Genomic DNA, 288,358 nt, shown 5'->3' with positions numbered 1-288,358 from the left:
AAATGTTCACCTTCAATGTAATGTGTGGTTGGATTGCATTGCCATCTTTTATATTTTCAAAACAAGGATATTCACAGATACATGCCACTATGTATATTTTAGCTTCAGGTAAAGAAATAAAAACTTTCCTTTTCAAACTAAAGTTTCAAAGTTTTCTATGTCAATTTTACTTTGGACTGCAAATATATTCATATGTATTTTTTGACACTGTTTACCAACTGGTTGTATTCCAATTCTCAATTTTGATTAACCCGATTTATATATCTTCAAATATAAGCTGGTTTATGCATTCATCTTTTTCTTAAAGAAGGTGGGAGATTCAAAGAAATCCCTTCAAACAGATCTCACAGCAAGGATGCATTGTCATGCAGTTAGTACTTATTCAAATATCGAATGTGATGATAACATAGTATAAGAAAATTTCAGGCTGCTCACTTGAGAAAGTAAAATGTACAGTCAGGTGCATGATAAACTCTTTATTTTTCTTACATTTAAATTTTTTCTCCAAAAGCTTATATTTGGGACTTCCCTGGTGGTCCAGTGGTTGGGAGTCTCTGTGCCAATGCAAGGGACGTGGGTTCGATCCCTGATCCAGGAAGTTCCCATATGCTGCAGAGCAGCTAAGCCTGTGTACCACAGTGACTGAGCCTGTGCACCCTAGAGCCCTTTGTCCACAATGAGAAGCCACCGCATTGAGAAACCCAAGCACCACCACTGGAAAGTAACCCCTGCTCACCATGGCTAAAGAAGGCCAGGGTGCGGAATGAAGACCCAGAGCAGTCAAATAAATAAGTAAACAAAAGCCAATATTCGGCCCAAAAGTAAATAGTCTAAGAAACACATAAAATGTATCTATGTGTGACCAGACATAAAAATGCAGAGTTGAGTCATTAATAATAAAAATTTTGTTTTCTCTCTCCATCCGTCTCCTTCCATGTGGATCAGATTTTATGTATGTGTGAAGAGGCTCAGAACTGTTCTTTGCTAGTTAAATTCAACAAAAAGGAAAGTTTGAAGAAAGAAGGAAAAATGTTTCATAGGGGAAAAGATATTAATGTTGAAATTTGTGGCTAATTATTTAAAAAATGACAGGGGCAATAAAAACAGATAATTCTTAGCTATAAAGGCTATATCTCCAGTTATAAGCAGAGCAGAATACAATGGGTATTTATTACTGAGATATAGCTGGTGACCTTATGCTGATAATTGTCACAATAAAAGTAATAGCTCAGGGATTAGTTGGAACAGAAAGAATAAAGGCAAGTACTGAGTATGAAATTGGGGTGTGGCACTGAATATTATAATCACAGCACCTGAACTGGTCAGCATGACAGTAAGTAAATAAAAGCAGTGGGGCAAAAAGATACATAAACTTTTTCATTAATGGACCAGAGAACCATGTGCAAAAAGTAAGCAAAAGACATTAAACACTGAGGTCAGCATAGCGTAATGCAACAGTTCACAGAGCCTTTGCAGTGGGGACTGTGTGTTGTAAGTAATAACAGAGATCATTTTGTGGTAGAAACACATCTGAGACTGGGAATAGTACAGAAGAAATCTGGGAGCCCAAGCCAAGTCAGCAAGAATCTATAAAAGCCAGGAAATTTACACACAGGAGTCAGACACGACTGAGCGACTTCCCTTTCACTTTTCACTTTCACTCATTGGAGAAGGAAATGGCAACCCACTCCAGTGTTCTTGCCTGGAGAATCCCAGGGACAGGGGAGCCTGGTGGGCTTCCATCTATGGGGTCGCACAGAGTCAGACACGCCTGAAGCGACTTAGCAGCAGCAGCAGCAGCAGAAATAAACAAATACTAAGATGAGATTTTGTCTCTATTCATGTGTGAAGAAAAGCTCCCCTGTTCTTGACTGTGGAAGCATAGTTACTCACCAAGACTTCACTGTGATCCACAAGTAGTTATTCAGTGGGCATAAATATTAACTGTTACTCAGAAATTCTATTAACTTATATACATGGTGCTTTCTTTTCACGCAGTACTTTCTTTCCCCAGGCAAGCACACTGGAGTGGGTTGCCTGGAGAATCCCAGGGACGGGGAAGCCTGGTGGGCTGCCATCTATGGGGTCACACAGAGTCAGACATGACTGAAGCGACTTAGCAGTGACTTAGCAGAAATTCTATTAACTTATATACATGGTGCTTTCTTTTCACACAGTACTTTCTTGTTTCTAATGTCCATGTTTAAAAAGAAAAAATCATTGTGGGACTTCCCTTCCCTGATGGTCCAGTGGTTAAGACTTCATGCTTCCACTGCAAGGGACATGAGTTTGATCCCTAACTGCCAAATGAAGATCCCACATGCTATGCAGTATGACTAAATGTAATAAAAATTATTAAAAATCATCATGGTATTGTTGTTGAGACATGTCTACAATAAATGGGGCAACTGACCATGTGATCAGAATCTTGGGGTCTAGTGTAGTGTTTGTTTCAGATGGGTCTTCTAGGTCATCATGTGGACAGATCCTTGTCGCACTCAGGAAGGGTGCCTGGAAATGAGTTGTGTTTGATCATCGCCATGTGGCTGTCTCTAATATGTGACTCTGAAAAAAAAAGGAGATTCTCTAGAACGGGCTTGATTGGCCCATTCTAACATTTAATATAACCCTTTTGTCTGCACCATTTCATAATTTTGCACTTTCTTCCTAAGAAAACACAAATTATTCTAGGTATACTTTACACTGAATGTCAGAGATTAAAGGAAAGGCATGTGGGTTGAAAAGAGAAAGAGAAAAGAGTTATGTATATGTATATTTTATTTATTATTTAGAGCATGGCATTCTCACCATCCATTAAAAATTTTAGATGAATGGATAAGAAAGCTGTGGTACATATACACAATGGAGTATTACTCAGCCATTAAAAAGAATACATTTGAATCAGTTCTAATGAGGTGGATGAAACTGGAGCCTATTATACAGAGTGAAGTAAGCCAGAAAGAAAAACACCAATACAGTATACTAATGCATATTATGGAATTTAGAAAGATGGTAACAATAACCCTGTATACAAGACAGCAAAAGAGACACTGATGTATAGAACAGTCTTTTGGACTCTGTGGGAGAGGGAGAGGGTGGGATGATTTGGGAGAATGGCATTGAAATATGTATAATATCATATATGAAATGAGTTGCCAGGTTTGATGCACGATACTGGATGCTTGGGGCTGGTGCACTGGGACGACCCAGAGGGATGGTACGGGGAGGGAGGAGGGAGGAGGGTTCAGGATGGGGAACACATGTATACCTGTGGCAGATTCATTTGGATAATGGCAAAACCAATACAATATTGTAAAATTAAAAAATAAAATTAAAAAATTAAAAAAAAATCCTCTTCGTCTACTACTTATTTTCCCTAATTACTTTTTTCTTACGCATGAGTTTTCTAACATTCTTGCATCTTGAGATGAAGAAACGGCCAGATAGATGCTTTGCCTTCTGTTTTATTTTAAATTCAAGTATTATTTTACAATTTTATCACTGTAAATATTCACTGTCTGTCTCTCTCTCATTATTGTTTAGAGGGACTTAAAAGTATTGTTATTTACTTTTCAAGGACAGCTACCCTAGACTGTAGACACACAGAATCCCTTGGATAGCAAGGAGATCCAACCAGTCCATCCTAAAGGAAGTTAGTCCTGAATATTCATTGGAAGGACTGATGCTGAAGCTGAAATTCCAATACTTTGGCCACCTGATCAGAACAGCTGACTCATTAGAAAAGGCCCTAATTCTGGGAAAGATTGAAGGCAGGAGGAGAAGGGGATGACAGAGGATGAGATGGTTTGATGGCATCACTGACTCAATGAACATGAGTTTGAGTAAACATCGGGAGTGGGTGATGGACAGGGAGGCCTGGCGTGCTGCAGTCCATGGGGTCGCAGAGTCGGATGTGACTGAGTGACTGAACTGAACTGTACTGAACCCCCCAGATTGAGGACACACAGAAGCTCTTTGAAAACTAAATTGTAAAGGGAATGTAAATCAGTTGGCTTCTTAAAACCTTATTGAACCAGATTGCTGTCATCCTCTCTCACTGAGTGTCTCATGCATGTTCCTCACACAATTGACTTTTCAGGCCAGGACACACCCATTTCCAGCTTCCAGTACCCAGCATCACCTGGACTGGTCCTAGGCTCTCCTGGGCATGGAAGATCACTCACCTGAACCCAGCACAGAGGAGAGGGCTGGGGACTTGAATGGTTCTGGGCAAAGCCACCCAAGAAGAGTTCTCTCAGCCCTGAACTCTATTTTCAACACTGCCTCCTCAAATTTCCCAGGCAGATCAAGTTCTAGTCACCCACAGTAATAATTTTCTTGATAATAGAGCATTTAATTTTCTCTTCCCATTTTCTGTCTCACTTACTGACTCCCCCATATTTCTCTCCAGTGTCTCCAAACAAACTACTTCCACTCAAATGTTAGCTCTGGGTTCCCTGGTGGCTCAGATGGTAAAGAATCTGCCTGCAGTGCAGGAGACCTGGGTTCAATCTCTGGGTTGGGAAGATCCCCTGTAGAAGGGAATGACTCAGTTCAGTTCAGTCGCTCAGTCACGTCTGACTCTTTGTGACCCTATGAACTGCAGCATGCCAGGTCTCCCTGTCCATCACCAACTTCCGGAGGCCACCCAAACCCATGTCCATTGAGTCAATGATGCCATCCAACCATCTTATCCTCTGTCATCCCCTTCTCCTGCCGTCAATCTTTCCCACCATCAGGGTCTTTTCAAATGAGTCAGCTCTTCGCATCAGGTGGCCAAAGTACTGGAGTTTCAGCTTCAACATCAGTCCTTCCAATGAACACCCAGGACTGATCTCTTTTAGGATGAACTGGTTAGAACTCCTTGCAGTCCAAGGGACTCTCAAGAGTCTTCTCCAATACCATAGTTCAAAAGCATCAGTTCTTTGGGGCTCAGCTTTCTTTATAGTCCAACTCTCACATCCATACATGACAACTGGGAAAACCATAGCCTTGACTAGACGGACCTTTGTTGGCAAAGTAATGTCTCTGCTTTTGAATATGCTGTCTAGTTTGGTTATAGCTTTCCTTCCAAGGAGTAAGCGTCTTTTAATTTCATGGCTTCAATCACCATCTGTAGTGATTTTGGAGCCCAGAAAGATAAAGTCTGACACTGTTTACACTGTTTCCCCATCTATTTGCCATGAAGTGATGGGACCACATGACTACCCACTCCAGTATTCTTGCCTGGAGAATCCCTTAGACAGGAGCCTGGTAGGCTACAGTCCATGGGTCCCAAAGAGACCCATGATCAGTCCCTAGACAGGACTGATCAACTTTCACTTTCTGCTTCTGGGGGAGTTCAAACTAACCAGAGTTTTATGCTGCTACATTCCAAATACTTACAGAAATGATGAAATAGTAATTTTGTAAGTGAAAACACCCAGGAAAAGATTTTCATTACAGAGCTGTTTATGTGAATATCCTGAGAAGAATGGTTCAAAAAAAGAAAATGTTTTCTTTTAAAATAAGCAGAAGCAATAACATCTCAGGAATGTAAAACCTATTATTTTTTCAATTGGGTTTAAAAATAAAAGTGAAAAATGCTCTTATTAAATGACTCGCAAAAATTCTCTGACTCTATGGACTCCTTCTTTCAGTTCATTTTATTTCAACGCAGATTTTCATTTAAACAAGGCATAGTGGATGATACTAAAATAAACAAATACAGGTCACTTCCCTTAAAGAGTTTACAGAGTAGCTGGGGACTAGATACCCATATATGAAGCAATGCTATACTCACAATATACCCATACATGAAGCATACGCTAGTGGTAAAGAACCGCCCACCAATGCAGGAGATGCAAGAGATGCAGGTCCGATTCCTGGGTCAGGAAGTTCCCCTGGAGTAGGAAAAGGCAACCCACTCCAGTGTTCCTGCGTGGAAAATTCCATGGACAGAGAAGCTTGGAGGGGTACAGTTCATGGGGTCAAAAAAAGTCAGACACGACTGAGCTACTAACACACCACACACATACATCTCATGATAGGCCTTTGGAATAATTGAAATAGATGAAAATATAAATGTTAAAATTGAGAAAATGGAGAAATTCTATCCTATAGGTTTTTTCTTCTGGGATCATTACATTCATTCCTTCCCAATATCAGGTCACATGGTTCCACTGGCAGCCAGTTATTGATTTCTCATAAATTTGTTTTTCTAGCCTTGACTGCTCTTCTGAACTTCAAAGTCTTATATCCTAATTTCTACTTCCTGTCTCTGTGTTAATGTCTAACTGATGTGTAAGATCTATCACAGCTAAATTAAGACTCTAGTTGTTGGCTCCTATCTATCTATTTAGTTTGATGCTTTTGAAATGTGGTGTTGGAGAAGACGCTTGAGAGTCTCTTGAACTGCAAGGAGATCCAATTAGTCAATTCTGAAGGAAATCAGTCCTGAATATTCTTTGGAAGGACTGACGCTGAAGCTGAAACTCCAATACTTTGGCCACCTGATGTGAAGACCTGACTCATTGGAAAAGACTGTGATGCTGGGAAAGATTGAGGGCAGGAGGAGAAGGGGATGACAGAGGATAAGATGGTTGGATGACATCACTGACTTGATGGACATGAGTTTGGGTAAACTCTGGGAGTTGGTGATGGACAGGGAGGCCTGGCATGCTGCAGTCTATGGGATCTCAAAGAATTGGACACAAATGAGCATCTGAACTGAACTGATTTAATTTGAAGGAGGGTTACTGATGAATTTTATTTTCTTCAAACCCTTTTGTACTTTCTTTTTTTTAAAAATTTTATTACTCTTTTTTTTATTAAAGAATCAGTAAGATTCATAAATGTAGAAATAAAGCTGGGCAACATCTTCTTTAAAATTTGTTATGGGTTCCATATTTTTAATACATAATGAACTGAACATTATAAACTCCTTTCATAGTTTTCATATAATGTTTTCAATCTGGATTTTTACCATAAATTATCAGAATTTCTTTTTTTTTTTTGCAAGTTATCAGACATTTCTAATCCCTTGAAAACTGACAACTTCATCTTGCCATTATTTTTTTTTTTAATTTCTTTTTTTAGTATTATTTTATTTTTAACTTTACAATATTGCTGGGGACCAGCCCCAGCTGATCCAGGGTATTCGAAGGAGAGACGGCCTAGGCGACTATTTATATGCTAATTAGAGATATAGAGAACAATAGAATGAGGATAGCTCAGTAGGAAAATTCAGTGGAGAAAAGAAGCTGAGTAGCTTGGTTTACGCGGGAGACCAATAAAACTTCAAGACAAGAAATTTGCACCACTTACGTAGGCCGCAGGCGCCCTCTCGAATAGCGGAAGGTGCCTCACCCTAGACACCTTCTCGAGTGGGTCTTAGAAGCCCAGGCATAATTAGTAAGCATGGTGGGTTCCGCGCTCCAGATGGAGACTCAGCTGGAAGTTAAAGGGAAGAATGACATGGGGAGACCAAGCGCTGGTGAACAAGGCCTGTAGCTTTATTTTTAACAGGGGCTTTTATACCCTAAGTTACACATAGAGGATAATAGGGGATGCAAAGTCAGCAGTCTTTGATTCTTAGCAAAAACCAAGGTTTCTTTCCTGCAAATTTATCGTATACAAATGGTTTAGGTGATTTACATCATCTTCTGGCCAGAAGGCCTACTAACATTTTATGACTCTTGACAAGGACTTATCAACAAAGACTTATTTTCTCTAAGAGTAATTATTTTAAGGTTTGGCACCATCTTCCAAATATAAAATTGCATTCCTATAGGGCGGATGTGTAATGGGTTTACAACAAAGGAAAGAATTTATTACCTTAAGGGTCTAAAGTTACTAACACCAAGGCCACTACTTATTTTTTTCTATATACCAACTATTAATTAATACACATTCAAGGATACAATTCAGGGGATGTGAAAACTTGGCAACAAGCATTGACTCACCAATGAAATCCTTTACTAGTTTATTCTGACAGTTTTTAACTCTCTGAGAGGCTCTAAGCTATTTGAATATCTTAAGCTTCCCGTGCCTCTGGAGGCTAGGAGACTGTAAACAATCGTATGCATAGCTGCAGGAGTCCGGGTAAACTTGTCAGGCGAGTTAGAGAGCCATCTGAGGGGTTTGGATTTAAACACTCCTAATTGCCCAGGAACTTTATTAATTGGAGCTGTAAGTTAACTCTTTGACAGAGAGAGAGCGAGATGGTGGTAGGGGACAGCCCCCAGTAAAGTCAGAGGTGAGAGCACAAAGCAATAAAGTAGGCAGACTCTGGTTTTTTGGGGGGAAAATGCTCAAGAATATCCGGGCGGACTCCTGAGGCTCGATCCCGCCTTTGCGTATGCCGAACCTCTTTCCTCATGACCTTTGTCACGAGTGGAATGCCTCACCGGCTCCCGGCACAATATTGTATTGGTTTTGCCATATATCAACATGGATCTGCCACAGGTATACAAGTGTTCCCCATCCTGAACCCTCCTCCCTCCTCCCTCCTCCCTCCCCGTACCATCCCTCTGGGTCGTCCCAGTGCACCAGCCCCAAGCATCCAGTATCCTGTATCGAACCTGGACTGGCGACTCATTTCATATATGATATTATACATGTTTCAGTGCCATTCTCCCAAATCATCCCACCCTCTCCCTCTCCCACAGAGTCCAAAAGACTGTTCTATACATCAGTGTCTCTTTTGCTGTCTTGTATACAGCGTTACTGTTGCCATCTTTCTAAATTCCATATATATGCGTTAGTATACTGTACTGGTGTTTTTCTTTCTGGCTTACTTCACTCTGTATAATAGGCTCTTTAACAGAGAGGTATTGCTTTTTGTCAAACTGAAATCATTCTTTTCCTTTCTGGTTTATATATGTGAGTAATGAATAATTTGAACTAAACAGAGAAAATGAAAACCCTCCTCCCACTACTGCTATGATTCAACCACCAGAGACAGCCCACCATGGACAGTTGGGCTGTTTTGTACTTGCTTTTAATTTATATTTGGCTTTGGTATTTGCATTTGTTTTTCTTTTTTAGAAATGTTTTTTTATTGTGGTAAAAGCCACATAGTATAAAATATTTTCACCATATTTAACTGTACATTTCAGAGGCACTAAGTACATCACATTGTTGTGCAACTGTTACCACTATTCATGTCCTGAATTTTTCATCTTCCTAAACTGAAATTCTGTCCCTATTAATTTTTCAGTCTTTTCTCCAAGTCTTGAAATAGCTTACTTGTCCAACTAGTTACTTTAGAATTTTGGTCTTATAAATTTAGCAGCAAGATATGTTGTCCTTGCATTCAACATCCATTGCTAATGTGTTTACTCTTGGCATCTTCATTATTTGCTGATGCTCTAAGTCTGTATCACTTCTCACTTAAGGCCTTTCTTCTTCCATTTCTGTTTCCATATAAACCATTCTCTACTTAGTAGTCAGAGTGATCTTTCTAAAAGAGAAATTAGATCATAATTCTTCCCTCTATAAAATCTTCCAATTAATTTCACTGCCATTAAATAACTCCTTGCCATTGCTTTTGCCACTGACCTCATCTTTCACCACTACTTCCTCCATGACGTTCCAACTAGAGGGATCTTTTAATGGACCTCAAACATGCCAAGTTGCTCCTCACTTTAGAATCTTTGTCATTGACATTTGAAACGCTTTGTCTCCGCACCTGCAACGATTGGTTTCTTCTTGCTATTCCTGTCTCAGTTCAAGCACCCTCTCCTCACTCAGGCTGTCCTAACACTCACTTGCAGTCATCATCCAGGTCCTGCTAATTAGATCACTCTGTAAATTCTCCAAGGAAAGGGTCCTCACCGTTGCTCACCACTCAACAGCATCTGTATCATGACCAGGGACCAAATAGGAGCTTAGAATGAGAAAAATGAATGCAGAAAAAAAAGGAATGAATCGTGTGAGGGTAAAGTAAATATTACCTTCAGAAATGGGAAAAGAAGAAAGGAAAGGGAAAAGGAAGATAACTCTGGGGCAGCCCACATCAGTTTTGGATTCTTGTAAGGAGTGACTCACATCTGCCCTTAAAGCGTGGGTTTTGTCCTTGGGAAGGAAGAGTAATTTACTGCCATATCGTAAATGCATTTGAGAGATAAACTGAGACATTCCAGGAAGGCCAAGAGAGAAACATGACTGAGAAGGGTGGGGAGTTACTGAGCAGGTGTGGCGGGTCTTTTACAGACTGAGTGCAGATCTGACCCATTGTTTATATTGATGCGTAAGTGGTATAGAGCATCACAAAAGTGAACAATTTAGTTTTTAGTTATCCAGTCTCAAAATAAAGGCTCATACATAGTATACAGGATCCCGTGTGTTTTTCCAAATCAGCGCCTTGGATAAAGTGTTAAAAATGACAGCTCTGGAGTCAAACAGGTGGGAATATGCAGGAAGGCAGCAGTTTGCTAGCTGTCTGATCTGGAACATTTACTTAATCTCTTCCCACCTCAACTGCAAATTGCAGTGCTTTTTATTGGACTAATTTTAAGAATACACATAAATCACTCAATGTTATGCCTGTCACAGGAAGGGATTAATAAACGTTATGATCATTATCATTATTAATGTATTGAATCAGAACATCTGATGTGGGTTCAGCCCCAGGATTTAGATTGTTCTTTGGATTCAGAAGTACCAGCCAGTTTCTTAACTTTTCTCTCTACCCATCAACTGGATGCTGACATATAGTGGCATCAATGATAAAAATGGTAGAGAATTAAAGAAATGTTTCATGATGAAAAAAAAATAAGTAGACTTATCTTGTAGGTTGCATAAATCATTGGGCTGATAGAATTTAGAATGTGGACATTTTCCGTATCACAAATAGGCATGTTGCTTTATCTTAAAATGAAATTTTAAAAATAAAACTATATGAGTGTAATTTTCTTTATGTTCAGCATTATGTTCAACTTATAATGGAATGAATGCATTTTTGAAAAGTTTATTTATTTATTCACAGTCACTCACTGAGAGCTGACGCTGTACCCATTCACTTTCTATGAATTTGGGAAATATGGTGCATAAAAGCAGATCTGGTCTTCTTCTCTCAGAACTTATTGGATAGCAAGAGAGACAGACATTCATCCACAATTTTTAAAAAGTCAAGTTATAGGGTGGTAAGTGCTATCAGAGATCAGATCAGATCAGTCGTTCAGTCGTGTCCGACTCTTTGCAACTCCATGAATTGCAGCACGCCAGGCCTCCCTATCCATCACCAACTCCCAGAGTTCACTCAGACTCACGTCCATTGAGTCAGTGATGCCATCCAGCCAACTCATCCTCTGTCGTCCCCTTCTCCTCCTGCCCCCAATCCCTCCCAGCATCAGGGTCTTTTCCAATGAATCAACTCTTCGCATGAGGTGGCCAAAGTACTGGAGTTTCAGCTTTAGCATCATTCTAGAGAGCACAATAGTTCCCAGAGATTTTTAAATGAATCTTACTGGAAACCTAAATTTATAGAAAAATATTTAATGGTTACATTAACTTGCTTTAACGTGTCTCCATGGTTGAGTCAGAAAAGGGATCTATTACAACAAGCCAAAATGTTTTTAATGAAAACACAGTAAAACTACAGTTAATTTTTTGTCATATTGAACATAGTACAATAAATTAAGCATCATCATTTGGTCTTCATGTATCATATACATCTGTGTGCATGTATGTACTAATGCATGTATGTATGAATATATACGTATCTACATATGCCTTTTTCTAAATAATGTTTCCCTAAGAAAGAATCCTCGATCATTCCTATTAATTTGTTCAAAGTGTGTTCTGCTTCCCTTTTTGTCTTTTTTGAGAAAATGCTGGTAAAATAGGGGGCTTCCTCATCAGACTTCGTTAGCCTTTACTTCTATTGCTAAGCTACTAAATCTCTACAGCTGAATATTTTCCCTGAGTTCCAGCCTCAATGTGTAACTTTATGCTAAATCTATGCACTTAAATGTCATCTTGTCTGAAATTCTAGTTATTATTCTTCAATTCTGATTGTCCCCATGTATTCTAATTCTTCGTGAATGATTATCCCCATCCATCTTGAAACTCGGATCAGCGTCGTGGAGGCTGTTCTAGCGTCTCTTTATATTCCGCTTGCGAACGGGCACTCTCAGGGTCGACTCTCATTTACCATATGCGGCCCCTCCTCTCTGTTCTCACGGCTGCAGCCCCAGATTGGCACTAAATCTTGTCTCACTCATGCGGATTCAGTAACATTCTAAGCTCCTCTCCATTTAAGTTCTCACTTTTCTCCTCCTCCGATCTAGTTACTTCTCCATCTGTCCTCCATTTTATCATTAGAACGAATGCCTTTGTTTTCAACACTGAGTTTTTGTTTTTCATCCTCCAGTTTGAAGCCCTTCAATCACTCACCACTGCCATTCCCAGGACTGCTTTGTCCTGCTGATTTCATGATCCCGGGTAGTTTCCTCCCTCTCACGGGTGTACCGAAGGATTACTCTGGCTAAGAAGCCTGGAGACACCTGATACTCTTCCCTGTGCACCTTCCTCCCCTGTTACTCTGCCGCATAAACGCTGCTGCCTTGGTCTTTCTGGACTTGAACAATATTCTCAATACAGTGTGTCTGCTGTGCCTCTTTGGGTTCCCTGCTCTCCATGGAGGCCTGGAACCTACATCATGGGGGTAAACTGAGGCCCCACTGGGCTCATCTCATCGGCTTCTTTTCTCTCGGGGGTCACAATATCATGCTTCCTGTTGTACAAAGTCTAAAAATACTGTTTCATTTATTTCATTCAATATTCTAGTTGTTTAAAAGGTGGGAAGATTAATACAATTTCTCTTACTGCATCATACTCAGAAGGATAGATGCAGAAATGTACATTTTTTAAAAAGATAAAAAATCATGGGTTTATACTGATATCACCAATTCATATGTAAGAGTACAGAGTGCCTCTGAAATTTAAAAATGTATACTTTATCATTAAGATAATTCTTTGCTTTAGCATACAATATTCAGCCCCTTCATGGATCACAGCCTTGTTGTGGTGAAAACCTTGTTGTGATAAAGAATATTCAAGCTACTGGACAATTGTGCTCATTTCACATGCTTGTAAGGTTATGCTCAAAATCTTTCAAGGTAGGCTTTAGCAGTATGTGAATTGAGAACTTCCAGATGTACAAGGTGGGTTTAGAAAAGGCAGAGGGACCAGACATCAAATTGCCAACATTTGCTGGATCATAGAAAAAGCAAGGGAATTCCAGAAAGAAAAAAAAAAAATCTGTTACTGCTTCATTGACTACAAGAAAGCCTTTGATTGTGTGGATCACAACAAACTGGAAAATTCTTAAAGACATAAGGGTACCACATCAACCTACCTGTCTCCTGAGAAACCTGTATTCAGGTCAAGAAGCAACAGTTACAACCTTACATGGAACAACCGACTGGTTCAAAATTAGGAAAGGAGTACATAAATGCTGTATATAGTCACCCTGCATATTTAACTTAGAGTACATCATGTGAAATGCCAGGTCGGATGAATCACAAGCTGGAATCAAGATTGCTGGGAGAAATAACAATAACCTCAGATATGCAGATGATATCACTCTAATGGCAGAAATTGAAGAGGAACTAAAGAGCCTCTGGATGAGGGTGAAAGAGGAGAGTGAAAAAAAAAATACTGGCTTAAAACTCAACATTCAAAAAAACTAAGATTATGGCATCTGGTTCCCATCACTTCATGGCAAATAGAAGGGGAAAACATAAAAGAAGTGACAGATTTTATTTTTTGGGCTCCAAAATCACTGGGGATGGTGACTGTAGCCACAAGATTAAAAGATGCTTGTTCCTTGGAAGGAAATCTATGATGAACCTAGACAGTGTATTAAGAAGCAGAGACATCACTTTGCCAACAAAGGTCGACATAGTCAGAGCCTTGATTTTTCCAGTAATGTACAGATATGAGAAAAGTGAAGTTGCTCAGTCATGTCTGACTCTTTGTGACCCCTTAGTCTGTAGCCTATGAGGCTCCCCTAGTCCATGGGATTTTCTAGGCAAGAATACTGGAGTGGGTTGCCATTTCCTTCTCCAGGGGATCTTCCTGATCAAGCCCAGGTCTCACACACTGTAGACAAATGATTTACCATCTGAGCCACCAGTTGGACCATAAAGAAGGCTGAGCACTGAATAATTTATTCTTTCAAATTGTGGTTCTGGAGAAGATTCTTGAGAATTCTTGAGAAGACTGCAAGGAAAACAAGCCAATCAATCCTAAGGAAATCAATCCTGAATATTCAGTGAAAGGACTGATGCTGAAGATGAAGCTCCAATACTTTGGCCACCTGATGTGAAGAGCCGACTTATTGAAAAAGACCCTGATGATGGGAAAGACTAAAGACAGAAGGAGAAGAGGGCAGCAGAGGATGAGATGGTTAGATAGCATCACTGATTCAAAGGACATGAATTGAGCAAACTCCAGGAGATAGTGAAGGACAGGGAAGCCTGGCATACTGTAGTCCATGGGGTCTCAAAGAGTTGGACATGACTTGGTGACTGAATAACAATCACAGCAATAGCAATATTCAGATAATAATTTCAAAATAGCAATACAATTTTTAGCAGAAAACAATGGAAAAACTAAAATGCGCAATTTTTATACGATTCCTTTGTTCATAGCATGTATCCCATTGAGGACACTATGAACTGGCTTCTTCCCAGACACTAGTTGCAAAGGGCTTCCCGGGTGGTACTAGTGGTAAAGAACGCGCCTGCCAATGTAGGAGACTTAAGAGATGAGGGTTCGATCCCTCGGTGGAGAAGATCTCCTGAAGGAGGGAATGGTAATCCACTCTAATATTCTTGCTTGGAGAATTCCGTGGACAGAGGAGCCTGGTGGGTTAAGGCCCAGAGGGCTGCAAAGAGTCAGATATGACTGAAGTGACTTGGCATGCACATTGTAATCTAAGTCAGATAGACACATAGAGGGACATTTCACAATATACCTGACTAAAACTGTCAATGTCATTAAAAAAAAAAAAGTGATGAATCTGAGAAACTGCCATAGCCAAGAGGAGCTTGAGACATGATTATGAATTGTAATGGAATGGGATCCTGAAATACCAAAAAAATATATTAGGCAAAAACTAAGAAAATCTAAATGAACTATGTGCATTAGTTAATAACTGTATCAATATTGACTCATTGATTGTAACAAATGGACCATATCAATGTAAGATCTTAATAATAAGATAAACTATGTGTGGGTGCATATATGGAAACTCTCTTTAATATCTGTTCAATAATTCTAATACTGTTTTAAGAATTGTACAGTGTAGAGCCACTGCAGTGCATCCATAACACGGGTAAATGTTCTGATTAAAAAAATAAAATACACGTGTATTTATGCACACACAAAAAAGAATGGTTTATACATTTTTTAAAAGTTGTTTTAAAAAGTAGTAGTTTATTAACAGTTGCAGATCTGTGTTTTCCTCTTCCTTGTCTCATCAAATTATTTATTGCTTAACTTGAGACTATTTATTGCAATTTAAAGGAAGATGGTGCATACATTAATTTCAGAGTGAATTTTAATAAGTATACATAAAATGCATTTATATTTCTTTAAATGTATTAATACAATGGTGACAGCAATTAAAGCATATTAAATGTGAAAAAGAATCTATATCTCCTATGTTAATTGAGATGCTCATTTTTTAATGTAAAGCAATCTGTGTGTTCTTGAGTCTCATTTTTGGGCTTTCTGTTCTGTCATTCATCTTCATCGTTCATCTGTTAGTACCACACTGTTTTAATAATTTGGATTTTTTATATGTTTTCCTATACTTATTAGTTTCTTAATCTAATTTTCTGTCTCCAGAAGGGGGAAAATAACACCCAGGACTTTTACTGGGATTGCATTAAATTTTGAATGAATTTAGAAAAACTTTCATATTTGTAATGTCGAACCATCATATCCAGGAACCTGCAAATGGTACATATACCATTTGTTCATGTAAGATTTTGTGTCTTGTAGGAGTATTTTTTAGTTTGACTTCATAAGCTGTGCCTTGGGATTTTATCTTCCTTGTTGCTATTATAAACTAGACTACCTCATTCATTATACATTAAATTAAATACATATCACATTTTTATATTGGGAAATAAAATATTACTGTCTCTGAGAAAATTCTCTACTCATCCTCAAACTGAATAAATAAAATAATATTTTTCACTCAGTTTCTCATGTTGTTAGCTTGTCTTCTATGGGACTAAAATCACAAAACCTTTGCAGACTGTGTGCTCAGAGAATGTGTATTCAAGAAGATCGGGCTAAAGTATAGAGTCTCAGAATTAAAAAGAAGTAGAGGGAATAGCTCTCTAAGTTGGGGATAAATGGATTGTAGCAGGTGTTGATAGCTATTAAAATGTGAGCCTTTGGAATATTAAAAAATATTCATGATGTTAAAATGTTTTTGAGTAAATTAAAAGTGCAAATGTATTTGGCAATTAGTAATACCGAACACGTATTACTATATCATGCTTTTTGTTTGTTTGTTTTAAATTTTAGGACCAAGATTATCCATATTTTAACTTGCCTAAGGCAGAGAGCAGTATCTGGAATACATACCCTCCTTCTGGTTGTGTTATAATCTTTTAATGATACCAGAGACTGAATTTTTACAAAGCTTCTATTATTAAATTTCAGAAAGTTTAGGTCATGCCATACTTTTCTTTAATTTGTTCAGATTGGCCTTCACTATTAATTTAATGAAAACATAAGCTAGCTGGAAGTTATTGTGTCAGGAAAAAGAAACATAACATCATGGGCAGATTAGTATGGGAAGGAATATATTCTTCTGGATCTATTCCAATCTCATTGGAAGGCCTCTGTATACACCGTAATCTAGTATTATAAATAGGCACTTGACCCTGTTTCTTAATAAGGAGCAAGAACCAAGCCAGTGCCAGCGCAGAAGAACAAGAGGCACAGAGGTGGTGAGAGGGTGTGAGGAGAGCGCGTATGAGAGGCACTCCTGCCCTGTCTCCCTCACTTACTCCTGAAGTGTGCTGCCCGCCCCCACTGTGGGCTCAGGGTTGCTGTAATGAACCCGAGGTGACAAGACAGAAACTGAGCGAATAGACAGTCACACAGCTCCTGACACACGTGCCCTCCACCTCTTGAGTAAGGGGGAGTTTGGTCAGGGGAGCTAATGAGTGAAGGTGGGAAAGTACTTGGTACACAGCAGCCTCATCACTAACTGACCCTCTGGGTCCACCAGTGTGTGAAGTATGATGACCTGAGCCTATAAATTCTTTCCTTTTTCTCTATATGAGATAAATCCTTATTAACAACTCTGTACTTTAGTGTACTGCATTTTGTGACCTGAATGCAAAAGTAATTTGTAAGCTTTTGTTGTTTTTTTAGTACTTAAATACATAGAGATAAGGGTCTTAAGTGCTTCATACATGTTAAATCTGAGAGGTTCTTTGTTTAAAGCATCAGTGTGTAGATTCATTGAAAGAACATGTGTATTAAAGACAATTACTGCCAAGGAAAATATGTTTTTTCCTATATTTTCAAGTTTCACTTCCCTAAATATTCACTATTTTATTGTTCAGTCACAAAAGTCGTGTCCGACTCTTTTGCAACCCCATGGACTCTAGCCTGCCAAGTTCCTCTGTCCATGGGATTTTTGCAGGTGAGAAAACTGGAGGGGGTAGCCATTTCCTTCTCCAAGGGATTTTCCCAACCCAGGGATTGAACCTGTGTTGCTTGCGTCTCCCGCACTGGCAGGAGGATTCTTTACCACTGAGCCACCAAGGAATCCCAAATAGTCAGTATAATATCTATCAAAAACTCCATCTTAACGTTAAGATCACTATCTGAATAAATAAACATATATTTAAATATTTAAAATTAAAGATTAATTTGTGTAAATTAAACCAATCTTTATTTAAATAGACATATTTAACAAATATCAAGTTTAATACATATCTAACAGCTATTGCTATTTATTTGAATATATTAAATACATAATATATAAATATTTCATATTAACTTTAAATACAGTTATATTCAATTTTACAGCAAATTAAGTATCTCTTGATGATATTTGTCTGAGAATGTGAGACGGTTGTGTGTTGACAGCTAGGCACCCACTGCCTTTATACTCTAAAAATTGCAGATGCTAACCGTAGAAAAATGTGGTGCATTTTAACTGATAACAGATTTGTGGACCTAGTTCATTGCCTGGAAAAAAGAATCCCAAAACATTAAGCTTTCTTAAATTTACTGTATACATTTTTAAAAATCATTTTTTATGTGGCAAGGAGGAATATTTGCCATATACACATAAAATATTTGACTATAAATTGAATCTTGCTCATATCTAAATTTTATACATATATATCTATATATATTTATATAATATATATATTTATATATATCTATGACTTATAGTATATCTGCTGCTGCTGCTAAGTCGCTTCAGTTGTGTCCGACTCTGTATGACCCCGTAGACGGCAGCCCACCAGGCTCCCCCATTCCTGGGATTCTCTAGGCAAGAATACCGAAGTGGGTTGCCATTTCCTTCTCCAATGCATGAAAGTGAAAAGTGAAAGGGAAGTCGCTCAGTCGTGTCCGACTCTTAGCGACCCCATAGACTGCAGCCTTACCAGGCTCCTCCGTCCATGGGATTTTCCAGGCAAGAGGACTGGAGTGGGGTGCCATTGCCTTCTCCATAGTATATCTATCTATATATAATTAATATAAGTCATTGGATAATCATTAGGAGTTTGCCCTCTTGTTCAATAAAGGAAGAAATCAAATGTTGCTGTTATGTCTATGAAATACATTGTACCTTTAAAATCTTTCCTCTGCAGCAATAAAAATCTGAAGGATAAAATCAGAATTCTCAGAAATTGTGACAATGTTATCTATGTCCCCTGCATATAAAACTAAAGTATTGGTGATATATTCTTCTTCCTTGGTCCAGAGCTCAAAAAATTTGAAGAAGATTTTCCTAGCTCTCTGGTACACACACACCCAGAACTGGTAACTATTCACATAAGCAAATGTCAGTGTACACTGAAGATAGAATCACTCTCTGGTGACTAAGAGGGAAAAATAAAAATCAAAACAGAACAAGAGTATTGTCCCTGAAACAATGTTTGAGGAAGAGTTGTGATCAACACCATTAGGTCAGTCTGACATGCATTTTCTATCCACAAAGTAGACCGATAGTTGCAAAAATAAGTGAGCCCAGATTTTTGTACTCAAGAAGTTACAAATGTATTGGCAAACACAGTGCACAGTGTCCCTCTCACCTTTTTGCACCATGCCTTGATGTTCAGTTCAGTTCAGTTGCTCAGTCGTGTCTGACTCTTTGCCACCCCATGAATTGCAGCACGCCAGGCCTCCCTGTCCATCACCAACTCCCGGAGTTCACCCAAACTCATGTCCATTGAGTCAGTGATACCATGGAGCCATCTCATCCTCTGTCGTCCCCTTCTCCTCCTGCCACCAATCCCTCCCAGCATCAGAGGCTTTTCCAATGAGTCAACTCTTCCCATGAGGTGGAGAAAGTACTGGAGTTTCAGCTTCCAGTCCTTCCAAAGAACATCCAGTACTGATCTCCTTTAAAATGGACTGGTTGGATCTCCTTGCAGTCCAAGGGACTCTCAAGAGTCTTCTCCAACACCACAGTTCAAAAGCATCAATTCTCCAGTGCTCAGCCTTCTTCACAGTCCAACTCTCACATCCATATATGACCACTGGAAAAACCATAGCCTTGACAAGACAGACCTTTGTTGGCAAAGTAATGTCTCTGCTTTTAAATATGCTTTCCTTCCAAGGATTAAGTGTCTTTTAATTTCATGGCTGCAGTCACCATCTGCAGTGATTTTGGAGCCCCCCAAAATAAAGTCTGACACTGTTTCCACTGTTTCCCCATCTATTTTCCATGAAGTGATGGGACCAGATGCCATGATCTTCGTTTTCTGAATGTTGAGCTTTAAGCCAACTTTTTCACTCTCCTCTTTCACTTTCATCAAGAGACTTTTTAGTCCCTCTTCACTTTCTGCCATAAGGGTGGTGTCATCTGCATATCTGAGGTTATTGATATTTCTCCTGGCAATCTTGATTCCAGCTTGTGCTTCTCCCAAATTAATGACTCCAGTCTGGATAGCTTTCCTAAAGTTTAAACTCAATATCCATGTATCTACTCGACACTCCACTGTTTACTAGCCCCAAATCTTCTTAACCCTCAGACTTTCTCATATTGGCTGATGGCAACTCCGTCCTTCCATCCTTGGCTCAAATCAAGAACTTGAGAGTCATCTGAGACCTCTCACTTTATCTCATACAGCACACCTGGTTCCTCAGATATCCTCTTGGCCTCAGTGGGATCATTCTGATAGCTGCTTCACTGCTCCTATTGTTTTCATTGTTGCTACTCACCCCAACAGTCTTTTCTCAACACAGCAGCTAGAGTGATTCTTTAAAAATATCCATCTGATATGCCGTACTTCAACTCAAAACCCTCCAAAGCATCCATATTGCTTGGAGTAAATGCTGAGTTGCTTAAAAAATGGCATAGGTCTTATAAAATGTGGTTCCCCATTCTCTTATGCTGGGAATTTGGGATAAAGAGACCCCATTTACCCCTTCACACACACACATTGGGTTAGGAAACTGCAACCCACTGTGGTATTCTTGCCTGAGTAATCCCATGGACATTGGAGCCTGGTGGGCTATAGTCCATGGGGTTGCAGAACGTCAGATGTGACTGAGGAACTGAACACACACCACACAGAGTTTCTCCTATTGTTAAGATACTGCATTGCTATGGTTCTTTTATTATATTTAATTCATCAATATTGATACAGTATTATTATCATTATTGTGTTAATCTGTATACTTTAGGGTCCACTCACTGTGCTATAATTTCCATTGGTTTGGACAAATACAAAATGTCACGTGTCCCACATTACAATCTTACATCAAATTGTTTTACTACCCTCAAATTCCCTGTGCTTCTCATCCTCCCCAGTCTCTGACAACTGCTGGTCAAGTTACCATTACTATCACCATAGTTTTTCCCTTTCCAGATTCTCACTTCAAAGGAATCATCTGGATTTAACCGTATCCATACTTTATTGGGCAATATTCATTTGATATTTTTTCACATCTTCTCATATAGTGTAATAATCCCTTAATTCTAATCACTGAATAGTATTCCACTGTATGGACATACCACACTCTGTCTCCTCACATCGTCACCTCCAGTTTTGGGTGATTATGAAGAAAGCTGCTCTGAGCATTCCTCTGCATATTCTGTGTGGCTATACTTTCACATAAGTTGGATAAAGACTTAGTAGTGTGATTACTTGATCATATTTTGAAACTATATTTAATTTGGAAAGAAACTACCAAGCTGTCTTCCAAACTGCCTATGGCATTTGCGCTCCCACCGGCAATAAATGAGACTTCCCCTTGTTCTTCTCCCATGCCACCCTAAGAGGTGTGCAGTAGTCTCTTGTTTTAATTTGTATTTCCCTAAGCACATATGACTTGGTTCATCCTTTCATGCGGTTATTTGCTTTCTGTTTACCTTCTGTAAGGTACCTGTTCAGGTTTTTTTGCCTGCCTCCTAAATTGATTTATTTTCTCAGATAAGTTTGTACATTTTAGACATAAATCCTTTACCATACATTTGATTTTCACATATTTTATCCCAGCATGACACGTCTTTTTGTTGTCCTGAAAGTGTCTTTTGCAGTTCAAATGTTTTAAGTACAGTTTGTCAAATTTTCTTTCTTGTACCGTTCTTTCAATGTCAGGTATGGAAACTGATTACCAATCCCATGACTTTCTAATTTTTCATGAGGTCTTTATTAAGAATTTTAAGAACTTTTTTTATTGTTGGTGTGAATATGTTTCTTATTTTGTTACTTGCCTTTTAAATTTATGATCATTTAACAATGCTGTTAATTACATCAGTCATTTTTCGATAATGTTTTCTACACATTTCATTACTTAAGATGTTTGCCAGTTAAACATCACTTGTATCTTCATATGTCTTTAAAAAATAGCCTGATTTTCATGTTTTAAATCAAATTTATTATAATGTTAAGATTAAAATCTTTTTAAAGATTTTTATTGAAGCATCAGTTCAGTTCAGTTGCTCAGTCCTGTCCGACTCTTTGCAACCCCATGAACCGAAGCATGCCAGGCCTCCCTGTCCATCACCAACTCTTGGAGTCCACCCAAACCCATGTCCATCGAGTCTGTGATGCTATCCAACCATCTCATCCTCTGTCGTCCCCTTCTCCTCCTGCCCTCAATCTTTCCCAGCATCAAGGTCTTTTCAAATGAGTCAACTCTTCACATGAGGTGGCCAAAGTATTCAAGTTTCAGCTTCGACTGATCTCCTTTAAGATGGACTGGTTGGGTTTCCTTGCAGTCCAAGGGACTCTCAAGAGTCTTCTCCAACACCACAGTTCAAAGGCATCAATTCTTCGGTGCTCAGCTTTCTTTACAGTCCAACTCTCACATCCATACATGACCACAGGAAAAACCATATGCTTGACTAGACGGACCTTTAATGTCTCTGCTTTTCAATATACTATCTAGGTTGGTCATAACTTTCCTTCCAAGGAGTAAGCGTCTTTTAATTTCATGGCTGCAATCACCATCTGCAGTGATTCTGGAGCCCAGAAAAATAAAGTCTGACACTGTTTCCCCATCTATTTGCCATGAAGTGGTGAGACCAGATGCCATAGTTGATTTACAATATTGTATTAGTTTCTGCTGTATGGCAAAGTGATTATTATACAAATATACAATCCTTTTCATATTCTTATCTATTATGGTTTATCACAGGATATTGAATATCTTTTCTTGTGCTATACAGTAGTACCTTGCTAAAATATTTAAGTAAATGCATAGTCTAGTATCTGAGCAATATCCATGGAATAACTCTCAAGTTAAACATGTGTGCATCTGTATGCATGTGTGCCCAACATATGTATTCCCATTTGTTCTATTTCATTAATTTGACTATTAATTTTTATACTGCTACTATGACATATCATACATAATAGGTCGACTCCCTTTGATATATTTTATATATTCTTCCTTTGATATATTTTAACATTCTTAGCTATTTATTCAGAGAAGGCAATGGCACCCCACTCCAGTACTCTTGCCTGGAAAATCCCACGGACGGGGGAGCCTGGTGGGCTGCAGTTCAAGGGGTCGCTAAGAGTCGGACACGACTGAGCGACTTCACTTTCACTTTTCACTTTCATGCATTGGAGAAGGAAATGGCAACCCACTCCAGTGTTCTTGCCTGGAGAATCCCAGGGACAGGGGAGCCTGGTGGGCTGCCATCTATGGGGTTGCATAGAGTCGGACAGGACTGAAGCAACTTAGCAGCAGCCATTTATTCATGTAGATGAATATAGAAACTATTTACAATCATCCTCTAAGAACTTTCTTATTGATTTTCTAACTAGAATTGCATATATTAAACTTTGGTAAGAAGTGACTTTTTGTACTTTTGCTCACTAGTATGTTCATTCATTGAAAGGAGTACTTGCTGTGTAGGATGTGTAAATAACATGTCAGTCAACATCATGGACACAGTTTTTCTAGCATTAAGCTTACAGACTAGTGGGGTGTATCTTTTAATTTATTAATAGTTTTATTTATATTTGTGAATTATAATTATTATATATATATATCACACTGCATATTGCTAAGTCACTTCAGTCATGTCCGACTCTGTGCGACCCTATAGACGGCAGCCCACCAGGCTCCCCCGTCCCTGGGATTCTCCAGGCAAGAACACTGGAGTGGGTTGCCATTTCCTTCTCCAATGCATGAAAGAGAAAAGTGAAAGTGAAGTCGCTTAGTCGTGTCTGACCCTCAGCGACCCCATGGACTGCAGCCTTCCAGGCTCCTCCCTCCGTGGGATTTTCCAGGCAAGAGTACTGGAGTGGGGTGCCATTGCCTTCTCCTATTACACCTTAATGGGGGTGAAAATGTGGGTGTATGAGAAGGAGCATGAGAGGCAGGAAAAACGAGAGAAGCACAGGAACAGTGGTGAGATCACTCCCCAGAGTCCCAGTTAATAAAGATATTTGGGTAAATGGATCAAGAAACAAAAACAAAACCAAACAGCAATAACAACAACAAAAAGCACAACTTTTCCCTGAAACTTTAAGATTTCTCTCCTTTTGCACAGCACTGACCCTCTGGTGGTCAAAAATCCATATATAACATCCAGAGAGTCAACCAACTGTGGATGTGTAGTACCATAGTTCATATTTATTAAAAAAAAATCATATATAAGTGAATCTACATAGTTCAAACTGCTTTTCAGAGGGTCAACTGTACTCTTATTTATATACAAAATTTTCAACTTTTATTAAAAAATGTATCCAATTTTATATATTTGTACACAAGTGTACATCTGGGTGGCTTCCCAGATGACTCAGTGGGAACAAATCCGCCTGCCAATGCAGGAGACTCAAGAGATGCAGTTTCAGTTTCTGGGTCAGGAAGATAGCATGGAGAAGGAAATGACAATCCACTCCAGGATTCTTGCCTAGGAAATCCCATGGACAGAGGAGCCTGGCAGGCTACAGGCCACGGGGTCACAAAAGAGTTGGACATGACTGAACAACTGAACATGTACATTTAGGTATGTGTTTCTAATGGGTACATTTTTGCATAAATAAATATATTGTGTATTTAATAGATATCTATTTTTAAAAGGGAGATTATGTACTTGCCTGGAAAATCCTATGGACGGAGGAGCCTGGTAGGCTGCAGTCCATGGGGTCGCTAAGAGTTGGATACGTCTGAGCAACTTAACTTTCACTTTTCACTTTCATGCATTGAAGAAGGAAATGTCAACCCACTCCAGCGTTCTTGCCTGGAGAATCCCAAGGATGGGGGAACCTGGTGGGCTGCCGTCTATGGGGTCGCACAGAGTCAGACACGACTGAAGCGACTTAGCAGCAGCAGCAGCAGCAGCAGTACAAGGTGAGGTCACACTCTAATTTTATTAACAAATGAAATTACCAAGTGCAGAAATAAGATCTAAGATTTGTGAGTATGAGAAAGCAAAATTCTTGAGAAGACACATTCCACTAATCTAAGAACTGTCAAGAAAATTCTTGAGAAGATATATTCCACTGATCTAAGAAACTGTTGAGAAACTGAAGTGGAGGTGTGAATGATAAAGAATAAATGGTAGCACTAAGAAACATTTGAATTCTACAAAGTTCTTGGAATATTTTTTAAAAATTCCACATGCAGAAAGAAAAACACCAATACAGTATACTAACACATATATATGGAATTTAGAAAGATGGTAACAATAACCCTGTGTACGAGACAGCAAAAGAGACACTGATGTATAGATCAGTCTTATGGACTCTGTGGGAGAGGGAGAGGGTGGGGAGACTTGGGAGAATGGCATTGAAACATGTATAATATCATGTATGAAACAAGTCGCCAGTCCAAGTTCGATGCATGATACTGGATGCTTGGGGCTGGTGCACTGGGACGACCCAGAGGGAGGGTATGGGGAGGGAGGAGGGAGGAGGGTTCAGGATGGGGAGCACGGGTATACCTGTGGCGGATTCATTTCGATGTTTGGCAAAACTAATACAATATTGTAAAGTTTAAAAATAAAATAAAATTAAAAAAAAATTCCACATGCAATACTAGACTTATTCTAGTCTTGTTTATTCTAGACTTGTTTCCTAAATTCCTTTCTATAAAGGTGCATCTTAAGCTTTTGGAGATTTTTTTCTTTTAAAAAGAGAAATATGCAAATGAATATAATGGGAGTCTACAGGAAAACAAAAATCAGTCTAACAGTGACAATGAACGAGCACCTATACGTGCTTGGAGATTTCTAGAAGTTGGTGACTTAAATGTGATGAAGATACAGTCTCAGCTCTAAAAATTCTTATAACTTAGTTTGAGAAACAAACACATGTGTGAGGAAGTCAAGACTGTAAAAATGGCCTTCTGAGCACTTTAGCTGGAACAGATTATTCTTGAGGGGTTGGAGGAGAACATTTACTATCTTAAAACTCCACTTCTATCAGTCTGCTCCAAAGCAACAGATAAAGTAATCCCCTTTCCTGCTTCTTTCTCGTTTTCTTCATTTACTGAATCCTGCTTTAATATAAAATTCTTTCTTGCTGTTGCCATCACTGTTTCTCTCTGAGGTTCCTCCAGCCTCTGCTTTCTTATCAAGCTCACATATGTCCATCTTGTACTTCTTCTAAGGTTATTGCCCTCTTAAGTGGTTTTTGTTTTTTTTTTTAAACTGGATTTTTATGTTTGTCTCTTTGTTCTGTGTATGCTTTTAAAATGAAAAATTTTAAATACGTAGTGATTGCCTGCATTGTCTCCAATCTTCTGAATTTTCCTTTGTTACGTCTCTTTTCTGTTATTTCTGATTGTCCACTGGTATCCCTCATTTTCGGTATGATTACATCATATGTCATTCCATAAGCTGCTCGTTTCTCTTTCACTTTATACAGAAGGCTGAAGGACTGAACTCGATCATGATGTTGCCTGCTGTGCTTGGTCTGATTTTTTTCCCTGACTGCTGGGAGACGACCTCGAGAGGGAGATGCAAAGAGCAATACACAGGGCCCTACATTCTGATCCCGGCTTGGCCACCAAGTTAGCTGAATCTCTCTCTGTCTCTCAGTCTCTCTCAGTCTACATATGTACCTCTTCCTCTCCCCGTCTCTCTCTCTTTCTTTCTCTTTCTCCCCTTTCCAGTCTCTCTTTTCATTAATTTCTCTAGCTTAAATCTTTTTAATTAAAAATATCACAGCAAATTTTCAGTAATAGTAAACTAGCACAGTTATTTATAAGAGATAAATTAGTAATTGTTTCTATTCCACCCCAACCCCACGCAGACTATTTTATATTTTTCCATTTCTTTGTGTTTCCATCTGAAAATATTCCTATGCCCATGTAAATTTATCAACACGTAAATACCTACACACACGCAGGGATTATTTTGCTTTGTTTTATCTTAAATTGTCCTCTTATCTGCAAGTAGCTTTTTTTTTTTAATTCAAAAAGACACCTTGGGTATATCTTTATGGCAGTAAATGCAGGTCCATTTTGCTTTTCAGAAATCATCCTAATTGTTTTAAGAATGTATGCACCATAGTTTTGGACTATTTTCTATTGACAGACGTGGAGGTTGGCTTCGGATTTTTGCCATCAAATATAGTATAAAATGATGCAACATACCATTGATTTTATAGAGGGCTCTGCATAAACTGTGGAATGGTTTGGTTGTATATGGTTTAATGAACATTAGCAATTTTACAAATGCCTACAGCAACCACTTTCCTAGGAGGAATAGATGAGGTGAGTGGGTGTCACTAGTTCTAAAAAGTCAGCTACACCCAACCTGTGACCTTCTCTCTTTCAAATATTTGTTGAATTCTCTTCTCCTCTGTGTCTTTTCTTAAATTTCTTTGTCCTTATGTGTTAAAAAAGTTGTTCCTTTTTAAAGATTCTTTTGGCTGTGCTGCATGCTATGTGGGATCTTAGTTCCCTGACTCAGCCCGCTGCATTGGCAGCATAAAGTCTTAACTCCAGACCACCATGGAAGTCCCAACAGCATTGCTCCTTTTTTTTTTTTTTTTACCATTTTCCATAGCTATGAGCTTTGGGGAGTGAGAGAAAAATGCACCCGTGGGTAGTTCCATGAAGTGTTCCCTTGGTATCTCTAATTTCCTTGAAAAGATCTCCAGTCTTTCCCATTCTATTGTTTTCCACTATTTCTTTGCACTGATCACTGAGGAAGGTTTTCTTATCTCTCCTTGCTATTCTTTGGAACTCTGCATTAAAATGGATATATCTTTCCTTTTCTTCTTTGCTTTTTGCTTCTCTTCTTTTCACAGCTATTTGTAAGGCCTCCCCAGACAGCCATTTTGCTTTTTTTGGATTTCTTTTTCTTAGGGATGGTCTTGCTTACTGTCTCCTATAATTTCATGAACCTCTGTCCATAGTTCATCAGACACTCTATCTATCACATCTAATCCCTTAAATCTATTTCTCACTTCCACCGTATACTCATAAGGGATTTGATTTAGGTCATACCAGAATGGTCTAGTGGTTTTCCCCACTTTCTTCAATTTAAGTCTGAATTTTGCAAAAAGGAGTTCATGATCTGAGCCACAGTCAGCTCCTGGTCTTGTTTTTGCTGACTGTATAGAGCTTCTGCATCTTTGGCTGCAAACAATATAATCAGTCTGATTTTGGTGTTGTCCATCTGGTGATGTCCATGTGTAGAGTCTTCTCTTGTGTTGTTGCAAGAAGGTGTTTGCTATGACCAGTGCATTTTCTTGGCAAACTCTGTTAGCCTTTGCCCTGCTTCATTCTGTACTCCAAGGCCAAATCTGCCTGTTACTCCAGATGTTTCTTGACTTCCTACTTTTGCATTCCAGTCCCCTATAATGAAAAGGACATCTTTTTGGGGGTGTTAGTTCTAGAAGGTCTTGTAGGTCTTCTTAGAACCATTCAACTTCACCTTCTTCAGTGGGTCATAGACTTGGATTACTGTGATATTGAATGGTTTTCCTTATAAATGAACAGAGATCATTGTGTCATATTTGAGACTGCATCCAAGTACTGCATTTCAGACTCTTATGTTGACTATGATAGCTACTCCATTTCTTCTAAGGGATTCTTGCCCACATTAGTAGAAATAATGGTCATCTGAGTTAAATTTTCCCATTCCAGTCCATTTTAATTCGATGATTCCTAAAATGTTGACATTCACTCTTGCCATCTCCTGTTTGACCACTTCCAATTTTCCTTGATTCATGGACCTAACATTCCAGGTTCCTATGCAGTATTGCTCTTTACAGCATCGGATTTTGCTTATATCACCAGTCACATCCACAACTGGGTGTTGTTTTTGCTTTGGCTCCATCCCTTCATTCTTTCTGGAATTGTTTCTCCACTGATCTCCAGTAGCACATTGGGCACCTACCAACCTGGGAAGTTCATCTTTCAGTGTCCTATCTTTTTGCCTTTTCATAGTGTTCATGGGGTTCTCAAGGCAAGAATACTGAAGTGGTTTGCCATTCCCTTCTCCAGTGGACTACATTTTGTTAGAACTCTCCACCATGACCCATCTGTCTTGGGTGGCCCTACATAGCATGGCTTATAGTTTCATTGAGTTAGACAAGGCTGTGGTCCATGTGATTAGATTGGTTAGTTTTCTGTGATTGTGGTATTCAGACTGTCTGCCCTCTGATGGAGAAGAATAAGGGGCTTATGGAAGCTTCCTGATGGGATAGACTGACTGAGAGGGAAACTGGGTTCTATTCTGGTGAGCAGGGACATGCTCCAGTAGATCTTTAATCCAATTTTCTGTTGATGGGTGGAGCTGTGTTCCCTCCCTGCTATTTACCTGGGGCCAAACTATGATGGAGGTAATGAAGATAATGGTGACCTCCCTCAAAAGATCCGATGCATGTACTGCTACACTCAGTGACCCCAACCCTGCAGTAGGCCACCATGAACCTACGCCTCCACCAGAGACTCCTAGACATCCACAGGGGTGAGATAAATTGGAAGGGATAAAATGCCCTGAGTTTAAGCATAGAATTTAATGTTTTGAGTGCATATGCACTCCTGTAATTATGACCACAATCAGGATATAGAAACACTTCCATCACCCTAAAATTTTCCACTATCACCTTTCTAGTCATTTCCCATGACCAGCCCTAGTCTCAGGCACCACTGACCTAATTTCTGTTACTAAATATTAGATTTGTTTTTTCTAGAGTTTCCTATGGGGTAACATATATGAAGTTAATAGTTTAATACTGAGTACACACTACATACTGACTTCCCTGATGGCTCAGAGGGTAAAGCGTCTGTCTGCAATGCAGGAGACCCAGTTTTGATCCCTGGGTTGGTAAGATCCCCTGGAGAAGGAAATGGCAACCCACTCCAGTACTATTGCCTGGAAAATCCCATGGATGGAGGAGCCTGGTGGGCTACCGTCCATGGAGTCGCAAAGAGTCAGACACGACTTCACTTTCACTTTCACTTTCACATACTACATAGGCTTCTCTGGTGGCTCAGATGATAAAGACTCTGCCTGCCATGCAGGAGACCTGTGTTCAATCCCTGGGTCAGAAAGATCACCTGGAGAAGGCAATGGCTACCCACTCCAGTATTCATGCCTGGAAACCTGGCAGGCTACAGTCCATGGGGTCGCAAAGAGTTGGACAAGACTGAGTGACTAACACACACACACATCAGTTCAGTTCAGTCACTCAGTCGTATCCGACTCTTCACGACCCCATGAATTGCAGCACGCCAGGCCTCCCTGTCCATCACCAACTCCCAGAGTTCACTCAGACTCACGTCCATCGAGTCAGTGATGCCATGGAGCCATCTCATCCTCTGATGTCCCCTTCTCCTCCTGCCACCAATCCCTCCCAGCATCAGAGTTTTTCCAGTAAATCAACTCTTTGCATGAGGTGGCCAAAGTACTGGAGTTTCAGCTTCAGCATCATTCCCTCCAAAGAAATCCCAGGGCTGATCTCCTTCGGAATGGACTGGTTGGATCTCCTTGCAGTCCAAGGGACTTCAAGAGTCTTCTCCAACACCACAGTTCAAAAGCATCAATTCTTCGGTGCTCAGCCTTCTTCACAGTCCAACTCTCGCATCCATACATGACCACAGGAAAAACCATAGCCTTGACTAGATGGACCTTTGTTGGCAAAATAATGTCTCTGCTTTTGAGTATGCTATCTAGGTTGGTCATAACTTTCCTTCCAAGGAGTAAGCGTCTTTTAATTTCATGGCTGCAGTCATCATCTGTAGTGATTTTGGAGCCCAGAAAAATAAAGTCGACACTGTTTCCACTGTTTCCCCATCTACTTCCCATGAAGTGATGGGACCGGATGCCATGATCTTCATTTTCTGAATGCTGAGCTTTAAGCCAACTTTTTCACTCTCCACTTTCACTTTCATCAAGAGGTTTTTGAGTTCCTCTTCACTTTCTGCCATAAGGGTGGTGTCATCTGCATATCTGAGGTTATTGATATTTCTCTCAGCAATCTTGATTCCAGCTTGTGTTTCTTCCAGTCCAGCGTTTCTCATGAGGCTCTCTGCGTATAAGTTAAATAAGCAGGGTGATAATATACAGCCTTGACGTACTCCTTTCCCTATTTGGAGCCAGTCTGTTGTTCCATGTCCAGTTCTAACTGTTGCTTCCTGACCTGCATACAGATTTCTCAAGAGGCCGGTCAGGTGGTCTGGTATTCCCATCTCTTTCAGAACTTTCCATAGTTTATTGTGATCCACACAGTCAATGGCTTTGGCATAGTCAATAAAGCAGAAATAGATGTTTTTCTGGAACTCTCTTGCTTTTTCCATGATCCAGCAGATATTGGCAATTTGATCTCTGGTTCCTCTGCCTTTTCTAAAACCAGCTTGAACATCAGGAAGTTCATGGTTCACCTATTGCTGAAGCCTGGCTTGGAGAACTTTGAGCATTACTTTACTAGCGTGTGAGATGAGTGCAATTGTGTGGTAGTTTGAGCATTCTTTGGCATTGCCTTTCTTTGGGATTGGAATGAAAACTGACCTTTTCTAGTCCTGTGGCCACTGCTGAGTTTTCCAAATTTGCTGGCATATTTAGTGGAGCACTTTCACAGCATCATCTCGCAGGATTTGAAATAGCTCAGCTGGAATTCCATCACCTCCATTAGCTTTGTTCGTAGTGATGCTTTCTAAGCATCACTTGACTTCACATTCCAGGATGTCTGGCTCTAGGTCAGTGATCACACCATCGTGATTATCTTGGTCATGAAGATCTTTTTTGTACAGTTCTTCTGTGTATTCTTGCCACCTTTTCTTAATATCTTCTGCTTCTGTTAGGTCCATACCATTTCTGTCCTTTATTGAGCCCATCTTTGCATGAAATGTTCCCTTGGTATCTCTGATTTTCTTGAAGAGATCTCTAGTCTTTCCCATTCTGTTGTTTTCCTCTTTCTTTGCATTGATCACTGAGGAAGGCTTTCTTATCTCTTCTGAATGCTCATTTCTTATGATATTTAATATAGTCAGCATCTTAGTTTTAACAGCAATTCTAAGTTTGGAGAGTTTGCATCAGTTCCTTTGCCCTGAATCATCTTAAAGGATCTCTGTTACAAATAATTTAAAAAAACACTGAGAAGGTCTCATTCATTTGTTTACATTCAATAATTCATTCAACATATATTCATTAAGCACCTTTTTATATCAGACAGCAGCTAATTGAGACATAAATGAACAAAGATAAAAACAGTTCCTAGTTCTTCTCTGGGTTTACATCATAATGTAGATGGAAGGACAATGAACACAGTAATTAAACAAAATTTTTAGGTTTTAGAAGATGGTAAGTGCTATTGGAATTTGATTGAGGTCATACCTGAGTGGTCTAGTGGTTTTCCCTACTTTCTTCAATTTAAGTCTGAATTTTGCAATAAAGAGTTCATGATCTGAGCCACAGTCAGCTCCTGGTCTTGCTTTTGCTGACTGTATAGAGCTTCTCCATCTTTGGCTGCAAAGAATATAATCAATCTGATTTCAGTGTTTACCATCTGGTGATGTCCATATGTAGAGTCTTTTCTTGTGTTGTTGGAAGAGGGTGTCTGCTATGACCAGAGTGTTCTCTTGGCAAAACTCTGTTAGCCTTTGCCTTGCTTCATTCTGTATTCCAAGGCCAAATTTGCCTGTTACCCCAGGAGTTTCTTGACTTCCTGCTTTTGCATTCCAGTCCCCTATAATGAAAGGGACATCTTTTTGGGGTGTTAGTTCTAAAGGGTCTTGTAGGTCTTCATAGAACCTTTCAACTTCAGCTTCTTCAGCGTTACTGGTCAAGACTGGTATAGACTTGGATTACTGTGATATTGAATGGTTTGCCTTGGAAACGAACAGAGATCATTCTGTCGTTTTTGAGATTGCATCCAAGTATTGCATCTCGGACTCTTTTGTTGACCATGATGGCTACTCCATTTCTTCTGAGGGATTCCTGCCCTCAGTAGTAGATATTATGGTCATCTGAGTTAAATTCACCCATTCCAGTCCATTTTAGTTCACTGATTCCTAGAATGTTGACATTCATTCTTGCCATCTCTTGTTTGACCACTTCCAATTTGCCTTGATTCATGGACCTAATATTCCAGGTTCCTATGCAATATTGCTCTTTACAGCATCGGACCTTGCTTCTATCACAAGTTACATCCACAACTGGGTATTGTGTTTGCTTTGGCTCCATCCCTTCATTCTTTCTGGAGTTATTTCTCCACTGATCTCCAGTAGCATATTGGGCACCTGTCAACATGGGGAGTTCCTCTTTCAGTATCCTATCATTTTGCCTTTTCATACTGTTCATGGGGTTATCTGCCAAAACCTTTGATCGTGTGGATCACAATAAACTGTGGAAAATTCTGAAAGAGATGGGAATACCAGACCACCTGACCTGCCTCTTGAGAAACCTATATGCAGGTCAGGAGCAACAGTTAGAACTGGACATGGAAAAACAGACTGGTTCCAAATAGGAAAAGGAGTACGTCAAGGCCGTACATTGTCACCCTGCTTATTTAACTTATATGCAGAGTACATCATGAGGAATGCTGGGCTGGAAGAAGCACAAGTGGAGTCAAGATTGCTGAGAGAAATATCAATAACCTCAGATATGCAGATGACACCACCCTTATGGCAGAAAGTGAAGAGGAACTAAAAAGCCTCTTGATGAAAGTGAAAGAGGAGAGTGAAAAAGTTGGCTTAAGGCTCAACATTCAGAAAACTAAGATCATAGCATCTGATCCCATCACTTCATGGCAAATAGATGGGGAAACAGTGTCAGACTTTATTTTGGGGGGCTCCCAAATCACTGCAGATGGTGACTGCAGCCATGAAATTAAAAGACACTTACTCCTTGGAAGGAAAGTTATGACCAACCTAGATAGCATATTCAAAAGCAGAGACATTACTAATTTGCCAACAAAGGTCTGTCTAGTCAAGGCTATGGTTTTTCCAGTGGTCATGTATGGATGTGAAAGTTGGACTGTAAAGAAAGCTGAGCACTGAAGAATTGATGCTTTTGAACTGTGGTGTTGGAGAAGACTCTTCAGAGTCCGTTGGAATGCAAGGAGATCCAACCAGTCCATTCTAAAGGAGATTAGTTCTGGGTGTTCTTTGGAAGGACTGATGTTAAAGCTGAAACTCCAATACTTTGGCCACCTCATGCGAAGAGTTGACTCATTGCAAAAGACCCTGATCCTGGCAGGGATTGGGGGAAGGAGGAGAAGGGGACAACAGCAGATGAGATGGATGCATGGCATCATCGACTCGATGGACATGAGTTTGAGTGAACTCCAGGAACTGGTGATGGACAGGGAGGCCTGGCGTGCTGCAATTCATGGGGTCACAAAGAGTCAGACACGAATGAGTGACTGAACTAAATTGAACTGAATGAAGTGCTATTGGAAAAATGAAGCAGAATAAAAAGAATTGGCTGCAGAGGTGGTTGGAGAGTTGTAGTTTTCAATAGGGTGACTGGGATAATCTTCACTGAGAAGGTGATATTTGAGGACATCCTGTAGATGAGGGAGTGAACCATGAAAACATCTGCCAGAAGGTGGTTATAGAAAAAGTTGATGCTAAGACTCAGAAGTGAACAAGAAACCACAGCTTGCCAACCCATACTGATGACCATTGTGTAAAACTGAAGATCGTTGTGAAACTGGCCTTCAGCACACAGCTAAGTTCTGCTTGTTTGAACATGTGCTAGTTCAGACTCATACACTCCAAGATAAAATCGTCAACTGATTTCACAGGACTCATGGGTTCCAAATGCCACTGACTGGTTGAGAAACTTGCCTAGTTTGCAAATACTCTCCTATTTCTGGCTTGTGCCCTAAAACCAACCTACAGCTAATCCAGCCTTCAAATTCCTGACTCTCCCTGAATCTTATGAGATTGTGCCAAGGCAGCACATTTTCACCTTCACTGAGTTTAATGACTCCAGCTTCAAGAGATCCATAGAATTTGTTGATGGTCTGTGTTGACAGAGGCTTTTTGAAGCCCAAGGCAGGAAAGTACCTGAAATTTTGAAATGACAAGTAGTTCAGTGAGGCTGAAGGTAAGTGACTAAAAGGAAGTGTAGTGGGGGGGTGGTGGGAGGAGGGCCGGGGGTGGGCTTCTTCCCTGATGGTTCAGTGGTAAAGAATCTATCTTTCAGTGGAGGGACATAGGTTCAATCTCTGGTCGGAGAACTAAGCCTGAGTGCCTCAACTGCTGAGCTACAAGCTACAGCTAGAGAATCTGTGCAATACATTGAAAGATCCTATGTGCTGAGCTAAGACCTGACAGAGCCAAATAAATAAATAAAAATTAGATATAAAAAAAAGTATAGTGGGAAATGATATGAGTGAGGCAGGAGGCCACATTGTGGAGAATCTCATTGGCCATTTTAGGGATTTGATGTTACTCTCAGTTGGTGACAAGCAAAACACTGGGAGATTTTCAGAAGTGATATGACATGACCTCATAGGTGCTTATGAGCAACAGGGCAGAGGAGGGCAGTCCTGAGAACAAACTGGCCAATTAGGAGCTGTCAAAATAATCAAGGCAAGAGATGTTGTTAGCTCCAGTGCATGATAACACTAGAGATAGTGAGAAAAGGTTGGATTTTGGATCTATTTTGCAGGTGGAGTCCAAGGGATTTATTAACAATTTGAATATGGAAACAAGAGAGACAGAAGAGTCAGGAATGATTCCGCCGCAACTAAAAGGGTGAAATTTGCACTTGCTAATTGGGAAAAACTGCCATAGCACAGGCTGGTGGGGAAATCTGAGTAACCGAGTTTTTCACATTTTGATGGGGTAATTGTGTCCCCTCAAAATTCTTATGTTGAAGCCCCAATGTTCTAGTAGTTTTTCGGGTGGTGGCTATAATTAGAGGTAGAGCTTTTAGAAAAGCACCTGATTAAAATAAGGTACTCAGCTAGACTCTAACCCAGCATGATTCATGTCCTTATAAGAAGAGGAAATGAAGACACGGACACACACACAGAGGGACGACCATGTGAGGACCCAGGAAGAACAGTACCACCTACAAGCCGAGGGGAGAAACCTCAGGAGAAACCAGTTCTTCTAACTCCTCTAGCTTCTAGAATTGTGAGAAAGTCATTTTCTGCTGTTTGTTATGAAAGCCTTAGCAAACTAATACAGAAATGTTAAAGTTTTGAGATGTTTATTTGTGGCTCACCTGGTAAAGAATCTGCCAGCAGTGCGGGAGACCTGGGTTCGATCCTGGGTTGGGAAGATGCCCTGGAGAAGGAAAAGGCTACCCACTCCAGTATTCAGGCCGGAGACTTCCATGGACTACAGTCCATGGGGTCACAAAGAATCGGACATGACTGAGTGACTTTCAATTTTTAGTTCATTCAACATCCAAGTAGAGATTTAATTTCATGCAAGAAATGTACAGGAGAGATATAAACTTGGGAGCCATCATCATGCAGATAGTTAAGGCTATTAGACTGTGTGAGATCACAAAGAAAATTATATAGGAGAGATCCAGAAAAACAAGCTCTAGGAAATTCCACTTTTAAGGGTGGAGGATAGGGAAATCCCTGATGGTCCAGTGGGTAAGATTTCACCTTCTACTGCAGTGGGTGGGCATGTTCGATTCCTGGACAGGTAGCTAAGATCCCACATGCCTAATGCCAAACAACCAAAACAGAAAACAGAAAAAATACTGTAACAAATTCAATAAAGACTTTAAAAGTGGTCCACATTTTAAAAAAAAAAAAAAAAAAAAGATGGAAGATAAGATAGGAACAAAAAATCTCAGCCAAAGAGACTGAAAAAGAGTGACCAGAGTATCATTAAGACAGTATGATAGTCTGGAAACCAAATCAATAAATTATTCCCTATGCAAAGGAGGAATCAGCTATTTAAAATATTCCTGATGAGTCCTATTAATTGAGGGTTGGGAATTGACTGTTGAGTTTAGCAATGTGCAGATTACTGGTCACATCATTGAGATACAATTGGAGAGGAGGTAGAATTCAGTTGTAATGGGTGTCAGTAAGAAAGAGGGTGAGCAATTTAAACAAATTCATCTTTTTTGAGTGTATATGTGCACAGAAGAAGGAACTTTGCATCTGCTTATTATATTTTGAATAAATAAAGGATTAAATCCAGTTTCCAAGACTGCAAAGCTAAAGAACAGACTTTAATGGGAGTGATCTCTCAAGGTACCTTGAGAGGTTCCCTACTCTCTCTCTCTCAGAAATCTCTCCAAATGTTAGTCATGATATTCTTTGATGTGTGTCTGAAATAAAATTGCAGAGACAGGGAGGAAGATCTGACTTGTCCTTGTAGGATTTCTTGCTAAATACAATGAGAGGCCATTTAAGGACTTTATGCAAAGAAAAGCAGAAAGTGTACTCTGTGTTTTGCATGCAGAATGAATGGAAAGAGGGCTGGCAAGGAGACTGGTTAGAAGACTCCAGAATATTCTAAAGAAAAAAAAAGTGATTGCATGGAAGAAATGAAGATAGAAGTAAGTAATGGATGGAGCCATTTTTGGAGATAGGATTCAAAGGACTTAGATATAGGAAATAAAATTACATTAGGAATTGCAAAATCTTCCACTGGAGATTCCCATAATTTACGTGTCTCTCCAGTTTCTTGTTTATTTGGGAATCTTTCCAAATAAATGAAAGCACTGTTTGCAGTGCCAGTGCCTTGATTCTCAATTGTTCCTTGCATTCAAAACCTCTTGAAACATAAAGAATAGAATTCAATATACAACTGAGAAATAAGGATACATCCAATTAGTCAATAGGAAATGAATGATGAATAGAAGCTCTATCAAAAGAGAAAAGTAAACCTTTAGTTTGCTACTAATTTTTATTGGAGTATACTTGCTTTACAATATTGTGTTAATTTCTACTGCACAGCAAAATGAATCAGCCATATGTAAATATCCCCTCTTTGTGTGTGTTTTTAAATTTTATTTTATTTTTTTAACTTTACAATATTGTATTGGTTTTGCCATATATCAAAATGAATCCGCCACAGGTATACATGTGTTTCCCATCCTGAACCCTCCTCCCTCCTCCCTCCCCATACCATCCCTCTGGGTCGTCCCAATGCTCCAGCCCCAAGCATCCAGTATCATGCATCGAACCTGGACTGGCGACTCATTTCATATTTGGATTTCCTTCCCATTCAGGTCAGCACAGAGCACTGAGTTCCCTGTGCTCTACAGTAGGTTCTGATCAGTTACATATTTTAAACATAGTAGTGTGTATATGCCGATCTCAATCTCCCAATTTATCCCACCTTCCCTTTCCCCTCTTGGTGACCATACATTTATTCTCTACATCTGTATCTTTATTTCTGCTTTGCAAAAAGATTCATCTGTCCATTTTTTGAGATTTTTTTTTCCATTCATAAGAAATATGCTAACAACTTTAGAGCTTATTTACATCATAATGTCCCAGACAAAGTCATATTGTCTATATAAACAGATTCATTACTGTTTCTTCCTGGATTTCCAATGTGTTCCTAATTAGTTGAAGCATTATTAAAAGCGTAGGTCCACACTTTTTGGACTCCACTTGAGTATTGTTGCCTAGAGAATCCTGTGGGCAGAGGAGCCTGGTGTGCTGCTGTCCGTGGGGTCGCATAGAGTCGGACATGACTGAAGAGACTTAGTATGCATTCATGCATGAGTTAATAGAGTACCTAAGTGTAACTCTATGGAGAAAAAAGGTTTATTTAGTCCAGAAAACTGCATTTCAGCTTCTTTCTTCAGGCTTCTTCTACCAACTCTGACAATAATGAATTATTAATTCTCTCATTTCTCTCTTTCTTTAAAAGAAAATAAAAAGGAAACATCTTCATGTAACAGAGACGTGGAATAGGCAGAACACATAACTATCACTGTTCTTTTTAATTGTGTCTTCAAATTTAAGTTTCATCCATTTCCAGGGAGATTATGTACCCAGAAATCTAAGAATCACATGAATGCAGTTTATCCACACATTGAATGATTCTTTCAATACGTCTAAAACCATGGAGAATCTAGTCAGTGTCTTCAGTTCAGTTCATTTCAGCAGAAGCAAAAACCTAACAGAAGCAGTCAGCGTCTTAGTTTTTTTTAATGAATATTTTATTAAAATCAGTTTTAAATTTATTCTTAATTTATTTTCTATGAAACTTCAGCCATTATATAGAGCAGTTGAAGATGCAAGAGATTTAAAATGGCAGAGAAAATTGTCTTTACTTTTGAAAGCCAGACACCTATTTCAAATACCAGACATAATTATGTGGAAAAGTAAGGAAAAGGAAAAAAAAATCCTGATACTGATTGCAGAAATAATTATTAAAATTTTCATAAAGACAACTATGATCAAGCTTTAGTGCATTCTTATTCTTCTTCATGTTTAACTTGGCTACAAAATAAAAAACAAAATTATATTTTTAAGAAACAGCCAGAGAACAGAGAATTTTAAGAAACCAATTAAATAGCTTTGCTGTTGATCCGTTTGGAAGACATCTATAACTCTTTGCTGAGGGCTTGGGGTGGTGGGGGTTGGGAGTAGTTAAAACCAGAAGCAGAGAAAGGAGATCCAACCAGTCCGTCCTAAAGGAGATCAGTCCTGGGTGTTCATTAGTAGGACTGATGTTGAAGCTGAAATTCCAATACTTTGGCCACCTCATGCGAAGAGCTGACTCATTTGAAAAGACCCTGATGCTGGGAAAGATTGAAGGCAGGAGGAGAAGGGGACGACAGAGGATGAAATGGTTGGATGGCATCACTGACTCAATGGACATGGGTTTGGGTGGACTCTAGGAGTTGGTGATAGACACCTGGCATGCTGCAATTCACGGGGTCACAAGGAGTTGGACACGACTGAGCAATCGAACTGAACTGAGAGAAACAGTGTTCTATATCAAACTTCTCTAAAACTCTGAAGTTAAAACTTCATGTCTCATTATTTTTCCCCAAGGTCATGGAAAGGCCAGCTGTGCTGGCCACCAACATGGTGTGCATATCCTTGAGTTAACAGTGAGTGTGGAAGACCAGCCTCACAAGAGGATAGCCAATCCCAGGTTAAGACAGGACTATGAAAGGTGTTATGGTTTAGGCATAGTGTAAGCATGCTCTGTACACAGTCCCAAGCTCTGCAGGCCTCCCTGAGCACTTAGGCAACAAATTAGGCCAGAACAAATCCATATGAATTTCAGTGTAACTACTTCTTACAATAGCTCTGGTTCCCTGATATCAGAAGTCAAATTCTTATCTGGCACGTCACCCAATCATCAGCAGCAGCTGCTCCATAGCACTTGTTCGAAATACAAACCCTTGGGCCTCAACCCAGATCTGAGTCAGAAAATCTGGGGTTCAGAGCCCAGCAAAGTTTAAGTTTGGGAAACAACTAAACAGAAAATTTTCACCCTTGCCCTGACAACCTCAAACATTTATTCAAAGATTCCATACTCAGAGATTCTGATTTAGTTGTTCTTGAGTGCTGCCTGGGCAATGGAATTTTTAAACTCTCCTGAAGCTTTTCTGATGTTCAACAAGGGTTGAGAATCACTGGCTATAAGATTTTTTGTCTTCAAGGACCGTGTCAACTGCACTGCACTAGGCACTGATCCCCTGCTGCTGCTGCTGCTAAGTTGCTTCAGTCGTGTCTGACTCTGTGCAACCCCATGGACTGCAGCCTACCAGGCTTCTCGGTCCATGGGATTCTCCAGGCAAGAACACTGGAGTGGGTTGCCATTTCCTTCTCCAACTGATCCCCTAGACCATTGCAATCACTGAAAGAGTAATTAAATCTTTCTTTACCTATACAATCCACATAAACCCAGTTCCCCCCTCCTCACCCCCACCCACCACTTTGGAAACAATATTGATTTTGCTTCCCATATACAGAAGAAAATTATTTGAAATGCCTTGCATTTTCTTACAGACTGAAATCAGAAAGGGGGCAGCAGATGTCACAGGTCTTCAGAATTCTTTCTGGATCGGTGCTTTCGCTTCTTCCTGCCCCCATTTTCCCATTCTAGCCTAAAGTGACACAGTGCTGAGTCTATTCTTGGTGTCTGAGTTCAAATGAATTAATAGGTTTTCTCACATGGTGGCTTTGTGGCTATGTGGACTATAGGGAGTCACTTTTCAGTTATAGTCTATTTTTTATCTAGGAAATCTGGCCCTACATAAAATGATTCATCCTTTGTCAGTTTTACTTAAAATAATAAATTATACCACAGAGTGTGGTATTCTGTGACGTTACTTCCCTCCTAGAAGTGACTGTCAGCTTTCACGCCCTTTGTTTTTGTTCATACGCACCAATTTATATATTCATGCATACACATATGAGTGTAATTATATAGTATAGTATGGTATAGTATATTTAAATTAGAGAGTATGAATAAAGAACATATATATTCTTTTCAGTTGTCTATGATTCTGCAGTCCATGGGGTCGCTAAGAGTCAGACACGACTGAGCGACTTCCCTTTCACTTTTCACTTTCATGCATTGGAGAAGGAAATGGCAACCCACTCCAGTGTTCTTGCCTGGAAAATCCCAGGGACGGGGGAGCCTGGTGGGCTGCCGTCTATGGGGTCGCACAGAGTCGGACACGACTGAAGCGACTTAGCAGCAGCAGCATGATTCTACTTGTAATGCTTCTTTCTTTCAGGTGATGGAAATCACCAGGTTTTGCTAATCATTTCTAATGTGAATTACTCAGCTATTCATGTACCTGCATTTACTTTATTTCAGAAACACTTGTGGAAATGTCATTTGAGAAAATGATGAAATGGCAGCAAGTGTTTGGGGATGAAATGAGCTACGTGTATACAGTTCAGTCGGAGAAGGCAATGGCACCCCACTCCAGTACTCTTGCCTGGAAAATCCCATGGATGGAGGAGCCTGGTGGGCTGCAGTCCATGGGGTCGCTAAGAGTCGGACACGACTGAGCAACTTCACTTTCACTTTTCACTTTCACGCATTGGAAAAGGAAATGGCAACCCACTCCAGTGTTCTTGCCTGGAGAATCCCAGGGACGAGGGAGCCTGGTGGGCTGCTGTCTATAGGGTCGTACAGAGTCGGACACGGCTGAAGCGACTTAGCATACAGTTCAGTGCCTCTTCTTCCTCTTCTGAAGTTTCCAATGGAGGTTTGAGGAGTATATGGAGAACCTTCAGTCAGTGAGATGATGGTTTTCCTTTAAAATTCAGTTCTCTTAAAAAAAAAAAAAAGTTAGTGTAATTAAGGGGCTAAGTGTAAGGATTGTGGAGCCAAACTGGATGAGTGGCAGTTTGAAGCTTAGGTTGGTCATCTACTAGTTTTGTGACATAAGACAAACTGTCTTTTATTTTTCATATTAAACTGGTGATGGAAATTATATTCTTTTTATGACAATCATATGGATTGAACCAGTTCACATATGCACTTAGAACAAGTCTTTTCACATAATAGGATCTCAGTAAATCTTACACTGTGTGCAAAGATTTTGCTATTCTCACATTCAGATTTATGAATCTAATTTTTGAAGTTATAATCACTAATATAATGAGACTAAACATGAACTTGGGCTTCCCAGGTGGCAGTAGTGGTAAAGACTCTGCCTGCCAATGCAGGAGACAGAAGAGATGCAGTTTCGATCCCTGGGTCAGGAAGATCCCCTGGAGGAGGGCATGGCAAACTGCTACTGTATTCTCACCTGTGAAATCCCACGAACAGAAGACCCCGGCAGGCTACAGTTCATGGGGTCACAAAGAGTCAGACATGGCTGAGCGGCTGAGAATGCAGACATGAGCTCAAATTAGATAGAAATAATTTCTATAACTTCAAAATGTCTAAAATGAAAGCAATAAAATAATCTTGGTTTCAAATGCTCCATCCACACTTAGCTTCCTTGCTTTTTTGCAGGGCTGGTCACTGTGTGATTTTGTCCCTGCTCTTCACTGATTCCCAGACAGATGCGATCCAAGCAGGAGGGCAGGAGAGAGCTGATAAAAGCATACAGTCCTGCCTCTGGTTTCAAGCACTTGCTATGGACAGAGTAATTACTATAACAGAAATTTAAATACCAATGGTATTAACTAAGAATTACCTGTTGAACAAGAATGGAAATGCATATTTGAGATTACACCCAAAGTATTGTCTTTAAGAATATGAGTGCTATAGAATGAGAACGTATGTCTTCTATGGCTTGTAGTCCACAAAATGCTTTAAAAATGATAATAAAATTTACCTTTATATTATATGATGATTTATAATTTTCATTTAATCCTCCCCCAAAACAATCTGAGGATAGAGATAAATATAGTCACAGAAAAGGGCAGTACCGCTTCCCTGGTGGTTCAGATGGTAAAGAATCTGTGTGCAATGCAGGAGACCCAGGTTCAACCCCTGAGTTGGGAAGATCCCCTGGAGAAGGGAATGGCTACCCACTCCAGTATTCTTGCCTGGAGAATCCCATGAACAGAGGAGACTGGTAGGCTACAGTCCATGGGTTCTCAAAGAGTCAAAACAACCAGTACTGAACATCAGCAACTCAAATTAGTTAAACTAAGTGTTAACAAAAGCATTATATCTTAGAGAAAGAGGTGTAAGGAGTTTATTATCTGATTTTTGGATTGTTCATTATCACTATAAAATAAATTTCAGTTAGTCTCTATTGAAATATAGATAATTACTCCAGTTTGTTATTTTCCAACTAGAAACATGTCCAAATGTAAGAAAATTAGTCTAAATAAAACTTACCTTTATTTTCCATAGACAGTTTAGGAAATAGAAACAGGTACTGATGGACGTGAGTTTGAGCGAACTCTGGGAGTTGGTGATGGACAGGGAGGCCTGGCGTGCTGCGATTCATAGGGTTGCAAAGAGTCGGACACAACTGAGCTACTGAACTGAACTGAACTGAATAGGACCATCATGAGCTGGGGAGGCCAGCAGATGGCTAGACCAGCTTTAGGCCTGATGCACTCCAGGTATCTTCCATGGGGGTTCCCCACATCCTCTGGGGGTGTCCCTGCACAATGAGTCCCCTCTACACCTCCTGTAGGGTATCCTTGGGGGTCTGTATTAGATTGAATATCTGAAGCATAGCACAAATTCATGAGAGAAACTTAGATACAACCAGACTGGAATCTTGGTCTTCATTACCTAATTTTATTCCGCTGCAGTAATCCTCTCTCCTTTCCTCCCTCACTCCCATATTTAGAAAGTACAACCCCACTTTGCCCTGCACCCCAGAGGAGCTTTAGCAGTTAGGTGACACATAAAACCGACTGCTTCATCTACTTCCACCAGGGCCAAGTAGCCAATCTCTGTGCAGATCTGGTTAAAGATTGGGATGTGCCAACCACCAGAGACAAAGTCTTCAGCGTGAAACAGCTCCATCTCCGAGCCTTTATTGGGTCACTTTGGATCAGGCATTCTATGTTGTAGTCTGCTGTGGTTATAAAGCGACTGGCAAAACAGCTGCTGGTTGTACTTTTTATTTAATTAGCTTTTACTGGAGCATAGTTGCTTTACAGTGCTTGCTAGTTTCTACTGGACGTCAAAGTGAATCAGATACGTGTGTACAGGTTTCCTTTCTTTTTGAGTTTCCTTCCCATTTAGATCACCACAGAGCATTAAGTAGAGTTCCCTCAGCTCTGCAGTGGGTTCTCATTAGTGGTCTATTTCATCCATAGTATCAATAGTGTGCATGCTGCATTGCTTCAGTGGTGTCTGATGCTTTGAGACCCCATGGACTGTAGCCCACCAGGCTCCTCTGCCCATGGGATTCTCCAGGCAAGAATACTGGAGTGGGTTGTCATTGCTTCTCCAGGGGATCCTCCAGTGTACATACGTCAGTCCCAATCTCCCAGTTCAGCCCCCACCTTTCCCCCCTTGGTGTCCATAGGCTTGTTTTCTATGTCTGGGTCTGTATTTCTGCTTTGCAAATAACACTATTTACACAAGGTATTTGAATTCTATTCCATATTTCTCTGCCCCAGGAACATAGGCGTCCAGACTTACTTAAAAAAAACAGTTATTTCACAAAAGGCTTGTATACCCTTGAAAGAGATACTTTCTAGGTACTTCTCTACTTCTTCCTTCTCTCCTCTGTTCAATAAATATTTATTGATGAATACTGCCTCTTGAGAAACCTATATGCAGGTCAGGAAGCAACAGTTAGAACTGGACATGGAACAACAGATTGGTTCCAAATAGGAAAAGGAGTACGTCAAGGCTGTATATTGTCACCCTGCTTATTTAACTTATATGCAGAGTACATCATGAGAAACACTGGGCTGGAAGAAGCACAAGCTGGAATCAAGATTGCCAGGAGAAATCTCAATAACCTCAGATATGCAGATGACACCACCCTTATGGCAGAAAGTGAAGAGGAACTAAAAAGCCTCTTGATGAAAGTGAAAGAGGAGAGTGAAAAAGTTGGCTTAAAGCTCAACATTCAAAAAATGAAGATCATGGCATCTAGTCCCATCACTTCATGGGAAATAGATGGGGAAACGGTGGAAACAGTGTCAGACTTTATTTTTCTGGGCTCCAAAATCACTGCATATGGTGATTGCAGTCATGAAATTAAAAGATGCTTACTCCTTGGAAGGAAAGTTATAACCAACCTAGATAGCATATTCAAAAGCAGAGACATTACTTTGCTAACAAAGATCCATCTAGTCAAGGCTATGGTTTTTCCTGTGGTCATGTATGGATGTGAGAGTTGGACTGTGAAGAAAGCTGAGTGCCAAAGAATTGATGCTTTTGAACTGTGGTGTTGGAGAAGACTCTTGAGAGTCCCTTGGACTGCAAGGAGATCCAACCAGTCCATTCTGAAGGAGATCAGCCCTGGGTGTTCTTTGGAAGGACTGATGCTAAAGCTGAAACTCCAGTACTTTGGCCACCTCATGCGAAGAGTTGACTCACTGGAAAAGACTGTGATGCTGGGAGGGATTGCGGGCAGGAGAAGGGGATGACAGAGGATGAGATGGCTGGATGGTATCATCGACTTGATGGACATGAGTTTGGGTGAACTCCAGGAGTTGGTGATGGACAGGGAGGCCTGGTGTGCTGCAATTCATGGGGCCACAAAGAGTCGGAGATGACTGAGTGACTGAACTGAACTAAACTACACATCAGGTATAGAATTAAGTACTTAGGATCTTCCCACCAAAGAAATAAACAATTATTTTGTGTCATTATTCTAACCCTTCCCAGCTCTAATAAAGTTGGATCCATTTTGGCCTCTTTTGGTCCAAATTTTGGATGACTTCCTTTTCTCCATAAACATCTTTTCTGAAATAATCTCTCTCAAGTTGCTGGGCAGGACACAAGTGTCTTTCTCTTCAGCTTTCTTCTTGAGATCATTAATCAGCAGCTAGAAGTTTTTCTAGTTGCTGTGTTTTCAAGACATGTGTTTTCTTTTATATCTTTTTTGTTTGTTTGTTTGTTTTTCTTTTTCTTTTTTTTTTTTTTATTCCTTTATTTCTCATGTGTTCCCCATCCTGAACCCTCCTCCCTCCTCCCTCCCCATACCATCCCTTTATGCAGTGAGTCCTTACCTCGCTTTATCTCTTTGCACAGCAAAGCAAACAACTCCTTCCTTCACTTGTATTGTTCACATTTGTTTTGTGAGCCCAACAGAGAGAAATGGAAATAAGCATCTGGTTCTTTGCTGATGATTTTCCCATGTGCAACTAAATCTTCTTTTGTTAATCATTTTGAACTTTTTAACTATTCTAAATATTTTTACTGTAAATATTTAAAATTTCTAAGCAGCTAAGTAGCACCATGTTTCTGCCAACATCCCTTAGATCAGAGAAAAATAGAATTCCAGAAAACATCTACTTCTGCTTCATTGATTATGCTAAGACCTTTGACTGTGGATTACAACAAACTGTGGAAAATTCTTAAAGTGAAGAGAATACCAGACCACCTTATTTGTCTTCTGAGATACCTGTATGCAAGGACAAGAAGCAACAGATAGAACAAGACATGAAACAATGGACTGATTCAAAATTGGGAAAGGAGTACTTCAAGGCTGTATATTGTCACCCTGTTTATTTAATCTATGTGTGGAGTACATCATGAGAAATGCTGGGCTAGATGAATCACAAGGTGGAATCAAGATTGCCAGAAGAAATATCAACAGCCTCAGATATGCATATGATACCACTCTAATGGCAAAAATGAAGAGGAACTGAAGAGTCTCTTGATGAAGGTGAAGAAAGAGAGTGAGAAATTTGGCTTAAAACTCAGCATTCAAAAAATTAAGATTATGGAGTCTCTTCATGGCAAATAGATGGGGGGAAAAGTGAAAACAGGGACAGATGTTATTTTCTTGGGCTCCAAAATCACTGAGATTGATGACTGCAGCCATGAAATTAAAAGACACTTGCTCCTTGGAAGAAAACCTATAACAAACCTAGACAGCATGTTAAAAAGCAGAGACATCACTTTACCAACAAAGGTGCATATAGTCAAAGCTATGTTTCTTAAGCTAGTCATATATGGTTGTAAGAGCTGGAACATGGAGAAGGCTGAGCACTGAAGAATTGATGCTTTCAAATTGTGGTGTTGGAGAAGACTCTTAAGCATCCTTTGCACCGCAAAGAGATCAAACCACTCAATCCTAAAGGAAATTAACCCTGAATATTCACCGGAAGGACTGATGCTGAAACTGAAGCTGTAATACTTAGGCCATCTGATGTAAAGAACTGACTCATTGAAAAAGACTCTGACGCTGGGAAAGATTGAAGGCAGGAGGCGAGGGAGGATGGAATGTTTGGATGGCATCATCAGCTCAATGGACATGAATCTGAGTAAACTCTGGGAGACAGTGAAGGACAGGAAAGCCTGGAGTGCTGCAGCCCATGGGGTCACGAAGAGTCAGACATGACTTAGAGACTAAAAAACAACAGCAGGTGTGTCTGCTTCATCACTCTGTAAAAATTTTCAATGATTTGAGGAGATCCATTAGTTTTCCAGCACATTTAAAATAATTTTATATTGGAGTATAGATGATGAACTATATTGTGCCCTTTTTAGGCATACAGCAAAGTGACTCAGTTTTACATCTACAGGTATCACTTCTTTTTCACATTCTTTTCCCATTTAAGTTGTTACAGAATATTGAGCAGAGTTCCCTGTGCTGTACGGTAGGTCCTTGTTGATTATCTATTTTGTATATAGGAGTGTGTCCGTGTCAATCCATCAATATTTATTTCATGATTTTCTCCCATAACATTTGTCTTCAAATCCAAATTTTCCCTTTCTGCCCCTGAATGAGAAGGAATTGACATCCGTTGGTCACATAGAAGAGTTAAGTATTTGAGTGAAAATATGTTTGTAACTTAGCAAAGTTTTCCTAAAATACGTTTCTTTCTGAGACTTTCTATTCTAGAGTCACGAAGCAGTGCTTCCGCTCAGTCTCCCGTAAGGATACAGGACATTGTGTTAAGCTCCCAAACATGTTTTGCCAGCGCCCTGGGCTGCTAGGCTTAGCATCAGATGACTGGACAAAATGCCAGATAATGAGATCCCACAGCTATCAATCTGTTCACTGGCATCTAAGGTGGGCTCATTGGACCTTGGATTCACAGTGCTGCTCCTGTGGGGAAGACGGAAGACAACAAACCAGCTGTAGGCGTACCGAGGGTGGGAAACTCCAAAGAGAGCCGATGAAATGCTGTTACATATAAACACCGAGGCTCAATTGAATGAACAGTTGTTGAGTGACAGTCATGGAAACTGTGTTGTCGTAAAGAGGAATAGTGATAGAGAACTAAATTTGAGCGGGGTGAAAATGTTAAATCACAAAGAGCTTTGCGAATAACCAACGTAAGCTGTGTCACAAATTAAACAGAGGGCCTTGAGACAAATAATGTGACTTTAAGACACCAGGGCCGCCAACCTCTAGGATCTAATGCCTGATGATCTGAGGTGTAGCTGATATAATAATAATAATAATAAAGCACACAGTAAGTGGCATGCACTTGAATCGTCCCCAAATCACGCTCTCTATGCCTACAGTCCATAGAAAAATGGTCTTCCAGGACACTGGCACCTGGTGCCAAAAAGTCTGGGGACCGCTGCTTTAAAACTTTAGCCTGAAAAAAATTTAACTCTTCCAGTACCTCTACGGTTGCGGGTGTGTGCATGTGTGTGTAGGAGGTTGAGTTGTTTCTGTTCCTGAAAGTAGTTTGGGCAGTGATTTTTACTCAAGGTCAAATCCATTCATCAAAGACAAATGCATGATCATTTAATTTGACAAGCACATAAAATTACTCACTGGCTCTTTGGTTACATTTGTACTTGTAATGTTCCATTCAAATCACATTTGAGAAGGTGGCTGTCATGGCTTTTGGCTGAAAGCTGCAAGTCGGCTCATGAACAACCTCAACAGTCAGACAGGGGAGAGAGTCAGGCAGAACGCAACACCTAATATTCTAGACTTGGCAGCACGCAGGGGGACAGGTGGCTGAAACCTTCCATGCTGAAGAGCAGTCTGAAAGGTGACATTGAACGTGGTAATAGAGGAAGGTTTAACAGTCCAACTCTCCAATTTAGAAATGCGGCTGAGAACCAAATGTTCCATAGGGCAGGGATCAAAATTCTCAGCTAAGGAGATTTGTATGTAGAAAAGGGCATTGCTATAAGTATCAGGGGGTTTACTGCCTACCATGCCAGAAGGAAGGGAATGGAGGCAGTGTCAGATTCTCTGGGGATGAAATGAATCTAGGGTGCATGCCTCTGCTAGCATCCCAGAAGTGTGGCCATGAAAATATAAATGTGGGGGTCTCTATGGCACCTGACTCCAGTACTCTTGCCTGGAAAATCCCATGGATGGGGGAGCCTGGTAGGCTGCAGTCCATGGGGTCGCTAAGAGTCGGACATGACTGAGCGACTTCACTTTCACTTTTCACTTTCATGGATTGGAGAAGGAAGAGGCAACCCACTCCAGTGTTCTTGCCTGGAGAATCCCAGGGACAGAGGAGCCTGGTGAGCTGCCGTCAATGGGGTCGCACAGAGTTGGACACGACTGAAGTGACTTAGCTTAGCTTAGACTATAGCACTGACAACAGCAGTTTATAATATAGGGAAAATGTCCAGATTCTAGGACACTGGTAGGGATCGTCTCCTGGTCTCCATGTTGGTGATTCTGCTATTCAGGGACTTTGAAAAGATAGCTAAGGAAACTAAAAAAAAGAAAGCTAAAGAATTGGCACCAGTGACCCAAGAGAGAAAGGAGGGATGGGGCAGAACACAGAAGTCAAGGAAACAGACTCTAATGGCCAAGCCATGCAGTGTCTCCTGTGGAAAGAGCAGAAGGCACTGGGATAAAGGAGGTGAGCAGATCCCTAGGGTGGGAGGGATCCACTCAAAACTCGGGATGGTGGTGGGTAGTCCTCGGTGCCAAAAGAGACGAAGCAGGATTCGCGGTCAGAATTCAGTACTGCCAAGTGGCCACTAACTGCTGTCACATTATTTTCCCTTCAGTGTGGATCCTTTTGGGAATCTATTTTATTTCCTCCATGATTTGAGGCTATTTAGGATTTACACACCAGTCCTCTAGTTTGTTGCTCTTTTTATTTCTCTCCCCTTTGTCAGCCCTTGGGCTTCTCAGTATAACCTCTGGTATTCAAGCGGCTTGCAGTTCCACAGGGTTCTTTCTATTTCTGCTCTAAGACACTGCTTTAAAAATGCCAAAAGCCCACTCAACCTCTCTTGCCGAGACCCCCAGACCCTCTTGACATTCCTCCCTTCTTCCCTACAAGACAGTGCACTTACCAGTCTCTCCTCAACCCAAGTGCAGGACCCAGAGATTGGGAATATCCTTTTTCTTTGGGAATTCTTTTTTTTTTTTTAATTATTTTATTTTTTAACTTTACAATATTGTATTGGTTTTGCCAAATATCAAAATGAATCCGCCACATGTATACATGAGTCCCCCATCCTGAACCCTCCTCCCTCCTCCCTCCCCTTACCATCCCTCTGGGTCGTCCCAGTGCACCAGCCCCAAGCATCCAGTATCATGTATCAAACCTGGACTGGTGACTCATTTCATATATGATATTATACATGTTTCAATGCCATTCTCCCAAATCATCCCACCCTCTCCCTCTCCCACAGAGTCCAGAAGACTGTTCTATACATCTGTGTCTCTTTTGCTGTCTCGCATACCATCTTTCTAAATTCCATATATATGCGTTAGTATACTGTATTGGTATTTTTTTTTCTGGCTTACTTCACTCTGTATAATAGGCTCCAGTTTCATCCACCTCATTAGAACTGATTCAAATGCATTCTTTTTAATGGCTGAGTAATACTCCATTGTGTATATGTACCACTACTTTCTTATCCATTCATCTGCTGATGGACATCTAGGTTGCTTCCATGTCCTGGCTATTATGAACAGTGCTGCGATGAACATTGGGGTACATGTGTCTCTTTCAATTCTGGTTTCCTCAGTGTGTATGCCCAGCAGTGGGATTGCTGGATCATAAGGCAGTTCTATTTCCAGTTTTTTAAGGAATCTCCACACTGTTCTCCATAGTGGCTGTACTAGTTTGCATTCCTACCAACAGTGTAAGAGGGTTCCCTTTTCTCCACACCCTCTCCAGCATTTATTGCTTGTAGACTTTTGGATCATAGCCATTCTGACTGGCATGAAATGGTACCTCATAGTGGTTTTGATTTGCATTTCTCTGACAATAAGTGATGTTGAGCATCTTTTCATGTGTTTGTTAGCCATCTGTATGTCTTCTTTGGAGAAATGTCTATTTAGTTCTTTGGCCCATTTTTTGATTGGGTCATTTATTTTTCTGAAGTTGAGCTGTAGAAGTTGCTTGTATATTTTTGAGATTAATTGTTTGTCAGTTGCTTCATTTGCTATTATTTTCTCCCATTCTGAAGGCTGTCTTTTCACCTTGCTTATAGTTTCCTTTGTTGTGCAGAAGCTTTTAAGTTTAATTAGGTCCCATTTGTTTATTTTTGCTTTTATTTCCAATATTCTGGGAGGTGGGTCATAGAGGATCCTGCTGTGATGTATGTCAGAGAGTGTCTTGCCTATGTTCTCCTCTAGGAGTTTTATAGTTTCTGGTCTTACGTTTAGATCTTTAATCCATTTTGAGTTTATTTTTGTGTATGGTGTTAGAAAGTGTTCTGGTTTGTTCCTGCTCTTGAAGTCCTTTCTCCTGGATGCCTGCCCCACCCTCCACCTGTGCTGCCACCTGGCGGTTATGAACTGCCATCTTCTGTTCAACCACTTAGTTGGGATCTAGTCTCTCTCTTTTAAATGTTTTATTTTATGTATTCATTTATTTTTGGCCATGCGGCATGTGGGATTTTAGTTCCACATCCAGGGATTGGACCCGTGCCCCCTGAAGTGGAAACTCAGAGTCTTAGCAACAGAATCACGAGGGAATTCCTGAGGTCTAGTTTCTTAGTACTGACAAATAACAACAGCAAAATTCAACCACAACAGATGACATAAATTGTCAAACAGTTATGAAAGAACACATAAGACTCTCTGCTATCAGGGAACTTAAATAAATGCATAAATATATATTTCACTTTAGATACAGCTAACTTCTAACAAGGTGAATATGTGAAGTAGTAAAGACACTATGAAATGTCCAGAGGTTAAGCTTTATGGGGTAGGCAGGGGCAGGCTGTCTGAGGACGTGACTTTTGAATAAAGACTTGAGGCTGTCGGGACTCGGGATTCCAGACAGGACAGCAGAAACAAAGACCCTGACATGGGGCACGCACAGATTTAGGATTTGATTCTGAAGGGAGCGGGGAGCTGTGAGGAGGGTTCTAGGCAAAGGAAGGGCAGGACTGTGTCACATTTTGACACATCTCGTCTGACTGCTTTAGAGAAAAATATATGGTGGCTTAGAGATGTGAACCGACTTTAGCATTCTGAGACTTAAAAGCCTGGTGCCTAACAGAAAAGACATCCAAGTCTACTAGAGAGATTGATGACACAAGCGGTTTTACCCAGAGTAAGACCTAAGGATTTTATAGTATAATTGTGCTCCTTAAAGTATTGGAAGACAATTTAAACATATGACCTGAACTTGGCTAAACTAGATGGATGGTCGAGACTTAGATGCAATGCCTCTGCAGTATGTTAGTCGCTCAGTCGTGTCCGATTCTTGCAATCCCACAGACTGTAGCTTGCCAGGCTTCTCTGTTTATAGAATTCTCCAGGCAAGAACACTGGAGTGTGTGGCTATTCCCTTCTCCAGGGGATCTTCCTGATCCAAGGATCAAATACTGGTCTCCCACATTGCAGGCAGACCATCTGAGCCACCAGGAAATCTCTCTACAGAGGTACTTATCAAATACGTCGATTTCATTTTTTCAAAAAATTTCGAAAACCCCAGGAGGTTTTTATGTGGGTTGTTGCATCTATTGATGCTTACCATAAAGGAAATTAAGATAGTTTAAAATACGTATGTATTTATTTATATGAAATGACAAAAATCCATTGTATGTTCACAAAAATAATGTATTCTTATGGGTTTCCCTGGTGGCTCAGCTGGTAAAGAATCCGCCTGCAATGCAGGAGACTTGGGTTCAATCCCTGGGTTGGGAAGATTCCCTGGAGAAGGGAAAGGCTACCCCCTCCAGTATTCTGGCCTGGAGAATTCCACGGACAGAGAAGCCTGGCAGACTACAGTTGATGGGATCTCAAAGAGTCGGACATGACTGAGCGACTTTCACGAGTGATAACTATGTCGTCAAATAAAAACTTGACAAAACCAATACAATATTATAAAGTAATTAGCCTCCAATTAAAATAAATTAATTAAAAAAAAAAACCTTGAAAGAGTAGGCTTGTTGTACACATTTGGAAATCTCTTTAATGTCTGTGTTGGTAGAAAACAGTTAGTTTCTCATAATGTTTCATCATTTCATCTGTGGAAATACCATACATGATATAGCTTCTGGAAAACACACTCTATATTCATAACATTATAAGAGTAAAAAGCATGATATCTTTTTTCTTATTGTTAAATTATTTTTGATTTTGTGAACATAGTGAACACAGGTCACTGGGTCACAGCTTAAGAACAACTGAAAACAGACAACAGAAAAAAGACAAGTTATTATATTGCTTGCAAGTATCTGCTTAGTGCCTTGAAATTAATCCCAATGTCTCCAAATATGGGGGCAAAATGTTCCACTTTAAACAAATAAAGCAAGATGAATACAATAAAATTATGCTTTAAAAAAATACCCTAACCGTGAGCAGGTTTACATTACCTTTTGCTGCTTAATTGTATATACTCTTTGTCTAAAATCCTGGAGAAGGAAATGACAACCCACTCCAGTATTCTTGCCTGGAGAATCCCATGGACAGAGGAACCTGGCAGGCTACAGTCCATGGGATCGCAAAAGCCAAACATGACTTAACACTATCTTTCTTTCGTCTCAAAATATGAAATTTCTGGCAACAGGGACAGAAAAGAGGAATTCTAAAGAATTCAAAAGGATGTGGGTAAATACCAGTTCTCTGTGGGTAGTCACTGATGGAAGGTCATTTTTCCTATTTTTACCTGTGACTTGGGGCAGTTGTATATCTGTGAAGCTATGGTACTCCTCACAAGTCAGTGATCATGAAAGGGTCCCCAAGCAAACTTAATTATATCTCTCAATTTAAGTTCTAAAGTCATGTTCTAACATCTCAAACTAATGAGGAAATTTTAATTCTACCTCTATGAATGTTTGAGGCGAATTTCAACAACTATTCCATAATTTTTTACAAAGTGCAATGCTATGTTGAATATAAGAACTTCTTTATAATAAACTATATATAAGAAGAAAAATTTCTACTTCAGCTGCTATTGTAGAATGATCTTAACCCTTCTTAGTATATTAAGTTCCAGGAATTGTTACATTCAGTTGTCTCTCCTTTAGAAAGAATATTTGTATTATTCTTTTGGTAATAAAGTCTAATTTAAAAAAGTAAAAAAAACTGTAATTTTGCATTAAAATATCCTAACATCTTGCTCTAAGCTTCATTTTGCACATTTTCTGAACCACACAATCCATTTTGAAAGCTCAGCCCAAAAAAAGCTGAGTTGGGGACCTCCTTGGTGGTTCAGTGGCTAAGACTCTGCACTCCCAATGCAGGGGGCCCGGGTTCAATCCTGGTCAGGGAACTAGATCCCACATGCCACAAGTAAAGATCTCTCATGCAATAACTAGACCCAGTACAACCAAGAAAAAAAAAAGCTAAGTTGGTGCTCTCTATCTGCTATGAGAGATCTCCCATTAAACAGCTGGTCTTTCTGTTATGTCCTGATGCACGCTTTCTTGTGATTCAATCCTATCTTATTAGCAATGGATTTTCTTGCTAACTTTACCCGTAGAACATCTAACTGCTAGCAAAGAGCTCCATGGAAGGTTTCAGAAAGTCTTAGCCAAGGAGACCAGAGGTTTATTCTCTTCACATGATGAGTGAGGTATTGCTCCCACTTCACAGAGCGTTGCTAGCTCCACCTAGCTCGTAGATCATAGATGCATTATCCTCCTTTCATAAAATATTAATATTTATCTTTTTCTCTGGAGATTCTGTTATAATGGAATACAAGCATATCTCAGAGACATGGTAGGTTCAGCCCCAGTCCTCCAAACTAAAGTGAATATTGCAATAAAGAGAGTCATAATTTTTTATTTGTTTGTTTTCCTAGGTCATATAAAAGTTATGTTTAAACTCTGCTACAGTCTATTAAGTATGCAGCAGCATTATGTCTACAAAAGAACAGACATTACTTTAAAAGTACTTTAATTCTAAAAATTGCTAACCATCATGCTACAAACCTTGTTTGCAAAACAAAAACCAATGCAACATTTTTGAAATGCAATAAAGCGAAGGTATAAAATAAGGTATTCCTATAGATGTTTGCTATTCCCTTGTGTTCTTAGCTTGTAGATGATCATAGTACACATCTGGGCAAGTTCCCAGAAATCATCAGCTCTACAAGTCCAATTAAAGAGGTAATGCAAGTCTCCAGGACAAGCTGTCAATTAGGAATATTAAGAAAATTATATGAAGGATGCTGTATTAAAACTATACCTACTAGCCTACAAGTTCTGTGAGCACAAGAAAGTTGTTTGTCTTATTCTCCCAAAGTAGCTGACTACCTGGAATAATGCCAAGCATAAACTAGCTCTCAGTAAACAGGTATTGGATGAGTGAATGATGGATTAGGCAATCAACAGGTGTATTTTTTTCTGTATGTGCTTTGTGTGTGTGTGTGCTCAGTTGTGTCAGACTCAGACCCCGTGGATTATAGCCCACCAGGCTCCTCTGTCCATGAAATTTTATAGCAAGAATACTGGAGTGGGTTGCCATTTCCTTATCCAGGGGAACTTCCCGACCCAAGGACTGAACCCGAGTATCTTGTGTCTCCTACAATGGTAGGCAGATTCTTTACCACTGCACCGCCTGGGAAGCCCATATGTATGTGCTTATTTACCATTTTTTCCCCTCAAAATAAGGTAGCTATACACATGGGAAATGGCAGCCCACTCCAGTGCTCTTGCCTGGAAAATTCCATGGGCAGACAAGTCTGGTAGGCTACAGTCCATGGGGTCATAAAGAGTTGTACACATCTGAGTGCGTGCACATGCACACACACACACACATACACACACACACTTCCATATACATAAGAAAGCAAATTAGAGCTCTGGGATCTTGAACCTGAGAGTGCTTTAATCTAACACTGATTGTTAGCTGGAGAAAGACCAGGTCCATAAGCAACTATCTCAGATAAAAGGATCTCTGAAGGTTGAGTCAAAAAACGTTGCAGAAGCACAGGAATCAGAAGCAGAATAAAGAAAGTTAAAGGACAATCTAAACATACCTGTGAGGATAAACAGTTTCAGTATAGCTACTTTCTGTGGTTCTTATGGCCCATTGGCTTTATTTCTCACTAAGGAATTTATATCATCTGATATCATTATTACAAAACCAAAGGGGAAATATGGATATGAGTTTAAATAGCACCAAAATGTTCTGAGACAAAAAATTAGGTAGTGGCTAGACACCTATTTAAATGTTTATGCCTGGAGACTGATGCTATACTGCATTTAAATGACACACGAGAAAAAAATAGGAATTTTAATGGCATAGTGACAAAGTAGTTGGGAAATGTAAAGCAAAACACTTCTTTAATTAGAACCTTTTCCCCAAACACAAACAGCATGTGAATTTAGTAAACTGTAGAGTTTCTGAAACAAATGCAACTTAGTCGACTTAGTTGACTGTGGCTCAGATCATGAACTCCTTATTGCCAAATTCAGACTTAAATTGAAGAAAGTAGGGAAAACCAACAAACCATTCAGGTATGACCTAAATCAAATCCCTTATGATTATACAGTGGAAGTGACAAATAGATTCAAGGGATTAATCTTATAGAGTTCCTGAAGAACTATGGACAGAGGTTCATGACATTGTACAGCGGGCAGTGATCAAGATCATCCCCAAGAAAAAGAAAGGCAAAAAGGTTGTCTGGGGAGGCATTACAAATAGCTGAAAAAAGAAGAGAGCTAAAGGCAAAGGGGAAAGGAAAGATATACCCATTCAAATGCACAGTTCCAAAGAATAGCAAGGAGAGATAAGAAAGCCTTCCTCAGTGGTCAATGCAAAGAAAAAGAGGGGAAAAAAAGAGAATGGGAAAGACTAGAGATCTCTTCAAAAAAATTAGAGATACCAAGGGAAATTTTCTTGCAAAGATGGGCACAATTAAGGACAGAAATGGTATGGACCTAACAGAAGCAGAAGATATTAAGAAGAGGTGGCAAGAATACACAGAAGAACTGTACAGAAAAGATCTTCATGACCCAGATAACCACAATGGTGTGATCACTCACCTAGAGCCAGACATCCTGGAATGCAAAGTTAAGTGGGTCTTGAGGAAACATCACTATGAACAAAGCTAGTGGAGGTGATGGAATTCCAGTTGAGCTATTTCAAATCCTAAAAGATGATGCTGTGGAAAGTGCTGCTGCACTCAATATGCAGCAAATTTGGAAAACTCAGCAGTGGCCACAGGACTGGAAAAGGTCAGTTTTCATTCTAATCCCAAAGTAAGTCAATGCCAAAGAATGTTCAAACTACTGCACAATTGCACTCATCTCACAAGCTAACAAAGTAAAGCTCAAAATACTCCAAGCCAGGCTTCAATAGAGGGTGAACCATGAACTTCCAGATGTTCAACCTGGGTTTAGAAAAGGCAGAGGAACCAGAGATCAAATTGCCAACATCTGTTGGATCATTGAAAAAGCAAAGGAGTTCTAGAAAAACATCTATTTCTGCTTTATTGACTATGCTAAAGCCTTTGACTGTGTGGATCAAAACAAACTGTGGAAAATTCTTTTTTTTTTTTTTTACGCTTTCACTCTCAAAATTGTTCAGTTTGGAATCCTAGTCCTCAATCATGCTACTTGTCCAAAACAAGTCAGAAGCAGGTTTAGCCCACTGTCAATGCTTGGAAACTCAAACTGGAAGAGGCATCCTCTGACATATGCTTTCATCATCACTTCAACAACAACATCACCACAACAAACTGTGGAAAATTCTTGAAGAGATGGGAATACCAGACCACCTGACCTGCCTCTTGAGAAATCTGTATGCAGGTCAGGAAGCAACAGTTAGAACTGGACATGGAACAACAGACTGGTTCCAAATCAGGAAAGGAGTATGTCAAGGCTGTATATTGTCACCCTGCTTATTTAACTTATATGCAGAGTACATCATGCAAAATCCAGGCTGGAGGAAGCACAAGCTGGAATCAAGATTGCTGGGAGAAATATCAATAACCTCAGATATGCAGATGACACCACCCTTATGGCAGCAAGTGAAGAAGTAAAGAGCCTCTTGATGAAAGTAAAAGAGCAGAGTGAAAAAGTTGTCTTAAAACTCAACATTCAGAAAGCTAAGATCATGGCATCTGGTCCTATCACTTCACAGCAAATATATGGGGAAATGGTGGAAACAGTGACAGACTATTTTGGGGGGCTCCAAAGTCACTGCAGATGGTGTCTGTAGCCATGAAATTAAAAGACACTTGCTCCTTGGAAGAAAACCTATGATCAACCTAGAAAGCATATTAAAAAGCAGAGACATTACTTGGCCGGCAAAGGTCCATCTAATCAAAGCTCTGGTTTTTCTAGTAGTCATGTATGGATGTGAGAGTTGAACTATAAAAAAAGCTGAGTGCCAAAGAATTGATGCTTTTGAATTGTGGTGTTGGAGAAGACTCTTGAAAGTCCCTTGGACTTCAGGAAGATCCAACCAGTCCATCCTAAAGGAGATCAGTCCTGAATATTCTTTGGAAGGACTGATGTTGAAGCTGAAACTCCAATACTCTGGCCACCAGAGGCAAAGAACTGACTCACCAGAAAAGACTCTGATGCTGGGAAAAATTGAAGGCAGGAGGAGAAGGGTACGGCAAGGGAGGAGAAGGATATGACAGAGGATGAGATGGTTGGACGGCATTACTGACTTGATGGACGTGAGTTTGAGTAATCTCCTGGACTTGGTGATGGACAGGGAGGCCTGGCAAGCTGCAGTCCATGGGGTTGTGAAGAGCTGGACACAACTGAGTGACTCAACTGAACTGAACCAAATGAAACTTAATTATAATATTTCCCTTTTCTGTAATACTTCTTTGCACATTGCATGTTACCCACTTATTGAATATTCTTGCCAGGATTGCTTTCTTTGTACTCTTTTTCTCCACTTTCTGGAGGTGTAATTGGTAGACAAAAAATGCACACAATTGTATAAAATAAATAACTAATGACGGAACCTACTGTGTAGCACAGAGAACCTTACTCAATGCTCTGTGATGACCTAAATGTGACAGAAATCCAAGAAAGAGTAGATGTATGTATATCATGACTGATTTCCTTTGCTGTATAGTGAGAAACTACAATATTGTAAAGGTACTATACTCCAATAAAAATGGATTTAAAATTAAACATAATTAATGCATACAATTTGACGAATTTGGACATCAGTTCAGTTCAGTTCAGTTGCTCAGTCGTTTCTGACTCTTTGTGACCCCATGAATCACAGCACGCCAGGCCTGCCTGTCCATCACCAACTCCCGGAGTTCACCCAGACTCATGTCCATCGAGTCAGTGATGCCATCCAGCCATCTCATCCTCTGCCGTCCCCTTCTCCTCCTGCCCCCAATCCCTCCCAGCATTAGAGTCTTTTCCAATGAGTCAACTCTTCGCATCAGGTGGCCAAAGTACTGGAGTTTCAGCTTTAGCATCATTCCTTCCAAAGAAATCCCAGGGATGATCTCCTTCAGAATGGACTGGTTGGATCTCCTTGCAGTGCAAGGGACTCTCAACAGTCTTCTCCAACACCACAGTTCAAAAGCATCAATTCTCCAGTGCTCAGCTTTCTTTATAGTCCAACTCTCACATCCATACATGACCACAGGAAAAACCATAGCCTTGACTAGACGAACCTTTGTTGGCAAAGTAATGTCTCTGCTTTTGAATATGCTATCTAGGTTGGTCATAACTTTCCTTCCAAGGAGTAAGCGTCTTTTAATTTCATGGTTACAGTCACCATCTGCAGTGATTTTGGAGCCCCCCAAAATAAAGTCTGACACTGTTTCCACTGTTTCCCCATCTATTTCCCATGAAGTGATGGGACCAGATGCCATGATCTTCGTTTTCTGAATGTTGAGCTTTAAGCCAACTTTTTCACTATTATAAATCAAGGTCATAAAGGTATCTATCACTTTCAAAAGTTTCCTTGTGTCTTTGTGTTTGTCTTTTTTTTTTTTCAGAGAAAGAATATTTAGCATGAAGATGAAACAATAGAATATATATATATATATATATTGGTCTCTACCTCTGGTTCCTGGTATAGAACTTTTAAAACCCCTGTAATTTCCTTAGTAAAAAGAACACTAGGGGCATTTTGTTTGTTTGTTCTAGTACTTAGTTTTGACCTTGTAGAAGCTCCTGACACAGAGTTTCTACATTTCTTGAGATTTTTTTTTTTTTCGGTGATAGAAGCATTTTTGGTTTTAATGAGGTCACTCATAGTGGCTCCTGAATAGCTTAAATACAAGGAAGGCATGGTCAGCAGAAAGACTGAGTCAGCAAAACCAATACAATATTGTAAAGTTTAAAAATAAAATTAAATGTGAAAAAAAAAAAAAAGGAAGGTTGGACCTTCCAGCCCCACCCTCATCTTCTGGGAAGGAGAGAGGGGTTGAAGATTAAGTTAATGATCAATCAAGCTTGTTTGATGAAGCGGCCATAAAAACCCCTGAAGTATGGTGTTTGGAGAGCTTTTTGTTGATGAACATATCTGTGAACTGGGAGAGTGATTTATTCTCCTGGTTCCAAGAGGGACAGAAACTTCCATGCTCAGGACCTCACCCTAGGTATCTCTTTATCTGGCTACACATCTGTGTTTTATTATAGAATAAATTGATAAATGTTAGGTAAGTGCTCCCTGAGTTCTTTATGTTGTTCTAGCAAATGATCAAACCTGTGGTGGTGGGAGGCGGGAGAGGTTTCCTGGGAACCTCCAGGATTCATGCACAGCTGACAAGATGTGGCTTCAGAAATAAGGAGAGGGCAATCTCGTGGGACTGAGCCCATAGCCTGTGGGATTTTTTTCCCACATGAACTGACTTATGTGTCAGAATTAAGTTGAATTGGAGAGCATTCAGCTGATGTCAGAGAATTGCTTTTTGTTGAAAACCCACGTATCTGGTGTCAGAAGGATTTTGAGTGTCAGAGTCAAGGAGGAAATAAAGGAATTTTTCTTAGACAATGTAATCTACTCTCTTAACAAGTTTTAAAGTGCTTCACATTCACAGAGGTTAAAAAAAAAAAATCTGCCTGCAATGCAGGAGACACAGGAGGTGAGTGTTCGACCCCTGGGTCAGAAAGATCCCCTGGAGAAGGAAATGGTAACCCACTGCTGTGTTCTTGCTGGGAGAATCCCATAGAAACAGGAGCCTGGTGGACTGCAGTCCATGGGGTCAGACAGAGTCGGCCACTACTGAGCATGAGGCTTCCCTCTATACCTGGTTATTAACTATAGGCGCTATGTTATACAGTAGAGCTCTGGAACTTCCTCGGTGTATATAAGTTTAAGATCATACCCACTGAACAACTCCCTGATGCCCTTCTCCTCATCCCCTGGTGACCACCATTCTACTTTCTATGTTTGACTATTTCAGATGCCTTATAGAAGAGGAGTCATGTAGTATTTATCCTTCTGTGACTGTCTTATTTCACTTACCATAACGTCCTTCTGAGTTTATCTATACTATTGCGTGTTGCGGGGATTCCATTTTTAAGGATGAATAATACTCCACTGTATGTATATACCACATTTTCATTATCCATTCATCTGTTGATGAATATTTGTGTTGTTTCCCTATCTTAGCTACTGGGAATAATGTTGCAGTGAGCACTGAAGAGGAGAAACATCTTCAAGAACCTGATTTCAAATCTTTTGGACAGATATTCAGCGATTCTATTGCAGGATCATAGGTAGTTCTACTTCTAAATTTTTGAGGCATCTCCATGCCATTTTCTCGTAGTAGCTGAACCATTTTCACTCTACCAACAGTGTACAAAGGTTGCCTTTTCTTCACATACTCACCAACACTTGTAATCTTTTGTTTTTCTTCTTTTAATAATTAGTCATCCTGACAGGTATGAGGTGATGTCTCATTGTGGCTTTGATTTGCATTTCCCTGACGCTTAGTGATGTTGACCATCTTTTCATGTGTCTATTGGCCATCTGTTTGTCTTCTTTTTAAAAATGTCTGTTCAGGTCCTATAACCATTTTTAATCACGTTGTTTATGTTTTTGACGTTGAACTGTATGTGTTTTGTGTGTTTTTGGTGAGCATTATCTTCTCCCATTCAGCAGGCAGCCTTTTTGTGTTGCTGATAGCTTTCTTCTCCATGGAAAAGCTTATTAACCCTAATGTAGTTACATTTGTTAAGTTTTTCTTTCATTGCCCTTGCCTTAGGAGACATAAAAAAATTGAAAAGACCAATGTCAAAGAGTGTATTGTTCATGTTTTTCCTATGAGTTTTGTGGTTTCAGATTTTAACATTTAAGTCTTTCATCCATTATGAGTTTATTTTTGTATACGGTGTGAGAAAATATTCCAGTTTGACCTTTTTCTTATAGATGTCCAGTTTTCCTAACATCATTTATTAAAAAGGGTTTTTCTTCCTATTGTATGCTCTTGCCCATGTAAGTGTAGGTTCCTTTCTGTAGGTCTTTCTTCATTTTCCTTCTCTTAGAGATGACATTTCTGTCTTGGTTGTTATTCAATAAATGAAAAGTGTTATTTTATAAATTTTATATAATTTTCTTGTTAAGATGAGACAGTAAATTTATTTCTTCTTATCTCATCATAGCTGAATTTGGAAGACCTTAAAATTCTTTTTTTTATTATTTTATTTATTTATTTATTTTTTTAACTTTACAATATTATATTGGTTTTGCCATATATCAACATGAATCCACCACAGGTATACACATGTTCCCCATCCTGAACCCTCCTCCCTCCTCCCTCCCCATACCATGCATATTTTAAACTTCTATATCTTAATTCTTACTGTACATTTTTCAAATTCTATAGCTGTTTATTTACGTGTTCTTTTATCTCTGAGTTTGTTTTCAATTTCTTTGAACTTCTGCTTTCTTCAGAAAATATCTGCCTCTTTTCTTGCTGCATTCCATTTTTCTCTTCTGCTTTATTCTTGGTCTGGGAGAAGGAGTGGTATTTAAGCTTTATTTTATGTCATATGTTTCTGCTTATAATTAATAAAAGGTAAAACAGGTTTGTATGGAACTTCTTTCCATTTCAGTTTTCTGTGATGATGGTCAGAAGTATAACTTGAGGTTGTTATGAACGGAAGTTCATACCAAATGAACTTAATTTGTTCATTCACCCTGAAACACTTTTTCACTTTACCTTGTTTTCTGCCTTGTGGTTCACTTCTTGTTTCATATTGCCACACTTCATTTTACATATCAGAAGATAACTCAGATGGGATGTTTGCAGGGAAACTTGTGTCTTCCAAGTTACAGGTCTTCCGTTTGCATTTTCTTCATTTCTGTTCACCTCACATTGATTGTAAGTTGCAAAGCTAATTTCCTCTTCCTTTTGGTTTCCACCCAGTTCGTAGTCAGCCAGCTTATAGGACATTCATGTCCAGATTGCAAAGTCTATTCAGTGAAGTAGTGAAATAAAACTTACCTCTTTTTTTGGTCCTTCTTCATTTCTACCTGCCAGAATATTTTTCAGTCTGGCAAGCTTCATATTTCCCATGGTTTGTTTCTTTTTCTTTTTTTTTTTAATTTTATTTTATTTTTAAACTTTACATAATTGTATTAGTTTTGCCAAATATCAAAATGAATCCGCCACAGGTATACATGTGTTCCCCATCCTGAACCCTCCTCCCTCCTCCCTCCCCATACCATCCCTCTGGGTCGTCCCAGTGCACCAGCCCCAAGCATCCAGTATCGTGCATCAAACCTGGACTAGCATCTAGTTTCATACATGATATTTTATATGTTTCAATGCCATTCTCCCAAATCTCCCCACCCTCTCCCTCTCCCACAGAGTCCATAAGACTGTTCTATACATCAGTGTCTCTTTTGCTGTCTCGTACACAGGGTTATTGTTACCATCTTTCTAAATTCCATATATATGCGTTAGTATACTGTATTGGTGTTTTTCCTTCTGGCTTACTTCACTCTGTATAATAGGCTCCAGTTTCATCTACCTCATTAGAACTGATTCAAATGTATTCTTTTTAATGGCTGAGTAATACTCCGTTGTGTATATGTACCACTGCTTTCTTACCCATTCATCTGCTGATGGACATCTAGGTTGCTTCCATGTCCTGGCTATTATAAACAGTGCTGCAATGAACATTGGGGTACACGTGTCTCTTTTAATTATGGTTTCCTCAGTGTGTATGCCCAGCAGTGGGATTCCTGGATCACAAGGCAGTTCTATTTCCAGTTTTTTAAGGAATCTCCACACTGTTCTCCATAGTGGCTGTACTAGTTTGCATTCCCACCAACAGTGTAAGAGGGTTCCCTTTTCTCCACACCCTCTCCAGCATTTATTACTTGTAGACTTTTGGATCACAGCCATTCTGACTGGTGTGAAATGGTACCTCATAGTGGTTTTGATTTGCATTTCTCTGATAATGAGTGATGTTGAGCATCTTTTCATGTGTTTGTTAGCCATCTGTATGTCTTCTTTGGAGAAATGTCTATTTAGTTCTTTGGTCCACTTTTTGATTGGGTCATTTATTTTTCTGGAATTGAGCTGTAGGAGTTGCTTGTATATTTTTGAAATTAGTTGTTTGTCAGTTGCTTCATTTGCTATTATTTTCTCCCATTCTGAAGGCGTCTTTTCACCTTGCTAATAGTTTCCTTTGTTTCTTATACATCCTTTTATTTTAAAGGAAAAGATTCTTGGTTTGGCTTCTTAACAACTGCTCACTTTTTTCCAATGAAAACTAAATCCTGTTGAGACTTGGAGTGGTAAGCACAAATTTTTGTATTCTTTCTCATTGTATTCATATAGTTGGAATATTTTGGTTTTTGTGCCTATGAATATGTAATCTAGATGTTATATAGTTATACATGATATAATATTATATAAAATATTGCAATAAAGATATAATCATACATCTGTACATATATTGGACTTTTGTTTGTTTCTTTGGGTTATATCCCTGATCTCTCACATATCCAACAGTTTCATGTTGTGATGAACATTAGGCTATATGTTTGCACACATGCTGTACTGTATATAAGAGATCAGAAAAGTCAAAATAGATATAGAATGCCTTCAAATTACAACTTACTTTAATTGGGTAATTTTTTTCTGGTTAACATAAATTGATAGACACAGTCAAGAAATGAAGTTAATTGTTTGTTTGTTTGTTTGTTTTTTGGTTTGAAAAGTTATCTTAACCAGGTTAAAATCCTACTTTCAAATGAATGGTGCAGTTTTGTGCCTGTGTATAAGATGGAAATGGACAAAAGAAATTTCTTCAGCCACATCAAGGAAGATTCAATAGAGCTTCCTTGTAAGGCCTGTGCTTCTTACTTGCTATATCAAAGCAGGTTGTGGATTCACCCTGATATGTCCTTTTGTGACAGGACCATCACATTGTATACTGAAACTTTTTCATATCTTCAGTATTTATTAATCATGCTGCCTCTGGATAGGAAGATGCAGCACCTTGTACCCATAACTCTTAGGATCTCTTGAAAAAATCCATATAAGTCACAGCTCATTTAACTATTAGAATCTTAGGACTATTTATTATCAAATGAAATATCCCCATGCCCTGGTTCTGGAGATACCTTCTGGTCTAAATGTTACTCACTTCCAAGGGCCTGTTGCTTTGTTATTTCAAAAAGGTCATGGTCAACCACCCTGGTGACCCTATAGTATATGTCTCAAATCATAAATTACCTAGATTTAAAGGATGAGGTGGGAGAAGCAACTATTTGAAACTATTTTCAATGTCATCTATATCTTTGTTCCCAGTGGATGCTAAGTGATCTCTAACTGAGTGATGTCCAGATCTGGTTTTATAATGTAAGTTGTTGGGTAAGCAAAGAGAATAAAACCACGGAGTCATTATGCAAATGCCTAGTAATGTATCATTATCCCATATTAAAGACCCTGAGCAATAGCTGGAGAAAGGGAAACAGATTGGAAAGAGTTTTTGCTAGTGTTTGATCTTCCTTCCAATATTGTTTTAGCTTTCAATATATTTGTTTTCCATCAAGCCTAGGTTTAGAGTGAACAAAATTTAGATGATCTTTTATCAGTTTTCCCAATTTGAGACAACTAATGGATCAGTGACGGATGGTTTATGTTTGGACCTAGAATAGAGTAGAAATTTTTGGAATCTTGGTGATGCAACTTGAAAGTATACAAAGAGGTTCAGATGAAGAAGCAAAAAAGAAAGAGGTAAATGCAGAGAGATAAGATTCTCATCTTTCAGATGACAATCAAATATTACTGATTAAAGTTGATGGAACAAACAGAGCTATAAGAACATGAAGTTACAAAAATAAGAAATCGACAAAAATTATATATATAAAATAAAATTTATATATGTGTGTGTGTATATATATATATATGTTATATGCATTCATCTATTTATCTATCTGGACAATAGAAGAGTAGAGAAAGAGAAATTCCTTCTTTTACAGTGGAGAATCAGTCTTGTATAATATCATCATATATATCTTGAATCATAGATTTTACACATTTTAAAATATGAGACAAGCTGTCAAAGGATCTAAATCAAAGGGAGTGCATGATATTTTCATCTCTGAGACTGAGATTTTCATAGTAAGTTCTGTGATATTTGCTTTTTAAAAAAATCTTGTTAAAATATTATTTTAATAAAATATATAAAAGAGATTGTATGATTTTACAGTTCTCAAATTAATGTGGGCTCTTTATAGAGTTGGCATTTTAAGTGATATATGAAGACAGAAGAAGATATAATCTCTCCTGTCTAAATTAAGTAAGGACACATATTTTGCAAATATTTACAACAAAACATCTACCAGCAAGGGTGTTAAATGTAAAATAACAAATTAGATGATTTTTTCAACATATTTAAGAGATGGAGAAAATAAATATTCTGAAAAATTGAAAACAAAGTGAAAAAAATTAATTGCTGCTGCAAAAATGTTAGACTATAATTCTACAAACCTACTCTAAAAAAACAAATTTAGTCACTGAGAACTCTTTCCTAGTCTCCAGTGTCCACTTTGCATTGGAACCTCAAGAATCTCTTTATGGTTTTATGAGTACATTTATTCAAGTACACTTGGAATGTTTAATTCTGATCTCACAGCTCACATGTAAGGTTAGAAACTATGAAATAAGAATAGATTGATAAAATATATTTCCAGAATTTTATAAACCCACTGACTCCTTTAAAAGAAAAAAAAAATATGGACTATGCAAAGCATTGGATAGAATATGCTTTATTTATTAGAACTGGCATAGTATAAATACTCGAGGCTTCAGGTTATACTGAAAGTGAAGTTGTTAGTCGCTCAGTCATGAGTGACTGTTTGAGACCTCACAGACTGTATTCCTCCAGGTTCCTCTGTCCATGGAATTCTCTAGGCAAGAATACTGGAGTAGGTTGCCATTCCCTTCTCCAAGGGTTCCCGACCCAGGGATTGAACCCTGGTCTTCTGCATTGCAGGCAGATTATTTACTGTCTGAGCCAGCAGGGAAGCCCAGATTATACTGACCTGAGTTCAAATATTGATCACAACACTTGGTGTAGCTACCCTTATGATGTCGTTGTGAGGACTTGAAGGAGTGTTTCATTTAAAATGACTGACTCCATATCCCATAGAAGGTAGCAATTAATATTACTTCTCCTCCCCAAATACAAAGCGGCACACGGGAAAGGGGTCCAGCTGGATGAGCAGCACCTCTCACTTAAAGGCACATTAAAGTAAATTGTATAGACTACTGGAAATCAACTTTTGGAAAATGGTAGTTACATTAATAGTTTTGCCAACATGTGATGGTAATTATGAAGCATGCAAATCATTAAGTCCTCAAAATCAATGTGGGAGGACAATAACCTTTTTTTCTCTTTTGCTAAGATACAGTTTAATAAGAATGAAAAAAAAAATGTCTTAACATAATTGGTAGCTTTTATGAGAAATTTTATTAACTACATTGATGAAAATAGTCAAATGTGTTACTTTTCTTTTAAGTGCTCAAAGTAACTGTTTATTTTGTGCCTCACTTAATTTGACAAAACCTACCTAAAGGCATATTTAGAAGAAACAAAGTGATATTTTACTTTGAGAAAGTTGAGTTTAACATGATATGTGTGTGCACATGAGCGTGTGCACGCACACACACACACATATGCTCATGCTCAGTTGCTCAGTTATGTCTGACTCTTTATGATGCCATGAACTGCAGCTCACCAGGCTACTCTGCTCATGGAATTTTCCAGTCAGGAATACTGAAGTGGGTTGCCATTTCTTATTCCAGGGGATCTTCTTGATCCAGGGATCGAACTCTGTCTCTTACAGCTCCTGCATTTTCAGGAGGATTCTTTACCACTGAGTCATGTGGGAAGCCTATGTAGTGAGAAATAGGGATACGAACTAAAATCAAGGAGAACCAGATGACCCGATGCAAGGAGTAATGTATGTTACAACTATGAAGACTCTGTGGCTCACAAAATTGAAGACAAAAATAAAATGAAAAATGAAGTATAAAAAGTACAGGAGAACCAAAAAATATTAGGGTCAAAGAAATTGCATTGGAGGAATTATTTTCCTAAATATGAGAGTATAAATGTGTGGTTCGAGAGATTGGTAACAAAAAATAGATAAATAGGCCATGGTTATAGGTAATTCATAAATAAATAAATCGGCCAATGGTTATAGGTTATAGGTAATTAAAGGGATTAGATGTGACATAGTGCCTGAAGAACTATGGACAGAAGTTCATGACATTGTACAGGAGGCAGTGATCAAGACCATCCCCAAGAAAAAGAAATGCAAAAAGACAAAAAGGTTGTATGAGGAGGCCTTACAAATAGCTTAGAAAAGAAGAGAAGCTAAAGGCAAAGGGGAAAGGAAAGATATACCCATTTGAATGCACAAGAGAATAGCAAGAAGAGATAAGAAAGCCTTCCTCAGTGATCAATGCAAAGAAATAGAGGGAAAAAAAATAGAATGGGAAAGACTAGAGATCTCTTCAAGAAAATTAGAGATACCAAGGGAAATTTTCTTGCAAAGATGGGCACAATTAAGGACAGAAATGGTATGGACCTAACAGAAGCAGAAGATATTAAGAAGAGGTGGCAAGAATACACAGAAGAACTATACAAAAAAAGATCTTTATGACCCAGATAACCACGATGGTGTGATCACTCACCGAGAGCCAGACATCCTGGAATGTGAAGTCAAGTGGGCCTTAGGAAACATCACTGTGAACAAAGCTAGTGGAGTTGAAGGAATTCCAGTTGAGCTATTTCAAATCCTAAAAGATGATGCTGTGAAAGTGCTGCTGCACTCAATAAGCCCGCAAATTTGGAAAACTCAGAAGTGGCCGCAGGACTGGAAAAGGCCAGTTTTCATTCCTATCCCAAAGGAAGACAATGCCAAGGAATGCTCAAACTACCACACAATGCATTCATCTTACACACTAGCAAAGTAAGGTTCAAAATTCTGCAAGCCAGACTTCAATTGTAGGTGAACCATGAACTTCCAGATGTACAAGCTGAATTTAGAAAGGCAGAGGAACCAGAGATCAAATTGCCAACATCTGTTGGATCATTGAAAAAGTAAGAAAGTTCCAGAAAAACACCTACTTCTGCTTTGTTGACTGTGCCAAAGCCTTTGGCTGTGTGAATCACAACAAACTGTGGAAAATTCTGAAAGAGATGAGAATACCAGACCACCTGACCTGCCTTCTGAGAAATCTGTATGCAGGTCAGGGAGCAACAATTAGAACTGGACATGGAACAACAGACTGGTTCCAAATAGGAAAAGGAATACATCAAGGCTGTATATTACCACCCTGCTTATTTAACTTATATGCAGAGTACATCATGTGAAATTCTGGGCTGGATGAAACACAAGCTGGAATCAAGTTTGCTGCATTTCTGTTCAAGACCACTAAATGCTGAGATATGAATGCATACCAAAATAAAATCAATTCATTGTGTTCAAAAAAAAAGTTGCTGGAAAAAATATCAATAATGTCAGATATGCAGATTACACCATTCTTATGGCAGAAAGTAAAGAAGAACTAAAGAGCCTCTTGATGAAAGTCAAAGAGGAGATTGAAAAAGCTGGCTTAAAACTCAACATTCAGAAAACAAAGGTCATGGCATCCAATCCCATCACTTCATCGGAATAGGTGGGGAAACAATGGAAACAGTGACAGCTGTTTCTTGGGCTCCAAAATCACTGCAGATGGTGACTACAGCCATGAAATTAAAAAAACACTTGCTACTTGGAAGAAAAGTAATGACCAAGCTAGACAGCATATTAAAAAGCAGACATTGCTGACAAATGTCCATTTAGCCAAAGCTATGGTTTTTGCAGTAGTCATGTATGGATGTGAGAGTTGGACTCTGAAGAAGGCTGAGCACCAAAGAATTGATGCTTTTGAACTGTGCTATTAGAGAAGATTCTTGAGAGTCCCTTGGATGGCAAGGAGATCAAACCAGTCAATCCTAAAGGGGATCAGTCCTAAATATTCATTGGAAGGACTGATGCTGAAGCTGAAACTCCAATACTTTGGCCACCTTGATGCAAAGATCTGACTCACTGGAAAATACCCTGATACTGGGAAATATTGAAATCTAGAGGAGAAATGGACAACAGAGGATGAGATGGTTGGATGGCATCACTGACTCAATGGACATGAGTTTGAGTAAGCTGTGGAAATTTGTGATGAACAGGGAAGGCTGGTGTTCTACAGTCCATGGGGTTACAGAGTCAGACACAACTGACCAAATGAACTGATAGGTAATCAAAGTCAAAATACCTTAGAAAAATTTGATGAGGTCTTGGGTAAGTGATAATGAGGGCTGCTGGACTAACCCAGTAAACCACCCTCTACTGATGTGTTGTCCTTCATGGAAATACAAAGCCCTAAAACAAAGGAGATCCAACCAGTCCATTCTGAAGGAGATCAGCCCTGGGATTTCTTTGGAAGGAATGATGCTAAAGCTGAAACTCCAGTACTTTGGCCACCTCATGCGAAGAGTTGACTCATTGGAAAAGACTCTGATGCTGGGAGGGATTGGAGGCAGGAGGAGAAGGGGACAACAGAGGATGAGATGGCTGGATGGCATCACTGACTCGACGGACGTGAGTCTGGGTGAACTCTGGGAGTTGGTGATGGACAGGGAGGCCTGGTGTGCTGCGATTCATGGGGTCACAAAGAGTCGGACACGACTGAGCGACTGAACTGAAGTGAACTGAACTGAAAACAAAGGAAGATGTATGTAGCTTGCACTGACATGTGTAAATACAATTTGGTTCATTTCCCATCTAATTGGTCTAGTGGAGATGTATTAAAGCAAACAGGATTGTTGTTGATGAAATTACCTTAACGTAGATTTTGGTTAATGAGTCTGTTTTAAAATCATTCTGTATTACACATGACTCTTTGAAAAAGTATAACAGATATCCTTCGGTATGGATACTGACACCATTTAAAAATGTAACTCACTGAGTTTAAAATTTCAGAATCAGTAGAGGGTGATTGCCAAATCTAACAAAGACCAGAGTCATGTAGCAGCCTGAGTCAGGAATGCCTATATATAGAATGAATCCAGAAGTGCCCAGGGTTCTGCCACCTGGGCAGCACACTGCTTCAGAACTGCACTGAGAGACAGAAAAACAGAAGGCAAAATTGTGCATGCCATCTGTACTTTGTAAAGCTAGGGCTAGACATTTTTATATCACTTTTATGCCAGAATTTTGTTGTCAAATTAATCAATGCTAATCTCATGTTCATTTCTTATTCTTCAGATAAAATGTAACAAATATATATGCATATGAGCAGTATCTTCAATTTGAGAATAACTATTTTAAGTAAATGATGAGGATAAAATTATATGTAATTCATTTATATTTTATAATGTAATAATTATAACATTTTATGATTTTATGTAAAGTTTTAGTTTATATAATATATTGTTCTTTTTTTATTATTCATTCTCTCTACCACCATGCTGGTCTAAGCCACCATCATTTTCAGTCGGCTTAATAGTCAGGACTTTTGCAGTTTCCAGTGACAGAAATCCTAATTTCCACTTAAGCTCTGTTTTCTGTTGGGTTAGCTTCTTAAGCATGTTTTTCCATGCTGTAGCAAAGATGCTGCAGGAGCTCAGACTTAACATCATTTTAACATCAGCTTCCCCCAGAAAGAGAAATTCTTTTTTTTCTCAGCATCATATCAGCTACTAAGAAAGAACTGGTCTGTGCTCTTTATTTGTAACATATAGGCATGTTATTCATTCTATAGTCAATACAGTGATCAAAAGGTAAAACTGAGTGTCTAGCTCCAGGGAAGGAAGAATGGCATTAGCTTCATACATCCCATTTAGATTAAGAATAGGAACGGGATGGTCCCCCAAAGAGATGAAGGATGGAATTAAAAGTATGTTCACTATATGACTGACTTTATATTCTTCTCTTCAGATTCAGCTTTTCTCTTCTCTGATTATTTCTCAAGAAAAAAGTCATTTGTAACAGTCAGCATGATAATTATCTCCACATAAAAATTTTAAAAACCCTAAAGACAAAAACAAAAGTCAATATGATCACATTACTTCCACATTTGAAGTCCTCCAATGGATTCCTAGGGACTTCCCAGGTCGTGCAGTGGTAAAGAATCTGCCTGTCAATGCAGGAGACACAAGAAATGCAGTGGGTTTGATCCCTGGGTCAGGGAGATCCCCTGGAGGAGGAAATGGTAACCCACTGCAGTGCTCCTGCCTGGGAAATCACATGGACAGAGGAGGCTGGTGGCGACAATCCAGGGTCACAAAGAATCTGACGTGACTGAGCACTGAGTACCCTTGGCAATCATTCAAAATCCTGAAAGAGTTTATAAGGATTTTCTGTGGGCTACTCCTTTAGACTGAGCTCCCCACTCTGCCACACTGATCTTATTTCTGTGGTGTCATGTTTTACCAAATATCTTAATGTTCATTTTCTGAAACATCTTCCAAAATCCATCTCCTTCTTCCATATCTGCTCAATTCCACACTTCTCTTTTCAACCTCACTCCTTATCCTGGTCAACACTGAGTGATTTCCAGGTCTTAGAATAAAAATCATCTCTCAGGGAAGCTGTATTAATCAGTGATTTTTCCAGAGAACTAGAACCAGCAGGATGTAATGGATTTAGAGAAACAGAATTTTGACGAAGCATTGGTTCACAGTGACTCTTGGAGCTGGAAAGTCCCACAGTCTCCATCTGCCAATTAAAGGCCCAGGGAAGGTGGTGGTGTTAACCCCACTCAAGCCTGAAGACCCAAGAAGGGGGTCTCAGGCCAAGTCCAAAGGCTCAAGAACCAGCCACAATGTGTATAAATGTATATGTATTTGTATATATATTTACATACACATATACTGAATCGCTCTGCTGAATAGGAAGTAACAACATTGTAAATCAAACTGTAATTCAATAGAAATTAATTTTAAAACTTAAAGTTAAAAAACTTGTTTAAGCTTAAACTGTAAAAATATGTATGCCAAGAATACACATGTGAAAATTTGAGGATAGAACTTGGGTAAAGGCAAGAGTTGTAAACTCAAATGCTTGCAAGAAACAGGCAAGAAGTACGAAAAAGCAAAGCCACCTAGGGGAAAGAGAGGAGTGGACAGTGGAGAGCTCAGAAGGACAATTGTTATTCAGCTCCAGCCACTGGGGGATCAGAATCGCCAGATTACCTGATTTGCCAGAAAAACAAAAACAAAAAATGTGTCTTTGTTTTAAATATTGGTAAATAATTCCATTTTCTTTTTAAAGTCAACACTGTGAGGTCCAAATGAGACATTTCCGCAGTCTTCATGCAAGCTTTGGGAAATAGTTAACAATGTCTGGCGCAGAAAGAAATCCTCTCCTTTTGGATCCTATGGTGCTCCTGTTAGTTTGACGTTTTTCAGGCATAGCTCCTCCTGATGGGACTCAGTGAGTCCTATTTCACAACTCAGGAGAGCAAGAACAAAGGAAAACAAAACCATTTACATGCTTTTTTCTTGTCCTTTGAAGTTTTAAAATGTATTGCAGTTTTGAGTGGTTTTCCAAGCCGTTGTGTACAATCCTAAGTGGAATATATTATACAACCTAAGGTACTGAGATACCTATTTTTTTCCCATATTTTTTGTACCAGTTCAGTGAGAGCTTTGTTGCATATGCTTTGTGTTGATTTCTTATACACATTTAAGGCATTCTCTTTGTGAAGGCAAGTGAAAATTGCTCAGTCGTGTCCAGCCCTTTGTACCCCCATGGACTGTACAGTCCATATGGAATTCTCCAGGCCAGAATCCTGGAGTGGGTAGCCTTTCCCTTCTCCAGGGGCTCTTCCCAAGCCAGGGATTGAACCCAGGTCTCCCACATTGCAGGCGGATTCTTTACCCACTGAGCCACAAGGCATTCTCTTTAATTGCCCCTAAATGCAAATCCCAAGGTGTATTAAAAAAAATGCCATCTTGTTCATTTTTAAGCAGAAACAAATTATGGCATGTTCTTAGGAATAAAAAAGATAGCCCATTTTTGTTAAGCAAATATTTATTTCACAGAAAGGAGGATGAAACAACCATGTGGTTTGTATATTAGAAGAAAAGACTTCCTATTTTTCTGTATCAATGATAAATCTGAACGGCATGCATCTGAGGCTGCATTTTTCACTTTAAAGCCATATTTAGGCATAATGGCTTCACTATGTTTTTATTAAATGCTCTTAATAATTTATACCTTTTAAATGTAACCCGAATTCTAGGTTCACATAGTAGGCTAAGACACATGTTTTCACTGGGTGGGAAAAATTATCTATATTTTGGTATTCTCTACCAAATTTCAGATGCATGAGAGAGGAAGATATCAATAATGCTGCCGGTAGCAGTGCTTCTCAATCTTTTTTATCAAGATAACAGTCTGAAGTGAAGAAAGAATGCACATCTTACAAAGTATCTTTAAACTTTCAAGACTCATCACAAAACTTATATTTTGCAATTCATTTTATAATGTAGTATTTTTTAAAAGTTTATTTGAGCAAAAATCATTGGGAATTGGGCAGCACTGAACTGGAAGTGGTTAGGAATATTCCTCTGTCAAGAGTTTGGGGAGAGACTTTTACAGAAAAAGGCTGTGTAAGAAAGTAATTGATTGGCTATAGGGCTTCCCTCTTAGCTCAGTTGGTAAAGAATCTGCCTGCAGTGTAGGAGACCTGGGTTCGATTCCTGGGTAGGGAAGATCCCCTGGAGAAGGAAATGGCAACCCACTCCAGTATTCTTGCCTGGAGAATCCCATGGACAGAGGAGACTGCAGGCTACAGGGCTTTGGGGTCACAAGAGTCGGACATGACTTAGCAACTAAACCACCACCATAAAGCCTAGTTGGCTCTTTGTGATTAATCGTCATTAGCATTTTGATTTCATAACCTCAAGGCATTTATAGGCTAAGTTTTGGGTAGCTTACATAGGCTGCCACAGCACTGGAGCCAACTCAGTCTAATGGTCTCCTTTTTTAATTAGATTAACAGTTCCCCCTTTTGGTCATCCTCTCACTCATGAAAGACTGACCCTAAATTGGATATTAGCACCATTCTCAGTTATCAGAGTTCAGTTGCTCTAGTCTCATTGTAGAACTCGTGGATTATAATATCAGACCTGGAGAACTGTTTTTGCTACTCATCTTGTTTCTGTTTCTCCAAGTGCAATGAGACTATCTGATGTACTTATGATGGCTGAGATCATGCATTTAAGACCTCTGAGAAGACCTGTTCACCAGGAAGACTGCAATGACAACTGTTAGGAGAATTATACCAAGAGACTGAAGTATATTCCTTAGCCAGAGCCCCTGTGAACCAAAGCATTTGGTACAAAATAAGTCAAAAAATGTACCTGAAGGGAAGTCAGCCTGTTTTAGCCAAGTGGACATTTTGTTAGTTTCCTGTATTTGCTATAATCCCAGAAGTGTTGATCAAGGTACACCAAAAGATATTTGATATGGCACAGACACACAGAATCTAAACCAATTCTATTTTCTAAAACCACCTTATAAGAAGCTTGGGGCTGGTGCACTGGGACGACCCAGAGGGATGGTATGGGGAGGGAGGAGGGAGGAGGGTTCAGGATGGGGATCATGTATATACCTGTGGTGGATTCAGGTTGATATATATCAAAACTAATACAATATTGTAAAGTTAAATAATAAAAAAAAAAAAATCACTGTAGACAGTGACTGCAGCCATGAAATTAAAAGACACTTGCTCCTTGGAAGAAAATCTATGAGCAACCTAGACAGCATATTAAAAAGCAGAGACTGCTGTGCCAACAAAGATCCATCTAGACAAAGCTATGGTTTTTCCAGTAGTCATATATGGATGTGAGAGTTGGACTAGAACTCAGAAGAATTGATGTTTTTGAACTGTGGTGTTGGAGAAGACTCTTGAGAGTCCCTTGGACTGCAAGGATATCCAACCAGTCCATCCTAAAGGAAGTCAACCCTGACTATTCATTGGAAGGCCTCATGCTGAAGCTGAAACTCCAATACTTTGGCCACCTGATGCAAAGAGTCAACTCATTAGAAAAGGCCCTGATGCTGGGAAAGATTGAAGACAGGAGGAGAAGGAGATGACAGAGGATGAGATGGATGGATGGCATCGCCGACTCGGTGGACATGGGTTAGAGTGGGCTCCGGGAGATGATGGAGGACGGGGAGGCCTGGTGTGCTGCAGTCCATGCAGTTGCAGGGAGTCAGATACAACTGAGCAGCTGGACAACAACAACAACAATCCTTCTATTGGAGAGGGAATGTTAACCCACTCTAGTATTCTTGCCTAGAGAATTCCATCAAGAGACAATGGGATCAAAAAGAGACGGACACTGAGTGACTGACACTTTCACTTTAATCTATCACATATCGATATGTAGGTAAGCAAAAGTTTTTAATTTTATCAGTGTTTTAATTTATTTACTATACTATTACCAAATTTTGTTGCAACTATAACCTTTGGAGAGACATATTGTAATGCCCTGTGTTTGCAGATTCTGTTCAGTCAGTTCAGTTGCTCAGTTGTCTGGCTCTTTGGGACTCCATGGACTGCAGCGAGCCAGGCCTCCTTGTCCATCGCCGGCTCCCGGAGCCTGCTCGGACTCATGTCCATTGAGTTGGTGATGCCATCCAACCATTCTGTTGGTTTCCATTTATTGTTTTGATGTTTCATTTTTGAAGCTATGCTTTTAGATGCAAAACATTGATAACTTTTATGTTTCTTGATGACTATAATCTTTAGTGAATCTACTTCTATTAGAATTCATACACATATTCTTTTTTTATCTATATTGCTTCTACTATTGCAAATTTCATTTGATAATTTCTTGGCAAGTATTTTTCGATTCACCTATTTTTAGACTTTATGTCTGCTTTGTTTTAGGATTTTTTAAGCAACCTATCATTTCACTGTTTTTTCACAAAAATGTGAACTCTGTTTTTTAATAGATTTTTGTCCAGTTTTATTTATATATAAATAAATATTTTTATTTATATATAAATAAATGCATTTATTTATATAAAAAATTTAAAAAGCCTAGAGACTTTTGTTATACAGCTTTGACTTTAGCATAAGATTCAGCAATAGTTGCCAGAATTAAGGAAGATTATCTTCCTATGCATTTAAAAATAGAAAAAGCAAGTAGCAAAAGGCAAAATAAATAAAGGTTTCTTTTGGGAGGTGAAGATCTTAGTTTGTGACCTCGAAAGAGCTGTTGAATTCAAGGTACTGTCTGCTTCTGAGGAGGAACTTCCCCAGTCAATTTCAACTTTAGATCTCTAATCAGTATGCAGTTTCAAGATCTTGGAGGAACTCTTTTTAGCTGGAAGGTGGTGTGGACCTAGGAATCAAGTCCCTGAAGTTTGGTTGCCATCTAGGTCATGAGTAGGACCTCCTATGGTTCCTTCCAACGAGCTTCAAGGCCATTCTTTGTTCTTAGTGATTCCAAACCTGAAAGGTGGTAGGAAATTGGAAACATTATTCTGGAGAGTTGTAGCCAGATATTTGAAGAAACTAGAAGAATTCAGAATCCAATTCAGTTTGCATATATGTAACAAAAATTGCAAAGAAACTGACCAGACAAGAATCTGATATTCACTTGGTTGTATTATAATTTTATACAGAAACATCATTTTCTTTTCTCTATAATCACTCTCATTTCTATCAAAGATGAACTCAGTAAGATTTGTTTGTTTGTAAAATAAGCCTAATCTCATTAAACTTGGCCTGATTATCTACCTGAGTACAACAAGAATAGTGATTGGCTTTTTAAAAAATCTGCTTTGCTGAAGCTTGTAAAAATCTTGGACTGGATTTTTTTTTTTTTTTTAAATCTCTCCAGGCTGAGAAGACAAGCCAGAAACTTACCATCAGACTTTGCCTGCAACAATTACAAATTTTGGTGAATAACTCTCTTCTTGAGATCCCAAAGACACACAGAGGTTCTTGGGCTTGTTAAGAAGTGACCTTACTTACCAAGTAAAGTTGTTGAGAACTCTGTAAGAAAGGTATCAAATTAGTTTTTCCAAGGGATTTTTAATAGCTCCCTAAAGACAACCTTAGTTCCTTAAAACTATCTGATCATATATGCTTTTAAATGTGTTCTCGGATTCAAAGCCTTGATAATATAATTGTTTCCAATTGTATTCTGTTACAAGAAGAGATTTGTATTGAACTTATGCAAACAACTATATTGCCATGAAAATAAGAATATCAATAAGTTTCTGAATTCTGAAGGGATCGGGTATGTAGAAAAAACAAATGTTTTAAAGCTTTTTAAAGATCAGTTCAGTTCAGTTCAGTTGCTCAGTCGTGTCCGACTCTTTGCGACCCCATGAATCACAGCACACCAGGCCTCGCTGTCCACCACCAACTCCTGCAATTCACTCAGACTCACTCACGTCCATCGAGTCAGTGATGCCATCCAGTCTCATCCTCTGTTGTCCCCTTCTCCTCCTGCCCCCAGTCCCTCCCAGCATCAGAGTCTTTTCCAATGAGTCAACTCTTTGCATGAGGTGGCCAAAGGACTGGAGTTTCAGCTTCAGCATCATTCCTTCCAAAGAAATTCCAGGACTGATCTCCTTCAGAATGGATTGGTTGGATCTCCTTGCAGTGCAAGGGACTTCAAGAGTCTTCTCCAACACCACAGTTCAAAAGCATCAATTCTTCGGTGCTCAGCCTTCTTCACAGTCCAACTCTCGCATCCATACATGACCACAGGAAAAACCATAGCCTTGACTAGACGAACCTTTGTTGGCAAAGTAATGTTTCTGCTTTTGAATATGCTATCTAGGTTGGTCATAACTTTCCTTCCAAGGAGTAAGCGTCTTTTAATTTCATGGCTGCGGTCACCATCTGCAGTGATTTTGGAGCCCAGAAAAATAAAGTCTGACACTGTTTCCACTGTTTCCCCATCTATTTCCCATGAAGTGATGGGACCAGATGCCATGATCTTCATTTTCTGAATGTTGCGCTTTAAGCCAACTTTTTCACTCACCACTTTCACTTTCATCAAGAGGCCTTTTAGTTCCTCTTCACTTTCTGCCATAAGTGTGGTGTCACCTGCATATCTGAGGTTATTGATATTTCTCCCCGCAATCTTGATTCCAGCTTGTGTTTCTTCCAGTCCAGCATTTCTCATCATGTACTCTGTATATAAGTTATGTACTCCTTTTCCTATTTGGAACCAGTCTGTTGTTCCATGTCCAGTTCTAACTGTTGCTTCCTGACCTGCATACAGATTTCTCAAGAGGTAGATCAGCTGGTCTGGTATTCCCATCTCTTTCAGAATTTTCCACAGTCTATTGTGATCCACACAGTCAAAGGCTTTGGCATAGTCAATAAAGCAGAAATAGATGTTTTTCTGGAACTCTTTTGCTTTTTCCATGATCCAGCGGATGTTGGCAATTTGGTCTCTGGTTCCTCTGCCTTTTCTAAAACCTGCTTGAACATCAGGAAGTTCACAGTTGACATATTGCTGAAGCCTGGCTTGGAGAATTTTGAGCATTACTTTACTAGCATGTGAGATGAGTGCAATTGTGTGGTAGTTTGAGCATTCTTTGGCATTGCCTTTCTTTGGGATTTCACTGAACACTGACCTTTTCCAGTCCTGTGGCCACTGCTGAGTTTTCCAAATTTGCTGGCATATTGAGTGCAGCACTTTCACAGCATCATCTTTCAGAATTTGAAATAACTTACTCTAAATCATAGCTGACTTAAGAGAAAAAAGTTTGAAAAAATCTGGAAAAGTGAAACATTAGTTACTAACAGTGTTTCAAAGAAAAAGAATAAAAAAATAATCATTCTCATTAGTTTATTCAATTCCATATTATTAACTCTTATTTTCTTCAATCCAGTCTTTCCATTAGTTTTGAATATTCTTACCCAGTTTAGTCTTATGATCTTAAAATTGTCAGAAAACTGTACACTGGTAAGACATAAAATCTCTGCTTTTCAGGTAGATTACCTGAAAGGTAAAGAAGTAAAACCTTTCACAACTTTTTATCAAATAAGAACAATATTCTAAAAAAAAAAAAAAAAAAAACCACTTTGTTTTTTAAACAGGGAGAAAACCAAATTCTAATTCTGTACCAATGTAATTTTGATGTCAAAAACTCAGTATTTAAAAAAATTAAACAATTTCATTCCAATTTATAGTCAGCTTGAAAGTAAAAGTGAAAGTGAAGTCGCTCAGTCGTGTCCGGCTCTTTGCGACCCCATGGACTGTAGCCTATCAGGCTCCTCAGTCCATGGGATTTTCCAGGCAAGAGTGCTGGAGTGAGTTGCCATTTCCTTCTCCAGGGGATCTTCCCAACCCAGGAATTGAACCCTGTTGACAATTCATAAAATTTCTTTTCCAAGATTCCTTTTCCACAAACTTTCTACAACATCTTTTTACATTCATTCAGGTTTTGCCCTGTGAGAATTACCTCTCTAGAGTTTACATTGCAGGAGGTGACTCTTGGTTCCTAGAGAAGACCAAGTAGAATGTTTATATCTCAAAGCCACAGAGAAAGAATGTGAATTTCTCCATGAAGTTCTCTTATTTCCTAAATCCAGGTTCTTATAATATCTGTGCTCTTTTGAAATGAATAGTGGAAGTTTGGGGAATGGTAAAAATGATAGGTGGGCTTTAAATTGTTTCTAGAGCCCCATTTCTGTACTTGAAAAGATTTGTAAGACAAGTATACTTATTTTTAATTCCTCAATGAACTGGGTGGCAACGTGAATGCTAGCAAAGCTCTGATGCAACCATCCAACGATATAATCTTTGATTTAATGCCTTATATCAAGGAGAAAATCTTCAACTATGATGAAAATTAAAAGATTCTTATGGTCTAGATTTAAAGCTTTGTTGTTTTATTAAACCCATCCACAATGGTTTCAAATGTTTTTCTTTCCCTCTGGGTATAAAGTTTCATTTTAGCTCAGGATAGCAAATCTAAAAATATATATATTTTTAAATTTCCTATCAGGTTCTAAATATCAGCATTCCATTTGGTCAACTCCTGACCTCTGAGTTACTTTAAATAAAAATCTTTAAGCTATTGAAGCCAAATCGGGCCTCTGTATCCCAATACTGAATTCAATCTTGGAGATACAGTTTTGGGTGAAACAGAAAAGAATAGCTTTTTATTGCTCTACCAGGTAAAGGGGGCCACAGCAGGTTAATGCCCTCAAAACTGGGTAGTGAGGAGTTTTATAATAATGGGTTGAAGAGAATCAGCAGGTGAGCAATCTTCTGATTGGTTGGTGGTGGCGTAAGTGGGAAACAACATCATCAACCTTCTGGTTCTAACTGCTCTGGGATCTATGTACCTATGCTGCTACTGGTAAGTCACTTCAGTCGTGTCCGACTCTGTGCGACCCCATAGACAGCAGCCCACCAGGCTCCCCCGTCCCTGGGATTCTCCAGGCAAAAACACTGGAGTGGGTTGCCATTTCCTTCTCCAATGCATGAAAGTGAAAAGTGAAAGTAAAGTTGCTCAGTTGTGTGAGACTTTTAGCGACCCCATGGACTGCAGCCTACCAGGCTCCTCCGTCCATGGGATTTTCCAGGCAAGAGTACTGGAGTGGGGTGCCATCGCCTTCTCCGTATGTACCATGGTCAGATACTATTAATTTCTCCCATCTGCTGGGGGTTTCAGTATCTGTGAAATACCTCAAAGATACTGTTTTGTGTATCCCTTGAGGGGGAATCAGCACCCTGCCTCAAGGCTGTGCTGTTGTTTCTCTTAACTGTTCCTCCCTCGTCTTTGCAACCCCATCCCTTCCCTAATTAACGGCTGTCCGAACCTGCTCATTGGCACTCTGGAAAGATCAGGGAGGCTGAATGAAACCTATTTCCCATAATCAAGAAATGCGGGACACAGAAAAGCCTTTGTTTCCAGGAGCCCCACAGGGTCCTGCTCCATGTCAGTATCTTGTCAAATTTCAGCCAGGGTAAATGTTGCAGGAAGGTGGACCCCTTCCAGGGCCCAAACTGGGCTCTTGTCTAACACTCTGAAATGAATTGCCATCGGAGACACATGTGCTGACAAAGCAAGAGACTTTATTGGGAAGGGGTGCCTAGGTGGAGAGCAGGAGGGTAAGGGGACCCTGGAGGACTGCTGTGCCATGTGACTTGCAGTCTCATGTTTTATGGTGATAGGATTAATCTCTGGGTTGTCTTTGGCCAATCATTCTGACTCAGGGTCTTTCCTGGTGACGTACGCATCGTTCAGCCAAGATGGATGCCAGAGAGAAGGATTCTGGGAGGTGGACGGACACGCGGTTTCTCCTTTTGACCTTTCCCTAACTCTTCTGGTTGGTGGTGGCTTATCAGTTCCGTGGTCCTTACCAGGACCTCCTGTAATAAAACAACTCACACACATGGTTACTACGGTGCCTGGCCAGGGTGGGCGGTTTCAGTCATTGTGCTTCCCCTAACATAAACAGTAAATATTCCTGGCATTATTGACCAACCTCATAGATTTAAGACAGGTCCTCAAAGAGGGTGGAAAAGATACTATCTTCCCAAGATCCAGAGCTGCTCCCAAAGATAATCAAAAGAAGAAAAGATTTAGACAATTCCTTTGAGATCTGGCAGCAGCTGGTAGCATCCAAGCTGCACACAGAGCACAACCCACACATGTGTCCAGGCATATTTTGGGGCCCCCAAAGCTGCCAAGCTAAGTTCTCAAGATGCAATATGAGACAACTGAGAAGGCAATAACTATCCCTGGGAACAAAATCATCAATTACTCATGCTTTTTCCTGACCCTCTGAATTGAAAAAGAAGGTATAACATGAAATTTTATCTTCCTCTCTCCACCAGGCACCACAAATAAAGATCTGGGCTAGCTGATTGGGTAAGAATTCCCACTTTTCTGGTTTCTGCATTCCCCTGGGATGCCATCAGTAGGCTCCAGAGTGAGGTGTCACAGCAAGTCTCATTCTGGGCACCCGACACTGTAAAGGAGGAAAAATAATTTTCTCTCCAGCACTTGTAGAGAGTGACTGGTTGAGACCCCTTCTGCTCTTATCCACTTTGTAAATGGATAAGCTTATTGAAAATGGTTAAAAGTTCTTCACCATGGCCACTGAAATAAAATATTACCTTTGTTAAGTTTAGCTTACTTGTTCAGCCTTAAAACACAATTTATTCACTTGAGGTCTCACAGTGACTCCAGTCTGTTTTCTAAGTCAGACACGGTCAGACCCCAGAGGTAGTCTTGTTGCAAGAAGGCAGATGCCTTCCAAGGCCTGAGAGTGAGGTCTTGTCTAACACTCAGAAATGACTTGTCCAAGGAGACACACGTGCTGGCCAAGCAAGAGAATTTATTTGGAGGGGGCGCCCGGGGGGAGAACAGGAGGGCAGGGGAACCCAGGAGAACTGCTCTACCATGTGGCTCACAGTCTCAGGTTTTATGGCAATGAGATTAGTTCCTGGGTTGTCTCTCTCTGGCCAATCATACTGACTTGGAGCCATTCCTGATGGAGTGAGCACTGCTCAGCCAAGATGGATTCCAGTACCAAGGACTCTGGGAGGTTGGTAGAACATATGGACTGGGGCCTCCTCTCTTCCTTTGACCTTTTCTGAATTCTCCCAATTGGTGGTAGCATGTTAGTTTCTCATTTCTTACCAGGATCTCCTTTTGTAAGATAACTCATACAAGTAGTTACTATGGTGCCTGCCCAGGGTGGGTGGTTTCAGTCAGTGATTCTCCTAACAGACTGATTCTGGCCAGTTTCTGGACCCAGTCCAGAAAAAGAAATGCTCAAATAAAGTCTGAAACCTTCTAATGCAAAATCTGCAAAGCTAGAATCTGTGGTCTGAGAGGAACTTTACCCCACCTCCAGAACACTGAGAAAACTCTTTATTGGCAAGTTATTGTCTCAAATTATTATCATCAAAACAGGAGTTTCCTACCCACTTGGGTGTTTGTGGTATTACAGGGCTTGTTGTGGTGGTGGTTTAGTCACTAAGTCACGTCTGACTCTTGAGACCCCATGGGCTGTAGCCTGCCAGGCTCCTCTGTCTATGGGATTCTCCAAGCAAGAATACTGGAGTGGGTTGCCATTTCCTTCTCCAGGGGATCTTCCCAGCCCAGCAATCAAACCCGGGTCTCCTGCATTGCACGCAGATTCTTTACCAACTAAGATATGAGAGAAACCTGGTTAGCATAAATAATCAAACTACCAGGGTTCAAATTTTACTTGATCACTTATCATCTTAGATAAGCCACTAACACAATTGGTGATAAAATAGTGTGTATTATGTATGGATTACATAAGCTCTGCCTTATGTAATTGGGAGGAAAATAGTAGTTGTCCTGATGTTTCAATGGAATGCCGTATACAAAACACCCAGCACACCATGGGAACCCCACTGAGCCTTCATCACAGAGCATATGCTGTTTCTTGGAAATTCCTGTTATGTATTTGATATCACAGTTCAGGCAGACCTCAGAGAAAGTACAGGTTTGGTTCTCCTGCTGCTGCTAAGTCGCTTCAGTAGTGTCCGACTCTGTGCGACCTTATAGATGGCAGCCCACCAGGCTCCCCCATTCCTGGGATTCTCCAGGAAGAACACTGGAGTGGGTCTGGACCATCAAAATAAAATGCATATCACTATAAAGCAAGTCACATGATTTTTTTGGTTTCCCAGTACATATAAAAGTTATGTTTATACTATATTGTACTCTATTAAGTGTGCAATAGCATTATGTCTAAAATAATATACATATCAATTTAAAATATTTCATTGCTAAAAATTCAAACTATCCCCTGATCTTTCAGCAAGTCATACAATTTTTGATGGTGGAGGATCTTGCTTTGACATTGATGGCTGCTGATGGATGAGAGTGGTGGTTGATGAAGGTTGGGGTGGCTATGCAAACTTCTTAAAATAAGACAACAATGAAGTTTGCTCCATCAGTTGGGTTGAATTTTTCTTCTATTTGAACACTGAGCAGACACTGTAAAGCTAGTTGACTTAATTTCAATAATAATGTGTCTCAGGGAACAGGAGTCAGAACACACACAACATTTATTAAGTTTGCCATCTTAGGGGCATGGTTCAAACATGCTCCTAAACAATTAGAATATTATCATCCAAGATCACTTATCACAGATCATGATAACAAATATTGAAATGTTAGAAATATTGTGAGAATCACCAGGATGTGACACAGAGAAGTGAGCAAATGCTGTTGGAAAAAATGGCACCATTGCAGGGTTGCTACAAACTCTCAATCTGTTTAAAAAAAAAAATGCAATATCCACAAAGCTCAGTAAAGCAAGCTATGCCATATTTTAAGAATTCTGATGCATATAAATTACAGATTTAGTTATGTTATCTTTTTCACTGATTTATGAATAGATCATAATAATCATTAAAGAGAGGTGTTCAAGGTAGGGTAAAGCAATGTTCTTAGGCTATTGCTGAAAATCCATTGAAAAGAGCCAGCTGTTGCGAGTAGAGGCACATGTATATGGAGAATGACCTTGGAGCCACTTAGTCTTTCTATTGATGCAAGCAAATCCTAGTCCAAGTACTTTTCTCAGTCAAGTCAGATGACTAATTATGCTGTCTTTTAATATGTGATTTTAAACAGTCAAATTACATACAGCATCACAAAGAACATTCTAGACCTGAATCTGAAGTTTCATTTTTTCATTGAAGTAATCTTGATAAGTATAGATTTAAAAAAGAAAAAAAAAAAAACACTATAGTATATTATAGTACTTTGTAGCATTGATGGAAATTCAGTAACCGCCACCTCCCACCCCAAATCTATCAAATTTGTCAATTCTGGGCCACTCTTCATCCTTAAAATGTATGGAGTTCCTCACCTCATACAGCTTTTTTGCTGATTATTGTCCTCCATGGAGACAGATAAAAATTTAACCTTGAGTTTAAAATTCCTACCAGCACCTTCTCTTGCCAAGTCATCTCAAAGCCAGCTCTCAAGGTGGCTGCCCATATAATTACGAAAAGGCTCATTAAATATAATAAAAAGTACTGTTTTAACTATTCCTTTGATCCACTGAAAAAAATCCAGAAGTAAACATGTTGAAGTGTGGTATTCTCAGCAAATGATACAGTGTGAACATTTAGAAGACATATTGAATATTTTCATTAATTTTAAAGTATTTTTTACTGTTAAAAAGTCAATTCAGCAAATATTTATTAAACAAATGCTGTTTTAAAGATTGTTTTAAGGAATATTCTGATTTTGGAAAGATAATGTATTAAATAACTTGATTTAATATTAATTTTAATTACTTGCTTAAATTGTCAACCACTAACAATTTTGCAAGTTCAATTTTTCTTACACATCATCATGATGAATATATCAAGCAAGGCCCAATAAAACACTGGGTTAAGTTCAATCAATCTACTGTTACTGTACACATGTCTCTTGCCAGTATCTTGGTACCTCTTTTGCTAACATTGTTCATTAAGGCAGTAAAAGTGTCTGTTTAGTTTGGCTGTTACAAAACATATTCGAGTCTTTGTTCAATCCAAACCAAATTTGACCCTTTCTGTGGCTCAAGAAGTAATGCAAGCACCTCTTATTATGCTAATTTTACTTTCCAAGGTGACTCTGAATGACTGAAAAGGGCACTTAAGAGAATTATTGATTTCTGGTTTACTTGTATTGGTCATTATCTTGCTTTCAGTTCAGTTCAGTTCAGTCGCTCAGTTATGTCTGACTCTTTGTGACCCCATGAACCGCAGCATGCCAGACCTCCCTGTCCATCACCAACTCCCGGAGTCCACCCAAACACATGTCCATGGAGTTGGTGATGCCATCCAACCATCTCATCCTCTGTCATCCCCTTCTTCTCCTCCCCTCAATCTTTCCCAGCATCAGGGTCTTTTCCAATGAGTCAATTGTTTGTAGGAGCAAAAAATATTTTTGGTATTTTTCTTTAAAATTATGATTTTTAGTTGTTTTTTTGTATGGTTTTATTTATTGGCATTATTTAGAAATGGAAATTAGCCTGCTTGCTAAAATGTTCAAACACTATAAAAGGAAAACGGGTGCAAAGGAAGTCTCCTTCCCACTGTAACCAGTTATGTTTCTAAAGCAACTACTCTTCCCAGCATTTTGTCTTTTGTTTCAGAGAAATCTATACATATATGAATATATAGATGTCTCCCTTTCCATACATAAGAGGGATTGACATAGTAGACAAATAGATAAATAAATACATACATAAGCTGCTTGACTATCTTTATTTCTCCTTTATTTTACTCAAAAGGTATAATAGTACACACCTATAAACTTTCTCCCTTTCAGTTTTTTCTTACTTAGCATTATATTTTAAATGGTCTAATTTTGAAAACAAATTTATCAATTAGTATTATGGCAAGAGGGATAGCTTCATGAACTGTTTACTTCATTTCAGCTTTCTCTTTTAAGATATCAAGTTTTATGTGCATTTGAACTTCACGGCAACGAGACCAATATTTCAAATATACATTTCAGTACATCCTGGACTTTCTAAATTTACAGCTGATTTTACCAACAGCTGTGTGGTTAGATGAGTACTTTCATCTTTTTTTTTTATATAATGTACCTGGTTGGCCTCTGGAAAAAGTGCTTTGGCTGTTGCAACACTCCGTGTGTTTTTCTGAATATCCCTCATGACTTCTGTGTATATTTCCATGTATTTCAGAATAGCTAAATTTCATAATTTCAACTACCTAAACATATTTTCAGTTGAACCTGTAATTTTAAATAATTTTGCCTAAATATAGATACTGCTGCTACTGCTAAGTCACTTCAGTTGTGTCTGACTTTGTGCAACTCCATAGACATCAGCCCACCAGGCTCCCCCGTGCCTGGGATTCTCCAGGCAAGAACACTGGAGTGGATTGCCATTTCCTTCTCCAATGCATGACAGTGAAAAAGTGAAAGTGAAGTCATTCAGTCATGTCTGACTCTTAGCGACCCCATGGACTACAGCCCACCAGGCTCCTGCATCCATGGGATTTTCCAGGCAAGAGTACTGGAGTGGGGTGCCATTGCCGTCTCCAAAATATGGATACTAAATAACACTAAAAAATAGATTGATGTTCACAAGAAATACTCTCAAAAAATTCATGATGATGAGAGGTGACTATGATGTTGCATTTTTAGAACTAAGACTTGAGCAAAAATTGCTGTATGAAATCAAACTGCTTTATGGTAGTTTTATTCTGAAGACAACATTTTTTTTTTACTTGCTTCATAAGGTGATAAACTTAGTTTACAAAAACAAGCAAACAAAACAAAATAGCCAACTAGCTTTATGTGTTCCAAGGACTCCCTTGCACACTTGCAAACAGCACCCCCCCATCCTCTGGTGACCTCACAGCTGTCCTGCTCTGGGGTGCTGTGTTAGCATATAGCTCCTGCTCACCCTGACTTGACTATAGCTCAAAAGACAATGTCTCCACCAAACTCCCACAGGCCAGATTACCTGCCACTTAGAATCCAGTCATTTTTTTTTTTTACTCTACATTCTCCCACAAACAGAAGACAATTGATTTGGAAAGAAAAATACGACTGGTTTTGTTGTGCATAAAATAAAACCTCTACAATCATTTATGATGTATTTCCCCAAATCAGCAAATGATGATAATCAAGTGGCGATGTTATGAGGAAGACTCCACATTCCAGTAAGGGAGATTATCTGTCTTCACACTTTGACCTGTAGAATAGTTTTCTTTGGGCTGGTTGTCTAATATAAAATTTTTTTCACAGGAAATAGAGATACTTACTCAGGCAGGGTGTGGAGTGCAAGGATCATATCTTAGTTGATGATCAATAGGTGTCTGGGTGGAGACCAGAAAGACCTTCACAATCATATGTTCCTTATTTCCAATGACAGTGCTATATTATTCAGAGGTGGATGATAGGACATATTAGAAATGTGCAAACCAAGGTCTAGAAACTGTAGCCAAGTGGACGAAGGCAGAGCTGTGGGTGAAATTCTCCAGAAGTGCCTCCAGAGTTAAGGTTTACTATTCACGTGTGCTTCCTTCTCTATTCTAGCTCTGTACTTTGCTGCTGCTGCTGCTAAGTCACTTCAGTCCTGTTCGACTCTGTGCAACCCCATAGACGGCAGCCCACCCGGCTCTGCCATCCCTGGGATTCTCCAGGCAAGAACACTGGAGTAGGTTGCCATTTCCTTCTCCAATGCATGAAAGTGAAAAGTGAAAGTGAAGTCGCTCAGTTGTGTCCGACTCCTAGCAACCCCATGGACTGCAGCCTACCAGGCTCCTCCATCCACGGGATTTTCCAGGCAAGAGTACTGGAGTGGGGTCCCACTGCCTTCTCTGGCTCTGTACCTTATCATATAACTATTTCCATGTTGCATTTATCTATGTCTCTTCTACTGATTTTACTGACTTATGAGTTCCCAAACTACCAGTTCAATTTTGTGTGATCAGCCTGAGCACAGAATCTGGTTGTTCATAATTTCTATAATCTATATAAACCTGTAGCATAAAATAATAATAACCAGTTCATTGCATTGCTGAAACTGTGTGTGTGTGTGTAGTAGTAGTAGTAAAGGAATTGCCAGGCATCATGGCAGGCATTTTATCTATAATGCTATCATTTTTGTTGTTGTTACTGTTACTTAATACTCTTTTTTATGCTAAAAGGAAAGGAATTGATGTGTCAACTAACTTACATGTAGGTTTTAGTAGCTACATAGATGTATTCATATCAGATCAGTCGCTCAGCCGTGTCTGACTCTTTGCGACCCCATGAATCGCAACACGCCAGGCCTCCCTGTCCATCACCAACTCCCAGAGTTCACTCAGACTCACGTCCATCGAGTCAGTGATTTCATCCAGCCATCTCATCCTCTGTTGTCCCCTTCTCCTCCTGCCCCCAACCCCTCCCAGCATCAGAGTCTTTTCCAATGAGTCAACTCTTCGCATGAGGTGGCCAATGTACTGGAGTTTCAGCTTTAGCATCATTCCTTCCAGAGAAATCCCAGGGCTGATCTCCTTCAGAATGGACTTGTTGGATCTCCTTGCAGTCCAAGGGACTTCAAGAGTCTTCTCCAACACCACAGTTCAAAAGCATCAATTCTTCGGCGCTCGCCTTCTTCATAGCCCAACTCTCACATCCATACATGACCACAGGAAAAACCATAGCCTTGACTAGACGGACTTTTGTTGGCAAAGTAATGTCTCTGCTTTTGAATATGCTATCTAGGTTGGTCATAACTTTCCTTCCAAGGAGTAAGCGTCTTTTAATTTCATGGCTGCAGTCACCATCTGCAGTGATTTTGGAGCCCCCCAAAATAAAGTCTGACACTGTTTCCACTGTTTCCCCATCTATTTCCCATGAAGTGATGGGACCAGATGCCATGATCTTCATTTTCTGAATGTTGCGCTTTAAGCCAACTTTTTCACTCACCACTTTCACTTTCATCAAGAGGCTTTTGAGTTCCTCTTCACTTTCTGCCATAAGGGTGGTGTCATCTGCATATCTGAGGTTATTGATATTTCTCCTTGCAATCTTGTTTCCAGCTTGTGCTTCTTCCAGCCCAGCGTTTCTCATGATGTACTCTGCATATAAGTTAAATAAGCAGGGTGACAATATACAGCCTTGACAAATTCCTTTTCCTATTTGGAACCAGTCTGTTGTTCCATGTCCAGTTCTAACTGTTGCTTCCTGACCTGCATATAAATTTCTCAAGAGGCAGATCAGGTGGTCTGGTATTCCCATCTCTTTCAGAATTTTCCATAGTTTATTGTGGTCCACATGGTCAAAGGCTTTGGCATAGTCAATAAAGCAGAAATAGATGTTTTTCTGGAACTCTCTTGCTTTTTCCATGATCCAGCAGATGTTGGCAATTCGATCTCTGGTTCCTGTGCCTTTTCTAAAACCAACTTGAACATCAGGAAGTTCACGGTTCACATATTGCTGAAGCCTGGCTTGGAGAATTTTGAGCATTACTTTACTAGCATGTGAGATGAGTGCAATTGTGTGGTAGTTTGAGCATTCTTTGGCATTGCCTATCTTTGGGATTGGAATGAAAACTGACCTTTTCCAGTCCTGTTGCCACTGCTGAGTTTTCCAAATTTGCTGGCATATTGAGTGCAGCACTTTCACAGCATCATCTTTCAGGATTTGGAATAGCTCAACTGGAATTCCATCACCTCCACTAGCTTTGTTCGTAGTGATGCTTTCTAAGGCCCACTTGACTTCACATTCCAGGATGTCTGGCTCTAGGTCAGTGACCACACCATCATGATTATCTGGGTCGTGAAGATCTTTTTTGTACAGTTCTTCTGTGTATTCTTGCCATCTCTTCTTAATATCTTCTGCTTCTGTTAGGTCCATACCATTTCTGTCCTTTATTGAGCCCATCTTTGCATGAAATGTTCCTTTGGTATCTCTGATTTTCTTGAAGAGATCCCTAGTCTTTCCCATTCTGTTGTTTTCCTCTATTTCTTTGCATTGATCGCTGAAGAAGGCTTTCTTATCTCTTCTTGCTATTCATGGAACTCTGCATTCAGATGTTTATATCTTTCCTTTTCTCCTTTGCTTTTCGCTTCTCTTCTTTTCACAGCTATTTGTAAGACCTCCCTAGAAAGCCATTTTGCATTTTCGCATTTCTTTTCCATGGGGATGGTCTTGATCCCTGTCTCCTGTACTATGTCACGACCCTCATTCCATAGCTCATCAGGCACTCTATCTATCAGATCTAGGCCCTTAAGTCTATTTCTCACTTCCACTATATAATTATAAGGGATTTGATTTAGGTCATACCTGAATGGTCTAGTGGTTTTCCCTACTTTCTTCAATTTAAGTCTGAATTTGGCAATAAGGAGTTCATGGTCTGAGCCACAGTCAGCTCCTGGTCTTGTTTTTGCTGACTGTATAGAGCCTCTCCATCTTTGGCTGCAAAGAATATAATCAACCTGATTTCAGTGTTGACCATCTGGTGATGTCCATGTATAGAGTCTTCTCTTGTGTTGTTGGAAGAGGGTGTTTGTTATGACCAGTGCATTTTCTTGGCAAAACTCCATTAGTCTTTGCCCTGCTTCATTCCGTATTCCGAGGCCAAATTTGCCTGTTATTCCAGGTGTTTCTTGACTTCCTGCTTTTGCATTCCAGTCCCCTATAATGAAAAGGACATCTTTTTTGGGTGTTAGTTCTAAAAGATCTTGTAGGTCTTCATAGAACCATTCAACTTCAGCTTCTTCAGCATTACTGGTTGGGGCATAGACTTGGATTACTGTGATATTGAATGGTTTGCCTTGGAAACGAACAGAGACCATTCTGTCGTTTTTGAGATTGCATCCAAGTACTGCATTTTGGACTCTTTTGTTGACCATGATGGCCACTCCATTTCTTCTGAGGGATTCCTGCCTGCAGTAGTAGATATAATGGTCATCTGAGTTAAATTGACCCATTCCAGACCATTTCAGTTCGCTGATTCCTAGAATGTCGATGTTCATTCTTGCCATCTCTTGTTTGACCACTTGCAATTTGCCTTGATTCATGGACTGGACATTCCAGATTCCTGTGCAATATTGCTCTTTACAGCATCAGACCTTGCTTCTATCACCAGTCACATCCACAGCTGGGTACTGTTTTTGCTTTGGCTCCATCCCTTCATTCTTTCTGGAGTTATTTCTCCACTGATCTCCAGTAGCATATTGGGCACCTACTGACCTGGGGAATTTCTCTTTCGGTATCCTATCATTTTGCCATATATTAGCAGTTGCTTAATCTGTGAAAGATAGTAGTCGAAATGAGAGAATGAAACAAAAATAAGAGATAGATATTGATCTGAGCTTACCCTGAGCTCAAATTTAAATATGTATAGTTAAGTTTTCAATTTCTACATCTTTTTTTTATTTCAGGTCTGTATTGCTTGTTTCTGTGAGATATGTGTGAGCTTTATACTGAATCACCTATGTCTATTTCCCACAGGACTTCAAGATGTTTCAGACATTCAAAAATTTTTTTGTGTATGTGTTAGTCACTCAGTTGGGTCTGACTCTTTATGACCCCATGAACTGTAGCCCACCAGGCTCCTCTGTCCATGGGATTCTCCAGGCAAAAATACTGGAGTGGGTTCCCATTAACTTCTCCAGGGGATCTTCCCAACACAGGAATCGAACTCGGGTATCCTACATTGCAAGCAGATTCTGCTTTTGATCCAAACTAATTTTCCAGTTGAAAGTGGCATATACTTTTTTTGTCGCAAGGTGTATTTCCATTTTTTTAACTTTTAGAAAATATTGTCAACATATGTGTGCCATGTAAAAGTTTATTGATTTTGAAAAGAAATAGAGTAACACATGAAGCTTGAAAAAGTTTCCTTCTCTAGAAATGATCATTTGAAGGAACAGGTGTTTTTATTTGCAAGGAATAAGTAAAGCAGGTGAAATAGAGTATATAGTTTACTGCTACATATGGGACTTAACTTATTTTGCTAATGTAAGTTATTTTCCTTTAAATCTCACTAATTTTGAATCTGTACACTCAAAATTCTCCAAGCTAGGCTTCAAAAATTTGTGAACCAGAGCGGTCCGGCCTTCACTCCCACTTGGCGCCCCAACTCAGTGTCTGGTTTCTGGGCAGGTCCTGCCAATAGAAGAAAAAAAAAATTGTGAACCAAGAACTTCTAGATGTTTCAGCTGGATTTAGAAAAGGCAGAGGAACCAGAGATCAAATTGCCAATATTCATTGAATCATAGAAAAAGCAACAGAATTCCTGAAAAACATCTACTTCTGCTTCATTGACTAGGCTAAAACCTTTGTGTGGATCACAACAAACTGTGGAAAATTCTTAGAGATGGGAATACCAGACCACCTGACCTGTTTTTGGGCTTCCCTGATAGCTCAGTTGGTAAAGAATCTGCCTGCAATGCAAGAGACCCCGGTTCGATTCCTGGGTCAGGAAGATCTGCTGGAGAAGGGATAGGCTACCCACTCCAGTATTCTTGGGCTTCGCTTGTGGCTCAGCTGGTAAAGAATCCACCTACAAGGCAGGAGACCTGGGTTCAATCCCTGGGTTGGGAAGATCCTCTGGAGAAGGGAAAGACTACCCACCCCAGTATTCTGGCCTGGAGAATTCCATGGACTATATAGTCCATGGGGTTGCAAAGAGTCGGAAACGACTGAGCGACTTTCAGTTTCACTTTCTTTCACCTGTCTCCTGAGAAAACCTGTATGCAGGTCAAGAAGGAACAGTTAGATCCAGACATGGAACAAAGAACTGGTTCAAAATTGGGAAAGAAGTACACCAAGACTGTATATACTCACCTTGCTTATTTAACATATGCATAGTACATTAGGGAGTTGGTGATGGACAGGGAGGCCTGGCGTGCTGCAGTTCATGGGGTCACAAAGAGACAGACATGACTGAGCGACTGAACTGACCTGAACTGATAGTACATTATGTGAAATGCTGGGCTAGATGAAGCACAAGCTGTAATCAAAACTGCAGGGAGAAATATCAATAACATCAGATATGCAGATTAAATAACCGTTATGGTAGAAAGCGAATAAGAACTAAAGAGCCTCTTGATGAAATTGAAGGAGTGAAGAATCTGGCTTAAAACTCAGCATTCAAAAAACAAAGATCGTGGCATGTGGTCCCATCACTTCATAACAGAGATGGGAAACAATGGAAATAGTGACAGACTATTTTCTTGGGCTCCAAAATCACCAAAGATGGGGATGCAGCCATGAAATTAAAAGACACTTGCTCCTTGGAAGAAAAGTTATGACCAACTTACACAGCATTTTAAAAAGCAGAGACATTACTTTGCCAACAAAGGTCCGTCTAGTCAAAACTATGGTTTTTCCAGTAGTCATGTATGAGTGTGAGAGTTGGACTAGAAGGAAAGCTGAGCACTGCAGAATTGATGCTTTTGAACTGTGATGTTGGAGAAGACTCTTGAGAGTCCCTTTAACAACAAGGAGATCCAACCAGTCCTTCCTAAAGGAAATCAACCCTGAACATTCTTTGGAAGGACTCATGCTGAAGCTGAAGCTCCAATACTTTGGCCACCTGATTCTAGAGCTGACTTATTGGAAAAGACCCTGATGCTGGGAAAGATTGAAGGCAGGAGGAGAAGGGGATGACAGAGGATGAGATGGTTGGATGGCATCACTGGCTCGATGGACATGAGTTTGAGCAAGCTCTAGGAGTTGGTGATGGACAGGGAAGCCTGGATACTGCAATGAGTCAGGCATGACTGAGCAACTGAACATCAGCAATTATGAAAATGCTTTGGAATGTTTAGATTTAATTGTGGAGGATGAATATTATTTAATGGTTAATCCTTTATTTTAAAAAGTAAAAAGCATTTTAAGAAATAGCTTTAAAGGGGAGAGAAGAAAAGAGATAGAGACAGAGTGATGGAGAGACATAAGGAGCAGGAGAAGCAGGGGCAGGAGAGAGAGAAGAGAGAAAAAATACCGTCATTTTTGTGGTTACAGTTGGACTCATTTCTTTATGAAATGTCCAGAACACAGTTTATCTGAAATAAAATTCATAGAGATGTTTTCAATTATACCTGAACATCTGGTTCCCAATGATTATATTAAAAACAGTAATTATTCTGGATAGTACTATAAAGAGAAAAAATCAAGCTCTTCTTCCAGTGGCACTGATTCAGAAGCCATTACTCAAAGGTCATAATAATGAAAGGCACTAACAGTCTAAATGATATGAATTCCGTGTGATTAGGTTGGTTCACAAACCTCTCACTATAATTATGTGGAAAAAGGAAAATGTGAAGATGTCACAGGCCATGGAAGGCAGATTTCCATCATCAATAAATGGGTTTTCCTTGCTTTTGAGACACAGGGCTTTAAATAAAGCATCTGATAGCAGAGACTGGGATGCTACATCTATAATTGCATCTTACATCTTGTATCTTATAAAAGATAGAATCAATGAAAAAATTACGCTTACAATATGATGGCAGCCGATCAAATAACAATTGCATTTAAAATACAGAGATAAGCCATGTCATGAGAATTAGTTGAACTGGACACTGTTCACATGATGTCTGGAATATAGACTCATGCTGTGAAAGTGTCCGAGTTGATAAATCAACAAAATGTAAGTTTGAATAATACCAATAACTCATATGTAAGTACAAATTTATGATCTATTAAAGCACTTGAGTAAATTGCTATAGTTGGCATTTATCATAGTTTTGATAAATTAAACGTGAAAGTGTCATAATAACCATTTTTTATCCACAGTATAATACAAATGCTCAAAAATGTTGAATCAGACAGATCTAAATTAGCCAATCAGGCATTAGAATCAGTCTCTTAAATTTCAGATAAGTGCTGCTTTTAATGAGAGAGCAATTGAACCTGTAGTAATTACTCTGCACACTCTCTCCATCCAGAGGTCCATTTCCTAGATCCTCTGAGCAGAAACTGGATTTCTCTTGAGGTTTTTGCCACTACATTGCTATGAACACCCTGTGACTTGTGTCTACTCTTGGGATAAAGTCTTTTAAAACATGGAAAACTCACTCTCTTGGCATTTGGGTCTTCAAACTTTTGACTTCCTTCCACAATTTGCCTGTTTGCATTTACTTTTTAGAATACTATCCAGGTAATAGGTGTTTCAGACCTTAACTGGTGGCTCAGATGGCAAAGAATCTGCCTGCAATGCCAGAGACCCAGGTTCAGTTCCTGGGTCGGGAAGATCCGCTGTAGAAGGGAATGGCTACCCACTCCAGTATTCTTGCTTGAAGACCCCATGGGCAGAACAGCCTGGTGGGCTACAGTCCATGGAGTGGCAAAGAGTTGGACACAGCTGAGCAACTAACACTTTAACTTTCACTTTTCAGGTGTTTCCAGTTTATTTATTTTTTTGTACAGATTTTTTTTTTTAGTTGTAATAAGCAGGAGGGATGGGGAATAGTGGGTTTTCACCACTATAGCATACTAGAACTCTATTATTGATTTCATAGAATATCATCATAAAGGAATTTGAAAGCATCCAAAAAAGATATTGTTTCTATTTTCCCCATCTACTTGCCATGAAGTGATGGGACCAAATGCCATGATCGTTTTTTGAATGTTGAGTTTTAAGCCAGCTTTTTCATTCTCTTCTTTCACCTTCATCTATGACAAACCTAGAAAGTGTATTAAAAAGCAAAGATATCACTTTTTTCCACAAAGGTCTGTATAGTCAAAGTTATGGTTTTTACAGGAGTCATGTACAGGTGTGAGAGTTGGACTGTAAAGAAGGCTGAGTGCCGAAGAATTGATACTTTTGAACTGTGGTGTTGGAGAAGACTCTTGAGAGTCCCTAGGACTGCAAGGAGATTAAATCAGTCAGTCCTAAAGGAAATCAACCCTAAACATTCATTGGAAGGACTGAAACTGAAGCTCCAATGCTTTGGTCATTGATGCAAAGAGTGGAGTCATTGGATAAGACCCTGATGCTGGAAAAAAACTGAGGACAGGAGAAGAGGAGGTAACAGAAGATGAGATGGATGGATGGCATCATTGACTCAATGGATATGAGTTTGAGCGAACTCCAGTAGCTAGTGAAGGACCACGAAGGTATGCTTCAGTCCATGGTGTCAGAAAGACTTGGACAAGACTGAATGACTGAAAAATAACAACAATAAAAGATGCTAGTGTCCTAGGTATCATATTTTCAAATCCAAAGGTTGTCTTCTGCATCTGACAACCTTGATCTCACACTCCTGAAAATGTTGGCTTCTCATGGTCCTCTCCAACAAATCTGAGCTTTGTTTTCTTTTTATTTTTGGCATCTTTTTCTCAGCCTAGCCCTTAAAATCTGAGTTCCGCACTAAACTGTCTTGGTCCCATTGTTTTGTTGAGGCTAATCATGCAATTTCATCAATTCTCCTACTTCTGACAACTGCTCATATGCTGATGATTCATAAATATTTATTTCCTGCTCAAATCAGACCCTAAAGTTTTTTTTTTTTTTTTGCTCATGTCTTAAATGCTGGTTAATCATACCCCTGGTTCTTTCCATAGTCGTTCAGTAGGTCCAACCTGGAAAGTGAAAGTGAAAGTGAAGTCGCTCAGTAGTGTCCAACTCTTTGCGACCCGTGGACTGTAGCCCACCAAGCTCTTCTGTCCATGGGATTCTCCAGGCAAGAATACTGGAGTGGGTTGCCATTTCCTTCTCCAGGAGATCTTCCCGACCCAGGGATCGAACCCAGGTCTCCCACATTGCAGGCAGACGCTTTAACTTCTGCGCCACCAGGGAAGCAAATGAAAGTTGCTCAGTTGTGTCTGACTGTTTGTGACCCCATGGACTGTATAGTCCATGGTATTCTCCAGGCCAGAATACTGGAGTGGGTAGCCTTTCCCTTCTCCAGGGGATCTTCCCCACCCAGGGATCGAACCCAGGTCTCCTGCATTGCAGGCAGATTCTTTACCTGCTGAGCCACAAGGGAAGACCAAACTGGAAACTCCTCCCCAAATATGCTACACGTCATAAATGGCACTGCAATCGTCTTCAAAACTACAGGCCTTCAAGTCACTCCACAGGCTCTTCCTCCTCACTCTCATTTCCTGACAAATGCAGCATCCTGTGTAATAAATAATTTTTGCCTGCCTTTTCCATATTTCAATTATCTACTCTCAGCACCTGGTCCAGACAAATGTAAGAGCCACTTCTCAGGTTTTCATCTTTCCTGCCATTTTGCTCTTGTATTCATACTGCTGAGATCCTGTCAGAGTGCCCCACCTAAAATACAAACCAAGTCATGCATCTTCTCAGCCAGTATTCTTTAACTGCTCCACTCCTCCTGCCAGATGGCATTCAGACTCCCATGCAAAGTGGTTTTAGAGCGAATTTGCTTTAACTGCAACTCATTAATCTACTTATCTACATCAATTTCCACTCCTTTTCTTTTGCTTTGTGTTTTAGTCTAACACCAACCCATGTATATTTTCCTGGACACACCATGGGGTTTCAGGCCACTATGTCGGGGCTTCCCTGGTGGCTTAGATGGTAAAGTGTCTGCCCGCAATGCAGGAGACCTGGGTTCGATCCCAGGGTTGCAAAGATCCCCTGGAGAAGGAAATGGCAACCCATTCCAGTACTCTTGCCTGGAAAATCCCATGGACAAAGGAGCCTGGTAGGCTATAGTCCATGGGGTTGCAGAGAGTCAGACACAACTGAGCAACTTCACTTTCATGTCATAATTTGATTAACACTAATGTAATAACATCTGGACTCAGGCACATTCCCAAGGCCCCTCAGGCAGGTGGCTGCCCTGGAGAGAGGAGCACAAGGAGCCTGCCCGTGATACACCAGGTCACCCCTAGTTCACTTCCTGTGCTGCCTAGCAGCACAGAGCCTGGGGCAGTGGCAGGGAGAGCCAGAAGTGACAAATAGATTCAAGGGATTAGATCTGATAGACAGAGTGCCTGAAGCACTATGTGCATAGCTTCCTGACGTTGTATACCAGGCAGTGATCAAGGCCATCCTCATTAAAGAAACTCAAAAGCACAAAATGGTTTTCTGAGGAGGCCTTATAAATAGCTGAGAAAAGATGAGAAGTGAAAGGCAAAGGAGAAAAGGAAAGATAAGCCCATCAAATGCAGAATTCCAAAGAAGAGCAAGGAGAGATAAGAAAGGCTTCCTCAGTGATCAATGCAAAGAAATCGAGGAAAACAATAGAATGAGAAAGACTAGAGATCTCTTCAAGAAAATCAGGGATGCCAAGGGAACATTTCATGCAAAGATGGGCACAATAAAAGACAGAAATGGTATGGACCTAACAGAAGCAGAAGATGTTAAGAAGAGGTGGCAAGAATACACAGAAGAACTATACAAAAAGATCTTCATGACCCAGATAATCACAATGGTGTGATCACTCACCTAGAGCCAGACATCCTGGACTGTGAAGTCAAGTGGGCCTTAGGAAGCATCACTACAAAGAAAGCTAGTGGAGGTGATGGAATTCCAATTGAGCTCTTTCAAATCCTAAAAAATGATGCTGTGAAAGTGCTGCACTCCATATGCCAGCACATATGGAAAACTCAGCAGTGGCCACAGGACTGGAAATGTTAGTTTTCATTCCAATCCCAAAGAAAGGCAACGCTAAAGAATATTCAAACTACCATACGATTGCACTCATTTCACACACTAGAAAAGTAATGCTCAAAATTCTCCAAGTTGGGCTTCAACCATATATGAACCATGAACTTCCAGATGTTCAAGCTGGATTTAGAAAAGGCAGAGAAACCAGAGATCAAAATGCCAACAACTGTTGGATCATTGACTACACCAAAGCCTTTGGATATGTGGATCACAACAAAATGTGGAAAATTCTTAAAGAGATGGGAATACTAGACAACCTTACCTGCCTCTTGAGAAATCTGGATGCAGGTCAAGAAGCATCACTTAGAACTGGACATGGAACGATGGACTGGCTCCAAATTGACAAAGGAGTATGTCACGGCTGTTTATTGTCACCTTGCTAATGTAACTTATGTGTAGAATACAGCATGTGAAATGCCAGGCTGGATGAAGTGCAGGCTGGAATTAAGATTGCTGGGAGAAATATCAATAACCTCAGATGTGCAGATGACACTACTCTTACAGCAGAAAGTGAAGAGGAACTAAAGAGCTTCTTGATGAAAGTGATAGAAGAGAGTGATAAAAACAGGCTTAAAACTCAACATTCAAAAACAAAAATCACGGCATCTAATCTTATCACTTCATGGCAAATAGATGGGGAAACTATGGAAATCGTGACAGACTTTATTTTCTTGGGCTCTAAAATCACTGTAGATGGTGACTGCAGCCATGAAATTAGAAGACACTTGCTCCTTGGAAGAAAAGCTATGATCAACCTAGATAGAATTTTAAAAAGCAGAAACATTACTTTGTCTACAAATGTCCATCTAGTCAAAGCTGTGGTTTTTCCAGTAAGTCATATATGGATGTGAGAGTTGGACTATAAAAGAAAGCTGAGTGCCAAAGAATTGATGCTTTTGAACTGTGGTGTTGGAAAAGACTCTTGAGAGTCTCTTGGACTACAAGGAGATACAACCAGTCCATCCTAAAGAAATCAGTCCTGGACGTTCATTGGAAGGACTGATGTTGAAGCTGAAACTCCAATACTTTGGCCACCTGATGTGAAGAGCTGACTCATTTGAAAAGACTCTGATGCTGGGAAAGATTGAGGGCAGGAGGAGAAGGGGATGACAGAGGATAAGATGGTTGTATGGCATCACCGACTCAATGGACATGAGTTTGGGTGGACTCTGGGAGTTGGTGCTGGACAGGGAGGCCTGGTATGCTGCAGTTCATGGGGTTGCAAAGAGTCAGACACAACTGAGCGACTGAACTGAACTCAACAGATACTGTAAACTAACTTTAATTTTTCTTGTTCAATTAATGAGATTCATATCACAAAACTTGGAAAACATTGTCAAATGAAAGAAAAAAATGTTAAAACCACCTAGAATCCTACCATCCAGAAGAACCACTTGGACATTTTGCACATTTTTAAATATATTATTTTAAAAAAATATGTCAGGTCAGCTATTTCCTTGAAGAGAGTGTCTCTGACTTCAGCAAATTTTCCAAGAATAAATCTTCTCAAGAATGAAAGGAATGCCCTTGACAACCTGAATCATAACCATCAGGATTTAGCAAATTCTAAACACAAAAGCAGAAAGTAGTGCTAGCTAAATTTCAAAATGAAAAATAAAATTCCAAGTGGTGAGTGTAAGCTGAGGATTCAAGAAGAGTGAGGTTGACTTGGAACATCTAGCACCACAAGATTAATCAAAAAGTGTAAGGAATGACTTCAAGTATACCTAATGTCACAACAGCATTTTCTGCAATTAAAAATCTCTACTTTGATGTTATCCAGGAATCCAAAGCTTTCAGGGTAGTCTGTGAGTAATTTTACATGTATTATTATTGATAATAAAATGCACAGTAATTCACCTTTTATAAGACACTGACTTCAGACTTTTCCTGTCATGGAATGTATTTGGGTTGTGCAGAGAAGTGTGAATATAATTTATTTTAAAAATTCAAATTCCAGACATTTCTCAGAAGATTCAAAGATAGTATAATTTGTTGGAAAAAAATTTTAAGCTCCTTCAAAGATGATTCCAAGTTAACATCCTTTTGTGAGTATTAAAACCTTTATAGCCTCTGAAACTAATTTAGTTACTTACATAATTTTAATGATTATAACTCTTAAATATTAATTTCACAATTTAAACTAATTGGTAACATTAAATTGACTTATTAACAAAATTAACACTTAGGTGAATTTATTTACTCTTTCAACAGGTCCCCCCAAAATAAACTTTCTTTAAGTGAAATATACATTTGAAATTAATCATTATACAAAATCTCACTAGGATAAGAAAATTAACATACTTTAGGAGCGCCAAGAATAATCTCACAGCAGCAGAATAATATAATACCACTTGTTAAAAAACAAAACTTATTCATTCAGTTATTTATTCTATAAACATTTGTCACACCAAAACTATGTGGAAGAACTCTGCATAGGATGCAAAGAGAAGTGAGGCTCTCCTGCTTGGAGGAGCTAATCAGTGAAATAGGAAAGGAAGCAATTACAAAACAATGTTGCAAGCATTACAATCAACCTGAGTGTGATGAGTTTGAGGAGCACAAAGAAAGATGGGTGCCTTAAATCTAAACACCCAAGTGGCTTTTTCTGAAGACTAAATAAATAACATAACTTGCACATGGATTTGTGGCTATTTTTTAAACACGTCTAAATGTCTCTTGAAAAAATTAATAATCATTGGTAACATTTTCTTTTTGCAATAATTTTGAGTAAACATATCCAAAAGTCACCCCCTATCGCTATGGTTTTCCCTGTGGTCATGTATGGATGTGAGAGTTGGACTGTGAAGAAGGCTGAGTGCCGAAGAATTGATGCTTTTCAACTGTGGTGTTGGAGAAGACTCTTGAGAGTCCCTTGGACTGCAAGGAGATCCAACCAGTCCATTCTGAAGGAGATCAGTCCTGGGATTTCTTTGGAAGGAATGATGCTAAAGCTGAAACTCCAGTACTTTGGCCACCTCATGCAAAGGGTTGACTCTTTGGGGAAGACTCTGATGCTGGGAGAGATTGTGGGCAGGAGGAGAAGGGGACGACAGAGGATGAGATGGCTGGATGGCATCACTGACTCGATGGACGTGAGTCTCAGTGAACTCCGGGAGTTGGTGATGGACAGGGAGGCCTGGCGTGCTGCGATTCATGGGGTCACAAAGAGTTGGACACGACTGAGTGACTGATCTGATCTGATCTGATCGTAAAGATGAATCTTGTTAATAAATATATGTATGTATGCTTAGTTGCTCAGTCATGTCCAACTGTTTCGTTACCCCATGGACAATAGCTCACCAGGTTCCTCTGTCCATGGAATTGTCCAGGCAAGAATTCTGGAGTGTGTAGTGTTTCCCTTCTCTAGGGGATCTTCCCTACCCAGGGATTGAACCCACATCTCTTGCATCTCCTGCACTAGCAAGCAGATCCTTTACCACCATGCCATCTGGGAAACCTGATATGTATATGTACACATACATATATTTTTGTTTTTGTTGCTAATTTAATAAAAAACATTCTTAAAAATTAGAGATCCATCATTTTGTCTCCTGAACTTGTTTCTGCTGCCAAGTCGCTTCAGTCGTGTCCAATTCTCTGTGACCCCATAGACAGCAGCCCCCCAGGCTCCCCCGTCCCCGGGATTCTCAAGGCAAGAACACTGGAGTGGGTTGCCATTTCCTTCTCCAGTGGACCACATTTTGTTTGAACTCTCCACATGACCTGTCCATCTTGGGTGGCCCTAAACGGCTTGTCTCATAGTTTCATTGAATTACATAAGTCTGTAGTCCATGTGATCAGCTTAATTAGTTTAAATGTTAACGTAAAATTAAATGTGACTGGGAAATTTAAGTGTGAACAGTAAAACTGAGGTGCTTCAGTGGGATGCCCCTTGCAGATGAGTCAGCTCTCACCTGGGAGGGAAGGAAGGGAGACATTGAGGGGTAATGGGAGTGGGCCTGGCTTAGACCAGCCCCTGTGCCTCTTATTTGTTACATTACTGAGAAGAAACAGAAGAGTCTTTGGAGATGAATTGTTGTATGTGTTTGTGTGGTTGTTTTTCCTGGCTCATCCTGTAGGGGAGAAAACCAACCTTTTACTGGACACCACAGATTCATGATCGCATAGCTTTTCAGTTGCATGGGACTTTGAAACAACAGGAGGGGATGAAACAGCATGCTGTGAAGTTACATTCAAACAATTCTTTAAAAACTGGCATGAATGACAAGCAGAGTAAGAGCCTTGAAATGTGGCGCTCCATTGAGCAACGGATGTTTAAGTTTGGTAGAATAACAATTTAGATATGATCGCAGTTAGACATACTGTATTTGTGTTGAATATAAGATCAAGTTAACACCAGTAAGTCAAATGGTAGCACATGTTTTTAGAGTACATTTTTCCTCTCAGCATGATCTATCAAGCTTGACATTTCCTGTCTCTTTGCTCCAATGTTTCCAGTCCCTTCTCTCCTGCATTTTTATGAATATGCAAGTGAAGGTGACAGGCATCCTCCTTTTCTTTGCTTTCTTTTCATGTGTGTGTGTGACTCTATACACACATACTCATTCACTATAGGCCCTTATAAAATTCAGAATGGGTATGTATCCAAACATTCAGAAATAACAAACATCAAAAATATGATATTCATTTCAAAGCATTCTTCAGCTATTACATAGTGACCTGAAAGTCAGGAATTTCTTGTTAGATCTGAGCTCACTGATACTAATTTTCATGCTACTTTGAATATCTTTTGCTGCAGAATCATTGTAGCTTCTAAGAAGGAAAAACAGATATACATATATGTGTATGTATATGTAAACAGATATGGTTTGCCCTGGAAACAAACATACTGACATTTTTGAGATTGCATCCAAGTACTGCATTTCAGACTCTCGTGTTGACTGTGATGGCTACTCCATTTTCTAGGGCATTCTTTCCCATAGCAGTAGAAATAATGGTCATCTGAGTTAAAGTCACCCATTCCAGTCCATTTTAGTTCACTGATTCCTAAAATGTTCATGTTCACTCTTGCTATCTCCTGTTTGACCAGGTCCAATTTGCCTTGATTCATGGACCTAACATTACAGTTTCCTAGGCAACATTGCTCTTTACAGCTTCACATTTTGCTTCCATCTCCAGTCACATCCACAACTGGCTGCTGTTTTTCCTTTGGCTCTGTCTCTTCATTCTTTCTGGAGTTATTTCTCCACTGATCTCCAGTGGCATATTGGGCACCAACCAACCTGGGGAGTTCATCTTTCAGTGTCCTATCTTTTTGCCTTTTCATACTGTTCATGGGGTTCCCCAGGCAAAAATACTGAAGTGGCTTGACATTCCCTTCTCCAGTGGATCTCATTTTGTCAGAACTCTCCACCATGACCAGTCCATCTTGGGTGGCTCCACACGGCATGACTCACAGTTTCATTGAGTCAGACAACGCTGTGGTCCATGTGATTAGATTGGTTAGTTAGTCTGTGATTGTACTTTTCAGTCTGTCTGACCCCTGATGGAAAAGTATAAGAGGCTTATGGAAGCTTCCTGATGGGAGAGACTGACTGAGGGGAAACTGGGTGTTGTCCTGAAGTTGAACAGTTCTATGAAGACCTACAAGATCTTCTAGAACTAACACCCAAGAAAGGTGTCCTGTTCATTATAGGGGACTGGAGTGCAAAAGTAGGAAGTCAGGAAATAACCTGGAGTAACAGGCAAGTTTGACCTTGGAGTACAGAATGAAGCAGGGCAAAGGCCAATAGAGTTTTCTCAAGAGAATGCACTGGTCACAGCAAACACCCTCTTCCAACAACACAAGAGGAGACTCCACACATGGACATCACCAGGGGTCAATACCAAAATCAAACTGATTATATGCTTTGCAGCCGAAAATGGAGAAGCTCCATACAGTCAGCAAAAACAAGACTGGGAGCTCAGGCTCAGATCATGAACTCCTTATTGCCAAATTCAGACCTAAATTGAAGAACATAGGGAAAACCACTAGATCATTCAGGAATGAACTAAATCAAATCCTTTATGATTATACAGTGGAAGTGACAAGTAGATTCCTGGGATTAGATCTGATAGACAGAGTGACTGAAGAACTATGGATGGAGGTTGGTGACATTGTACAGGAGGTAGTGATCAAGATCATCCCAAAGAATAAGAAATGCAAAAAGGCAAAAGGTTATCTGAAGAGGCCTTACAAATAGCTGAGGAATGAAGAGAAGCCACAGGCAAGGGAGAAAAGGAAAGATATACCCATTTGAATGCAGAGTTCCAGAGAATAGCAAGAAGAAAGAAGAAAGCCTTCCTCAGTGATCAAAGAAATAGAGGAAAACAATAGAATGGGAAAGACTAGAGATCTCTTCAGGAAAATTAGAGATACCAAGGGAAATATTCTTGCAAAGATGGGCACAATAAAGGACAAAAATGGTGTGGACCTAACAGAAGCAGAAGATATTAAGAGGTGGCAAGAATACACAGAAGAACTATACAAAAAAGATCTTCATGACCCAGATAATCACAATGGTGTGATCAGTCACTTAGAGCCAGACACCTGGGATGCAAAGTCAAGTGGGCCTTAGGAAGCATCACTACAAACAAAGCTAGTGGAGGTGATGGAATTCCAGCTGAGCTATTTCAAATCCTGAAAGATGATGCTGTGAAAGTGCTGCACTCAATATGCCAGCAAATTTGGAAAACTCAGCAGTGGCAACAGGACTGGAAATGGTCAGTTTTCATTCTAGTCCCAAAGAAAGACAATGCCAAAGAATGCTCAAACTACCACACAATGCACTCATCTCACACACTAGCAAAGTAATGCTCAAATTCTCCAAGCCAGGCTTCATCAGGATGTGAACTGTGAACTTACAGATTTTCAAGCTGTATTTAGAAAAGGCAGAGGAACCAGAGATCATATTGCCAGCATCTGGTGGATATTGGAAAAGCAAGAGTTCCAGAAAAACATCTACTTCTGCTTTGCTGACTATGCCAAAGCCTTTTACTGTGTGAATCAGAACAAACTGTGGAAAATTCTTAAAGTGATGGGCATTCCAGACCACCTGATCTGCCTTCTGAGAAATCTGTATGCAGGTCAGGAAGCAACAGTTAGAACTAGGCATGGAATAACAGACTGGTTTCCAATTGGGAAACGAGTACATCAAGGCTGTATATTGTCACCCTCCTTATGAAACTGATATACCGTGTATATCATGAGAAATGCTGGACTGGATGAAGCACAAACTGGAATCCAGTTTACCGGTAGAAATATTAATAACCTCCGATATGCACGTGACACCACCCTTATGGCAGAAAGTGAAAAAGAACTAAAGAGTCTCATGATGAAAGTGAAACAACAGAGTGAAAAAGTTGGTTTAAAACACAGCATTCAGAAAACTAAGGTCATGGCATCTGGTCCCATCACGTCATGGCAAATACATGGGGAAACAATGGAAACAGTGACAGACTTTATTTGGGCTCCAAAATCAGTGCAGATGATGACTACAGCCATGAAATTAAAAGACACTCGCTCCTTGGAAGAAAAGCTATGACAACCTAGAAAGCATATTACAAAGCAGAGACATTACTTTGTTAACAAATGTCCATCTAGTTAAAATGATAGTTTTTCCAGTAGTCATGTATGGATGTGAAGTTGGCCCATAAAGAAAGCTGAGCACCACAGAATTGATGCTGTTGAACTGTGGTGTTGGAGAAGACTCTTAAGAATCCCTTGAACAGCAAGGAGATCCAACCAGTCCGTCCTAATGGAAATCAGTCCTGAATATTCTTTGGAAGGACTGATGCTAAAGCTGAAACTCCAATACTCTGGCCACCTGATGTGAAGAGCTGACATATTTGAAAAGACCCTGATGCTGGGAAAGATTGAAGGTGGGAGGAGAAGTGGGTGACAGAGGTTGAGATGGTTGGATGGCACCACTGACTCCATGGACATGAGTTTGAGTAATTGAGTAATCCAGGAATTGGTGGTGGAGAGGGATGCCTGGCCTGGTCCTGTCCATGGAGTCACAAAGAGATGGACATGACTGATCGACCAACTGAATTGACTAGAAGAGAAATGGAAAAGACTCTCCTGAAAATATATTGGGCCAGATTTGGCCAGTGAATGGATTTGAAAGAGGGAGATATGCAGTATCCAAAAATGGCATGGGAATCTCCTGGTTCAGTAACCAGGAAAATACTTAGATTTTTATGAGAAACAAGGGAAGAGAAAGCTTTGTGGGAGACTAAATTTCAGTGTAGAGGAGAGCCATTGGTTTATCCAAATGTGTTCCATGGAAAGAAATGCAAATCTGGGCCCAAAAGACAAGAGAGTGCTATAGACCTCTAGTCGATCATAAAACCATGAAATGCTCTTAGCAGCATTTTTACTCATCTGCTGTTGCTTCAATTGGTTTTGAAAATTTCTCAAAAATTCTTCCCTCTGTCTCCTCACAAACTCTCTTCATATTTTTGAGCTTCAAGTTCTTTTCAGCTTGTATTAGAATAACTTGAAGCTCGGTTGAAAGGAGACAATAGTAAGTCTTCTAGTGTTCACTATGTCTTGAACCTCTCTCTAAACACATGGCATAGATTAATTTTCCAAATTATTAATTTTCAATATAGATGTATATAAACTGTGACATTTTTATATGCACTTTTATAGATGGGCGATCTGAGGCATGAAGAAGTTACAAGCTTAGGGTAACTAGGTAAGTAGAGGAGCTAGAATTCGCCTGGTTTCAGAGAATACACTTTGAATTACTACTGAGGGTGCCTCTGTGATGACTGCACTGTTTTATTTCTTCAATAGGGAGAGGATGAGATGATAACTTAAAGAGTTACACCATATTCCCGTCATGTCTTAGGTTTGGAGGACACACTGCTGCTGCTGCTGCTAAGTCGCTTCAGTTGTGTCCAACTCTCTGTGACCCCATAGACAGCAGCCCACCAGGCTCCCCCATCCCTGGGATTCTCCAGGCAAGAACACAGGAGTGGGTTGCCATTTCCTTCTCCAATGCATGGAAGTGAAAAGTGAAAGTGAAGTCGCTCAGTCATGTCCAACTCTTAGCAACCACATGGACTGCAGCCTACCAGGCTCCTCCATCCATGGGATTTTCCAGGCAAGAGTACTGGAGTGGGGTGCCATTGCCTTCTCCAATGCATGAAAGTGAAAAGTGAAAGTGAAGCCGCTCAGTCGTGTCCGACTCCTAGCGACTCCATGGACTACAGCCTACCAGGCCCCTCCGTTCATGGGATTTTCCAGGCAAGAGTACTGGAGTGGGGTGCCATTGCTTGGAGGACACAAACCATGGCCAAATTTCATGTGGACTCGAATGTGGAAAGTTAGGCACATTAGCACGTGCTCCTCTTCCCAGCTGTGCACATGAACTCCATAGAGGAGAGACCCAGTGAGTGCTTACTAGTCATGCTGGTCTTCTTGCTGTGTTAGACTGTGGGATTGGGTTTACGAATCCAAGGAATAGTATAAACTGACTTAATGTTCTCTTTTCACTTACTTGTATATTTGTTTACTATTTATATTTTATATTTTAATTTAAGTATACTTGGCTTATGATATTATGTTTCAAGTTGTACAAGAGAGTGATTTGATATTTTTATACTACAAGATAATACTCAAGTCTAGTTACCATTTGTCAACTTTCAAAGTTCCTACTGAATTTCCTATGCTGTATATTACATCTCCCTGACTCATTTTGCAACTGGAAGTTTTTTCCCTTTAATCTCCAGCACCTATTTTACTTGTTGCCCAGCCCTACACACTTTGGCAACTACCAGTTACTTCTCTGAATCTATGAGTCTCTTTCTGTTGAATGTTTGTTTATTTACTTTGTTTTTAGATTCTGCATGGAAATAAAATTGTACAGTAGTAGTCTGTCTTCATTTGACTTATTTCAGTTAGGAATATACTCTCTGGGTCTATTTTTGTTGGTGGAAATTATAAGATATTAGTAATAGTCCATTGTGTGTGTGTATATATATAATATATATAATACATATTATATTTCATGCCACATATTATTCCATTGTGTGTGTGTATATATATATATATTTATATCACATATTTATCCATTAATTATTGATGGGTACTTAGGTTGTTTTCATGTCATGGCTATTATAAATAATGTGACAATTAGCATAGAGGTCTATAATTATTTCAAATTAATATCTGTTTTTTGTTTGTTTGTTTGTTTTTTTCAGAAAAAAAATACACAAGTGGAATTTCTGGGTCCTATGATAGTTTTATTTTATTTTGGGGAAACTTCATACTGTTTTTTGTAGTGGTTGTACCAATTTATATCCCCACCAACAGCTACTGAGGACTCCCTTTTCTTCACACCCGCATCAACACTTGATGTTTGTTTTTGATGGTAGCCATTCTGACAGGTGTGAGGTGATATCTCACTGTGGTTTTGATGTGCATTTCCTTGATGATTGGTGATCTGACTGGCCTGCTGGAGGGAGGGTAAGCTGCAAGAACTAGTGGGCTGAGGGAAGACTCCAAAGTGGTGCGTGCAGTCCTCACTGTGGTCATGGTAGAATGAGCTCCTTGCAGTGGCTGCCACCTGGGAAGTCCCAGATGCTTCCTGCCTCTCTGGGAGGCTCTCCAGGATGAGCAAGTGGGTATTATAAGACTGCTTTCCAACAAGTGCCTCTGTGCTGGGAGCGGAATGTGAGGTTTCGTGTGATCCCTGTGAGAGTGGAGTCTCTTTCCCACAGCCTTTGCCTCTCCTGTGTGCAAGTCCTGTTGGCCTTCACAGCTGGATGCTCTCGGTGCTTGTCTTGTCTTCCTGCTGCAAAGCTCCTGGGCCAGCCGCTGTGGTGCTCGGCTACTCACGTCTTGCAGAAAGCTGTGATGTGTCACTGTGATTATCCCCTCATTGTGGTCGCCTCCTTGGGGGTGTGGGGTTAACTATAACAAATCTCTGCCCCTCCACTGAATTTCACTGTGTTTCCTTCTTTGTACCTTTTGTTGCGGAAAATTCTTTCTCCTAGTCTTCATGTTGTCATTGTTATTAGTTACTCTGTGAAGAGTTGCAATCTTGGTGTGCCCTTGGGAAGAAATGAGCTCAGGCTCTTCCAACCCCACCATCTTGGCTGCACCAAAAATGCTTTGCTGCTGTCTTAATGGGGCTTCCCTGGTACGTTTGCTGGTAAAGAATCCACCTGCAATGCATGAGAGTTCACTTCCTGGGTTGGGAAGATCCCCTGGAGGAGGATAGGCTACCCGCTTCAGTATTCTTGGGCTTCCCTGCTGGCTCAGATGGTAAAGAATCCACCTGCAAATGTGGGAGACCTGGGTTGGATCCCTGGGTTGGGAAGATCCCCTGGAGGAGGTCATGGCAACCCACTCCAGTATTCTTGCCTAGAGAATCCCCACGGACAGAGGTGCCTGGCGGGCTACTGTCCACAGGGTCAGAAAGAGTTGGATATGACTGAGAGGCTAAGCACAGGCTCTCTTATACCTAGTTTATTTTGTATCCCACATTGTATTAAAAGATATGTAAGAGAGTGTCTTGGTTCTCTGAAGTGCAGAACTAGTGAAAGTGGAAAACCAAACTAGTTTGAAACAGCTGAGTGTCATGGAATTGAGCCTGAGTCTGAAGACCTAATTCTAAGAAATCTTGAATTTAATGAACAGAACCTCAATATTATTATAGTAACGAGTTAAAACAAAACAAAAATGGCATCTTGTTCAATTTCACACTTTAACTTTCGCTTCCTTGTCTACTTTTTCTATAGGAATGGCATGTAGGAAGTTGGGTAGAGAAGTTCCTTTAACCAGGAAATCACAGTTACAAAAGGATCAATAATACATTACCACCTTTTTTAATATAAATTGCAAAGTGACCCAACCTACACTGTGCAATTTGATTTTTTTTTCAATTTGATTTTTATAGTAATTCTTCCAAACTGATAGGAAATATTTTATCATCTCTACTTTAGAAAGGAAGAATATGAAACAACAAATTTCAGTGACTTCCCCAAGTTGACACAGTGATTAAATGAGATGTTTTCCAGATTTTCTGAATCCAACTCCTATGCTCCTTTGACTATAACCTTTGGATTTTAAAGTAGGATATCTCAGTAGCTAACTCCCCAAAACTCCTTTCTCACTCTTGATTCTATGGCCCCACATAGTTTGGCAGGAAGTCCTACTCCCCATGGGACCTCAGCTGATGATGAGTCTCTCTCTTGCAGCTATGCCATCTGGAACTTGATGTCTCTTTAGTTGCTGAGGCAGAGGCAGAGAGCTCTGAGGGGTCTCACACCAGCAATTAAACCCTTCATCATTCCTTCTCACAAACCATTATCCAGGAGTAGTCACATGGTGGGGACCTTCAGCCTCTGTGACCCTGCACAGGGAGGGGGAGTGATGGTGAGTAAGCACCAGAAGTCTTCTGCCATGACAACCTTGGATGAATAATGTTCACAGGAATGACGTGAACATTAGAAATCATTAGGAAATAATTTCCCATACCTGGGTTTTTTTTCAATTAATTTCTTTTTATACAAACAACAGTGTCAAGGAATAAAATATATTTAAATTAACCCCAAACACATCATGTATACTAGCCACATTTAATGTGCCAACAGCCTGAAAAGCAGCCAGGTAAAATCTTCCATACACTCTGTGAAAACGACAGCCTCTATTGTCCCGAGATTACTGACCATTCTTGGTTTAGGAACTGACCCTTTAGGTGCATCCAACTTAATGTCTAGACAGAGAGAAAGAATAAATATAGCAGCGTTTGCTTATTAATTATTTTTTTCCTGATAATAAGGTATTAAAAACTCCCAAGATCCACTGTATTATTTCAGATAGACAGAACTGTGATCTTTTTCAGAAGCTAGAAGTATCAGGCAATTATAAGGATGGATTATCATTCAGTATTGCTCTGTACTCATGAAGCTTGAGAGAGTAGCTAGGTAAATGACCAGAGCAATTTTAAATCTTAGAAATCAAAGAAACAGTATGATTTAATGGAAAAAAAGGTGGACTGCAGAGTCAAACGCCCTTGCTTTGGTTCTTGATTATGCCATTCATTGAGTCTCAGGCTGGTTGAATGTAAAAATATATAAATATTACAACTGTCTTACTGAGTAATTGTGAGAAACCAATGGGATAGTTTTTGTGAAAGCCCTCTCCAGACTGTCAAGCACTAAAATAAAAATAAGTTGTTACTGAAGATTTGTTGGATTGACATACAGGAAATGAAAGACCAAATCCTATGAAGTTTAGGAACCAGTCTGGCCCTTACAAACGCGGCCAGAGGAACTTACAGTTTTCAAGTCTCTTTCTTTCCTGGTTCTTAGTGCTGACATCTAAACATGGTAAGCTCTGCTCTTCCTTCCTCCACAAAAGTACAAGAAGTTTGGAGTTCACTTCATGGTTAAGAACAATGTCCACTTTCATTATTATTATTCTTTCTAAATCCATTTTATGTAATCAGTGGAAAAGTTGTGTGTAGGAATAAAAGAAAAACAAAAAGCAGGGGAAAAGCTTTAACTTTCCAAGCATGCTGAAAAAAATGAAATAAAGTTGTCTTGTCCTGAAACATTTGCCTATAAAGATATTTCATATGATCAATTTGATGAGATGATCTAGTTTAAGGTAGATGTACTTTGCTCATTTGTTTCTAGCAAGTAACCTGGGCTCCTTCAAACAAAATGTGTGCCAGTGAGATGCTACAATGTACAGGATCAAGATGTGAACTTGACCAAATTGGCAAGCAAATCGGTCAAATAACTGGAGAAAGTAATAACTCATTAACATGATATCTCACCTGGATGTAATATATGACTGGCATTGAAAAGCAATGTGCCCTTGTAATGGTGATAGTATTTTTATTCAAGCTAATGAGGTGAGGAATAGATGTTAAAAAAAACTCAGTTTTCTGGCTGTAACACTCCTTTATACAAACTAATTCCTTCTGGAATATAGTCCTTATCTTTAACTTTTTCTAGTGCTAAAATGTTAACATGTGTCATGTTAAACTACTTAAACAGCCAGATGGTTAGAGATTTCCTAACCATCTTTTGGATGGCATTGCTTCCAAAAGCAGGTAGTTAGCCTACATCTTCAGGACACTGATGAATATTTCCATATGGGAAGCTAACATGGGCAACAATCCAACCTTGCTGGGCCTGTTCCGCCTCAACTCTGTTCATCCATTCATTTATTCATTTCTTCACTCAGCGTATACTGTTTAGATTCCTTTTTGCTAGGTACCCTTCCAGGGGCTGGGAATGAAGCAATAAGGAGGAAGGAGTTGAGGATAGGGGTTGGGATAGGGCTCTGTAGAGACAGAGGCTATCTCTGAAGGGTTGAGAGGAGCCAGGGACCTAAATTAAACATCCAGACAAAACTTTAGAAGGAGAAATTGCAATTGCATTTGAAAGGAGACTGGTCCATCAAAAGCCCAAGGTCAGAGTGCTCTTTCTGTATTTAAGAAAGAAGCAAATGTAACTACCTTAGCACGAGGAAGTGGAAGAAAGGTCCTTGAAGCTAAACCCTGCAGGGCCTTGGAGTTCAGAATGAGAGAACCGTGGATTTGCTTTTAGATAGGATGGTTGCTATGGAAATACGGGGTGTAGGAGAGAAGGACAGGACTACATTCCTGTTTTAGACTATTCTGGCCAGATCTGAAGAATGGAGTAAAGGAGTGTGTGCTTAGTTGCACAGTCATGTCCGACTCTGTGCAACCCCATGGACTGTAGCCTACCAGGCTTCTCTATCCAAGGGATTCTCCAGGCCAGAATACTGGAGTGGGTTGCCATGCCCTTTTCCAGGGGATCTTCCTAACCCAGGGATCGAACCCAAATCTCCCACATTGCAGGCAGATTCTTTACTGTCTAAGCCACCAGGGAAGCCCAAGAATACTGGAGTGGGTAGCCTATCCCTTCTCCAGGGACTAAAGGGGATTCATGTGCAAATAGAGAAGCCAGTTAGGAGACAACTGTGGCACAAGAAGCCCACCTCCATATGCCAAAGGTCTTTAATGCCTATTATTTAAGGGGTAGGTTAACACATGAAATTAACTTCTTAAGCTGGAAGCTCAAGAAGCTCAGCTTTGAGACTTGCCTGGCAGTCCTCTGGCTAAGACTCCATACTCCTAAGGCAGGCGGCCTGGGTCCAATCTGGTCAGGAAATTAGATCCCACATGCTGCAACTATGATCTGGTTCAGCCAAATAAATAAACATGTAAATATATATTTTGAAAAGCCCAGCATTGATACGGCTGAACTTTGTGACTCTGGTTACTTATTTAATACTCCTTAAGGAAGTTGACAAGTTCTATACTCTTTAAAGCCTCTGTTGCACTTACCAGTACAATAGAATGATGCCTCACTTTCCTTCCACATGTAATGGTGGCAGGATCAAAGAAGATCATGTGTAATAAAAGCATTGGAAAAACCATAAACTTCAAAGCATGGTGCTCTGCAAAGGCCAGGTACTATTATGCATAATTATTGGTCCTGATTTGATTTTCAACAAAGAACTCTTTGTTTTCTCAATATTGGTCAAAGAAGAATCAAATGTTTTTCTAAAACACAACTAAATCTTGCTTTCTGGTACCCCAGGTAAAGTAAGTGGAATCTGAAAAGGATCATTTTATGATTTTTTTAAGAAAAGGTGTGTTTCTTTATAAATAAATAAATGTATATATATGAGACATAAAATTGGCAATTTGACATACTTAAAATTGGTAGAGTAATTTTTAAGATATATATCTTTGAAATGTCATGTTTTTCATTATGAAATTGAGCCATGGGGGTTTAATTGACTATATTAAAGAGTACAGCTGCATCTCAGGACACTCAGGTGCCTGTCTCTGCCTATGCACCCCAGCTTCTGTCCAGACAAACCACAAAGCATGCTGAAATGATACTATTGAGTTTTGTAGAATTTAATCTAGTTGAACTCTTTCTGAATGACCAGGACAACCAACAGGAGGTCTCCCACAATCTGCCCATCCTTACTTCCGTCTTCCTTGAGCATCTTCTTCTCTTTCTCGTAATATTGAAAATTAAGGCCTACAGAAAATTGAAATGGGTGGTTAGGGAGTTCCAGCCTGGTTTTGAGGAGTTCTAGGCCATTAGGGAGTCCCTTGCTTTGTGTTTGACTAATCATTTCTTCGTAAGTGGATTCAGCCTTTTCTACAACCTCTTCACTCAGATTTTCTTGCCACGGTTTCCTGGGAGATGACTCCACAATGACTCCATTTTTTTTTTTTTTTTGTATTTTAAGGAACAAATACAGGTGAGGAAGGGAGAAAAGAAAAAAATATGTTTTTAAAAAGTTGCCTTCCCTCCTATTAAGCCTCTTTTTTTTTTTTAATAACAGCACAACACATTATTGGCAGTCCTAGGAAATACTTATGGAAATTGAGATTTTACAAACTGCATTATATAGGTTCTCTGCTTTTAAAAAACAGACACACACACTGTAAATAAATCATTTTATGATGAAGAACCAGAAACATACACACAAGTAAGCTGTAGAACTAGGAAATTAACATATGTCTTTCTACTTTTCTTCCACAGACTCATAGTTGCATAGAAAAACTATGTTAGAATAGTCTTGCAAGTGTGCATTCAAAAGGCATTTAATATTTTAGATCGGATACAGGTGACTGCTCTGATAGAGATTAGAAGGACAGGGGAGAGAAGGGGTTTAAGAGGTAGTTGTAACCTGGCTTGGAATTTCTGTGCCTTCACTTGCTAGCTTTATAAAAATGCTCCTTTATTTAATAACTGTTTATAGGCTGCTTATCAAGTGATGGGCTCTGTGATAGACACATACGTCAGAAACAGTAAAGGCTCTCATTTTTTAGATGAGAAAAGCAGGAAAGAGAAGCAAAGTCTCTAAGTTTCCAAAGGGAAGACAAGAGAAGAAAGTACTCCTGATTCTAGTTTAATTACCTGTCCATTAGATCACACTGTCATCCAGTTGCTAATAAATATACTTATTTTATTTGTTTAAAGAATATGGCCTTTACAAAAATATTCCTTCTATCAAAGAGCCTATTATTCCTTTAGAGGAGGACATTTCAAATGCATAAAGCAGTTCATGGATGTTTAGATCGAGCTATTAGATGTTTAAAAAACTATGACATCTCTTTCCAAGGGAAGCATCTATTCCTAAAATAATCATGAGTAGACAGAAGTTGAATAAATAAAAAAATATTTTAACAGATAATATATTAATGGGGACTATTAATTGATACACATACATTTAGAAATATGAACTATGTATTAAAAAGCTATTGCCAAAAACAAGAGTGAAAGCTATCAAATCATAAAATACATCCAAAATTTTTTCTTCATTGAATAAGAAATAGAATACCAAGAAAGGGGAAATGCACTATAAAATTATGTCAGTAAAATTTCACATTTTAATCATAAAAAAGGACAGTAAATTCCAATGTGTTTAATTAAATAGTCAAATCAAGATGTAATGGATATCAAAACAGTACATAAATCACATCAAATAGTGAGATTTATCTCTGCTAAATCTTAAACAACTTCATAAAGATAGTTAAAGAGACTTTAAGAAAAATGATGAAATTTTTTGGAGTTCAAATGAACACTTAATTTTTTAAAGTAGCATTAATGGTGTATTTATTTTATTGAACATAAGAAACCTTGATACATAAGTAGTTAATAGAAGACAAATATGTTATTTTTTATTTGGGGGGAAGGTATCACAGTTCTCCAGATGTTTTACTTTGTATTTTTTAAACTAAAGAAGTAACACTGAGATAAAATGGACACACTGAGACTTATTAATAATCTATATTTTTCCAGCTGTTTGTTACCATACCCATAATTCTGAGTCATTCACATTGTGATTATTCAAAGAAGCACCTAGAAATGATTCAAGTCCATTTAAAGTGGTCAGCAGTACACCTATTTTGAGTAAGATGACATTTTAGAAATGTGCATACTTCTATTCCCATAACATTTCAGAACCTGGGCACAATCTATAAATAAATGGATACAGGCAGATGCTATGTATGTAGGTAGCTGGGTAGACAGAAAAAGAGGCTTGGCATTATATGTAAAACATTATGTATAAAAGCTATTATTTCTAGATAGCCAAGGAAGTTTGAAATTATTGGGTAAAACATTAGTGCTTAAAATACTGTACATATTTGATGTATATAATTGTAATAAACTTGAATCTCTTGACTTCGTACAGTCTGGTATTGGACATTTGGTGTTTTAGTTTAGGAACTCTGCCATCTTTCGGAGAAGGCGATGGCACCCCACTCCAGTACTTTTGCCTGGAAAATCCCATGGATGGAGGAGCCTGGTAGGCTGCAGGCCATGGGCTGGCTAAGAGTCAGACACAACAGAGCGACTTCACTTTCACTTTTCCCTTTCATGCATTGGAGAAGGAAATGGCAATCCACTCCAGTGTTCTTGCCTGGAGAATCCCAGGGACGGCAGAGTCTGGTGGGCTGCCGTCTGTGGGGTCGCACAGAGTCGGACACGACTGAGGCGATTTAGCAGCAGCAGCAGCAGCCATCTTTATCGCCTGTGTTCTTTTGTGTTTTTCCTTAGAACACAGAATAGAATGATTTTAATTCTATAATTGTTTGAATACAATGGAGTCCACAGACTCACCGTATGGTCCTGTTATTAACACTTTCATCCCAAATGTTTCTGTGTTTCTTAACATGATGTTGAAAAATTATAATTTGTTCAAAAGGAAGGTTTGTCAGAAACTTATTGACTTGCTTAGGAATTGATTTCTATTTTTTTCTTATTTAGAATCGTAACTGTGATTGATATAATCTTGGATGATCCCTACCAAGCTAAAGTACTATTTGTTTATAATAATAGATAGCATTTATTTAGTGTGTGTGCTTTGTGAAGCTAACCCACTCCAGTATTCTTGCCTGGAGAATCCCAGGGACAGAGGAGCCTAGTGGGCTGCTGTCTGTGGGGTCGCACAGAGTCGGACATGACTGAAGCGACTTAGCAGCAGCAGCAGCAGCAGCAGAATTTTATTTAACCCATGCAATAATTTCATTAGGGTGAGTAACAATGGTATCTATTTAGTACTTGGGGAAATGAGACATAGAGGGAGATAAGTATCTCACTTATGTACAATATGCAGCAAGCTATGAGCCTGGGTAGCCTGTACGAAACTTCTTGCTAACAGCCTTAGCATAACTGTTCTGTGATGTGGATTAAAGCTAAATTTCAAGCACCATTTGATTAATCATTAATAGTTTTTGTTATCATAACTATGCCTTAGTATTAGTTTTATGTCAGTATCAGGCCCTTCAAATAGAGACACAGATGTAGAGAACAAACATATGGATACCAAGAGGGGAAGGAGGGTTGGGATGAGTTGGAGATTGGGATTGACATATATATATATATATATATATATATATATATATATATATATATATATATTATTGATACTTTATATACAACAGATAACTAATGAGAAACTGCTGTACAGCACAGGGAACTATATTCCTCTATGGTAACTTGAATGGGAAGGGAATTCAAAAAGGAGGTATATGGATGGCTGATTCACTTTGCTGTGCAGAAGAAACTAACACAACACTAAAAAGCAATTATACTCCAAAAAGTCACTCTTCGGTCATGGATTATGTTTGGGAAAAGTGAACAGCAGGAGATCTTGACTGGCACATATATTTTCTTATTTCCCACAAACATTCATTTGTGCCATTGCTGTTCCCTGTCCTAACTCTCACGTAATCATGGCCCTTTCTCAGCAGGATCATTTTCTTTCACATGTCTTTCAAATATTGATGGTCTGTAGGATCTGGGGCTCTGGTCTCCTTGCCATCAATTTGTGGGTGATGTGAGGCGGGCAGCATTTGTGGTCATTAATGACTTGCTAGTCTTCTTGGCTGCTCCACGCTCTGCTGTGAGCATTGGACTAGTACATAGTATACAGTTCCAAGAACAATGCTAAAATTTTCCACATGGTAAGACACCAAGATGGGTAAATTCACCGATGCCCTCCCTATCCAAATTGTCTTTTTCTTCCTATTTTCCTCTGCTTCAGTGATTTGCCTCATCATTAGCATCTTGCCCCAAAGGAAAGTGATGAGTATGCTTTGTTGCCTATCTCACTACTTTCCCCTTTTATGTTCTCCCTGTAAATTTTACTCCCCAAGTGCTGTTTAAGTATTACTTCACAGGCAGTAATAAAAGTAATCCTTTTATTACTAATGTACTTTATGTCTTTATAATCTGATATGTAGACTGCCTTAATAAATCCCTACTTGGTCTTCATTGATTTATTTCCTCAGTCTGTTTCATTTTCCATTAAAAAACCCAAATCTTTTCAAAAAAAAAAAAAAAGAAAACCACTTTTCTTGCAGTTGTTCACATGCTGTATAATAATTCCACATGCCTGAGGAAACGACTTGGCTCTCTAATGTTGTAAGTAAGTTCTCACTTAGTTGGTAAAGAATCTATCTGCAGTGCAGGAAGTGAAGTGAAGTGTAGTGAAGTGAAGTCGCTCAGTCGCGTCCGACTCTTTGTGACCCCGTGGACTGTAACCCACCAGGCTCCTCCGTCCATGGGATTCTCCAGGTAAGAATACCGGAGTGGGTTGCCATTGGAAACCCTGGTCCAATTCCTGGGTCAGGAAGATCTGCTGAAGAAGGGATAGGCTACCCATTCCAGTATTCTTGGGCTTCCTAGGTGGCTCAGCTGGTAAAGAATCTGCCTGCAACGTGGGAGACCTGGGTTCAATACCTGGGTTGGGAAGATCCCCTGGAGAAGGGAAAGGCTACCCACTCCAGCGTTCTGGCCTGGAGAATTCCATAGACTGTATAGTCCATGGGGTCACAAAGAGTCGGATATGACTGAGGGATTTTCACTTTCAGTTTCAATCTTGTCCAGCCTCCTTTCCACTTTCTTTTCTTCCTTTCTCTTCACACTATACAATGGTTACACTAAGCTTCTTTCTATTCTCTGAACACGGTATCTTTCTCTCATTAAAACAACAGAAAAAACTGGTATCAAATCTCTCTGAACTCCATCCCCCTTTGCTGAAATCAGAATAGTCCTTTTACCTATGAGCTAAATTGCACTCCTCCCACCATTGGTAGAGAGATTGTTCCTTCTTTCTATTTTTCTATCTACTCTTGCAGTTGGCACACTGAGTTTTATTTTGCTTAGTAAGTAAGTGTTAGTTGCTCAGTCTTGCCCAACTCCTTACGACACTATGGACTGCAGCCCACCAGGCTCCTCTGTCCATGGGATTCTCCAGGCAAGAATACTGGAGTGGGCTGCCATTTCCTTCTCCAGGGGATCTTCCCAACCCAGGGATCCACCTGGGTCTCCTGCACTGCAGGCAGATTCTTTACTGACTGAGCTACAAAGGAAGTCCTTGTTTTGCTTAATTTATTGGTTTTCCAACCTATGTTTCTTTTTTTTCCTATGTTCATCAGGGATATTGGCCCTAATTTTCTTTTCTGGTAGTGTTCATGTCTAGATTTGGTATTAGGGTAATTCTAGCCTCATAATATGAATTTGAGAGTGTTTCCTCTTATTTTAGGGAGAGAATTTGAAGATGGGTATTATTTTTTCTTTGAAGGTTTGGTAGAATTCACCAGCGAAACCATCTGGCACTGGACTTTTGTTCGTTGAGGGCTGTTTGGTTACTGATTCAACCTCTTTACTAGTAATTGGACCAATTATGATTCACTTCATGATTCACTTTCAGTAGGTTTTATGTTTCTTAGCTTTCTGAATGTTGAACTTTAAGCCAACTTTTTCACTCTCCTCTTTCACTTTCATCAAGAGGTTATTTAGTTCTTCTTCGCTTTCTGCCATAAGTAAGATGTCATCTGAATATCTGATGTTATTGATATTTCTCCCAGCAATCTTGATTCCAGCCTGTGCTTCATCCAGCCCAGCATTTTGCATGATGTATTCTGCATATAAGTTAAATAAGCAGAGTGACGATATACAGCCTTGATGTACTCCTTTCCCAATTTGAAACCAGTCCATTGTTCCATGTCCAGTTCCAACTGTTGCTTCTTGACCTGCATACAGATTTCTCAGGAAGCAGGTCATGTGGTCTGGTATTCCCATCTCTTCAAGAATTTTCCAGTTGTGATCTACACAGTCAAAGGCTTTGGCATAGTCAATAAAGCAGAAGTAGATGTTTTTCTGGAACTCTCTTGCTTTTTGGATGATCCAGTGGATGTTGGCAATTTGATCTCTGGTTCCTCTGGCTTTTTTAAATACAGCTTGAGCATCTGAAAGTTCATGGTTCACGGACTATTGAAGCCTGGCTTGGAGAATTTTGAGCATTACTTTACTAGCGTGTGAGATGAGTGCAATTGTGCAGAAGTTTGAGCATTCTTTGGCATTGCCTTTCTCGGGATTGGAATGAAAACTGACCTTTTCCAGTCCTGTGGCCACTGCTGAGTTTTCCCAATTTTCTGGCATTTACTGCTATTAATTCTCTCTTATATCTGAATTTTGCTGTATCTCATTTGGTATGCTGTATTTCCATTTTCATTTCTCTCAAGTTTTTTTTTTTTTCTCTTTTTCTTTGACCTTCAGGCTGTTTAGTAACTTAATCATCACGTATGTGTGAATTATCCAATTTTCTTTTAATTGATTTCTGGTTTCATACCATTGTGGTTGGAAAAGATGCTTGGTATAATTTCAATCTCCTTAAATTCTTTAAGGCTTGTTTTTTGATGTAATATATGACTTATCCTGAATATATTCCATATATGCTTGAGAAGAATTTGTATTCTGTTGTTTTTGGATGGAAGGCCTGTTTAGTCTATTTGGTTTAATGTGTTGTTCAAGTCAAATGTTTCCTTATTGATTTTCTATCCAGATGATATATCCATTAATGAAAGTAAGGTGTTGACATACCTTAAAATTATTACATTGCTTTCTATTTCTCCATTTAGATCTATTAATATTTACTTTATATAAACCTAAGTTTCAAAATGAAGATTGTATGATATTAGTATTGCATTAACTATGCAATAACATCCCCTGTAAAAAATTTTGGTACATAGTAGACTAGCAGCAATCACCAAACTAATAAATTATTTTATAATAGAGAAAAATTATAAGATTTTCATGGAATTGGCATACATTCAAATTTAAGAAACAATATATAGTGTTAATTTACCTATAAATTTACCTATAAAATCTGAAAGAGAGATAATCGTGTTAATTGAAAAGCAACAGTTTACTCACATAATAGCAAGGCAACAGTTATATTGTTATAAATTTCTTATTACTATACTAAGAAGACTTATAGACATTAATTTTCATAGTACAAGTTTATAACAAAACTGACATTTCAATGTCAAAATGCTAATTGATATTTCGGTAAAGGAAAGATGTCTTATTGAAAAGAACTTTAATAATCTTGCAGATAAATTTTCTGATGTTTAAATAATAAAATCAGAATATCAGGTTAGGGTAAAGATTAGTGGAAAAAACTGAATTTCCCCGTTAAGATCACTATCACACATGCTTATTGTGCAAATATTTTCTCCATACTATTTTTTACATACATTATTCTGATTAGAAATTTTGTCTTTCAAATTTTAGTCAGTGGTTTTCAAACTTCAGATTTCATGTGAATTACCTGGAGATATTGCTTATAATATACACCCTAAGCTAGTAGGTCTGAGGTAGGGCCCAGGTTTCTTTATTTCTAGAAATTTTTTAAGTGATTTCAATGCTGGTTTTCTGAAGACTACACACTGATTAGAGACGACTTAGAGCAGTGGTTCTCATTTGTGTTGCATATTAATTAACTAGATGGTTTTTAAAACTATTAGTGCCTAAACAACAAAAGCAAAAATCTACAAATGAAACTATATCCAACTCAAAAGCTTCTGCACAGCAAAAGAAACAACAAAATGAAAAGAAAACTTAAGGAATGGGAGAAAAAATTTGCTAATCATGTATCAGATAAGAGATTTTATCGAAAAAATATATATATAGTTGATGCAAATTAAATAATGACAACAGAAAAACAATCTGATTTAAAAATGGGTGGGATAGACATTTTTTCCAAAGAGGACATCAAAATGACTATCAGACATGTGAAAAGATGCTCAACATCACAAATCATCAGGAAAACACAAGTAAAAGCCACAGTGAAACATCTCACACCTCTTAGAATGGCTGCTGTCAATAGACAAGAGCCATCAGGTGCTGGCGGGGATGTACAGAAAAGGGAAACTTTATACATGTTTGATGGTATGTGAACCAGTACAACCATTATGGAAAACAGTATGAATATTCCTTAAAAAACTAAACATAAGTCTACCACATGATCCAACAATTACACTTTTGGGTATATACCCAAAGAAATGAAAATAGGATTTTGAAGAGAAATATTCACTTCCATGCTTATTGCAACATTATTCACAATAGCCAAGATATAGAAACAACCTAAATGTTTATCACAGAAAAAAATATATATATACAATGGAATAGTATTGAGTTATAAGAAATTAGGCTATTCTGCCATGTGTGGCAACATAGATGAACCTTGAGCATATTGTACTGAGTGAGATAAGTCAGCTTGAGAAAGGCAAATATCATATGGTATCACTTATATGTGAAATCTAAACGTGTCAAACTCATAAAAGATAGAGTATAAGATGGTGGTTACTAGGGGATGGAGGTGAAGGGATTAAGAATGATGTTTTTAAACTTGCAAATTTTCAATAAGAAGCAAGTAAGCCATAGAGATCTAATGCACAGTATAATGAATATAGACAACAATATTGTACCACAAACATCAAACTTGCTGAGAGACTGAAAATTAATTATCCAACCACTAACAAGAAAGGATAATTATGTAATGTGATAAAGGCCCTAAATATTGCTGCAACAGCAATCATATTGCAGCATATAATTGTACCAACTAAACACTTCGTACACCTTAAATTTACATGATGATATATGTCAGATATAATCAATTAAAAATGGGCCCATTTCAGCTGTAAACATAGATACAGAAGTCCTAAATAAAATATTTGCTAATAAATTTTTGAAAATACCCACTGGTACCTGACTCTCATTGTAAGTCATTTTGATTTAATATGTACATGATATTGCTTGGATATTGTGACTCTTTAAAAGTTTCAAATGTTTACAATAGGCAGGAAATTGGTGAAAACACCAATTTAGGATATGTTTAAAATTTTGCATACACATTTTCTTCACAAAATGTAAGTTATTTATTGTCATTATTTTCATTTATTAGTTGTATTTGTAGCATGACTATGAATCAATATTTAGATAAAGCAGTAAATATGAATTAATCCATGATATTTCATAAAAAATGTACATAAGTGATGAAAGTCATATTATATTGTGACTCTTTCGTAGTGAATGTACAGGGAAATATATGTTAATTTGACTAATAAAGTGTAGCTTACTAAAAAGATTACGTCTGCACATACACATGTACACACAAATAGCTATTACACAGAATCTCAGCTGTTGACTGGAAATTAAAAGGAAAGCCATTTCTTTTGTATCAAGTTACTCGGGCACTGACAGCCTTACCTTGCCCCACCTACACCACCTTCTGCAGATGTTTACATCAAACTGGTGAAACAACCGTGCCAGAAGCAGGGGACTAGAGTGGTGTACAGGATGGTTGCTAGGGAAACCTGACACTGGCTTGTGATAGAAAGCCAACTCCTTCCTCCTCTGCAGGTTCAGTTTATGGGCACTCTTTAATTTGTGGCAGGAAAACGTCATATTTCCTTCGGCTTCCTATTGTTAAGTCTATATAGGGCTGAGGTTTTGAACTTGGAAATCCATGAATGAGTTCCAGGAAGAGTGTAAATATGATACAAACAATTTAAAAAGAATAGAAGCCATTGCATCTCATTACATCCTTAAATGTGTATGGGAATCACTAAATTTTAAGAACCACCTCTTTAGAGGGATAACTGCATTTAAGAGCTGTTTCACAGACATGGACCCTGAAGCATAAGAAAGCAAAATGGACATTTCTGGTAGAAATATATATATATTTTTTCATACTTTATCCTTGAATGGTAAACTTAGCTACTGTTGTGAGCTTTTATTCACAAATATTTGCATGGATACTTATAGCCTAAGGCCAATCATCTAGTTGATTACTCTAGTGTGAATATAGCCAGCGGATGTCTAGAAAAGAGAACTTCTCTGTCACATACACCTTGAAAATCTCTTTTTCCCACCTGTCATTTCTTACGTTTATAATTCTTCCAAAGTTCTGCTTTATTTCCTTTCAACCAAATACAGAATTTATTCTGTAGGGAAAAAAGCCCACTTTAATGCTGAGTCCAAAATCTGTTTACTTATAATTGTTATTCTATTTTAAAAGAGGTCATCAATGCATTAAATATTTAGACGAGTGTGGGCACCCAACAGGCTTTAATACTACACAGCAGGGCTTTTCTCTGAGATAGTACAGATGAGGCCACTCTTTTTCAGGATCTTACCAATAAATGAAAGTGGACCCAACTGAGGGTAGAAAGTGAGGTGGGGAAATTGCTATTATTACTAATTTTAGATGTGCTTTCTGTTCTCTTCTTGTTATCAAGCATGAATACAAGAAAGATCAAACGAGGACATATCAAAACATCTTGACAAAGCCAAATCTGCCATCCGCAAATGAATAACAACTTAGGAATTAAATATAAACACTTTAAACACAAATCTCAAATAAAACATGCCAGCCATCATTTGTACTTTACATTATTCTATCAGTCTCAACCCCCAAAATATTTTTTAATTGTAAGGATACAAATAATGTATTAAAACAGGTTTTTATAATAATAGTTTAGAATTTATTCATTTATTTGTGCGTCCTTCACAAAGTTAAAGAAGTTCCTTTCTATATGTAGGTTGTTGAGAGTTTTTATCAAAAATGGAGGTTTTACTTTTTATTTATTCATTTATTTATGCTTACTGCAATATAGTTGTCATGCAATATTATGTTAGTTTGAAGTATGTTACAGTGATATGAACTTGACAGACATTATAAAATTATCACCAAGGTCTAACAGCTCTTGGCCCTATACAAGTCATTACAATATTATTGATAGATGCTGTATTTTACATATCTGCGGCTTATTTATTTTATAACTAGAAGTTGAAAATAAATTTAAATGATTTAAGGTATTTTTTTGCATTCTTTTAAAAAATTTACTGGAATCTAAAATACAATATGAATCAACATATGAAACAGACTCATAGAACAGATTTGTGGAGGCCAAAGGGGAGGAGGGGTAGAAAAGGGTTGGAAGTATGGGATTAACAGATGCAAACTATTATGTACAGGATGGATAAGCAACAAGCCTCCCTGCCCATGGAATTCCTCTGCCCATGGAATTTTCTAGGCAAGAATACCAGAGTGGGGTGCCATTTCCTACTCCAGGGATTCTTCCCGATACAGGGATTGAATCCGTGATATTTCCATCTCATACTCTGGGAGGTGGATCACCTAGACAACATATTAAAAAGCAGAGACATTATTTTGCCAACAAAGGTCAAGGCTATGGTTTTTCCAGTGGTCACGTATGTATGTGAGAGTTGGACTACAAAGAAAGCTGAGCGCTGAAGAATTGATGCTTTTGAACTGTGGTGTTGGAGAAGACTCTTGAGAGTCCCTTGGACTGCAAGGAGATCCAATCAGTCCATTCTACAGGAAATCAGTCCTGAATATTCATGGGAAGGACTGATGCTGAAGCTGAAACTCCAATAATTTGGCCATCTGATGTGAAGAACTGACTCACTAGAAAAGACCCTGATGTTGGGAAAGATTGAAGGCCGGAGGAGAAGGGGATGACAGAGAATGAGATGGTTGGACGGCATCACAGACTCAATGGATATGAGTTTGAGCAAGCTCCAGGAGTTGGTGATGGACAGGGAAGCCTGGTGTGCTGTAGTCCATGGGGTCGCAAAGAGTACAAGACTGAGCGACTGAACTGAACTGACCTGAGTGCCACCTGGGAAGCCTTATTGTAGAGCATACTGAACTATATTTAATATCCTGTGATAAACTACAGTAAAAAGAATATGAAAAAAGTATATTTGTATAACTGAGTCACTTTGCAATTCAACAGAAATTAACTCAAGAACACTTTAATAAAATTTAAGATATATTTTAAGAGAGGAGGGAATTTATCTGCCTTGAATCTCAACCTGCATTTAATTATATTTGACATAAAATCTCAATATTGATTTTCAAAAAATTGTCTGGATTTGCTATTTAAATAAGGCAAATGCACTTGATTCTTGGAACTTCTCATTAGATACTATTTAGAATATATGTTGATGTATGGCAAAACCAATACAATATTGTAAAGTGATAAGCCTCCAATTAAAATAAATAAATTTAAATTAAAAAAATAAAATAAATGGGCCTTGAATAAAAAAAAAGAAAATGTGATAAGGTTAAAACACTTCAATGTTGCTCTTTTGTTGCTATTGTTTAGCTGCTCAATTATGTCTGACTCTTCGCAACCCCATGGACTGCAGTGCGCCAGGCTTCCCTGTCCTTCACTGTCTCCCAGATTTTGCTCAAGCTCATGTCCACTGAGTTGGTGACACCAGCCAACCATGTTATACTCTGTTGCCCGCTTCTCCTCTTGCCCTCAATCTTTCCCAGCATCAGCGTCTTTTCCAGTGAGTTGGCTCTTCACATCAGGTGGCTAAAATGTTGGGGCTTCAGCTTTAGCATCAGTCCTTCCAATGAATATTCAGGGTTGATTTCCTTTAGAATTGATTGGTTTGATCTCCTTGCTGTCCAAGGGACTCTCAAAAGTCTTCTCCAGCACCACAGTTCAAAAGCATCAATTCTTTGGCATTCAGCCTTCTTTATGGTTCAGCTCTCTATCCGTACAAGACTATGGGAAAATGATAGCTTTGACTACACAGACCTTTGTTGTGACTCTTTACTAAACTTTATGTTTCTTATCTGAACTCTTCTCTTTCTTAAAAAAGATGGTACTGAAGACCCTATCTTTGGTAGAGGAACCAAGGGGGGTGACCTGTCTTAATGACTCCCTCAGATCAGCCTTAGTGTCCAGGATGGACCCCCAAGACATATTTATCAACTCTCTCTCATTTTCTTGGCACTGTGTTAAATTCCTGATTCAATGCTATGTTTAAGCCTATTAAATCAATCCATGATTTTACTGCCAGGTTACAATGGTTTCATTTGTTTGGTTGCTTCTGATTTTCCTCCCCTAAATTTCAAAGACTTTCCCCTATTTTTTCTGTGAAATATCAAACTGAGTCAATGGATAAAAATATTTTAGAACTCTAAGCCTCTTTGTAATTCCCAAGATTTTCTTTTTTTTTTTTTTTCTTTGACTGCTTGTTTGGCTTTGTCTATTTATTTTTTTTACATTTTATTTTTTTAATTTTATTTTATTTTTAAACTTTACAATATTGTGTTAGTTTTGCCAAATATCGAAATGAATCCGCCACAGGTATACATGTGTTCCCCATCCTGAACCCTCCTCCCTCCTCCCTCCCCATACCATCCCTCTGGGTACGTGTTAGCACAAAAACCAATCAAGGATGTTTAAATCAACCCCAATTCACATCATCACTAGACATTTAAAAAAATAAGATAATAGATATCTTGTTGTCTTTAGAAGATACTCAACCATTCAATGTTTTCTATAAATGTGTACTGTTCTACTTCAGAAAACACTTGTCTGAATTGCCAAGGACTAAAAGCTATTCATTGCAGAGATATGTGAGGGTTGTGGTTAGATGTTTTCAACATGTATTTTAATTTATTCCAGCATTAGAGAAAAAAGTTGGTAAAGAAGTTAGTTTTCAAGGTGATAGAAAAAATTAGATTGAGTCACTCTTATTTTATTTAAATCCACTGTCTACTTCAGAAAATGTATTAATATATAGTTTTGGAAAAATATTTGAGTAAAATTTGTTTAATATTATTTTAAAAAAATGTGAGAACAACTCTTGAATGAGAGTGAAAAATGACTCAAATAACTCAAATAACAAATATTACTATGTCCCACATTTTACTGATCATCTGTAACTTCTGAGCTATGTGACACTGAACAATTTATCTAAACTTCAGGTATAACTCTGACTTTGAATATGAAGAAAGGTAACAGCACCTTCATCACGGCATTGTGAAGATGAAATAAATCAATTCATGTCAAGTGCTTGGGGCAATGTGCACTCAATACATATACAGTAGTGAGAACATATTTTATTGTTATATGATTATAGTTATATTATGACTATTACTAATGTGGCTATTTCAGTACAGCTAAGATGGTGGTGACTCACTTTATACAAGCTGTAATAAAGTCCGAGAGTGACAAAGTATAGTAATTTTAGTTAGGGAGCTTCCCGGTGTCTCAGCAGTAAAGAATCCACCTGCGATGCAGGGGACACAGGAGACACAGGTTCGATCTCTGGGTTGGGAAGATCCCCTGCAGTAGGGCTTGCAACTCACTCCAGTATTCTTGCAGGAAAATTCCAAAGACAGAGGAGCCTGGCAGGTGACAGACTATAGGATCACAAAGAGTCACGACTGAAGCAACCGAAGCGACTAAGCACCGCATGCACACACAATTTTAGTCAAAGGTACAGATATTTCTCAAAATTCTCCAAGCCAGGCTTCAACAGTATGTGAACCGTGAACTTCCATATGTTCAAGCTGGATTTAGAAAAGGTAGAGGAACCAGAGATCAAATTGACATCTGTTGGATCATCGAAAAAGCAAGAGTGTTCCAGAAAAAAACATCCATTTCTGCTTTATTGACTATGCCAAAGTCTTTGACTGTGTGGATCACAGCAAACTGTGGAAAATTCTGAAAGAGAGAGAAATATTAGACCACCTGACCTGCCTCTTGAGAAATCTGCATGCAGGTCAGAAAGCAACAGTTAGAACTGGACATGGAACAACAGACTGGTTCCAAATCAGGAAAGGAGTATGTCAAGGTTGTATATTGTCACCCTGCATATTTAACTTATACGCAGAGTACATTATGTGAAATAATAATGTATTATTATTTAATAATAATAAACACATATTATTATTTCACAGGCTGGATAAAGCACAAGCTGGAATCAAGATTGCCAGGAGAAATGTCAATAACCTAAGATAAGCAAATGACACCACCTTTATGGCAGAAAGCTGAGAAAGAGGAGAGTGAAAAAGTTTGCTTAAAACTCAACATTCAGAAAACTAAGATCATGGCATCCGGTCCCATGACTTCATGGCAAATAGATGGGGAAATGATGGAAACAGTGAGAGATTTTATTTACCTGGGCTCCAAAATCATTGCAGATGGTGACTGCAGCCATGAAATTAAAAGACGCTTGCTCCTTGGAAGAAAAGCTATGACCAACCTAGACAGCATATTAAAAAACAGAGATATTACTTTGCCAACAAAAGTCCATCTAGTCAAAGTTATGGTTTTTCAAGTAGTCATGTAAGGATGTGAGAGTTGGACTATAAAGAAAACTGAGCCGAAGAATTGATGCTTTTGAACTGTGGTGTTGGAGAAGACTCTTGAGAGTCTCTTGGACTGCAAGATCAAACCAGTCAATCCTAAATGAAATCAGTCCTGAATATTCATTGGAAGGACTGATGCCAAAGTGAAGCTGAGGCTCCAATAACTTTGGCCACCTGATGGGAAGAACTGACTCATTGGAAAAGACCCTAATGCTGGGCAAAATTGAAGATAGGAGAAGGGAACGACAGAGGATGAGATGATTGGATGGCATCACCAGCCTAATGGCCATGAGTTTGAGCAAGCTCTGGGAGTTGGTGATGGACAAGGAAGTCTGGCGTGCTGCAGTTCATGGAGTTGCAAAGAATGGGACATGACCAAGAGACTGAACTATACTGAACTGAGCATATGTTTCTATTTCTACCCAACCAAGATTGCTGTTTTATTCTTAACACCCACCAGTGCCAACACTTGTGATATAAATACTGTGAGTGACAGTTTATAAAGCACACTTAATAATAATCTCATTTAGCCTTCACAACAATTTGTATGTATAAAGTTATTAGCCTGGAAATGAGGACTCCAAAGCTTTAAATTATTGAGACGTTGCCTTAAGTTCAATCATAGTGAATAATAAAACTAAAATCAAAACCAGAGTCCTTCTATGAGGCTGGCAGTATTCTGATATCAAAGCCAAAGAAACCATAAGAAAGAAAACTGTGAGACAACATAAGTATATAAATATATCTCATTTAATGCAGGTGTGTGCATGCTCAGTCACTGAACTGTGTCTGACTCTTTGTGAACCCATGGACTGTAGCCCACCAGGCTCCTCTCTACCTGGAATTTTCCAGGCAAGAATACTGGAGTGGGTTGCCATTTCCTTCTCCAAGGGATCTTCCCAACCCAGGAATTGAACCCAGGTCTCCTGCATTGGCAGTCAGATTCTTTCCCACTGAGCCACTAGGGAACCCCAATACAGATGCAAAAATCCTCAACAAAATATTAGCAAACTGAACTCATGAACTATGAAAGATATAGCATGAACAAGTGGGATTCACCCCAGGAATATAAGATTGGTTCAGCTTAATGACTGGAATAGACCATAGCAATAGTTGTATAGTGCAAAAAATTCCACATATGATCATCTCAAGAGATGTAGAAAAAGTCAACCAAGTCCAGTATATTGTCATGAGAAAAATACCCAACAAACAAGGGGTAGAAGGGGAATTCCTCAGTTTCACAAAGAGCATCTATAAAAACCCACAGGTAGTATTGAAAGACTGAAATCTTTCCCTTAAGACCAGGAAAAAGGCGGAGTTCCACTTTCACCTATTCTCATCAGCACTGTATAGCAATTACTTGCTAGTTAGACATGAAAACAAAGCAAAATACATCCAGATTGGAAAGGAAGAAGCAAAACTATTTTTGGCAGATGACATCATCTTATACATAAAAAACTCCAAAGATTTTACACGCATAAAATCACTAGAGTTCATGATGAGTCCTTCAAAGTTACAGGATATAAAATCAATATGCAAAAATCTGTTGTGTTTGTATACACTATCAACGAGCAATCTGGAAATGGAATTTAAAAAGCAAGTCCATTTACAACAGCATTAGTAGGAATAAAATGATTAGGAATAAATTTAATCAAGGACATGCAAGTTGTATTGACTGAAAAATATAAAACATTGTTGAAAATAATTTTTAAAGGCCTAAATAAGAGATAATCTGTGTTTATTGGAGGATTTAATACTATTAAGATGGTAATATTCTGTAAATTACTCTACAAATCCAAATTCAACACAATCTCTATAAAAATCCAGTTGTCTTTTTTTCAGACATGGACAAGTTAATCCTAAAATTCATAGGGACCTGCAAGCAATCTTGAGTAGCCGAAATAATCTTGAAAAGGAAGGTAAAAATTGATGGGACTCACATTTCTCCATTTTGAAACACACTATGAAGCTATAGGATTTAAAACATTGCCGTATTGGTAAAAGAATAGACGTACATATCAATGCAATATAATTGAAAGGCTAAAAATGAACCCATATATGTCTATGGCCAATTGATTTTCAACAAAGGTGCCCAAAGTGTTTAATGTGTAAAAGAGAGTTTTTTTAAATAAGTAGTGCTGGGACAACTAGATATCCAGAAAAAAGAAGAAAAAGAAAAAAATTAATTTGAACCCTTTTCTTATGCCATATGTGAACATTAACTCACATAAATCAAAGACCTAGATGTATGCCCTAAACAATAAAAATCTCCATAGGAAACATAGGTGTAAATCTTTAGGACCTTTGATTAGACAGTATGATACCAAAGGTAAAATAACAGAAGAAAGCATGAATAAAATAGACTTCATCAAAATTAAAGATGTTTTGCATCAAAGGACACTATCAAGAATGTGAACATACAACCCACAGAATAGGAAACAAATATTTGCAAATCAAGTTTCTGATAAGGGTCTAGTAACCAGAATATATTTTTTAAATGCTTACAATAATAAAAATACAAATTTTCAGATAGGCAAATAATTCCAATAGATACTTTTTTTTTCAAAGAAGATACACAAATGGCCAAGAAGAACATGAAAGAATGCTCTAAATCATTAGGGGAATAGAAATCAAACTTACAGTGAGATACCACTTAACACCCACCAGGACAGTTAAAAAATCTTTTTCTAAGGCAAGTATTGGTAAGGATGTGAAGTAATTCGTAAACTTATACATTGCTAGTGGTAATGTAGAAGAGTATAACCACTTTGGAAAACAGTCTGGTAATTCCTCAAAAAGTTAAATATACAATTACCATGTGAAACAATAATTCTACTCCTAGATATATATCTCAGAGAACTGAAAGCAGAAGTTAACACAGAAACTTGTATGTGGATTTCATAACAGAATTACAACAGCCAAAAAGTGAAAAAAATCAACTGCTGAATGAGTAAATAAAATGTGATATATCCATACAACAGATTGTTGTTCAGCTATTAAAAATACTGATATATGCTACAATATGGATGAACCTCGAAACTATTATGCTAAATGAAACAAGGCAGAAACAAAAGCCCACATATTCTGTGACCTCTTTCCTAGGAAATTTCCAGAATAGTTAAATCCAGTTGCCAGCATTTAGGAAGATTGGTGAATGAGAGATTATGGGGTTTCTCTTTGGGGTGATGGACTCATTCTGGGGTTAGGTAGTGGTGATGGTTGAACAAAATGAGAAGTATATTATTGATAAAAAGCCCCTGAGTTGTACACTTCAGAAAGGCAGGTATTGCACTGGCAGTCTCTTTCATGGTTAGACAATGATCAGAGGACTTGCAGGTAACAGACTCTTCTCATAAAAGGGTGCCCATAAAAGTGCTTGCCTAGAATGGACAAGCACCCCAAAAGTTACAGTCTGTACCTTGGTATTGGAGTATAACTGCTTTACAATATTGCATTAGTTTTTTCTGTACAACAAGATGAACCAGTTATATGTATACATAAATCCTGTCCCATCTGACCTCCCTCCCACCTCTCCCATCCCACTCATCTAGGTCATCACAGAGCACTGAGCTGAGCTCCTTGTGTGATAAAGCAGGTTCCTGGTGGGAATGTGAATTGATACAGCCACTATGAAGAACAGTATGGGAGGTCCTTAAAACACTAAAAACAGAACTATCATTTTATTGTTGTTTTTCAGACACCAAATCATGTCCAACTCTTTGCAACCCCATAGACTGCAGCAGACCAGGCTTCCCTTCACTATTTCCCAGAGCTTGCTCAAACTCATGTCCACTGAGTCGGTGATGCCATCCAACCATCTCATCCTCTGTCACCCCCTTTTCCTCCTGCCCTCAATCTTTCCTTTCAACAAATGAGCTCTTTCCATCAGTTGACCAAAGTATTGGCGCTTCAGCATCAACATCAATCCTTCCAATGAACATTCAGTGTTGGTTTCCTTTAGGATTGACTGGTTTGATCTCCTTGATGTCCAGGGGACTCTCAAGAGTCTTCTCCAGCACCACAGTTCAGAAACATCAATTCTTTGGCTCTCAGCATTTTTATGGTACAACACTCACATCCATACATGACTACTAGGCAAATCATAGCTTTGACTGTACAGAACATTCTTGGCAAAGTGATATCTCTGCTTTTTAATATGCTGTATAGATTTGTCATAGCTTTCCTTCCAAGGAGCAAGTATCTCTGAATTTCATGGCTGCTGTCCCCTTCTGCAGTGATTCCGGAGCCCAAGGAAATAAAATCTGTCCATGTTTCCACTTTTACCCTTTCTATTTGCTGAAAAGTGATGGGACTGGATTTGTAACAAATTCAATAAATACTTTTTTTAAAATGTAAAAAAGATACAAATTAACTTTTTTTAAAGAGTTACTCCTAATAATATCACATCATCAGAAGCCCCGTTCATCATTTTTATCTGAAAATGTATTTCTAGATTCCCTGTGATTCAAGGATTTTTCCAGAAAGCTCTAGCTCAAGGCCACAGTGTTTGAGGCCTAGAGATATCAGATAACATCCTGCAAACCTAAGGCATTTATTTCCAGAATCTGTCAGCTCAACATAGTCACTACTAAGAATGCTCCAACTTGAAATAATGAATTTTTATTTCTTGAGATAAAATAAAAATTTTCATTCTGACAGAAGCAATGGAAGGAAAGCAACTTGCTTTCAAATACTGAGAAGTCAATAGTGGAACACCTCTCTTTTCCTTTCTTTAGTTTAATCTTTAAAATACACAGAGAAACAGAGACATAAACTTCAAACATACTATTATGAAGTCAGCCTTCCTCAAGGCAGTACTAAAGAAAGATGCTTACATCTGGATGATGTCTGTTCGGGCAGTTAAATTTCAAAATAATACTCACCTCTCCCCACTCCCCACAACTGCTGCCTTCATTTTGAAAGCAGGATAAAACTTCCTCCTACAAGCCCTCACCTTCAGATCCACCCTTCTCCAGTCTCCACAGCAGTGCCAAGGCGGGTTGTACAAGCCTGACCTTGCTCACCTTGCCTGGTTTTGCCCCCACACTCCGTGTTTTCCCAAGTCTCCATGCATGGCTGTTCCCTCTGCCTGAACACTTCCTGTCCTTAGCCACTTAGACATCTTCTCCTTCTCTCCAAGGGGTCAGCTCCAGAGTGACTTTCCCTGTGGGGGACCATCCATTCAGTTCTCTCCAAGTGAAATTAGGTGTTCTTTATGACACTCTCACAGAGTGATCCTATAATTACAATGCTTCTAATTCACCATTGGACTATGAGATCATTGAGGCTGGACTATGTCTTATTGATCATTATGTCCTAGCTCTTCGTGATGTGCTCCTTGGCACATACAGATATTCAGAAGCATTTATTGAAATGGATCCATAATGTCATTTTAGGGCTGCAAAAAGTATGGAAGATCTGGGACAGCCTATACAATCTGAGATCTCTGAGCAACATAGCTACAACCACTGAAAGAACCAAAAAATCTGATTTAGAGATTTATTTTCCTTTACTTCCTCATTTTTAATATATTCAGGCTAGCAGCAAAGCTAAATAAAAGTGAGGAAAAAATTAAGCTGGGTAGTTAATTGGGATTACTCAGATTATTGTGATCTACACTTTTTAAGGAAATGTATTAACACTTAGAGTAATAACAAATAATATTCACATCATGAGATCATATAGTTTAAAATTTTATTCAGCATACATTTTCAGATAATTTTCTATATACCAGACACTGTTCTAAAATATCAGTTCATTTAATTCTTACAGCAGTCTTAAGAGGTCATCATGACAAACCTGGAACTTTCTTCACTGTCTTGTGATATTGGCCTGCTTCCTTCCCCCTATACCCAGCAGAAAGATTTGGAAATGAAGAAAATAATATCAACAGAACAAAAAATTCTTTTCAAATATCCTAGAAGATATCCAAAGATCTAATGAAGGAGGTCATATCAAAATGAGTATTGCAATATTCAGCATCTCTAATGTGCTTGCAAAAAGATAAAACAAATGATAACTTGAATATTTTAGTAAATTTTGTATGACATTGGAGTATTGCATATTTAAAATAAATCACCTGACAAACCCTGAACAGCAGGGTTCCAGAAACGGAATCCTTACAGGATCAAGATAAATCCAGGCTCATCATAGCATAAAGCAGGCATCAGAACAAAATCTTAAAGACATTCTCGTTTCTCCTTATTGACACTTTTAGTAAAGAGTGATGATTGATTGTAGGTAGAATATTTAAAAAGAGCATATGGAAGTACTGACAGGTTAAAGTGCCACCCAGTGAAAGCTCATGGCACTGAATACAATGGAATAGCACATGATGCCCATATTCATGAAACATCAATCACAAGGAATTTGCAGAGGTTAATGAATAGAGGTTGGAACTAAAGTTACAGCAACTTTTCCCATTTTGAAAAGATTAATACAGGGAAGTGGGAAATATAGATATCATTAAATCAGAGGAACACATTATATCACAGGATCACATTAGCAGATTTGTATCAGTGACCATGAACGAAGCCACAGAAGGCCTGCTTGTCAAATTTACTGATGACATCAGCATTCTAGAAGATTTTGTTAAGCCTCAAATTAGCAAAATTAAATTAATTTATGCCTTTACCATTTGGGTAACATGTCACCTCTTCACTCAGGTCTTTTCAACCATCTATTCCTAACGTGGACTTTGGAATTCTCCACTCACTTCATCAGTTTGATTTTCATTATGGCATTTATCCTTCCTCATAATTATCTTAAGTATTTACTAGTATTTATTTCTTTCTTGAGTATTTGTTCAAATATTATTTATTTCTTAAGTATTTTATTAAGTATTTATAAATGCATAAAAGCATAAACCTTGTTCAACTTGTGTCACTGATTGAAATAAAAGCACCAAGTAAATATTTGTCCAAAAAATACCTATCTATTCATTTCTCTTAAAAATAAATTTGACTAGTGCAGATTGGAAAAATACCACAATAGTATTTCTTGTGAAACATGACACACATTGAATAATAAAAGCATTAGGCTGAGATCAGAAGACAGTGTTGTCACTGATATCTCACTCGACATTTCATAAATCACTTAATTTCTCCAGGAACAGTTTTCTCACATGTAAAACTGGGCCAACAATAGCCAGCCTCTCAGGGGTTTTTACATTTATGTGCATTAAAGAATTTTGTAAACTGTAAAGTACAGAACATATATGAAGAATTATAATTGGGGTGGGATAGGGATCTTAACTAAACACTGCTGCTGCTACTGCTAAGTCGCTTCAGTTGTGTCCGACTCTGTGGGACCCCATGACGGCAGCCCACCAGGCTCCCCCGTCCCTGGGATTCTCCAGGCAAGAACACTGGAGTGGGTTGCCATTTCCTTCTCCAACGCATGAAAGTGAAAAGTGAAAATGAAGTTGCTCTGTCATGTCTGACTCTTAGTGACCCCATGGACTGCAGCCTACCAGGCTCCTCCGCCCATGGAATTTTCCAAGCAAGAGTACTGGAGTGGGGTGCCATTGCAGATATGAATTAATAATGTCTTGTGACTTTTGAAAGAATTGGTTACAAACATTGGTTTTATCCAAAGAATAATTTAGATTTTGTACTGGCAAAACAGATTACTGCATCTCCTCCTAGTTGCATACTCTGCAAGACATTGACAGTTGTCCTAAGAAAAGGCCAAGGTAGGTTATGGAGATAGTGTCACTTGAACAACAATGAGAATAATTGTGGAAATAGTGAAAAAGGAAGCATGGAAGGGGATGGTGGGAATTGTGATGCTTATTTTGGGTATGTGAAGGATTGTCATGTGGAAGATATATTGCAAGTAAAGATGCAATAAGATGCAAACTAGGAATTAGGAATAAAAAATTGAGAAAGACAAATGCTGGTTTAAGACCTTATTTTAATGTAAGGAAGAGTTTTCTAAGCTTTAGAGCAGTCACATGATGATGGAGGTAGTAAATTGTGGTGGTCACATCCAAACTAGGTGGAGAACATTATCAGAAGGCTTTTAATATTAGACTGAAGCTCAGGCTAGATGATCCCAAGGTCCTACCCAAGTTCAGCATTGTAATCAATCCAATGCAATACTCCTATCATGATTATTGAAAGTGAAAGGGTCATGAACTCAAGCTCTGACAAATCCCCAAGTGCTACTCTTGGAGACAAAATCAATCCATGAGAGAATGGCAGGTGATGCCAGTCCTGAGTCAATGAGAAGAAAGAGCAGCCAGGGTGCGGGGTTCCCCAGAGAGCTCATGGCTGCGTGGGCACCACTCCATTCTACAGTTGTGTGTTGTCATCTAGTCACTAAGTCATAGCCCACCAGGCTCCTCTGTCCATGGGGTTTCCCAGGCAAGAATACTACTGCATTGGGTTGCCATTTCCTTCTTCCAGGGATCTTCATGACCCAGGGGTTGAACCACATCTCCTGCATTGGCAGGTGGATACTCTACCACTAAGCCACTAGGGAAACCCACGTCCTACTGAGAATCCCTTTAATGTTGTGGGTTATTGTCCTTCAAGGATTTGCTGCTATATTTCATGAGACACATATATTCTTCAATTCAAAAATGATCTCCAGCTCGTTTGAGGAGCAGGGAGGAGGAGAGGAGGAGATATCTCAAAGATGCAGCAAGTGCGACGTTGGCAAAGCCAAGCAAATGTTGCCTGAAACGACTTTTGCATCCCCCAACTTGAGGAACACAGTGACTGCCCTTCATCCCTTTCTATTTAAGTGTCCCACACGAAAACATAGGCACATCCTATATTAACCCTCTGTTGCCAAGCTTCATGTCCAGAGATCTATACTTGAGACATGAAAGGTGGGGGGAGTAGAAAAGAGGGAGATGGAGCCCACGGAGACACAGGTTGACATCGTTTTCATGATTTTTTTTTTTCCCCCTACTTTAGTCCTAGCTCCCCTGGGCGCGGGAGGAGGCTGTGGGCTGCGGACTCCGCGCTGGAACCAGGAGTCATTGAGCCAGAGCCCAGGGAGCGTCCCCTCCCGGTGTCCCTGCTGCAGCCTCCGGCTGGTCCCTGGATGCTCAGCCTCGCTGCCTCCTGGGGCAGCATCTCCTCCAAAGACAGCCCCGCCGCCGCCGCACCGGGTGCCCGGTGGGCGCGAGACTCCGAGGCATTGGCTCCGTAACTTTTCACGTCATTTTCTGCTCCGGATCCCCTGGTAGCCGGTCCGCGCCTCCTCCCGCCTCAGAGCGCGGCGCCCATGGGGCAGGGGCCGAGCCGCTTGCAGCACTGAGTGGACCCGGGCTGGAGCCAGGGATGTCCGGCACCAAACTGGAGGACTCCCCGCCTTGTCGCAACTGGTCATCGGCTCCGGAGCTGAATGAAACTCAAGAGCCCTTTTTAAACCCCACCGACTATGACGACGAGGAATTCCTGCGGTACCTGTGGAGGGAGTACCTCCACCCCAAAGAATACGAGTGGGTCCTGATCGCCGGCTACATCATCGTGTTCGTGGTGGCGCTTATTGGGAACGTCCTGGGTGAGTGTCGCTCCGGGCAGCCCCCGCGGGGGCCGCCACGTCCACGCGCCCGGGGCTGTCAATACCCCTCCTCCCTGCAGGGATGCATACAAAGAGGTCGCTGCTCTTGGGGTGGGGTTATTATTATCATTTTTTTTTTCAACAGAAGTTTTCGGATTTTAGGAACCAGAACTGAGCCCTGGAATGGTGATCCTTTATTTCTGCAGGGAGGCGCTGGGAGCCGCGCTGCCTTTGCGATCACCTGGGTTCCCAGCGCCAGAAGAGGGGCAGGGCTGTCCAGGTGAATGTGCCGGAGTGTGGGGGCAGTCAGTCATCATTTTGTGTCACGTGGTCGTGGCCGGGTGTTTGGGGGTTCCTGGGGGGGAGGTCAGTCTGGCAGGATGCGAAGCTGTGTCCCTAAGGGACAAGCTCTCCTGGGCTGGGGGAGTCATAAAAGATTTGTGAGCCCGGTACACTGTCCTTTGGCGAGAGAGAGGGTTGAGGCTCTGTCTAAAGGTGGTAACGAAAGGGCAGGGAGTGGGGACGGAGGCAAAGCAGGGAGGTGTGCTCATGCACAGAAGCTGAATTAAAAGGGACCCATGCCGCTGGGAGCAAGCAAGAAGGAGGAGGGGCCTCTGAGAAAAGTACCAGGGCGATCGCGATCATTCATCCATCCATCTACCCCATCCATTCATTCATTTATCTACGGTACGCATGTATTTTCCAGAGCATGCTCCGTTTCCAGGCTCGGGAAATATTTGCAACTGATTTCCGCCCCCCAAAGCTGAGACCAACCTTAGCGCTAGGTTCTCACTGTTCCTCTCTGTCTAGGTTTGTATGTAAACATACATTTCTTCGCCCACTTTACACCTCTGCACAATTTTTGAGGGTTGGGCGGGGGGAGTGCAGTGGCGAGATGGTGGCTGTGGTGATGGAGTTTATTAGGGCAGCTGGAAGCCGACTTTTTTAAAAAAGCAGCTTTGGAAGGGAGGGTGGACTACACATGAATTGTGAATGGAAGGAGCGTCTACCTTGATGAATGGAGAGAGACTGGAGGTGTTTAAGTGCAGAGGGCAGTGTGGAGGGAATCTCTGTGGAAAATGACAAGAGAGAAGCTAAGCTAGGAGAAGATGCTCTTGATTACAAAAAGGCGGAGAAGGTGAGTGAGGTGGAATAGGCTGGGAGGCACTGAAATCCAAAACATAGACTTTGTAACTGCAATGGAGGCTGATAAGAGACTTACTAGGCTCTCAGCACCAGCTTGATTTTAACCTTCTCTCCCCAAGGGTGTCAGTCTGGTAAGAAGCATCCAATGTAGTCCCTCACCTACTCAGGGGCAGAGTAGCTGATAGGTGACTGAAAGGCATTCCTCAGAGCTGGTAGATTATTATTTGATAAGAAAGATAAGAACCCCCTGAAAACTTTAGTTGACCCCGTCTACATGTTCTTTCAGCCTGTTTTAATTTTGCTGCTGTTTTTAAAGGCAAACATAAAGGAAATCTTTTGAGGATGCAAGTTAGGTGGATGGAAGTGGAAATACACATTATTAGGGCTATCTGTTGTAAGGATAAATCTGTTAATCATAATGCTATGCTTTTCTTGTTTCCCTTCTTATTATCTATCCTTAAAACTACAACAATTAGGATATATGGCTACTAGCAGAGCAACATTTTACTGCATTATGCTAACACTTAATGATAAGTGAATAATCAAAATTGAACATCTATTGAGTACCTACTGTGTGCCAGACACCTTCACATATACTGTCTCACTTAAAGCTAAGAGTAACCTGCATTTGACAGAAGAAGCAAGACTTAGAGAAATGAAATGAGTTTTTAAGGAACTTGATTCAGATTTGGTTTCATTCCTTCTGACCTCGGTCCAGAATTCTCCACTGTTATTCTACTCTAGATTTAGAAACCATATAGAGAATGAATTCTTTGCTCCTGGTATCTGCAAGCTTATTGAATGCATTTCCTGTTCTCCTCTGCATTTAAGTCCACTATTAATAAATTACCATGAAGGGTTAATTATTCTGTCATTCTCTCCAACAGAAACCCACCCGGAGAGGAACTTTATTGCATTGCAGTAAAATTTTGACGTTTTGCAGAATGGCTACAAATCACAACTAATTTTCTTTCAGGCTTAACCTCTGTGGTAAAATTTGCTCCTTTTTGCTGTTATGTTACTCTAGCTTGCACAGACCTGTGATGCATTATCTTTGTATCCTAATTGCATAGTTTAGGGGTGCGTGTTGGCTAGTCCGAGGAGTGTTTTAGTCTCAATAAGGAAACACCTCTACAGTAAGGCTGCTTGTTTGGTCACACCAAGGCAGACAGCACTGTCCACATCCCTAAGAGCTGAAACGGCCAATTTTATTCAGCATAAAACAAATAAACAAACAAAAAAGACATACAAAAAGCACTCTGTTTTCAAAAAACTGACAGCTGTTTTATTCAGGACTGGATGGCACTGACATCTTCTCTGGCTGAACTGAAACCCATAGTCTTTACTGACATATTCCCTGAAAGTTGATGAGGTTGAAGTTTGACATTTAAGCAAATGAGAAGCATCATTACTCACAGACAGCTTCCTGCTCTTGGAAGTCTGTGTCAAATTTGCAAAACAGATTAGATTGCCCCTCCACTCCATCGTATGTCATTTTATGCAGAGTGGCAGGACAAGAAGTCACATTATTCATTCAAGATAGAGGCAACATTAGGTATGAAGGTGAAATACCACAGCCCAGCCAGCAGATGTAATCACTGACCCTTCAGGTCCACTTACCACTTGTACGTTCATGTAACTGACTACTTGGAAAATCTCAACCTTGTTGAACTTACAAAGAGAATGTAATCAGTTAGAAGTCATTACTCCCACAGTGTTCTTTTGTGAACAGAATGACAACATCACTATCATACCACCTATTTTTCTGCTCTCCATGGTACCTCTCTCATTATATATCCTCTCCATCATCAGAAGCTTCTTTCCCAAGATAATAAGCAGTTTCTTAGAAAAAATGTTGACAAAAATTATTCAAAGATAAGGCAAAAATTAGTCTACATGCAATTTCATGATTATACACATGCCAATAAAAACATGCACGTGTGTGTGCTAAGTCACTTCAGTTGTGTCCAACTCTTTGCATCCTGTGAACCATAGCCCACCAGGCTCCTCTGTCCATGAGATTCTCCAGGCAAGAATACTAGGGTGGGTTGCATGCCCTCCTACAAGGGATCTTTCTGACCCAGGGATCGTACCCACATCTTTTGGCTCTCCAACATAGGCATGCAGGTTCTTTACCACTAGCAGCATCTGGGAAGCCCAATAAAAACATACACGTCTAATTATAGAATTATAGGCCTTAGAAAGGAAGGTGATTCTTGGTTTCTTTTTGGAGATAGTGTTTTTCCACTATCTTCAAAATTATGTCACATATAACCTATTCCTAAATATATCTTGTACTTTAGCCAAGTAGCTGCATTCAATTATTAGACCAGTACATCTTGAGCAATGCTTGTTGCTGTTCAGTCGCTCAGTCCTGTCTGACTCTGTGACCCCATGGACTGCAGCACACCAGGATTCCTTGTCTTTCACTATCTCCCAGAGTTTGCTCAAGCTCATGTCCACTGAATCGGTGATGACATCCAGCCATCTCATCCTCTGTCATCCCCTTCTCCTCCTGCCTTCAATCTTTCCCAGCATCAGGGTCTTTGCCAATGTGTTGGCTCTTCACTTCAGGTGGCCAAAGTGTTGGAGTTTTAGTTTCAGCATCAGTCAAGCAATGCTTTGTTTTTAAAATTCCTGTGTTTGTGGGGAGAAGGTTCTTGGGAACACTCAAGAGAATTTTTTTTTTGTATCATTCCTGCTACTCTTTGAGTAGAAACTGAATGGAGAGATGGGTTCTAGTCAGTTCAGATTTTAAATATCTGAAGGAAAGGAGTAATTCTCTGCTTCTATTACTTCTGCATTCAAATGTATGGTTTTCACCTGAAGTGTTTTTGTCTTCCCTGTTGTCATCTTCATATGAAAAATGAGGAGAACATTCAATAAATGACATCAGTCCAGCTGTGCATCTCACTGCTTGTGTGGCCATTAGCAAAACTGTCAAACTCTCCAAGCCTGTTTTTTTCCAATTGAAAATCATTGTTTATAATTACTGACTTGACTCAGACATTGAGAACAGACTTATGGTTGCCAAGGGAGTTGGGAGTTGACGGAGGGATGGAGTAGGAGTTTGGGTTTAGCAGATGCAAACTATTGAATATAGATGCTTAAACAACAAAGTGCTACTGTATCCTGTGACAAACTATAATGGAAAAGCTTATGAAAAACTGTATTGATATGTATAACTTAATCACTTTGCTGTATAGCAGAAATTAACACAACATTGTAAATCAACTATATTTTAATAAACTACACTTATAAAAATAAACGCAAAATAAAAAAAAAAATTCCTGCCTTGTAGAGATCCTGTGAGGATATATGAATATCCTATATATAGATATATAGAGGATTGCACATATATATTTTTTCTGGACACAGTATACACTAAATGCCAATTTCTATCCCTTCATTCTCACTAGAAATCTGTCCCTGGTGTGGTTAGTAATCATCCTCTGCCTCCATGACCAGTCTGTAGTTTTGCTAAGCCTTCGTGGCCTCTATTCTGGTGTTTTCCTCAATTGAGTGTTTTCCTAGAAGCTGTTAGTAGCCTGGTGTTGGCATACCCACCCAGCTCCACCCACTCACCGCCCCCATCAGATGTTTATTGCCTCATAGTAGCTGTTTAACATTGCCTTCCTGCCTCTGTGTGAAAGTCATTCCTAACCATCACAATAAGTTTCTCTTGGTTACATTTGTATGCACCAGGTTCCATTCACTCAGAGTTTTTGCAGTATTAGCCGACTGGTCTATCTGTATTGATGTTTTAAATAGCATGCACATACGAAATATGTTGACTTAAAGCACACTGCCCATTAAGAAATGTATCCAATAAGGGTTAAACTAAACTGGGTAGGTGGAATGGAGAGAATACATGTAATAGGATTGCTTCTTACGGAGCTGCTAATCGGATGCCCTAGACACGGAAATGGCATAGTTTCAAAGTTGCAAGTTTGTGTTGCTCCTAAATCTGAGACCTTTCTTTTCTGCTTATCCTAAAGCCCACCTCTGCTCTGTGGGTCTTTTAGAACCCACCTTTTCTTACACAGGAAGCAGAAAGAGCTTAGAGATAATACATTACTCATCTCTGCTGAGACCCAACAGAAGTCATGAATAGTGACCATAAAAGGTAAGATTAGCCACTAAGCTTTAAACTTGACTTTAGTTACAGAATGCAATGCATGCTTACCTGAAGAAGAATTAAACTGATACCCTCACATTTTTCCTAATATCATAACCACTTAATTTTACCAGGTAAAATAAATCATGTTTTTGACTTGAACAGAATGTCGGTGATAACTTTTTAAATGACTGTCTCATAGATAACAGCAGCATTTATCATGGGCTGACAGTAATGAGATAACATGTGCTGCTGATAATTGAAATAGAATGGGTTCTTTCTGTATTTGAAAAAAAAATGATGAGTAAAGTGAAATAAATGAAAATAATACCAACTTATAAAAGAGGCTGAATCTAACACTTAAATACAAACACATCAACTTTTACAATTTTTTCTTGATTTTGTTAGAGCATACATGTACTTTTTATGTTTTTTCAATTTTTTTAAATTTCATATTTTAAAGCATGTTTGCAAATCCTTCCATACTGTAGTTTTGTTAGCATTCCTAAGTTCCTGAATCTTACTCAGCTCCTCAGATTTCAGGAATATGCACCAGTGGTGCTATTTCCTTGTGAGAGATAATCTTTTCATCCTTCTTCTTCTAGAATTCTGACATAGCTTCCAACCTTAGGGCTCTGTTGAATAATAATGGCTCTGCTGGCTCACTGGTGAGGTCCAATCAATGACATGTGATGAGTGAAATGAAGGGCATTAAAAAAATTTTTTTGTTTATTATTTTTTTTAATTTAAAGATAATTACAATGTTGTGTTAGTTTCTGCTGTACAACATAGTGAAGCAGCTATATATATATTTATATATTCCTTCCTTCTTGGATCTTCTACAACCACCCCCATCCCACGCCTCTAGGTCGTCACAGAGCATCAAGATGAGACCCCTGTGCTTTACAGCAGGTTTCCATTATCTGTTTTATATATGGTAGTGTGTATATATATATATATATATATGTCAGTGCTACTCTCCCAATTCATCTCCCCACCATGTCGTCATGTCCATTCTCTCCGTGTCTCTATTCCTGCCCTGCAAAGAGGCTCGTCTGTATCATCTTTCTAGATTTCATACATATGCATTAATATATGATATTTATCTGACTCTGACTTAATTCACTCTGTTTGTCAGACTCCTTGTTGTTCTTTAGTCACTCAGTCCTCTCTGCTCTTTTTACAACCCCATGGACTGTAGCCCACTAGGCTCCTCTGTTCATGGGATTTCTCAGGCAAGAATGCTGGACTGGGTTGCCATTTCCTTCTCCAGGGGAATCTTCCTGACCCAGGGACTGAACGCATGTCTCCTGCATTGCAGGTGGATTCTCTACCACTGAGTCACTGGAGAAGCCCTTGTACAGATCCATCCAAATGGAAGGGTATTTATTTGTCTCCAACTCCTTTTCTCATTGCAAAGGAAAATAAAGAATATTTATTGAGACTACCAGGTCCCGGAAGCTAGGTTCCACCATGAATACATGTATTTCCATGATGCCTCATAACAAACATAACAAGGAGATGAATAGCTTTGATTTACAAATGAGAAACATGAAATCCAGAAAGGTATTTTCCTTGTACCAAAGTTTAGCCAGACAATAAGCATCAGCACTAGGTTTCCAATATGGATTGATCAGACTCCATGGCCCACCCGTGTTCCATTATTTCCTCCTGCCTTTGTCCCATATTTCTAATCCTGACCAAGAAAAAGAAAAGAAAATAGAGAATGAGAATGCTGCTGAGGTGGGTGCCCTCCAGATGATTTATGGAGCTGTGCTGGCCGGTTGCCACGCCGCTCCTCTGCTAGACCACAGTCCTTCAGGTCGGAGGATGAGCTCATTTGATAAGCTAACCAAGGTCAGGCTAGGGTTACTTTGCAAGAGAAAATTTCAAGGTAAAATAGGTGCTGCCAAAAATGCTTTTGCCTGTTCGGGGGGTGACTCACTGGATAAATATCAGATAATTGTGACCAAGGATTATTTTGTTACTGAAGGTGCTGTCTTTAGACACCATTAAAGACCAAGGACCTAAACATTTACTATCTCAGATAATCCAAAGATCTTTTTGATCTTTTTTCCCCTTCATTTTCAAACCTTCTCAAAAAATTTATTTTTCTTTTCATAAAAAAAATCATATTCTTATGGAATCATTTCAAAATCATAAGTTTGTATCGATTCGACAGAGTAGGTCAACATTTATATCACATAATAGTGTTCCTAGAGCACAGTGGTGTGGCACATGTCCAAAGAGGCCTTACCCACAGCATCATACGTGAAACGACCTTTAGACACTGACAGGGGAACACTTAGAGAGGCTGTTGTGTGAAATGCATGACATATATGACCAGTCACTTAGATATCTGACTCAGGACTGAATTTATTCATTTCATCTTTGTTCCTGATGAGAGATCATCTCTTAACCAAGTAAGTGGTCTAGATATATATTTATATTGCATGAAATTCCTTTGTCATTGGAACTGCTTCCTTAGAAACAAAATCCCAAACTATTCAGAATGAATAAGTACTTTATTCTTGAAAATAATTTCGGATTATTACATTGAGTCTTCTACAGTAATTTGCTCTCAATATCACATACATATGAATGGTGTTTGACATTTGTATATTATTTTACTCCTCAGAATACACTGTTAAATATATTGCCTCATTTATTCTTCAGAACAATCTAATGACGTAGGTCCTACTTAATGAAAATTTTAGGTCCCTGAAATGATTTGAATTCATTTTAAAAGTTTGAATACACGGAAACCTCCAGGTAATCTGTGTGAGCTTGGGAAAAGCTTGCCAGCTTCCTGTATCCCAAGAAGCCAGAATAAGGATACAAACTCTCATTGTCTGATTTTCAGCTACGATGTCTTTCGCATCTGGCTTTGTCAACATTCTGAGTTCAGACACAAATTAACCAGATTTACAAAACTTGCACATGCATAAGTAAATAAATCCAATGTCTTAATTGAAAATAAGAAGGTACTCGTACAAGTCATAATACTTGAAGCTCTTTCAATCATCATGTTCTCTTTCTGTAGACATAACTATGTGAAGAGCTTTATTGGTCTGAAAAAGTAGGCTGTGCCGTACTAGCAAATGAACCCTAAATTCTTCTTGGCTTAGCATCACAGAAGATCGTTTCTTATCTGTTTGACATCTAATGTGGCTTGGAGAGTCCTTCGTATCCAGTGACTCAAGGGCCAGATGTTCTCTCTGTTCATGGACCGCCTCAGCATACAGCCTCTGTGAAACTAACCTCCAGGAGGGGTCCCAGCATCCCCCCATTGCCCAGTATTCACCCCCTGTCTTGTACCTTTTCATTTCGTGCCAGAAGTGATCTGGGTGACCAGCAGCATGCATACTTATATATATGCCAGTTTTGTAAGTATGGTTAATTTGTGTCTGAACTCAGAATGTTGATAAAATCAGGTGCCGAAGACATGATAGCTGAGGGTCAGAGAATGAGAGTATCCTTATTTTGCCTTCTTGGAATACAGCAGAGCGACAGTATGTCACCTTCAAGATTACATTATAAAAGATCATAGCTTCATCTTGGGCATTCACTTTCTTGCTCTTGGATTTCTTGCTCTGGGTAAAGTAAGCTGCTTTGTTGAGAGAAACTCATGTGTTAAGAAACTGAAATATCCAGCCAACAGCCATAGAGGAAACGTGGTCTGCTAACAACAACCACAAGCATGATCTTAGAAGTGAATCCTACAGCCAGATTGAACCTTGAGATGATGCCAGCAGCATCCTCCCCTGCCCTCACCAGCTTGACTTAATGACAGATTCTGAGACAGTATCTAGCTAAGCTTCTCGCAGATTCCTGACCTTGTAGAAGCTATGAGATGCTTGTTGTTTTAAGTTTTTTTTTTTTTTAATCTGGGGTTAAGTTGTTTTACAGCCTCTATGTTGTCATGATTGGAGAAGAGTGAGTGGGAAACTGCACAGTGGCTCTTAACTATCGTTGCCAAAAAGCCATGCATGCTGCTCAAGCCCCTAACCCTCTGAGCAAATCCAATCCCATTCTATCAACCTACCTACAAGTGCTGCTGAAACGTTTAACAGTCTCTGTCACAGGAACCAGACAAAGTAGTTACAAGTATTTTAACTTGCATAGTTTTAGAACAAGAGGATTTAGAGGAATCGAGTGCATAATGGCATAAGGCTAAGATAAGCTGGTAGATAGTTCCTCTCCACATTTTGGATCTCTGCCAACAAAAGTAACATATAGTATTGGGAGACTTTGTGCCAATTAGTGTAATAAGAATTCAGGGTTCAAAGATAGTAGAAATCTAGGAACCTACACACTAGGTGAAGAGACAAATACATTCACAGAGAATCTGAATATAAGGTGTCAAGTGCTCTGACATGAGTTACAGCATGTTGTCAAAGCACATAAGAAGGACACCTAGTTCCATTTAGGGGATTAGAGAGAGGTCCAAGAGAAGATGACTCCTACACTGAGTTTGTAATGCAGGGATTCACGTCACACAGGTGAGGAAAATTGAGCAAGTTGTTCTAGGCAAACAGCAAGTGCAAAATCAGAGAGGCGTGAAATAACATAAGCATGCAGAGAATGTTAAGTGACTGCGTAAGTGCAGATGAGCAGAGGCTAAGGATGGAACTGGGCTGGTAGATAAGGGCTGGGTTAAGGAGCGCAATGGGTCTCACCTTCTCTGAGACCGCAGCTTATAGGGAGCCCTTCAAAGACTTGGGTGCTGTCATTGAGAGACTTGGAAGGTTTTCACACTGGAGTCTGTCCTGTTTGCGTGCATACGAGCTCAGTCACTCAGTTGTGTCCGACTCTTTGTGACCCCATGGATTGTAGCCTGCCAGGCTTTTCTGTCGATAGGATTTTCCTGGCAAGAATACTGGATTGGGTTGTCATTTCCTTCTCCAGGGGATTTTCCCGACCGAGGGATCAAACCCACATTTCCTGCATTGCAGGTGGATACTTTACCACTGAGCCACCTGTGTCTTGTCTGGGGCTCTCTTAATCATGCCTGGCTTCCCTGGTGGCTCAGATGGAAAAGCGTCTCCCTGCAATGAAGGAGACCCAGGTTCGATCCCTGGGTTGGGAAGATCCCCTGGAGAAGAAAATGGCAACCCACTCCAGTACCTTTGCCTGGAAAATCCCATGGACAGAGCAGCCTAGTAGGCTACAGTCCATGGGGTCACAAAGAGTCAGACACAACTTTACTTTCACTTTTCACTTTAATTGAGCCTACTTTAATTTTAAAAAACTGATAATTGAATCCAATAAAAATTCTTCTAAGTGGCTTTCCATATGCTCCCTAAGAGAGAACAGGAAAAAGTGAGAAAATGAAGAAAGGGGTAAAGAAAAAAAGGGGAAAGACGAAGATTAAAATATAGGAACTAATGTTACCGTGTTTGCTTTGCTGAACATTTAAATTTGAGAAGAAATTTCTCTTTAAAATATGTTTTTCTTATTTCTTTCCTGAAAGATCAACATGTCAGTCTCTTGTGTCATAGTTCTATTAATATTTCCAATATTCTATACAGCTTTTCACTAAAATTATTTTCGTATTAACTTATTTTGGAGGTTTCAATGGGTCACCATGCTCCCAGCCATCCATCACGTTAAAGTTTAGATCATTTTTTCACCTCACACTAAAACCCAAAAGATGACAAATTTGAGACCTAATGAAAATTTTTCTTATTTTCCAACGAAATTCCCAATTTTTTACTACAGTTTACTTGCAACTTTCTAAATATGCTCATTTGAAAATTTACTTTAAATGGCATTGTAATCATTCCAATAATCGATGAAGATAATGCACTGACACTAGGTCAGCCTTTAGGGAATTATAGGAAACACATCTTTACGTGTTGACATGGTAACACTTCAAAATTGCTAAAACTGTAGTCACTATGAAAACTTTTTTTTGCTATTCCTAACTCACAAGGGAAACACAGCACAGATGAAAGCCTGTAATATCCCTTTCTAGATTTTCAGGGGGGTTTTATTCCTACTTAGTGACTTTAAGATGAATTTATGAGGCACATGTGGAGCCTTGATTTTGCTATTATGTTGTCAGAATTGGAGTCACAAAACCACTATCTATAGTAATTTATTTCATACATTCAGAATGAATTTGATGAGTCATCCACTTTGGTAGAGAACCATAATGTTTATAAATACCATTTTGAAGGCAACTTATCTTTCTTAAAATGTACAGATTGAGCTAATCTTTCTCACAGAAGTAGAGAGGTGTGGTTAATCCTTTTAACCATTTTGTCATTGGGTGAAACTGAGTCAGCCTTTCATTGTAAAAAATAGCTAAAGCTTAATCTCTGCAATCAGAATACTTAATACAAAAGTTTCTCAAGTTTAGAAAGCTGAAAAACAAATTCATTAAAACATCTCACCAGCTGGTGTAGGAAAAAGACTTCGTAATTGTTGGGATGTTTATGTGCTTGGGCTTGATTTATATTATAATTCAGCCACAGGAAGCCTGGAAAGCCTTGTTCTTTGAAATCATCAGAGATGGTGATGGTGACTCATAGATTCCTGAAAGTCAGTAAGATTATCCTAGTTTATAAATTTATGTGTTTTCTTCCCCAGACACGATCAACTGACTGCAACTGGCCAAACTATCTCAGTGGAAAAGGGGAAAAATAAGAATTTAAGAAGTTTAAAACACATAAGAAAACATGAGCACACTCACACACATACACACACACATTTTGGGGATTGTATTACATGAACAACATGATTTTGATGTACCCTATTTTTTCATGCAAGATTAAGAAGCTACCTTCCAAACTTTTAAAATGTCCAAAAATCTGGACATAAAGCCTTGACTTTCCCAAAGTCAAGAGATATTCTCAACTATCCTCTGAATGAATGGATTAGACTTTAGGGAAATTAAAAAATAAATACATTGGAGGCCTTGATTACATTCATGTAAGAAGGAGCACCCCTTAGGTGATTGATCTTTTTAGCAAAATGTATATTCTTTGAACAGACTCAGTATATTCCTGCTTTAAGGTCTTCAAAATTTCTAACCCCCTCTGGTTTGCTCCTGGCCAGTTCCTGCGCAGCTCACGTTGTCACATCTTAAGAGATGGTCTCTAAGGAGGCATCTCGTTTTGCATCTCTGCCCACAATGTTAGCCTCTCATTTTGTTTCTCTCATAGAACTTACTACTATTAGGAAATTTCCTGGTTGTACAGTGGTTAGGATCCTGTGCTTTCACTGCCGAGGGCCTGGGTTCAATCCCTGTGCAGGGAACTGAGATCCCAGAAGCTTCATGGCATGGACACAAATACGATGATGATGATAAAATAAAAGAATTTGTGATAGAAGAAGCAGACCTGAAAATTAAAGGAAAAAAACATTTAAAAGAACTTAGTACTATTAGAAATGATATTGTTCATTTGCTCATTTTATTGTTGCGTCCTATAAGTAACATACAAGTTCCGAGAGAGTAGTTCCTTTATTTCTCATTTTCGCAGATGTGTCATTAGCATCTAGAACAGTGCCCAACACACAGCAATGAATTAAAGTATTAGATTTCCACCAGGAAAAATGCTTTAGATATAAACACATTTTAAAAATTAGTAATTGTAGGTTTTAAATTTCTTCTATATACAATTTCAAAACAAACCTCAATCATTTGACTCATTTCTGAGATAATTTTGTTCAATATCTTGAGAACACACATATTAAAATAAATATTATATAATTACTAATGATTAGGGGAGACTATTTATAAAATCTCTCCCCATCACTCTAATTCCATTGACAATACCAAGAAGATGATTTTGCTCTCCTCTTGAGGAGCAAATGAGATTTACAAGCATATTCAAGAAATATGCTTTCAAATAGCATGCTGTATTCCTGCAATTACTGAGGAGAACATGTATAAAATCCGTAGTTAAAACCCACTTTGTTTCAAAGTGATTCTTAGTTGTGGTTGTTGTTTTTATGTTTTTATAGAAGCCTAAGGAAATGTGTGACCATTTGTGTCCCAGATGGGATAAGAGAGCTGAGACTGAATGTTATCACAACCTCATACTTTCTGTAAGAATAAAAGGGCTAAACATATCCCTGTATGAGCCCAAGATGATTCAGGAATGCCAACAGAGCCTCAGCTCTAGGAATCCTTTGTCATTTACCCCCATTGCTAGTGGCAATAGACTACAGAAAATGTAAAAAAAAAAATCATATTTTCAAGTGGACCTCAGGGGTAATGTTGGTAATAACTGGAGAGTTCCACATTCTTTTAATGTGAAACAAGAGAATTAATAAGCCCATTGACTAATTCTGGTCCTCAATTTCCTGAAATAGCCATCAAAGTAAAAAATTTTGAAAACCAAAGCACAGTCTTGCCCAAAGATGGGAGGCATTGTTAATTCTAGCAGACTTATGACTAACTCAAACAATATTATCAATATTTCTCATTACTGTGAATCAGTGAATTATAAAAGAATTTACATGTTGGGCTTTTAGAAGTTGTTGTATTACCCTAATTAACTAGCTCTTCAACAAGAGTAGTTGCCATCTGCCATCTAAGTTACTCCTCACCAGTGTCATAGGACGATTATTCACTCCTTTTCCCAGAAAGTGGAATTTTGTATCACACGACTGTTGTGTCTTAGGTGCTTGGATAGACTGTGTTAGTCTGTTTGAATAAATTTGCATAGTATCACTTGGCCTTTCTATTCCTGAGCAAGAAGTAAATATAATGCTCTGTCTTGCACTTCCTTTTTCCTTTTGCTAGTGCCTCCATGCTAGTATGTATAGAAAGTTGAAAAATACGTATTCAATTAAAGGAGAACACAAATATTAAAGGATAACACAAATTCTCATGTCCTTTTTTTTTTTGGGAAACTCAACTGAAATGGACTTGAGTTTCAGTGACTCATCAATACTGTCTCAGTGATCTAAAGCTCATTTTAAGCTACCTGGACATAGCAGTTAGAGGAATGAGAGCAAGAGTCAAGCTGGGTGCAGACTTTCCTTTCCAGTGAATGCAAGATCATAAGATCTCTCTGAGAACCAAGTCACCATTAGCAACAGTGACATCTACAGAATCTTGAAGTCATGAAAATATATTTTTCATCCAAATGGAGGTAAAGGCAGCATAAAGAAGCAGAGGGCTTAGTCCAACAAGAGCCGCAAAAGGTACACAGAATAAAGCAGCCTGGACCAACATACTGGCTTTCTAGGGCTTATCTAATTTGGAGCTATTTCCTTTTCTTATTTCATTCAGCAAATATTTATTGAGCACCCACAACGTGTAATCTGTTCTATTACATTCTGTGGAGGAAATACAGAGTGAAGGAGGCATGGTCCTTACCTACAAGGAATTTCTAATCTTGGAGGAGAGACTGACATGTCAAAAATAGTCTGTGGTATGAGGGTTATTGGAGAAACACACGCTAAGTACTAGACCATAGAAGCATAACTATTAGATCTGATTTGGGGTAGGAAGTGGGGCTTCCCTGGTAGCTCAGATGGTAAAGAATCTGTCTGCCATGCAGGAGACCCAATTTTGATTCTGGAGAAGGGGATGGCAACTCACTCCAGTATTCTTGTCTGGAGAATTCTATGGACAGAGAAGCCTGGTGGGCTACAGTCCATGGGGTCGCAAAGTGGCAGATGTGACTAAGCAACTGGTGTGTATGTGTCGAGGGAGCGGGGGCTGGGTAGGAAGGACCCTTCCCTGAGGAGGTGGCATTTGAGGCTTTGCTGACATGTGAGTACAATTTTGAAAAGTTCCAAAAAATGACAAGAAACTACATCTAAGTTGATAAAGTTTTATATATACACATAAATATAAAACTATGCTGAAAATGGGGTTCCCTGGTAGCTCAGCTGGTAAAGAATCCGCCTGCAATTCAGGAGACTCCAGTTCGATCCCTGGGTTGGGAAGATCCCCTGGAAAAGGGAATGGCTACCCACTCCAATATTCTGGCCTGGAGAATTCCATGGACTGTACAGTCCATGGAGTTACAAAGAGTTGGATATGACTAAGTGACTTTTACATGCTGAAAATATCATTCAGGGAATTTCAGTAAAAAACAGGCTTCTGTTATTTTTTAATTTCAAAGAATAGAGAGCTCAAGTAATATTTTTGATGCTTTGCATTGCTTTCATGATCTAATTTATTTTGTGGGTATCTGTGAAGTCTCCCCTGTATTTTTATATCATGGTGGATTGGATTTTAAAAGTAATGGCATCCCTTGAGTTTATTTTAAAATGAGTTCTGATAGATAGGAGCTTTTCAGGGGAAGATAAATCTGGGGCAAAGGTAAGAATGGGTTGAAGTTATGAGACCAGGCACTGGGAAGCCTACTGAGACTCTTCAGGAGACTCTTCAGGAAAGTGATTATGAGGATAAAAACAGGGCAGTGGAATTGAATATGAAAAAAGAAACAAATATGAAACATCATGGAAATAGAAAGTAGCAACTCAGAGATGTGGAAAATTGATGGGAAGGGAAAAGAATCTTCTGATTAATAGAACTTTTTGGCCAATGAAAGTACAATGATTGCCTTATTAGTCTTTTTCTCAACATAGGCAGGACAGAGAGAAAGAAAACTAGGCTTTGTGAGTAGAGGGATCATGGTGAATTTGCCAAGGCAGGTTGAGTTTGCATTGTTAGAGGAATATGCACGTGAGCCTATCCAGCAGGAAGTAGGACTGGATGACCCACACGCCACTCACAATTAGTTTGCTACTCTGAGAGAATTTTTTTTCCTCTTTGTGTCTGTACAGGCAACACATACAGTTTATGTGAGAATTAGACTTCTAAAGTAAAGTTTTCAAGGGGATGTAAACTTCTTAATGGGTACATCAAATAGAGAGACTCTTTTCTGCAACACTAAATTCTTTGGCTCAACAATATTTGTTGTGTGTCTATAGCAACAAACAGAGAAAACTTACTCTTTTAGAAAGTTTATATTCTAATGGTGGTATTGAGGACATATTTTGACTGTAGAACCAATAGGATTTACTGATAGATTGCATGTGGGTGTGAAATAGAGTGGGGAGTCAACATTTTCATGCCAAGTAGATGATCAGTGGTGTCAGGTGAGATTCAGAATCCTGGGGGATGTGTGAGTTAGATGTAGGGAAGGAGAGAGAGTCAAAATTTTGATGTCAGGCAGTCTAAATTTGAGACATTATCTGTAGGTGTATTGTGAACATTTGAATAGTCAGGAATTTAAGCAAAAAGGACAAACCAGGCAAAAAAAACCCTGAGATTTTATAACCAATATCCTCGTTTATATCCATTTTTTTTTAAAAAAATGAGGAAAATTTTACTGAGAGAACTGTTAAAGATAAGAATTTAATAAAAGGGGTTGCTATATCTTTTTTGTTTGTTTTCTTTTATAATGTAATATATCTGATTAGCAATGTTGTAATAGGTTCAGGTGTACAGCAAAGGGACTCAGTTATACATACACATATATCCACTCTCCCCTAAATTCTCCTTTCATCCAGTCAGCCACATAAAACTGAGCAGAGTTCTTTGTGCTATATAGTAGATCCTGTTGGTTATCCATTTTAAATACAGCAGAGTGTACCTTGTCCATCCAAAACTCATTTTAACATACTCCCTGCAGATATGAAAAACTGTAGGAGGAAATACACGGTGAATTTTTAAAAAAAGTTCCTTACAGGTTATTTTACTCTTTTTTTTCCCTACATGAAATCATTACAGCTATATTTCCTTGAATCTTGAAAACTGTCACCTTAAACAGTACCTTAAAACACAAAAACAAAAAACTGGAGAATGCAGTAAAAATGTCTTTTTCAGTGCTCATGCATGACTTACTGAGTCAGAATTTTAGGGATGCTGACTGTAGAATCTCCATTTTAAATAGGACTCCAAAAAATAAATTAATAAAAAACATAAAAATAAATAAATAAATAGGACTCCAGTACACTGAATAGGAAATTCCTGTCACAGAAAAAAGTAAAGGTGAGCCTCATTATTTGAGACCTCCTATTTTTGGAGGCCAATATGAAAGCCCTGTGCTTTTACATTTGACACAAGTTCGATTGTGTCAATAAAGATCTATCAGAGGAGAGAAGATAAAAGGACCTGCTTTCAAATGGGATTAGGCAGGAAAATAACAACAACAAAAATGAGGCAAAAAGACTAATCAGAGGGATTAAAGGAAGAAAAGGAAGGGTTAAATGTGTGGGAGCACCCAAATGCCTCTCAGTGATAACTTTGAAGTAATGCTTTGTTATAACATTTTTAAGCAAGGTGTCAGTGTGCGCAGTGGCTCATTTTATTATTGTAGTAGCCAGCACATGCTCCTTGTTATGCATACCTAAATAGGACATTTCAGAAGTCTGGCACGACAGGCAGAATTCACTGCATAGAGAATTACTGTTGCAACAACAGAAAAATTCTAGAGCAAAGTAGAATTAGTAGTGCAAAGCATTTTTCTATATTTTCTAGTTTATAATTTTCTACATGGAGTTACTGTTTTAGGATTAAAACAAAATTTACTTCCTTTTACAGTATATAAACCATTAAATATATATTGCCATGCATAATCAATGTAGTTAATTATGTCATGGAAAGAACTGGGTGGCTGCTATGAAGATAAAAGGTGTTTGACCACACAAAAGTTCGGGTTCTGATTTAGATGTGTGGTGCTGATTTATTAAAGTATAAATGTCAGGAGTTATTGGTCACAGAATAGATACTAGGGTTATGTGACATCTAAAAACATCAAAACCTTTTTGGCAATAACATTAAAAGGATAGGAACACTGAAAGGATAAGGATTAAGACAAGGAATAAGCACTGTCTTCCAAGGACTTGTCTACACTAAGATTTTAGAAATGCAATTTTCACTGAAATGTCATTAATCCTCTATATAGAACAGTTCAATGGTTGAGTCACTCAGTCGTGTCTGACTCTGTGACTCCATGGACTGCAGCATGCCAGACTTCCTTGTCCATCACCAACTGGAGCTTGATCAAACTCATGTCCATTGAGGCAGTGATGTCATCCATCCATCTCATCCTCTGTTGTCCCCTTCTCCTCCTGCCTTCAATCTTTCCCAGCATCAGGGTCTCTTCCAACGAGTCAACTCTTTACATCAGGTGGTCAAAGTATTGGAATTTCAGCTTCAGCATCAGTCCTTCCAATGAATATTCAGGACTGATATCCTTCAGGATGGACTGGTTGGATCTCCTTGCAGTCCAAAGGACTCTCAAGAGTCTTCTCCAACACTACAGTTCAAAAGCATCAGTTCTTTGGTGCTCAGCTTTCTTTATAGTCCAACTCTCACATCCATACACGACTACTCATAAAACCACAGTTTTGACTAGACGGACCTTTGTTGGCAAAGTAATGTCTCTGTTTTTTAATATGCTGTCTAGGTTGGTCATAACTTTTCTTCCAAGGAGCAAGCGTCTTTTAATTTCATGGCTGCAGTCATCATCTGCAGTGATTTTGGAGCCCAAGAAAATAAAGTTTGTCATGATTTCCATAGTTTCCCCATCTATTTCCCATGAAGTGATGGGACCAGATGCCATGATCTTCATTTTTTGAATGTTGAGTTTTAAGCCAACTTTTTCACACTCCTCTTTTACTTTCATCAAAAGTCTCTTTAGTTCCTCTTCACTTTCTGCCGTAAGGGTGGTGTCATCTGCGTATCTGAGGTTATTGATATTTCTCCTGGCAATCTTGACTCCAGCTTGTGCTTCATCCAGCCCAGCATTTCTCATGATGTACTCTGCATAGAAGTTAAATAAACAGGGTGACAGTATACAGCCTTGGTGTACTTCTTTCCTGATTTGCAAAAAGTCTGTCCCATGTCCAGTTCTAACTGTTGCTTCTTGACTGGCATACAAATTTCTCAGGAGGCAGGTAAAGTGGTCTGGTATTCCCATGTCTTTAAGAATTTTCCCACAGTTTGTTGTGATCCACATAGTCAAAAGCTATATGGAAACAAGGAGGAAATAATAAGACACTAACGAGGTCCATCTAAGCCACGGCAGACAGATGGTTATGTACCCTTTTCTTCAATTCACTTGAATTTGCAAATATTCTACCTATAAAAAGCAGGTGTTATAAAAATACTGTGAAGGATTTACAGGACTTGAGATATATTTGGCTACAGTAGGTTAGGGAAGTATATTTTTATTTTGGACTGCAATAAATTCAGGTTTGGGTTATGTAAGTATAATTATTTTCCTGAATATTGCATATATATTGTACATATACACAAAGACATGTGTATACTTACCTGTAGTTTAAAGAGTTATTAGCCTCATTACTTATAAATTATTTGGATTTCTATATTCAATTAATAAACTCAAATTTAAAGCACATATTTTTATCTCAAGAAAAATATATCAGATCTATTAATATCTTGGTTTTTGTTAAGAAAACCATTATCTTCAACTTTCTGTCAACTAGATCCTACAAGTTATTACTTTCTGTAAGATAAGTATTGATTGATAAGACTTTTAAAGCTCATTTGTTATGAAATCTGTCTTCCTCTTTTGCAGGCAATCTCTAAGTACTCTATGTTATTCTGCAAACCCTGGATACAACACAGGGATATATGCTGTAGTTCTTCTGCTTATTTTTCTATTCAATATTATAGCTAAGTGTTGAAAATTCTATTTTTGTTGCTGTTCAGTCATTGTTTGTCCCACTTTTTGCCATAGACAGCAGCATGCCAGGCTGCCCTGACCTTCACTATCTCCCAGAGTTTGCCCAAATTCATGCCCATTTAGTTGGCGATACTATCTAACCATCCCATCCTCCACCACCCTCTTCTCCTTCTCCTTCAGTCTTTCCCAGAATCAGGGTATTTTCCAGTGAGTCAGATCTTTGCATCACATGGTCAAAGTACTGGAGCTTCAGCTTCAACATCAATCTGTCCAAAGAATATTCAGCAATAATTTCCTTTAGGATTGACTGGTTTGATTTCCTTGCAGCCCAAGAGTCTCTCCAGCACCATAATTCAAAAGCATCAATTCTTTGACACTCAGGCTTCTTTATGGCCCATCTCTCACATCATACATGACAACTGGAAAAGTCATAACTTTGACTATATAGGCCTTTGTCAACAAAATGATGTCTCTGCTTTTTAATACACTGTCTAGTTTTGTTAGCTTTCCTTACAAGGAACAAGCATCTCTGAATTTCATGGCTTCAGTCACTGTCTGTGGTGATTTTGGAGCCCAAGAAAATAAAATCTGTCACTGTTTCAACTTTTGCCCTTCTGTTTGCCATGAAGTAATGGGACCAGGTAGCACTGTGTGATTATAAGAAAACATGATCTGTGCTGATTTAAGGAGTGAAGAAAGTTTAATGAAGGTTTCTGATAATGATTGCAAGGTCGTACAAACTGATATCTTTGGTCATGGAATACTATTTTCTTGCGAGAGAAGGTCAGCGTTTTCCCTGGATCCTGATGTTCTCCAGAGATCTAATTTGGGTGATGAGCTACTGTTTAATGAGTGCAAATTAATTCTGAGTAATAAAATATTCATTCATTTATTCATTAAATGAGTGTGTATTTATTGACAGGCATTCTTCTGGAAGAAACAAAGATCAAAAAGATACCATCATTGTCCTCAAGGAGTTAACAGTCTCCCAGAAGGACAGAAATGTATAGACAAAAAAGGCCATGTGGTATCTACTGTTAAAGAAGTAAGAACGATGCACTGAATATGTGTTCATGCAAAGTCACTTTAGTCATGTCCAGCTCTTTGTGACCCAATGGACTGTAGCCCACCAGGCTTCTCTGTCCATGGGATTCTCCAGGGAAGAACACTGGAGTGGGTTGCCATGTCCTCCTCAAGGCATTCTTCCAGACCCAGAGGTCAAACCTGTGTCTCTTATATCTCTTGCATTGGCAAGCTGGTTCTTTACCACTAGCATCACCCAGGAAGCCCCACTGAATATAAGATATGTGTATAAAATTAGCTCAGTGGAAACATTAACACAAGAGATTGGGGCAGCTGGTAGTGAAGGACAAGAGGGATAAAAGACGAACCAGAAACTGCTATTGATACAGGATGAAAACAAACTACATTTTTGCCACCTCCAGATTTTGGTATCCTCAGAATCGCAGAAAGAATGGTCTTGGTCCTTAATAATCTGTTGTCCCTGTACTCCAGGTAGCAAACCTTAGGGTTTTCCTCCTCTCAGGCAAATGACAATCTGTGGAGAAATTCCCATTGCTTCCATCCCATCCTCCTGCTCACCTATGAGACTTGGTCAAAGTGTCATTATCTACAAATTTCTCATCCAGTATAACAGTTTGATTGTTCATTATTACTTTCTTTTAAATGGATTAAAAAAAAATCCTCTACAGAATTCTTTGCTGGTCCAGAGGTTTGGACACTATGCTTCCACTACAGGAGGTCAAATTCAATTTGAGGTCAGAGAACTAAGATCCTGCATGCTGCATGGTGCAGCAAATAATAATAATGTAACAAAGTAATGAAAGTAAATAAATGTAAACAAACCCTTCAGTGTTAGCATCACTAATTCTATCAATGTCGGATTCTAAAACTACAGAGTTAATTCCATTAATGTTAATGCTATTGGCTTTCTTTGCTTGCTCTTTCTTCTCTGTTCCTGACTTAAGACTGGTTCTCGACTTGCTCCACCTCAGCAGTGGAATGAGCAAAAAATCTTAAGTTTGTTGTCTGCCTCTGCAGCATCAGGCAATGTTTTATTTTTTCATAACAGATTTAAAAAGCATATTCTAAGTAAGTTTTTATTTCATTTGTCTAAATCCTCTTTATTTTCCATGGTCCTAAATAGTTGAGTTATAAGGACAGTATCTCCTACATTTGTATTATTAATTTAACATTATTAAGAATAGGAGTAGACCTTAACAAATCTAAGAATGAGAGTTTTTATAATTAGCCTCAATGTTTGAGTTTTAGTTATTTGCAATAGCTTTAGGACACATACAGTATAATTGAAAACATTGCTTATTTGCGAGCTCATATATTTAAAATCCTAATAGGGGAAAATACTTTATGTTTCTTAGTGTTTAAATGACTTCCCTCTTAAAAAAGATTAATGCTTTGTTATTGAAAAATAATAGTTAAAGAAGTAGAATTCATTTTTTTTCTTTTTTTTTAAACTTTACATAATTGTATTAGTTTTGTCAAATATCAAAATGAATCCACCACAGGTATACATGTGTTCCCCATCCTGAACCCTCCTCCCTCCTCCCTCCCCATACCATCCCTCTGGGTCATCCCAGTGCACTAGGCCCAAGCATCCAGTATCGTGCATCGAACCTGGACTGGCAACTCGTTTCATACATGATATTTTACATGTTTCAATGCCATTCTCCCAAATCTTCCCACCCTCTCCCTCTCCCACAGAGTCCATAAGACTGTTCTATACATCAGTGTCTCTTTTGCTGTCTCGTACACAGGGTTTTTGTTACCCTCTTTCTAAATTCCATATATATGCATTAGTATACTGTATTGGTGTTTTTCCTTCTGGCTTACTTCACTCTGTATAATAGGCTCCAGTTTCATCCACCTCATTAGAACTGATTCAAATGTATTCTTTTTAATGGCTGAGTAATACTCCATTGTGTATATGTACCACTGCTTTCTTATCCATTCATCTGCTGATGGACATCTAGGTTGCTTCCATGTCCTGGCTATTATAAACAGTGCTGCGATGAACATTGGGGTACACGTGTCTCTTTTCCTTCTGGTTTCCTCAGTGTGTATGCCCAGCAGTGGGATTGCTGGATCATAAGGCAGTTCTATTTCCAGTTTTTTAAGGAATCTCCACACTGTTCTCCATAGTGGCTGTACTAGTTTGCATTCCCACCAACAGTGTTTTAAACATATGCTTTTATAATACATTTTGTCATCTGGAAACACTGATCATTTTAGTGGAATTTTTAAATGATTTAATATATAATTATGGACATTTATTTTAAAATTTCAAATCAGAGAATATATCTGACATGGTAACTATTCTTTAACTATGTGTTATTCCTACTTCACTGTGATCACCATTGAACTTAAAATATTAATACTTAAGTCTAATTTTATAATAAACATGATGAACAAAGTCCTGGAAACTGGAGATTTACTTTGGAAGAGTCTATTCTGTTCTGTTAAGCTTCCCAATATTCTGTTTCTATAAGTTTGGTATTTAATGATGTGTCTTTGTCACCGAGTGAGCTGAAAGTATGACTTTTGGGACACAAAAGAATGAAATATCAGTGACGGTCCTTTATCAGAAATCTACTGTTTTTTGAATGACAGAGACACTGGCCTATTGAATACCTATAAAAGAATAAAAATATGGCTGTTAATGAAAATATAATTATATGGAAAGATAAAATTAGAAAACATTAAACATGGAGTGATTCATATAAAATATTTAAAAATATAATAAGGCAGACACAGATATTGTTATCTCTAATCATATTTTCAACTAATTATCACCAAAAACACTGTGGAAATGGTATTTACAAAGCTATGCACTTTCAGAATAAAGGACAGGAAGAGAAGAATGAATGGGGAAAAGACCTAGAAACAATATAGAACAAAAATAGTAAAGGAAGATAAAATGAAATGTAAGTAGGATATTGACTTTTTGAAACACAGAAACATCACAATATAAGACAATTCAGGAAGGGAAACATCACACGCAAACATAAACCAAAATAATGAAATGAAAGGAAAAGCATGCCAAAATGACTTGAAGGATCATTTTGGAATCATGAAGAAAGTGCGGTATCAAATTGTTCTAGGTATCCAAGGAAGATAAAACCAGAGTAAATGAAAAAAAAAATGACTTAAATTTAAATCAGAGAGAATCAGAGTAGCTGAAATAGGCATAGTAAGAATACAGAAGGTAAAAAGATACATAATCTCTACAACTCAACAATGTGGAAAATGTCAAGAATTTAAAATTTCACTACAGCATAGGGATCTGTAATGGATACCTGTTGCTTTTCCCATATCAGCACTAGCTTTAGCTTTAGGAAACCATTGTTTGCCACTCCCTGTAAATATGATGGAGAGAGGGAAGAAACTGCCAATCAAAGTGCGCCCACTCCTCAGAATCAGAGCTAAGTCATGTCCGACTCTTTGTGATGCCATGGACTGCAGCACGCCAGGCTTCCCTGTCCTTTGCCATCTCCCAGAATTTGCTCAAATTCATGTCCATTGAGTCAGTGATGCCATCCAGCCATCTCATTCTCTGTCGTCCCCTTCTCCTCCTGCCCTCAATCTTTCCCAGCATCAGAGTCTTTTCCAATGAGTCAGTTCTTCGCAGCAGGGGGCCAAAATGTTGGCGTTTCAGCTTCAGCATCCTCCCATCCAATGAATATTAGGACTGATTTCCTTTAGAATGGACTGGTTGGAAAAAAAAAAAGAATGGACTGGTTGGATCTCCTTGCCATCCAAGGAACTCTCAAGAGTCTTCTCCAACACCACACTTCAAAAGCATCAAGTCTTCTGTGCTCAGCCTTTTTTAAGGGTCAGAGACACAAGGGCTAATCATTCTCCATCACCCACCACCATGTTTAGTAAAGGGACACTATTTTGATCCAAATGGAAAGAGTTTTTCTGTTGGATTTTACATATGACTTATAGGAGACGAAACTTTTTTTTTAAATCTAAGATTTTGCTACTAGGGATGATTAGACCTAAAGATGCCTAAGATCTTTCCTTGGCTACATAGAGGAAAAATCAACAATAGCAGCAGAATTAGATCAGCTTCCACAGATAGAGATCAAGAGATGGAAAGAACCCTAAAGATACTTGTTGGACTCTGTAGACCTAATTAGACCACCCCTTCCCATGCACATGAACTTTATTTGTTTACACTTACTAGATTTTGGATGGTTGCACTGCAAAGTACTGATTAAAACAGGTTGTTTTAATCCCAACCCACATCATACAGGCAGTGAGAAGGTAGACAGAGATAAAAAAATGAAAGTTAAATTTTAAAAAAAAAAGGATAAAATGGAGAAGGAATGTGAGAAGCTCTGACTATATTTTCTGAAGTGGTTTACACTTGTCAGAGATTTAAGTTTATGTAGAAGAATGAAGATGATACAGAAGCATGTAGCCTGGGTGGTCCTCCAGTGACCCCTACCTAAACAGGTCAAGGAATATGCTGTGCCCTCAGGAGCCACGAGTATATATTTATGACTAATTGTACTGTAACATGACGAATGCATCTGATTATCCCTAGAAACCTAACCTCACCATAATGTCAATAATTCTACCTCTAAGCTAATATAACATTTATTCCATAACTAACTCTAATTCTGATCATAGTCATAATCCAATCACTCTTAAATTTGACTTGAGAAGCAACTGTAACACGGGTATACCTGTGGCGGATTCATTTCGATATTTGGCAAAACTAATACAATATTGTAAAATTTAAAAATAAAATTAAAAAAAAAAAAGTACCTCTCAACAAAAGCCAACCATGAAGCTAAACCTAATCGTATCTCTAACCCTGATCTTAACCATAAAACTAAGATTAACCCCAATTTGATCTAACATTAACTGTATTGTTATTATTGTTGTTCAGTTGCAAGTTGTGTCCGACTGTTTGTGACCCAGTGGACTGCAGCTCCCCAGGCTCCTCTGTCCATGGAATTTCAAAGCAAGAATACTGGAGTGAGTTGCCAATACTCCAGGGGATCTTCCCCACCCAGGGATTGAACCCACATCACCTGTGTCTCCTGCATTGGCAGGCAGAATCTTTAGCATTGAGCCACCTGTGAAGCCCAAAACATCTTAGCTGCTAAGCTACTGCTAAATCACTTCAGTCGTGTCCGACTCTGTGCGACCCCAGAAACGGCAGCCCACCAGGCTCCACCATCCCTGGGATTCTCCAGGCAAGAACACTGGAGTGGGTTGCCATTGCCTTCTCCAATGCATGAAAGTGAAAAGTGAAAGTGAAGTCGCTCAGTCCTGTCCAACTCCTAGTGACCCCATGGACTGCAGCCCACCAGGCTCCTCCATCCATGGGATTTGCCAGGCAAGAGTACTGGAGTAAGTTGCCATCGCCTTCTCCAAATATCTTAGACCTAACTATAATTCGAATTCTATCCCCAGTCATATCTCTAACCACAACCTTAACACAACAAATCTTAACCATACAAAACCCTAAAATTCTATCTATAACCTTAATCCTACGTTATAGGTAGAATAATCCTATTCCTATCAAAAATCCCACCCTATGGGGTCCATAGGGTTGCAAAGAGTCAGATACGACTGAGTGACTGAACTGAATTGATCAATAACCCTAACACTAAAACAAACCCTAAATCTTATCTCTATCCCTAATACTACATGCAGCCACATATTTAACACTAATCTTAAATCTCATACTAAACTTCAAATCCAGCTTTAACCTAAATCTTAAACATTAACCCTGAGCCTCTCTTTCATCTTGCATCAAATTCTAAAAGTAACACTAAATCTAATTCTTACCCTAAACTTAAAATTAACCCTAGCACTATCTTTAACTCAACCCTAACATTAACCCCAAAGCTACCTAAAACTCTAACCCAAATCCTGCCTCTAACCCCAACCCTAATTCCAAATCTGGTCCATAATTATTTTAGCACTCACTAGTGCTCTGAGCATCACTGCTTTGCTTGCCTATCTTCTGACTTTCCTCACTGCATTTTAATATTGAATCATGAAAGAGCATTGTGGGATTTTGGTCTGAGAACTATTGCTACTACCCATCATTTCTCTGCTGCAAGTGGACACAGCAGAGAAAACCAGCTAACAAAAAAGAAGTTTAGTGGGGTAGGGCAGGTTAAAGGCTCATGGAATTGAAAAGGCTAGGACACATCTCACAGATACCTGGATCCAGAGATCTCAATGCTGCCATCAGAATCTGTTCTGTTTCCATCTTCAGACTCTTCTCTCTTATCCATTTGCTTTGTTTCCAAGTTTCTGTGACGCACTAGGATCAACTCCAGTGGAAAACGTCATTCTCTTTCTGGTTGCTTAAGACTAAGTCCCAGGAGTAATTTAGATTGAACATTGTTGACTTTGCCTTTGGGTCAGGTTGTCATCTTAACCATCATAAATAACATGACATGATGCTCCAGTTGGCCAATTATAAATCTCATGCCCACTCTCAGGAGCATGACCAATGCTAATGGATGCACTTATATGAAATGCAGGAGCCTTGTGGGGTTCTCCACAAAAGAAAAATCAGGTAACTATTAACAGGAGAAAGAGAAATGGATGTTGGATGACAAAAAGCACAAATGTCCACCAAAACTTTTGAGGAAGAGTTCCACTTGATTACCATCTAGTTCAAATTTCTAATTTTAGGAAAGAGACTTTTTTTTTTCACACGACACATCACAAAATTAAGGATGGTCACTATCTTGAAATTTTGGAGACTACTAAAGATGCTTAGAAAAGAAAAGATTGAACACTTTCAGAAATGTAAACAGTGGCCTTCTATCTTGGGTAATATAGGTGCTTCCTGGGGAAAACTGACTCATGAATTTCTTTTTTCTCTACTAATAATTTTTAATACTATTTTTTTTAAGTTTTATCTCCTTTCTTATTATAATCTATCCACTAGTAAACATGTTCAAATTTATGCATTAAATTGATTTTTCCTCATGTTACATTCTATCAAAAAAGCAATGAGAAAGTAAATACAAAACAAAATTATGCTTTTAAGGATATCTCTTACATGCACTTTAAAATAATCACATTTGTTTTACTCTAAAAATCATTAACAAGAAGAGGTAATCTGAGGATAATTTAAAGTGAGGGAACAAAATATTCACTGTAATTGATGATATGAGAAAAATATTATATTAGAATTCCAGGTTTCTCCCCTGTTTGGGTGAATGAAATGAAAAATTCATAAGGGAGGGATTTAATCAGTCAGTCAAAAATCTAAATCCATCAAAACATTATGCACTGCATATTATCAATGTGTTTGGGACTTGAATGAATCGATTTTTTTTAAGAATCTACATTTTGCACTACGAATGTGAATGAGTACAGGCATACCTCATTTTACTCTACTTGCTTTATTTTGCTTCTCAGATATTACATTTTGTTTCTAAAGAAAATCAAAATTTGTGGCAACCTTGCGTCAAGCAAGTCTAGCAGCACTATTTTCCCAACAGCATTTGTGCAGTTTGTGTCTCTGTGTCCCATTTTGATAATTCTCACAACATTTCAAACTTTTTGATTACTGTTATATTTTTATAATGATCTGTGATCAGTGATCTTTAATGCTACTACTATAGTTACTCGGGGGCACTGGAGTACGTCAAGGCTGTATATTGTCATCCTGCTTATTTAACTCATATGCAGAGTACATCATGAGAAACACTGGGCTGGAAGAAGCACAAGCTGGAATCAAGATTGCCAGGAGAAATATCAATAACCTCAGATATGCAGATGACACCACCCTTATGGCAGAAAGTGAAGACGAACTTAAAAGCCTCTTGATGAAAGTGAAAGTGGAGAGTGAAAAAGTTGGCTTAAAGCTCAACATTCAGAAAATAAAGATCATGGCATCCGGTCCCATCACTTCATGGGAAATAGATGGGGAAACAGTGTCAGACTTTATTTTTGGGGGGCTCCAAAATCACTGCAGATGGTGACTGCAGCCATGAAATTAAAAGACACTTACTCCTTGGAAGGAAAGTTATGACCAACCTAGATAGCATATTGAAAAGCAGAGACATTACTTTGCCAACAAAGGTTCGTCTAGTCAAGGCTATGGTTTTTCCTGTGGTCATGTATGGATGTGAGAGTTGGACTGTGAAGAAGGCTGAGCGCTGAAGAATTGATGCTTTTGAACTGTGGTGTTGGAGAAGACTCTTGAGAGTCCCTTGGACTGCAAGGAGATCCAACCAATCCATTCTGAAGGAGATCATTCCTGGGATTTCTTTGGAAGGAATGATGCTAAAGCTGGAACTCCAGTACTTTGGCCACCTCATGCGAAGAGTTGACTCATTGGAAAAGACTCTGATGCTGGGAGGGATTGGGGGCAGGAGGAGAAGGGGACGAAAGAGGATGAGATGGCTGGATGGCATCACTGACTCGACAGACGTGAGTCTGGGTGAACTCTGGGAGTTGGTAATGGACAGGGAGGCCTAGCATGCTGCAATTCATGGGGTCGCAAAGAGTCGGACGTGACTGAGCGACTGAACTGAACTGAACTGGGAACCACAGCCAAGTAAGATAGCAAATATAATCAATAAATGTGTGTTCTGACTGCTCCAATGACTGGCTGTTCCCCCATCTCTCTCTTCCTCCTTGGCTACCCTATTTCCTGAGATGCATCAATATAGAAATTAGGCCAGTTAATAAGTCAAAGTGGCCTCTAAGTGTTCAAATAAAATGAAGAGACGTATGTCTCTCCCTTTAAATCTAAAGCTAATAATGATTAAACTTAGTGAGGAAGGCATGCTGAAAGCTGAGATAAGTCAAGAGGTTGGCCTTTTGTGCCAAACTGTTGGCCAAGTTGTGAATGCAAATGGAAAGTTCTTGAAGGAAATGAAAAGAGCTACTCCAATGAACACACAGATCTTAAGAAAAATGATACAACCTTATTCCTGAGATGGAGAGAGTTTTCGTGTCCAGATAGAATATCAAACCAGTCACAGCATTCTCTTAAGTCAAAACCTAATCTGGAGCAAGGCCCTAACTCCCTTCAACTCTGTGGAGGCTGAGAGAGATGAGGAAGTTGCAGAAGAAAGTGTGGAACTAGCAGAGTTTTGTTCATGACATTTAAGGAAAGAAGCCACCTCCGAAACACAGAAGTGCCAGTTGAAGCAGCAAATGCTGATATAGAAGCTGCAGCACGTTGTCCAGAGATTTAGCTAAGATAATTCATAAAGGTGGTTGTGCTGAACAACAACAGGTTTTTCAATGTAGATGAAACATCTATTGGAAAAAGATGCCATCTAAGACGTTCATAGCTAAAGAGGAGAAGTCCAATGCCTGGTTTCAAAAGATAGTCTGACTCTCTTGTTAAGGGCTAATGCTAGTGCTGAGACTTGAAGTTGAACACAATATTAATTTAGCGTGTGAAAATCCTAGGGCCTTTAAGAATTATGCTAAATCTACTCTGTGTACTAGAAAGGAATAGAAAGTCCTGAATGACATCAGACTTGTTTATGACATGGTTTGATAAATATTTTAAGTCCCCTATTGAAGGGTACTACTCAGAAAAAAAGATTCCTTTCCAATTACTGCTCATCGAGAATGCACTTGGACACTCAAGAGCTCTGATAGAGATATACAAGGAGATTCGTGTTGTTTTCCTGCCTGCTAACACAACATTATTTCTGCAGGCCATGGATCAAGGAATAATTTTATGCTTTAAATTTTATTTAAGAAACATATTTCACAAAGCCAGAACTGTAGTAGGCAGTGATTCATCTTAATGAACCTGGACAAAGTAAATTGAAAACTTCCTGTAAAGAATTCACCATTCTAGAACCCATTAAGAACATTCATGATATCAAAGGAATAGACCAAAATATCAGCATTCACAAGAGTTTGGAAGCACTTGATTCCAACCCTCATGGATGACTTTGACGGATTCAAAACTTCAGTGGGGGAAGTAACCGCAGATGTGATGGATATAGCAAGAGGACTAGAATGGGAATGGAGCCTGAAGATGTGACTGAATAGTTGCAATCTCAGAATAAAACTTGAATGACTGAGGAATAGCTTCTATGGATGACTAGGGAAAGTGGATTCTTTGGATGGGATTTATTCATGTGACAATTGTTGAAATGACAAAAAAGCATTTAGAATTTTACATAAACTTAGCTGATAAAACAGTGGCAGGGTTTGAAAGGATTGACTCTAAGTTTGAAAGAAGTTCTACTGTGGGTAAAATGCTATCAAACAAGATTGTCTGATACAAAGAAATCTTTTGTTTGTAACGAGGAGCCAGTCAATGGGGCAAACATCTTTGCTATCTTACGGGGAGGGAGGAGGGAGGAGGGTTCAGGATGGGGAACACGTGTATACCTGTGGCGGATTCATGTTGATATGTGGCAAAACCAATACAATATTGTAAAGCTAAAAAATAAAAGAAAATATATATAAAAATAAAAAATAATAAAAAAAGAAATTGCCATATTCCTTATGATTATACAGTGGAAATGAGAAATAGATTCAAGGAACTAGATCTGATAGACAGAGTGCCTGATGAACTATGGACTGAGGTTCGTGACATAGTACAGGAGACAGGGATCAAGACCATCCCCATGGAAAAGAAATGCAAAAAAGCAAAATGGCTGTCGGGAGAAGGCTTACAAATAGCTGTGAAAAGAAGAGAAGCGAAAAGCAAAGGAGAAAAGGAAAGATATAAGCATCTGAATGCAGAGTTCCAAAGAATAGCAAGAAGAGATAAGAAAGCCTTCCTCAGTGATCAATGTAAAGAAATAGAGGAAAACAACAGAATGGGAAAGACTAGAGATCTCTTTAAGAAAATTAGAGATACCAAGGAAACATTTCATGCAAAGATGGGCTCGATAAAGGACAGAAATCATATGGACTTAACAGAAGCAGAGGATATTAAGAAGAGGTGGCAAGAATACACAGAAGAACTGTACAAAAAAGATCTTCATGACCCAGATAATCACGATGGTGTGATCACTCACCTAGAGCCAGACATCCTGGAATGTGAAGTCAAGTGGGCCTTAGAAAGCATCACTACGAACAAAGCTAGTGGAGGTGATGGAATTCCAGTTGAGCTATTTCAAATCCTGAAAGATGATGCTGTGAAAGTACTGCACTCAATATGCCAGCAAATTTGGAAAACTCAGCAGTGGCCACAGGACTGGAAAAGGTCAGTTTTCATTCCAATCCCAAAGAAAGGCAATGCCAAAGAATGCTCAAACTACCGCACAACTGCACTCATCTCACACACAAGTAAAGTAATGCTCAAAGTTCTCCAAGCCAGGCTTCAGCAATACATGAACCGTGAACTTCCAGATTATTCAAGCTGGTTTTAGAAAAGGCAGAGGTGCCAGAGATCAAATTGCCAACATCTGCTGGATCATCCAAAAAGCAAGAGAGTTCCAGAAAAACATCTATTTCTGCTTTATTGACTATGCCAAAGCCTTTGACTGTGTGGATCACAATAAACTGTGGAAAGGTCTGAAAGAGATGGGAATACCAGGTCAGGAAGCAACAGTTAGAACTGGATATGGAACAACAAACTGGTTCCAGATACAAAAAGGAATAGGTCAAGGCTGTATATTGTCACCTTGGTTATTTAACTTATATGCAGAGTACATCATGAGAAGCACTGGACTGGAAGAAACACAAGCTGGAATCAAGATTGCCAGGAGAAATATCAATAACCTCAGATATGCAGATGACACCACCCTTATGGCAGAAAGTGAAGACGAACTAAAAAGCCTCCTGATGAAAGTGAAAGTGGACAGTGAAAAAGTTGGCTTAAAGTTCAACATTCAGAAAACGAAGATCATGGCATCCAGTGGAAACAGTCAGATTTTATTTTGGGGGGCTCCAAAATCACTGCAGATGGTGATGAAATTTAATTTCAGCCATGATATTAAAAGACAGAAGGAAAGTTATGACAAACCTAGAAAAGCAGAGACACTACTTGGCCAACAAAGGTCCATCTAGTCAAGGCTATGGTTTTCCCTGTGGTCATGTATGGATGTGAGAGTTGGACTGTGAAGAAAGCTGAGCACCGAAGAATTGATGCTTTTGAACTGTGGTATTGGACAAGACTCTTGAGAGTCCCTTGGACTGCAAGGAGATCCAACCAGTTCATTCTAAAGGAGATCAGTCCTGGGTGTTCTTTGGAAGGACTGATGCTAAAGCTGAAACTCCAGTACTTTGGCCACCTCATGTGAAGAGTTGACTCATTGGAAAAGACTGTGATGCTGGGAGGGATTGGGAGCAGGAGGAGAAGGGGACAACAGAGGATGAGATGGCTGGATGGCATCACCGCCTCGGTGGACGTGAGTCTGAGTGAATTCTGGGAGTTGGTGATGGACAGGGAGGCCTGGTGTGCTGGGATTCATGGGGTCGCAAAGAGTCGGACACAACTGAGCGACTGAGCTGAACTGAACTGAACCCTAACCTTCAGCAACCACCAACCTGCTCAGTCAGCAGCTGTCAACACGGAGGCAAAATTCTCCACCAGCAAAAAGATTGCACCTTCCTGAATGCTCAGATGATGGTTAGCATTTTAGCAACAACATATTTTAAAATTAAGGGATATTCATTATTTTAGACTACATACGATATAGAGTAAATATAACTATTTTATGTGCTCTAGAAAACCAGAAATATCCTACAACTTGCTGTATTGTGATATTTGCTTGATTCCAGTGGTCTGGACAGAATCCATACTATCTTTGAGGTATGGTTGCACAGCACAGTGGTTTAAGGGTTGGCCTTTGGTGCCTGACTACCTGACCTCTGCCTCTCACTGCCCCAGGTAAACATTCCCTTTCATCTGATTTCTCTACCTGAAAATTTCACTTTGATTGCAGAAATCAAGTGAAAATGCACATTATTTAAAATCCTTTTGTAAAAAGAATTTAGCTGAATATAGATGCTCTTTTCTTGTGTCTGCAACTTCTATTCTTAAAATGTCCTCCCCCCACAACTTTACTATTACATTTTTGTGCTTGTTTGCTTTCTAAAATCATTTTTAGTGATTTTGAAAGTGAGATGTGCAAATAATTCTACCATTGTTGTTTTTAAGTCTGTCAATTGTTTAGTAAAGGCATCTATTGCTCTTTCTCCCTTTGTCTGATTTATAATTTTTAATGATTCCACATATCTCTTTATAATTTCAATTATACCATCCTGAAGACTAAACTCTATAGAGTAATTTCAGAATTTTGCCACTGATAACAAAACATTAGGAGAAGGCAATGGCAACCCACTCCAGTACTCTTACCTGGAAAGTCCCATGGATGGAGGAGCCTGGTAGGCTGCAGTCCATGGTGTCACGAAGAGTCGGACACAACTGAGCAACTTCACTTTCACTTTTCACTTTCATGCATTGGAGAAGGAAATGGCAACCCACTCCAGTATTTTTTGCCTGGAGAATCCCAGGGATAGGGGAGCCTGGTGGGCTGCCGTCTATGGGGTCGCACAGAGTTGGCCATGACTGAAGCGACTTAGCAGCAGCAAAGAAACATTTAGTATAATTATGGCTCTTCTTGCCTGCAATTATAGGCTCAGTATATCTTATACAATATTATGATATAATTTACAATTTTTGTGTAATAGTTCACATCATTTCCTTTTTTCTGCATGCTTATTTACAAATTATTTGCTGTATTCTATAATATGGTTTTAATATTCAACTATGATTGTTGTTGTTAGTTGCTAAGTCATGTCTGACTCTTTGCCACCTCATGGACTGTAGCCCATTAGGCTTCTCTTTCCATGGGTTTTCCCAGGCAACAATACTGGAATGGGTTGCCATTTTCTCCTCCAGGAGCTCTTCCTGACCCAACCCACAGACTGAACCCATGTCTCCTACATTGCCAGGCAGAGTCTTTACTGTTGAGCCACCAGGGAAGCCAAAACTATAGTTATTCATACTTTTCCCCTAATGTCAGTGTCTTAATTTTGATATATGTATTGAATTTGTAGATCCAAATTCCTCTTTCTTGGCAGAGTGTAATTTTTTAAATTTTATTTATTTTAATTGGAAGCTAATTACTTTACAATATTATAGTGGTTTTTGTCATGCATTGACATGAATCAGCCATGGGTATACATGTGTTCCCCATCCTGAACCCCTCTTCCACCTCCCTCCCCATCCCATCCCTCAGCAAGTGAATGTAAGATTGACTGGACATAACATTGTTAATAGCAATATAGTTTTAAAATCTGATTCTGTACATACTTTTCTAAATATGTTTGTCCTTTTGTTCTGTGAAGAAATAATTTTAGTCAAACCTGATATTTTGCTTTTTGAGAAGTAGCAAGTTTTTCTCTACGATCCTTACTCATATTAGCTAAAACTGTATGGATACATGTCATCCGATTTGAGTCTCATATGTAAAAAAATTTCTATTCTTTGCTTAGTGCTCAATTTTCTTCAGTGGTTGATTTAATTTTTAGACTATACTTACTTGTATCTATTATCTTACCTTACAAATTTTTATCTCATTCTCCTATGTCTGGGTTATTTCTCAGCTAAGTGTTGGTTCTAGTTTCTAGTGCCTCTGATGAATGTTATAAATTCTTCCCTAGAATTTCAAGTCTCATTACACTGTTCTATTTTTTATTTTAATTATTTTTTTGAGGTAGCATTGGTTTATATCATTATTTATTTCATCTCTATAGCATTATGTTTCTACTTTTGTACACACTTGTAGAGAGCTCCACCACCAAAAATTTAGTTTGCATTCATCACATACAGTTAATCCTTTTCACTCATTTCACGCTCCCCCAGTCCTTTCCCTGCGACCCACTACTCTGTTCCCTGTATCTGAATGTTTCTTTTGATTTGGTTTGATTTGTTCATTTATTTGGATTTTGTTGTTTGTTTTTTATATTGTTCATATGAGTGAAATTATACAGTATTTGTCCTTCTCTGTCTGACTTACTTCACTTTGCATAATATACTCAAGGTTCATCCATGTTGTTGCCAATGGCAAGATTTCATAACGGCTAAGTAGTATACCATTGTATGTTCTACCCTTGAGAAAGTTCCATGTGTGCTTGAGAAAAAAATGTGTTTTCTGCTGCATTTGGATGGAATGTCCTATACAAATCTGTCAGATCCACCTGGTATAATATTTCATATAGCCGTCAATTTCTCCCTTTAAGTCCACTAACAATTGTTATATATATATGCTGGTGCTCCTACATAGGTGCATATGTACTAATAACTGTTATGTCTTCCTGGTGAATTGTCCCTTTTATCATTATATATGGTCTGTCTTTGTGTATTGTCACCTTTTTTTGGCTTAAAGTCTATTTTGTCTGGTATGAGTATGACTGTGCCCACTGTCTTTTGACTGCCACTGGCTTGGAGCATCTTCTTTCATCCCTTCAGTTTGAGCCTATGTTTTTCTTTAGAGTTGAGGTGAATGTCCTGGAGGCAGCATAATCAGATCAGATCAGTTGCTCAGTCGTGTCCAACTCTTTGCGACCCCATGAACAGCAGCACGCCAGGCCTCCCTGTACATCACCAATACCCGGAGTTCACTCAGACTCATGTCCATTGAGTCAGTGATGCCATCCAGCCATCTCATCCTCTGTTGTCCCCTTCTCCTCCTGCCCCCAATCCCTCCCAGCATCAGAGTCTTTTCCAATGAGTCAACTCTTCGCATGAGGTGGCCAAAGTACTGGAGTTTCAGCTTTAGCATCATTCCTTCCAAAGAAATCCCAGGACTGATCTCCTTCAGAATGGACTGGGTGGATCTCCTTGCAGTCCAAGGGACTCTCAAGAGTCTTCTCCAACACCACAGTTCAAAAGCATCAATTCTTCGGCACTCAGCCTTCTTCACAGTCCAACTCTCACATCCATACATGACCACAGGAAAAACCATAGCATTGACTAGACGAACCTTTGTTGGCAAAGTAATGCCTCTGCTTTTGAATATGCTATCTAGGTTGGTCATAACTTTCCTTCCAAGGAGTAAGTGTCTTTTAATTTCATGGCTGCAGTCACCATCTGCAGTGATTTTGGAGCCCAGAAAAATAAAATCTGACACTATTTCCAGTGTTTCCCCATCTATTTCCCATGAAGTGATGGGACCGGATGCCATGATCTTTATTTTCTGAATGTTGAGCTTTAAGCCAACTTTTCACTCTCCACTTTTACTTTCATCAAGAGGCTTTTGAGTTCCTCTTCACTTTCTGCCATAAGGGTGGTGTCATCTGCATATCTGAGGTTATTGATGTTTCTCCTGGCAATCTTGATTCCAGCTTGTGTTTCTTCCAGTCCAGCGTTTCTCATGATGTACTCTGCATATAAGTTAAATAAACAAGGTGACAATATACAGCCTTGACCTATTCCTTTTCCTATTTGGAACCAGTCTGTTGTTCCATGTCCAGTTCTAACTGTTGCTTCCTGACCTGCATACAAATTTCTCAAGAGGCAGATCAGGTGGTCTGGTATTCCCATCTCTTTCAGAATTTTCCACAGTTTATTGTGATCCACACAGTCAAAGGCTTTGGCATAGTCAATAAAGCAGAAATAGATGCTTTTCTGGAACTCTCTTGCTTTTTCAATGATCCAACGGATGTTGGCAATTTGATCTCTGGTTCCTCTGCCTTTTCAAAAACCAACGTGAACATCAGGAAGTTCATGGTTCACATATTGCTGAAGCCTGGCTTGGAGAATTTTGAGCATTACTTTACTAGCGTGTGAGATGAGTGCAATTGTGCGGTAGTTTGAGCATTCTTTGGCATTGCCTTTCTTTGGGATTGGAATGAAAACTGACTTTTTCCAGTCCTGTGGCCACTGCTGAGTTTTCCAAATTTGCTGGCATATTGAGTGCAGCTCTTTCACAGCATCATCTTTCAGGATTTGGAATAGCTCAACTGGAATTCCATCACCTCCACTAGCTTTGTTTGTAGTGATGCTTTCTAAGGCCCACTTGACTTCACATTCCAGGATGTCTGGCTCTAGGTCAGTGATCACAGCACCGTGATTATCTTGGTCATGAAGATCTTTTTTGTACAGTTCTTCTGTGTATTCTTGCCATCTCGGCAGCGTAATAGGTGTGTCTTTTCTTTCATCCAGCAACTTTGTGTCTTTCAACTGGTGGGTTTAACCCATTTATAATTAGGATGATAATTAGTAGAAGAAAGTGGCAAGGTATGTTCAAATCCAGAAAGGAAAAAACCTGCAACCTACGATGCTCTACTCAGCAAGATTATCATTTAGTATAGAAGGAGAGATAAAGAATTTCTCAAATAAGTGAAAACTAAAATAATACAGCAATATTAAGCCTATCTTAAAAGAAATATTGAAAATTTTTCTCTAAATAGAAAAGAAGCAAGAATCTATAGGAAAAGGAAAATCACAACAGCAAAAATGAATACATAGGTCAGTTAAATAAGCTAGCACTTAGATTTTTTTAAAAAATTAAAAAAATTATGAAAGTGATTAGAACCCTGCTGCTGCTGCTGCTACTGCTAAGTCATTTCAGTCGTGTCCGACTCTGTGCGACCCCAGAGACGGCAGCCCAACAGGCTCCTCCGTCCCTGGGATTCTCCAGGCAAGAACACTGGAGTGGGTTGCCATTTCCTTCTCCAATACATGAAAGTGAAAAGTGAAAGTGAAGTCGCTCAGTCGTGTCCGGCTCTTCGTGACCCCATGGACTGCAGCCTACCAGGCTCCTCCATCCATGGGATTTTCCAGGCAAGAGTACTGGAGTTGGGTACCATGGCCTTCTCTGGATTAGAACCCTAATAAACGACAAAAAGACAATCATTAAGATGCAAAATGGGTCATCAGATCAGAAAACATTGGGGAAAGGAGTAGTAAAATATAGATAATTTTTTAGAGTTTATCTATTTTAATTCATCTGCCTTTTGTTCTTGGTCTTTGTCTTAGCTCATTCATGAGTCTTTACTCTGTTTCCAGAGAAGCGACCATCCTGTTCCATTTTTGGAAATTCTCAAGCAGTATTTTCCCAAGATTGTCATCTGCTTTTTAAAATAATTTTTAACCATGCCTTGTTTTTGAGTCTTCAGTCCAGTGTTCTTTTCTCTTTATTTGTGTATCTTTCCTCTCTTCATGCCCACTGTTCCTTTGCTCTTTTAAGGGTTGATTTGCAGCTCCTCTCCCTCTCACAATGATGAACTCCAGAGAAGTGTTACTGGCAGGTCTTCCTCCTCATATTCAATCCACATAGGAGTATAATACCTATCTAAATTTAAGAAATTTACAAGCTGTGAGCATTTGGAGCTAAGAAATCTTTTTTTCTACAAACTATGATGTACTCCAACTCAACTAGAACTAGCTACAGTTTTAAATTCTTGAAATAAAATTTCACCTAAAGGATTAAAAAGATTAAACCACCCAACAAATATTGATTCCACCTCTCTTCCCTGCTCTAGCCTGGCTGCAATTTCTCACTTGGAAAAGTAATGATCTCATTTCCCTCCTGTTTGCTTCCACATCGCATGCTTCCATGGGCATAGAAAGAGTAGAGCTGATAAGAATAGCAAGTAAGACAGACATGCTTGGTAAGGTTTCCCAAATTTTAGAGGATGATCATCTTCTTTTCTGTCTTGGTCCTTGAAGCTTCTTGTATTTGGAACTAAGAACAGGCAGAACAGAGGTATTAGACCTCATCTGTTTTCTTTGGTGTTATGTGTCTTGCTCTGCTTTAGGCAAAGAAACACATGTAACTCAAGAATTTCCATGCAGCTGCATCAGTGATGTGATTAGTGAAATTCCATTCAGACTTAGATCTTTGCTGTTCTTTCCTTTTCTTTTTGTTTTTCTCTATTTATGTTTAGGTCATGCTAACTATTCTCGCAAATGCAAAAAGGAAGCTTAGAGAAGGTGCATCAAATTGCACATATTTCAGTTCAAAAACACATGTGTGTGTAATTCTAAAGGTTAATTTCAATGACACAATTCTAATTTGCAGTTGGCAGATGATATGATTTTTAGTGATTTGTTGTCTGTTTATGAATATATTATTAAATGACAAACACAATGCAAGAATTATCTTTTATCTTGCTAAGCTATATTGACTTATTAGTAGCAGAGGAAGAAGTCAGGCAAAACAGATTTTTTTGTGAATATAAATAAACCTATAAATGCCATATACAATGCTTAGGTGGAATTTATACAAATCTAATAGTTACACTCCACCTCCCACTTAGCTGTAGGTTAATCTAATGCTATATACTTCAAGAACACTTTTGTAGACCTAGTTTTTTTTTTCCCACAGATTATTTTGATCCACAAACTGAAAATTTATAGCAATTATCTAGAAAAGTAAGCCAGAAATATCTTCTATTAACATTTTCTTGTGTTACTCATATATATGATATGATAATTGTATTGGCTTGAAATGTTTCTTGACCATAAATTTAAATAATGAATTATTCAAGAAGCAATTTTAAGAATTTGGTATTAGAAATGAACTTCAGATAAAACAATATTAGAAAAACAAGTTCCTGTACTCACAACAGAGGTGAGTTCAAGGTATAGTCCCTCTAATTTGGGAAGAAGAATACAGGCAACTTTTCAATTATTTTCAACTTTTCAATTATTAATTGAGTAATAATTAATTACATCTTCAAGAAATCTTTGAAATCTATATAAAATAAAGTTTTTTTTTTTTAATTCCAATTTTGCTATTCAGGAAGGAAATGATAACTTGCTAGCTTCATAGATCTGTGTCTTTTCTATCACCTATTTTTACTCTTTTTTTCTGCAGCCACAAAGTTAAATCCCATTGGAAAGTATTGAATATCCGTAAGCAAGAGGTCTACTTTTTGTGGAGGTGGTAGACCTCCTTTAAAGGAGCAGTCCATCTAAATCTGAACCTTCAGATTCCTTTGTATGCCTGACTTCAAAACCTGAACTGCCTCCCTAGAATGACTTATTTCAGGATATGGCCCTGTGAAAAGCATGGCAGGTGCAAATAGCAGGGGCCAACAGCCAGCACCCCACACAGAGTTCAAATGTTGTCTATGTTATATTTGGTTCAACATAAAGCTGCTTTAACTCTATTTGTATTACTTAAAAATGTGAAAACAACTGGGTCAGAATACTCCATGTTTTATTAATATGTCAAATCAGAGCTGGAAACATAATTAAATTAAGGTACCTTGGATCCCTTCTCTAAGACTGCCTGAATAAAAAACTGCCCTCACTTTATAAAGAGAATATCTATGTGAGAGTGTACAAAATAAAATTTTTCTGAAAGATATCAATTTATCCTTTGCCCTATATATAAAAGCTCATTTGACAAATAATATACATAGATCAAAGATCGAGAACTTTTTTCCTGATTATTTGCTATCTCTCTTATTAAATAATGAGGGGCTTCCCTGGTAGCTTGGATGGTAAAGAATCTGCCTGCAATGCAGGAGGCCTGGGTTCGATCCCAGGGTTGGGAAGATTCCCCTGGAAAAGGGAATGGCAACCCACTGCAGTATTCTTGCCTGGAGAATTCCACAGACAGAGGAGCCTGGCAGGCCTACAGTCCATGAGACTGCAAAGAGTCGGACACGACTGAGTGACTAACACTGGTATTACTTCTTCTTAATAAATAATGATACTCAATGATATTCAATGTTGCAATCATTGTTTGGGTTTTGGGTTTTTGTTGTTTTTTCCTTGTGGGTCTGTTATGTTCAGTTTTATTAGAAGGATAGGTGATAGAGAAAAGAACAAGGTTGAAACAGTCGCTGTCCTTGTGGAGCTCATATCTACTGGGAGTTGAGAAACAATGGACAAAAGCAATAAGTAAAGTATGTACGCTAAAATTTTAGATGAAGGTAAGTGCGTGGAAAAAAAATGGAATGACAGGTATGGGTTTATTTTACAATTGGATGGTCATTTCAAACAAAGAAGACCTTTAGAGCAAAAGCCCTGATGTAGAATCATACCCAGGGCAGGTGTAGAAAAGCAAGGAGTTAATGGCAAGGAAAAGAGATGTAGTTGGGGACCAGACGAAATATCTAATAAGATCTTGTAAAGCACCATATGGACTTGAGATTTTGTTTTCGCAAAGTGAGATGAAAATCCATTAGAAGGATTCAGGCAGAGAAGTGAATGATCTGACTTATGTTTTGCAGGCTCACTCTGTTGCTGGATTTAAAATAGAACGTGTATCAGATGCGGTATTGACTTCACTCTTTTTTTTTTTTTTTTTAGTTGGGGTATAGTTTCTTTACAATGTTGTGTTAGTTTCTGCTGTACAATGAAGTGAATCAGCTATATGTACACATATATCTCCTCCCTTTTGGATCTCCCTTCTTCCCGCCCACCTCCCACCCAACCCATCCCACTAGTTATCTATTTAACACATAGGATATATGTATATATCAATCCTGATCTTCCAGTTCATCCCCACACCTATCCCTCCCCCATATCCTCACATCTGTTCCCTATGTCTGTGTCCCTATTCCTGCCCTGCAAATAGGTTCATCTATAGCATTTCTCTAGACTCCGCATATATGTGTTAACACATAATATGCTCTTATCTGCTCATCACTTAACAGCCTGACTTCCAATTCCTATGATTTTTTGAATTAAGGCTCTTCTATGCTCTCTCTTAAAGTGAGACTATAATCTATTCACATACCTAGACAATTAAAAGTGCTATGGAGCACAGACCAGAAGCCTCTCACCTTATGACTAATGGTGATCACTGGATAAACACCCCAGCTCTCTCTCAGTCCTTTGCAGGGATAACTGAGATGTGTGACCCCTTCTTAATTAAGTTCAAATTGCTGACAGTGATATCTTGCTCATGACATGTTTTATCTATTTTTTTCTCTTCACTTCTCCATTTATCAAGAGTGCTTCTGGGGAAAATCTCCCAAATCAACTACATTTGCTTGAATACTTTTCTTAAAATCTTCTTCTAGGGGACCCTCAGCTGAGACTGGGCCCAAGAGGAGAAGCAGAGAAGCACTTTACAGCCTTCTAATGCAATAAGAGAGAACATGGTAGCTTGGATCAGGGAGAGAGAAATGGAGACAGTGAGAACCCTCATGCTCTGGACAAACTTTGAAAGCAGAGCCAAAATTATTTGTTGACAAATGAACTGTGAAAAATGATTTTTAAAACAGAAAGAACTCAGTGGATGTCACCAAAGTCATCACCTTAAGCTAGTGAAAGCTTGGATTTAGGAGCATTTAAATTCAAAAATATCAAAATTCGTTTTTACATATTTGAACTTGAGATGTCTATTAGATATCTGAGTGGAGAAGCTAAGTAGTGGAGTGTATTTAAAAGAGAATAATAGGAGAAGAATCGGACACTTTGATATAGGCAATTCTTTCAATGAGTTTTACAGTTAAAGAAAGAAAAAAATCTAGAAATGGTAAGTGCATGGAAAGAAATAGCATCAAAAGTAATTTCCTGATTTTTGGCATTTTTGTTGATTCATATTTGTTTTTTAGATAAGCAAAATATCATCCTTTATATTCTTCTCCATGTTTTAATCATTGCTTGGGCTGCCTAGGGTAACACATCTGTATTCATTGTTAATCTAGTATAGTTTGTGTAGCTTGGATTTTTCATCCATTTCTGATATGGATTTTTCATTAGATATATATTTATGTATATATATATTATTACCTTTTTACAGTTGTTAAATGTTTATTATTATTTTTTCATTTACTGAAAACATTCTCTCATTTTTTTTTACAGAAAACTGGGGCCTAAGTACATATTTAAGGCTTTGAGCAGCATTAATAAGACTAGGAGAAGTTGAAGATTTGGTTGAAGAAAATTTCATGTTTTGATATTAGAAAAAATTAAGTTATGGCTCAACCAGTTTTAATACAAATGTAGGTGTAGTTATACAAATCCTCAAGTAATATTTATTTGAATTCATACTATCTGAAACACTTTAAAATTTAGAGAACCACTAGGAATAATTATATAAATGTAAAACAGCAAGATATTATAAATAAGATCTCATAACTGAGATAGCACCTGAATATTTTCATCTTCTTTGAAAAAAAATTTAATCTCCTATTTGTGCTTATTGTATTTATTTTCTGAAGCTAGCAATGTGTTCAAAAGATGAGATAAGATAAAGCATAAGGAATGATACAGATTTTCAAAAAGAAATTGGAGATAATGGAAATTAAATGGCAACCCACTCTAGTGTTCTTGCCTGGAGAATCCCAGGGACGGGGGAGCCTGGTGGGCTGCCATCTATGGGTCGCACAGGGTCGGACACGACTGAAGCGACTTAGCAGCATCAAGAATTTACCGGAAAAAAAAAAAGAATTTACTGAGCATTTGGTTTATTTAAAAAAAATAAGTGCAAAGAATATGATGAAAAACAGCATCTACCTATTAGCATTTGCAAAGTTACTGATGTTTTTAAAAACAAAAAACCAAGACTTCAGATTCACATCCTTGGCTCATTTAACTAGAACAAATATAAGATATGTGCTGCAAAAAATAAGATATGTGACATTTACTGAAAATATAAAAGGTTTTGTATGCATTATTATACAATAGAGAGATTTTTATCATTTAATTAATTTCAAAACCTTTTTAGCATAACCCATTCCCCTTTAAAGATCATATCAAAAGAGGCAAAAATAATTGAAAAATCATTATCAAATAATTTTTGTGGGTGTGAGTATTATCACTAACTTAGGGTAAATTTCCAATTTCAGGAATGAAAGAAAGAACGCAATGAAAGAAAGAAAAAATGAACTTGTTAGAAGACAGGAGACTTTATTATACTTCCGTTATTTACAAGTAGTTGATGTTTGAACATATATGATATGTTTATTCTTCCTGGCTTGTTTTGCTTTTTTATAAAATGGAAAGATTGAAAATTTCCAAATTATCTCATAAATGAAATAACCCTTGCAATTACATATGGAAATTCATAGATCCACAGATTATTGAGATTGTGTCCTTTTATTATGCTTCATAATAGGGTTGGAAATTTATTCTGAATTCTGTCCAATTTATATTCATCAATAATAGATACATTTCACTAATAAAAGAAGAAAAATTTATTTTAGCAGTGTATGTTTCTAGCTTGTAAAATAAACTTTCAATTATGAAAGCATTTGTTGTCATTCTAGATGCAATATGTATTAATAATATATGAAACAGAATGTTTGCTTTGAAATTAGTTAAATAAAGAAGTTAAGGATTTGCATTTTCCACTAATTTAATTCAATGGTTTCCATATCAGGTGTGAAAAATATGGATGAATTCTTTGATACTTGCCGTTTGAAATAAACCTAAAATTCCAATTAGATTATGAACGTTTCAGAGGCAAGGACCAAACTGATACTTTTTGAAGTTGTATTAGGACAAAGAGATGGAAGCAATAGGTAGAACATTCTAGCTTGCATTAGGGAAGAACTTCTAACAATTGTAAATGATGAAACAGCTGAAATAATGTGTGCATTAGTCGCTCAGTCTTGTCTGATTCTTTGTGACCCCATGGACTGTAGCCCACTAGGCTCCTCTGTCCATGGGGTTCTCCAGGCAAGAATAGTGGAGTGGGTTGACATGCCCTCCTCCAAGGGATCTTCCCAACCCAGAGACTGAACCCTGGTCTCTTGCACAGAGGGAGGACTCTATCATCTGAGCCACCAAGGGAGCCTGCCTGAAATAATATCAGCTCCTAGATGTTTCAAATTCTTAAACAATTCACTGGAACAAGGCTATTGCCTTGAGTGGGAGATCAGACAAGGTGACCTACATGTTTTTTTTCTAACAGTAAACAGCACAACTCAGTTTTTTTTGTTTGTTTATTTTTTCCTATCTTCTATGGAAGTGAAGAAAGTATTAGTCGCACAGTCCTGTCCAACTCTTTGTGACCCCATAGCCCACCAGGCTCCTCTGCCCATGGAATTGTCCAGGCAAGAATACTGGAGTGGGTTGCCATTTCCTTCCCCATGTATCTTCCCAAACTTGAGTCGCCCACACTGCAGACAGTTTCTTTACCATCTGAGCCACCACTAATGTCAAAAGACGGCATAAGAAACCATCACTGAATGTCAATATATCTGCATTCACTAAAAAAAGTCTGCTACCAATCCAGATATTGAAATAAACAGTTTATCTATGTGATCTTAGAACAAATTTAGCTTTTAAAATGGTGCCATTTCTTGATTTAACATGTCTTCCTTGGATCTAGCTAAGTTTTAATAGCATCATCTTTGGATATGGCTGAGATTTATGTTAGGAAAATCTTTGGACAACTGTGGATTGCTACCTTAATGAGAAAACATTCAATCTTTTTAACAAGAGCTATTTTTAGTTTGGGCTTCAAAGAAGCAGACTTCTAAATTTTATCTGTAAACCACATTTAAGAATGTGTTACTCATAGATTTGCCTCATTACTGTTTAGATCTAAACCTTCAAGGATAGATATTTTGATGGGAATAGGAAGGCTATTCCAAGCTGTTACCCATGCCATCTATTGATTTCTGCTGTGATTCATATGGATGAAGTTACATCTCACACTTTAAGCTGGTGTCATTCTTTTCATTTTCTGCTGCGATGTGCATTTAAGGACCTCCAGATTCAATCTAAGTGGAATTCAGCTGTGATAAATATTTGTAGATATATTTAGATGAGCTCAATAATGAGCTGTGTTTTAATCAACATCAGACTTAGAGGAACTATGTAAATGAAAGAACCATGCACTGAGTTGACATTTGTGCAAAAGTATTACTTAACTGGAGTTCATGTGCAGAGTACTTAGAATACAAAGACTATCTCAAATTACATTGTTATTTAAATCATGTCCTTCAGGTCTTAATTCAAGGCCGCAATACAGGTACTGCTGCTGAGGCATCTCGGGAAATGAGATGTAGAGTACTGAAATATATCTGCAAGTTCAAAAATCATATTGTACTTAACATGATTCTTTTATTATAGATGTATTTTTAAGCTAACCTTTGCATATTTAAAATTTTATGCTATGTTGACATGGAAACAAGGTAAATCACCTAGTCATGTCTGACTCTTTGTGACCCCGTGGACTGCAGCACACCAGGCCTCTGTCCCTCACCATCTCCCGAAATTTACCCAAGTTCATGTCCGTTGCATCAGTGATGCCATCCAGCCATTTCATCCTCTGACACTCTCTTCTCCTTCTGACCAATCTTTCCCAGCATCAAGAACTTTTCCAATGAGTCAGCTGTTTGTATCAGATGACCAAAATACTGGAGTTTCAGCTTCAGCATCAGTCCTTCCAATGACTATTCAGAGTTTCTTTCCGTTTAGACTGACTGGTTTGATCTCTTTGCTGTCCAAGTGACTCTCAGAAGTATTCTCCAGAACCACAGTTCAAAGGCATCAATTCTTCTGTGCTCCACCTTCTTCACAGTCCAGCTCTCACAACCATGCATGACCACTGGGAAAATGATCGCCTTGACTATATGGACATTTGTTGGCTGAGTAATGTCTCTGCTTTTCAACATACTGTCTAGGTTTGTCATAGTTTTCCTGACAAGAAGCAAACATCTGATTTCATGACTGCAGTCACCACTTGCAGTGATTTTAGAGCCCAAGAAGAGGAAATCTGTCACTATTTCCACCTTTTCCCTTCTATTTGCCATGGCTGTATGCCATAATCTTAGTTTGTTTTTTTTTTTAATATTTAGTTTTAAGCTGGCACTTTCATTCTCCTCCTTTACCCTCATCAAGAAGCTCTTTAACTCCTCTTTGCTTTCTGCCGTTAGAGTGGTAACATCTGCATATCTGAGGTTGTTGATGTTTCTCCAGCTTATCTTGATTCCAACTTGTAACTCATCCAGCCTGGCCTTTCTCATGACGTACTCAGCATATAGATTAAACAAACAGGGTGACAGCAGACGTCTGTGTCATACTCCTTTCTCAATCTTGAAAAAATCATTTGTTCCGTACAGAGTTTTAACTATTGCTTCTTGACCTACATACAGGTTTCTTTTTTTTTTTTTTTTAACGTCACTTTTTAATTTAATTTAATTTTATTTTTTTAACTTTACAATATTGTATTGGTTTTGCCATATATCAACATGGATCCGCCACCAGTATACACGTGTTCCCCATCCTGAACCCTCCTCCCTCCTCCCTCCCCTTACCATCCCTCTGGATCGTCCCAGTGCACCAGCCCCAAGCATCCAGTATTGTGCATCGAACCTGGACTGGTGATTCGTTTCATATATGATATTATACATATTTCAATGCCATTCTCCCAAATCATCCCATCCTCTTCCTCTCCCACAGAGTCCAAGAGACTGTTCTATACATCAGTGTCTCTTTTGCTGTCTCATATACAGGGTTATTGTTACCATCTTTCTAAATTCCATATATATGCGTTACTATACTGTATTGGTGTTTTTCTTTCTGGCTTACTTCACTCTGTATAATAGGCTCCAGTTTCATCCACCTCATTAGAACCGATTCAAATGTATTCTTTTTAATGGCTGAGTAATACTCCATTGTGTATATGTACCACAGCTTTCTTGTCCATTCATCTGCTGATGGACATCTAGGTTTCTTCCATGTCCTGGCTATTATAAACAGTGCTGTGATGAACATTGGGGTACACGTGTCTCTTTCAATTCTGGTTTCCTTGGTGTGTATGACCAGCAGTGGGATTGCTGGGTCATAAGGCAGTTCTATTTCCAGTTTTTTAAGGAATTTCCACACTGTTCTCCATACTGGCTGTAATAGTTTGCATTCCCACCAATAGTGTAAGAGGGTTACGGGAAAGACGGTCTGGTATTCCCGTCTCTTTAAGAGCTTACCACAGTTTATTATGATCCACACAATCAAAGGTTGTGTGGATCATACAGTGATACCTGATCCATACTGTTTTCTAAATCCATTAAAATATCCTAATGGGATTATATTATGTTATTGGCATGTTTGAAAAATGATTTACTCTCTAGGCTACTTAAATTTACATACTAATGAGTCATATTATAAAGGAGGCTTAATCATGTTATTTAAATGTCGTTGAAAAAGTTTTATTACGAAATTTTACTTACAGAAGAATTATAGAATACCTCATTGAACAGGACAGTTTTCTCACAAAATATCCTATGGTTTTTGCTTCAGAATGGCATCATTCAAAACTATTTTTTGTTTGTTTTGGTTGTGCTGAATGGCATACAGGATCTCAGTTCCCTGACCAGAGATGAACCCGTATTGTCTGCAATGGAAGTGTGGAGTCTTAACCACTGGACAGTCAGGGAGACACCCAAAACTATCTAACTCAGTATAGCTTCTCTCGTGTTAACAAATAAAATACATTGATAAAGAGGATTGTTAAAACTGTATTACATCTTAGGAAGAAAGGTTGGTAGACACAGTAGTTACACACTTTAAATGGCATAATTTCTAGAAATCTTTAGTTTGTTAGTGCTGTAATAGAATTTTGAGGTTTCTTCCTTCCTCAAAGTGACATCTTTGGGGGAGATTTTCTCTCTAAATCCATAGTCTGGGATGGCCAGCAGATATGAACTCTATAACCCTGTAATTCTCATGCTCATTGAATAGACCTGGTGTGGACATCTGCCCTGGGATCAGTCAGATGTTTTTGTCTTAAAATTCACACTATGAACTAAGATGTTGTCACTTATCTTTGCCATCACATCAGAAGACAGTAGAACTGAATATTCTACAAGAATATGAATATTCACGCCATTATTCATGCTCTACTGTCACAGTGGGGATTGGAGAGACCCAGTTCATGGGGAAAGCAGAAGAGGAGAATAGTTGATGACTAATAAGTGATGACAGGAAAGAGAAGGAGACACAGAGAGATGGTTTTCCACTTCCTGACCACACTCCCTTTCTTGGCCAGATATAAACTAGCCTCTGGGCATGCCTTTATCCTTACATCATATTTTCATTTCTTTTCAGAAGCTAGCATTGTTTTCTTTCACTTGCAACAAAAAGACCAGTACAACCTGAATTTGCCATGTTCTCCAAGATTTAAAGGGACTTTGAACATTAGTTGACATTGTTTTTAATGTCTTAAGAATATTATAAAATCTATTTTATTTTTTGGCATTTAAAATGGTATTTCTCATGATGTACTCAGCATATAGATTAAATAAACAAGGTGACAGCTGACATCCCTGCCGTACTCGTTTCTCAATCTTGAACCAATCAGTTGTTCCAGACAGAGTTCTAACTGTTGCTTCTTGACCCATATATAGGTTTCTAAGGAGACAGGAAAGATGGTCTGGTATTCCCATCTCTTTGAGAGCTCTCCACAGTTTGTTATGATCCACACAGTCAAATACTTTAGGGTAGTCAATGAAACACAGGTAGACATTTTTCAGGAATTTCCTTGCTTTCTCTATGATCCAGCAAATGTTGACAATTTGATCTCTGGTTCCTCTGCCTTTTCTAAACCCAACTTGGACATCTGAAAGTTCTTCATTTGCATAATGCTGAATTCTAAAATGCAAGATTTTAAGTATGCCCTTACTAGCGTGGGAGATGAGCGCAGTTGTCTGATGCTTAGAACATTCTTTATTACTACCCTTCTTGAGAATTTGGATGAGGATTGACTTTTCCAGTCCTGTGACCAATGCTGGGTCTTCCAGATTTGTTGACACATTGAGTGCAATGCTTTGAAACCATTAACCTTTAGGATTTTGAATAGCTCTGACTGGAATTCCGTGCCATCCACTAGCTTTATTAACAGCAGTGCTTTCTAAGGCCCACTTGACTTCACACTCCAGAATGTCTGGCCCTGGGCGACTGACCACACAATCATAGTTTTCTGGTTCATTAAGATCTTTTTGTCCATAGCTCATATAGATGAAAGATCATTAAGACCTTTCATCCATATGTCTTCAGGTACAGCTTACTAGATCTAATCTCTTGAAGCTATTGATTACCACCACTGAAAATTCATAGAGATTTGATTTAAACCATAACTGACTAGTCTAGTGGTTTTCACACTCTCTTTAGTTTAAGCCTGACATTTGCTGTGACAAGCTGATGATCTGAGCCACAGTCAGCTCCAGGTCTTTTTTGTGCTGACTGTATACAACTTCTCTATCTTCTGCTACAAAGACTGTAATAAATTTGATTTTGATATTGACCATTTGGTAATGTCCATGTGTAAAGTCATCTCTTGTGTTGTTGAAAAAGGTGTTTGCTATGACCAATGCATTCTCTTGGCAGAATTCAGTAGGCTTTTGCTGTGCTTCATTTTGTTCTCCAAGGCCAAATTTGCATGTTACTCCAGGTATTTCTTGACTTCCTGCTTTTGCATTCCAATTACCAGTGATGAATAGAACACCTTTTTTTGGTGTTCCCTAGTTTGTTTGTTTTGCACTTCCCTAGATCTCTAAATCAGAGAAGGCAATGGCACCCCACTCCAGTACTCTTGCCTGGAAAATCCCATGGATGGAGGAGTTTGGTAGGCTGCAGTCCATGGGGTCGCTAAAAGTCTCACACAACTGAGCAACTTTACTTTCACTTTTCACTTTCATGCATTGGAGAAGGAAATGGCAACCCACTCCAGTGTTCTTGCCTGGAGAATCCCAGGGACGGGGGAGCCTGGTGGGCTGATGTCTATGGGGTCGCAAAGAGTCGGACATGATTGAAGTGACTTAACATAGATCTCTAAGTACACTACTCCCCTCTGACCTTCCAACCTTTGGACTTACAGTGTTCTTGATGGGTAGCTGCTCGCCAACTTCTACTTCTCCTTTAGGCCTCAATTTTAACATCACTTCCTCTGGGAAGTGTGCTGTGATTCTCAAGGAACTGAGATGTTTAGTCCCACAGCAAGCTGGACTATATGTCACATCACCTCATTTTATTATTTTTTCTTTTTTTTTAATTAATTTATTTTTCATTATTTTTTCTTTTTTAAATTAATTTCTTTTTTATTGAAGGATAATTGCTTTACAGAATTTTGTTGTTTTCTATCAAACCTCAGCATGAATCAGCCATGGGTATACATATATCCCCTCCCCTTTGGAACTTCCTCCCATCTCCCTCCCCACCTCACTCCTCTAGGTTGATACAGAGCCCCTGTTTGAGTTTCCTAAGCCATACAGCAAATTCCACTGTCTATCTATTTTACATATGGTAATGTAAGTTTCTATGTTATTCTTTCCATTCATCTAACCCTCTCCTCCCTTCTCCCCATGTCCATAAGTATATTCTCTATGTCTGTTTCTCCATTGTTGCCATGTAAATAAATTCTTCATTACCATTTTTCTACATTCCATATATGTTTGAACACGATATTTATCTTTCTCGTTCTGACTCACTTCACTCTGTATAATAGGTTCTAGGTTCATCCACCTCGTTAGAACAGACTCAAATGCATTCCTTTTTATGGCTGAGTAATATTCCATTGTGTATATATACCACAACATCTTTATCCATTCATCTGTCAACGGATATCTAGATTGCTTCCATATTCTAGCTATTTTAAATAGTGCTACAATGAACAATGGGATATGCGTGTCTCTTTCAATTTTGGTTTCCTCAGGGTATATGCCCAGGAGTGGGATTACTGGGTCATGTGGTGGTTTTATTTCTAGTTTTTTAAGGAATCACCATACCATCTTCCATAGTGGCTGTATCAATTTACATTCCCATCTACAGTTCAAAAGTGTTCCCTTTTCTCCATAACCTCTCCAGACTTTTTGATAATGTGTGAGATAATATCTCATTGTAGTTTCAATTTTCATTTCTCTAATAATGTGTGATTTTGAGCATCTTTTCATGTGTTTGTTAGCCATCTGTATGTCTTCTTTGAAGAAATGTTTGTTTAGGTCTTTTTCCCACTTTTGATTGGGTCATTTATTTTTCTGGAATTGAGCTGTAGGAGTTGCTTGTATATTTTTAGATTAGTTGTCTGTTGCTTCATTTGCTATTATTTTCTCCCATTCTGAAGACTGTCTTTTCACCTTGCTTAGAGTTTCCTTTGCTGTGCAAAAGCTTTTAAGTTTAATCAGGTCCCATTTGTTTACTTTTGTTTTTATTTCCGTTACTTTAGGAGGTGGGTCATAGAGGATCTTGCTTTGATTTGTCATTGAGTGTTCTGCCTATGTTTTCCTCTAAGAGTTTTGTAATTTTCTGGTCTTACATTTAAGTCTTTAATCCATCTTGAGTTTATCCTTGTGTATGGTATTAAGAAGTGTTCTAATTTCATTCTTTAACATGTAGCTGTCCAGTTTTCGAAGCACCATTTATTGAAGAGTCTGTCTTTGCCCCATTGTATATTCTCATAGGTGCTTAAGTTTATTTCTGGGCTTTCTATCTTGTTCCATTGGTCTATATTTCTGTTTTTGTGCCAGGATCATACTGTCTTGATGACCATAGCTTTGTAGTATAACCTGAAGTCAGGAAGCTTGATTCCTTCAGCTCCATACTTCTTTCTCAAGACTGCTTTAGCTATTTGGGGTCTTTTGTGTTTCCATATGAATTGTGAAATTTTTTGTTCTGGTCCTGTGAAAAATGCCATTGGTAATTTGTAGGTTGCATTTGGTAGTATAGTCATTTTCACAATATTGAAGATCCTTGATTCTTCCTACCCAGGAACATCTGTTTATGTCATCTTTGGTTTCTTGCATTAGTGTCTTATAATTTTCTGTGTACAGTTCTTTTGTCTCCTAGGTAAGTTTATTCCTAGATATTTAATTCTTTTTGTTTCAGTGGTGAATGGGACTGATTCCTAATTGCTTTTTCTGATTTTTCATTGTTAGTATATAGAAATGCAAGTAATTTCTGGATATTGATTTTGTATCCTGCAACTTTGCTAAATTCCCTGATTAGATCTAATAATTTCCTGATACTATTTTTAGGGTTTTCTATACACATCTCCAAACAGTGAGATCTTTACTTCTTCTTTTCTGATCTGGATTCCATTTATTTCTTTTTCTTCTCTGATTGCTATAGCTAGAACTTCCATAACTGTGCTGAATAATAGCAGTGAAAGTAGATACCCTGGTCTTGTTCCTAATCTTAGGGGGAATGCTTTCAGATTTCACCATTGAGAATAATGTTTGTTGTAGGCTTATCATATATGGCCTTTATTATGTTGAGGTAGATTCCTTCTATGCCCATTTTTTGAAGAGTTTTAGTCATAAATGAGTGCTGAATTTTGTCAAAGGCTTTTTCTGCATCTATTTAGATGATCACATGGCTTTTATCTTTCAATTTTTTAATACAGTGTATCACATTGATTGATTTCTGTATATTGAAGAATCCTTGCATCCCTGGAATAAACCCAACTTGATCATGGTGCATGAGTTTTTTGATGTGTTCCTGAATTCTGTTTGCTAAAATTTTGTTGAGGATTTTTGCATATTTGTTCATCTGTGATATTGACCTGAAGTTTTCTTTTTTGTGTTGTCTTTTTCTGGTTTTGGTATCAGGGTGATAGTGGCCTCATAGAATGAGTTTGCAATTGTTCCTTCTTCTGCAATCTTTTGAAGGAGTTTTAGAAGGATAGGCATTAGTTCTTCTCTAAATGTTTGATACAATTCTCCTGTGAAGCCACCTGGTCCTGGGCTTTTGTTTTTTGGGAGATTTTTTATCACAGTGTCAATTTCAGTGTTTGTAATTGGGTTGTTCATAATTTCTATTTCTTGCTGGTTCAGTCTTGGAAGACTGAACTTTTCTAAGAATCTGTCCAATTCTTTCAGGTTATTTATTTTATTGTCATATAGTTGTTCATAATAGTTTCTTATAATCCTTTGTATTTCTGCATTGTCTGTTGTAACCTCTGCTTTTTTCATTTCTAATTTTGTTGATTTGATTCTTCTCTCTTTTTCTCTGATGTGTCTGGCTAAGGGTTTGTCAATCTTGTTTATCTTCTCAAAGAATCAGCTTTTAGTTTTATTCATCTTTAATATTGTTTCTTCCATTTCTTTTTCATTTATTTCTGCTTGAATCCTTATGATTTCTTTGTGTCTACTAAATTTGGGGTTTTCTTCTTCTTTTTCAAGTTCCTTTAGGTGTGAAGTTAGATTGTCTATGCCATGTTTTTCTTGTTTCTTGAGGTAGGATTGTACCACTATAAACTTCCCTCTTAGAATTGCTTTTGCTGCATCCCGTAGGTTTTGAGTTGTCCTGTTTTCATTTTCATTTGTTTCTAGAAATGTTTTTATTTCTCTTTTGATTTCTTCAGTAACCTATTGGTTATTTAGAAATGTGTTGTTTAATCTCCATGTGTTTGTATTTCTCACAGGTTTTTCTTGTAATTTATATCAGTCTCACAGCACTGTGATCAGAGAAGATCCTTGATACAATTTCAGTTTTCTTAAACTTGAGGTTTGATTTATGACCCAAGGTGTGGTCTATCCTAGAGAATGTTCCATGTGCACTTGAGAAGAAGGTGTATTCTTCTGCATTTGGATGGAATGTCCAGAAGATATCAAGGAGATCCATCTCATCTAACATATCATTTAAGACTTGTGTTTCCTTATTAATTTTTTATATTGATGCTCTGCCCATTGGTGTGAGTGGGGTGTTAAAGTCTCCTATTGTTGTGTTACTGGCAATTTCTCCTTTTATGTCTGTAAGTGTTTTTCTTATATAATGAGGTGCTCCTATATTGAGTGCATGGATATTTATAATTGTTATGTCTTCCTCTTGGGTTGATCACTTGATCATTATGTAGTGTCCTTCCTTATCGCTTATAATCTTCTTTAAGGTCTATTTTGTCTGATATGAGGATTGCTACTCCATCTTTCTTTTGCTTCCCATTTTCGTGGAATATATTTTCCCATCCTCTCATTTTCAGTCTATATGTGGGTTTTTTGTATATATATGGGTCTTGTTTTTGTACCCATTCAGCCAGTCAGTGTCTTGGTTGGAGCATTTAATCAATTTATATTTAAAGTAATTATTGGCATCTGGTCCCATCACTTCATGGGAAATAGATGGGGGAAACAGTGGAAACAGTGTCAGACTATTTTGGGGGGCTTCAAAATCACTGCAGATGGTGATTGAAGCCATGAAATTAAAAGACACTTACTCCTTGGAAGGAAAGTTATGACCAACCTAGATAGCATATTGAAAAGCAGAGACATTACTTTGCCAACAAAGGTCCATCTAGTCAAGGCTATGGTTTTTCCTGTGCTCATGTATGGATGTGAGAGTTGGGCTGTGAAGAAAGCTGAGCACCGAAGAATTGATGCTTTTGAACCGTGGTGTTGGAGAAGACTCTTGAGAGTCCCTTGGACTGCAAGGAGATCCAACCAGTCCATCTGAAGGAAATCAGCCCTGGGATTTCTTTGGAAGGAATGATGCTAAAGCTGAAACTCCAGTACTTTGGCCACCTCATGGGAAGAGTTGATTCACTGGAAAAGACTCTGATGCTGGGAGGGGTTGGGTGCAGGAGGAGTAGGTGACAACAGAGGATGAGATGGCTGGATGGCATCACTGATTCAATGGACGTGAGTTTGAGTGAACTCCGGGAGTTGGTGACGGACAGGGAGGCCTGGCGTGCTGCGATTCATGGGGTCGCAAAGAGTCGGACACGACTGAGCAACTGAACTGAACTGAACTGGTCTTCCTATTGCCATTTTCTAATTGGGGTTGATTTTGTAGATCTTTTTTCTTCTCTTGTATTTCTTGACTATATAAGTCCCTTTAACATTTGTTGTAAAGCTGGTTTGGTGGCACTGAATTCTCTTAACTTTTGCTTGTCTGAAAAGCTTTTTGTTTCTCCATCAATTTTGAATGAAATCCTTGCTGGGTATAGTAATCTTGGTTGTAGATTTTTCCCTTTCAGCCCTTTAAATATATCCTGAAATTCCCTTCTGGCCTGAAAACTTTCTGCTGGAAGATCAGCTGTTAAGCGTGTTTCCCTTGTATGTTACCTGTTGCTTCTCCCTTGCTGCTTTTAATATTTTCTTTGTGTTTAGTCTTTGTTAGCTTGATCTGTATGTGTCTTGGAATGTTTCTCCTTGGGTTTATCTTTTATGGGTCTCTTTGTGCCTCTTGGACTTGATTGCCTATTTCCTTTTCTATGTTGGGGAAATTTTCAACTATAATCTCTTCAAAAATTTTCTCATACACTTTTTCTCTTCTTTTTCTGGGACCCCTATAATTTGAATGTTGGGGCATTTGATATTGTCCCAGAGGTTTCTGAGACTGTCCTCAGCTCTTTTCATTCTTTTTACTTTATTCTGCTCTCCAGAAGTTATTTCTGTCATTTTGTCTTCCAGCTCACTGATTCTTTTTTCTCCTTCAGATATTCTGCTGTTGATTCCTTCTAGAGTAGTTTTAATTTCAGTACTTGTGTTGTTTGTCTCTGTATGCTTATTCTTTAATCCTTCTAGGTCTTTGTTAATTGATTCTTGCATTTTTCCATTCTGTTTTCAAGGTTTTTGATCATCTTTACTATCATTATGCTGAATCCTTTTTCAGGTAATTTTCCTCTTTCCCCTTCATATTTGCACTTCTGTGTTTTTAGTTTGTTCCTTCTTTTGTGCAGTATTTCTCTGTGTTTTCTTTTTCTTTCTTTTCTTTTTTAAGCTATTGAGTTTGAGGTCTCCTTTCCCCAGGCTTGAGTTTGAGGTCTCCTTTTCCCAGGCTTCAAGGAAAGTTAATTATTTCCTTGATCCTTTCTTCCTTTTGGTTTCTTCCCTCCTAAAGTTGGTCTAGAGGTTTGTGTGAGCTTCGTAAAGGGTGAGATTTGTGCTGAGTTTTTGTTTGTTTGCTTGTTTTTCCTCTGATGGGCAAGGCTGAGTGAGTTGGTACTTCTGTCTGCTGATGATTGGGTTGGCATTTTTGCTTTGTCTGTTGTTTAGATGAGGCATCCTGCACTGGTGGTTGGGTGATGCTGGGTCTTGAATTCAAGTGGTTTCCTTTGTGTGAGTTCTCACTCTTTGATACTCCCTAGGATTAGTCCCAGAGAAGGCAATGGCACCCCACTCCAGTACTCTTGCCTGGAAAATCCCATGGGCGGAGGAGCCTGGTAGGCTGCAGTCCATGGGGTCGCTAAGAGTCGGACACGACTGAGCAACTTGACTTTCACTTTTCACTTTCATGCATTGGAGAAGGAAATGGAAGCCCACTCCAGTGTTCTTGCCTGGAGAATCCCAGGGACGAGGGAGCCTGGTTGACTGCCGTCTATGGGGTCGCACAGAGTCGGACACGACTGAAGGGACTTAGCAGCAGCAGGATTAGTCCTCTGATAGTAAGGTCGTGAAGTCAGTGCTCCCACTCCAAAGGCTCAGGATTTGATCTCTAGTCAGGAATGAAGATTCCACAAGTGATTTGTTATGGCATTAAGGGAGAGTAAAACAAATATCAAAAAATGAGAAACCAGAGATGAACACCAGACAAATGGCAGTTACAAAATCAGGCAAATAATAATTAAACTAATGGAATATACACATATACATATACACCCATTGAGCAAAGTGAAAACAGTCCAACAAAAAAAGATCCTCATGACCCAGGTAATCATGATGGTGTGATCACTCAACTGGAGCCAGCCATTCTGAAATTTGAAGTCAAGTGGGCCTTAGGAAGCATCATTACAAACAAAGCTAGTGGAGGTAATGGAATTCCAGCTGAGCTATTTCAAATCCTAAAAGATGATGCTGTGAAAGTGCTGCACTCAGTATGCCTCCAAATTTGGAATACTCAGCAGTGGCCACAGGACTGGAAAAGGTCAGTTTTCATTCCAATCCCAAAGAAAGGCAATGCCAAAGAATGCTCAAACTACCACACGATTGCACTCATCTCACAGAAAGAAATGCTCAAAATTCTCCAAGCTAGGCTTCAACAGTACGTGAACCACGAACTTCCAGATGTTCAAGCTGGACTTAGAAAATGCAGAGGAACCAGATATCAAATTGCCAACATCTGTTAGATCATCAAAAAAGCAAGAGAGTTCCAGAAAAACATCTATCTGCTTTATTGACTATGCCAAAGCCTTTAACTGTGTGGATCACAATAAATTGTGGAAAATTCTTGAAGAGATGGGAACACCAGATCACCTGACCTGCCTCTTGAGAAATTTATATGCAGGTCAGGAAACAACAGTTAGAACTGGACATAGAACAACAGACTGGTTCCACAAAGGGAAGGAGTACATCAAGGCTGTATATTGTCACCCTGCTTATTTAACTTATATGCAGAATACATCATGAGAAACATTGGGCTGAATGAAGTACAAGTTGGAACTTAGATTGCTGGGAGGGAAAAATATCAATAACCTCAGATATACAGATGACACCACTCTTATGGCAGAAAGTGAAGAACTAAAGAGCTTCTTGATGAAAGTGAAAGAGGAGAGTGAAAAAGTTGGCTTAAAGTTCAACATTCAGAAAACTAAGATCATGGCATCTGGTCCCATCATTTCATGGCAAATAGATGGGGAAACAGTGGAAACAGTGACAGACTTTATTTTGGGGGGGCTCCAAAATCACTGTAGATGGTGACTGCGGCCATGAAATTAAAAGACGCTTGCTCCTTGGAAGAAAAGTTATGACCAACCTAGACAGCATATTAAAAAGCAGAGACATTAGTTTGCCAACAAATATCTGTCTAGTCAAGGGTATGGTTTTTCTAGTATTCCTGTATGGGTATGAGAATTGGACTATAAAGAAAGCTGAGTGCCTAAGAATTGATGCTTTAGAGCTGTGGTGTTGGAGAAGACTCTTGAGAGTCCCTTGGACTGCAAGGAGATCCAACCAGTCCATCATAAAGATCAGTCCTGAATATTCTGTGGAAGGACTGATGTTGAAGCTGAAACCCCAATACTTTGGCCAGCTGATATGAAAAACTGACTCATTTAAAAAGACCCCAGTGCTAGGAATGATTGAAGGCAGGAGGAGAAGAGGACAGAGGATGAGATGGTTGGATGGCATCACTGACTCAATGGACCTGAGTTTGAGTAAACTCTGGGAGTTGATGATGAACTGGGTTTGGGGTGGGGTGGGTTGGCGTGCTGCATTCTATGGGGTCACAAAGAGTCGGACAGGACTGAGTGACTGAACTGAACTAGTTGGGGTCCTTCTCTGTAGTTCACTGCATCAGGTGTTTGATGGGCCAGCCTGTCTATTTGTTCAGCTGCCCAAGTTGGTGTGTGGAGAGAGACTATGGTGATGGCTCCACTCCCTATCCCTGACTCAGCAGTATTGCCTTGCTTCCCTGGCTGCCTGGCTTTCTCCTCCACAGGCATTTCCCACCACAATCTCCTCCCTCACATCCCCTTGATCCTTTCTGCAGTTGACAGCAGCCTTTACACTGGGATTGCTCTGCAATCCCTCAACTTCAGCTCCCAGCCACTGCCCTTTCCAGGAGACCCACGTTTCTGCCTGGCATATGTTAGGCTGAAGCAAGGACTGTCTGATTCCATTCCATTTAGGCTGCCATAGATGAGCTATTTTATTCTCACCCTTAAATGTTTCTCCTCTGACTCAGACAACTGCCCCACTGTGGGGATCGGACCCTTGCTTCAGTTTCCCCACCTGCCAAGGGTAGGTCCAGTACTACTAATACTCCTGTATTTCACCCTAGTTCCTTTGTCCTACTGAGTTTTGCATGATGTGGATCACAATAAACTGTGGAAAATTCTTCAAGAGATGGGAATACCAGACCACCTGACCTGCCTCTTGAGAAATTTGTATGCAGGTCAGGAAGCAACAGTTAGAACTGGACATGGAACAACAGACTGGTTCCAAATACGAAAAGGAGTACATCAAGGCTGTATATTGTCACCCTGCTTATTTAACTTATATGCAGAATATATCATGAGAAACGCTGGGCTGGAAGAAGCACAGCTGGAATCAAGATTGCCAGGAGAAATATCAATAACCTCAGATATGCAGATGACACCACCCTTATGGCAGAAAGTGAAAAGGAACTAAAAAGCCTCTTGATGAAGGTCAAAAAGGAGAATGGAAAAGTTGGCTTAAAACTCAACATTCAGAAAACGAAAATCATGGCATATGGCCCCATCACTTCATGGGAAATAGATGGGAAAACAGTAGAAACAGTGTCAGACTTTATTTTTTTGGGCTCCAAAATCACTGCAGATGGTGACTGCAGCCATGAAATTAAAAGATGCTTACTCCCTGGAAGAAAAGTTATGACCAACCTAGATAGCATATTCAAAAGCAGAGACGTTACTTTGCCAACAAAGGTTCGTCTATTCAAGGCTATGGTTTTTCCAGTGGTCATGTATGGATGTGAGAGTTGGACTGTGAAGAAAGCTGAGCACCAAAGAATTGATGCTTTTGAACTGTGGTGTTGGAGAAGACTCTTGAGAGTCCCTTGGACTGCAAGGAGATCCAACCAGTCCATTCTGAAGGAGATCAGCCCTGGGTGTTCTTTGGAAGGAATGATGCTAAAGCTGAAACTCCAGTACTTTGGCCACCTGATGCACAGAGTTGACTCATTGGAAAAGACTCTGATGCTGGGAGGGATTGGGGGCAGGAGGAGAAGGGGACGACAGAGGATGAGATGGCTGGATGGCATCACTGACTCAATGGACCTGAGTCTGAGTGAACTCCGGGAGTTTGTGGTGGACAGGGAGGCCTGGCGTGCTGCGATTCCTGGGGTCACAAAGAGTCGGACACGACTGAGCGACTGAACTGAACTGTTATCTTCTTTTCAGCTGGTCAGGTCCTCCTGTCTGCTCTCAGCTGGTGTTCTGCATGCATTTCTGTGTCTGAAGGTGGATTCCTGATGCACCTGTGAAGAAAGATGTACTCCACATCCACCTACTCCTCCACCATCTTGTTCTCTTATTTTATTTTTATTATTTGTCCAATGACGTCACCAGCTAGCCCATGAGTGCGGTGAGAATGGAGCTCTTGTCCTCTATTTAGCACAAAGTCTCTAGATAAGTGCACCACCACTACAGCACCAATGACAGTAATTAATGCACAGACTCCAGTATGCATGGAAAATCACAAGAGCCCAAATAGCCAAAGAAATCTTGAGAAAAAAGAACAAAGCTTCATGCTGTCTAACTTCAGACTATACCAACAGTAGTCAAAACGGTATGGTGCTGTCACAAAACAGATATGTAGATCCTTGTAACAAAATAGAGAACCCAGAAATAAATCCATGCACGTGTGGTCAATTAATCTACAAGAAAGAAAGGAAGCAGGAAAATACAGTAGGGAAAAGAGAGTCTCTTCAATAAGTGGTGTTGGCAAAAATGGATAGATAGCTGCATGAAAAATAATGAAATCAGAACATTTTCTCACACCATACACGTTGCTCATCCTATACCCTGACGGCTCAGATGGTAAAGAATCTGCCTGCAATGCAGGAGACCCAGGTTTCATCCCTGGGTTGGGAAGATCCCCTGGAGAAGGGAATGGCTTTGTCTGGAGAATTCCATGGACAGAAGAGCCTGGAGGGCTATACAGTCCATGGGGTCACAGATGAGTCAGACACGACTTAGCAACTAACACATACAAAAATAAACTCCAAGTGGATTAAAAACCTAAATATAAGACCCCAAGCCCACAAAAGTTGATAGAAAACATAGGCAGTATACTTTTTCACATCAGCCTCAGCAATATTTTTTGGAAATGTCTCTTCAGGCAAGGAAAACAGGAGTAAAAATAAGCAAAAGTACCAGATCAAACTTTTGCACATCAAAGGAAACTACGAACAAATGGAAAAGGCTACCAATTGAATTTTTAAAAGATCTTTGCAAACTATGTGTCTATAAGAGATTAATATCTCACCATATGATACAGTAGTTGTACACCTTGGTATTTACTCAAATGAACTGAAAACTTATACCCATGTAAATCTTGCACAAATGCTTAAATCAGCTTTCTTCACAATTACCAAAATTTGGAAGCAACCAAGATGCCCTTCAGTGGGTGAATGGATAAATAAATTGTGGTACATCCAGACTATGAAATATTAGTCAGCACCAAGAAAAAAGGAGCTATCAAGTCATGAAAATAGATAGAAGACTTGAAAATGCATATTTGTAAGAGAAATAAGTCACAGAAGCTAAATACTTTTTGATTATGGAAATATTATGATTTCTATATGACATTTCAGAAAAGGTGAAATTTTGATGACAGCAAAACAATAGTAGTTGACAGGAACTTGAAAGGAGAGATGAACAGATAGAGTACAGAGAATTTCAGTGTGATGAAAATATTCTGTATGACACTAGATACTTTATATACTTGTCAAAGCTGTGGAATGTATAATATCAAGAGTGAGCCCTCAAGTGTACTATGGACTCTGGGTGACTATAATGTGTCAATCCTAGGTAAAATCATACCATTTTGAGAAGTGGGAGAAATTATGCATGAGTAGAGTCAGGGCATATATGGGAAATCTGTGTACCTTTCTCTCACCTTTGTTGTGAACATAAACTCCCCCCCTAAAAAAAAATCATCTGAAAAAAAGTGTGGGGGAAGATATTTGCAAACTGTGTATCTGTTAAGTGGGTAATATACAAAATATAGAAGGAACCCTTATGACTCTATAGCAAAAAGCATATATAATTCAATTTGAAAATGGGCAAAGAATCTGAGCAGACATTTTTATAAAGAAGACATATAATTGGCCAACAGGTATAGGAAAAAATTGTCTACATCACTAATCATTAAGGAAATTCAAATCAAAACCACAAGATATAATCTCACACCAGATACAATGGTCGTTATTTTTTTAAAAAAAGAAAAAAATACAGGAAGAGTCAGCTAGGTTTTGGATTAATTGGAACCTTTGTGTACTGTTGATATGATTGTAAAATAGTGCAGCTTCTATGGAAAACAGTGTGGAGTTTCCCCGAGTAATTAAAAATAAAACTAACATATAATACAGAAGTCATAATTTTGTGTATTTTTCTGAAAGAATTGAAAACAAAATCTAGAAGAGATATTTTTACTCCCATGTTCATTGCAGTATTATTCAGGAAAACGAAGTGGTAGATTAAAAATGTGGTGTATACACATACTTAGTACTCAGCCTTAGTATGTGCTACAACATGGATGAACTTTGAGACCATTATGTAAAGTAAAATAATTCAGTCATAGAAGGACAAATACTGCATGATTCCACTTATATGATGTCTCTTAAATAAACTCATAAAATCAGAAAATAGAACTGTGATTACCAGGTATGGTAGAAAGGAGAAAATTAGGAGTTGCAGCTCAATGGGTATAGAGTTTCAATCATGCAAAGTGAAAAATTCTAAATATCTGCTGTACAACTATGAGCATAATTTAACAAAACTGTACATTAAAATTTTGTTTGGAGAAGAGGTTTCATGGTTTCATGTGTTTACCACAATATTGGACTTAATATTAAAAAACAATTGCTTGAGAATTTGCCAAATGTAATAACTTGAGTTCATTTAGGATGTTACCGAAAAAAAAAAAAAAAGAGAGAGAGAGACAGTAGTCTGTTTAATTTGTCAATGTATCTTTTACATTTCAGGGAATTCTACAGAAGCAAAGTATATAAAGTATTTTTTTTGTTCTAATGACCCATTTTTTTCTAGTAACTTCCCCTTTTTCTTTGGTAACTGCTAATTTACCTAAATTATTGACACTGTATTTGACATTTTGCTAAATTCTCTCAGCAGCTGGGAACCTTTCAGTTGTATCGATGTGCTGCCAAGCTATTAGCAGACGTGGTCAACCCTGTCACAACAGTCCATCTGTCTACTTTGGTGAAGAGGTCCTTATTCAATTCTCCTTTATGCTTTCTCTGAATTATCATTACCCAGTAAACAAACATGCTGTTCAGAAACAGCATTGTTTTGAACTTCCTTGAAGTAATATTTAACACCATGGAATGGGATATATTTTCTTTGTTTTGTATCCTTGACCCTAATTAACTTCTAGGAAAAAATTATACTTGCAAAGTCATTTTTAATTGATGGAGGTCAGATAGGATCTTTTTTTGACTGTCATTACTTTTGTTACTTACATTTTAATTAATTTCTAAAATTAACTCTGGGTTTGTTACCTGTTAATAGTTTATCATTTGAATACTTTTTATACTATATTTTTTTCAACTTTCTATATGGTGTGTAGCCCTTTCCAATTTAGGATAAACTGTAGGGTTAAATTAAAAAGCTGGCTGTCATAGAGAAAGCTAAATAAAAAATCTCCAACAGGTCACCTGGCATAAAATGTAATCACATGTAATTCACATGTATCACATATTCACTGTTATATAACTGATCATTTTAAAATAACTTAATTCTTTATGAGTAAAGAGGAAACTACTCATATTAAGCACCATCAACAGAAGCAAACTCTAAACCAAATCTCCACATACTAAGCCATATAATTGAAGAAAATGCATATTATCAAGTAGCTGCATTTTCTGAAACTCACATTTTAGAGACAGTTGGCATTATTTCAAATGTGTGATCTTATCCTCTATTTAGATGATGAGGTATCTTTGCAGATTTAGAGTTATCTTGTGAGTATTCTTTAGTCTTATTAAATTAATGTAAAGTGTTCTACTTTCTTAAGTAAATTTTGATTTCTAGACATTAATTTAGGTAAAAGAAAGGAAATTAGGAATTTAGATGTGGTAATTATAGTGTATACTACTGGTCTGCATTCCCCTAAGTGTTTCCTTTATTTTACAAATATATAAACAGAAAAGGGCCTTTTAAAATGGTGCATATGTTCTTTAATCCTCCTCCTTATGTTTTTGACTTCAGTACTTTTTTTCCTTATCAGTAATAACTTTATATTTTTAATTTTTATTGAAGTATAGTTGATTTACAATGTTTTGTTAGTTTCTTCTGTACAGAAAAGTGAATCAGTTATGCATATACATATATCCACTCTTTTTGGATTATTTTTCCATTATAGGTCATTACAGAGTATTGAGTAGGGTTCCCTGTGCTGCAAGTACATAATTAGTCATCTATTTGATGTATAGTGATGTGTACATATCAATCCCAACCTCCTAGTTTATCTCTCCCCCAATTCTCCCTTGGTTTAAATTTGTTTTCTATATCTGGGGCTCTATTTCTGTTTTGTAATTAAGTTCATTTGTACCATTTTTTTTAGATTCCACATACCACCCTGAAAAGACCTTGTCCAGGACTATTTAAAAAAAAAAAAAAAGATTTGTTCTTCTCATCTTTGCTCCTACCTTTCTATGAGCTGGATTACTGATACTAATCCAGAGTAGTGGTGTAGTGCTCCAGTCCCAAAGGTTGAGCCTAAGGTATGCGAATTGTTGTAAGGATGGTCTGTCTAGGCAAAGAAAATAACTCAGGAAATGCTTCTTGAGAAGTTCTAATATGACATATTCCAGAACCTGTGCAAAGCATAGAGAAATAAAAAGGTGAATGTAATTCATTCACTCTCATTCATTCAACAGTGTTCAAGTACCTGATAATGACAATGCAATGTATTAAAATTCCATATGCATATGTTTTCCAGATGTATGAAGAGTGATGTGATTCCTACACTGTAAATGCATTTAAACATTTTACTATAATCCATTAAAATTGTAATTAGTATTTTCTTCATCAACAGACGCTAAAAGTATAATTTTTGTTATACTAAAAGTATAACTTCTAAGTATAACTGCTATTAAATGCCTTTGACATTATTTGCCTCACATATAGGTTTCCCTGTATGGCTGGGGGCTCAGACAGTAAAGAGTCCATCTGCCAATTCATGAGATATGGGTTCAAGACTTGGGTCAGAAAGATCCCCTGGAGAAGAGAATGGCTACCCATTCCAGTATTCTTGACTAGAGAACTCCATGGACAGAGGAGCCTAGCAGGCTACAATCCATGGGGTCCTGAAGAGTTGGACATGACTGAGCAGCTAACAGAGACACACTTACATACATGTATCTGTACAAAAATATTTGCTGCTGCTAAGTCACTTCAGTCATGTCCGACTCTGTGTGACCCCAGAGATGGCAGCCCACCAGGCTTCCCTGTCCCTGGGATTCTCCAAGCAAGAACACTGGAGTGGGTTGCCATTTCCTTCTCCAATGCATGAAAGTGAAAAGTGAAAGTGAAGTCACTCAGTCATGTCCGACCCTCAGCAACCCAGTGGACTGCAGCCTTCCAGGCTCCTCCATCCATGGGATTTTCCAGGCAAGAGTACTGGAGTGGGGCGCCATTATCTTCTCCAGTAAGCACTAATCCATATGCTTATCAGGGAAGAAAAGATTTTTGTTTGGTCCCCAAGAAAACATTTCTCCCCTTCTTGGGTATCAATGTTCAGTGGGATGGCCAACAAGATGGTGTTAAGTTCAGGAGCTTCAGGTCACAGAATCCTTGGGAGGTTTATAAGACCTTCAGTTGCCAAATGTCATCCATGCGTATACCTTTAGAGAGTGTGCCGATCCTCACACCTTTCCTCTTGACTATTCCTCTTTTTCCTGCTGTGGTTTAATGGCCTTGGTTGAGCCCCTGTTACAATATATGAATCCAAGTGTTCTAAAGTGCTTTCTATTTGTTTAAATTGGAATCTGAAATAAAACAAGTGATCCTTATGGCATAAGGGAAATTTAAGGTTATATAAATTAACTGTGTGCCTGTTCAGTCTCTTCAGTTGTGTCCAACACTTTGCAATTCTATGGACTGTAGCCCACCAGGGTCCTCTGTCCATGGGATTCTCTAGGCAAGAATACTGGAGTGGGTTGCCATGCCCCCCTCCAAAATTAACTGTACTTATGTTCATTCTCTGAGCCATTTGAGCTTATGGCGTGATATCAAATCCTAGAAGATTGTCTGCAATATCAAAAAATTCATGAAAACAAATGTGAAGACTACTGAAGCTTTTTTATTAAAAACTAACTTTTCTTATTTCTAATGTAATATGTGTATTTTATAAAAATTGGTAGAATTATAATTTTGAAGTATTTGAATGAAGTAAAAGAAGGGGAAATAAGCATAATCTAATAATAATCTATGGGGTCGCACAGAGTTGGACATGACTGAAGTGACGCAGCAGCAGCAGCAGCAATAATAATTATAATTGATATTTGCTGAGTATTCTGTTAGATACCAAGCATTGGTCTGTTACTTGGATTTTCTCACTTAGCTCTTAGAGTTCTCTATGAAGTCAGTATTATCAATATTTTTATCCCAGTTTTACAGTTAGGGCTTCAGAGAGGTTTAAATGACTACACAAGTTATATACTAATAGTAAGTTGTTGACACTCATTCATTGGGCAATAATTATTATTTAGTGGGAATCAGGCATGGAAATATCAACGTGTATTTCAGTTAATTTTTATAATAATTTCAGGGAGTAGGACTTAGTGTCCTTATTAGCTTTATATCACTCAAATAGGTTAATTCAAGTCACAGAGCTATCACATGTTGGAACCTGAATTAGAATCCAGTTCTATATGACTCCAGTTTCTCTCTCCCACCTTTTGAATGTGTGTATATTTGTGCATATGTGCACAAAACTCATCCCAACTTTCTGTAACATGAGTAAGTTTTTTAGAACTGTGTTTGAATGAGGAATTTCGTACTACATGAAAAGCTATTTTTATACAATTTACTTAGCCAATCACACAGAATTAAATATTTGACTATTGACTTTCCTTTTATGTCCTTGTGTTGTAATCTATTCTCATGGAAACTCTATTATTCTGAGGACAAATACTGCATTGTATGGCTATCTAATTTCCTCATGGTAGACCTTGATTCAAGGTAGGTGTTCTTGGTTATCCTAGGAATGGGAGTTGAAAATGAGAAGCCAGTTATGGAACTAAACAAAATGAAAGTGAGATTTGGGAGTGTATATAAATCCACATAATGAATGTATCAACATTCCAGGACAGAGAATTCAGAGAAGACATATGAAGATGGACATAATAATTTTATTTATCCAGATAAGTAGTCACTTGACATTTGGAAAACAGGACATTATTTGGACACCAGTTAGAGTCTGGAAGATGCTTCAGTGACTTTGTTTGAGCCTAATGTGCTGTGGTGCAAACAAGCAGTGAGGGAGGAGTCAGTTACGATTTCAAAAAATGCAAAAGCCATAGTTGAAGTACAGAGTGATTACCAGGACAGTGACAAATAACAGAATCACAGCAGAAATCCATCCAGACTCAGAGCATAGCATGAAAAGTGATAGGGGTGGGGGAAAATAAGTCAGAGTAGGGGCAGAAAACATGTTTGAAATTTTTATTTAAGAGTTCAAAGAAGAAAGTTAAAGCCTGGAGAACTAATAATTCTCAGTCAAAATTTTAAAGGATATGAGTTTTACAAGCAAAAATTAAAATGTAAAAGTTCACTATGTAGTATTACAGGATTTGGTCACTCGGAGCTTGTGAATTCAGTCTGTGATGCTGTTTCACAGCATATTTAACTCACAATGTAGATGAAAATGTACGGTGTCCTGCACCTTATAGTCCATGACTGCTGAGAATTCAGGGTCTAAATATTTATTATATCTATTCTTTTCCATTGGAACCATAGCGACTTCCTCAGTAAATGGCTAATTATAACTTGATAAACATTATAAATGAACATTATAGGTGTCACTTTTTTGCAATGACAAGTTCCATTGTTTTGCAGCCATCAGACAAATGGCCCTTGAGATCTCATCTACATTTCATTTTTCTGTCGAGATCTAGTTCAACTTGCTGTATGAAGTGGAAACAACTTTCTTAGACAATAAGTTCTTTTGTATTCTTAAACCATTTTGGATTAAACACTTCAATTTCTTTATCTTTTTTTCTAAAATAACTTTCTTTAACAATAAAATAGCCGAACACTTTTCAGGTTTTCTTCATTCGAAGTTCTGTAGTATTTAGATCTAGATGTAAACAAGTACTAAGATTTAACAAACATAAACTTAATAAATGATTTGTTTTTATAGGTGGTATTTGCACTAATATCTCTAATAATACTATTTACAATGAAGTCAACAACAGAAAGGAACTTGAGATCCTTGCAACCTCATTACTATTGGTTTATAGACCAGCAGTAGTAATTACCTAATACAGAAACGTCAAAATATTTTTCAAAATATATAATATGAATTTAAAAAGAGTTCTTGCATGAATTTAAATGAAATCCCTGTAAATGAATTAAAATGAATTTATAATGTCTAATATAAGTTAACAAAAAAATGAGTTAGGGGAATTATTTCTCCTGGATTGATCTATTCCAGAATGTGGAGGGGGCAGTATTGCAGGAATGACATCAGAACATTTTCCCATCAACTACCATAGTGACTGACATCTATTACTTCTTTGTAAGTTTCTACTTAATATGAATGTGTGCAAGATATACGGAAGCAGATGAAAATCTAAACTGCAATACATAGTTTTGTATTTTTTCACAAAATGAACAATTGTATGTTAAAACATGTAACTTATGTTTGTAAACAAAACTTACCTTCAATAAGTATATATTGAAAGAATGAATTAATGAGTACAAATTCAGGCAAAAACTCAAGTGTGGCTCAGTCATCTCAGTGTCACCATCCAAAGAAACATCTCAAAGGATTCCTTTCTAGTTCATGCCTAGCCAGCCAGCCCAAGGTCCATACTACCTAGTAGCCTGTGTACTTGCCCTGCTTCAGAACCAGCTCACTCCTTACCCACCTTCAGAAGGTATGCCTGGAATGACAGGAAATTCACTTCTGCACAGCATCTTTTATTGGGGGTTGAGTCAGTGAGGAAGAATCGGTCTTTTAATATTTTCCAAGATTAACCCAGGTAAATGATATTTCTCATAACTCCCATTTTGCTAGGTTCTTTCCCATACTAGATAAGAGGGTCATTTCCAGGATGTTCTATGTGTAAGCATTGAGAAAAAGACACAGTTTTTCTGAAAAACATGGTCCAATCAAAATAGCCTACTTACACTAGCAATCTACACATACTTCTGTAACTAAGCTAAACGCATGAAATTGAAAAATAGCAGTCTCTTTTGTATAATATGGGATTCCCTGGAGGCTCTCCTGCCTGCAATGCAGGAGACCTAGGTTTAATCCCTGGATTGGGAAGATCTGGAAAAGAAAATGTCAACCCATGCCAGTATTCTTGCCTGGAGAATCCCATGGATGGAAGAGGCTGGCAGGAGGGTCGCAAAGAGTCAGACATGACTGAGCGACTTCATTTTTACTTTTATGTATAATAGGTATAGTCTTAAGATGTTATGTAAAGGGCACTTTTTAAACTTTGACTAACAAAATTTAGATATAAGTTTTCAGTGTTTTAATTTATGGTAACAAAATTAGACATGTATGGAGAGAGAAATACACTTAAAAAAATTTTTTATTGGAATATAGTTGCTTTACAATGCTATGTTAGTTTCTGCTGTACAATGAACTGAATCATCAATATGTATACATATATCCCCTCTTTTCCAGGTTTCCTTCCCATTTCAGTCACCACAGAGCACTGAGCAGAATCTCCTGTGCTGTGTAGTAGGCTCTCATTAGTTATCTATTTTATACATAATAGTGTAAATAAGAAGAGAAGCGAGGAAAAAATATTCATATAAAAGTATACAGTGGAAAAGTATACATCTTCATTTTAATGAGTAAAAAAATTAAAAGAAACTCCCATTTTCATGACTAAAAGTGTCAGGGTTGTTGATTTCTAAACAAATGTCTACTTCCTGGCTTTTCAGTTAGACATGCATGACCCTATTACAGCATGTTTTATAAAGTATTGTTTGAACAACAACAATAACATGAATGAAAGGAAAAGAAGAAAAAGTAAAGATCGCAGCCATTACCGGAGATTGCCAAGACTTGCAAAATTGTGAGCTGGTGAATGATAAACCAAAGACAAGCCAATGTGAGCAATTTTGACGAGACTTCCCTTTAGTAAATGCTGCCTCATCTTAGGCAAGTTTATGCATTTAATCATGCATTCTGTTCTCGTGGCTCTAAATTTAACCACACAGCATATTTCTGATGGATGTTCCTTAAGCACATCACATTTAACCTGTTCCAAATGGAACTCATAATTTCCTCACCTCCACTCTGCTCTTCCTACTGATTAATTTCTCCATCTTTGTTAATTGTCCACCCTCTTCCATAGAACAGATGTGTCCTAACCCATTTTGCATATCAAATTATTTCCTTTTTACTTCAAAGAGCTATTCTGACGGAAGCATTTGGCCTCAGCATATAATTAAAAACTTAACAATACTAATAGCTGTTTCAAAGAGCATCTTCTCTTTGTCAGTGTGCAAGTATTTACAATAATTTGCATGTAATTCACTTTCATATCCATTCACCAGGGTATGAATATTACTTAGTCAAATAGACAATTAATTAATATAATCTTTACATAGTCACTTATTAAAATGCACTACACAACTGCTGTTTACTTGGGACTTCTCACTGGATCCATGGGCATGTGAATATTGAACAACTGCGGCTGTTTATAATATTAGTCTTCTTGTCTAAAGGAGCCAGGTACACATTAAAAAAAAAATTTTTTTTCTCTGAATTGAGAATAAAAGTCTCACATTCTTCAATGTGTTATTTATAAAGATGTCCCCTTACCTTATTCAGTGTGAACCCTAAAACTAGGAAATGTTTATTGATCATTGATTACAGGTTAAGTTTATCTAATGAGTAAAAATCACAATCTCCAGTGAAATTTTTAAAATACCCAGGGCTAGAAGTCTATATTGTTGTAAAACAGAGAAAATTTGTGGCAAATTTTACTGTTTCACTCAGTTGAAAATTTGTAATTTTTGATGAACATCTATTAGGCGTTCATGGGATTCCCAGGTGAGGCTAGTGTCAAAGAACCTGAATGCCAATGCAGGAGACAATCCCTGAGTAAGGAAGATCCTCTGGAGAAGGGCATGGCAATCCACTCCAGTATTCTTGCCTGGAGAATCCCGTGGACAGAGGAGCCTGGCAGGCTACAGTCCATAGGGCTGCAAAGAATTGGACATCACTGAAGCAACTTAGCACACACCCACATCATGCATTCATGCTACAATCTCCTTGCTAAATGTTTTTGTGTTCATTAATACAAGCTTATGAGATAAGTACAAGGATTTCAATCTTACACACTTCAAAACTGAAGCACAGAGCTAGTTATTCAGTTGTGTCTGACTTTTTGCAACCCCACAGACCATAGAAACCAGACTTCTCTATCCATGGAATTCTCCAGGCAAGAATACTGGAGTGGGTAGCCATTCTCTTCTTAAGGGGTTCTTCCCAACCCAGGGATAAAATGCAGGCAGATTCTTTCCTGTTTCAGCCACCATGGAAGATTGAAGCACAGTGAGGTTAAGTAACTTGCCCAAAGTTAAAGGATATTGAAGCTGAAATTTAAATTATGTTTTTTTAACTCCACAGTATATGATCTTTACCTCTATAGAATCTATTTATGTTTGAGAGAATAATTTTAATGCAAATGAACTGATGATTTTAAAACTTAAGCTCTCATTTAAAATTTTTCTTTCAGAAAACAATGCTTTCACACCTCCACATTTTCAGCATTTATTTGGAGAATTGAATGTCTTATGATTCAAGAAAAGTGAGATTCATTTTATAGGCCAAGTGGGAGACAAAGATGCATTTTTGAAAATTAATTAAGCTATTTTAAAAAACACTTTAGTTACCATACTATCAAACTTAATGGAAATGTCATGATCTTGGATAAGTTTAGATTTAGTAAGATTTGGGGGAAATACAGCCTTTCCTTATACTTGCTCAGTTATTGCAAATATTAATATATTCAGAGATAGGAAAGGAAATATGATTTAACATTATTTAGTAAAGTTAAACATGTAGTAATAAGTAGAAAATCCACTTATGATCCTTAAATATAAATTACCATAAAATAGAAATCAACATGGTTTGTAAGAGATTGAACGTTTCGTAATTTTAATACCCATGCCCAAACAGAAAGATTTTCCTTCAGTCTCTAGCTTAGTTATAAACACATTTAATGTGGTCCATCCTATTATCTAAAAGGTCATTCTGATGTTTTCAATCTTCATCTAAGACACTCTAAGACATGATTTCAGCGATTTATGTAAGCAGAAGTGATATAAAGTGCCAAAGGAGAAGTAGGTACTATGATTTACCTATATTGAATTCCTTTTTATTCTCTCAAGAATCAAATAGCCATGGCAAATTCTCTAATGTCAAGAACAAAATGAGTTGTGCAAATTTCATATAATCAGTCACTTAGTAACCATTAATTAGGCATCATTTTATTTAGAAATGAGGTCCTGACTTTAAAAGGATAAATACAGACTCTGTAAAATGACATACAATTTAAGGCCCAAGAGACTATATAAAGTGGTTTAAAGTACAAAGGTTTAGAAGTACTATAGGAAGAGGGGAAATAAATGGCTGGCTTAATTTGAAGAATATCTAGTTTAAAACAAGTCCAGATTAAAACCAGGGAATGATAATGTTAATTTTGAAGGAAATCACATCCTAAAGTAGCCATCAAACTGCCCCACAAAATTTTTAACAAGACTTCCTTAAAATAATGTAAATTCTGGGGAGTAATGTTCTCTTTTGCCTCTAAATATCCAATAAACATATAAAATATACTATTCTTGACTCAATAAAATATCTAACGAAAACAAAAAAACCTGACACTACCAAGTGTTCACAAGTGCATAGAGCAAGTAGGATACTCTCATCTGCTAGCTAGAGCTAGACCTGGTGGTGTAATAGCATTTTAGACAACATTTGGCAATTTTGTAATAGCAGTGGTGATTGCATACCTCAGATAGCAATTCGGCTCAGACAGGTCTATAGGTGTCAAAAACCCATACTCATGTCCACAAAAAGCAAGTGCAAATATGTTTACAAGAGTCTTCAATTAGAACCAACAAAAAGGTCCATGGATAATACATAAATATTAATCTAATCATGGGTTGGAACACTATACAGCAAGGAAAATTATAAAACTACAGCTACACATACAGCCTGAAAGATCTCATAAATATAATGATGAGAGAAAGAAGTCAGATGCAAAATAAAACATGCATTTTGATTCCACTTAAATTAAGTTAAAGATGCAAAAATTAGCCTATGGTGTTACAAGTCAGGATACCAGTTTCCTTTGGTTATAGGTTGTGTACATTTTTTTCTGGTGTTATATTTGCATATTTTCTACATGTTTGATACTTCAATAAAAAATAAGTTAAAAGCAGCAAAAACAATAACAGCAAAAGCAAAGCACGTCAACTCTAAGAAACAATTATGCAAATTGATCTTTAACAATAAATGCACTGCAAATATCTTCTCTCACTCTGTGGCATTATCTTCCAATAATGTTTGATGTACTTTAATTTTAGGGTTATTTATCAAATGTTCCTTTATATTTAATATTTTTGAGAAAATTTGCTCAAGAAATGCTTGTCTATCCAAAGGTCATCTGATGGGAGATTTATTTTTCCTCTTTTACATTTATAATTGACCTGGGATTAATATTTGTTTATTGTGTGATGTAGAAATAAAATTTCATTTATTTCATGTAGATATCAATTTACTCAGAACCATTTATAGCAAAGAAAGGTGGTATGCATTTATCATGCAGAAGGGCCCCTTTTCTCAAGGACATCAGGAGTCTGTATAGCTGTAGGTCATTTTCTCAACTTTAAATTTTGGTTTCTTGACCTATTTTTCTTTGTGCCAGTATTGTACTGTTTTGTTTACTTTACAGTAAGATTTGATAGATGGTAAAGTGTGATCCTTTAAATTTGTTCTTCTTCAATATCATCTTGGTAGGCTCACTGAATTTTCATGCAAATTTTAAAATCAGCTTATTAATCTTTACCAAAAAAAAGCTTAGATTTTGACTAGGGATGCATTGAATTTATACAGCAATTTTAGAGAAGATTCACATTCTTATAATATTCATTCTTCAATGCCTATGGTTTATGCTTTAATTTATCTATATTATTTTTCAATATTTTCATAATTTATGATCTTTCTATGTACAAGTTACATGCAACTCTCATTAAATTTTTCCTGCTGCTGCTGCTGCTAAGTTGCTTCAGTCGTGTCCGATTCTGTGTGACCCCATAGACGGCAGCCCACCAGGCTCCCCTGTCCCTGGGATTCTCCAGGCAAGAACACTGGAGTGGGTTGCCATTTCCTTCTCCAATGCATGAAAGTGAAAAGTGAAAGGGAAGTCACTCAGTCGTGTCCGACCCTCAGCGACCCCATGGACTAGATGTTGAATATTTTTATTGTACAAGTGGTATCATCTTTGTAATTGTATTTTTCTCGTTATGTATCTTTTTTAATAAAAACAATTGATTTCTATATGTATGTTGGATATTTTGGATATTCATTTTGTGTACTTTGTATACTGTGTACTGCCAGCAAATGTGATTAATTCATTCATAGGATTAGCAGTTTATCTGGAGATTTTTCTATGCTTTTACTTACAGAATTATGCCCTCTAATGAGTAATAATAGGTTTTATTGCATTCTTTCTAACCTCTATGACTTTGTGCCATCACGTTGAACGAGTATGCCCTTCTATTTCATCTTTAAGTAATTGTTAAAAGGCTGGATAATGAGATATATGTAATATAATATTAATTGCTAATATTAATCTGGAATGAGGTCTTTAGTGATATATCACAGGACTCTACTTTTGTTTAGTTTTAAAAAATATTGGATAACATCTCTCCTTGGCTAATATGTTTTAAATAGTTTCTGCCTCATTTTACTTCTCACATATTCAGAATCCAATTACTTAATATATGTATTTTAGAATTTAAACCATATATTATTCACACTATTGTCTGTATTTCCTATTGTTTTCTCTGTATTGTTTAGTTTGGGTACTTTACTGTTAGTTTGCATGGTTCCATTGGTTAGCTCTATGCATCTAATCATCTACTGAATTCATTGCTGTGTTTCCAGTTAACATATTTTTAAATCTAATACTCCCTCTTAAATATTTTCTAATTATTCATTCCCTGGAGAAGGAAATGGCAATCCACTCCAGCACTCTTGCCTGGAAAATCCCATGGATGGAAGAGCCTGATAGGCTACAGTCCATGGGGTAGCAAAGAGTCAGACACGACTGAACGACTTCACTTTCACTTTCAATTATTCATTAATTTTTATTGGAGTAGAGTTGCTTTACAGTGTTGTGTTAATTACTACCATACAGGCAAGTGAATCAGCTACACACACACATACACACACCCCTTCTTTTTTGGATTTTCTTCCCATTTAAGTCACCACACTCAATTATTTATTAATAGTCCACATAATATCACATAATTTATTAAGCTTATTAATCTAATTGTTTTAACATTTCTGAAATATTTATTATTTTCTTTTCCTATAGACTTTGCTCTTATGGTATTGGCTTTGTGTCTGCCTGATGGTTTTTTTATTGAATGAATGACATTATGTATGAAAACCTGTAGAAATCATTTGATGCTCTGGCTAATGGTATCTTCTTCCACAAAGAGTTTGCGTTTGCTTTGGCAGGCAGTTAGTGTTGATAGAGAAAACCTCTATCCAGTCAGTAAGTGAAGGCATTTGTAGCTGGGCTTCAGGGGAGCTTGTCTCCTTCAGACTCATCTCTACTAGAGTTTGCTCTTTTGGGTTGCCACTGAAAGCCAGGCTTGTTTACCGCATTGATGGATCCTGAGCTACCAAGATTGCCCTCTGTTTAATAAGTCTGCTCAAATTCCTGCTCAACTTCTCGCGTCATTTGCTGCTACATTTATTTTCAGTCAGCTGATTCTTGCAAACTTCCAAAAGCTTTGCGAAGAAAAGAGATGCTGAACGTCTTCTTTCCTTTTCTCCAGGACATTGTCCCTTTAAGTCCTCACGGCTTGGGAAGCTTTCAATGTTGTAAAGAGATGTGTGACAGTCCTGGCTGTTTCAGGGGAGGTCTGCTCTGTAACAAGCTTATCTGTCATAACCAGAAATATAAACTATTTTCTTAGAGTAAAACTGATGTACTGCTCAGTACCATAATAGTATTCAAAAAGGAAAAAGGCACCTTTGGCTATTTGCCAATAAAGAGTATCTGGTTGAAATTGCATAATTCTCTGAACATGACAGGTCTTCCCCTTCTTATTCTATTTTTAACCCTGGTTAATTTTATCTGCTCAAGTGTCTTTAATCTTTATCACTAATCCAGTGAATTCCAAATATTTACCTGTAACTGAAATACAGCTTCTGAAACATAGACCCATAAATCCAAATACCAAAATATCCCTTTTGAATATTTGATAGCAAAATAACTCACAAGTGTTTCAAATTCACATAAAGAAAATGGAATTTTTCATCTTCTATCTCTACTTGCAAATGTATCCACTTCATTCTCTTCTGTTTCATAGCCCATAAGCAATAAGGTGAACAATAAGATCTCCCTACCTGCTGAGCAACTTACTGGGTGATCATCCTCAGTTCTTTTCACCTTCTTTATCCTCATATCTAATTCTTCACCATGCCTTTATATTTCAACTTCATTATTATTTCTTGAATTCATTTGTTTTCAGCATTCTTTTGTCCTCATGTATTTCCTTGGAATTCTAAAAAGTCTAAAAATTGGCTCCCTTGCTTCCAGTTTAAGGGCATATATAATTTCCACACTCCCCCACTTTGAAAAAACAGAAACAGAGTCTTGTCACTTTTTTGCTTAAAATCTTTTAGTGACTCTCCCTAATCTTTGGGAAAGTGTCTAAGTGCTTTATGAGTTGAATGTGAAGTAAATGCAAACTGTATAAAAGATGAAAAAATGAAATTTGAAATTATGGTAAGTTCAATGCATGATACTGGTCACTTGGGGCTGGTGCACTGGGATGACCCAGAGGGATGGTACGGGGAGGGTGGAGGGAGCGGGGTTCAGGATGGGGAACACATGTATACCTGTGGCAATTCATGTTAATGTATGGCAAAACCAATACAATATTGTAAAGAAATTAACCTCCTATTAAAATAAATAAATTTATATTTAAAAAAATAAAAATAAAAAAACAAACAAAAAAAGAAATTATGGTATGCAAAGCAAGACTGAGCCAAGAACTGGCATTAAAACTTTGGAAATTAGTCTCCTAGAGATGAGAATTGAAGTTGTGAGTGTAAATAATAACAAAGAAGGAAAGAGCATGGACAAAAAATGCAAGAGGATTAAAGATATCCATGAAATGAATGAGGGAAAGTATTTCTACAAAGGAGGCCAAAATTTAAGTTTATGCAGGCAGTAAGACAAATAGAATTCAAGTGTCAGGCAAAGGATAGATTACTTGTGTGTCCTAATTAGCGCAAATGGGCCAAAGATGAGAACTGACCGTATGTCTCTGAAGAGCTCTGAGAATGGGGTAGAGATCCAGATGGAATTTTGAGAGGCTGTCCTGGGAACAAACATAGTGATTTATCTGAAATGAGTAAAAAGACACAGATAACCAAGAAGTTGATACCGACTCCCAGACAAATTCCTTTGATGTCCACTAGATGTAGCCGTTAACAGAACTGCAGATGCTGAGACCCTGGAGTCTTCCTCCCCCTTCACCTTCCCTCCAGGCCAGCCTCAAAGGCCTGAGGATACTAATTAACATTAGGATGCTCTGGTCTCTGGCACCTTGAGTAAGAACCTTGTTATCCTCAGTAGTTGAGCCCTCCCCGACCTCTCTCAGACATTGGTAGTCAAGCTGGCTTCCCACTTGCCCCTCTGAAGAATTTCCTTTGGACTTGATTCTTGTGAATTATTATCTGCCTTGCATTTCTGTTGCATAGTCCTTCTTCTGTGTGGTTTCTCCTGGTACATTTGTGCCCATGTGAAGATACGGTCTTTCTAAATCCTTCCCAATGACTTACTAATTGTGGTATCACAATTATTCCCCACACTACCTCACTGGCGTTAACATGAGAATTACTGCCTTTGTTAAAATAATGACCTCATTCACTATTAGATAAATGCAGATCACAATTACAATGAGGGATCTCCTCACACCGGTCAGATGGCCATCATCAAAAAATGTACAAACAATAAATGCTGAAGAGGATATGGATAAAAAGGAAAATTTTTGCACTGTTGGTGGGAGTGTACATTGATACAGCCATATAGAGGACAGTATGGAGATTCCTTTAAAAAAAAAAAAAAAGGAATAAAACTCCCATGTGATTCAGCAATCCTACAACTAGGCATCTGCTCTAAGAAAACCATAACTGAAAAAAACACCTGTACCCCATTGTTCATCACGACACTATTTGCAATAACACTGTTTACAATACAAATGGAAACAACCTAAGATGCCCATCAAGAGATGAATGGATAAAGAGGTTGTGGTACATATATACAACGGAATATTACTCAGCCATAAAAAGGAACACATTGAAATCAGTTGTGGTGAGGTGGATGGACCTGGAGTCTGTTAAATGAGTGAAACAAGTTAGAAAGAGAAAACTAAATAATGCATATATATGGAATCTAGAAAAATGATACTGATGAACCCATTTACAGGACAAGAATAGAGATGCAGATATGGAGGGCCATCTTGTGGACACAGTGGGGGCAGGAAAGACTGGGACAACTTGAGAGAGTAGCCCTGAAAATATATATTGTGTGCATGCTAAGTCCCTTCAGTCATGTTTGACTCTTTGCAACCCTATAGACTGTAACCTGCCAGGCTCCTTTATCCATGGGATCCTCCAAGGAAGAATACTGGAGTGGGTTGCTATGCCCTCCTCCAGGGCATCTTCCGAACCCAGGGATAAAACCTGTGTCTCCCATATCTCCTGTATTGGTAGGCAGATTCTTTACCACTAGCACCATCTGAGAAGTCAATATGTTAAATAAATAGCTAATGGAAAGTTGCTATATAACACAGGGCGCTCAACTCTCGGAGTCTGTGACAATCTAGAAGGATGGGGTGGAGTGGGGGTGTGGGGTAAGGTTCAGGTGGGAGGGGACATTCATACTTATGGCTGATTCACACTGTATGGCAGAAGCCAACATAATATTGTAAAGTGAACATCCTCCAATTAAAAATAAATTTAAGAATAAACAGATACATAGGAGTCTAAAGAACAAAGCACCATCAGAGAACAAAAAGGGAGATCCCGGAAATTGAAAAAATACAAGGGCAGAAATGAAGAATTCCACAGAAGCATTGGAAAATAAAGTTGAGAAAGTTCTTCTGGAGAATAGAACAAGAGAATAAGAAAGAAAAAATAAGAAAATTAGGGGATCACTAAGGGGGAGAGAGAGCTTAGCAACTTAATAAAATTCTAGACAGCAGAGAAAAAAAAATAAATCTCAACATTCAGAAAACTAAGATCATGGCATCTGGTCCCATCATTTTATGGCAAATGGATGGGGAAACAGTGGAAACAGTGGCTGACTTTATCTTTCTGGGCTCCAAAATCACTGCAGATATTGATTGCAGCCATGAAATTAAAAGACGCTTACTCGTTGGAAGGAAAGTTTTGACCAACCTAGACAGCATATTCAAAAGCAGAGACATTACTTTGTCAACAAAGGTCTGTCTAGTCAAGGCTATGGTTTTTCCAGTGGTCATGTATGGATGTGAGAGTTGGACTATAAAGAATTGATGCTTTGGAACTGTGGTGTTGGAGAAGACTCTTGAGAGTCCCTTGGACTGCAAGGAGATCCAATCAGTCCATCCTAAAGGAGATCAGTCCTGGGTGTTCATTGGAGGGACTGCTGTTGAAACTGAAACTGCAATACTTTGGCCACCTGATGTGAAGAGCTGACTCATTTGAAGACCCTGATGCTGGGAAAGATTGAAGGCAGGAGGAGAAGGGGGCCACAGAAGATGAGATGGTTTAATGGCATCACCAACTCAATGGACATGGGTTTGGGTGGACTCCGGGAGATGGTGATGGACAGGGAGGCCTGGTGTGCTGTGATTCATGGGGTCACAAAGAGTTGGACATGACTGAGCGACTGAACTGAACTGAACTGAATGAGAAAATATTTGTCAGATTGCAGACTTTTATATTTTCTTGAGGAAACAGAAACTGAAATACAATGCAAACATTGTTGTCTGATTCTATAGTAACTTTTCTGAAGTTTTCTTTACCTTAATGTTAGAGAACCACTGGGGATGCATTTCGTACCACAGGTGTGCTTCTTGTCAGTGTCCCGTCTGTCAGACTTGCCAGAAAAGAAGTGGTACCTGTGCCTGCTGCTCTTCTGAGCACAGACAGATTCACAGACAGCCATCCCAGACGTGTGGTTGGAGATGGGAGGTTGAGTCAGGAATTTTTGGTGTGTTTGCCCAGGAAGTGAAGGAAGCAAACCTAACAACAGGAAAGAGGGCCAATGCCGGGGGGGTGAGGTGTAATGAATATGAGAAAGAGGAAAGTATCTCGGGGGTTTTACCCTTTGCAGACAACACCAATAGTCTCTCCTATTTCATAAATCTGCCCACAGTAATGATTCTGGATGACTCCTTTCCTGCTTTCAAGATAGATTCCTCATGGGAGTTAAATAGATGCTATCTTCTGTGTGTATTCAATTGCTTTGTTGTTGCTGTTTTTCATTTAGGAAACGTTTTATTTCATCTTGATTCATTCATTTATTTAAGTATTTAATTTTAAATACGTTAGCCGTGTGTGTGTGCACGCTCAGTCATGTCCAACTCTTCGAGACCCCGGAGACTGTAGCCCGCTAGGCTCATCTGCCCATGAGATTTTCCTGGCAAGAATACTGTAGTGCTTGCCATTTCCTCTTCCAGGGGATCTTCCCAAGCCAAGGATACAGATCGCACCTCTTGTCTCTCCTGCATTGGCAGGAGGCTTCTTTAAAGCTGGGCGACCTAGGATTCCTGTTAGCCATTTTATTCTTTCTTAAAGATTTCGTCTAGAAAAATCGCACTTGAAACAAGTGTATTTATTTTTATATTATAAAGAATATTACAATGCACATAATGTTTCAAACTCATCTCTTAAGTGACAGGGTGAGCAGTTTCGAAGTCTTTCACTGACACTTTGTGGCTAATGGTGGAACTACAGCATTGCTTAAGTTGTTTTCTGACATGTTTTATATGTGTAATATAACAAATAACAATCCAGAAATTGTCATGTTATACATCAGTATACATTCGTATATACATTAAATAAAGGAAAATCCAGAAATCGCATAGTTATTCATTAAGACGCTATCTAAATACAATGCCACAACCTACTACAAACAGCACTTTGATTTCACAAAGAAATAATTTCAATTATATCTTTAAAAATCATGTGTTGACTATCCTTAGCACTGCTATTAAAAATTGGTACTGATTCATTCTTTTAGCTTTTCACGAATTTTTAAAAAATCATAAAATGAGCAACTAAGATTGTTCCCTAGAATTTTCATTCTGTGCTTAGGATTTTAGAGGAATGTTATTGACGGCTTCCCTGGTGGCTCAGCCGGTAAAGAATCCTCCTGCAATGTAGGAGACCTGTGTTCGAATCCTGGCTTAGGAAGATCCCCTGGAGAAGGAAAAGGCTACCCACTCCAGCATTTGGCCTGGAGAATTCCATGGACTATTGCATGGGGTCGCAAACGGTCGGAGATGACTGAGCGACTTTCATTCACTCACTCACGTTGTTGGGTCAAAAATTTCGTTTTCCATTTTTTATAACTACTTGTTTCCATGGAAAGTGATTTGTAAAATTGTGATAAAGCATTCATAATTTAAAATTTACCACTTTAACCATTCTCAAGTGTACAATTCAGTGGCAGTACGTACATTCATATTATCACTCAATCATCACCATTATGTATATCCAGAACACTTTTCATCTTGTAAAACTAAATTTCTTTCTACTTAAACAATTATAACCCACTCTCCCCTCCCCCAAGACCCTGGCAACTAGCATTCTTCTTTCTGTCTTAAGGGATTTGACTAAGTACTTCATATAAGTAGAATTATATAATCATTGTCTTTTTGTGTCTGGCTTATTTCAGTTAGCATAACACCTATATATTGTTTTAATGTTGAAAAACTAAATAAATATGAACATGCTTAAAATAACTTGAAATATTTAGTGCAGATCTTTCAAGATTCACAATAACATCCTAATTATATATCGTAGTCTCCTTTTTATATCATAATCAATTGCAAGTTGACATATATAGTTCAAGACCTACATGTACGTTTAATAAAATATGCAGTCTCACCAACAGATTAACAGTGTATCACCGTAGTTGAAATTTGTTCAAGTGCAAGGACTGATTGGAGAGATAAATTAACTTTGTCCATATATAGTCTGATGGTTATTAAAACAAAAGTCAGTTCACCATAAATGCAGATTAAAGTTGCAATGGGCTTTTTGTGTTAATACTTTCTTTTCATTTGGCCCATCCAATTACAAGCACTGGCTTCTTATAGGCATCTATATATTACAGTTTAAATCCCCCTCTACATCACTGGCTACAGATGCTCTCATACAGCTGGAGTCACGTTCCATCTGTCAGTACTGCAGAGAAAAGATGCAAGCTATATACCATCGGATTCTTACAGAAGAAGAGATGACAGACAAGATGAGGGGTGAAAGAGAAAGGAATAAATGGACTTTTATCTTTGTGCACCTCTGCATCTCAAAAAATCTATTTCAAAAAAAAAAATCCATGTTAGAGGTATTAATAGATTTTCACTCAGTCTGCACCCCCACCCTCTGTTATCCCCTCTCACCCCATGTGTACAGCCATCCCTCACCTCTTCCTGATTAATGCAGGCCAACTTTTAAGTGCAGACTAATCACAAACTAACTTTAATGTTGGTGGATCATGATCATTCAGAGAACCAGTTTCAAAAACAGTACCAAGTTCATGTCTCAGACCTACCAAGGCTCATCAGAAGGCTGTATATGGGGAATTGAGTGCCAGGAAAATAACTGACAGGCAGCCAAGTTCCCTGCCAGGTGTCAGACTTTACTTAAAAGAAATGAGGAAAATAAATGCTCCATTCAGCCATTGGGTTTTTTCCTCATCTTTTAAAGAACCTCATGATTCTTTATAATGCCAAGGCAGTAACACACTGTAAGTGTATGAACAAAGCAATGTTATGAATATTTAGTTATTGCAAAGAAAGTTCTAGGCAGTGTTTGCATTGGGAGAAAAGCCTTTGAAACCAAGAAGTATAAGAGAAAGAAAAAGCCCAGCTCAAATTGAAAAGGAGTCTTTGTACCAATAAGAAAATAACAACAAAAAATGCAAAACCCAGAATAGTCCATATTAATTTTAGAATATGATTCATGATCAGGAAAGGTACAAGTAATGTTTTTTTTTTTCTTAATTTAAACTGCTTTTTTCTTTTCAAAAAAATGTATTGTAGTATATTTGATTTACAATACTGTGTTAGCTTCAGGTGTACAACAAAATGAATCAGTTGTATTTATATGTGTGTGTATAGGTTTTTGCACAATGCTGAGTAGACTTCCCTGTGCTATGCTGTAGATTCTTGTTGTTTATCTGTTTTATGTATAGTAGTGAGTATATGTTATCCAAATCTCCGAATTCACCCCTTCATTCCCCAGGTTCCCCTTGGTACCTGTACGTTTGATTTTGAGATCTGTACGTCTGTTTCTGCTTTTTAAAATAAGTTCACTTGTATCATTTTTATTAGATTCCACATAGAAGTGATATCATATGGCATTTGTCTTTCCTTAACTTCACTTAGTATGATAATATGTAGGTCAAAATAATTTATGTTACTGAAAATGGCATTATTTCATTTTTTATGATGTAAATATGGTTTCAAAAGAGAAAGAAGACATGTTGAGCTAGACTAAGTAAAAGAAATTTCATGAAACCAACTCTATCATTTGATTCATTGGCTTTTGTTTCTCTTTTTTTTTTTTTGAGGGAGTAGTATTTAGCAAAATAGTTGACTCATTGGAAAAGACTCTGATGCTGGGAGGGATTGGGAGCAGGAGGAGAAGGGGAAGACAGAGGATGAGATGGCTCGATGGCATCATTGACTCGATGGACGTGAGTCTGAGTGAACTCCAGGTTGGTGATGGACAGGGAGGCCTGGTGCACTGCAATTCATGGGGTCGCAAAGAGTCGGACACAACTGAGTGACTGAACTGAACTGGACTGAGTATTTAGTTAAGTTTAATATGGTATTGAAATGGAGTGTGGTCACTTCTAAATAGAGGAATGGCATTAGCAAACACTTTGACATGGAACATGCTTGATATAAAGTGAAATATCTAACTAATCCTGTAGCTCTGAAGTATGGACAGCATTGCAAGATATAAGGGAAAGTTCAACAAGACCTGGGTGGTAGAATGGCTATCTGAGGATTTTTCACTTAATCCTGAAAGAAAGGAGAGACTCCTGTTGAAACGAAAGAGATAATCTAACTGATGTGAATGGTACCAATGGATTAAAGTGGACAGAAGTACAGAGAGCAGGGTGCAGGGAGGTTATTGCAATGCTTTAGCTAATGGCTATTACAATCTAACCAGGTAATTGTAGTGGGAATAGAAAGACAATTTTAGACATAAGAGATATTTGGAGGATTTTAAACATAGGTTGCAGAGGAGAAAAAAGTAGAATTCTATACTTCAGAGAAGTGTAAAGTCTGGGTGTGAGAATATAGGAAAAGACGATGAATTTAACTCCGTATAATTTTGATGTCTTATGAGGAGAAGGCTGTGTTTCCATTGTATCTTTAATATTTTGAATGGGGCAATGAATAAATTAACACAATAATGGATATTTGTTCAACCCAAATTGAGGAGGTGTGCCCCGAAAGATGTGCTCAGTTCTAAGTAGCTAGCTCATTTAAAAAGAATTGCTGGTTATCTTCAGCATTTTCTCAATAAAGAGACTAGGGCCATGAGAGGGATAATCTTGCTATCATGTATGAAGGATCTGGCAATGTTGCATCCAGAGAAATTAAGTTTCAGGAAACAGGCATAGTCATCATCTTTAGTCAAGTTAAATTGGAAGTAGTCAAACAGGAGATGGCAAGAATGAACATCAACAATTTAGGAATCAGTGAACTAAACTAGACTGGAATGGGTGAATTTAACTCAGATGACCATTATATCTACTACTGCAGGCAAGAATCCCTTAGAAGAAATGGAGTAGCCACCATGGTCAACAAAAGAGTCAGAAATGCAGTACTTGGATGCAGTCTCAAAAAATGACAGAATGTTCTCTTAGTTTCCAAGGCAAACCATTCAATATCACAGTAATCTAAGTCTATGCTCCAACCAGTAATGCTGAAGAGGCTGAAGTTGAATGGTTCTATGAAGACCTACAAGATCTTCTAGAATTAATACCCAAAAAAGATGTCCTGGTCATTATAGGGTCTAGAAGCAAAAGTAGGAAGTCAAGAAGCACCTGGAGTAAAAGGCAAATTTGGCCTTGGAGTACAGAATGAGCAGGGCAAAGGCTAACAGAGTTTTGCCAAGAGAACGCACTGGTCATAGCAAATATCCTCTTCCAACAACACAAGAGAAGACTCTACACATGGACATCACCAGATGGTCAACACCGAAATCAGACTGATTATATTCTTTGCAGCCAAAGATGAAGAAGCTCTGTACAGCCAATAAGAACAGGACCAGGAGCTGACTGTGGCTCAGATCATGAACTCCTTATTGCCAAATTCAGACTTAAATTAAAGAAAGTAAGGTAAAACACTAAACCATTCAGGTATGACCTAAATCAAATCCCTTACGACTATACAATGGAAGTGACAAATAGTTTCAAGGGATTAGATCTGATAGACAGAGTGCCTGAAGAGCTATGGAGAGAGGTTCATGACATTATACAGGAGGCAGTGATTAAGACCATCCCCAAGAAAAAGAAATTTAAAAAGGCAAAATGATTGTCTGAGAAGGCCTTACAAGCAGCTATGAAAAGAAGAGAAGCAAAAGGCAAAAGAGAAAAGGAAAGATATACCCATCTGAATGCAGAGTTCCAAAAATAGCAAGAAGAGGTAAGAAAGCCTTCCTCAGTGATCAAGGCAAAGATAGAGGAAAACAAGAGAATGGGAAAGACTAGAGATCTCATCAAGAAAATTAGAGACACCAAGGGAACATTTCATGCAAAGATGGGCACAGTAAAGGACAGAAATGGTATGGCCATAACAGAAGCAGAGGATATTAAGAAGAGGTGGCAAGAATACACAGAAGAAATGTACACAAAAGATCTTCATGACCCAGATAGTCACAATGGTGTGATCACTCACCTAGAGCCAGACATCCTGGAATGTGAAGTCAAGTGGGCCTTAGGAAGCATCACTACGAACAAAACTAGTGGAGGTGATGGAATTCCAGTTGAGCTATTTCAAATCCTGAAAGATGATGCTGTGAAAGTGCTGCACTCAATATGCCAGCAAATTTGGAAAGCTCAGTAATGACTGGAAAAGGTCAGTTTTCTTTCCATTCCCAAAGAAGGGCAATGCCAAAGAATGTTCAAACTACCACACAATTGCACTCATCTCCCACGCTAGCAAAGTAATGCTCAAAATCCTCCAAGGCAGGCTTCAACAGTAGGTAAACCATGAACTTCCAGATGTACAAGCTGGTTTTATAAAAGGCAGAGGAACCAGAGATCCAATTGCCAACATCCACTGAATTATCAGAACAGCAAGAGAGTTCCAGAAAAACATCTACTTCTGTTTTATTGACTATACCAAAGCCTCTGGCTATGTGGATCAAAGCAAACTGGAAAATTCTTCAAGAGATGGGAATACCAGACCACCTGACCTTCCTCCTGAGAAATCTGTATGCAGGTCAGAAAGCAACAGTTAGAACTCGACATAGAACAACAGACTGATTCTAAATTGGGAAAGGAGTACGTCAAATCTGTATATTTCAGCTTCTTCAGCATCACTGTTCAGGGCATAGACTTGGATTAGTGTGATATTGAATGGTTTGCCTTGGCAACAAACAAAGATCATTCTGTCTTTTTTTTCAGATTGCATCCAATTACTGCATTTCAAACTCTTTTGTTGACCATGATGGCTACTCCATTTCTTCTCTGAGATTCTTGCTCACAGTAGTAGATATAACGGTCATCTGAGTTAAATTCACCCATCCCAGTCTAGTTTAGTTCATTGATTCCTAAAATGTTGATGTTCATTCTTGCCATCTCCTGTTTGACCACTTCCAATTTTCCTTGATTCATGGGCCTAACATTCCAGGCTCCTATGCAATATTGCTCTTACAGCATCGGACTTTACTTCCATCACCAGTCACATCCACACCTGGGAAGCTCCCATAAGCCTCTTATCGTTCTCCATCAGAGGGCAGACAGACTGAAAACAATAACCACAGGAAAGTAACCAATCTGATCACATGACCACAACATTGTCTAACTCAATGGGACTATGAGCTATGCCATGTAGGGCCACCCAAGACGGACAGGGCATGGTGGAGAGTTCTGACAAAACGTGGTCCCCTGGAGAAGGGAATGGCAAACCACTTCAGTATTCTTACTGGAGTACAGTGAGCCCCCAATCCAATAGGATTGTTGTCCTTGTCAGGAGAGAGCCATGTGGATACAGAGAGGCAGGAGAAAAGACCATGTGATGATGGAGGAGAAAGAGACTGGATGTACAGAGCTGCACCCAGGGAAGGCCATGTAAACAGCCAACCACCAGAAGCCATGAGAGCAGCAAGAAAGGAGTTATCTACAAGTTTCAGAGGCAGCATGACCCTCCTGACCTTGATTTTTGACTTCTGACTCCAGAACTCTGTGAAAATATGTTTCTATGGCTTTAAAACACCCAACCTGTGGTACTATAAAGTAGCTCTGGGAAATTAATACAGGTATGATGTAAAAAAAGGAGGTAAGTTTATTCCTTGGGTTCCAGAAACAAATAAAGAACCCATGAACAGAATTGAAGGAGAAACAGACATCAACTCAACATGAAAAGAACTTGCTAGTAGGTAAATTCACCACAAAGTAGAAGCCAAGGGGTTAAAGTGAAGTCGCTCAGTCGTGTCCGACTCTTTGCGACCCCGTGGACTGCAGCCCACCAGGCTCCTCCATCCATGGGATTCTCCAGGCAAGAGTACTGGAGTGGGTTGCCATTTCCTTCTCCAGCCAAGGGCTTAAGCAAGTCATAAATTGTTGTTGCTTTTGTTGTTTAGTCCCTAAGTCATGTCCTACTCTTTTGAAACCCCGTGGACTGTAAACTGCCAGGCTCCCTTGTCCATGAGATTTCCCAGGCAAGAACACTGGAGTAGGTTTACACTTTCTTCTCCAGGGGCTTTTCCTGACTGAGGGATTGAACTCAGGTCTCCTGCACTGGCAGGATGATTCTTTTACAACTGAGCCACCAGGGCAGCCCTAAGTTGCAAATTCCCCACTATTAAAAATGTGCAAGCAGAAATGAATCAGGAATGCTGCAGAGCTGATTTATGCATCTGATTAAACTGATGATCTCCAACTCTAGAATTCAATGGGCATGCATTAGAGTCTTGCCAAAGAGAGGCAGACAGCTGCCTTTCACCTTCTGTTTCACTGATAGGTGCTGATACATAATAGAATGGTATGCACGGTATATAAGATTGAATCTAAAGTCAGCATTTCCTAGCTATTCATCCTTAGGTAGATTCCATAACCTCCCTTGCATCAGTTTTCCACATGTTAAACAAAAATAGTAATCACTTCAGAGTGTTATTATGGAGATGAACTAGTTAATAATTTAAATTGTTTATAACAGGACACAGGAAATGTAAGTGTTTATTTGTGACCTACTTGCTCTCACATTGCTTAGATGTCACGCATTAACACTGGCCTCCTATCACTGCCATTCTTCACCCTCAAAATATGGAGAATTGGGAGTCAAACTAGAACTGATTGTATTTTTTAAGTCTTATTTTCTTTTCTAGATCCCATTTGGACCATTTATTGACCAAGTATCAGAAGTGTGATTTTTTTTTTCAGTTTTCTTATAACAAGCCATGATAATGTGTTAGTCAACTGATAAGATGGGTTTATGTGTGTGTGCGTGTTTCAAGCATTTCTGAGAAGTAAATGATTCAGCAGCAGCATTTTCAGACAATAAAGACTACAGTTTATCCTAACAAAGCTCTCTTGAGCTTTTGGTACTTAGGTGCTGGAGTTGGAGGAAGATGTAAAGTTTTCACAATTAAATCCTCAGAAATTCAGATATTTCATTAAATGAGCATCTGTTGGTGACTGGAGTGTAATTTCAGCTTCAGGAGCTAGTAAAAGAAGTTTTCAACATATGACACTCATAATAACTGGTACATAATTGTCAAAAAGAAATCCTCACTAAATGACTCAAATTTAACAAAATACGCTTTTATTTCTTCACTATGGAAGGTTACTAATCACTGCATCAGTTGGGTGCATGGATGACAGCTCTGACAGGTTAACGATGCTCCAGGTAAATTCACACTTACTTAGTTACATTCCGTGAAGTAAATCCATCAACAGATGTGGGTAGCAATGCTTATACCTATATCATTCTGGGGCCAGTGATTATGTAACCTTTGGATACATCAGAGGGAGGACGGAGAATCAGGGAACTGGATGCTCTTTCCACAAGGAGCAGCTTAGTGACACAGCATGCATTTTAAAGAGGGGGATGCTCTGAGAAAATGAGGGAGGCTTGGCTGTGAGAGTATGTTTTATCTGAGGCAAAGTTTAGAGGCCAACAAGCATAGTAGAAAGGAAAGCGTTTCTAGAACTTAGATGTACTTTTTAAAAATAACTCTTTCATTTTTTAAAATAACTCTTTCATTCACAAAAGAAGGTAACCAATGCGGTGGAACAACCAGCACTTCACTTGGTGTATGAGCCCAGTTGTCATGGTGATTCCCTGCTTTATAAGCCATTTGTCCCCAACAAGTTCCACAAAACCCCTGTCTGTCAATGACATTATTATATACAAAACATCAGTAATGATGAATTTCCTTGGGATTGTCATTGAGATTAAATAACTCAAGGGTATGAACTATCCACCTCAATATCTGGCAATAATAGGGACTGAATAATTGTAGACTTTTGTCTTTAAGGGTCTTCATCTCTTATAAGTCCTAAAGGCAGAGTTTGGGAGCAGATATGGGTCAATATGATGGATGAGGCAACACCACAGTTCGCTGAAAAATAGCAGCTCTTTATTCATCTCAATTCAGCAAATATCAATATTTCTTGAGTATCTACTACATGCTGCCCACTGAGGGGATAAAATGATAAATCAAAGATTGTTCTTTAATTTCTGGAAAATGAAATTCAAAATCAAGTAAAATAAACCCAGCCATATAAGCCATTGAGAAATGCCTTGCAAGGTAAGGGAATTGATTTTAAGCATATATTGAGAATTCACACAGATTGACTGATTCAGTGAAAACACAGAGCAGCCTTAAATTATCTCCCTTTGGCAATATTTATTTGTGGAATTGCAGGGGTACTAGTCAGCTTGACAGTATTCCCCCACCAGACCGGTTTTCTTTGTTTAGTTCCTGCCTTAGTCTGTTGATCCTGCTGTAACAGAGTACTGTGAACTGAATGGCTTATAAACAACACAAGTTAGTGTCTCTGTTCTGGATTCTGAGAAATGCAAGGTCAAGGCTCTGGCAGCTTCAGCGTCTGGGCAGAGTCCACTTCCTGGTTCATTAAGGACAGGCATTTTTTTCTGCTGTATCCTCAGGTGGTGGAAAAGGTGAATGATCTCTCTATATAAGGAGAGATCCCTTATATTAGCTCCCTTTATAACGACCTAATGCCCTTCACAAAGCCTCCACCCTCATGACCAGTTCATTTTCCAAAGGCCCATTTCCTAATACCATCACACTGGGGGTCAAGATACTTTTTTTTTTTTTTTTAATTGAGGTATAGTTGATTTACAATGTTTTGTTAGTTACTGCAGTACAGCAAAGTGATTCAGTTATATTTACACAGACATATACATGTTACTTTCCATTATGGCTTATCAGAGGATATTGATTATAGTCCCCTATGCTATATGGTAGGAGTGGCTTCCCAGGTGCTCAGTGGTTAAAAAATCCACCTGCCAATGCAGGAGACACAGGAAACGTGGATTCGATCCCTCAGTTGGGAAGATCCCCTGGAATAAGAAATGGCAACCCACTCTGGTACTCTTGTCTGGAAAATTCCATGGACAGAGAAACCTGGCGGGCTACCGTCCATGGGGTCGCAAAGAGTTGGACACGCCTGTGCATGCATGCAAACTATACCGTAGGATCTTATTGCTTATCCATTCTACATGTAAAGCTTACATCTGCTAATCCCAACTTCCCAGGCCATCACTCCTTCATCCCCCTTCTCCTCCGCAACCACCAGTCAGTTCTCTATGTCTGTGATCCTGTTCCTTCTTCAAAAACAGATCTATTTGTGTCATATTTTAGATTTCCACATATAATGGATATTGTATATTATTTGTCTTTATCTGACTTACTTCACTTAATGCAATAATGTCTAGTTCCATCCGTGTTGCTGAAGATGACACGATCTCATTCTTTTTCATGGCTGAGTAATATTCCTTTGTGTATATGTACCCCATATTCTTTTGAGGGGGTAGGATCTTAATATATGAATTTCTGTTTCATTGCACCTTCCACATTGTGGACGTTCAGTCCCTAACAGAGAACATTCTTTTCTCTTTCCAAATCAGTCTGTGTGGCCGTGTGGAAGAACCACCACATGAGGACAGTGACCAATTACTTCATTGTCAACCTTTCTCTGGCTGACGTGCTTGTGACCATCACCTGCCTTCCAGCCACGCTAGTTGTGGACATTACTGAGACCTGGTTCTTCGGACAGTCCCTCTGTAAAGTGATTCCTTATTTACAGGTAAATGCTTTGCACACTTTTGGGGGCTTCAAACACAAAAACTACCCCAAAAATGCATAATCATTTTCATTTATAGCCATGGCCCATTAGTAAACACTTAGTGTGTTAAGAGAGAAATTGGCAAACTTAAGGACAGTAATATGAGAAACTTTTTGGGTAAACAAGGTAAGTTCTGGGTAAAAAAAGTGTCAGAATCCTGTGCTGTATAAACCTTTTGCTCCTTTGATCTCTAATTTTCTGATTAAAGAACTTGAACAAATCAATGATTGAGGTTATCCCAATTCAAAGAATTGAGTGTTGTTTTGATAAGTGGTCTCATTTACTGCTGAGAAATCAAGAGCTATACTGTCGAAGCAGCGCAGGGAACATGTTTTAGTGCAGGTTTGAATTAAATGCCGCATTTGGAACCTCTATGCTGCCATTCACTGACTGTATGCCATTGAGCCAAATACACAAGCTCTTTGAGAGTCACTGATTTTAAAAGATTAATAATTTCAATTTTAAATATGTCTCTGTGGTTGCTGTGCTCGTCTACTTAGATAACTATATGAACCATTTGGCACAGATATTAGTCTCTGGAAGACTCTGGCCTTATAAAAACAGTGTGTTCTCAACAAACATCTGTCATCATCATTATCACTGGTGTTCTATTGTTCAGCTCTGAAATCTGCTTTTCTATAACTAGTTGCTCTATTACAAATTAAGAACAAATACTTCCAGAGAATACTTTTCTGATTGATATTCTGATATCTCTGAAATCTTTAAAAATTTTACCAAACTGGTGTTCATAGCCACAGTTCTAAAAGACCTGGATTTCCTTTAGCAGTTGGACAGTGAGTGAAATGCTGGCCACTCCCCACTAGTTCCCATGACCACCCTCCACCATCTAGTTCTTATTCCATCTGGGCTCCGAGATAATATCATAATATTTGGAGGAAATGACAATATGCACCCAATGAAGACAAACTGAGGCAAGAAGAATCTAAACACGGACCTTACACTCTTTAGAAAAATTGACCGAAAATGGATCATAGACCCAAATGTAAAATGTAAAGCCACAAAACTCTTAGAAGATAACTTAGAAGAAACTCCAAATGGCCTGTGTATTCTGATGACTTTTTAGATGTAACAACAAAGATGTGCTGCTTGAAATAAATCATAAGCTGACTTCATTAACATTAAAATCTTCTGCGCTGCAAAATTCAGTGTAAACAGAATGAGAAGGCAAAGCACAAACTGGGAGAAAATATTTGCCAAAGATATGTATAATAAGTGACTGCAGCCTAAAATAAGGGCTTCCGAGGTGGCTCAGTGGTAAAGAATCTGCTTGCCAAGCAGGAGACATGGCTTTGATCCCTGGGTCAGGAAAAAACGCTAGAGAGAGAAGTGATAACCCACTATAGTATTCTTGACTGGGAAATCCCCACGCACAGAGGAGCCTGGTGGGCTACTGTCCATGGGGTTGCAAAAGAAGCAGACATGACTTAGGGACTAAACAACAACAATATCTAAAATATGCAAAGAGTTGTTAAAACTAAGCGATCTGAAAGCAAACAATCTAACTAAAACATAGACCAAAGACATTAATGACACCTTACTAACCAAGATATACAAATGGCAAAGAAACATATGAAAAGATGTCCTTCATCACATCTCATCAGTGAACTGCAAGTTAAAATAATGAAATATCACTACAGACTTATTAGAGCAGTAAAACTATGAAACTCTGACAACAACAAAAGCTGGCAAGGATGTGCAGCAGCAGGAACTCTCATTCATTGCTGGTAAGGATAATGAAAAATGTTATAGCCATTCTGGAAGACTGATTTTTTTTTTACTTTACTTTTTTTTAAACAAAACAGTCCAATATATGATCCAGAAAGTGCATTCTGTGATATTTACCTCTCAAAAGTTGAAAATTTACATACACAGGAAAACTCTCATGCAAATGTCTACTGAAGCTTTATCTATGATGATCAAAACTTTGAGGTAACAAAGATGTCCTTCAGTAGATGAACAGATAAACTAATTGGAGTACAACCAGATAATAGAATATCATTCATGTTCAGTTCAGTTCAGTTCAGTTGCTCAGTCATGTCTGAACTCTTTGCAACCCCATGGACTGCAGCACTCTAGGCTTCCCTGTCCTTCACCAACTCCTGGAGCTTGTTCAAACTCATGTCCATCAAGTCGGTGATGCCATCCAATCATCTCATCCTCTGTCGTCCCCTTCTCTTCCTGCATTCAATCTTTCTCAGCATCAGGGTCTTTTCCAATGAGTCAGTTCTCATCAGGTGGCCAAAGTATTGGTGTTTTGGCTTCAGCATCAGTCCTTCCTTCCAATGAATATTCAGGACTGATTTCTTTAAGGATAGACTGGTTGGATCTCCTTATAGTCCAAGGGATTCTCAAGAGTCTTCTCCAACACCGTGGTTCAAAAGCATCAATTCCTCGGCACTCAGCTTTCTTTATAGTCCAACTCTGACACCCATACATGACTACTCATAAAACCATAGCTTCGACTAGATGGACCTTTGCCAGCAAAGTAATGTCTCTGCTTTTTAATATGCTGTCTAGGTTGGTCATAGCTTTTTTTCTAAGGAGCAAGTGTCTTTAAATTCCATGGCTGCAGTCACCATCTGCAGTGATTTTGGAGCCCAAGAAAATAAAGTCACTGTTTCCATTGTTTACCCATCTATTTGCCAAGAAGTGATGGGACCAGATGCCATGATCTTAGTTTTCTGAATGTTGAGTTTTAAGCCAACTTTTTCATTCTCCTATTTCGCTTTCATCACGAGGCTCGTTAGTTCCACTTCACTTTCTGCTGTAAGGGTGATATCATCTGCATATCTGAGGTTATTGATATTTCTCCTGGCAATATTGATTCCAGTGTGTGCATCATCCTACAAGCCTTCCCAGGTGGTTCCAGTGGGTAAAGAATCTTCTTGCTAGTGCAGTAGACCCAAGAGATGGGAGTTTAAACCATGGATTGGGAAGATCCCCTGGAATAGGAAATGGCAACCCACTCCAGTATTCTTGCCTGGAAGATTCCAGGGACAGAAGAGCCTGGCTATGGGGTTGCAACAAGTGGGTAGCCTATCCCTCTTCCAGGGGGACTTCCTGGCCCAGGAATTGAACCAGGGTCTCCTTCATTCCAGGCAGATTCTTTACCAGATGAAAAGAATACTACTACCTGAGAATATTACTACCCAGGAAGCCCAATAGGAGCAGTGAACTGCTTTTTCAGAGTGACTTTTTCAATATAACTGAAGAGTCTCTGCACAGGAAAAGAACAAAAGTCTTCTGAGATTTGGGTGATGGGTGTTCAGTAGGCAGATGGTCTCCCTTTTTCTCTCAGTCACACTTTCCTACATTCCAGTCTATTAGTGCCTATCATCCAAACTTGCAATTTGGCAGAATTTCCATTTCTCTGGTGCTGTTTGCCACATCTGTATGCTAGCATGAAACTGACTCCTCTACCAAAGAAAACGTCCCACATTGGCCTGACCACAGGGTACTCATAGGACAAATGCAAGATAAAGCACCGACAGCAAAAGAAAGTTCACATCATCTCACTTTGCTTCACTCACAGTGTTCACAATTCACACTACATTCATTTCTGAAAGGATTTACTATCAGTTTGGTTTGACCTACTGTCAAAATCTCAATGAAAATGGAACCCAGAAGTGCACTCCTACAAGTGAAAAGCAACAACAGAACTCTCATTTATAATCACTTATGATAAGGTGCAATTGTGTATCACCATTGAGAAAATCGTGTAAATTGGATTCTAATTGTATACTCTAGTATATTGTACACCAGCAAATACAGTAGTCAAACAACGACTGTTAAATCACTGATGCCTAAGGGTTCATTCAATGGATTATACTGTCAGATTATCCAAACCAGCATGTTCTCTCATGGGAAGGCACTGTACCCTGGCTCACCATTGGCACTGGACAGCCATCTCTCAAGTGCACTGATTGGAACTGATTATTGCAAGCAGTTGAAAGAACTCCTAGAAATGACTTCAGAATTTGAACCACATTACTTCTATCCCATCCACCCATGTTGATTAGAATGTATGAAAAGCAAGATACTAAGCCTTGTTGAGAACTTTTCATTTCTAATTGCTAGAGAGGATAAATAGAGCCCTGGCTCAGTAGTATGAAAGGTCAACTGTATAGAGCTAGATGACCACTGCTCTATCAATCCCCAGGTTGGCAAGGGTTTGGAAGGGCTCTGGGTTCTTGACACATTCTCAGGGAGGAATGGAGGTTGAGCAAAGAGTGGACACTGGAGAAAGTGTGAATGTCCCCTAAGGCAGTGCCAAGGAATTTCCAGGCGCCATCAACAAGGTGGAATCAAGATTGCCAGGAGAAATATCAACAAACTCAGATATGCAGATGATGCAACTCCAATGGCAGAAAGTGAAGAGGAACTAAAGATCCTCTTGATGAGGGTGAAAGAGGAGAGTGAAAAAGCTGGCTTGAAACTCAACACTAAAAAAAAATAAAATAAAATAAAACAAGATAATCACTTCATGGCAACTAGAAGGGGGAAAAGGGGAAGCAGTGGCAAGTTTTCTTTTCTTGGTCTTCAAAAATCACTGCAGATGGTGACTGCAGCCATGAAATTTAAAGACTCTTGCTCCTTGAAAGGAAAGCTATGACAAACCTAGACAGCATATTAAAAAGCAGAAATGTTACTTTGCCAACAAATGTCTATATGGTCAAAGCTATGGTTTTTTCCAGTAGTTATGTATGGATGTGAAAGCTGGACAATGCAAAAGGCTGAGCACCAAAATTGATGCCTTCAAACTCTGGTGCTAGAAAAGACTCTCGAAAGTCCCTTGGACTACAAGGAAATCAAGCTAGTCAATCCTAAAGGAAATCAACCATGAGTATTCATGGAAGGACTGATGTTAAAGCTGAAGCTCCAATATTTTGACCACCTCTGCAAAGAGTTGACTCATTAGAAAAGACCCTGATGCTGGGAGAGATTGAAGGCAGGAGAAAGGGACAACAGGGGACGAGATGGTTGGATGGTATCACCAATTCAATGGACATGAATTTGAGCAAGCTCCAGGAGATGGTGAAGGACAGGGAAGCCCGGCGTTCTGCAGACCATGTTGCAAAGAGCCAGACACGACTGAGCAACTGAACAGCAACAAATCAATCAACATAAACCTACTCTGATAGAGTTCATCCCTTTCAAATGAAAGTTGAAATTAACCCCCAAGAATTTAGAACAGTTTACATCTTTACTTGTAATTTCTATAACTATTCTTCACTGTAAAGCAGTCTGTTCCAATTAAAAGCTAGAACTCTAAGCTCGAGAATAGAAGAAAATACGAATAGTATAATCACCGTCACCACTGCCATCATCATAACAAGGAATAACAAACACTTATCATTTATATACCAGGCCCAGGTTAGGCATTTCACATGTTGACTGACTCTTCTTCTGACAAGTCCACGGTGGCTGATTATCATGCAAGTTTACTGATGAGAAAACTGAGGCATAGCTTAAGTAACTTACCCAAGATCTCACATTTAGCACATGCCATGTGGTGCATCCCAGGAAACATGATAGCAGAATTGATTTCAACTGTATTCTGTCATCTTTTCTAAAGAGAATCAAAAGAATCAGAGTTGGCAAGCATCTTATTGTCAATTTTACTCATTTAATAGGAAAAAAATACACACATTTGCCAAGAATTGTTAAGTAGGTCACCCACATTGTGCAGCTAGCTGGGAGGAGACGAGAACGGCTATGTGGTCCTGATGCTTAGCCCAGAACCTCTCCTCCTCTGCTGGGCCAGCATGTACATCCCTCTCACTCATCTGTACCTATAGTCAATGCGTCAACAAGCAAGGTCCTGTTGTAAGAAGCAGAGACACCCTCCCATTCACATATTATAAGATCAATACAACTAGGACAGAAAAATAAAGATGACTCTGCCACGGAATAAAGGCATGAAGCACTGTGCCAGGGACTGTTTTGCACAGTCCCTCCTGCCACTGGTCTTTGTTCCACAGAGAAGATAAACGGTACATTAATGAACTAAACATGCTGTAAGTGTTGAGAAGAAAGTGAATAGAAATCTGTAAATATATATATATATATATATATATATATATATATATATATATATAAAATAGAAAGGAGAATGAGGCTTGTTTTTAAAGAGAGGGTTTTGAGAGAATTGATTTTGTCAACCAACGGTCTGTTCATTCAGTATAGAATGCACTAAATATAATTAAATAAAGAACCCGCCTGTCAATGCAGTAGACTTAACAGACGCAGGTTTGATCCCTGGGTTGGGAAGATCCCCTGGAGGAGGACCTGGCAACCCACTCCAGTATTCTTGCCTGGCTAATCCCATGGACAGAGGAGCCTGGCAGGCTAAAGTCTATAGCATTGCACAGAGTAGGACACGACTGAAGTGAGCCGGCATGGCACAGCAATTACATAAATTGATCATGGGGGATGGGCATACATGACATGCTTCTTTACTATTTTCTTAAAGTTCCAAACTAAATGTGTGTGATGCCATTAATTGTACAGAAATCTGGATTAGGTGAACCTATTCGAATTTTAGAAGTAGGTTGCTTCTTCCAGCAATGAGCAAACTATGGCAAGGAGATCCATATAGAAGATTACCTTTTATCACAACTCATGCATTTGCATGTTGAAAATAAACTGATGTACGAATAACCTTGGTTATTTAAAAATAAGAAATGAGATACAAATAATTCAAAAATGCTAATTAAATGCAATTGCAATCAAATTCTTGTATGTCAATTTAAAAGAAAGACCTATCATTGTATTATTGTGTATAAGTAAAAGAAAAATTTCCAGTTCAGACTATGAACATATATGTTCTTACCTTTGAAGATAAGATTTCCCTTATCAATGGAAAAATGCCAAAACAAAATCAGTGTATCTTTATTCAAAGAATGTCATATAAATCAAAACACTTGGCATAAAAAAAGAGGCAGCTTCCCAAGTTGTGCTAGTGGTAAAGAGCCCACCTGCCAATGCCGAAGAAGACTTGAGTTCAAATCCAGGATCCCCTGGAACTATTCTTGCCTGGAGAATTCCATCAACAGAGGAGCCTAGTGGGCTACAGTCCATGGGGTTGCAAAGAGTTGGACTCGAAAAGCAACTTAGCACTCAGTCATAGTACACTTTTTATATTTAATGGGAAATAGGTAATTCTTTTTATTGATACATTTCTAATATTATTTGTAGCCGATTTTTTTTTCATTTTTTTAATAGAAAGCACTTGAATGAAACGTCTTTTGACAACTTTGAATCTGGTTATCTGTGTGCCTACCCTTCTGAAACAGTACAAATATTGAGAGACATCCATGTAACAGCTGGCACTTCCCTGTGCTACCTTCCTTCTTTCTTTAGACCGTGTCGGTGTCTGTCTCTGTCCTCACGCTGAGCTGCATTGCCTTGGACCGGTGGTATGCTATCTGTCACCCTCTGATGTTTAAGAGCACAGCCAAGCGGGCCCGGAACAGCATCGTCATCATCTGGATCGTGTCCTGCGTCATAATGATCCCTCAGGCCATTGTCATGGAGTGCAGCACCATGCTGCCCGGCTTAGCCAATAAAACCGCTCTCTTTACCGTCTGTGATGAGCGCTGGGGAGGCAAGTCCAGTGTGGTCCTTACATTGATACGACAGCTGTGAATTGGGAATCTGATTTGCATAACGCTTGTAAAGCTGGCCTTCTTTATTTTATTGACATTCATTAGTATCATTTTGCAAAAACATGAAAAATCAAGTTGAAATCCAAAACGATTTCACAGAATCCCTCCACCCATTTTGAACCTTTAGATGGCACGACTATCTAGCTGTTGTGTTGTTCAGCTGGGGATATGAACTTTTCTTCAGTTTTCTAAAACATCCAAAGGACTCATTTATAATAACCCAAATATGTATTTTGAAATTATTAACATTTTATAACATGGGCAGACCATTATATTTCCGCAGGTGTTGGGGTTCCCTAATGGGGCTTCAAATGCAACTGAATTTTTCATGTTAAAGTTTTCATGTTAAAGCCTGGAAACATGACTGTCTTTTCTATTGACCTATGTTGATCTTTGAGTTAAACCAGCTAAATATGCTTTCTCTATTCATTACACAGTAAATTGATAAATTTTACCACTGACATAATTATTTTCTGATTTCAGAGTTATACTAATAATGGAATTACGATCTTACTTGGTTTCCCACCTGACATGGTCAGTAGTTAAATTTAGACAATCAGAAGAGGGAGGTGTTATGTTCCTTTGGTTCAGAACGCTCAGCAACAGTCTGAGTTCTGCAACAGTCTGAGTTCTGTAACAGTGGAACCACTTTTATCAGTGCCTGATGATGGCACGAATCCGGACAGAGCAAAGAATGAAAGAAAATAAAATAATGCTGCATCTCCCAGCACTGTTTACAAAATTGTTACATGAAATTTAAAGAAAAGAATCTATTCTCCTCTGGTTAAGTATATTACAATGGTTCATATTTAGACGCTGTAAACAGGAAAGCATTTGTCTATTGGAAAGATGTATCAATAGAGGCAGTGTACCCCAAGGATGGCTGGCTCATGGACTTCTGATTTTCAAGTATTTGAATCTCTGAATTCATGTTAATTCCTAACTTGGTACTTTATTGGAACCCTGAAAAGAGAAAAATTAGGGACTGAAAAATTAGGCATATATTTTCACTGCAGCAAAATAAAACTCAAAAAATATTACAATTACTCCATATATTATCCAAAGACCTATAATAAGCAAAATTTCAAAATCCGCTTTATCTTTTATTCCAGATATTAAATGCCCCTTTATAAAATTTAGTTTTTCCCTTCATTTCTAACATTGCAATTCTTTTGTTATGTTTCTTTCTGGATCTTCTTTGGTTTTTTATGTGTTTCCTCATTAACAAGGCAGACAAAAACAAAATGAGTGGAAAGTTCCAAAATGATAGAAATATTTCTTAAGTGGTTTTGGTCCCATTTATTTAATGTTCAAACAACATCTTGAGTACTTAGGATATGCCAGAAACTGTGCCAACCTGAAGAGAAATGGACTCTAAGGGAACACGTTGTATATACTGAGGCTGAAAGGCAAATAAATAAAGTTTTACAGTGTGATTAGTATTTTAACATACTTAGATATAAAATGCTAGGAGCACAAATTAGAGGACAGACTCAGTCCTGGCCATTTGAACAAAGTTTACAAGCAGCTGCTAACACTTCAGCAAAGCATTAAAAGTGAACAGGGAGGAAACTCAAGGGGCAATTCATTTACTCAGGGTTTGAGCTCTGGTCACTTAGAATGAACTTGTTTTGCCTCTTGATTTGGCTATGTTTTAATGTTTAAATGGGGCTTCCTTGGTGGTTCAGACAGTAAAGAATCTGCCTGCAATGCGGGACACCCAGATTCGATCCCTAGGTTGGAAAGATCCCCTAGAGAAGGGAATGGCTACCCACTCCAGTCTTGCCCAGAGAATCCCATGAACAAAGGACCCTGGCAAGAGTCAGACGGGGATGAGCGACTAACACTTTCACTTTCTTTATAATGTTTAAATATCTCAATTATTTTTCAGTTTAAGAAAGACTAAAAATGTGGAGATTCACTAGCATGAGTGTGATTCTCTCTCAGTGCACAATTTAATAATTTGGTTGATTAAAAACTTTAAAAACTGAGCAAAGATTTTCCAGACAGGGAAGAGAGGAAAGGGAAAAACTGAGGGTGTCCTAGGAAATAGAAAACCTACACAATGGGCACCATCCCTTGAAGACAAAAGTAAGAGAGTTCAAACTTATAGTTTCTGGATTGCAGGGGTAGACAGTCTAAAGAATTGTGTTTGGGGAAAGGTGGGCTGGGGACCAACTGTGACCTGTCTCTTAGGTAATTCCTATACAATGAGTTCTATTTGGAAAAGAGTCTAAAGATCTCTTGATTGGAGTAATTTAGTTAATCATGATGAAATTGAACCATAAATTAAATTATTTGTTCAATATTATGAAGCAAACAAGCACATTAAAATCGGAGTGTTGCTGAGCCCAGGTTTGGTTGCTTGCCACACTAAAAGTCAGTAATTGAGAGGAAAGTTTCGGGAGAAAGGAAATGTGATTTAATCAGAAAAGCGGACAATCTGGGGAGAAGGTGGACTTATGTCCCAAGACAAACTAAAGGATCCTCTCAGCCATGACAATCTTTAAATGGAAAGAGGGGAAGGATCTTAGTGAATCATTGAGGCAAGAGGTTGGGTTCTGCATTTGTCTCCATTGTGTGCAAACTGGCTGACTCTCTTCATATTGTCTAGATGTCTGCCTGCAGGCTTGCTAACGGAACTACTGAGGGGAGATAACTAGTCATTCTTTCACTACTTAGCTCTTCATTCTTACTTCTTTAAATCTAGGAAAAGAACCAGCAGTGTAGGCAAGGCATAGTGCACATTCAGGAGAACGTTAACTCGGGAGCTAGGTTAAATTACCTAGTGATCTCATCCCTATAATTAGATTCTATTAAGGTGTGTGTGTGTGTGTGTGTGTGTGTGTGTGTGTGTAAGTGTCAGCTGTGTCCGAGTCTTTACGACCCCATGGACTGTAACTCATCAAGTTCCTATACCCATGGGATTTCCCAGACAAGAATACTGGAGTGGGTAGCCATTTCCTTCTCCAGGGGCTCTTCCTGACTCAGGGATCAAACCTGGATCTCCTGCATTGCAGGTGGATTCTTTGCCATCTGAGTCACCAGGGAAATCCACTTTGAGGTTAGAAGGGGACAGAAATGGGCAAAAGAGCTGCTTTCAACTCACACATTGATCATCTGTAAGTTCATGGAGACAGCAATTACATTAGGTAATTAGCTTCATTTATAAGTTTGGCAGACCAATTTTATAAACTTGTCCTTTTTTTAGTGTTGCCCCGAATGATTAAGTTGCATTAACCCCAATGAGCAAAAGGATTGTAGAATTAGGGGATCCAGTTAGTCATAATGATTAAGTAAATAGCTGCATCATTTTCCAATTACCTTTAAGCAACAGATATAAATCTCTAAAACTTATCCTAACCTCTCACATTTTATTACCTATAGGTAATATTTATTACCTCCATTTATGGAAGGAGTATTTTCTTTAAAAAATAAGAAATTATTGTCAAAATATCTAAAAACCTAAATTCAGTTTTGAGAAGTCATTTAGAAAACCTATTTGAAAGTGATTTTATATTGGTGTTTAATTATTCTAAATGTTTTTAAAGGCAAAGTAATACTGTATTGAGTTGATCATCCACAAAATCAAGCAATAAAAGATATTATATTAGTTTTTCATACATTAAATGAAATCAATATAACTTTATGTTTTCAAGAAGCATATGAAAAATGCAAAGTAGGTTCTTATTATTCTGCTCATTAGACATCTAGTTTATTATAATGATTTTTGCATAGCATAAGTTTTGTTAATATAAGCTATGTATGTCTACATTTCTTTTCTTTTTTAATTAATTAATTTATTTTTGGCTTCACTGGGTCTTTGTTGCCACCAGGGCTTAGTCTAGTTGCTGTGAGCAGGGGCTACCCTCAAATTACAGTGCAAGGACTTCTCACTGCAGTGGCTTCTCTTCTCTTGCAGAGTATGGGCTTCTAGGGTCCATGGACTTCAGAGGATGTGGTTCATGGGCTTTAGATTTAGAGCACAGCTTAGTAGCTGTGGTTCATGGGCTTAGTTGCCATTAGCATGTGGAATCCTCCTGGACCAGATTCGAACTTGTGTCCCCTGCATTGGCAGGCAAACTCTCAAGCATGAGACCACCAAAGAAGTCCCTGTAACTCTATATTTAACTTAAAAATTTTAAGCTTGGACAAAAATGTGTGATAGTCAGAAGCTAAAGTCACCAAAAGGGTTCAAACCTAGGTTCAATCTTTGGGTCAGAAGATCCCCTGGAGAAGGGAAAGGATAACCACTCCAATATTCTTATCTGGGAAATCCCATTGACATAGGAGACTGGTGGGCTACAGCCCATGGGGTCATAAAGCTAAAGGTCAGCTTTCATTCCAGTCCCCAAAAAAGGCAACGCCAAAGAATGTTCAAACTACCATCTAATTGCACTCATTTCACACGCTAGCAAAGTAATGCTCAAAATTCTTCAAGCTAGGCTTAAACAGTATGTGAACTGAGAACTTCCAGATGTTTAAGCTGGATTTAGAAAAAGCAGAGAAACCAGAGATCAAATTGCCAACATCCACTGGATCATAGAAAAGGCAAGAGAGTTTCAGAAAACCATCTACTTCTGCTTCATTGACTGTCCTAGAAGACTTTGATTGTGTGGATCACCACTAACTGTGGAAAATTCTTCAAGAGATGGGAATACCAGACCACCTGACCTGCCTCCTGAGAAACCTATATGCAGGCCAAGAAGCAACAGTTAGAACCAGACATGGAAAAATGAACTGCTTCCAAATTGGGAAAGGAGTATGTCAAGACTGTATATTGTCACCCGGTTTATTCAACTTACATGCAGAGTACATCATGAGAAGTGCTGGGCTAAATGAAGCACAAGCTGGAATCAAGATTGCCAAGAGAAATATCAATAATCTAGGACTTGCAGATGACACCACCCTATGACAGAAAGTGAGGAGGAACTAAAGCCTATTTATGAAAGTGAAAGAGGAGAGTGAAAAAGCTGGCTTAAAACTCAACATTCAGAAAACTAAGATCATGGCAACTGGTCCCATCACTTCATGGCAAATAGATGGGAAAACAATGGAAACAATGATAGCTCCAAAATCACTGCAGATGGTGACTGAAGCCATGAAATTAAAATATGCTCCTTGGGAGAAAAGTATGACAAACCAAGGCAGCATGTTAAAAAAGTAGAGACATTACTTTGCCAACAAAGGTCCATCTAGTCATAGCTATGGTTTTTCCAGTAGTCATATATGGATGTGAGATTTGGACCATAAAGAAAGTTGAGCACTGAAGAATTGATGCTTTTGAACTGTGGTGGTGGAGAAGACCCTTGAGAGTCCCTTGGACTGCAAGGAGATCAAACCAGTCAATCCTAAAGGGAATCAGTCCTGAATATTCATTGGAAGGACTGATGCTGCAGCTGTAGCTCTGATACTTTGGCCACCTGATGCAAGGAGGTGACTCATTAGAAAAGACCCTGATGCTGGAAAATATTGAAGGCAGGAGGAGAAGGGGATGACAGAGGATAAGATGGTTGGATGGCTTCACCGACTCAATTGTCATGAGCTTGAGCAAGCTTCGGGAGATGGTGAAAGACAGGGAAGCCTGGCATGCTGCAGTCCATGGGGTCGCAAAGAGTTGGACATGACTGAGTGACTGAAAAGCAACAAAGTCACTGTAGGACGTTATATTTTACAGGGTTAGCTCTCTAAAGTTCAAACATCTTGAAAGTCCAAATACCATTTAGCCTAATTAAAAAATATTTATTGTGAAGTATCTTTTATTTGTGTTTAACTCATAAACTGTATTCCTTATCTTTCAGTATCAGTTCAGTCTCTCGGTTGTGTCCAACTCTTTGAGAACCCATGGAATATAGCACAGCAGGCTTCCCAATCCATCACCAACTCCTGGAGTTTACTCAAACTCATGTCCGTAGAGTCGGTGATGCCATCCAAACATCTCATCCTCTGTTGTCCCCTTCTCCTCCTAACTTCAATCTTTCCCAGCACCAGGGTCTTTTCCAATGAGTCAGTTCTTCACATCAGGTTACCAAGGTATTGGAGTTTCAGCTTCAGCATCGGTCCTTCCAATGAATATTCAGGACTGATTTTCTTTAGGATGGACTGGTTGGATCTCCTTGCTCTCCAAGGAACTCTCAAGAGTCTTCTCCAACACCACAGTTCAAAAGCATCAATTCATCAATGCTCAGCTTTCTTTATAGTCCAACTCTCACATTTGTACATGACTAATGGAAACACCATAGCTTTGACTAGACAGACCTTTGTTGGCAAAATAATGTCTCTGCTTTTTAAATGCTGTCTAGGTTGGTCATAACTTTTCTATCAAGGAGTAAGTGTCTTTTAATTTCATGACTGCAATCACCATATGCAGTGATTTTGGACCCCCCAAAAACAAAGTCTGTCACTGTTTCCATTGTCTCCCCATCTATTCATCATGAAGTGATGGGACCAAATGCCATGATCTTAGTTTTCTGAATGTTGAGTTTAAGCCAACTTTTCACTCTCCTCTTTCACTTGCATCAAGAAGCTCTTTAGTTCTTCTTCGCTTTCTGCCATAATGGTGGTATGATCTGCATCAATTCAGTTCAGTTGCTCAGTTGTATCTGAGGTGGTATAATCTGCATCTTTGAGGTTATTGATATTTCTCCTGGAAATCTTGATTCCAGTTTGTGCTTCCTCCATCCCAGCATTTCTCACAATGTACTCTGCATATAAATTAAATAAGCAGGGTGACAATATACAGCCCTGATGTACTCTTTTCCCGATTTGGAACCAGTCATTTGTTCCATGTCCAATTCTAACTGTTGCTTCCTGACCTACATGCAGATTTCTCAAGAGGCAGGTCAGCTGGTCTGGTATTCCCATCTCTTGAAGAATTTTCCACCGTTTGTTGTGATCCACACAGTCAAAAGCTTTGGCATAGTTAATAAAGCAAAAATAGATGTTTTTCTAGAACTCTCTTGTTTTTCCGATGATCCAGTGGATGTTGGTAATTTGATCTCTTGTTCCTCTGCATTTTCTAAATACAGCTTGAACATCTAGAAGTTCACAGTTCACATACTGTTGAAGCCTGGCTTGGAGAATTTTGAGCATTACTTTACTAGCATGTGAGATGAGTGCAATTGTTCAGTAGTTTGAACATTCTGTGGCATTGTCCTTCTTTGGAATTGAAAGCAGTCCTGTGGCCACTGCTGAGTTTTCCAAATTTGTTGGCTTGTTGAATGCAGCACTTTAACAGCATCATCTTTTAGGATTTAGCTCAACTGGGATTCCATCACCACCACTAGCTTTGTTCATAGTGATGCTTCCAAAGGCCCAGTTGACTTCACATTCCAAGGTGTCTGGCTCTAGGTGATTGATCATACCATCATGATTATCTGGGTTGTGAAGATCTTTTTTATATATTTCTTCTGTGTATTCTTGTCACCTCTTCTTAATATCCTCTTCTTCTGTTAGGTCCATAGCATTCTGTCCTTTACTGTGCCCATCTTTGCATGAAGTGTTCCCTTGGTATCTCTAATTTTCTTGATGAGATCTCGTCTTTCCCATTCTGTTACATTCCTCTATTTCTTCACACTGATCACTGAGAAAAGCTTTCTTTTCTCCTGTTGCTCTTCTTTGGAGCTCTGCATTCAAATGGGTATATCTTTCCTTTTCTCTTTTGCCTTTTGCTTCTCTTCTTTCACAGCTATTTGTAAGGCCTCCTCAGACAGCCATTTTGCTTTTCTTTTTCTTGGGAATGGTCTTGATCCTTGTCTCCTGTACAATGTCACAAACCTGCATCCATAGTTCTTCAGGAACTCTATCAGATCTAATCCCTTGAATCTATTTCTCACTTCTACTGTATAATCGTAAAGGATTTGATTTAGGTCATACCTGAATGGTCTAGTGTTTTTCCTTACTTTCTTCAATTTAAGTCTGAATTTGGCAATAAGGAGTTCATGATCTGAGCTATAGTCAGCTCCCAGACTTGTTTTTGCTGACTGTATAAAGCTTCTCCATCTTTACCTGCAAATAATATAATCAACCTGATTTATGTATTGATCATCTGGTGATGTCCATAATTAGAGTCTTCTTTTATATTGTTAGAAGAGGGTGTTTGCTATGACCAATGTATTCTTTTTGCAAAACCCTGTTAGCCTTAGCCCTGCTTCATTCTGTACTCCAACTCCAAATTTGCCTGTTACTCCAGATGTTTCCAGAGAAGGCAATGGTAACCCACTCCAGTACTCTTGCCTGGAAAAGTCCGTGGATGAAAGAGCCTGGTAGGCTGCAGTCCATGGAGTCGCTAAGAGTCAGACACGACCGAACATCTTCACTTTCACTTTTCACTTTCATGCATTGGAGAAGGAAATGGCAACCCACTCCAGTGTTCTTGCCTGGAGAATCCCAGGGATGGGCTAGCCTGGTGGGAATCGGACATGACTGAAGCAACTTAGCAGCAGCAGCAGCCAGATGTTTCTTGACTTCCTACTTCTGCATTCCACTCCCCTATAATGAAAAGGACATCTTTTTGGGGTGTTAGTTCTAGAACGTCTTGTTGGTCTTCAAAGAACCGTTCAGCTTCAACTTTTTCAGGATTACCTGTCAGGGCATAGACTTGATATTGAGTGGTTTGCCTTGGAAACGAACAGAGATCATTCTGTCTTTTTTAAGAGTGCATCCAAGTACTGCATTTCAGACTCTTTTGTTGACTATGATGGCTACTCCATTCTTCTAAGGGATTCTTGCCCACAGTAGTAGATATAATGGTGATACGAGTTAAATTCACCCATTCCAGTCCATTTTAGTTCTCTAATTCCTAAAATACCAACATTCACACTTGCCATCTCCTGTTTGACCACTTCCAATTTGCCTTGATTCATGGACCTAACATTCCAGGTTCCTATCCAATATTGCTCTTCATAGCATCAGACTTTGCTTATATCACCAGTCACATCCACAACTGGGTGTTGTTTTTCCACTGATCTACCGTAGCATATTGGACACCTACCGACCAGAGGAGTTCATCTTTCAGTGTCCTATCTTTATGCCTTTTCATGCTGTTCATGGGATTCTCAAGGCAGGAATACTGAAGTGGTTTGCCATTCCCTTCTTTTTTTTTTGCCATTCCCTTCTTGAGTGGACCACATTTTGTCAGAACTATCCACCATGACCCATCCATCTTGAGTGGAACCTCACAACAGGTCTCATAGTTTCATTGAGTTAGGCTGGGCTGTGGTCCATGTGATTAGATTGGTTAGTTTTCTGTGTGATTGTGGTTTTCATTCTCTCTGCCCTCTGATGGAGAAGGATAAGAGACTTATGGAAACTTCTGATGGGAGAGACTGACAGGGAGAAACTGGGTCTTGTTCTGATGGGTTGGGCCATACTCAGTAAATCTTTAATCCAACTTTCTGTTGATGGGTGGATCTGTGTTCCCTCCCTGTTATTTACCTGTTATTTTCCTTATCTTATCCCAAGTTAAATCAGTGATCTAATTCTAAAAGTATACAGAGATGTCATAATTGTCCTACAACCAATATTACAGTGTAGAAAGAGTGTAAACCATGTAGATTCATATCTACCAAGTCACTTTTGGAAAAGTCTTGCAAATACTGTCTCCCTCATGGTACAAAATGCCTGAGAACTCTGTCTTGCTGAAAATAAGACCACAAATGTGTAATATTTTATGGATATATCATTAATGCAACTCATTATGTTCTTCATTACCTATAGTTTGTTCATAAAAGACCAAAAGCCATTAAGTTGTTGGCACCAAAATAAAATGTGTTAATATTTATTTTAATTATTTTTAAAAGATCTTTGTATATGTTCATTGTTTGCTTCAGTCACATTAATTTATACTTCTGAAATTTTTAAATTATCTAAAAATTGTAACCATACTTTCTTGATTTCTTGGTTTGTAAATACTTCCACAGGATAAATCCTAATGGAATAAAGTAACTTTCTTTCTGCACTCAATCCAAGATATGTTTTTACCAGTCATTAGTCCAACTTTTAATAAACAGTATTTTGGATACTGGGGATTTATAACCTTCCTCCTCTTGGATTGTCCTGTCAAATTATTTTTTGGTGGTTTCAAAAATAATAATAATAATGGATATATTCTTTACATCATGGCATTTGGCCTATTGTCAGATTGGGAAAGTATATAAATATGTGTGTTTATTAATAGGAACATTTATTGAAGACATTTATTAGGGAAAAGATAATAAAATATATGAAAGATTAAGGTGCACTTTAATGGATACATGAACTTTGAAAAGACTGTCCAAATTGAAAATTTGGAAAATTATATTATTTTTTCCATTGAATTCTTGATAGGTATAACATGAAGGAGAAAATGTCATTTTTAGATAATTATATTAACATGTTCACTTAATAATGGACCTCAACTCATTTAAGTTTTGTCTGTCCAATACATTATGTTATTATTTAATCTGATTTTTTAGGTTTATTTTTTAATTGAAGGCTAATGGCTTTACGGAATTTTGTTGTTTTCTGTGAAACATCAACATGAATCAGTCATAGGTGTACATATGTCCCCTCCCTCTTGAACCTCCCTCCCATCTCCCTCCCCATCCCACCCCTCTAGGTTGATACAGACCTTCTGTTTGAGTTCCCTGAGACATACAGCAAATTCCCATTTGATATCTATTTTACATATGGTAATTTAAGTTTCCATGTTTCTCTCTCTATACATCAAAACTAAAGAAAGATCTACATTCGCTCCTTACTTGTTGATTTGGTATATATACAAGAATTTATATGCAGATTATGCCTGTTTATCAGTTGAGTAGAGACAACAATTTTTAATAGCTTTTAATCTTTTTCTAATTTAGGGAATGCTTAAGTGAATACATTTTATGTAGCTCCTTTCTAGACATATTAATGTCTTAAAATATATAAAAGATATTTCTCATCAAGTGCAGAGAAAAATCAAAGATAGTTTTAACATATAATTTAAACTTTCAGTGGTATTTCTGGATTTTCAATTAGCTTAGACTCTGAGGATGAAATGAGGAATTTAAGATGATTATGTTTCACCAATTATCTAAAATAATCTCTTGAGTAAAACAATCTATCCTAGCCTGCAAATATAATTTTTGCTTTATCAACTTTTGTCTGTGTTGGCGTTCATTATCATAATATGCCTTTACCAGTCAATTACATCTTTTTCCAGCTATTTATAAATATCCCACTTGCAGAATGAGCTTTGTTTCCCATCTGTTTAAAACTGCAAACTGTTATCATACTGTTGATATCCATCTATGCATTTAAAAAACAAATGACCTACGAAATCTACCTGGCTCCACTCACTCAGTTTAGTTTGGGGCAGACATCAGGGATTCATGGGTATGTATGCTTCAAAGGTACATTTTTATGCAGGAAGAGTATGTGACACTTTCTTCAAAACAAATAAAAGTTCAAAGCCGCTCAGGTGCCTGGGAAGTGCCGAGGTAACTCTCCAGTTCCTTTTATTTATTTATTTTTTCTCCAGTTCCTTTTAAAGTGGCTCCCCTATTGCTGCATGGACTGTGGAGCTTCAAAGGAAAAGGATGTCTGTTATTCCTCCCTTCAGGCTGCTCAGATTCTATCACTTTTTATGTAACTGGCCTGTTTTACAGGACAAACTTGAAAGGAAGTTAGAAGCTGATGAGCTCAGCGTGAGCCACCTGGGCCCCCGAGGAAGTAAAAAATGACACCTCAAGTTGATCTCTTAGAGCTCCTGGCGCCACACGCACCTTGCCATCCTCTCTAAAGATAGCAGTGGAGAAAAATATCTGTCTGAGAAAGAAGGCAGTTCACGATACTGGATGCTTGGGGCTAGTGCACTGGGACGACCCAGAGGGAGGGTATGGGGAGGGAGGAGGGAGGAGGGTTCAGGATGGGGAACACATTTATACCTGTGGCGGATTCATTTTGATATTTGGCAGAACTAATACAATTATGTAAAGTTTAAAAATAAAATAAAATTAAAAAAAAAAGAGTAAAAATAAGACTATTAAGTTCTAGAAGACAAGACTATGAAATCAATATTATGGAGGATATTTAACTCATTGATACGTTTAAAATATATTCAGTAAGAAGTCAATGAATTGTCAACCTTTGTTATCAGCGATTATGGTCATCAGCATAATTATTTTTGGCTAAACCTGAGGATAAATTGCTGTTATCACATTTGATCACATAACTGAGTCTTCATGCTTCAAAATACTCTCTGAAGTAATGGAACAAATGTAATCTATAAAAATGATAGCATTGTCCTTCCGTAATAGTATAGAACCAATCCCATTGTCAGTATCAAGCTCAAAATAAGTTATGTAATTTTTAGAATTAAAAAAAATCTATTTTGCTAGCATTTAGTTAGAATTGTATCTAGTTAGTGGCACTTAATATCCATGGTATCCATCTAGTATATATCATTTCTTGTTTTGCATTAAGTAAAAGTAGCTGGATCACTGTGATATATTCAAATACTAGTATAAGAGAAATATCCTTTAAAGTATTTTAAAAGTCAGCCATGGATATATTTTAGAAAAGCTAAAAATTAATATTAAGCCACAGTGCCACTCGATTGGTTCCTTAATAAATGCCTTAATCTGTGATACATATCACCTGTATACATAGAATTAATGATAAATAAGAAACTACTACAATCCTAGATGTGCTTATGCCTTATTGATAAGAAAATACCCATATTGGTTTGAAATCTAACTTTAAAGAATCCTAAAAATTTCATTGTTATTAAAAGTACATGCATTAACACACAAACACGACTTACTTAAATAAGCATTTTGTATATGTTCTAGGAAGTCAACAAAAATAATTGTTATCAAATTTTTGCTGTTTTATTTTTTAAAAAAACATTCCAAATTTGTATTTGCAGATACAACTGGGAATAATTTGCCAATTTTTAAGAAAGAAATTAAGAGGAATCAACTTAATTTACAGTCTCTTGCAATTTTAACAAAAGCTTTAGCAATTAAAATTTGAATAATGTCCCTTCTTGTAAATACAAATATAAGACAATCCAAATTTTTTTATTAATAGCCCGATGTAATCAAGAGAAAAAAAACAGGTTTTCAATAAATGAACACTTGGCTTTGGATAGACTGTGTAGCACAAATTAAAATAATGTTTAATTGCCTCTTCTCTCTGAGTAGATTAAATGATAGTACGACTTTGCATTTAGTACTTAAATGTAAATAGCTGTTATTTTTAATCACTTTTCCCTTTGTGTATATATTACAACAGTAAAATCATACAGAAGGTAACATGTATTTTAAAAGCAAAGCATTGACAAATGTACCTTTAAAAAATCTATGTATTATAACATAAGACTGTATTATTTTGACTTTCATTCCAGGTGAAATTTACCCCAAGATGTATCACATCTGTTTCTTCCTGGTGACATACATGGCACCACTGTGTCTTATGGTGTTGGCCTATCTACAAATATTTCGTAAACTCTGGTGCAGACAAGTAAGTAATTTCAAATATTTTTCTTGTGTTTTCTTTACAATGTCCTTGAAAACAAAATTTGAGTGAATTGAACCAATATAATGTGTTTAGCAAAGGATTGTGTGATCTTCTAATAACGTTTTCCACTAAACAATGAAGACCTAGTCATGAAAATGGGCTTGCCTTGTGGCTCAGATAGTAAAGCATCTGCCTGCAATGCAGGAGACCCAGGTTCAATCCCGGGTTGAGAAGATTCCTCTGGAGAAGGTGATGACTACCCATTCAATATTCTTGCCTGGTCTAGGCATTTTTAAGAGTGATATTTAGGAAATGTTATTTTATGAACTGCCTTAATGGCTAAATTTTAAACCTCTGTGATTAGCTGACTTGATTTTTGTCTAGGACTAACATTTTACATTTTACTTTTTATGAGAAATAAATAAAAATTCCTTTAAAATTTCCTGAGACTGAAAGCAAATATTTATATAATGCATTTTTATTATGTGGGTAAATCTCCAACTTCACAGATTTTATTTTGTTTAGAAGAACCAGGCAGAATTGAGAACTTTAGAAAATTTTTATAGTGCTGATTTGAGAGTACTGAAATTTGTTATATAATTTTGCTCTGTATTCATTCATTTGGTTATTCATTCATCGAATGGTTTCATTTCTTTCACTTGCATGTCTGATAAAAGTTCAAGTCTGTGGCACTGATGAATTCATAGTCTAGAAGAAGGAAACAGTCAGTTGCAGGATAAAAATCACCTTAATAAGTATAAGCCACAGAAGATCAGAGGAAAGCTTAGTGGAGGTGGATCTAATTCAGACCAGGTAACATTTAAGCTGAATTTTGATGAGTTGAAAGAAATCAAGGAACATGTAGTGTTTCATAAAGGGACAGGCAAAGGATATAACTCAGCTTCTTATACTTGCAAATTGTTTCTTAAAATGCCACATTTCTCAGAAATGTATCTGTCTCCTTTTCTAAATTTTGAGTTTGTGGAAAGCCATGTTCTTAGTCTGTTTGCTCTGACATATTTTATCCAACTGAAAGAATTTACTGGGCCACTTCCCTCATTAAAAGGATTTCATAAAACCTTATTTGGGGGTGAATATGAGTCTTAATTTGGATCTGCTTCATCCTTTATTATTCAAAGCAATTTTCACGATCATCTTTTATCCTTTCATAGGAGCAACAGCTGCATTTTTCAACACTGTATGTCTCCGAATGTTTTCTTCTAATTTTTTAAGTCAATTCTTTTATGATCTTATAAATGCATTCTGTTCCCCAATCTTTGCAATTAAAGTAACAAATGTGTATCACTATAAGCCATGAATGGTGATTTTCCAGATCCTAGAGATCGTTTCCTCAACACTCTCCACCTGGCCATGAAGTCAACTGCAAATATTTTAGTATCTTTTCCTTTTGTACCCCACTTTCTGGTAAGTGTTTTCAAACTGTTCCATTTTTGCTCAGTTACTCTGCTGTGAAAAAGCCCAGGGTATGTGGTTTGCAATAGCTTATCTCCTTCATGTCCTATATCAGTGGTGAGGATGACTGTGACTGTGCTCCCCTGGTCTTCTTGGTTCAGAACTTCATCCAAAGGAACAGCATTCCCCTGGGTGTGCCATTTTGGGATCCAGGGAAAGGGCAAGAGAGCTGGAGGAAACATGCAAATTCTTTGAAAATGTTTGCTTTGAACTGGCATATGCTAAGTCTCACTTTTCATTGGCTCAGACAAGTCACATGGTTAAGCTTGAACAAATGGAGATCTCCTTACAAGCTGTGCAAGTGAATGACCAGAGCTGATATAATACAGAAATTAAAAATTCAGACTGAAGGTCCAGACTGCATCAGTTTAAATCCTAACCCTTCAGTTTAGCACATGCATGAGTTCTGTCAATTACTTAAATTTCTGTGCCAAGCGGGATGCATAGCATCCAGCCCACAGAGTCAATACACTTAGATGGATCAATTCAAGTGCCTCAAGCATGGAAAGTGCTATTAAATAAAATATCTTCATGGTACACGCTGTTATTTGGCCTTTCAACTCACTCTGCTTATATTTCTAAAATAACAAGCATGTTTTGAATTGATGTTTGTGACTGCTTTCTTAGATAGACCTTTCATAGCACTTTTAAGTAACATGATAATGATTTTTTGTCTGTCTGTTCTGATCTACTAAGACAGAGAGTGTACAGACTAGTCTTCATCTAGTAGCCCTACAACCAGAACGTGCTTAGCACATTCCAGTTGCTCAATAAATACAAGAAAAAAGTTAGTGGAAGAATGAGAGAAAGTGCTGGGAGAGTTTTGATAGATGAGCAAAGAAGGGAATCCATTGTTCAGTCACTGAGAACAAAGTTCACAGAACAATTAGAAAACACATTGGTGAGCATGTAGGCATTAAAATATTGTAGATTTAGGCTGACATTTTAACGAGAAATATTCCCAGTGTTAAGTGCATCCCTACTTTCATATTTTTACTCGTTAGCATGCATTAAAAATAATAGATGCTTATATTTGTTTATTTATTTACAGAATGACACAACTTCCAAATTTCTTGTATGTACATGAATCTGTTTTGCTCATCATCTTCCCAACACTTAACATGTTAGCTTACACAAAAATGTATGCAAAAAGTACTTATTAAATAATTATGTAACTGCCAAATCCCAACCAGTTTACATCTTCATTCTAGTTCTCCATTTCTCAAACTCTAAAGTAAGTTCAAAATTATATTGCAGATTTAGAAAAAGTCCATTTTTTTTTTAATGAATTGTCCTGTTTAGTACAAGCCACATGATCCAGAAGATTTGCAATAAAGTGTTTGGGCTGTGAAACTAAAAACATTTACAAACAGATTGCAGTGGAAAACAACGAGTTCATCTGAGCTCACGTTAGCAATGATGATAAAGTAAATTAACCTCAAGTGGTGATTATGTAGAATTCTTCTTGAGCAACTCTCAAATTTCAACTGTGAGTGTCTATAAACAGAATTCCAAGGCATTATGTGTGCCATAGGCTACATCAAATGAGCCATCAAACAGAGGCCCTGTCCTATTTGCTCAAAATTATAGAGATATATGGAATCTGTTACATTCTTTGAAATTTCTAAATGTTAGTTTATTAGGGAACAAAGTGTTTGTCCTTGTCTGACTTTCTCAAGGATTTTAAACCTCATTAAAAGAACTATCCAATGCTTTGCTCTAAACAAGTTTTAAATATTCTTTTTGACAATGTGACTCAGAGAATTCAGTCAGTTTAGAAATTCTACAGACTCTAGAACTCCTCTTTGTAAGACTCACTAAATCTTTACTCTTGTGCATCTGACAACATTTTTTCAGTTCTAGCTCTTATATAATTCAACACTTCAGTCTTATGTGAACTCATGCCAATTCATCCCACACATATTTACTGACAACCTACCATGTATCTGGGACTGCGTGAGCAACTAGGGATGAACTGTCCTAATACTTGAGTCTGGAACTGAATTTCCATGGGCCTTCCCTCATGGCTGAGTGGGTGAAGAATCTGGGAGACACAGTAGATGTGAGTTTGATCTGTGGATTGGGAAAAAGCCCTGGAAAAGGGAATGGCAATCCACTCCAGTATATTTGCCTGGGAAATCCCATGGAGACAGGAACCTGGCTGGCTCCTCCATGGGTTCAGAAACAGTCAGATATGACTAAGCAGCTAGCTCAAGGATTAAATTTTTGAAAGAATTACTCATTCCAATTCTTATCACATTCTCTTCTGCTACCTTTTATTCTTCAACATTCTTCAAAAAGAACTTAAAATAATTAATATTAGATGCTAATCAGTCAGTCTAGTATGAGGAAATAAACAGCAAATGGTAATTACAGAGGCAGAATCAAATGCCAGTAACTTAAGTTCACATAGAGATAAAAATAATTATGTATGTAAATATAGAAGAGAGTATAAATGTATTTTTGTTTGAAATTATTTTCTTCTCCTATTGGGCTTGAGATAACATTGTAAAGCAATAATTACAAAACTATGAATCTTTAGCTTATCATGTATGAAGATGTAATTCAAATGAAGGAGGGAATGAAGCTATATTGGAACAAAGTTTTTGTATACTATTGAAATTAACTTGACATTAATCCAAACAGATTGTTTAAGTTGTCAATTGTAGTCCTCAGGGCAACCACTAAAAAATAACTCAAAAAGTATACAGTGCAAGAAGCAACAGAATAAAAATTGTACTAGAAAATATCTGTTTAACAGAAGATCAAGAAGTAATAGAGGAATAGAGGAACAAAATAGACACTAATATATATATATATGTATATAATATATATATTTCCATACATGTGTATGGAAAATGGAAACAAAAAGCAAAAGTATAGATTAAATTATACCTTCTCAATAGTTACATTAAATGTAAATGAATGAAGTTGTTTAGAGATTGGCAGAACAGATAAACAAACAAGATGACCCAACTGTATGCTATCTACAAAAGATGCCAATAGATTAAAAGTAAAATAATGAGTAAAGAGGTACTACACAAACAGTATAGTACCAGGTGGTACTAGTGGTAAAAAACCTGCCTGCCAATGCAGGAGACATGAGGGATGTGGGTTAGATCCCTGGATGGGGAAGATTCCCTGGAGGAGGATGTGGCAACCCATCCCAGTATTCTTGCCTGAAGAATCCCAGCCTGGTGGGCTACAGTCCATGGGGTCACAAGAGTCAGACATAACTGGGGCGATTTAGCATGCATGCAAACAGTAACCAAAGGAAAGCTGAAGTAGCTGCACTAATATTAGACAAAAGAAGCTTAATAAAAAGTGTTACTACAAATAAAGAAGGATATTTCATAATGATAAATCACTCAATTAAGAGTGATTTATATGCATTTAACATTTAACATTTAAATTAAATTAAAAAAACATTAAATTAAATTAAAACATTTAAATATAAATAATAATTTATAAATGCATTATATGCATTTATAAACCTATATGCATTTAACAACTGAAGCCCACAGTACATGAAGCAAGAGCTAACAGAATTACGGACATAAATAGACAATTCAATAATAATAAAAGAAAATGTCAACACTCATATTTCAGTCATGGATAGAAAAACTGGGCAGAAAATTAATAATGACATAGAAGATTTGAACAAAACTGTCAGTCAACTAGACCTAATATATCTACAGGATATTCTTCAAAAGTACAGAATACACATTCAAGTGCACACTGAATAGTCTCCAGGCTAGATCATATGATAGGCTATAAAGCAAGCTTCAACATATTTTATGTGATTCAGATAGTAAAAAAGTACATTATCCTATTTCAGTGAGACAAAGAAAGTGGTTATGATCCTGACCATAAGAACTTAGCATGTGCATTTAAATACTAAAAAAGAAGAGCCAAGGTAAAAAAAAAATAAATAAATAAGCTGTCATAAGGGAGTCATAAAGTTAAGATTGCTATTATTTTGAATAGATTTATTGCATTAAATTTATAGATCAACTGGGAGAAATTGACATATTAACAATATTAAATCTTCTGATCTGTGAACATGGTACATCTCTTCATTTATTTAGGTCTTTTTTAATAGCTCTTAGAAATTTTCATAATTTTATCTATACATGTTTTGTCCACATTTTGCTAAATGTACTTCTAGAATACATGTTTTGCTATTGAAATTTGTGTTATTTTTCATTTAAACTTCAAATCATTTATCACTAGTATATAGAAATATAGTGAATTTTGTTTACTGATTTAGGGTCCTGCGTATTGCTAAATTTATGATTTTAGTTCTAGTGGCATTCTTATAAATCCTTTAAGACGTTCTTTGTAAGCAATGATGTGTTCTCAATAGAATCAATTTATATACCTTTTATCTATCTAGATTGTCTTCTTCTACTGGCTAGGATCTCCAGTACAATGTTGAGTAGATGTGTGAGAGAAACCTTTGCTGGCTTGTTCCCAGTCTTGGAGGAAAATGTTCATCTTTAGCACTGAGTTGGATGATAGCCCAAAAACCTTTCATAGATGCCCTTTGTCAAGTTGAGAAAGATTTTATTACTAGTTTACATTGAAGTTGTTGAATTTTTCAAATGTTTTTCCTTTCTTTAATGAGATGTTCATTGTTTTTTCTACAAATATGATAAATTACATTGATTATTTTTTTCTCATGTTAAACCCATACTGTATTACCAGAATAAATTTGATTGCTTTATTGAGTCAAATCTATTATATTTTTGTATATTGTTGGATTTGGTTTAACAATATATATTTTGGGGAATTTTTCCTCTCTCTTCATGTGAATTATTTGGTCAATGGTTTTCCTTTGTTCTCATAGTATTGATTATCAGAGTAACTAGCATCTTTAAAATTCATTAAAATATTATCTTTTCTTTGAATTTCAGAAAGAGTCTAAATAAGATAGAAATTATTCTTTATGCTTTGATTGAATATTACATCAGTGAGGCTATCTGAGCCTGGAGTTTTTGTTTGTTGGTTTGCTTTGTTGTAACAGGGTTTGTAAAAACAAACAGGTGTCAGTTTAATTACCTTTTCTTTCATTGTATTTATTCATTTCATATAAATTCAGTGTTTGTTCACAATATTCTTTTATGCCCGTTTTCATGTTTGCAGCGTGTTTGCTTCTCCTGGCCACAAACACTTCCTTAGGGCAGGCTTCAAGGGCCATCATGTACATGATACTTTCATTTCCTAACTGTGTTAATACCTGTTCCGGGATGTATTTTCACATCAAGGGTGATTATAAAGTTTAACTGTAATAGTAGAATAAAAGCAGTGTGCGTGTGGGTTTGGGTGTGTGTGCTCTGTGTGTACTGCGTGTGCATGTGTGTATAACGTTATGCATTGTGTTTGTATAGTATGTGTGTGTGCTTCCCACAGTCAGCAATTGTTTAGCCCTTGCTGAAATGGCAAGGAAAAGACCGTCCCCTGCGGACAAATGGCCTGAGTCTCTCAAAAGCCCTTTTGTATGACTATTATTGCTTTTATGTAACTAAAAATTAAAGTGTGTGTTCAGTCATGTCTGACTCTGCAGCCCCATGGACTGTGGTGCACCAGGCTCCTCTGTCCATGGGTTGGGTTGCCATTTCCTTTTCTAGGGGATCTTCCTGACCCAGGGATCAAATCTCCATCAACTGCATCGGAGGCATATTCTTATACTACTGAGCCACCTGGAAAGCCCCTTTATATAACTAAGCATGTACTTTAAAAATTGTTAACTTTCATATCAGATTGTGTTGAAGTTTGTAGACGGAAATAGTACATCACAATGGGAAAAGATGAACTTTCCAATAAGACACCTCTGTGTGCATATTCTCGCTTGTCACTTATTAAAGATATAGACTGGATATTTTATTTAATCTTTCTCAAAACTGCTTGATAATCTGTAAAATGGGTTTACAATAGCTATTTTTTTTAAAGAAAGCATTAGTAATAACTCAAGATTTTGCATCATTCCTGGTGCTCAGCTAACATCAACAATTTCTATTGATACTGTACTGACTTTCTCTTGACATAGATGAATTATCAGTGGGCACTACTGTATGTCTTCTCACAATGTATGCAGGATTGGCATCTTCTATCTGTATTTAGATTATCATCTAAGAGAGGACATAGTTACCACATTTTATGATTGCAGGAACCATAGTCATGCTCACTGTACCAGTTTCTCTTTATGGCAACTTTTTCTGATGTTTGCAGAAGTCATCAGATGTAAGATATTGATTCTTTTTCCCTCAGGGGAGCACTGAATAATAGATTGCTTCAGTTTAAATGCTCTTATAGATTGTTTAGGAAAGAGTTCAAGACAATTTAGCAGACATTAATAGGGTTACTCATGCTAGAGGTCTTCTGGGAATTTCCAACATCCATTGCAATTTCTCAATTATTTTTTAAAATGACTGCTTAAAAAAGACTCATGGAAGAGGAAGAATGCTCAGCCAATAGATAAGAAGATTGAGTGGGGCCACCTTGATGTGATAGGTCAGCCTACATGGCAGAACATAGAGAATCCAAAGATAAATCATTTGTCAAATGTTTTTCAATTTAAAGGCAGGTTTTCCTTATTTTCATTTGCTCCTTTTTGAGAGGGAATAGTTATGTTCAAAAGAAACATCATATCAATTCATCTCTATGGAAATCAAAGTAAAATTCTGTTCTCAAATTAAAGATTATCTAACAGACCTGGATCTTGTGAGGGATAAAGCAACAGAATCCATCCAACATGCATTGTGAGAGACCATAGGGACACGCCGGTCTGTTCTGGCTTTAGGTGCAGAGAGAAAAGCAGCAGCTGAATAATCTTAATAGAACTAGGATGTTCTTATGGTGTGCTTGTTGGCACATTTTCCCCTTAAAAAATTACACATACTGAATTTTATTGTTTTGCTCACTAAACCCTATCAATCTTAATGAGCTTATAATTAAGACAATATTATACTTGGAGGGACTCCCTGCTATTATCAAATAACTTTGAAAAGAAATGGAAAAGTACATGTTGCGTAACTGATGTTACAAATTCCAGCTATTGGAAATGATCATGGAAGGGATTTTCAAGGTTTTATGTGAATTTTAAAGTTGACTTCGAGAAATTTTATAAGAACAAATAATAAGCAACAGAGACTGTTTTGTTTTGTTTTTATTCCTTTTATTTAAAGGTTTGCCTTAAACCGGAGAAGCAGAAACCCTAACAAAAGTCCCAACTCTCCATCTGCCAGCAGGTGGCAGTGCTGATGCATGGAAAGCCATGCAGGTTACTTTGAAATCACCTTGCTTAGTTAGGGGTTCAGTCTGTTTCAACTCCAGGTATCTGAGCTGAATCAGAATTCCTAATAGGTGCTCTGCTTCCCCAGTTTTCATTTCTCTCTCTTAAATCAAGAATTTTTTTCTCAAAGAGTAGTTATAAAGTCACAGAAAAATTGAGTGGAAGTTACAGAGTTTTCCTATCTCTGCCCTCCCTCCATCCTCCAGCAGCGTGATACATTTGTTAAAACTGATGCACCTGCATCTATCCATCATGGTCACAGTTTACCTTACGATTCACTTTTGAGGTACATTCTATGTGTTTAGACGGTATATTCAGACACAATGTATAATGTGTGAGGAAATGTATCCATCATGCAGAGTATATCCCCTGCCCTGAAATCCTCTGTGCTATGCTAATTCATTCATCTCCCCTTACCCCCGGCAACCACTAATCATTCTACTCTCCGTATGTTCACCTTTTTCAGGATATCATATACTTGGAACCCTACAACAGGTAACCTTCTTAGTGTGATTCCTTTCACTTAGTAGTATGCATCTAAGGTCCCTCTCTATTTTTTTCATGGCTTGATAACTCATTTCTTTTTAGTACTGAAAAATATTCCTTTGTGGGGACAACTTCTCTTTTTATAAAGAGATATGTTTTCCATTTGCAGCTCTCTTTAGCCCTTGACAAAATTATGATGTTGCAACTGTTTTGTTTCCACCCAGACTCCTACTTGGCGCTTGACGGTTTTACTCCAGAACACACTCCACTCAGCAAACCTCCCAGGCCACAGGTGTCTGGGATACTCTCCTTACTATGTCTTCCAATTACTTCTCCGAAGTGGAACTTTCCTAAATCAGATAGCAATAAAGGATCTGCACTCCTTTCAGATTCCTGGAACATCTTCGGTCGTCCAGAGAAAATGGAAGGCCCTGCAGCCTCTTTCGCAGCCTCGGGGGCCCGGACAGCAGACCAAATCCAGGATTAGCGCCGTGGCCGCTGAAATAAAGCAGATCCGAGCCAGACGGAAAACAGCCCGGATGTTGATGGTGGTGCTCTTGGTGTTTGCAATTTGCTATCTCCCAATTAGTATCCTCAATGTGCTAAAGAGGTAAAGCTACTTATTATTTGAAGATGAAGAGATCTGCCATGTCTCTTGGTTCTTAATTAAGGACTTTTTTTTTTTTTTAAGCCAGAGAAAAATTCTAAGCTGTCTGCCGAGATAGCTTGTCAGGCCAGATAACTCAAATGTGTTGTTGTTACCAGCAGGTAAGAACACACAGCTTTTTAGAGTGCTGGGACTTTAAATGCTCTTATCCATGCTAATTCTCTATTGAATGACAGACAGAAAACAGATGTTCCCCCTGACCTCTTCAAGTTAATTGCTGAATCTCAGATGCAGAAAAAATTCTGATGCAAAAAACTCATTTACAGCTTGGAGCTTTTTTTTGATCACAACAAATGGGTTTTCCAACTTTGTTCTCAAAGACATAGGGAATGGTGACAGAATTTTATCTAAAGGACAAAAAGAGATAAGAATTGTGTTAGTGTTCTAATTATACTTAAAAGTGCATTTATGAGCACACACACATATACAAATGGAATCACAGCATGTACTGTGTTTTGAATGCTTAAACAGAAAGAAAGAAAATCCATTTTTCTGAAGTCAGCAAATCAAGTTTAGGGTGAGTAGGTGAATAGTGTTAATAACCAAAATCAACACAAAGCTTTTCAGTGAGAAAAGTTATGTTCCTGTAACCCTGCAGATATGCGTTTAAGTTAAAACAATTGGCCAACGTGATCAGCTGATACGGGGCAGTGGTACCCAGATACCTTCAACCATCTTTATTGGAAATTATCTTAATAGTTGCACAGAGGCTGGTCCCAAACAGACAAATGTATTCTAGTCTGATGCAAAATGATGTTTTTTGTTCCTAAGAACCTATAAACATACTGGATAGATTTTCTCTCTCTCTTTTTTTTGGTACTTTTATTTTAGTCTGTCTAAACTCAGTGAAAATTGGATGTACTGCTCTCTCAAAGACACACTTGGATTTCCTGCATCTCAGCCCTAGTTGAGGGCTGGTTCCAAATACCTACTTGTCCATAATATGTCTATTCTTCTGACTTACAGACCTTCCTTTCCGAGGAAAATAAATGGCTTTCTAAAGAGAAAACCCACGTTAAATTTAAAATAGTTTCCGTTTTTTGAGTCTTCTGGTCTCTGTCACAAAATGAAAACTTGAAAATAACCTCTAAAGTTGTTTTTCTCTTTACCACACACATTTTCTTCCAATACTTGTCTCTGTTTGCCCTTTCATTTTATACTTTTGTTTTCTTTCTCTTACAAATAAAATCCTTAATTCTTTTCCTTAGCAGTCAGTTTATCTGGCTAGTCAAAACCAACATCTTTAAAGCAAGTCTGGTTTGTATATTATTTCAAAGATATATTGTGATAGAGGGTCATAACATTAATTCAATTTACCCACATTGTCTCACTATATATTATATTTTTGTAAGACTAGAGTACTCCATAGAACATCACGTTATTCCGACAATGCGTTTCTATCATCTGCGCAAAATCCACATTCAATGACGAAACCTCTGTCAAGAAATGCATTATAATCTTCAGCCTACAAATTTATCAAGTAGTTACAAGTTGCCTGCTCTTGTCTAGTGAATAGAATTTGATTGCTGAGATATTTCAAAGTATAGAACAAATATTATTTTGTCAAATGATTAAATTCATTATGTTCTATTATCAGAAAGATTAAGTAAATTTTGAGCTTCTACGGACAGATGTCAAGTCATAAAGCGTAAGCGAGGCTAGACATGAAAGAGATGTGTAAATATGCATTTGTCACCATGTAGGAAGGTTGTATATGTGCGTGAGTATATATAAATAATTAAAATTTCTATTATTTAAAAAAAAAGAACACATCTTAAAAATGACCATTAAGGATATAGTAATAAAATATTTGTCAGAGTTTAAAATAATGAATAAAAACATTAAAACTTAAAAATTTTAAGAAATTATCAGAATTTTGCCAACTGAAAACTAGTTCTCCTCTGCATATTAAAAAAAAAAAAAAAATCCCAGAAGCCCAATTTCAGCAAAGCGTTAAGACTGAAGTTGAAGAAATGTAATACTCTGATCAATGCACAAATGAAAGTAGGAAGTAGTGCATACAGACAGCAATTTAGGAGTGCTGTATACACACATTGCTCTATTGAAAATAGATAACCAACAAGGACGCACTGTATAGCACAGGGAACTCTGCTCAATGTTCTGTAATAACCTAGATGGGAAAGGAACTTCACAAAGAAGAAATGCATGTATATGTACAAGTGAAGCACTTTCTAGTACTCCTGAAATGAGCACATTGTTAATCTTATACTCTCAATTTAACATAAGGATAAAATGAAATGGAATATTAACAAACACTACTCCACTGTGAACAGAAACAACATGAAAGATGGGAGAGCGATACATAGTCCACCTCCGTATTCTTACTGCACTCATCCTTTATAAGGGAGAAAGCCCCTTCTTCTCTGACCCGAGCTGGCTCTTGATTTATGACAGTACTAACTGTGCCCTGAGGTGCCCTTCAGGGGCTGAAGTTCTTCTGGCCCTGTGGTACCTAAGCCTGTAAGTGGTCCGTCCTGCAGGGCAGCACTGGAGCCACGTGGCTGCGACCTAGGCCTTGGGTGACCCTTGACTTTGCTTATGTAAAGGAACTTTCCAGAACCTCACTGACTTCCTGTTACTGTGTCTTTTCCTGCAGAGTGTTTGGGATGTTTACCCACACGGAAGACAGAGAGACTGTATATGCCTGGTTTACATTTGCACACTGGCTTGTATATGCTAACAGTGCTGCGAACCCAATTATTTATAATTTTCTCAGTGGTGAGTTTTCACCTGTTTCTTCTCTACAAACTACAGCCCAGGGCAAGGGATGGATGACCAGAAGGTGTGAACACTCTTGAACTGCAGGAAGGGCTTAGTTGCAATGTAATGAGGATTTTTTTTTTTTTGGCTGATCTAACTGGTCTTTAGTTTTCCTTCCCTTATGAGAAGGAATACTTGTCACCTAACAGAGAAAATTATCTAAGTAACTTTTTTCCATTAAGTTTAGAAGAAAAGTTGAAATAGGAAAGTGAAATTGTGAGAACTGGATAAGAATCTTGCTTGTCATATAGTAAACTTATGATTTACCAAGATGTAAAATCATTTTATCTGAAAATAAAACAGCCTTGCTTATATCATTTCCTTTGCCAATATTTATAGCCTAATTGAGATGGAGTTGGAACCTTTGTATTTTCAGGTATTTCTCTGTATTTACATTTCTCTTGTGGATAATTAATATCTCTTGGGCTTATCTCAAGATTTCTCACTGACCCCAAAAATTATATTCCTCCTAAACAACACTGAATTAAACAGACCACACGCACATAGATTCCACCCATCTCTGTTTATGGAATAAATATAATTATGAAAATCATTTAACTAAATACTTTTTAATGGTATGCTGCTGCTGCTGCTAAGTCACTTCAGTCATGTCCGACTCTGTGCGATCCCGTAGGCGGCAGCCCACCAGGCTCCCCCGTCCCTGGGATTCCTCCAGGCAAGAACACTGGAGTGGGTTGCCATTTCCTTCTCCAATGCATGAAAGTGAAAAGTGAAAGTGAAGTCACTCAGTCGTGTCCGACTCTTAGCGACCCCATGGACCGCAGCCTACCAGGCTCCTCCGTCCATGGGATTTTCCAGGCAAGAGTACTGGAGTGGGGTGCCATTGCCTTCTCCGTTTTAATGGTATAGCCACTTTTAAAAGTTGTATTTGTTTATTTATTTGGCCTCACCATGTGACATATGGGATCTTAGGGGACTGACCAGGGACTGGACCCATGCTCCCTGCATTGAGAGCCACCAGCAAAGTCCTCCTCAAAAGAAAAATGAACAATCAATTAGGCTTTTTTAAATAACTTTTTTTTTTCAGTCATGGCATGTACCCTCTATATGCCTGTCCAGATGGCACAGTGGTAAAGGATCTGCCTGCCGATGCAGGAGATGTGGGTTTGATCCTTGGGCCGGGGGATCCCCGGGAGAAGGAAACGGCAACCCCACTCCACTATTCTTGTCTGGGAAATTCCATGGACAGAGGGTCCATTGGGTCACAAAGAGTCAGACACCACAGAGCAGCTGAGCACACGTGCACCTTCTGTATCTCTGCTTTATTTCATCTTTCAGCAAATCAGATGGTGTATATGTGAAGGGTGTTTTGCATTCATTTCACCCTTTTCAAGCCTTCCTCTGCTCACTCACCTCCAGTCTCCAAAATAAAGACTACATTCAGACTGGGATACCCAGAGCCCACTGCTCACGTGCTGTTTGAAAGGAGGAGGGGCGTGCAGAGCCAGGACTTAAAAAGAATCCCTGGGCTTAGGAGTGCCTAAAGCCCTGAGCTTGCGCTAAGGAGGGGAAATCTATTAGAGCATAAGAGAGAGAAGTGTCTGAAGTAGGAGCCAGTGAACCAGTCAAAGTACTGTGATGGGGTTAAGAGTGATGCAAGAAGGTCACTGGGCCCTGATTGTAATCACTCAATAACCCAGGTAAGTAATCGAAGTTCAGAGACAAGAAATGGTGATTTCCAGTGCTGTCATTTATACTTAGAGACTTGAAAGGTCGCTGTTTCATGGTTATCCTTCTTCAGTGTGACATCAATAATTTAAAGATAAGGAAAAGCTTCTAGGGTTTTTTATTTTTCATTCAGTTTTTTTGTTCTGCCTTTTGCAGATTATAGGACTTCGCTGGTGGCTCAGACGGTAAAGCGTCTGCCTACAAAGTAGGAGACTTGGGTTCAATCCCTGGGTCGGGAAGATCTCCTGGAGAAGGAAATGGCAACCCACTCCAGTGTTCTTGCCTGGGAAATCTCCTGGACAGAGGAGCCTGGCAGGCTACAGTCCACGGGGTCTCAAAGAGTAGGACACTACTGAGCCACTTCACTTTCACTTTCTTTCACGCAGATTACAAAAAGAAACTTTCTAGTTAGTTTAAGGTACTTTTTTAGATATTTTGCTGAACTGATTGTGTCAGTAGAACAATTTCTTCACAATACAATGCAGGGGTGATTTCTGCAAACCTTTGGCCACGTACAGCATAGGTTTCATCAGTTTTGAAATTATTAAATATCTCTGGGTACCCTTCTGCTGGTGCTCAAGTGTACTACAGTAATCTAGTGAAAAATAACCCACATTCACAAATATATGTAGTTTGCCTGTAAAAACATTAAACAAACTTCAAACATTGAGCATGTAAAACAGTCTCACTATTTTATGGAAATGTTTCATCATTTCAACAATGTACTAAGCATTATTTAATTATTATGACTAATATTCCATTAAATATATGTATATTTGCAGCAACATGAATGGACCTAGAAATTATCATACTAAGATGGAGAAAGACAAATATCATAATGTCAATTACATGTGGAATCTTAAAACATATATACAAATGAATATATTTACATAACAGTGATAGACCCACAGACATAGAAAACAAAGTTATGGTTATCAAAGGGAAAAGTGAGGGGAAATGGGAGGGATAAATTAGGAGTTTGGGATTAAAATATACACACTACTATTTATAAATATATATATATATATGTATGTATGTGTGTGTGTATATATATATATAAATACAAGGTCTTCCCTGTGGCTCAGACAGTAAAGAATCTGCCTACATTGCAGGAGATCCAGTCTCAATCCCTGGATTTGGAAGATCCCCTGAAGAAGGGCAAGGTTACCCACTCCAGTATTCTTGCCTGGAGAATTACATGGACAGAGGAGCCTGGTGGGCTATAGTCCATGGGATCGCAAAGAGTCAGACATGACTGGGCAACTAACACTTTTACTTTCAAATAGAAAAATAGATGAACAACAAGGACCTACTGTATAGCACAGGGAACTATACTCAATTATTTTCTAAAAACATAAAAGGGAATCTGAAAAATTATAACTGAATGACTGTGCTGTACACCTAAGACTAACATGATATTGTAAATCAAAGATACTTCAATTTAAAAATAAATGATTTTTTAACAAAGATTGCACAAAGCTTCCGAGAAAGAAATATCCTTTTTCTATCTTTTTATCAAATGTTGCACCCGCATGTAGATTTCCCTCCAGGAAGTCACTCATTTGTACCCTACTGGAGATTGGTTAAAAGATACTGACTGAAAAATTCTTTTCTCCTTTCATTCTCCCTGGTCATCCAGGAAAGTTTCGAGAGGAATTTAAAGCCGCATTTTCTTGCTGTTGCCTTGGGGTTCATCACCGCCAGGAGGACCGGCTGGCCAGGGGACGGACGAGCACGGAGAGCCGCAAGTCCCTGACCACGCAGATCAGCAACTTTGATAATGTGTCGAAACTGTCTGAGCAGGTGGTTCTCACGAGTATCAGCACCCTCCCAGCGGCCAACGGCGCCGGGCCCCTCCAGAACTGGTAGGAGGCTGACGCCTAGGAGAAGGATGTCTGAGGACCACTCTTCTTTTTTTAAACCTCTGTACACAGAAACTTTGTTATGCTGCTGATCTGAAGCGAGAACTACTGTGTGGACCGCTCCCCCCTTTTCTTTTTTTAAGGGAAAATGATCTCTTGCTCTTTGGAAATAAAGTCAGTTTAAAATCATTTCTCAACTTTTGATTGAAATATGTTAGAAGTCGAAGCTTTCACTGGATTTATTTTCAGGCTGTTTCACTTTTAACTTCACGTACCAGGATTAGTGTCAATTAAAATGTGAAAATTTCCAATGCTAATTGTTATTTGAATCTACCTTCAAATTGGTGGGTAAAACTTTCCCAAACTTATCTTTTGATTTTCTTTTGGTTGCTAAAAGAAGTAGCAGTTACTAGCTCTGGATTAACAAGAGATATGTTAGTTGACTTTATAGCTTTAAAAAATTACTAAAGAGAAGTGTCATTATGATGTGATATCTGAGAGTATATTTATATACAAAATAGCATATTATATTAGATAACTCAAAATATATATTTCAACACTAAATATATAGGCTATTCAACTTTATCTTCCATTAACTATGTAACTCAGTTACACAGTTTTCTTGGGTTTATATCTTACATGACTAGTATTTCTCATTTTAATGAATAGCCAGGAAGGCTCTGTATACATACATAAACTTTGGAGTACTATAAATTTGCAATTTCCATCCCTAAGGAAAGATTTTAACATTGAAGAATAAGATACAACATAATCACATTCTTCTAACCAGTAAAAATGAGATAATTGGTCTTACTAGGAGAAATTAAGAATGCAATTTACAAAGAAAAGTAGTAGTATAATACCAAATCACTCTGGGTCCCATATTGGACAGGTTAATGTCATGGAGAGTTGGTGGTAATTATTTGTATTTATTTACATTTTATAAACATTTATCAGGTCTTCTCCAGTGGCTCAGCAGTAAAAAAAAAAAAAAAAAAATCCACCTGAAATGAAGGAGCTGCAGGAGATGTGGGTTTGATCTCTAGTTTGGGCAGATCCCCTAGAGAAGGATTTGGCAACCCACTCCAGTATTCTTGCTGGAGAATTACATGGACAGAGGAGCCTGGTGGGCTACAGTCCATAGCGTCGCAGAGTTGGACACGACTGAAGCAACTTAGCATGCATGCATACAAACATTTACCAAACACCTCCCAGAAGGTACCCACTGTGTTAGGATGGATGTGAACATGCCTTTGAGAGAGCTCCAGGCCACTGAGGGGAACTTGTTGGTAGAGGATGCAGGGAGATGATTCAGACTCAGAGTAGGAAGTAACCAGTGATGGCAGTCCTTACCCTGACATGGGCAAGAAGGTTGCAATTTTTTATTTCTGTTTACTTAGAGTGACTCTTGATGTCAGTGAATTCTATCCATACCTGCAGCTGAGAGCCAGGTAGCTAGGAGAATGCAGGGTTTTGCTCTTAATTCACACACAAAGGAACGGGAGTGTAGTATATTTTGTGCAAGTGGAAGATCTGGGGTTCAAAGCACTGAATATTTTCAATTTGCTTCTCTGCAAAATTATTCTGATTCAAATAGTCACTTTAAAATTAAATCAAAAGTAAAAGAGATGTTCGTGGACAGTTGCTCTTCTTATAGTATAGTAGCAGGCATTCTTATTTTATTAAAACAAAAATTAAGGAGAATATTTAATGAAGATTTTCACAGAATATAAAAATTATGTTTTTTTGTTGTTGTTGTTACTTTTTTTCAACTCATCACTTTCAGAGAGAATATAATCAAAGGTTTTCATGTCTTAGAATTGGGATTACTGTGTGCTTTTAACTCTTCAAAGCAAAAACTACCCTTGAACAAAGTTTATTGAAATTATATTGCTAGTTGTCAGGATGATATCAATGAAAGCAAATTTTGTAATTCTCCTTTCTCCTCTTTGTATATCTGAGAACTTTTTTTTTTTTCTTATTTATGCTGTGTGAAAAGAGAATTGTGATTTTTACATTGTGATGGGAACTAGTACTTCAGTTTGCGGATAATGCCAAATAATATTGATAATATGCCTTAATAGCTAAGTAGTATCACAGAGTAAGAGCTAAATGTTTCAGATCCTAACATATCTAGTTAACCGTCATTTAAGAAGAGAGAGGGCAAGAAAGCAAGAGCTAGAGCTGAGGAGACAGACAGGCTCAGAGAGGTGTGTTGTGTGACGGTATGTGGACTCAAAAGTCAGAATTCCTTTGCTCTAAATCAGTGGTTCTGAAAATGTGGTTCCTGAACCATCATTGTCAGCACCACCTGGGAACTCATCAGCTGTGCAAATTTTCACCCTGTCCCAGATCAGAAACTCTGAGGGCGGTACTCAGGAATCTGTGTGCTCACAAGCCCCACAGGTGGTTCCGAAGGGTCTTCACATTTGGACCTCTGCTCCAGACACTAGCATCTAGCATCTGTACACTAACCCATGTGAAATAAAGTATTTTACTCCCCAGGTATCTACAACAGGGATCATTATCATCACTACTGTCAACCTGATTGGAGGTCAGAAAGAAGAGGCGAGTATCAATGTTGAGAACCACTCAGCATCATCTCAGTCAAAGAGATAATGGGTCATGAAATACTTGCCCCTGTGTTACCAGTGCAGTGTGGGGAGACAGGTTCTAAGGCCCTGTGTGCTTTATGGCTGGCTGGATGATCTGAGTTTCTAACTAAAACTTTCAAATCTCCAGTTTTACTTACCCTTACAAAAGTCTAAATTTTCCAAGAAGGAAAGAACAAATAAACACACACCAGTCCTTATAAGAAACTGTGGGAATGGGCTATCGGCCCATGCATTCTTCTGCCAACTAGTTGATGCAGGAATCCTCCTAAGAGGTGTGGATTCAGTCCTGACCTTAATAGGACAAAGGGGAAAGAAACAGGTGTTCCCCAAACCTGCCAATCTTATGGAAAAAGGGTCAACTAATTACCCCATTATGTACTGTTAGTAACACAAATGAGATTTCCTAAAGGAGTATGTTGGAACTATTTGATGCTAACATAGAATATGTATCTCTCTTGCTTTGCTATATTTCAAAGATTGAATTTAAAATGTCATTAGTGTCACTGAAATTTTGTTATCAGTAAGAATAATAATAGTTTTACCTCATATAGGATCCATTTCAACTTTATTATTTCTGAATTTCTACAAATTTATGACAATATTGATATTTGAATTCATTTGTTCTTGGCAAAAAGATGACTCTCAGTTTCTGAAGATGGCTTCTAAATTCTCCAAGGCTGGGAACGTTTCTTGGGTATTAAATAGCTGTTATAAATCATGGATAAATTAATTACAAACGTGTTAGGCACAATAATATTGAACTTCACTCCCAGTGCACATTGTTTTCATGAAGATAAAGGAAAATATACTTATAAGATGTAATCTGAATGTATATAAACTTGAATGACAACATCAGAATGACAAACTTCAGAGATAACTTTGGACACAAATTGTGAGGACAGCTATTACTATTTTAATACTAGCGCAATAATAGATGTTTTTGCACTTGATATAAATAATAATAATCAATTGTATTTCAAAAAATCTGGGCAGCCATTAACATTTAGAAAGCTTTGCAATTCCAGTTAATTTTACAACAGAAGACTTTTCTACTTCCTACAAGTTACAAGTCAAAAAAGAAAAAAAAAATTCTGCTAGGTTATGTACATTAGCTTTCAAATGGCATGGAGCAAAATTATAGATTTCTTTTCAGAAACAATATATGTAAACACAGAAAATACTGTCAATTTACGTCTACTCTGTTACATTATGTACATAGTAAATGAAGTGCAAAGGCATGAAAAATACTTACCTCCCCAAATTCAAGGGGGTCTCTTTTCTAGAGAACTATTGCAATTAAAGAGGGAGTGAATTACTCTGTCCACTTTGCCACATATTTCTATAATCTCAAAATTTCTTTGTAAGTTTTGGAGTTATAATGCTTTTTAAGTTTTTCATGAAATGTATTTCTAGAATTGTTGTATGCCACATGTGTAACATCATGTCACGTGTTTAACAGTTATTTTATACATTTAAAGCGTCTTCATGAAGAAATTTCTTATCCAATCTGATGTGATTGTGTCCCAACTACCATGAATGATGCTGCTTAGGTAGTTTTTAAGTAAAAACCATACTGAGAATTCTATAATCACATTCACACCATCCTCTCCATTGTATGAAAGATATTGTTGTTGTTCATTAGATAAGTTGGATATTCACTCATAACTACTGTCAAATCTCTGCAGTTAAGGATTGAATTAAGCCCTCTGGTGCAGTACTTAATGACCCAAATATGTTTCCCAATAAGTTTATATAATCAGAGATAATCATGATATAAAAGTTTTTTAATGCTGTTTTTAAGAGCAGGTACTATAATAAAGATGGTTAGAATTAAGATAGAAATATTTCATAAAAATTATGTAAAACTGCATATATAGAGTATTAAATTTTGGAGCTTTTATCTGAGTTAAGAGATTAAATCTTCTTTTGACTTAGAGGAAATGATGACCTTGTGATTTTCAATTTGTTCTTAGACTAGTAGTTTGGCATTTACATAAATAAGCAGTGTTTCTCTTGGTCATTGTCTCTAAAACTTTTAAGGCTATTTTAAGTTCACTGATAGATTTTAAAACGTGTATTTCCTGCTTTCCATTCTGATAAATGACAGAATCAACTGTCAAGGATTTTAATTTAAAAATTCATTTTTATTCAGCACTATTGATTCTAACTTTGATCAAAATGACACCAAAGTACCTGGGGAAGGTCATTGCTTGGCTCCTTCTAGAGAAAGAAGATTTGAAGGTGGGATAGTCTCTAAAAGTACAGTGAAACTCAGGGTGGAATCCCGGGAGAGACCGGCTGTTGCAGCGGTGAGGGTTTCTGCTTTGAGTGATCTATCAGGACAGACTAGAGGCTTGGCCAGACCTCCTCCTGGAACCATGAAGTGAGCTCACCCAGCTTCACTTTTTCACTTTCACTGGGGCCAGTGGCCAGGAATGGAAGTCACAGAGGACAGTTCTCAAAGCATTTCTTGGACCCTGCCCTTCTGACCCGACTGTTTCACTCTCCAGCTGCTGTCCAGCCCCCAGGCCCACCCCCAGCCTAGCAGGGAAGACACCTGCCTCCCACCCAGGCCCCCCGTCCCCACACCCGCTGCTTGCCTTGCTCTGCAGAGTTCCTGGCCTCCTCCAGCCCAACCCCAGCCAATATATAAGTAAGTATGATTCTCTTCTTGGGTTATCGCTTGAGGTGAACCAGGGGTAAGTGACTCATCTGTGAACAAATGAAGCAGAGCTCAAGAAAAAAGGGAAAGAAAACTTACATTGCTATATCCAAATATTCACAATTTTAAATTCCCTCAAAACCCCAATTTTGTCTTCAATATCTGCATGTTCCTGTGGTCTTCTGATCTGTGTCTGCTACCTATTAAAGTCCCAGCTAAGCTCACTGCCTCCACTTAGAAAGGACCCCAGTGTTGAGACCCTCAGGCCAAGACAATAGCAGGTCAGAAGGATGTGCACTGGAGCGGGTGCTGCTGGTACCACCTTTGAAAACAAAGCATCTGTTCCATTATTTTTCATCAGTCTGGTCCCTATGCAAGAGCAGAAAAGTAAAATACTAAGCAACAATAACAAAAAACTCAATTTAAAGCAAACAAAAAGCATGGTTGTTTTTAAGTAATCACTGTCTAATTAATTGCACAAGGTTTGAGTTAGTATGTTAAATCTCAAAGGAATAATGGTACAAATAAAATGTTTATGAGGCTAGGAAATTCTTAGCAGACCATGGCAACTCAACACTTAATTTATTGCAGATGTGACAACAAGAGCATCTTCAGAAAGAAGTGTTGCTCCCTCTCAAAGGGGTGCAGATCTGAAAGCTCTCCTTATGCAGTTAAAGTGGACAGACTGCAACTTGTTTACAAAGCTCGGACTCAATCATGTACGATACCCTTCAAGGAATGGGGAAAATGGTCATTTAAGAATATTCTCATTATATACATGCATGCATGAATGAGTATGTATAACTGAGTGACTTAGCAGACATTGTTTTGACTTAGAGGAAATGATGATTTTGTGATTTCAAATATAAAGGGAAGCCCTTTATTATCAGTTCAGTTCAAGTCATTCAGTTGTGTCCGACTCTTTGCGACCCCATGGACTGCAGCAAGCCAGGTTTCCCTGTCCATCACCAAATCCCAGAGCTTGCTCAAACTCATGTCCATCGAGTAGGTGATGCCATACAACCATCTCATCCTCTGTCATTCCCTTCCCCTCCTGACTTGAATCTTTCCCAGCGTCAGGGTCTTTTCCAATGAGTCAGTTCTTCCCATCAAGTGGCCAGAGTATTGGAGCTTCAGCATCAGTTCTTCCAATGAATATTCAGGATTGATTTCCTTTAGGATTGCCTGGTTGGATCTCCTTGCAGTCCAAGGGATTCTCAAGAGTCTTCTCCAACACCGCAGTTCACAAGCATCAATTATTCGGCTCAGCTTTCTTCATAGTTCAACTCTTACATCCATAAATGACTACTGGAAAAACCATGGCTTTGACTAGATGAACCTTTGTTGGTAAAGTAATGTCTATATTTTTTAATATGCTGTCTAGCTTGGTCATAGCTTTTCTTCCAAGGAGAAAACATGTTTTAATTTCATGGCTGCAGTCACCATCTACAGTGATCATGGAGCCCATAAAAATAAAGTCTCTCACTGTTTCCATTGTTGCTCCATCTATATGCCATGAAGTGATGGGACAAGATGTGATGATCTTTGTTTTTTGAATGTTGAGTTTTAAGCCAGCTTTTTCACTCTCTTCTTTCACTTTCATCAACAGGCTCTTTGGTTCCTCTTTGCTTTCTGCCATAAGAATGATGTCATTTGCATATCTGAGGTTATTGATATTTCTCCCAGCAATCTTGATTCCAGCTTGTGTTTCACTCAGCCCAGCATTTTGTGTGGTTTAATCTGCATATAAGTTAAATAAGCAGGGTGACAATATACAACCTTGACGTACTTTTTTCCCTATGTGGAACCAGTCCTTTGTTTCATGTCCGGGTCTAACTATTGCTTCTTGATCTGCATGCAGATTTCTCAGGAGGCAGGTCAGGTGGTCTGGTATTCCCATCTCTTTAGGAATTGTACACAGTTTCTTGTGATCCACCCAGCCAGAGGCTTTGGCGTAGTCAATAAATCATAAGCAGATGTTTTTCTGGAACTCTCTTGCTTTTTTGTTGTTCCAGTGGATGTTGGCAATTTAGTCTTTGATTCCTCTGCCTTTTCTAAATCTAGCTTGAACATCCGGAAGTTTTCAGTTCACATACTGTTGAAGCCTCACTTTGGAGATTTTTGGGCATTACGTTTCTAGTGTGTGAGATGAGTGCAATTGTGCAGTATTTTGAACATTCTTTGGCATTGCCTTTCTTTGGGATTGGAATTAAAACTGAACTTTTCCAGTCCTGTGGCCACTGCTGAGTTTTCCAAATTCACCGGCATGTTGAGTGCAACACTTGCACAGAATCATCTTTTAGGACTTGAAATAGCTCAGCTGGAATTCCATCACCTCCGCTAGCTTTATTTGTAGTGATGCTTCCTAAGGCCCAGTTGACTTCAGATTCCAGGATTTGGGGCTCTAGGTGAACGATCACACCATTGTAGTTATCTGTGTCTTTAAGATCTGTTTTGTATAGTTCTTCTGTGTATTACTCCACTTTTTCTTAATATCTTCTGCTTCTGTTAGGTTTGTACCATTTCTGTCCTTTATTGTGCCCATCTTTGCATGAAATGTTCCTTTGGTATCTCTAATTTCCTTGAAGAGATCTCTAGTCTTTCCCATTCTATTATTTTTATCTATTTCTTTGCATTGATCGCTGAGGAAGGCTTTCTTCTATCTTCTTGCTCCTGTAGTGCAGGTGGTTCTTTACCGTTGAGCTATCAGGGAAACTTAGCCCTTTAAATACACACACATATATATTTATATATAATATATATTTATTTATATTTATAGATAATATATAAATTATAATTATATAATATGTATTGTTATATATAAATATACATACATACTATGTATATATAAATACTAATATGTATATATTATTATATATGTATATATTATATATACATATTATTGTTTATATATTATTATATATGTATATATTATATATACATATTAGTATTTATATATACATAGTATTTATGTATATTTATATATAATAATACATATTATATAATTATAATTTATAATATGAATTACATATATTTATACAATATATTATTAATAATATATTAATATTAATGTGTATTTTAATATTATGAGCTATTAATATAATAAATAGAATAATATTATATATAATATAATTATATTATTATATAGATATTATATAGTCATAATACATTATAACTATATAATTATATATATTATATATAATTATATAAGGTTATATAATTATATGTTATAATTATATATGTCTGCACACAGACATGCAGATATGTTAATTATATATTATATATATAATATAGATTATATTATATTACAATGTAGTATATTATAATACAATATAATAGATTATAATTATAATATTTTAATATTAAATAAATATAATGATATGAATGTAATAAATATTAATATATAGTAAATCATTATTAATATGTATTTATATACTATAAATCATATATATTTATAATATAATTATACATTATATATAATATATAATTGATATGTGTAATTTAAATATATAATATATATATTTATATATACATCATATTTATATACACATATTATGGGGCTTCGTCGGTCACACTAGTTGTAAAGAACCCACCTGCCGAAACAGTAGACACAGAGATGAGTGCTCGGCCCCTCCTCTGTGAGGAGCCCTGGAGCAGGAAATGGCCCCCACGAGTGACTGAGCACACAGACATGCAGATGTATCTTATTTACACACAACTGATCCTTGAATAACACAGATTCAACCTGCACAGGTCTACTTATACTAAGATTTTTTAACCGTAAATTCTTCAGTTGTGGATAAAGATCCATTAGAAAGTTATATTCAGATTTTCTACTATGTGGGGGTGTCCTAACCTCAATATTGTTCAAGGGTCAATTGTAGATAAATAGATGAAGATATAGATGGATAGATAGATGGATAGAGAAATAGATCAATAGATACCTAAGTAAAGAAATAGATAACGAGTTGTCTAGTATTAGAGTATAGTATAGTAGAGTAAAGTATAGTAGCTTCGTTTCCCAGCCATTTAGCGTTCACTTTTCAACTAGTTTGGTGATGCTTTAGTCACTAAGTTGTATCCAACTTTAAGACCCCGTGGACTGTAACCTGCCAGACCCCACTGTCCATGGAATTTCCCAGGCAAGAGTACTGGAGTGGGTTGCCATTTCCATCTCCGGGGGATCTTCCTGACCCAAGGAATCGAACCCACATCTCTTGTGTCTCCTGCTTTGGCAGGTGGATTCTTTTCCACTGAGCTACCTGGGAGCTCCTTCTCATCTCGTTTGCTAACTGCTACTGCTAAGTCACTTCAGTCGTGTCCGACTCTGTGTGACCCCACAGACGACAGCCCACCAGGCTCCCCCGTCCCTGGGATTCTCCAGGCACGAACACTGGAGCAGGTTGCCATTTCCTTCTCCAATGCATGAAAGTGAAAAGTGAAAGTGAAGTTGCTCAGTCGTGTCCGACCCTCAGCGACCCCATGGACTGCAGCCTTCCAGGCTCCTCCATCCATGGGATTTTCCAGGCAAGAGTACTGGAGTGGGGTGCCACTGCCTTCTCCGTCTCATCTAGTTTACTCCCTCTTAAATTATCTTTCAGTTTGGTGGCTAGTTTTCCTCACTCTTACAAATACACAGGTTTTATGGTTTTGCTATTCCAGACAGCCTTTTACCTAAGACCATTATTTTCCCCTTTCTTTTATTTATTATTTATTAGTTTGCTGATATATTTTACTAGCACTCATATTGTTATAATAATTTGGAACAAGTGTAAAGGAGAAGCCTGTAAACTGTCTGTAAATCTCTAAAATAATCAGTAAGAATCTAAAGTCCTTGAGGCCACAGACCTTTTCTATGTTGTTTAATACTACATTCCTGGTTCTTAGAAGGAATGGAGCCTGTCACAAAGAAGTCACCTGATAAATATCTGTTGAATTAATGAAATAATAATAATTGCACATAAATTACTTCCTCAGATCATTCTTTTATCCCATTTTGTCTCAGTTCTTTCCATGTGCCCTCTGGAACTCCCTTTTCATGGTAAGCAATCAGTGCCTATGTTCTCAGAGTCTACATCACTCATGCATTGCTTTTTATCAAAATTAAACCATATGTGGAGGTTGACAGCATAGATTCCCATTCTCTTTGTACTATCCAAGGGAGAGGTACCACCAAAACTGTCCTTTGCACCAATCCAAGCCCAAATGACTGCTCCTCCATCTGAAAGTGAAACCTGGCCCCGTGGAGAGGCTCCCCACTGTGTACCGCCCCCCGTTGCTGACTTGTCTGCCTTCCAGTCTCCCTTCCCTTCGCTCACGTGCATCATCACTTGGATCTGTGTGGATGATGCACCCAGGGATTCAGCTTCACGGCTCTTGTTCTCCTTAACGTGAAAGGCTTGATTCCACTGTTCTTGCTCAACAAGCCCACACAGCCCCCCATAGTGCAGATCACAGGCTCCATCTTGTACTTTATCATCTCCTGTGACAAGAGGTATTTGGCAGAAATGCAAGACTCTCATCATATTCTGAGTCAACAGTTGCTTATCTACTCTTTCCTCTCACACTTATGTTCCCATGACAGCTTCCCTCTTCAACCCCAGAGACCATGACTGGATTCTTTACCCTTTTATTTTATTCTAGTTCGTCTGTCCCAAACTGGACTTAACTTCTTCCCCACCCAGAGTAAACCAAGACACCCAAGTGGTACTGTACTCGTGAAATTTTATTTAATATTTTTGTTTGCTAGAAAATCCAAGCTTTTAATGTATTTATTTCTATTGAATATAGCTGATTTATATTGTTGTGTTATTTTCTAGAGTACAGCAAAGTAATTCAATTATATATATATATATATATATATATATATATATATATATATACTTTTTCATATGCTTTTCCATTATGGTTTATCCTATGATATTCAATATAATCCTCTGTGCTATACAGTAGGATCTTGTTGTTTATCTAGCCTATATAATATATATAGTTGGCATCTGCTAATCCAAAACTCCCAAGCCTTCCCCTCTCTACCAGTTTGGTAACCAGAAGTCTGTTCTCTATATCTCTGAGTCTGTTCCAAGATGCATTCACTTGTGCCAGAGTTTAGATTCCACATGTAACTGGTATCATACGGCATTTGTCCTTCTCTGTCTGACTGACTTAGTGTGATCATCTCTAGGTCCATCAGTGCTTCTGTAAATGACGTTCCGTTCTTTTTTATGGCTGAGTAAAATTCCATTATGCGTGTGTGTGTGTGTGTGTGTGTGTGAGTTCAGTTCAGTCACTCAGTCGTGTCCGACTCTTTGCGACCCTATGGACTGCAGCACGCCAGGCTTCCCTGTCCATCACCAACTCCTGGAGTTTACTCAAACTCATGTCCATAGAGTCCAACCATCTCATCCTCTGTCGTCCCCTTCTCCCCGCCCCCCTCCAACTCCTTCAATCTTTCCCAGCATCAGGGTCTTTCCAAATGAGTCAGTTCTTCACATCAGGTGGCCAACATATTGAAGTTTCAGCTTCAGCATCAGTCCTCCCAATGAATATTCAGGACTGATTTCCTTTAGGATGGACTGGGTGGATCTCCTTGCAGTCCAAGGGACTCTCAAGGGTCTTCTCCCACAGCACAGTTTAAAAGCATCAACTCTTTGGTGCTCAGCTTTCTTTATAGTTCAACTCTCACATCCATATATGACTACTGGAAAAACCACAGCTTTGAATAGACGGACCTTTCTCAGCAAAGTAATGTCTCTGCTTTTTAATATGCTGTCTAGGTTGGTCATAGCTTTTCTTCAAAAGAGCAAGTGTCTTTTAATTTCATGGCTGCAGTCACCATCTGCAGTGATTTTGGAGCTCCAAAAAATAAAGTCTCTCACTGTTTCCATTGTTTCCCCATCTATATGCCATGAAGTGATGGGACCAGATACCATGCTCTTGGTTTTCTGAATGTTGAGTTTTAAGCCAACTTTTTCACTCTCCTCTTTCACTTTCATCAAGATGCTCTTTAGTTCTTCACTTTCTACCATAATGGTGGTGTCATCTGCATATCTGAGGTTACTGATATTGTGTGTGTGCGTGTGTGTGTGTGTGCTGTTGGAAAGAATCCACCTGCCAGTGCAGGGGTCCAAAAGACAAGGGTTTAATCCCTGGTTCGGGAAGATCCCCCGGAGTAAGAAGTGGTAACCCAACCCAGTATTCGCCTGGACATTCCCATGGACAGAGGAGCCTGGCGGGCTACAGTCCACAGGGTCACAGAGAGTCAGATACAACTGAGTACCCACACACACAAGGCAGATACATACAGGCCACATCTTCCTCATCCATTCATCCATCAATGAATATTAAGGTTGTTGCCATGCCTTGGCTATTGTGGATAATGTTGCTATAAGCATAGGGATGTGTGTATCTTTTCAAGTTATAGTTTTTCTGTATATACGCCCAGGAGTGGGATTGCTGCATCATATGGCAGTTCTATTTTTGTTTTTTTGAGGAACCTCCATATCATTTCCCATAGTGGCTGCACTAACTTACATTCCCCTGATAATGTAGAAGGGTTCCCTTTTAGAAGACATTATTTACTTAAAAAATGCTTTTTTCCCTGATGAAGTTCATGACCATTTTCATAGCACAGAGAGCCTACTGTCCTATGACTTGAGAATGAATGAATTGGGCAAGGAGTAAAAATCACTGGGTTTGGTAGCCTGCAGTCACTTCTCTTTGACTCAGAGATGCCCATCTCCAGGTGGAAAGTCAGCCTTGGCATTAGTCACATCACCTTCCTTACCCTGTCTCTGCCATCACAAGCCCTTATGGTTTTTCCTCCTGCGTCAGAAGCTGTTCCAAAGATAACTCAATTATTTAGAAATGCTTATTAAGACCATATAAATTTGCTTAACTTGATCTTGCAAATCCTCTCTAATTCTTCCTTCTCATTGTCCAATCTTTGCTTTTCATTGTGTGTTTGAGGGCAGGAGTGTGTTATCTCATTTTCTCCTAGGCTAGCTATGAGCAATTTCTTTATTCATCTTTTAAAAATAGTAAATAGTAGGCTATCCCTGACAAATGCATCTGGAGCAGGGGCATTTTGCTTTCTAAAGCCTGCACTTCATTCCTTCCACTGCGCTGTCATCATCTCGGAACTTACCTCACCATCTTCCTCATCATGACAAGGCAGCAACAGGCCCTTCATCTAATTGTAAAGCTGATCATGTTGCACTGTTTCCCACTCTAAGGGGAATATTCTCCATGTGCTCTGTCCAATGCTTTACCTTTTAAGAATAGAATGAATTCATTTAAATGCTTTTATTTTAAAAGTGTACCTTTCTCTTTACAAATTATGCATCTTCCTTTGCCTTTGCTAATCCTCAAACCCTACTTTCCTCCTGTGAAAACATTAGGTCTTTAGGATGTATTATTATAAAGAAGCATCTATAGACCTTGCTTTCTTCTGTTCATTTTGCTTTTGTTTTACCAATAGAATCTGAATACTTCGCTTCAGCTATGCCTCCCTGGTTGTTATTCTCCTGTTGTTGAAGGGGTCCATCTCTTCCTTACCTTCTTGCCCCTAAACGGAGCCCTTATGATGACTTATTTTACACATAACTGGACTGAGGAAATCAGAAGACTGAGAAAGACAAAATAGTTTCCTGATTCCATTCACACAAATCTGTGGTTCCAAAGTTAACAGCATTCTGGTAGTCTCATGGGAGTTTTGTTCATGCTTATCACTCATTAACGACTTACAGCCAGGTTAAAAGCAGCCATGATTGCAACTTGTTCAGAAACCAAAACCTTCTCCCTACCCCATCAAAGCCCGAGGGTAAGCATGCTGCTAATGCTTAAATAAATATTTTCTCAAGAGTCAAGTTTTGTTAGATGGTCCTCTCATAAGATTTTCCAATGCAATGGCACAGTAATGAGTTCTGCCCCGTCTTTAAATATTTGAAAAACTTGGTTTAATACAACATCTACATCTACTAGAATAAAGGGTCCCTTTCCCTATTACAGAGCACAGAATAAAAGCCAGTGTTTTACATACATGTGGCAAAATCATGCTGCTACTAGGGGTCTCTGGAATAGATCACTGAAACAGCTTCCAACTACTACCATCTAAAGAGGCTTTAAATACAGAACTTAAAATAAATATCATTTTTTGTATAGTTATGCCTCAACAAGACCACCAACCAAAAGTAGCACAATTCAGTGCTCCTGCCCTAAGATACTGAGAAGGCAATGGCACCCCATTCCAGTACTCTTGCCTGGAAAATCCCATGGATGGTGGAGCCTGGTAGGCTGCAGTCCATGGGGTCGCTGAGGGTCGGACACGACTGAGCGACTTCACTTTCACTTTTCACTTTCATGCATTGGAGAAGGAAATGGCAACCCACTCCAGTGTTCTTGCCTGGAGAATCCCAGGGACTGGGGAGCCTGGTGGGCTGCTGT

The 288,358-nt window shown here is 38.4% G+C and overlaps 1 protein-coding gene across 1 annotated transcript; it reads left to right on the top strand.

Annotated features, from left to right (window-relative positions):
- Positions 1 to 142,037: 142,037 nt before the first annotated feature.
- Positions 142,038 to 273,829, top strand: HCRTR2 (hypocretin receptor 2). The gene is made up of 7 exons (XM_027525090.1): positions 142,038 to 142,578; positions 235,998 to 236,176; positions 243,599 to 243,842; positions 257,276 to 257,391; positions 267,031 to 267,251; positions 269,926 to 270,047; positions 273,418 to 273,829. The coding sequence occupies exons 1-7, from the start codon at positions 142,356 to 142,358 to the stop codon at positions 273,645 to 273,647; spliced, it is 1,335 nt and encodes a 444-aa protein (XP_027380891.1). The 5' UTR covers positions 142,038 to 142,355; the 3' UTR covers positions 273,648 to 273,829.
- The last annotated feature ends 14,529 nt before the right edge of the window (positions 273,830 to 288,358 follow it).

This window comes from Bos indicus x Bos taurus, chromosome 23 (genome assembly GCF_003369695.1).
Source record: "Bos indicus x Bos taurus breed Angus x Brahman F1 hybrid chromosome 23, Bos_hybrid_MaternalHap_v2.0, whole genome shotgun sequence".
In the NCBI taxonomy this organism is placed as follows: Eukaryota; Metazoa; Chordata; class Mammalia; order Artiodactyla; family Bovidae; genus Bos; species Bos indicus x Bos taurus.
The sequence above is the reverse complement of the archived record's forward strand: the minus strand, read 5'-3'. Positions and strand labels throughout refer to the sequence as shown.

Bases quoted from the DNA above. Each gene is read 5' to 3' on its own strand.
- HCRTR2 (XM_027525090.1), top strand. From the start codon at position 142,356: ATGTCCGGCACCAAACTGGAGGACTCCCCGCCTTGTCGCAACTGGTCA. The intron at 243,843-257,275 runs GCAAGTCCAGTG...CTTTCATTCCAG, and splicing joins CTGTGATGAGCGCTGGGGAG to GTGAAATTTACCCCAAGATG. The intron at 270,048-273,417 runs GTGAGTTTTCAC...CTGGTCATCCAG, and splicing joins TATTTATAATTTTCTCAGTG to GAAAGTTTCGAGAGGAATTT.